Source organism: Barbus barbus (genome assembly GCF_936440315.1).
Source record: "Barbus barbus genome assembly, chromosome: 13".
Classification (NCBI taxonomy): Eukaryota; Metazoa; Chordata; class Actinopteri; order Cypriniformes; family Cyprinidae; genus Barbus; species Barbus barbus.
This window is the reverse complement of record NC_136741.1, coordinates 17,784,050-18,044,512: the sequence shown is the minus strand read 5'-3', so window position 1 is coordinate 18,044,512 and position 260,463 is coordinate 17,784,050. Positions and strand designations below refer to the sequence as shown.

General features: G+C 38.8%; 2 protein-coding genes across 5 annotated transcripts; both read left to right on the top strand.

Annotated features, from left to right (window-relative positions):
• Window positions 1–11,827: 11,827 nt before the first annotated feature.
• Window positions 11,828–47,196, top strand: LOC306879137 (leptin receptor-like; the record flags this gene model as incomplete). Of its 2 annotated transcripts, XM_079431873.1 has the most annotated exons (20): window positions 11,828–12,035; window positions 18,170–18,240; window positions 19,637–19,689; window positions 21,167–21,340; window positions 22,439–22,556; window positions 22,959–23,140; window positions 30,714–30,859; window positions 34,036–34,174; window positions 37,340–37,612; window positions 37,728–37,833; window positions 37,919–38,130; window positions 38,751–38,902; window positions 39,233–39,386; window positions 42,453–42,535; window positions 42,626–42,842; window positions 43,241–43,444; window positions 43,572–43,649; window positions 43,887–43,980; window positions 45,297–45,372; window positions 45,597–47,196. In XM_079431873.1, 19 exons carry the CDS (start codon window positions 18,236–18,238, stop codon window positions 46,350–46,352), a joined length of 3,222 nt encoding a protein of 1,073 aa, XP_079287999.1. In that variant the 3' UTR covers window positions 46,353–47,196. The 2 variants fall into 2 exon arrangements, with proteins under 2 accessions (XP_079287999.1, XP_079287998.1); XM_079431872.1 differs by lacking the exons at window positions 11,828–12,035; window positions 18,170–18,240 and having other exon boundaries at window positions 19,617–19,689.
• Window positions 47,197–85,556: 38,360 nt separating this feature from the next.
• LOC306879017 (3',5'-cyclic-AMP phosphodiesterase 4B-like) lies at window positions 85,557–256,235 on the top strand. 3 transcript variants are annotated; one of them, XM_079431679.1, is made up of 17 exons: window positions 85,557–85,937; window positions 121,920–122,015; window positions 131,799–132,037; window positions 212,605–212,799; window positions 213,858–213,894; window positions 213,984–214,054; window positions 217,139–217,188; window positions 243,779–243,891; window positions 250,738–250,831; window positions 253,106–253,233; window positions 253,327–253,425; window positions 253,531–253,695; window positions 253,787–253,886; window positions 253,973–254,127; window positions 254,228–254,350; window positions 254,479–254,661; window positions 254,740–256,235. In XM_079431679.1, the coding sequence occupies exons 2-17, from the start codon at window positions 121,974–121,976 to the stop codon at window positions 255,001–255,003; spliced, it is 2,058 nt and encodes a 685-aa protein (XP_079287805.1). In that variant the 5' UTR covers window positions 85,557–85,937; window positions 121,920–121,973; the 3' UTR covers window positions 255,004–256,235. The 3 variants fall into 3 exon arrangements, with proteins under 3 accessions (XP_079287805.1, XP_079287807.1, XP_079287806.1); XM_079431681.1 differs by lacking the exons at window positions 85,557–85,937; window positions 121,920–122,015; window positions 131,799–132,037 and adding an exon at window positions 191,492–191,730; XM_079431680.1 differs by lacking the exons at window positions 85,557–85,937; window positions 121,920–122,015; window positions 131,799–132,037 and adding an exon at window positions 206,522–206,749.
• The last annotated feature ends 4,228 nt before the right edge of the window (window positions 256,236–260,463 follow it).

Below are 260,463 nucleotides of genomic sequence, written 5' to 3'. Positions count from 1 at the left end.
ATATTATGTAAAGAAAAACATTTATTTTGGATGCGATTCATCGTTTGACAGCACTAATTATATTATATTAGTAATATATGTAGACTAGTTACCAATTTTTTGCCAAGATCTTTAGGATCTTTAATATTCGACATACACTTTGACCTGGATATTATAGCAAACGCACACTCATTTTCCTTCTTTGAAGATTATATTAATCACATTTAACCTCAAGTAGCCTACTTTTGCATTTTTTTTTTCTTTTTTTTTTCTTACGCATTCTGTAAACTCATTCTGTGATTTATTGCCCACATGACATCAGTTTTTTAGTTCATTCAGAAAAACAGAGCTGTGCTCTGCATGAATGAGTCTAATAGTCCCCACATTCATATATGAGACTGAGTAAATGGCATTGTACAGTGCGCACATGCATTCCCTCATCATGCATAATGTAGGATTATGTGGGTGAATCCAGTGTAATGTAGCTTTTGGTCTATGCATGTATTCATAAATTGCAATATGTTTTGTTCTTCATGTGCTGTGTAAGGACATTAGATTATTCAAATTATTTATACATTAGAACTAAGGCTATTAAGTCTATAAGGTTAGAAGATGTACAATAACGTTTCCTTACCGGAAGCAATGCGACAAGTTTCCTGCTTTTCTGTCCACATGTAAAAAAAAATGGGGTGTGATGTAGTGGAAAAAAGACCAATCGGAGCAGTTTTCTCTGTTTGTGTGTTTACAAAGCAGTTGAAGCATAAACAAAAAAAAATCATATACTTTAATGACTTCCATGATACTTAAGCGGATGTCCTTTTTATTGTGCAAACTGAGGGATTTGTCATATAATATTGACTACATGTCCACTTCCACAGTCGGTCTCTTCTTGTCCATGCTTGATGTTTAATATTTACAGTTACATTTACATTTATGCATTTAGCAGACGCTTTTATCCAAAGCGACTTACATTGCATTCACAGTTTTTACATTTTATCAGCTCTTATATACATGAGGAGTGATACTAAGGACCAGTGAGATTTTAGTGTGGGTGTAGCTACATGATGCTATGATGAAAAATGTTCACATTTCCAGGGTTCTCATAAGAAACTACAAATATATATATATAATTGTCATATTCCCATTTGCCCAAGTAGCAAAATAAATGAAAAAATCACGTTAGCATTTCGTTTTTTCAGCTGGTTTGGATACAGTTAAACTGATATTTTGCCAGTGGAACAATTTTTGCTTATTCTTTGAGCTCTGAATGTTAAATTCATTTTATTTATGCTTGAAGAAGAGAAAAGAGCTGTTTTGACAGTTATAAGCTGTAACCTGAAAGTAAATTATGAAGACAGATTGCTTTAACCTAGTTTTTAATTTATTCTCAAGCCAAATTAGGTGTTAGTATTAATAAGATTGGGCTTCTGTTTTATGTTTAGAGAAAAGGCTCTGGTTAAACACATCTGGGAAAGTTTGAATGCAGGACATTATGTAATACATTACTGCTCAGTTGTCTGCCAGTAAGATGTCAGTTACGAAAACCACTGGTTTGTTGTATAATCAGACCACCCTGATGACACCAGACACCTTAGTGTTGCAATAGATAATTCAGAAGACAGGAAACTATTAGTGCTTTGCAACATGGAACCCTGTGAGAAGGTCATTGTTTATCTTTGCTTCTTAAAATATGAACTGAAATATTTGTTTTGCCACAAGATTAAACAAAAACCAAGGAAAAATGTTGAACTTTGTTATTATTGTAAAAGTGTGAAATATTGATGAAATCTCTTATGAAACTCAAGGAAACTGAGAAAAATTGAGGAAAAATATCCAGAATTTCCTATGACTTTTTTCTTTATTTTGGTAAAACTAAAAATGGAATGTAAGTATACTTCATATGATTACATTTACAGATTCTTATTATGTACATTTATTAGACCTCTGGCTTCTGAATTTACAGAATTGTCATTTGAATATATTTTGTATAGCGTAAACGTGTTAAATTTGCAACTTGCCAATGAACACCTGATGTTGTAAAAATGGCATATTTTGGCCATACTCTATAGAACCCCTGTTTGTGTGCTGCAATTCACACACTGATGAAGGTTACTTTCTCACACTATTTTTTTATTTATTTTGAGTACTTACTCATTATTGTGTGGTGACGTTCTTTGTCTTGGGCGAAAGATGCTTTGGTGAATCAAACCTGTTCGTTTGTGCCCAGTCTTTATTACTTTAGTGTGTCTCAGAGACAACACAATAAAGCAGACTGACGCAGTATGTGTTGAATTATGAGTATAGATGTTAGCTGGGGGAACAAAGTTGGGGAGATAAATTTGGAAGGCCAGTGGGTTCATGCCAAATGGGGCCAAATGGGGACATCGCTCTTTCTGGAGAACCAGCTAATTTGAGCTAGTTCACAAACAAATAAAAAGATCCCACAGTGCAAACGTTCTGGATTAAATATTGTAATTTATTATTGACTACAATACTTTTGTACATTGAATGTACACAGAAAAAATGACAACTTGTATACTGGGACAATATGCATCAATATTGCAACCAGCCGCAGGCTTGTACTGTTATATAACCATGAACATACTTTATGCTAAACATGCTAACAAACTATTAAAACTAGTAAATAAACTCATACCTGAGGGATCTGTGAAATGGTTTTATTTGTTTTTGTAAGACGGGAAAGGCAGTGCATGGAAATGTCATTTGCTGTGGCAAAATGTCACTTTTTAAAATAAAAAAATTCAGAAAAAACCCCCAGATTCACCTCAGTAGTTTTAAGCGTTAACTTTCACTTTATATGAATTGTTTTCTTTTTCCTTATTTTTTGGCATAAAATAGACATAAATGTTAAATTTGCTCACTTCTGGGAAATGAACATCTTTGAGTGAAGTTAGCCAGCTGGCATACACCGGTCAATCATATGACATGACTTTATGAGCCGAACTGTATAATTTCATGCAGTCTACAGCTAATCCTGATGGTACTGCACAGTTTTCCTGCTCACAACACATGAACGTTTAAGTCACTGAACTCGTATATCAGCACAAAATCATAACACAAACTTTAGAGAAGAAATCCAGAGCTCAAATGTTTTCATCAAACCCATTTGCACCAAGAATGGAACTCTAGACTGACAACTGCACCATTTAACCCAGAAAACAGCCCTATACCTATTATGACGTAAACCGTGTGATTAACCTTTAGGCTAGAGGTAATTTCCTTTCTTTGAGAAGACAGCATTATTTATTCTGTCTCCCGTGGTGCTTAAAACCAAATCCAATTATTGATCTGTTGACAAGCATTCCATTCTCCTATCTGCTGGAAGACAAAGTCATTAATATTCCAGTTTGCATCATTTTTCAGAACAGCCATGATGGAGGCTTAAACCAACAGCATTATTTTTTAGCACCCACTGTCTGTTTTGTTCTATCATACAATTCAGTAAAGTGATTATGCAAATCACGCAATGGCATCTGGGTAAATACACCCAAAATTGTCCTTGACTTTACAGAATAAGGTGAAATCTTTATAGAAAAGAGGTGTGTTTGCTCTCAAAGTCATCACATCAGAGTGCTAGTCCAGTACATTTAGCTCATGGTTAAACTGGATTGCTTATATTCTACGCGTGGAGTTTTTTCATTGGAATACTATGCGCTAAAGTGGCATAAACTGGCATAACTCCCCCAGAGTAATTTATCATCTCAATGCGTCTAGTCAAAGTCCACACACAGGTATTCATTCATATTTGACCCATCAAGCAACATGGCGCAGACCCAACAATAATAAGCTGGGAACATACTGTATAGACCTTCCACCATCAGAAAAAAGACCTCTCTTGTATGATTTCAGAGGAAAGAAATTATTGCCTTTGATTAGCACCTTTGCAGACATGAAGGGAAGAAATGATCACTTATTATGTTATGCGTCATTTGGCAGAAGTTGTTTTTCCAATGTGGCCTAAGGTACACCAATTGCAGTGGTAGACCCCTTAGAGCAACCCAGTGTTAAGTGCCTTTCTCAAGGACACAATAACACGGTAAGAGCAACTAACAGGCTTTGCATTAGCAGTCTGGATCCTAAAATTTATGCGCTTCTCTAATTTACATAATTAGAATGTAACCTTATCTTGAGCCTATGCTGTTTTTTGTTTTGTTTTGTTTTTCTGTCACGATTTTGCCTTCAGTATAGGCTTATCAGTACATGCCAAATATCCGGTTCACCAGTCATTGCCCATTTTTCTTAGTTTCAGGTGAAATAACATCAGATATACAGTTGCCCAAAGGCATATTTGGACAATTAAGCCACACTTCAAATGTACGAATTTCATTGTATAATGTAACAAAACATTAGACCAATTTATTTGATAGAAAGATAGAAAAAGTAAAAAGGCATTTTAAAACAACAAATATACAGTTCAAAATAAAGATAAAATGTATTTAAATGTATTTAGTCAAAGGTTAGTAGCAATCCGGATGTACTATCTGCCATGTTGGCATTGTCATGTGACCTACATTATCAGTTGTGTTGTTCCTTTTCCATGGCCTTATGGGATATGCACTTCAGAATCTCGCCAGAAACTAATCTAATGAAAAGAACATTTACATTTGTTAAAAAATAATAGCAAAAATAGGTCAGAAAAGTGGTTCTGAGAATTGTTTCTTTTGTGTTTTTACAGTTTGGTACTTTGTTATCAAATCCAGCAATTATTTATAACCAACTTAAATCCAATGTCTTCATCTGCACATTTTATTACAATATATTATGTGAAAAGTAGTGTGTCAGATGAGTAGTATTTGATTTATAATCGAAAAGTATGGATCATATACTATTTCTGCCAAAATTCTGAAGTGCGAATTCTATGGACGTTGGAAACTGAAGCGACGAAACTGACAATGTAGGTCACTTAACAATGCTAACATGGTGGCTAGTAAGTCCAGACTGCTAGTAACTATTGATAACCAAAATGTTGTCAAGTTTATTATTATTGTTTTATCATTTAAAATACATTTTTACTTGCTCTTTCTTTCTTTAAATATGGCTTAAGTGTCCAAATTTTGAAATCTCTTAAAACTCATTACTCTACACAATTATCAAATTAGTAGCACAAACAGTATAGCAAATATCCTCCTTTGATTCTAAGTGTAACTTAAAACACTCCAGAACCCTTCTCCTACTGTGCATGTGCACTGATTTGTGGTGATTAAGCAAATGCTGCTATGAGTCAGCTCATTAGAGGGGGTTAATTGAAATCTTGACTTAAGAATCAAATATGTGTCAGTTTGTCTGGGACCAACAGCTTCATACTCAGAATTAAACAACTAAATCTGTTACTGACCTTTTCAAGGCTTGCTGACCACACTGACAAGAAAGGGAGGTGAAGTTCAAAGGGTTTAAATGGGCTTCACAGATAATGTATCCTGTTATTGAGAAGATTGATATCTAGTAACAGCTAACACTGAAATTAGAACATTTATTCCATTTATAAAAAACAAGATGTTCAGTATAATTTCTCAGATTGGCCAATTGGTCATTATTATCTTCCTGCTATCAATTTGTCTTCCTTGCTGTTCAGTTGTGATCTTATGATCTAGAATAAAACCCAATAACATCAGAAATTAGGGTTACCGTTTCTATCAGAAGGCTGAGCCAATGTAATATTGCTGACATTTTGTTCCTGAGTCCTTGCACTGATCGCCACGGAACGCAGTGGATGCTTTGCAACCTCATTATGGTAACTATTCTTCTCATTAGTTAGCCCATAAATCTCACAGTCCTCCTTGTAATATATATCTCAACCCTGTGGAAAAAAGAGCACTTGTGAATGGTGCCTGGGCATTGGGTGCCAAAGGAAATTCTTTCTCAGTCATTGACTGTAAATCTCTTTTTGTGTTTAGCATGCCGTAAAATTCTCCCTCACCAATTGCTTCATTTCTTCCCCAGAAGGAACAAATCTCTGACAGAGTTTGTGTTTACAACACTTTCACTTTAACATCTACCTCTGTATTGATGTTGTTTTCGAATAAGGGAGAATTTGAGCTCCTTTATTTCCAAAACTAGAGTATGAGCAAACTTCTGAATATTTTATTAATGCCGCACATGCAAGTTCTCTGGAGAACATGACATAGTGAGAGCATGAGGTCATATCTTTAACCCTCCTGGATCATGATGGTGAGAGATGACATCATTCACATGCTAAGTAAAGGAATTTGAGCACTCAAACCTCAGTCTTTTATCTAAATAATTGCTTCTGCCACACAAATTTGGACATACTACTCATTTAACAGTCAGTCAGTCATTTATTTATTCATTTATTATTATTCATCTAACTAAGACTTGCCACAGCACTTGTAGACTGTTGCTCTGATTGCTTCAATTGTTCTCCTCATTTGTAAGTCATTTTGGATAAAAGCATCTGCTAAATGACTAAATGTAAATGTATTTGCAGTAATGCCACAGAAGAACCATCTTGGGTTCCCCAAAGAACGTTTTAGTGAACAGTTCTTAAAGAACCATTTTTTTTATTTACTGTGAAGAATATTTTTACTAGTCTAAAGAACTCTTTTCTACTAAAAAAACATACAGTAGGTAAGTGTGCTTATTTTGACACAGGCCTTGAGTAGGTTAAAAATAAATGCAAAAATGGCTCAGAAAACTGATTATGAGAAAAGGTTTAGCAGAACATCTAATACATTTCAATGTATTTATTTTTGCGGTTACCACTTGGTTTGACAATTGCTGCCACACCTGTAGTATTTTGAAATGACAGATGCAATACATGCGTTACAAAATACAACAGATAAACACGATGCTCTCCCAGAGTGATGCTACTTCATAACAATCATTGCATATCGTTTGCTGTGCAGCCATAATGCAGTATTAGAGGCCATGTCGTGACTCATTTGAAATGTCTCCCTTGGTGATGCTCTTGTGCCCTCGCCATTCAGGCTCTGCAGGGCTTCCCAGGCGCTAGTGATTTAACCACAGCTCATGCTATGCATGACTAGTCTCATTCTTCAGGGTCAGACCTGGGCAGAAGGAGAGCGTCAACCCCACTGCTGTCAAAGAACACCTACACTACACTGAGACTCATACCTAACAATGGCAGCCCACATGCAAACATACCCACACAAATTCATCTTTTATGCTGTCACTTTTTACTGCGGCAATACCTAACCTTGCAAAGCCTGGGGGGAGAACAACATAAATGCTATGACTGCTTTAAACAAACAAGCATCTATTTGCAATGCATTTTAGTCAGTTTTATTAATGGATGACACAAATATAAATAAAAAATGGCATGACCCTTAATACTAAATGGATTAATCATCTAATATAATGATAAAAAAATTAATTATTAGTATTATGACACCTTGGCTGCATTTCCCAAAAGCATTGTAAGCTTAAGTTGGTCGTAGCTCCATTGGTTGGCTTGCAATGCTTTTGGGAAATGCAGCCCTGTCCATTACACCAAAAGGGACTTTAATGACATTGCATTTAAATACATAAACATTAATATGGAGTTGGTCAACCCTTTGCACCTATTAAAGCTTCTACTCTTCAGGAAAGGCTTTCCCATGGTGGCCCAGAACTGCACAACACAGCGACACAGAACACAACAGAAACAAATTGTAACACAATGAAATTAACACAACACAATGAAAACAAGCTGCAATCCCTGCAAACATGCACCTGCGGGGCCCATGCTCTCTGTGAACAGCCCACACTATGGGACTGCCCACATTAATCCAATGATGGCCCAGTGTGGGCCAGCCCATTCAGGCCCAGAGCAACTTTTGTGCCTTTGGGCCTATGCAGGTTTTTGTGTAAGCAGCCCTGTGCTTAAGCCATTATAGCCTATTTTTATTTGTTTTGTTTTTATTTGTTTTTAAGTATTCTACTAATTTCTCCTACAAATTCATTGAGCCGAAGCATAAACTTTAGCTTGTTTTGTCAGAGAAACTCGTCTCCCACTCCGCTACCGCTCGCTTCGTCCGCCATTACGCTCTGCCGAAAAGATTTATGGGATAGGTAGGACGGGAAAGGATCCACCACACCCATCCTTCCAATTCGGGGAAAAGGAGGACGTATTTGTGGGCCGCATTTGAAGGATCCTACGAATTTTGACAGCCTTCGTCGCGGTGCTGTGACGTAACATCCTTCAAATGAGTACTCCGAAGGATGCAGACGCTGAATTTGGACACAGCCTAAGACTGTGTATTTGTATGGATTTTGACTCTTTATTGGTGAGGTCACCACATCATGGTCCAGTTTGAATATGGATTTAAAGTTCTTTTCGATGTGGGACCATAATCTGGACTATTTTTGACTGTTCCTGGTTAGGAAGAGTCTGGTGTTTGAGAGCTGTGGCATGTTTTTATTACAAGAGGCTGGATTATTCATTTGCTATCCGTAAGTTCAGCTACGGACAGTGTTTGGACGTTTATGCACTACATATAAGACTTTCGCACACATCAACTTTCACATGACGAAATCCTACAATCTTACATTTGCTTTGTATGCTTTGTTTTTTTGTGTATTTACATTTTTGGCAATATGTAGCTGTATTAACCTGAATTTAATGTTTTCTATTTTGTATTTAATAAATTGATTTGAAATCCCTTTGACTACTGTACATTTATGACAATACCGACATTAGTTATGTGGTGACTGCATCCATTTCAAATGTATAATAACTGTTTTTCCCAAAGACTTAAGTTATAGTAGCTGGAAAGTATTGATAGTGAAACGGATGTATTGTTGTTGATTAATAGTGCGGGCCTAGTGAGGGCTTCCTGGGGGCTAAGTGAGGGCTGCCCGTGCAGGGTCAGCACTAAGGGGCCAACGTTTTTCCAAAATTCTCAGGGGCCCTGCTTTGGCAGCCCGCTGGGGGCCCTTAGGCTAGCCCTAAGTGGGCCCGTAAAGGTCCACCACAGGCTTGTTTGCAGGGATACAACGGAATTAGCACAACACAACAGAAACAAGTCACAACATAATGGAAACAATTCACAACAAAACAAAATTAGCACAACACAAAGGATACAAGCTGCAATACAAAGAAATTAGCACAACACAATGCAAACAAGCCGCAACACAATGGAAACAAGCCGCAAAACAACAAAATCAGCACAACATGATGGAAACAAGCCGCAAAACAACAAAATCAGCACAACATGATGGAAACAAGCCGCAAAATAACAAAATTAGCACAACATGATGGAAACAAGCTGCAAAACAACAAAATCAGCACAACATGATGGAAACAAGCCGCAAAACAACAAAATTAGCACAACATGATGGAAACAAGCCGCAAAACAACTAAATTAGCACAACACAACAGAAACAAGTCACAACACAATGGAAACAAGCCACAACACAATGAAATTAGCGCAACACAATGGAAACAAGCCGCAACACAATGAAATTAGCGCAACACAATGGAAACAAGCCGCAACACAATGAAATTAGCACAACACAACAGAAACAATGAACAACACAGTGAAATTAGTACAACACAACGGAAACAACCAACAACACAATGAAATTAGTCCTATGCGTTTTCTTGTGGTGATTTCATTGCAGAGATTTCGTTGTGTTGTGCACTACTGGGCCACCATACTCTAAGTTTTTGGAGTGTTTCTATGGGAAGCTTTGCAAATTCATCCTGCAGAGCATTTGTGAGGTCAGGCACAAGAAGGCCTGCCTCAAAATCTCCATTCCAGTTCATCCCAAAGTTATTCGAAAGAGTTGAGGTCAGGGCTCTGTGCCACTCCACAGAACACGTTTTTATTGCTCCATAGTTCAGTGGCACCATGCTTTACACCACTCCATTCAACGCTTGGCACTGTACTTGGTGATTTGAGGCATGCATGCAGCTGCTCCACCATGGAAACCCATTCCATTGACCTAATATTAAGGCCAGTGAAAGTTTGTAACTCCCCAGTTATGGAATCAGCAGAGCGTTGGTGACTTCCATGCACTATGTGCCTCAGCACTCTATGACCCCGCTCTGTGACGTTACGTGGTCTTGCGCTTCATGGCTGAGTTGCTGCTCTTCCAATTTCCAATAATACTACTTACAGTTGAGCGTGGAATATCTAGCAGGGATGGAATTTCTCAAACTGACTATAGCAAAGGTGGCATCCTATCACGGTACCATGCTTGAATTCACTAAGCTCTTTAGAACGACAATGTTTGTAAATGCAGACTGCATGGCTTGATTTTTATACACCTGTGGTATTGGGTCTGACTGAAACAACTCAATTCCATAATTAAGAGGTGTGTCCCAATATTTTTGTCCATATAGTTAATATTTTGAAAACGGTTCTTCAGTTGTACACCCTATCTTCATTTTTCACAGCTGTAAGTCTAATCCTAATATGCTTCTATGGTAATGGATTTTAAAGTTTTGATTTTGATAAGGTTTTGATAAGCTAGCTGCAGCCTAAATTGCATCCCACTGACTGTCTCCAACCTGCTGTGAACTGCTTGGTCTAGATCACAGCATGAGAGGGGCCACATAGTGCATGTTATGCATTTAAATGGTTATTGTGAGCACAGGCTGTAGCAGCATTATGTGTATAAGGGCCTGTAAAAAGGCTGATAAAGGTTGATAAACATTTGAGCCTCTGAGCATCATTGTTAACTTCTCTACCGCTTTGGTGTTTGTTTCTCCATTTGTATGTGACTCAAATATTTGTGAGTATTTTATGTAACCGAAAATCGCCCATGGCTTCAACATCATCCAAGGTCTAATAGATGTCAAGGCAGAGACAAATAAATGCTTCAATATTGCTATAATATTTAAGTGTAATAATATACCTAAATATTGATGAAACCAAATATATTTGCTTATGTTATGAAAAGCTATAATAAGTGATAAGGGTATAATAAGGGTCTAAGTATTAATAAATGTGACCCTGGAGCACAAAACCAGTCATAAGTAGCACAGGTATAGTTGTAGCAATAGCCAACAATACATTGTATGATGCAAAATTATTGATTTTTCTTTCATGCCAAAATTCATTAGGATGTTCCATGAAGATATTTTGTAAATTTCCTACCGTAAATATATCAAAACGTAATTTTTGATTAGTAGACTAATATGCATTGCTAAGGACTTCGTTTGGACAACTTTAAAGGCAATTTTCTCAATATTTTGAGTTTTTTGCACCCTCAGATTCCAGACTTTCAAATAGTTGTATTTCAGCCAAATATTGTCTGATCCTAACTAACCGTACATCAATGGAAAGCTTATTTATTCAGAACCCATATGACTGTTTTTTGGTCCAGTGTTACAAATTTGTTTTCATAATTGAGATATGGATTATGTATTAGTTATACAGTGAAAAAAGTTGTGGAGTAAATTTCATTTGACCTCAGTGTGTGGTTACAACATTGATCCCATGTAAGATCATGCATATAAAGCACAATCACGTGGGAGCCTCCTCGCGCTCACTTTAGGTGATGACAGCATGTTGAGATCATGCGGATGATGTAATGTCGCTAAACTGCAACAGTGCAAAGTGATGCATTTTATTCAATTACCGATGACTCATTATTCATTATATTTTATTCTTACCCTTTACAGATCTGTTGAAACAATAACTATCATTGTTAAAAATACCACATTATCAATATTTGTGAAAACTTTCAGCTGAAAGATGACGTATTCAGACATTGCCTCTAGGAAAGTGTGTACGTTTTTAAATACAACAAATGCTGCAGACTTTCTCTCCCTTGCCAAAAATTAAACAATGAAGATGATTATGGTGTGACGCAATACGCTCCGTAGCTGGTGCCCCTCCTCTCAGCTGCAGCGGCAGCGCTCGAGCTCAGGATGCCGAGATCTGGAAACATTAGGAAAGTCTCACGCCTCTCTGTGTAACCGACTACAGACACCCTTCATTACAGGAAGAAGAGCTAAACTCTGAATCTGAAGCTTTTTCCTCGTTTTTAAGCGAAGTAGGACACGTACAGTAAGACTTTGCCAGTATAGTTGGATCAAATCCACGGACAGCCGGAGTGCGATCACTCAGGTGAGACATTCTGCACATATTTCACTCGGATGAGCTCAGGCGGCTGTAATTGCGGTAAAACTGGCCTTCACTTTCAGCAAGCCACTTAATAGCACTTGAGATCTTTTAATCACAAAACCACGAAGACCTTTTTATTGGTTTCCTATTTCTTTACTCACCTTTTGTAATTTAGTGACCTGTTTTGTGCAGTCTTAAGTGTTCACTGAATAATGTTCTTCCAGATTCATGTTGTGCTTTTACTTTGTAGCTGAATATTAGTGGCAGTATTATTCATTATCTTGGGGTTTCCTCCTTTGTGTCCGGGGTAATGTCAGTGTTTCCGTGCATGGCCATACTGTATGTCCAGTTCGTGAACGAATCGTTCTGTTGGAACTTTTAGTGAATCTGTTCGAGTAGTTCGTAGAGTCAACTACTCACTGAACCGACTCATTGAACTGAGAATCATCTCTTTTTTTGGATGTGTCCGATCACAATGAACAGAAGGGCTGAATGAGCTGATAGTCATGTGGAGTGAACTGAGGATGTGATGGAGAAAAGAGTTACAAGCATAACAGTAGACGTTACAAATAATTTATTTTTATTTGAAATAAATGTAAATGAAATATGATTACAGCTTCATTGTTTGGCTGTTTTATCAACCCATACGAAGCAAATAAGAGAAAAATTAAATTTTAATACTGTTTAATGCAAATACATTATTTTCTGCAAATTAAGCAGCTTATAAAATGAATTATAATCAGGTTTTAAATGTATTCAGTATCATGCAACTGAAGAAAACTGAAATGGTACAAGAAATTACAATAAACATCCTTATTAATAAGGATAGTCCAAAGCAAAAAGTGACATACATTTGAATTTTTGGAGTGTTTATTGCCACTCTGGGATGTCAGCAACTGCATGATGATCCAATTTTGACAATCTCTAAATAGAGTGCAACAGTTGGTTCCAGAATAAAAATGCCATTAATCCAGTAGATTTTTTTACATAACTTACATAAACCGTTAAAGACAGACCTACAGTGAAATATGCTTTTGTCGAAACCATCAGCATAATGTGATCGACTATGCATGATCACCTCATTTTGCCATGAGAAAATTGTGAGAAAATCAAGCACAAAATTAAATCTTGAGGAAGTGTTATATGACAGTACAAAGGAATATTGTACGAATCACCTTTACACTAAAGCTATTTAGAGCTTCTTAAAATGTATGGTTTAACATAAACCATAAAATGTTATGTTTACTAGTTAATAATAGGGGTGTAACGGTACTCGTATTCGTACCGAACTGTTTCGGTACGCATGTGTACCGAACGAATACAGTATTTTTTCTTTTTTCTCAGGAAATTCAAATAATAAATGGCGTTTTGACAATCTTTGATGTGGCATGACAGATCGCTGTATAAACGCCTTGGAGAGCCGCTTCTGGGACGGTTCAGAAACGTGCTGGTATAAACCCAACACAAGCATTGACTCGAGCGGCCACGATCAGCTCCAGTTCCACGCCGCAGACTTGTGCAGAGCGGAACGCGAGCGAATTCCATCATTACTTCCTCTAGTTTTAACGCGAATAAACATGACTGAACATCTCATGCCTCATGTAATTGCTCAATCAGAGTTTCAACCGTATAAAGACATCAACAAAACAGCGCGGAAATAAAATGTCACGTAGCATTTCACTTACCTCAGCAAGTCATCAGTGTCCACAGCTCGTTAGTTCACTAGAGAAATGAAGTCTAGAGAGGAGCATTTCGCGAAATATTACACCCATATACTTTATATTTTATATTTTACTAAACCTGTTAGTCTTAATTATTTAATGTATGTTTAAATTCATCTGTTATGAAACATGCTATGACAGCCAGCGTGTAACTGAATATATTTGAACAAATAACCTAGAAATTTGATTATTTATAAGTTATTTTAAAAACTGTTTAAAAAAAATTATCTATTTAAAAATAAATAGTAAAATTTAATAAATAGTCAATTTAAGTTTAAGTTGTTAGGCCTCATTGTAACCTTATAATGTAAAAGGGCTCCCTATTGTCAGGATTGTGGACTGTTTTGTGTGTGTTTTGCTCCCCGTGTGACCCAGTTTCCCCATGTTAATTGTGTTAATTTGATCCCAGGTGTGTCTCCTTAGTTCCCTGATCATCCTATGTTTAAAAGCCCCAGTCCTTCTATGAATGTTTGTCGGTCGTTGAATTGTCATCCCTGTCCGTGATGTGTTTCCTGTGCCTCCCATGCTCCTAGTTGGATTAAAGATTCTCGTGTTTGTGAATTCCTCGTCTCCTGGTCTCCGTGTCTCCGTGCTCCCGGGCAGAGTTGTAACAGAACGACCGACCTCATACCGAAGACGAGTTCACCGCTCAGGATGCTTGAGCTTGTGCCCGTCGTTTGCGGGGGTTCACGCCGCCGTTCGCGGCTCGCCCCTGCCCGTTCTGCGTGGGCTGTTGGGCTGCCTGTCGCGGCTTACCCAGGCCACCCGTTTTGGGGAGAACGGGTCGCCATTCGCCGCTCGCCCTTACCCACCGCCCAAAAGAAATTCGTCCCGCCTGAGACGGCGATGAATGTTCTGCCCGCGGCGAGGAGGATTCCGCCGCAAGGGGCGATGAACGTTGCGCCGTCCGCGCTGAAGAGGATCCCGCCGCCTATAACGGTTCACCCCGAACCACCGAGGAAGGAAAGACAGGTGCCGGTAGGGATTTTGATTGAGTTTGAGGGCATGTCAGTCCCTCCAGTGCCAGCTCCTCGCCAGTGCCATCCAGTGCCAGCTCCTCGCCAGTGCCATCCAGTGCCTGCTCCTCGTCTGTGCCCTCCTATCCCTGCACCTCGCAAGAGGGTCCCGTCCAGCCCTCCTGAGTTCCCGCTGGTTCCGCCCAGCCGTCCTGAAGTCCCGCTGGTTCCGCCCAGCCGTCCTGAAGTCCCGCTGGTTCCGCCCAGCCGTCCTGAAGTCCCGCTGGCTCCGCCCAGCCGTCCTGAAGTCCCGCTGGTTCCGCCCAGCCCTCCTGAGTTCCCGCTGGTTCCGTCCAGGCCTCCTGAGTTCCCGCTGGTCCCGCCCAGCTCTCCTGAGTTCCCGCTGGTCCCGCCCAGCTCTCCTGCGTCTCCACTGGTCCCGTCCAGCTCAGCTCTTCCCGAGCGCCCCCAAGTGTCCGCGCTTCCAGAGCGCCCTCCAGTGCCGGCTCCACGCACGTGCCCTCCAGTGCCGGCTCCACGCACGTGCCCTCCAGTGCCGGCTCCACGCACGTGCCCTCCAGTGCCTGCTCCTCGAAGATCCCCACCCTCCCACCCACTCCTGCCTCCTCCACCGCTGTCGTCTGGCAGCCCCCCCGCTCGCCCTCAGCCCTCTATCGGTACGGTGCGAGCCCCGTGGGTCTGCCATCCTCCAGCGTTGCCGGGGCTGGAGTATCCCTTACCTCCGCCTCCAGCCTCCGAGGCCCGGACTCTGCCTCGGTCCGTAGACCCAGTGGCTCCACCTCGGCTCCTAGCTCCCTCGCCTCCACCGTCACTCCTCGATCCACCAGCTCCACCGGGCTCCCTCGTCCCTCCGGCTCCGCCTTGGTCGGGCGTCGACCCGCCATCGCCTCTGGACTCCTCTCCTCTGGCTGCGCCTCGTCGCTCCGTCCCACCGGCTCCGTTGGGCTCCTTCCTCCCTCCAGCTCCACCTTGGTCCTCAGTCGCTCCGGCTCCGCCGCGGATCTCCGGGTCTCCGCCTCCACCTCGGTCACCAGAGCCCTCGGCTCCACCCTGTCCCCCCGGATCCTCGGCATCACCCTGGCTCGTTGGCTCTCCGTCTCCGCCTCGGGCTCCTCCACCACCTGCTCCGCCGCCTTTGGTCGGCCCCCTGGAGTCGGCGGCCATCCCTCCTCCATGGCTCCTCCCTCCGTCGGCTCCACCGTGGGCCATCGTCACGGCTGTGGCCTGGGTCCAGCTGAGCGCCTCCTGCTCCGGGTCTCTCCTGTCTCTTCCCTGGCTCCTCCCTCCTTCGTCACCGCCTTGGTCTCTGTCTGCCGGCCCCCTCCCGGGTATCCGCCCTCCTCCTGAGCCGCCTCCCAAGTTCCCACCCGCCCCTCCCCTTTGGATGTTTCTATGGTGCGAGGACGCACCTTCCGGGAGGGGGGCGATATGTCAGGATTGTGGACTGTTTTGTGTGTGTTTTGCTCCCCGTGTGACCCAGTTTCCCCATGTTAATTGTGTTAATTTGATCCCAGGTGTGTCTCCTTAGTTCCCTGATCATCCTATGTTTAAAAGCCCCAGTCCTTCTATGAATGTTTGTCGGTCGTTGAATTGTCATCCCTGTCCGTGATGTGTTTCCTGTGCCTCCCATGCTCCTAGTTGGATTAAAGATTCTCGTGTTTGTGAATTCCTCGTCTCCTGGTCTCCGTGTCTCCGTGCTCCCGGGCAGAGTTGTAACACCTATAGTTTTAAGCATAAGCTGAGGTAGATTTTTATCACTAATTTAAACTATAACTGAATGTATTTAAAGAAAGAGCAACTTGTTCAGTAAACCACTATTTAAAAAAAATAAAAAGTTTAGTTTTTCCCCCTGCTGAAATTGTACCGAACCATGGCGTTAAAACCGATGTACGTTTAATTTGATTATATTATTCATAATGCTTCAGTTTTGTGTCAACACCATCAAAATGAATATTAACTCAGGCAGAATGCTAACATCTCAAAGCTGATGCACTCAATGTGTTGCTTGCTTTGACTATTGCAGTGAGGAGGGAAACAGTGATACACTGAAGCCACTCAATGGAAAACAAAGTCCAGATGTGCTAAGATAGGTCTTCTGTCTAACTTGAATGAGATGTGATTTTTTTTTAACCAGTTTTTGAAAGGAACCCATCAAGTAGAGAATATCTGTTGGATGTGGCATTGCATTTGACTATGTAGTAAATGAGAAGAGGAATTATTCCAATTGATTATTAACTGATACAATTATCAATTCTTAATCCTCTAATTAAAAATCATAGTAACTAAAATAGTTAAAGATCTGGGCTTGTAACTGAAAGATTTTTGGGTTCAAATCCCTTAAGAGCATTAATTATCACCGTTGTGTCACTTTAAATTGTTCATTTAGGGGTTAACATTCATTGTTTTGTTTTTTTTACTTGTCCCAGTTCTGCACCATTTAATTCACACGTAGGTTAAACATAAGACCTATACCAGAACATCTGGACTCTGTTTTCCATTGAGTGGCTTCACAATATTACAGTTTTCCCTCCTCATGGCAATAGTCAAAGCAAGCAACACTGAATGTATCAGCTTTGAGATGTTCTAGTATTCTGCCCGATTTAATATTCATTTTGGTGAGCATTTGGTTTTATGTTGTTGACACAAAATTGAACATCATGAAAGTTGTTTTGATATCTGATAGGAGAATTTACATGAATATATGAGATGTTCACAAGAGCCTTCCTGGAAAAAAGGCTTTACTGAAGTGAATGGCCACTTGCCTTGTCTCCCTGCATATTCACGTCGGACCTGTTTTTATGTCAGATTATCTTATATTATGTTTGGTTCAGCAGCAACTCCAGGTGGCTCTAACAGATGCTGTAGAAAGCATTGCATTATGGGGCCTGTAGTGTTTTATTTGCAGGTTATGAAGCATTTATTTTTTGTATGCATTTACTTAGTTTATTAGGTCACTTGTGTTCTGACTCATAATCGCAGCATTGTGGCAAAACAGGTTTTAGATTTCACAATATTGCTCAGAATAAAATGCCAGGAAATGCTAAACATGGGCGTTGCTGTCGTTAACATGTTTGTGCAGGCACACAATCAAAACATTGTTTCACTTTGTTAATTTAACCTAGAATTTCAGTACATCCAGGAACTGAGGATATGGATAGCAAGAGGGAAGCAGTCATGCATGCAATTGCCTTGTACAAGAAAGGTGACTTGTCTCATCAGAGAGAGTAAGCCAGGGAATCAAAAGCAAATATAGTCAGAGCAGAGTAATTCACTTGAAGCCAGTGTCATATTACTGCCTGATACGTTTAATGCGTACAAGAAAACTTTTGCCTGCTTTATTTTCCATTAAGTGAGAGTACAACTTAAGAGAGTAAAACTAATCCTGCGCTCTTCTTTTTCAGTGTTTGTTTAAATCAAATTTGTCTATCTTCCCATACAGAGGCCATTCCGCTCTTATACTCCATCACTCCATCAAGAAGAGAAATGATTCTCACAATCATATGAAATGATGTAAGTATCTCTAAATAGATTGTATTAGGGCTTGGATTTTAGCATGGCTTCTTTTGACTGTTGCTTTATATCATTGATTACTCATTTCAAAGTGATTAATAAATTGTTAATGAGAGGGAATTTGTAATTCTGTGAGTAATTTGGTCATTTTGCTGTGGTATATGTACAACTGGCCAAGTAATATTGCACACACATTGCAAAGTATTGCACAATATTACCCATTTCTTGAAATCTTGATGTTATGAAAGACAAATGTTCTTTAAGAGATGGAGTTTGATGACACATTCTTCTAACTTACTTTTCTTAACGTTGTAGCTTGATGGGTATAGAGGCATGCTGTGTGGTTTTAAGCAATCTTACTTAAATTTTTCTACTGAAAATAGACTTTGGGATGCACCATATATTGTTATCATATTGTTTATTGACTAATATTACATATTTTTACATTTATAAGTATCAGATGATATTGGATATTTATCGTCTGGTATTGGATGTTTAATTGTGTGTGTTAATTTACCTTTGTCCTCAAATGAAGTTCCAAACATAGGTTCGGGAGGAGCCTAATCATTCAGTCCAGTCAACCATCACTAAGACTCTATATAAGCAGCAGTCATTGTGCTGTCCCAGCGATAATTCTTCCGGCATCCTTCCACTTCCCCATCTCCCTCTATGTAGTACTGCAATGGGGTTTTAAACTTGGAACTTAAGCGGAGCATTGGGTTCGAGCCTCCACTGAGGACAGCAAACCAAGTTTGCTTACCATTAACCATCAGGACTGGATGCACAGGCAAACTCGTGAACCACATTTAGAGGGGTAGTTCACCCAAAAATAAAAACTGTCATCATTTACTCACCCTCAAGTTGTTCTAAACCTGCATGACTTTCTATCTTTCTATCTGTTAAAAAAGATGTTTTAAAAAAATGTGGGTAACAGTTGTTGGTCCCCAGTGACTTTTAAAGTTTTGAAAAAATACTATGGAAGTCAATAGGGACCAGAAACTTTTTGGTAGAGTACATAAACACATAAAGTACATAAAATGACTATAAGGCAAACTAAAAATGAAAATGAAAACAAAAATTAAATATTAATAAAAAGTAATCGTATGTAAATAAATAGCAACAAGCTAGCATCGTGATGCTGACGTTATGTGCTCCATTCAGAATTGAATAAGAAAATGTAAAAATCTAGTTAATTTAGCTCAAAGCATTTAAAAAAACAACAACAACAAAAGTGCTTTTGACTCAGGCAGCACTGGAATGGGACTCTGTAATATAATGAGTTGACTAAACACTGTCACGCTGTTTGAGCTTGAAGATATGACTATTCCATTGTGGAAGAAGATAGTGAGTCATATCTATACTGAACCATTTTACAGATGTCCTCTCTTTTCCGCAGGTCTCTGTTTATCATGCTTGCTCTTCTTGTGAATTTCATTACCATTTCACAAGGTGAGTCGTTGATGCATTAAGCTAAAATTACACTTCCTGTTTTCATTCAAATTCTGTATCTAGCTTCTTTTCATTGTTTTCCATTTCCTATTTGCTGTCGAAGCAAAGACCCACATAGTATGCTGGATACCCACCAGCTGTCAGCAGTCCCTCTGCCCACCTCAGAAATGCATTAGTGTGGTTTATGGTTGAGCGCACAGGAGTGCAGGAGGCTGATGAATGCACAGAGAGATAGAAGAAGACAGAAAGGTAGTGAGAGAGAGCGGTACATTGAAGTAAGGGGTGTAGGAGGGAGGTGATTACACCCACATCATGAATCAGACTATAAACTTTTAACGGTCACCTAGGGGCCTCACATATAGATAGATGTACAGATGAGAAAGGGCCATAGGCCTGCAGGGTAATGGTGCACTTGGTAACAGAAGGTGATATGTGTTGTCGCTTTGAATAATGTTAAATTAAAATGGATATTATTGTAATTATTTAAATGAATAGGGATGGACAATATATCAGCGTCACATTGATTATCGGATGATATCAGTGATTTTTAAAAATGTATCAGTATTGATCAGTATTTATATAACATAAACTGTGAATATGCATTTTACCTATTTACATTTAGATTACTTTTTCCATCATCTAACACGTTAACACAATAACTTAAAGTTTCTCTTTAAAAAAATTATTTGATAGCTTTGCTAAAATCTTTAATTTTTCTATTATTATTTTTTCCTATTTTTCATATTGAAAACATAAGGTATATTGTTGTGATGCCTAAATTGAAATAGAAATTATTGATTTATTTTAGTTTCTATTTTTTGTTAATTTATTTAGGAAAATAGTAATAAAATAATTCTGCCAGAAATGTATACATTTTGATGCCAAAATATTTATCCTAGCATAATATGCAGGGACAACTGTGGGCATGCCATTTGATATAAAATGTTAATGCTGTGTCACTATTGCTCTGTTTGATCATCCTGACCAGCCCAACACAGTAACACAACTATTGGCATTTATTGGGGGCGGGGTCTTCTAACCAATGGAAGTTGGGGGAGTGTTTATGAAACTTTTTTCAAAATAGTCATTATTTTTGCAATTCCATGTGATAAATCTAGTGGTGCAGAAAGTTAACACTACATTTAATAAATTAATTGTGCTCTTTATTTAAAACGAAATTGAAATGTTAAGATATTGATAACTACACACTTTTTTAAAACTCAGTACTAAATCTTTGTTTGGAAATATACTGTATGATGGCTTGCTTATGTTACAGTCCTACACAATTGTGTCGTCCTTGAGTAGCTTTCAGATGAACGTTCAGTTCTGAGCACTTCTGGGAATTGAATCTGTCAATAGATTTTTCTTTTATACGTAAGGTCTGTGTGTCCCCTGAGATTTTTTTCCCACTGTTTGTTAAATTTGAATAGTATTGCAAATCAGTGTCACTCACATTGAGATCCTTACTGTGTTCCAGGTCTTGCTGCTTTGAGTCCTTCTGATGGCAGTGGAAGTGTTTATGAAGACCTGAAATGGAAGGCTGTGCTATGTTGTGAGCTGCCCTTTGCTCAGACACTTGACGATGGTCTTTCAGAACACCCACCTGTTGGACAGTGTCAGCTACTAAATGCTACAAACCCAGAATTCTCAAGTAAATCACCCACCCTTTCTGGTAAAATCAATCTGTGTGATATTACAATCATTGTTTTCGGAATGATATTTTCAGAATGAAGAAAGATCATGTAAAGTACAGTTTTTCCATGTTTGTAAAATGTTGAAATAGGAATATTTGTCAAAAATGTTGTTAGTCACAGTGTTTTTTATTTTCTAATTAACTTGATAATATGTAAACCTAATCAGCATATTAGAACGATTTCTGAAGGCCCACGTGACTGAAGACTGGAGTAATGCTGTTTTATTCAAAAGGAAAACAGTTACTTTAAATTGTAATAATAGTTCACATTATTACTGTTGTTTATGATCAAATAAATACAGCCTTGGTGAGCATTAGAGACTCCTTTCAAAAACATTAAAAATCTCCAAAACTCCACATTCTTGAACAGTAGTGTCCAAAATAAATGAAAGGCAATTTATGACTTAGTCTTGCCATTTCAAGGTCTCAAAAAAGCAGTTATGTTTGTATTTGTGTCAGATGACCTTATCTATTAGGTGAAGAGGTCTTAGCTACAGCTGTGAACCAGAGAAACTGAGAGGATTGACCTCTCCGGACAAGTAGATGGGTGCCATTACACATGCTAATCAATTCTCATTACTTTCTCTTCTCTGCGATAGGCCTCAGGACAATAATTAAAGTCTACAAATAAATTTACAGCATTTAAATGCAAAATAAGTTAAGGTTTGCAATCCTGTTAAAGTGTGAAGTTGCTCTGCAAAAACAGAAAAGGAATCAATACAAATTCTCAGAGGTGGATGCTTATTTTTTTCCCTAACATTATAAAGCATTCATAAAACTTAAAGAAAAAACATTCCACATCTACTTTTATTGGACTCCTGCAATAGTGCAAGTCTAAAACTTAAAAACAATCCTGACAGAATTTCAACTAGACTATGAATAATTGATATTTTATGTTGATTCATAGCATCGTGTTTGTATCTTTCATGTTATTTGCACACCATGTAATGAGGCTGTGTTCTGATAGGAATGATTTGCAGATGTGATTTCTAGAGGTTTCTAATTGTGATAGGCTGTGATGAAAGAAGCTAACAAGGGAATGCAATCTCTTTTCAGGAAACTGTTTGGACATCCTGTGCTGGCTTGAAGGTGAACGGACAAATCTGATTTGTAATGCAAAGAGCCACAGAGCAGCAGCCGCTGCAAGTCTGCTCACCGTTAGACCTCAATTAGTGTGAGTCCTCTGTTTTCATTCTGCTCTCCACAGACTACTGATTGGCTGCTGTGTCTGTTTGTGCTTAAATCGGATTCAGGATAAATTAAGTATGTATGTGGAGGTGGGAGGGATTAAGTAGATGATATAATGCATCTAGACCCTATACTATATTATTAACGGTCAATTTTTAAATGATATTTATTATTAAATTAATATTATTTATGTTTTTTCCGCTGTATATGAGGATTGTAACTTTGTGATTATTTCCCCAGTGATAATAATTAGCCTGTGTTGATCCCAAACTTAGAACACCAAATTATAAATATTTTTGTTTGCATGAGTTCCTTAGAGGCTTAATCTAATGTTATGGATATTAAGTTTTTAAAATTAATTTATATGAACTTTTTTTTTTCATTTTAGTGTACAGATGAATGTACTTTCAGATGAAGCAAACCATGCTGCTCAGTGTGCCGGGGAAGATACTGCCATGTGCTCTATTTCTCTTCATGGCAATGATGCAACTGTCTCACTGAACATCAGTATATCTTTAAATGGCAGTACTGCACTGTCATCCAAGATGCAAGTCAGCACACATCATCTGCGTAAGAACTGCATTATGATTTACAGCTTAATTTAAAACTTTATCTCTGATCTATCTAATGTAGATCTATCGATCTATCATTCTTTCTATTGTTCTGTATGTTGTTCTATGTCATTTTATTTTTATATCTATCATTCTGTCAGTCTGTCAGTCTGTTCTATCATTCTATTGCTCTTTCATTGTGAAATCTTTAAGTAAAAACTCTAATCTGATTGCTTAGCTTCGGCTGACGGAACGGTAAGCGAGTTCAAGAACAGTTTTGCGAATACTGCTGATTTTGTTGTTCTTATATTATCAAAGTGCAATCAGCTATTTCATTTCCTTCATTCCTGCCCATGTTTACTTTGAGGGCTGTAAAGATCCTAGAAGTGCTGAGTTTCCTTTTGGCAAAAATGTACTGCAGATTTAGTTATTTCCTTTTTTTTTTTTTTTTTTTTTTTGTTATACGTATAGGTCTTAAACATGGTTTCATAACACAATGAAGTTTCCTTCATTTACTGACCAATGTAAAATATCACAGTAATACATTTGCATAAATGACAAATGGCTGATCATACAGCTTGTAGCAGGTTATTTTTTGTGAAGAAAAAGTTGTGAAAATATATTATGAACTAAAATACATCTTCACAGTCACCTGTAAATATATGACTGTAGCCCGTGAGTTCATGGAGACTGATGCCAGGGCAACAGGTGTTTTATTAGGGTGTGTTTGTTCTTTGAAACTGGAGGCTAAAGAATACACACCTGTCTCTCAAGTGTTTTTCCAGGCAGTGGATTGAAATGGAATTTCAAAATAGCATGCTTAAACGACTCACCAGGTACAAACCTTAAGTCAAACTCTGTTTTAGTCATTGTAGAGGCACAACAAAATTGTTTAACAAAGTAAGATTGTGTAACATTTTAGTAAGATTAGTGAGATTAAAGGGATACTCAGCAAATAAATTAAGACTGTGTCATAATTTACTTGCCTTTATGTCATTCCAAGCTTTAGTGAAATATCCAAACCAGCAGCTGTCCAGAAACTCCAGAAAGGACGAAAAAAACCTCATAAAAACTTTATAAAAACATAAAAAAAAACCATCATAAAAGTACTTAATGTGACACTTTCACTATATTACAAGTCTTCTGAGGACTTTCAAACCTTTTTTTGTTATTCACTAAAAATCAGAAAATCAGACATGGTCACCATTTACTTTAATTGCATAGATAAGAGCAGTCAGGACATTCTGCAAAGTAACCCCTTTTGTGTTCCATGGAGCAATGAAAGTCAGGTGTTTGGAATTACATAACAATGAGTAAATTATATTAGATTTATCTTTTTGTAAGTGAATGATTCCTTCAGGTTTAATTTTAATTAAACAAATTGTTCTGAAATTTTCACTTCCTCCTTTTCTTTAAAGTACATTGAACACTTGTTGGAAAAAGACGAAACTAAACGACAGTAAATGAATAACAAGTCCAATCAGTCTAAGCCTATTTGTATTAATTGCAACAGCAGGGAGCCATTTATTTTATAATGTGTTAGTGTTATTGAGGTAGGGGTTTTAAAAGATAGTGCCTAGTCTGTTAATATAGACTGCCTTACCTGATTAGTAATAATGGTATTGCTATTATAAAATTTTTTTTTTTTTTACAAAGCAGTGGCTGCTGAGGCCATCTTGTTCTAGACAGACATAAATACTTTGTGCAGAACAAAATAATACTTGAAAATGGGTAACAGATATATACGTGTTTTTGTTGTTGTTTTTTTTACTTCAAAATACCATCAAAAGGCACAAGGCAACCATGAATGGACAACCTGGAAATGGAGTTCTCAATTTTGCTCACATACTCTCTTAATCTATCCCAATCACTCTTAATCTATCTAAATGGTTCACCATCGGACCTAGAATTAATTCATTTTAATTGGAGGCATCTGGTTTGGTTTTCTATTTGCTAAAGATGTTTTGCCAATCTTCAAGAATGGGGATTCCCCTGTGAAAATATTTTGTGTGAAGATGTTAAACTGGTGATTTTTGCCATATTCACACCCTCCACCACTTGTTTACATCATGCAGTAGATTCCCCACCCTCTTATAACAGCCGTTGAAGACACTCTCATGAATGGCGAAATGTCAAAAACAACATCTCATAAAGATCATAAAAAAATTATGAGACTGTATCCTACCTTTGGGATGTCTAGACATAGTTGTTGTAGGCCTTACAGGCTTTATTTGATGGTAATTATGGTTCCCTTCCAGGAACTTCGAGCTGCGTCGAAAACGCATATGGGAACACCTTCAGCGTGACCAGGCTCTGAATATGATGTGTAATCAGTCAAACAAGGGCGAGGCGTCACGGGCGGGGTGACGTCACGACCAGGAAGCATATAAGCACGTGCGGCGGAGCCGGCTTCAGCTTTTTGTCATTCAGCGAAGCGCTCTGTGTGTGTCAGTCTTATTTACTGTTGTTTGTCCTAGTTTTAAGTGGAAAGCATTCAGTATCATGCCAAAGCCAAGGGCAAGCTCAGGGGTGAAGCTTTCAGACCATGTTTTGAGTCGTGTGTGCATCCTTGCCCTCGCTATATCATGAGCGAGGACACACACGATTTGCGCGTGGTCTGCCTGGGTGCGGAGCACGCAAAATCGGTCTCCGCACCCGGAGGGCTCTCTTCGAGAAGGGAGCCTTCGCGAGCTCCCCACGCGGTGCCGGTCCCGCTGCTGCCGAGGCAGAGCGGCGGCTGCACTCGTGGGGCTCGCAGGCTGATCTGGCTGGCGAGTGTGAGACGGGCATGTCCCTATCTCCTCCCGTATCAGCCAGATCTGGCGCCCCGTCTCTCGGTGTGGAAGCTGTCTCTTCCCCGAGACGAGGGCTCAATGCTTCGTCTCTCTTCCTCTGAGGAGGTTGATGTGACAAGCGTTCACGAGGTTTCGCCGCCTCTGTCACCCCAATATGATATAACTATGAAAGCTTTGTAAGCTGCAGTGTTTGCACAAGCATAAAATGAATAAAGCCGGTCCCGCTTCTGCCTTTAAATCAGAAAAAAAAGGCAGAGCGGCGGCTGCGCTCGCGGGGCTTGCGGAGAGAAAAAAAAAAAAAAAAAGAGAAAAAGGCTGATCTGGCTGGCGAGAGTCAGACGGGCATGTCCCTATCTCCTCCCGCGCCTGATCTGGCGCCCCGTCTCTCGGTTCGGAAGCGGTCTCTTCCCCCGAGACGAGGGCTTGACGCTGCGTCCTCCGAGGAGGTTGATGTGACGAGCGTTGACGAGGTTTCGCCGCCTCTCTCGCCCCAGAGAGCTACTTCTACACAGGAGCCTTCCGTTTTCCCCGATCTCCTCACCGAGGTGTCGAGATCGCGGGTGAAATTTTTTCGTCCCGGCCAGTCGTTCCCGCGGGAACTGAATGAGCGCGGGTATGCGGCGATGATGCCGCGGGTTGAACAGACGATTGCGAGCTATCTGTCTCCCTCCACGGCATCGCCTTTGAAGGCTCCTGCTCTGCTTACAACATCTTTGGTGGGCAGAGGGTATGCACGCTCTCTAAACTCAGGTGGCTGCTGGGCGGGCGCAGCCTCCTCCGCATACCAGCTCCTCGCGCAAAAGGTCCTGACGGGCGAGCCCCAGGACCGCGGAGGGCGACCCCTACTGGGGTGGAGTGGCTTGCACCGCCGCACTCGGTGACCACTTCACCTCGGTGCCCTCCAGGGACTTGTCTGCTGACCCTGCCGCTGTTCCAGGGCACGGCCGGTCCCAGCGAGTATATTTCTCAGGTTTGTCCGCCCGGCAGCGCGGAGCCGAGAAACTCGCCTCAGCCGCCAGATTACGCGTCTCATTCCGGTGCGCCGCATCGAGACAGCGGTCTGGCCGCTTCTCTGAACCCAGAGGTCAGTCTCGAGAGACTGATTCCCTTAGAAGATCATTGGGCAGCGAGCTGCCGAATGTGTCTCTTTGGGTCCTGCCTTGCAGGGTCTGGTTCGTTCAGAGGTCCTGACGGGTGAGCCCCAGGACTACGGAGGACGACCCCTACCGGGGTGGAGCGGCTTACACCGCGGCACACGGTGACCGTCTCCCCTCGGTGCCCTCCAGGGACTTGTCTGCTGACCCTGCCGCTGTTCCAGGGCACAGCCGGTCCCAGCGAGTATATTTCTCAGGTTTGTCCGCCCGGCAGCGCGGAGCCGAGAAACTCGCCTCAGCCGCCAGATTACGTGTCTCCTGCCGGTGCGCCGCTTCAAGACAGCGGTCTGGCTGCACCAGAGGTAAGTCTCGAGAGACTGATTCCCTTAGTAGAGCATTTGACAGCCTGGCAGCGGCTGCCGAATGTGTCTCCTTGGGTCCTGCAGACCGTAGCGAAAGGCTATCGTATTCAGTTCGGCGGGCCACCCCCGCCGTTCTGCGGGGTTGTTATGACTGCGGTCCGCCCCGGGCAGGCTCTGGTTGTGGAACAGGAAGTTGGTACTCTGCTGAGGAAGGAAGCCATCGAGTTGGTTCCTCCTCACGAGACCCAGTCCGGTTTCTACAGCCGGTACTTCATTGTTCCGAAGAAGGATGGAGGGCTGAGGCCCATACTGGATCTGCGTCTACTGAACCGCTCAGTCAGAAAGCTGAAGTTCAGGATGCTTACTATCAAGCAGGTCGTGACTCAAATCAGGTCCGAGGACTGGTTTGTCACGATAGATCTCAAAGACGCATATTTCCATGTTTCCATCCTTCCTTCTCACAGGAAGTTCCTGAGGTTCGCCTTTGGGGGGAAAGCGTACCAATATCGGGTTCTTCCCTTCGGCCTAGCACTTTCACCCCGCACTTTCACCAAGTGTGTGGATGCGGCACTGGCCCCGTTGCGGCTTCAGGGCATCCGCATACTCAATTATATCGACGATTGGTTGATCCTCGCTCAATCAGAGCGGTTGGCGGTTCGGCATCGAGATGTCGTTCTCGCCCACATGAAAGAACTGGGGTTGAGACTGAACGCCAAGAAAAGTGTGCTTTCTCCGGTTCTGAGAATCACTTATCTAGGCGTGGTGTGGGATTCGACCACGATGCAGGCACGGTTGTCCCCTGCTCGGATCGAGTCGATCCTTACTACAGTCAGGAGAGTGCGAGAAGGCCAGTCACTCACTGTCAAGCAGTTTCAGAGACTGCTGGGGCTCATGGCAGCTGCGTCCAGCGTGATACCTTCTGGCCTGCTGTACATGAGACCCCTACAGTGGTGGCTCAAGACCAAGGGGGTCTCCCTGAGGGGAAACTCACTCCGCGCTGTCAAAGTGTCACGCCGTTGTGTCCGTGCCTTCGACATGTGGAGGAATCCTTGGTTCTTGTCCCAGGGCCCGGTGTTGGGAGCTCCTTGTCGCCGCGTCTCGCTAGCGACGGACGCTTCCCTCACCGGTTGGGGTGCGGTCATGAGTGGCCACCCTGCCCGCGGTCTGTGGAGAGGTTGCCACCTGACGTGGCATATCAATCGGCTAGAGATGTTAGCGGTGTTCCGTGCACTCAAGCACTTCCTCCCAGACCTGAGAGATCACCACGTGCTGGTGCGCACCGACAGCACGGCAGTGGTCTCTTACATCAACCACCAAGGAGGTCTGCGGTCGCGCCCCTTGTACAAGCTGGCACACCAGATCCTTGTGTGGTCCCAGGGCAAGCTCTTATCTCTGAGAGCTATGCACATACCTGGGCATCTCAATGTGGGAGCAGACATCCTGTCGAGGCAGGGGCTGAGGCCCGGGGAATGGAGGCTTCACCCCGAGGTGGTGAAGCAGATTTGGGGTATTTTCGGCCAGGCCCAGGTGGACCTCTTTGCGACTCAAGAGTCAGCACAATGTCCTCTCTGGTTCTCGCTGACCCCTCCAGCTCCTCTGGGACTGGACGCTATGGTACAGACGTGGCCGAGGCTCCGTCTGTACGCCTTCCCCCCGATCGCTCTGCTCCCTGGAGTTCTGGCGAGAGTGCGCCGGGACGAGGTCAGTCTACTGTTAGTAGCACCGTTCTGGCCGGGCCGAGTATGGTTCTCGGACCTGATATCTCTCCTCGACGGCACTCCGTGGGAAGTGCCCGTCAGGAGGGACCTCCTCTCACAGGCCGGGGGCACCGAGGTGCACCCTCGCCCGGAGTGATGGAAGCTGTTGGTGTGACGCCCTGAGGGGGCACAGCTCATAGCTTCCGGTCTGTCAACCGAGGTTGTCGAGACCATCCTCCAATCCAGAGCTCCCTCTACGAGGAAACTGTACGCCTTGAAGTGGAGGCTCTTCACTTCTTGGTGCGGGGACCGCCAGCTCGACCCAGTCAACTGCCCCGTTGGTGCAGTACTGGAGTTCCTGCAGGCCCGTTTCTCCGCAGGGGTAACCCATTACACTGTTAAGGTGTACGTGGCAGCTATTTCGTCATACCACGCCCTTACCAGTGGCCAGTCAGTGGGTAGACACCCCCTGATTACACGTTTCCTCCGCGGTGCGCTGAGGCTGAGGCCTCCGGTACGATCTCGTTCCTACGTGGGATCTGGCTGTGGTTCTGGAGGCTCTGTGCAATGCACCTTTCGAGCCCATTCAGGAGATAACTGAGAGACTCCTCACTATCAAGACCGTTTTCTTATTGGCTATCACCTCTCTGAGGAGGGTGAGTGACCTTCAGGCCCTGACTACGGCCTCTATTCACTTTGCGCCCGGTTCGGCGAAAGTATTCCTCTACCCCCGCGTGGGGTATGTTCCGAAGGTCCCATCGGTCGTTCCACAGCCGGTCGTACTGCAGGCCTTCTGTCCTCCTCCCTTCGGGGAGCCAGACCAGGAGAAGCACAACCGTATGTGTCCAGTGCGAGCACTAGACGCATACATCCACAGGTCCTCCCTGTGGAGAAAGTCGGACCAGCTGCCTGTGTGCTATGGTCCGCCTAGGAGGGGTCTTCCTGCTACGAAGCCCTCCGCTTAATAGGTGGATTGTGGGTGCCATGGCTTTGGCATACGAGGCCTCTGAGCTCCCCCCGCCGGTGGGAGTCAGAGCGCACTCAACCCGAGGTGTGGCGGCCTCCGAGGCCTTCTGGGCAGGTGTTCCATGCAGGACATCTGCAACGCAGCTGGGTGGTCCACGCCCCTGACTTTCGTTAGGTTCTATGACCTCGACATCCGAGCCACTCCCGGCTCCTCTGTCCTTTCGTCCTGACACCAGGCAGGGACTTGTCAGTCTGGCGGCGTTGGTATCTCGTTCCCATATGCGTTTTCGACGCAGCTCGAAGTTCCTGGAAGGGAACGTCTCAGGTTACGTATGTAACCATGGTTCCCTGAAGGGAACGAGACGCTGCGTCGCGTTGCCACACTTCCGGCATCCCTGCCAGAGCTTGCTTCATGACTTGAAGCTGAAGCCGGCTCCGCCGCACGTGCTTATATGCTTCCTGGTCGTGACGTCACCCCGCCCGTGACGCCTCGCCCTTGTTTGACTGATTACACATCATATTCAGAGCCTGGTCACGCTGAAGGCGTTCCCATATGCGTTTTCGACGCAGCGTCTCGTTCCCTTCAGGGAACCATGGTTACATACGTAACCTGAGACGTTAATCACGATTACTCTTACAGGTATATATAAATATTTTGTACATATCCTCCTTTCGCAGGAAGACCAGAGACACCTGTCAATCTGCATTATGATGTGACGACTGAAGGCAAAGTAATATTCAGATGGAGTGACACACAACCTGACAGTGATGCCATAAACTATGAGATCCGATACTCATCCAATTCCTCACTTCAGCAGTGGGAGGTAATTGAACTCATTTGTTGGTGTGATGAATGTTTTGTAATAACATTACAAAGTAATATTTGTGAGAACTGTTAAGGCTAATTCACACCGCACAGACAAACTAGTCTGTTGGCGTTTGTTGGATCAGTGTGTTACCCTGGAATTTGTTTTCACCCGAACATGCTTATAGATATAGAGTTGGTTGGTGTCTGTTGGTGCAGTGTGAACATGGCAGTTATTTTTCATAAGATTCTAAATCCAACGGCCAACTTGAGCCAGCTTGTTTGTTGGAGTTTGTTGGCGTTTGTCTTGCGGTGTGAATTGGCCTTTACAGGCTCCCAGAGAATTCCACAGAAAGCTTTGCAGGTTTCCACAGAATCAGAATTCCTGTAATACACATAATTCTATACATGCATAAGTTCTTGCATGATTGATGATTAAAGGCATTTAAATGTACCTTTCACCTGCCAAAAACAGCTATCTTTATCCAAAGATTTCATTGCAGATTGTATTTGCAGGTTAATCTTCTAAGCCCGTATTAAGAACTGTTAAAAGATGGACTAATGAAGCAGAGCAAGATTTAAAAGCTTGTTTTGACCTCACTGATTGGACTGTTTTTGAAGCCGCTGCCACCGATCTTGATGAACTCACAGAGACTGTAACATCATATATCAGTTTCTGTGAGGATATATGCATCCCCACCAGGACATTCTTATCATTCAATAATGATAAACCGTGGTTTACTGGGAAACTCAAACAGCTTCGTCAGGCCAAAGAGGATGCTTACAGAAGTGGGGATAAAATCTTGTATAACCAGGCCAGGAACAGACTAACAAAGGAGATCAGAGTGGCTAAAAAGAACTACTCTGAGAAGTTGAAAAAAGAACTTTCAGCCAACGATCCGGCGTCGGTATGGACTGGTCTGAGGAACATCACCATGTACAAGTCACCGCCCCCACAGTCTGCAGAGAATCAACAACTGGCTGACGATCTCAATATGTTTTACTGCAGATTTGAAAAGGCCAGATTGACACCCAGCACCCGCTCTGATCTGCACTTCACACATTCACCTTCCCCCCCTGCAACCCCCCTTACTCCCTCCCCCACCATTCTACCTGCGTTTAAAGTCTGTGTAGAGGATGTGAACCGGGTCTTCAGAAAACAGAAATCTAGGAAAGCTTCAGGACCAGACGGTATTTCACCTGCCTGTCTAAAAGTCTGTGCTGACCAATTGGCCCCCATCTTTACACAAATCTTCAACAGATCTCTGGAGCTGTGTGAAGTTCCCCGCTGCTTCAAACGCTCCACCATCATTCCCGTCCCCAAAAAGCCCAAAATCACTGGACTTAATGACTATAGACCTGTCGCACTCACGTCTGTGGTCATGAAGTCACTTGAGAGACTGGTCCTGGCCTACCTGAAGGACATCACTAGACCCTTGCTGGATCCTCTTCAGTTTGCCTATAGAGCAAACAGGTCTGTGGATGACGCTGTCAATATGGGACTGCATTACATCCTGCAACACCTCGACAAACCTGGGAATTATGCAAGGATCTTATTTGTGGAGTTCAGCTCGGCCTTCAATACCATCATACCTGACCTTCTCTCAGACAAACTGAGACAGCTCTCTGTGCCCTCCTCCATCTGTCAGTGGATCACCAGCTTCCTGACAGACAGGCAGCAGCTAGTGAGGCTGGGCAAACTCATATCCAGGACTCTCACCATCAGCACTGGCGCCCCTCAGGGTTGCATTCTCTCCCCACTGCTCTTCTCCCTCTACACGAATGACTGCACATCAAAGGACCCCTCTGTCAAGCTCCTGAAGTTTGCGGACGACACTACAGTCATAGGCCTCATCAAGGACGGTGACGAGTCTGCTTACAGACAGGAAGTTGAGCAGCTGGCTGTCTGGTGCAGTCTTAACAACCTGGAGCTGAACACGCTCAAAACTGTGGAGATGATAGTGGACTTCAGGAGAAACCCCCCTGCTCTCCCCCCACTCACCATCATGAACAGCACTGTGACTTCAGTAGAGTCATTCAGATTCCTGGGCACCACCATCTCTCAGGACCTGAAGTGGGACAATCACATTGACTCTATTGCGAAAAAGGCCCAGCAGAGGCTGTATTTCCTCCGCCAGCTAAGGAAGTTCAACCTGCCTCAGGAGCTGCTGAAACAGTTCTACTCTGCCATCATCGAGTCTGTCCTATGTTCTTCTATAACAGTTTGGTTTGGTTCAGCTACCAAAACAGACATCAGAAGACTACAACGGACAGTTAGGACTGCTGAGAGAATTATCGGTGCCCCTCTGCCCAGCCTCCAAGAACTTTACACCTCCAGAGTGAGGAAAAGGGCTAAGAAAGTCACTCTGGACCCCTCACACCCAGCTCACTCTCTCTTTGTACTGTTGCCCTCTGGCCGGCGCTACAGATCACTGAGCGCCAGAACAGCCAGACACAAGAACAGTTTTTTTTCCCCAGGCCGTATCCCACCTTAACAACACATAACACACCCCGGTACTGTACATCTGTAAATAACCCATCAAACCTTCATCTGTACATAGGACACATGCACATTCACAGTTCTGTCTATGGTCAAGTCTCTTTTCTGTATATTTTTATTTTTATTACTATTGTTATTCTTATTTATTGTATATTCTCTTCATTAGTGTTCTTTATCACCTTAATTATATGTTGTCTGCACTATGTTTGTACTTTCTGTACTGGTAGCTCATAACACCAAGACAAATTCCTTGTGTGTGCAAACACACTTGGCAATAAAGCTCTTTCTGATTCTGATTCTGATTCTGATTTGTATCAAAAGTGTGATTTTTAGCTTGCATACATTTTAGTATATTTGAATAGACTCTAAAATATAAAATTTCAACATATTGATAGCATCTAAAATGTAAACCCTTTATTTTTTTAAAGTTCCAACCAGTCTCCAGGGGATTTTTATTGATTTGTACATCTCAAACTTTATTTATAGGGTTTACAGAAACGTATAATATCAACAGAATCATCGTAAATCCAAAAGTACAAAAAATGGCAACTATGAATATGAATACTGTTTTAATGACTTTTAAATCTCATTTGAATTAATCTGACCTTTATGAAACTATTACTCACATCTTCTGCTATCTAGAGATATTTGTTTAACCTACACAGTGTGAACAAATCTGTTTGAACTATGGCTAGGTGATGAAGGTCAAAGGTCGTTCCTGGGTGCCTCTGAATGAGCTCAGTTCTGGGATCAGATACATGGTCCAAGTACGGTGCCAAAGCCACATCAACTACTGGAGTGAATGGAGCCAACCTTTCTATTTCACATTGGATGGTAAGCATCTGCAATATTTTTCATACTAATACTGTTTATGCTGTATGCTTGTACATTTAGGTAATGAATTAATATAGTTCCAGAATCAAAGACCTCCTCCCATTTAACGACTCGTAATGTATAGTGAATAAATAAATATATGCAAATACTGACGTTTATGAAAGGGTAATCAAAATGTTGCTGCCTGGTATGCTTATGTTCCCATGAATTTCAGCCTTCTGTTCTCAACAAGAGAGCGCACAGGTGGACACATTTAACCTAACATCATTCAGTCTAAAAGCGGCTTTAAATGTACGTCAAACTTAAGGCAAATCAGTGCTTTTGCTGTTCCAGTTATATTTATCTTTCAGGGAGAACCATTGTCTTCCCTAAGCCTCCACTTTAAGAGTTTGACGTTTGATAATTACTTTCATACTGTTTATAATCTCTGCTACTTTGCATCTGTATAGTGCTTTGGCTTGTTGCACTCGCAGTATCTCTTTAATTTGTCCTCTAAAAGATGCACCCAATTCACTTTTAATTTTTAGAATTAATTACAATGCTAAACATTCAGTTTTCTAATGTTTTGTGAAAGCATTAATATGCCATTTGCTTGCAAACTGAGGTCAGACATTGCATTTGCAAGGAATATGGTGTTTGCATACTTACTTAAACTAGACATACACTGTACATTTACATAAAATAACCAATTATTCATGACCATAATTACCAATTTAAAAATACAATAGAATATTTCGATTCATTCCTAGAAGGTAAGATATTGTAAATATTTACCAGGCCAGAGTATGTACTGTCCTTGAGTTCTTTTACATTGTCGTTGTTAGGTTTATTAGTAAGGTTTAGATTCCTCCTTGTAAACAGTTTTTGTTAAATGCCTTCATAATTCAAAATCCAGTTTGCATATTAAAAGTCTATTGCTTGGCGTCATGTTCAATCTCAGGCCAATAAAATTCATTAAATTCATTGAAATTGAATGTGAGCACTGTACCTATAGGGCTCAAATACCTCAAATGATTCATACTGATTCATACTCAAGTTTCAGGGAACAAAAAAAATATGTTTAGATTCATATGAAATGCTTGTAAATTTGTCAGATGGCTTTCACACACTTGTAGCACACACAAAGCATATGTACACACATGCACCTTAGAGTGATTTAGGATTATGAAATTATTTTGAAGCATGAAGCAACTTCTAAGAAAATTCTTACTTGAGATTAACTGTAACATATAAACACTGTCCCGTGGTAGAATAGAGCTTGATTTATTATCTTAGCTGAATACTAACACTAATCAGGTAGGTTTTTGTTTATTTATTTATTTTTTATGACTCTTTTTTTCACTAGCTTTTAAATACCTACATCACAGCAGTGCCCATGAGTAATATACAGATAAGTAAAAAAAAAAAAAAAATCAGTTGAATAGCCAGTCTGAAATACTGCTGCCAACTAATGCTGCACTAAGCTGCACTTTGGGCTGTCTGCATATTAGTTAATGTTTCAACTGTTTCAGCTTGATTTAACATCACGAGAGACTTTATTCTGTCTCTGTTTTCCTACTTTGATGCATTACTCATGTAGCACCTGTCATTTTGTATGTGTTTGTAAGCTTTTTCAAGGAGGATCATACATTGTTTTTCTGATATGCCAGTTGGGTTGTATATTTTCAGAATCCATGCTGCGCAAGTCACCATAGCAACTAAATTTCAGGTTGTTTACTAGCATTAAAATTAACCCACTTTCTTTTTGCTGCAAGGGACCAAGATAGGAACGAGGGAAAATAAAAATCAATACAAGGGTGAATCTCAACACCTTTCAGAAGCATGTCTAGGTCATATTTCATCCTAAAATCAGACAAATTATAATTTTTTGCATTGCAACATTATTATTTTAAGCATAAGTGTTGTTACGGCAATCCAGTATTTATATTTGTAAATTATTATTATTATTATTATTACTAAATTTCAGATTTCAAGTTGTATATTAGTAGTATATGGTGTGCCTGTAATGTTTGTTGTAAACATTTTACTGCAGTAATTTCAGTACAATACAGTAAAAATGACTGTATTACAGTGTTGAAAGTCTAATGAAAATCATAATTAAGAATAATGAGAATGAAAGATGTAAATAAAAGATTAAGAATGAAAAATGCAAATTAAGTAAACATTTCAGCTGTATTATGATATTTTTAATTTTGGAGGAAATATGCTTAGTTTTTATAAATCTTAATGGTAAAAAATAGGCACAATTTTCTTGATGCAATATAATTTCTTACATTTTGGTCTTATTGTTTTGGGATGAAAATTGAACCAGACATGTTGTCAAGAGATTTGCCCACCTGCTATTCTTAAAGAGATAGTTCACCCAAAAATGAAAATTCTGTCATTAATTACTCACCCTTATGTCGGTCCAAGCCCGTAAGACCTTCGTTCATCTTTGGAACACAAATTTAGATTGTTTTGATGAAATTTGAGAGCTTTTTGACCCTGCATAGACAGCAACATAACTACTAATGTAACTCGAACCACTGATGTCACATGGGCTATTTTAGGGCTGGGCGGTATGTCGAGTTTGTACGATATATCGATATATTCTTTATAAGCGATACGGTAGCCGCTGCGGAGAAAGTACATAATCCAATTTGTTCTAAACATGTGACAAGCTTTATATTAAGGGTTTTAAAAAGAAACTCGTAAGATATAGTATAGTTTATAGTTTAAAGCGGCTCACCCCGTCAGATGCTCTGACAGACTCTACTAGAGCTGTTTAATGTGTTTGAGATGCGCTGTTTTCCTTAATGCATAACTTACATTTTACAGGTATATTCTCCGTCTTTAAATGTGAGAAAGTCATGGAAATATTTCCATTTTGCTATCAGAAGTGCACGAGCCTTCATCTTCGCTAATCTCCGCTAAACTTCACAGATACAAAAACAAAAATACCGAGATATATACCATATATCGCAAATCGGCCAAAACATAGAGATATGAATTTTTCCCTATATCGGCCAGCCCTAGGCTATTTTAACAATGTCCTTACTACCTTTCTGGGGCTTGAATTTTCATTTTGGGGTCAAATATCCCTTCAAGTCTGCTTTATTTATTTGCATGTTTACTGCGCAAAATGCCTGCTTTACATTTTTCTCTATCTTTCTCTGCTCCTTAAAGTCAGTTACATCCCTGCTGAAATCTTCACGACACCAGGGTCAGAGGTAACGGTTTATGCCGTCTTCCACAACCGCAGCTGGAGCGCGAGCAAAGCTGTGTGGATGCTTAATGGGCAGGTGAAGATTCCAGAAAGCCAGTACAGGGTAATCAATGAGCAGGTTAGCGCAGTGACTGTGACAGTAGATGAACCAGGGTTTGATACTCTGATGTGCTGCCACCAGTGGGGAGAGAGGTTCAAGTGCATCATCGCCTATGCCAAAATATACACCGAAGGTAAGCTTTGAATTATGGAGACATTGAAATTATTGAAACATCTCTAAACAGAAATGTAATAAAATGTTGCTTTTTTTAAAAAGCTAGAAAGTGTAAAATTGGCTCTTTTTTTCAGGGATGTTTAATGCAGATATTACCTGCCAGAGCAAGAATTCAGAGGTGGACACCATGAGCTGTGAGTGGAATAAGAGCGCTTGGGCACAAGTCAGACTACTTTACAGGTATGAACACAATCATAGTTCATCCATTTCTATTCCAGCCAGATTGTTATTGCAAAGATGGTAAAGATATTACTTTTTGTTGTAGACAATATACATCAATGTGTGAGACCATATCCGAGATGGAGGGCAGCGAAGAAGCCGAAGAAAACATGGAGTGTCCATCTGGAGCAGGAGACCACAGAGCGTGCACTTTAAGAAACCTTAGTCTGTTCTCCTGCTACAAAATCTGGTTGGAAGTGGAAGGAGGGCGTGGCAAAGTGAGGTCATTTCCTGTCTCAATTGCACCCATTGACTATGGTGAGTTCCAAAGGTTTTTCAGCAACATTCCATTTGGAAGTGACAGTATTCTGTTGACTTTTGATTATAAGTAAATATAATTAAATATATCTATATACATACACTACTGTTTAAAAGTTTGGAATTTGTAAGATTTTTTGGAATGTTTTGGAATGCTCATTCAGGCTGGATTTATTTAATCAAAAATATAGCACAACAGTAATATTGTGAAGTATTATTACAATATAATTTTAAATTTTTGTTTTATTCAGTCTTCAGTGTCATATGATCCTTCAGAAATCATTCTAATATGTTGAGTTGGTGCTCTGTATTGTATTTTCTATATTGTATTAAACTGTATTTTCACAGTTAAAGACAGCTGGTATGCTTATTGTTTTGAAGGAATCTGTTATATACATATTATTTCAGGATTCTTTGAATAGAAAGCTCTTAAGAACACCATTTATTTGCATTCAATTTAGATCAGTTTAATGTGTCCTTGCTGAATGAAAGTATTAATTTCTTTAAAAAAATCTTTTGAATGTTAATGTTTGTTATTGTTCATTGTGAAATGTTTTGAAAGTAAAAAAAAAAAACAATGTTCTCTTGAATAAGAGTTTCCCCTGTGGTTTTTTTTTCAGTGAAACCATCTCCTCCCTCAGACCTGGAAGCAACCACTTTGCCGAATAAAACCTTGAGTGTAAGCTGGAGACGCCCCCATTTACCAGTATACGACATGCAGTATGAGCTGCGCATTGTGGCTTTGCATGGGATGGCAAATACACAGTGGAAGGTAGGAAGAAGTTTCTGGAAGCTGGGGTCTCAGGTGGACAATGAAACCAGAAAGCTGAATAAAATATATTTAAGTAAATGCTTCATGCATAGTGTTTAATCGCAGAGGGCAGGCAATGAATTACTGTGGTCTGATCTGTTTGTCTGTATAATTGAGATGTTTGGAATTGAAATGACAAGCTAAATTGATCCTAAATTAAAATCTTTTCCTCTTACTGCGCCCACTATACTTCATAGCACTTCATTTTGAATTTATACCTTTTAGATTGCAGAAGGAAGATGGTCTGCAATTTTCTGTGGCATTTACAGATGAGTGTTCTGTCCCTTACAGGTCATCGGTCCTCTTCTGGAACCACAGGCAGAGATTCAGCTTGAAGAGTCCTGTGTTCAGTTCAAAGTAGAAGTTCGCTGTAGAAGACTGAATGGCTCTGGATACTGGAGTGACTGGAGCATGAGTTACACTTCAGTTGTTTACAACAGGAAAGGTAACAATATCAATATAGTTGTTCTACTGTTACTTAGCCTATATATTCCACAAGCTATAAGAGATATGCATTATTTTGCATCTTTTTTGGTTATATATATGAAATTGAAAACATGTTTAGAGCCACTAGTGTTACGATATGGTTGTAGACTCTCAATTTTTTTAGCTCGAGTCCTTGGTTAAAAAGTAGCTTTTGTTACCTCCAGGTCAATAAAAACATGAAAACAAACCCTACTTTTAAGTTAAGGCATATTAAAATAACTGAATTGAAATAACTTTTTTTATCCACCTTTTTCCTGAATGCCGTCTCAACTGACTCATACTGGAACGATGCTTTACATTTCATAGTCAAATGAATGTTTTTTCCGAGCAGATAATATAACGTTAAACCTATGAAAATGGTTTTAAAAAACACATGGTGCCATCATTTTACCTTGTTTTAACATGGATTTCTGTGGAGACCGGAATGCGACAGCATCCAAACAGAAGTTGGAATCCATCATGATGGCGCTCGTCAGTTACTCAGAAAAAAGGTGGATAAATAATATATTAAATAAACCGCTACTGTTGTGTGGGGATCACAAACAAGAAAATGATGTAAGCAATGCTTATGATGAAATCCACAGTACTTTGTCTATATAAAGTATATATGACAGCAGCTTTAAACAAAATCTAAATCAATGAAGCCAGACCAAACTGTAACTGGTGAAAAAATATGCAGGTGAAAAAAAATCTTTGCCAGCTGATTTGAAAAGATAAAAACAAGTAATAAGGTTATACAAAAGAAACCATTCTTTCATCTTAGCCTTGAAAGCCCATGTGAGTCTTCATACTTATTCTGAACACACACCTGCTTCATAATATCCATCTGTATGTCTGTGAGTCATGGTGAGTAACTTTATAATTTGCGGGAACTTGATAGGAATGAAGTAGACATAATGTTTACAAGAGGGCTGATGGCAATTTCACATAATAATAAAAACATTAATTAAACATTCATTTTAAAACTTGCCCTAAAAAGTCTTTATTTCTTACATTTAATTATATTAAACATACAGACATCCTAAATTACTCAGAGTTACTCAGTGACTAAACTAGTTCATGTGTAGCTTCCGGAGCTGCAAAGTTTAATTTACAGTGTGATTGTAGTCATAAAAATGCCTCTGCGTAATTTCATTGACTTTTATCTCTGTAGTAGGAATGTTTTGAATTGAACAAAGTGATGGTAGAAAGTCTATTAGGATTAATGGAAATTGCACCACATATCACCCGCCCTGACTTACGTATCGCTGTAGGAATGTGAACTGGAACATAACTGCTGGGGTGATGATCAGTATGTGCTTGTAATACCATTTTACAGCACATAATACAACTCTTTACAGCACCTTTCTAATATCTTTAAATTAGTGCAGAGCTGCCTGCTTGTGCCAGTAACCGTTGTTAGCAGATTGCTAATTGCTAATTATAATTATTATAAATATATTATATAACCAGTCATTCTTGTCTGTTACTGTATGTACAGAGTTGGAGGAATTTGCAAAACCTTTTTTCTAAGCTGAGAGAAGAATTACATTCAAGTTTGTAGTCAGAAGTTCCAAATAACAGATAAGGAAGATCTGTTCGATTATATGGTGGCCTTATGAGAAAAACAAAAATGTTAGTCATAGCCTTGTAGACAGCACTCCATATGGCACAATAGCGATTTGTCTGATCCAAGTTCAAGTTAAAGCTTTTCCAGATACCATTCCTCTCTCTCCAATCTAATCGTTTCCTTACTTTCTATGATTATACTATCTCAATGAAGGAAAAAGGGGGAAAAAAGAAACTTGCTTACTAAATGAAAAATGCTTATGTTCTAATTGACATTTATTAAATTTGTTTGTTTATATTAATATCTATTTAATAATATATATCTATTTTAACATATACTGTATAAAAGTTGATATTTATAGTATTTGCTTTCTAAAACAATTAATTTATATTAGTAATTTGCACCTATGATTAGATTTACTTTGTGGTGGACTAAAATATTTATTAGTGCATGAAGTCCAGCACGTCCAGGTTAGGTTTTGACCATTTTCCTTTTTCATTTCTGTCTTTCCCTTTTTTTCTTTTTTTTTGCCAATTTGCACAGTTATTATGTTATGAAATATTAAGTATTATTTCTGTCAGGACCACTATCGTCAAAGATGATTGACAGTTATCATATAGTTTGGATTGGCGGTATGGTTCTGTTCTGGGCAAGAACTCCCTGCGCACCCATGCAGCCTAGCATGGATGAGAGCAGGGAGAGCAGTGATAACCCCCCAGGGTAAACAGAACACAACCAACATAAATGTATTGCAGATATCGTTAAAGTTCAGTAATTTTATGTACACATTTTAGAATTACTCGTATTCAAAGGAGAATCAAAAGGCTGAATCCTGAGGAGGAGCTGGGGATGGAGGAGGGTAATTAGCTATTGAGCAATGTGAAAACTGCTGATAATACTGAAGGACCTTATATATGGATGCTTAGGTGTCGTAATCCTATGGGTAGATAAGGATCAGCTGAGAGTCAGCTGATGCAAGCTTGACTAACGTGACCTGCCAGAACTAACGCTACGCTTAATATTACTATGTTAGTAAATATTAAGTAGCACAACTATTTATAACATTAAGAATTTTTGTCTAGTGTGGATCTGAAATGTATTTTAGAACTTTTTGTTAATTGTATACCTTGTGTAATTTATTCAGATTGCCATAAAAATCTTGGCATGGCGTTAAAAAGTGAATAAATAAATACATTTATGGCATTACTAATAAATAATGTTTCTTGAGCACCAAATCAGCATATTAGAATGATTTCTGAAGGATCGTGTTATTTTAAATTGGAATGTTTTACAGTGTTCCTCTTTTTACTGTATGTTTGATCAAATAAATGCAGCCTTGATGAGTATAAGAGAATTATTTTTATCAAAAACATTTAAAAAATGTATCCCTATATCCCAGCGTATATCTCTAAACCTTTTTTAATATACCTTTTTGAACATAAGAGATAATCATGACTGTATGGTGTGTCATTTCAGCACCAGAGATGGGACCAGACTTCTGGCGCGTTATACAAGAAGATCCTGTTAGGAGTGTGACAAACGTCACACTTATTATTAAGGTTGGTAAAGATTGACTTGATTGATTTACTCTAGCAACAAAATAAATGTGATATATAAAGTTTGAGCTTGAATGTTTTTGTCACTTTTAGCCGCCTGTCCTAGCGGGAGATCCATATAGTTGCGTGGAGGGTCTGATGATTGAACACCAGGCCTCAGGCATAGCTATGTGGTCAAATGAAACAACATTGGCTCAGTTTCACTCGTTCCAGTGGAGGAAGGAAGCGCACACAGTCACCGTAATGTCTCGCAATGCTTTGGGCATCTCTACAAGGAATCGAAACATAACGTTGTTGCATCAACCCAAACGTGAGCTGACTTGCTTCATACCCTTCCTTTAACATCACACAAAACTCTTTCACTTCAGTCTAATGCAGTCTAATGTTATCAATGTTTTTGTTTGACGCACAAGAAGTTTAGTTTATTTATGTGCCTATTGATGGTGCTTTAATTCATCCAGCCCTAATTTTTCCGGGTAATTGTTTTGATAGAAGCTTGGTGTTGTTTGTTTGGTGAAAGGGTTGTTTGGGATGGAGATTTGATTTAGGTATTACACATATTCAATGAAACATCATAACAGTACGGTACTCTGATATTTTGTTCCTGATTATTATTATCTGTTCCTGCACCGTAAGTGTTTTTCACATAGAAATTATATAGATTACCCTATTTGTATGAATTAATCGTGTCCTTCTTTTCTTTTCTAGGACGATGTGTACGTTCATTCAGCGCAGTTGCAAATTCTAGCTGTGTGTATCTTTCCTGGAACCTGTTATCTGATCATCCAGTGCCTCAGTCATTTGTCATCGAATGGCTAGACCTGGAAAAAGACCCTGAACAGGATGTGTCTTTGACTGAGAGGCTGCAGTGGGTCAGAGTTCAGTCCGCATCGAGAGATCTCTCCCTTTGCCGTATGTTATTTTGCTTGATATTCTTCACACATTCCTCACATTTGCATATCAGTACATGACAAAAATAAAAAAGGTTTATCCGTAGCAGTGTAAATGATCTTTGACGGTGTAATTTGTTTTTGTACAGGTCGTTTTTATGGCTCAGAGGAGTTCACCTTGTATCCAGTGTTTGTGGATGGTGAAGGGGAGCCAGTGCGATACACTGGTGGGTTTTACAGCAGTGACATCAAGTAATGCATTGACGTCATCATGTGATCAATTTAAGCCCTGAAGACATTTTTATGTGCGTTTGGTGCTCAGCGAGTAGACTCAGGTTTACAAACATTGCAGATTCACATTCATTTTGTGAAGTACGCATTTTGCAAATGGCTGTCTAAAAATATTATATGAAAATCATGTTGATTTGATAGAAAAATGTGCTTTTCTTTGGTTTGTCATCCAGTTACTCGGGGCAATCCTGCAGCATATATCCTCCTGCTGATCATTGCGTTCCTGTCAGTGGTGCTGTTTGTCACTCTACTGATGTCACAAAACCAGTAAGACTTACAACTCTCTTCTTCCAGTCAAAACAAATATAGTTACAGTATCATTATATTTGTCTGTCAAAATAGTTTATATGCATATGGATGTTGTTTAAAGCTAAATGATTTGTTCTTATTAAAACTGGAGGTCCCTGCTCTACCACTGTATTTACTGTACCAATGGATAATGGGTTAATCTAGAGCAGTGGTTCCCAAACCTGTCCTGGAGGAACCCCTGCCCTGCACATTTTGTATGTCTCCCTAATCAGACACCCAATTTACCTGTAGTTCTTGCAGTCTCTACTAACGAGCTGATGAGTGGAATCAGGTGTGTTAGATAAGGGAAACATACAAAAGGTGCAGGGCAGGGGGGCCTCCAGGACAGGTTTGGGAGCCACTGATCTAGAGAGTAAAACAAGGCTAAAAATGGCCTTAAAGAAAAATTCTTGGAAAACAGTCAAATCATATTACAAAATCACAGACCTTCTGTTTATCTTCCTGGATTAACTTTTTAAGATGTTTTTGGAAGCTACAATATATTGATTTTGAAAGGCCAGTTGTTTGAATTAATGTAAAGTACATAAATTGGTTTACTGTATGCAATGTATGCTCATTCCTAGCAATAGAATAGGTTGCTTGAGAGCAAATATTTCACAAGTTCTGCCAGAGATAATTACTAAGGTAACATACAAAATCATTTTATCATCTGCTTAGACTTGATTCTCAGGTAATATCGTGACTTTGTGTACCACAAAAAGGCATGCCTATTTTTGCTCTTTTAAGGAGTGGCAAAAGTGCAAATTCAAACAAAAACATTTAAGTTTGGATTTTATAATGTGGGTGATGAAATCTGAATCTACTCTAGACTTTGATAAAGCAATAGTTCACAACAAAATTAATATTTGCTTAAAATTTACTCACCCTCAGGCCATCCAAAATGTAGATGAGTTTGTTTCATCATCAGAACAGGTTTGGAGAAATTAAGCATTACATCATTTACTCACCAGTGGATCCTATGCAGTGAATGGGTGCCGTCAGAATGAGAGTCCAAACAACTGATAAAAAACTTAATGATAATCTATAACTAATCCACATGACTCCAGTCCTTCAGTTAACTTCAAGTAAAATAAACATCTACGTGTCATGTTTGTAAGAAACAGAACTGTTGCTACTGTCCAAAACACGTCTATATTTCACAAGAATGCTTTTTCTAGTAAAAAAAAGTCCATCCCCTGTTGTCCTCTCACATAAAAAAAAAAAATCCACCAGCATATTTGTTTAGAACAGTTTTGGCTTGCAAACAGTGCTTGACCTGTGCATATTCCATACAGGATGAGAAAACTCATGTGGAAGAATGTTCCAAACCCCAACAACTGCTCTTGGGCCAAAGGAATGGACTTCAGGCAGGTCAGTGTGAACAACTATTAAAACCTTTTTTTTTCTACCTAAAAATGGAGTAGATCCATTCCTGATTCAAATAGAGGACCATTGTTTAATTGATAAATGAAAAAATAAGGCATTTAATCATGTAAATGTGCTGCATGTTATGCCGGGAGGAGAAAGAGTTTTAACACATTCAGTACATACTGGTTCATACATTTCCACAATATCTCTGTTTTTTCTCCTCGCAGATTGAGACCATAGAAAACCTGTTCCCTCACTCAGAGGGTCTCACTGCCTGTCCACTGCTGCTGATCTCTGAGAGCATCTGTGAGGTGGAAATCATCGAGAAACCTCTTCCTGTTACGCTTGAACATGAAAAAGACAATGAAGTACCCATTTATAAATCTGGAGACAAAACAACTACAGATTCTGCCCTTCTAGCAGACTCCTCTGAACCTCTGTCTCCGGAGGCTTCCACTGCTGCTGCTACTCCAGAAACATCAGGCCAGTCCTCAGTGACGTACTCGACCGTTCTCCTCTCCGATCAGCCCAGTCTCCTTCGAAAGCAGCAGGAGAGTCTGAGCAGCTCCAGTGACGAAGGCAACTTTTCTGCCAACAACTCTGACATTTCTGGCTCTTTCCCTGGAGGACTCTGGGACCTGGAGAACCATGTGTGCTCTGACAGCACCAATCCCCGCCATTCCAGCTCCTATAACTCCGTGGAAGAGTTCTCGGAAACATCAGATCAAGATTATGAAGCATCAGAAAGCACAGGTGTAGCCAAAGACCTTTACTACCTCGAGGTGAACGAAGAGGAGGAGGAAGATGAAGAGGAGATTGAGGAAACACAGGGTGAACAGGAAAATAATGAAATAGTTATGAAGGTGGGCGACAGGCCTCTTCTAGAAGGAAAAAATTCCACAGCCGTCGATTCCAATAATGTATCTCACAGCATTCCTCTATATCTGCCTCAGTTTCAGACTGAATGCAGGAATCCACCCTGAAATAATAACAACAGCACCACTTGGTGGTAACATGGGATAATGTTTTTCTTCATTGGATGGAGGTCCACAAAATGCCTCAGCGGTTTGACACTAGAGCTGCACAATTTGAGAGAAAAAAAAAGTTTTTTAATAAAAATTGCGAGTTCAATTTAAATTTTTTATTTTAATATTATTTTTTTAAAGGGCAAGGCTGCATGATCTTGGAAAAAAAAAATCTAATTGCAATTTTTTTTCCTGATAAAAATTGTGATTTAAAATATCAGTTAAATGATTTTTTTAGCTCCAGGTTTTCTGTTTTTTTCTAGGGCTGCAGAATTTGGCCAAAAAGTTGATTATGTATCTATATGACTATAAAGTCATGATTGATATTATTAACATTTTTATTATTATTATTGCTAAATGGAAAATATTAGAGTAACTGTAAAATACAGAATGGTCTATTTAAATAAATACTATAATCATTTTGTTTTAGATCACAACTGTAAAATTACAGTACTAATATTTATGTCTTAATTTCTTAATTTAAACTAGCAGCTGCAGAGAATACTGCAGGGAGCCTTTAAAGCTTCTCTTTTGTTGACAACATCCAGCTTCTCATTACCAGTTTGTGAAGATGGTTGACACATGCTCATTATAAGATGGCAGAGATGAGTTTATGTGAAGCAGCATTTATCTGAGACCAATTCACATGTAAAAGAAAACAGTGCTGCACTTCACTCTGAAATGCACAGCGCATATATTTGATTTAAATCACAGCCTTCGTGACTTGATAATTGCACTAAGCCATTTTGCTATTTTGATTTTATTTTGATGAATTGTGCAGCCCTATTTTCCACCTTCAACTAAAAAAAAAAAAAAAATATATATATATATATATATATATATTTTTTTTTACAATTCTCCTCCTACCAACCCAGTGTTTCAAATGACTCTTTTAAGATCCATTTGACTTGTCCCTAATACATTATAGCTGTTAGGGTTTACAGCCAGATTTCCCAGGCTCATTTGATAAGGGCATCGAAGCACAGTTTAAACTCTGAACGTCTCAGTGATGATCGGCCTGTCATTGCTGGAACTCGCTGCTTTCCATCTTCATCACATGGAATCTTTCGAAGACTGAAGTCAAATCTTGTAAAGACCACTAACTGGAATGAAGCAAAAAAAAGTCTGAAGTGTGGTGGACACGGTCACGGTTTAGTGGCTGTTTGTGTATTTCAGATGCTTCATGAAGTCCAGGTTATCATAAGTAAAGGGGCTTTTGAAGAGACGTCCATCAAAATATCAGCTTTGTGAAGAAATAGCCTCTCATGTCTGCATTTACATTGGGCTTATTCATTCAATATGAATGTATATTTTGTCAGTGAGGTCTGTGTTCTTTGGAAACTCAGATATTTTGAGTCAACAAAATGTCATCTATTTTCAGTGTATGGTATTTTTTGATTAAACAAGGGTTGAATGTAACTCAGTGAATAAAACTGGTTATATATGTCAGAGTATCAGTAAGAATGTGTGTAAAGTATACATGTATTTCTTGTCTAATTTTCTGGTCAGATTAAACTATTTATTGCAGTTATGGCTCAGTGTTTGTTTTTAAATGATTTGTTTCAAGACATAAGACATATCATTTGAAATTTACGAATAAATCCAACAATCCTGCTACAGAATGAAGAAAATTATATTTCTGTTGTGTTCTTTTATAATTAATTGTCCAGAAGAGGGCTCTATGGGTTAATATGTTGTCAATTTTGGCTACCAAATCTATGCAATCACCTCACCTCAGTAAGCAGGTCTTTGTTTCTTTAGCATTATCCGTTATTCAACTGCCTTGAATATTTGCCGGCTATGACTGTGAAATAATATATATACATAGTATATGTGACCCTGGGCCATAAAATCAGTCATAAGTATGGGTGTATCTGTAGCAATAGCCAACAAAACATACATTTGTATGGGTCAAATGATCGATTTTTCTTTTATGCCAAAAATCATTAGGATATTATATCAGGTTCCATGAAGATATTTTGTAAATTTCCTAGTATAAATATATCAAAACCTAATTTTTGATTAGTAAGCAGACTCGTTCCCGTCCTGAATGAGGCCGATGACTGTGGTGTCATCTGCAAACTTCAGGAGCTTGACAGAGGGGTCTTTAGATGTGCAGTCATTGGTGTACAGGGAGAAGAGCAGTGGGGAGAGAACGCAGCCCTGAGGAGCTCCAGTGCTGATCGTACGGGTGCTGGATGTGTATTTTCCCAGCCTCATTAGTGGCTGACTGTCTGTCAGGAAGCTGGTGATCCACTGACAGATGGAGGTCAGGTCAGGTCAGGTCAGGCGAGTTTGCTGGCCAATCAAGCACAGTAACACCATGGTCATTGAACCAGCTTTTGGTACCTTTGGCAGTGTGGGCAGGTGCTAAGTCCTGCTGGAAAATGAAATCAGCATCTCCATAAAGCTTGTCAGCAGAAGGAAGCATGAAGTGCTCTAAAATTTCCTGGTAGATGGCTGCGTTGACTGTGGACTTCAGAAAACACAGTGTACCAACACCAGCAGATGACATGGCAGCCCAAATCATCACTGACTGTGGAAACTTCACACTGGACTTCAAGCAACATGGATTCTGTGCCTCTCCACTCTTCCTCCAGACTCTGGGACCTTGATTTCCAAATGAAATGCAAAATTTACTTTCATCTGAAAAGAGGACTTTGGACCACTGAGCAACAGTCCAGTTCTTTTACTCCACAGCCCAGGTAAGACGCTTCTGACGTTGTCTCTGGTTCAGAATAGGGGTGGGAATCGCAGGGTACCTCACGATACGATATAATCACGATGCATGGCTCACGATGACGATAATATCATGATACAGCGATTCTGCAACAATCGATATACGTATTGCTAGACAATCATATAATGATACATCATGATATCTGTCTAACGATGAAAACAAAATGCCTGTGAAAAGGTTAAGTGCAATAATAGTAATCCACCTGCGATTCAAGCGGAGAGGCTACTCATGGACTGAATATGCGCTCTGCAATAATAACATGATCGGTGTCTATGGTCCACGCTGATAGCTGTTCTGGCACTTCTGGCAGTTATCTCCATAAACATATATAATATAGCAGTAGAGCTAATACAGTGGCTGGAAATCTGTTTATCATTCGGTTCCTCGTGCTTCATCATCATAGAGAACGTGGTTCATGGTTGCTCAGAGTGCTTTGGAAAGAAGCTGGAAATGGCGCACATTTTTAGACGCTGGAAGCAGGGAAATCTATTTAGAGCGCCTTATTGTATTAAGTGAAGTGAAGTGACCCATACTCGGAATTCGTGCTCTGCATTTAATGTGCACACACACAGCAGTGAAAACACACACACCGTGGCGCCTGGGGAGCAGTTGGGGGTTCGGTGCCTTGCTCAAGGGCACCTCAGTCGTGGTATTGAGGGTGGAGAGAGCGCTGTACATTCAATCCCTGCCGGCCCGAGACTCGAACCCGCAACCTTTGGATTACGAGTCCAACTCTCTAACCATTAGCCCACGACTTCCCTACATTTAATTAATGAAAATATCGATATTTGGTGCCAGATATCGATTCTCGTATCGCATGGAGAAGGATCGTGATATATTGCCATATCGATTTATTGTCCCACTCCTAGTTCAGAAGTGGCTTGGTAGCCCTTTTCCTGAAGACGTCTGAGCGTGGTGACTCTTGATGCACTGACTCCAGCTTCAGTCCACTCCTTGTGAAGCTCTCCCAAGTGTTTGAATCGGCTTTGCTTGACAGTATTCTCAAGCTTGCGGTCATCCCTGTTGCTTGTGCACCTTTTCCTACCCAAATTCTTCCTTCCAGTCAACTTTGCATTTAATATGCTTTGATACAGCACTCTGTGAACAGCCACACCTTTCAGTAATGACCCTCTGTGACTTACCCTCTTTGTGGAGGACGTCAATGTTCGTCTTCTGGATCATTGACAAGTCAGCAGTCTTCTCCATTATTGTGGTTTCAAAGAACAAGAGATAACCGGAATTTATACTGTAGGGATGGCCATTTATTGAAACTCAAATGTAAATATTCTTTGAGATACTGATTTTTGACTTTCATGAGCTGTAAGCTCTAATCATCAAAATTAAAACAAAAAAACTTTTGAAATGTTTTACTTTACATGTAATGAATCTAAAATATATGAAAGTTTCACTTTTTGAAATGTTATAAGAAAATGTTTTTTTCACGATATTCAAATTTTTTGAGATGTAACTGTAGGTTGTTACAGTCTCTGTGAACTCGACCAGATCGTTTGTAGCAGCTTCAAATCCAATCAGTGAGGTCGAAACAGGTGCTGTTGTTCTGTCTCAGTGATTTGATCAGCAAGTGTCTGTAAAGCTAAGCTCACGTGCGCTTGCGGAGGCATGTAAACGCTCCCGAGAATGAACGAGCAAAACTCCCGCTGCGAGTAGAAAGGCGTACAGTTAATGAAAAGCGCTTCAAGATCGGGGCAACACATCTCCTGTAACACAGTTACATCTGTACACCACCTTTCATTGATGTAAAAGCACGTCCCGCCGCCACGCTATTTCCCCGTTTATTCTGCATCGCGGTCAGCTCCAAACAGCTGAAAGCTCGGCAGATGGAGCGCGCTGTCCAGAATGGCGTCATTCATCCAGGTTTGCATGAAACACAGAGCAGCAAAAGCAGTTTGAAAATTGTTGTTTAACCGGGAAAGCAGAAGGAGTTCGTCTGTTTTGTTGGATAGAGAGCGGAGATTCGCCAGATGGATATTTGGTGCGCGCCGGCTCTCTTCCCCCGTCTGCGCGTCCTGAAGCGTCTGAACAGCGCCGCTGCTCCACCAACTACTACCCAGCAGGCACCGGACGTCAATATGACGTCAGATTGACGTTGGACCCCAACGTCGGAGAGACGTTGTATTTTGGTTGAAAGTGAAAATCGGGTTGACGTCAGAACCCAACGTCAGATTGACGTCAGAAACCAACGTCAGATTGACGTCAGAAACCAACGTCAGATTGACGGCAGAACCCAACGTCAGATTGACGGCAGAACCCAACGTCAGATTGACGTCAATCTCCGACGTTGGACAGACGTTGCATTTTGGTTGAAAATGAAAATCGGGTTGACGTCAGAACCCAACGTCATATTGACGTCAGAACCCAACGTCAGATTGACGTCAATCTCCAACGTTGGACAGACGTTGTATTTTGGTTGAAAATGAAAATCGGGTTGACGTCAGAACCCAACGTCATATTGACGTCAGAACCCAACGTCAGATTGACGTCAATCTCCAACGTTGGACAGACGTTGTATTTTGGTTGAAAATGAAAATCGGGTTGACGTCAGAACCCAACGTCAGATTGACGTCAATCTCCGACGTTGGACAGACGTTGTATTTTGGTTGAAAATGAAAATCGGGTTGACGTCAGAACCCAACGTCAGATTGACGTCAATCTCCGACGTTGGACAGACGTTGTATTTTGGTTGAAAATGAAAATCGGGTTGACGTCAGAACCCAACGTCAGATTGACGTCAATCTCCGACGTTGGACAGACGTTGTATTTTGGTTGAAAATGAAAATCGGGTTGACGTCAGAACCCAACGTCAGATTGACGTCAGAACCCAACGTTGGACAGACGTTGTATTTTGGTTGAAAATGAAAATCGGGTTGACGTCAGAACCCAACGTCAGATTGACGTCAGAATCCAACATTGGACAGACGTTGTATTTTGGTTGAAAATGAAAATCGGGTTGACGTCAGAACCCAACGTCAGGCTGATGTCAGAACCCAACGTCAGATTGACGTCAATTTCCGACGTTGGACAGACGTTGTATTTTGGTTGAAAATGAAAATCGGGTTGACGTCAGAACCCAACGTCAGGCTGATGTCAGAACCCAACGTCAGATTGACGTCAATCTCCGACGTTGGACAGACGTTGTATTTTGGTTGAAAATGAAAATCAGGTTGACGTCAGAACCCAACGTCAGATTGACGTCAATCTCCGACGTTGGACAGACGTTGTATTTTGGTTGAAAATGAAAATCGGGTTGACGTCAGAACCCAACGTCAGATTGACGTCAATCTCCGACGTTGGACAGACGTTGTATTTTGGTTGAAAATGAAAATCGGGTTGACGTCAGAACCCAACGCCAGATTGACGTCAGAACCCAACGTTGGACAGACGTTGTATTTTGGTTGAAAATGAAAATCGGGTTGACGTCAGAACCCAACGTCAGATTGACGTCAGAATCCAACATTGGACAGATGTTGTATTTTGGTTGAAAATGAAAATCGGGTTGACGTCAGAACCCAACGTCAGATTGACGTCAGAACCCAACGTTGGACAGACGTTGTATTTTGGTTGAAAATGAAAATCGGGTTGACGTCAGAACCCAACGTCAGATTGACGTCAGAACCCAACGTTGGACAGATGTTGTATTTTGGTTGAAAATGAAAAATGCAACATCTATCCAACATTAGAGGTTGACGTCAATCTTACATTAAGTTCTGATGTCAACCTGATTTTTGTCAGCCTCCAACGGTGGACAAACATTGCATTACATCCCTATCGAAACTGGCCATTACTACATTTGTTATCAACCTGTGAATACAAAAGGAAGAGGAGTTAAATGTCCAAATAATTAATTATACATAACACATTATGAACCGCTTGTTATAGTTTGTGTTAGGTTTGTCATATCTAATGTAGATGTCACATTGGTTCTACTGTGGTGCTAGATGGAAGATCATGGGCCCACCCAAATTGCTATGCTTTTATCTTCTGAAGACAAAACTGATATTGCACAATTTTGTGTTAATTCTAAAAGGCAGTGAGGAAAAATCTCTAAACATTTACTTGGGTCTGTTGTATGTACACAAAAGTGAGAGAACAAACAACGGACTGAGCAAATTATGACTCTTATATGGTACCAAAAGCAATGTTTTGGGATATTTCACACTACGAGTTCAGTAATATCAGCAGTCTGTCATTATTTTGTAAGTTGGCAATATTAGCACATATTTGCAAACAAGGCTTGACATTAACATAGAATCATCCCGTATTTAAGGCATATGAATGGTATTCCACATTACATCAATATGAGCGTGGTTTGTCCCATTTTTTATTTACTTCAGTTTTATGGTTTTTGTTTGGCAGCCGTTACTGCCAGTCATTTGACCGTTTCTTAATTTTTTTAACAGTGTAAAACTGTTATTTTATGGATTTTTTACTGACCAATTAAAAAAAGTGATATCACTGAACAGTGTACAGAGGAACACTGTCCTTTCACAGATTTTTCCTAGATTATGATGAAACGCATTCAATAAAGTGCTAAAAGTAAAATACTATCCTAAAAGTTCTACAGAGAAACACTTATTTTACAGGTTATTAAAAAACAAAAAATTATAGTGTTAAAGGATGCTGACAATTGTAAATTAAAAGTTTTATTTTGAAAGACAAAATACAAAGTCTCTACATATACTGTACAAAACTGAAAATGCAATCATTCAGTTTTTGAAGTAAAACAGTGCAAATTTGAAAGGAAATACATTTCAAATACATTTCAACATTTAAAATACTGTACCAATTAACAGAACAGTTTGATGAGAAGATAATGAGTTGAATTAAATATTCTCAGCACAAGAAATACAAAACATCTACAAATTTCAAACGACTATTAATTCTAAAGGCTGGATTACACTACATGACTTTTCAAATCTGAACAGATTTTTAAAACACTAGGCATCATACATACAGTCAGGTCCATAAATATTGGGACATCGATACAATTCTAAAATTTTTGGCTCTATACACCACCACAATGGATTTCAAATGAAACGAACAAGATGTGCTTTAACTGCAGACTGTCAGCTTTAATTTGAGGTGATCAAATCAGGTGAACGGTGTAGGAATTACAACAGTTTGCATATGTGCCTCCCACTTGTTAAGGGACCAAAAGTAATGGGTCAATTGGCTTCTCAGCTGTTCCATGGTGTGTGTTACTCCCTCACTATCCCAATTACAATGAGCAGATAAAAGGTCCAGAGTTCATTTCAAGTGTGCTATTTGCATTTGGAATCTGTTGCTGTCAACTGTCAAGATGAGATCCAAAGAGCTGTCACTATCAGTGAAGCAAGCCATCATTAGGCTGAAAAAATAAAACAACCCCATCAAAGAGATAGCAAAAACATTAGGCGCGGCCAAAACAACTGTTTGGAACATTCTTAAAAAGAAGGACCGCACCGGTGAGCTCAGCAACACCAAAAGACCCGGAAGACCACGGAAAACAACTGTGGTGGATGACCGAAGAATTCTGTCCCTGGTGAAGAAAACACCCTTCACAACAGTTGGCCAGATCAAGAACACTCTCCAGGAGGTAGGTGTATGTGTGTCAAAGTCAACAATCAAGAGAAGACTTCACCAGAGTGACTACAGAGGGTTCACCACAAGATGTAAACCATTGGTGAGCCTCAAAAACAGGAAGGCCAGATTAGAGTTTGCCAAACGACATCTAAAAAAGCCTTCACAGTTCTGGAACAAAATCCTATGGACAGATGAGACCAAGATCAACTTGTACCAGAGTGATGGGAAGAGAAGAGTATGGAGAAGGAAAGGAACTGCTCATGATCCTAAGCATACCACCTCATCAGTGAAGCATGGTGGTGGTAGTGTCATGGCGTGGGCATGTATGGCTGCCAGTGGAACTGGTTCTCTTGTATTTATTGATGATGTGACTGCTGACAAAAGCAGCAGGATGAATTCTGAAGTGTTTCGGGCAATATTATCTGCTCATATTCAGCCAAATGCTTCAGAACTCACTGGACGGCGCTTCACAGTGCAGATGGACAATGACCCAAAGCATACTGCAAAAGCAACCAAAGAGTTTTTGAAGGGAAAGAAGTGGACTGTTATGCAATGGCCAAGTCAATCACCTGACCTGAATCCGATTGAGCATTCATTTCACTTGCTGAAGACAAAACTGAACAAGCAGGAACTGAAGACGGTTGCAGTAGAGGCCTGGCAGAGCATCACCAAAAGTTTGATTTATGATTATTATTCTGTCCCATTACTTTTGGTCCCTTAACAAGTGGGAGGCACATATGCAAACTGTTGTAATTCCTACACCGTTCACCTGATTTGGATGTAAATACCCTCAAATTAAAGCTGACAGTCTGCAGTTAAAGCACATCTTGTTCATTTCATTTGAAATCCATTGTGGTGCTGTATAGAGCCAAAAATGTTAGAATTGTGTCGATGTCCCAATATTTATGGACCTGGCTGTATACTGACTTTGTAAATCGTGACAAAGGAAAACTGGGCATCATACACTACATGACCGAGGATCATACACTACCAGACTTTAAAGTTGTTCCGAGCACAACAAACTCACTCAGAAACATGAGCCTTGGAGACGCGTGACAAATGGAAACAATATGCGTTCTAAAATCGGCTGAAAATATCAAACATTTTTGATATCCTCCAACTGGATAGAATCTGAGTCTGAAGCTAAAAAAACGGAGTCTGTGACTATCATACACTATGCGATTTTCTGTTGAATCGGTCAACTATCAAATCTGCAGACTGGCTCTGACTTTCGACAACTAGTGTCAACTTCTCCAGACTGTAAATTGGCGGAAAATCAGGACAAAAAACGTGTAGTGTACTCCAGGCCTAATTATATATGATGCCCAGCTTTCCTTTGTCATTATTTACAAAATCGGTAAGTGTATGATGCCTGGTGTTTTAAAAATCTGTTCAGATTTTTAAAAGTCGTGTAGTGTATTCCAGGCTTAAAGGGATACTCCACCCCAAAATGAAAATTGTCATTAATCACTTACCCCATGTCGTTCCAAGCCTGTAAAAGCTTAATTCATCTTCGGAACACAATTTAAGATATTTTGGATGAAACCCGGGAGGCTTGTGTCTGTCCCATTGACTGCCAAGTAAATTACACTGTCAAGGTCCAGAAAAGTATGAAACACATTGTCAGAATATGTTATGTAATGTTATGAAGCGATGAGAATACTTTTTTATATAGAAATACAACAAAAATAATGACTTTATTCAACAATTAGGCACCGTAACATCTCCTCTGCATCAGCACAGCGCCATTTTGGAGATTATGCCCTGGACGCAAAACACATACACTCTTCTGTATCAGCCTTGACACAGGGATGCGCTGTTTGCGTTCAAATCAAAGCATAAATCAATGCAGAAGACGCATCCCTGTGTCGAGGCTGATACAGAAGAGTGTACACATTTTGTGTCCAGGGTATAATCTCCAAAATGGCGCTACGTTGACACAAACAGTATTCTCGTCACTTTATAACATAATGATTGAACCACTGATGGCAGACGGAGTATTCTGGCGATGTGTTTCATACTTTTCTGGACCTTGACTGTGTAATGTACTTGGCAGTCAATGGGACATTGACAAGCCTCCCGGTTTTCATCCAAAATATCTTAAATTGTGTTCAGAAGACGAACAAAGCTTTTATGGGTTTGGAACGACATGGTGGTAATTGATTAATGACAACATTTTCATTTTGGGGTGGAGTATCTCTTTAAAACGGTTTCATTATTCAGATGTAAATTTGTGTAAACAAATTTCCTGAAGAGGAATTCTTGAGAAGCAATTGAAAAATTTAGGGTTAGTATCAATTTTTTTCTTTGTGCAGGGAACTGTACTTTAGCTTGTATTATCCCAATCAGGTTTATAGTGTTTTTATCAATATTTGATTGACCCTTTTGGGCTCCAATATAGCTCTGATAATATATGTGGAAAAAAATTACATTGTATTTTAATCCTGAATACTAGCTACACAAGTGTAATAAAAAGTAAAATCAAAACATACAAATAAAGGTCCATGATTCTGCACCAGAAGTGACAGACACAGTAGATAAAGAGCAGTCCTCCAAATCTGAAGTAATCAGCTGGATCCTTGCTGCATCTGGGGGTAAAAAAAAAAAAAAAAAAAAAAAAAAAAAAGACAGATTTATTGAAAAGTCCTTAAAAAGGAAGATTCCATTTGTGTACCTTTTCTTTAAACAACATTTGACATTATGAGATATTCTGACTAATTTAATTATTTAGCTGTGACCTAATGGTTAGAGAGGCAGACTTGTAGCCTGAAGGTCATGGGTTCGAGTCTCAGTCCTGGCAGGAAACCCACTAGTGTAAACAGGGCTTGAGGTACCCTTGAGCAAGTTACAAGTTAACCCTACTTGTAATTATAAATACATTTACATTTAGCAGACACTTATCCAAAGCGGCTTACATTGCTTTCAAGTTACAGTTTCTACATTTTATCAGCTCTTGCTTTCCCTGGGAATCGAACCCATGATCTTGGCGTTGCTAGCGCCATGCTCTATTTGAGCTACAGGAAATGCAAATAAAGAAATGAGTATTCACAACAAATAACAACTTTTCCCAGATGTAAAAAATGGCAATTAGTACACTAAAAAAAAAAAATATAATATTTTTATCAATTGCTAAAATGCTAATATCTGTATATTTATAACTAATAAAATTATTAATCTGTTTACACTGCTTTTCTATCACACGTCGGTGATGTCTAACAAATGTACTTGAGGAGATCATTAAATTACTCCAGTATCTTCATACTTCATCCACCTTATTCCTAACCGCAGAAGTAAGCCAATGGGCGAGACTTCAAGTTCATTAGCCTTAAATAACAATAACAACATGCAGTAAATAGTAAAACTGTTTGTATTACAAACCAGTGTGTTCATAATTAAGATAATACACTAAAATAATATGGTATGACAAACCAATTTGCAATATCAAGCAGCAAAATGAGCAGTTCTGTACAGCTAAAAAAGTAAAAATATCTGGAAGCAAGACCCATAAAATCTATAAATGGGCCATTTTTATGTGAAGAATAAGGTGGATATGATTAAAATGATGTCATCATTTACTCACTTATGTCTTTTCCAACCTGCATAACTGACTTTTTTTTTCTGTGGAACACAAAAGAAGATTAAAAAAGACATGAGGGTTAGAAAATGATGAGGGAGTTTTGATTTTGAGTGAGCTAAACTCAAGAATTAAGTTTGAATCAGAGTGGTGCCTTGGTGCAGAGTTTGCCTGCTTTGCCCATGTTCACATATAACAGCACATGATCATTAAAGTATTATGAATACTCACTTTTACAGAAGATCATATGGCAGAAGATTTTCAATCCCAAAACCTCTGGACCATGAGAGGGGAAACACACACACACACACACACGAATATTTAACAGGTTTAATAAAACAATAGTAATTGACAGGCTAACAAAAAGTTTGGCTACTCACCAGCTTTATACAAACACTTAGCAGTAAATTGGATCCGAAAGCATGGTAGTATTCTTCAGGTGGTTTCATGATCTCTCTGTTGAACACATGTCAGTTGTTCATGTTCCAGAGTGAGACATTTTATTTTACAATAAAATAACAATATCGTTATTTTTACTATTTCATTCTGTTATTAAAAATAAGATCAGCAAAAGACGGCCTTCAGTACTTAACTCATATTAAGGTCCAGCTCCCGCTATTTATTCTGTCATTCATGTGTATGTATCTATTACATAAACCTCCAGAACTTGTAGTACTAACGCTACGCGGATATATTTACATTTCGTGATATAAAAACAACAACAACGAGGCACTTTTAATCATGCCCAAGACATCGTCACACAGCCTTATCTGGACAGTATTAAAACATAATCACAAAACACAGTAACAGATTATGTCATCGCGATTATCATATCACTTTAACAGTAACAAAAAACAATTATAAAAGGTACTTACCTTCTGCCGTTTCCATTATGTGTCCATAGCCATTGTGTCTGTGTTCTCAATCGACACCGCATAACTCAAAATCGGTCAAAATAATAACTCATCTGTCAGATATGAGACAATCATGTAAAATCCATTCCTAGAGCACTGAACCAGCAGGACTGCAGAATCAGATAAACAGAGCTGCAGTAACGACTGAGCTCAATATTCAAATCTGAGCGGGAGCAGGCGTGCCCTGCTGTCATTGGTCAGATTCCTGGATGACATTCAGATTAACCAATCACGAACAAAGCAACATAGAGAGATGTCAAACAACATTGTAACTGTAGAATTTTTTTTTTTAAACAAAAGATAGCAAATATGTATTGATTTTTATTTTTTAGGCTGTTACATGTAAGTAATTGGTAAAATTGTGTTTTCACTTATGCTCATAACCAGGGTCAGGCACATCTGTGCCATTCACTATTCACCTATAATTTCCATACGAATTTATAGTTAAAATAAGGTTAGGTTTAGGAGTACAGAGAAGGTGTGTACATGTCTGGCTATACTTGTAAATTACAGTTTCATTCACATGACCAATAATGACCCTTTTGAACTTTAACAAATACCTTGCCTCAACTGTATAACCACTCTTATGCCTAAATGCAGCTGTGCCTAACTGTGGCATTTTCTATATCTGACCCTTTGCTGTAAGTGTTACACCACCTGTTGGTTTAGGTTTATTCCTTTGTCCACAGTAACACTTACTACAAACACTGTCATAATTGCAACATTTGTCTACAGATTACACTGTTGACTGCAGTGGCAATGCTGTTACAGCATTCGTGGTATGGGAAAATGTAAACTGTAAATGTTGATGTGCGACTAATTCAACAATAATTGAGGCCTTTGATAATGAATGTACTCTTATTCATTTCATCACTGTATTGCTTGCAACAGTACTCCGTGGTTATGCAGTCACCTCACAGCAAGGTGTTTCCATAACGCAGACATGCACATTTGACAAATTGAGGATTCTAAATTTTCTATATTTGAATGTATGTTTTCTACACATTGAATGGAATGTATGCATTCCAGTCCTCTCAGACCCTTTTCTCTATGCTCTTGTTTTTTTCTCATTTCAAATTTCTCAGTAGGTATGGGTTTCTCTCACACAAATAACAAATGCATACTCTGATCAGATAACATACCAATATTTTACGATGGCTGTATGACGTGTTTGTGAAGTCAATGTTTTTTTGTTTGTTTTTGTTTGAGCTTTTAAAGATTATGCATACTTTTCTCAATTTGTTCACAATTTCCATTGCAAAGCAATTTGGATCAGCTGGTGTGTGGACAGAGGCTTGAAAGTTTCAACCTGGAGAGTAGTGCAGCTTTAAAAAACAGACTATGCATATTTTGATGTAATGAAATAAGTCAGCTATATTTGTGTTCAGAATTGCAGAGTTTAAATGTAAAAACACCTAAATATAAAACTGATATGATGTGCTTTAAAATTACAAAGAAAAATGCTAAACAGCTATGGACATAAACCTTTAATGAGCTACATATTACAGATTATTTGTGTGAATTTACATTAATTTATATGCAATTTAAGACAACAGAAAAAAATTGAGTATAAATAATACAACCATTTTCCTGTCTTAAAAAATGAGAACTACTATAATTTGTGATTAATAACATTATAGCTACTTAAAATAACATTTGTTAATTTATAGAAGTTGTTCTAAAGAATTTTGCTAATAATTTCAAATAACTGTAACAACAGCATTAAATGTACAGTTCTCTTGTGAAAATTGTTGTTGTTTTTTTTACCTCATGACTATATCAGTATTTGACATCAATATGACATCGGCTTAAGACGTTGGCTCGACGTTGGACAAAAGATCAACGTCTAATGATGTAAGAATTTGACGTTGTGTGTACATTACCATTATAACATCTACGTGACGTTGGGTTTTGGTCGCCATACCTAACAACTGAATGTCAGTAACTGACATGAATATGACGTTGGCTTGAGAGGTTGACTCGACTTTGGATTTTAGTTAGTTAATACCGCAAACTAAAAATAACAAAAGACCAACATCTAATGATGTTAGAGTTTGACACTGAGTGGGCATTACCAACATGACGTCTAGGAGACGTTGGGTTTTGGTTGCCATACCTGACGACTGTATATCATTATTTGACGTCAATATGACGTTGGCTTAAGACGTTGGCTCGACGTTGGATTTTGGTTAGTTAATGCCACAACCTAAAAACAACGTCAAATGATGTTAGAATCTGACGTTGTGTGGACGTTACCATTATGACGTCTAGGCGACGTTGGGTTTTGGTTGCCGTACCTGACGACTGTATATCAGTATTTGACGTCAATATGACGTTGGCTTAAGACGTTGGCTCGACGTTGGATTTTGGTTGCCATACCTGACGACTGTATATCAGTATTTGACGTCAATATGACGTCGGCTTAAGACGTTGGCTCGACGTTGGATTTTGGTTAGTTAATGCCACAACCTAAAAACAACGTCAAATGATGTTAGAATCTGACGTTGTGTGGACGTTACCATTATGACGTCTAGGCGACGTTGGGTTTTGGTTGCCATACCTGACGACTGTATATCAGTATTTGACGTCAATATGACGTCGGCTTAAGACGTTGGCTCGACGTTGGATTTTGGTTAGTTAATGCCACAACCTAAAAACAACGTCAAATGATGTTAGAATCTGACGTTGTGTGGACATTACCATTATGACGTCTAGGCGACGTTGGGTTTTGGTTGCCATACCTGACAACGGTATATCAGTATTTGACGTCAATATGACGTTGGCTTAAGACGTTGGCTCGATGTTGGATTTTGGTTAGTTAATGCCACAACCTAAAAACAACGTCAAATGATGTTAGATTCTGACGTTGTGTGGACGTTACCATTATGACGTCTAGTCGACGTTGGGTTTTGGTTGCCATACCCGACGACTGTATATCAGTATTTGACGTCAATATGACGTTGGCTTTAGACGTTGGCTCGACGTTGGATTTTGGTTAGTTAATGCCACAACCTAAAAACAACGTCAAATGATGTTAGAATCTGACGTTGTGTGGACGTTACCATTATGACGTCTAGGCGACGTTGGGTTTTGGTTGCCATACCTGACCACTGTATATCAGTATTTGACGTCAATATGACGTTGGCTTTAGACGTTGGCTCGACGTTGGATTTTGGTTAGTTAATGCCACAACCTAAAAACAACGTCAAATGATGTTAGAATCTGACGTTGTGTGGACGTTACCATTATGACGTCTAGGCGACGTTGGGTTTTGGTTGCCGTACCTGACGACTGTATATCAGTATTTGACGTCAATATGACGTTGGCTTAAGACGTTGGCTCGACGTTGGATTTTGGTTGCCATACCTGACGACTGTATATCAGTATTTGACGTCAATATGACGTCGGCTTAAGACGTTGGCTCGACGTTGGATTTTGGTTAGTTAATGCCACAACCTAAAAACAACGTCAAATGATGTTAGAATCTGACGTTGTGTGGACGTTACCATTATGACGTCTAGGCGACGTTGGGTTTTGGTTGCCATACCTGACGACTGTATATCAGTATTTGACGTCAATATGACGTCGGCTTAAGACGTTGGCTCGACGTTGGATTTTGGTTAGTTAATGCCACAACCTAAAAACAACGTCAAATGATGTTAGAATCTGACGTTGTGTGGACATTACCATTATGACGTCTAGGCGACGTTGGGTTTTGGTTGCCATACCTGACAACGGTATATCAGTATTTGACGTCAATATGACGTTGGCTTAAGACGTTGGCTCGATGTTGGATTTTGGTTAGTTAATGCCACAACCTAAAAACAACGTCAAATGATGTTAGATTCTGACGTTGTGTGGACGTTACCATTATGACGTCTAGTCGACGTTGGGTTTTGGTTGCCATACCCGACGACTGTATATCAGTATTTGACGTCAATATGACGTTGGCTTTAGACGTTGGCTCGACGTTGGATTTTGGTTAGTTAATGCCACAACCTAAAAACAACGTCAAATGATGTTAGAATCTGACGTTGTGTGGACGTTACCATTATGACGTCTAGGCGACGTTGGGTTTTGGTTGCCATACCTGACCACTGTATATCAGTATTTGACGTCAATATGACGTTGGCTTTAGACGTTGGCTCGACGTTGGATTTTGGTTAGTTAATGCCACAACCTAAAAACAACGTCAAATGATGTTAGAATCTGACGTTGTGTGGACGTTACCATTATGACGTCTAGGCGACGTTGGGTTTTGGTTGCCATACCTGACGACTGTATATCAGTATTTGACGTCAATATGACGTCGGCTTAAGACGTTGGCTCGACGTTGGATTTTGGTTAGTTAATGCCACAACCTAAAAACAACGTCAAATGATGTTAGAATCTGACGTTGTGTGGACATTACCATTATGACGTCTAGGCGACGTTGGGTTTTGGTTGCCATACCTGACAACGGTATATCAGTATTTGACGTCAATATGACGTTGGCTTAAGACGTTGGCTCGACGTTGGATTTTGGTTAGTTAATGCCACAACCTAAAAACAACGTCAAATGATGTTAGATTCTGACGTTGTGTGGACGTTACCATTATGACGTCTAGTCGACGTTGGGTTTTGGTTGCCATACCCGACGACTGTATATCAGTATTTGACGTCAATATGACGTTGGCTTTAGACGTTGGCTCGACGTTGGATTTTGGTTAGTTAATGCCACAACCTAAAAACAACGTCAAATGATGTTAGAATCTGACGTTGTGTGGACGTTACCATTATGACGTCTAGGCGACGTTGGGTTTTGGTTGCCATACCTGACCACTGTATATCAGTATTTGACGTCAATATGACGTTGGCTTTAGACGTTGGCTCGACGTTGGATTTTGGTTAGTTAATGCCACAACCTAAAAACAACGTCAAATGATGTTAGAATCTGACGTTGTGTGGACGTTACCATTATGACGTCTAGGCGACGTTGGGTTTTGGTTGCCATACCCGACGACTGTATATCAGTATTTGACGTCAATATGACGTTGGCTTAAGACGTTGGCTCGACGTTGGATTTTGGTTAGTTAATGCCACAACCTAAAAACAACGTCAAATGATGTTAGAATCTGACGTTGTGTGGACGTTACCATTATGACGTCTAGGCGACGTTGGGTTTTGGTTGCCATACCTGACCACTGTATATCAGTATTTGACGTCAATATGACGTTGGCTTTAGACGTTGGCTCGACGTTGGATTTTGGTTAGTTAATGCCACAACCTAAAAACAACGTCAAATGATGTTAGAATCTGACGTTGTGTGGACGTTACCATTATGACGTCTAGGCGACGTTGGGTTTTGGTTGCCATACCCGACGACTGTATATCAGTATTTGACGTCAATATGACGTTGGCTTAAGACGTTGGCTCGACGTTGGATTTTGGCTAGTTAATGCCACAACCTAAAAACAACGTCAAATGATGTTAGAATCTGACGTTGTGTGGACGTTACCATTATGACGTCTAGGCGACGTTGGGTTTTGGTTGCCATACCTGACCACTGTATATCAGTATTTGACGTCAATATGACGTTGGCTTTAGACGTTGGCTCGACGTTGGATTTTGGTTAGTTAATGCCACAACCTAAAAACAACGTCAAATGATGTTAGAATCTGACGTTGTGTGGACGTTACCATTATGACGTCTAGCCGACGTTGGGTTTTGGTTGCCATACCTGACCACTGTATATCAGTATTTGACGTCAATATGACGTTGGCTTTAGACGTTGGCTCGACGTTGGATTTTGGTTAGTTAGTGCCACAACCTAAAAACAACGTCAAATGATGTTAGAATCTGACGTTGTGTGGACGTTACCATTATGACGTCTAGGCAACGTTGGGTTTTGGTTGCCATACCCGACGACTGTATATCAGTATTTGACGTCAATATGACGTTGGCTTTAGACGTTGGCTCGACGTTGGATTTTGGTTACTTCCCAACACAACCTGAAAACAACTAAATATCAACGTCAATTGACGTCGGTCTTGGACGTCAAATCAACGTTGTCATTAGACGTTGGCTTGACATTGAATTTTGGTCACCTGACGTCGCGACCTAAATCCAACCTAATATTAACGTCATATGACGTTGTGTGCCTGCTGGGTATGTTCAGCAAACCATCAGAATACTCGAAAACCGGTTGGAGATTTTGTGGTGTGTTCTGAGGAATGTTCAGCGGTTCATCCCTGGTGAAACTGATCGTGTTTGACAAACAAAAAACTAAAACAACCGGAGAGCCGAGCACCGTGGCTGCCATGTGCGGCGCCATCTTATTGTGATCTAAAATGCGATTTTGCAATTTTATTTATTTATTGTTTTTTGCACCCTCAGATTCCAGATTTTCAAATAGTTGTATCTTGTCCAAGTATTGTTTTCAGCTTCCCAAAAATAAAAAGGGCCAAAATCCAATAATGGTTTAATCAACAGGTTTGAATGCACTACTCATGTCTGATACTTTATGAAAACGCTCTGTACTCTACTTAAGACAGCTTTAACAATCTCATTAGAGACAGGTTAATTGGTCATACGCTCACTCATTCTTATATCCTGCTTATCCAGCTCAACTAATAGACACATCTGTGCTTAAAGAATCCTTCAAATCCAATGCCTTGAAAGAAGTCTCTTATGTTCACCAAGGCATTTATTTGATCAAATATACAATAAAAACAGTAGTACTGTGCAATATAGTACAATTTTAGATAACTGTTTTCATTCCAGTATTGGCAAAGTGTCTGTATCACATGAGCACCAAACTGATTTCTGAAGGAACAAGAAGCATTCCTTCTATTATTCATGTTTCATGTGCAATTTTTTTAAGGATTCTCTGATGATTTTGTAGTTCAAAAGAATTACATTTATTTTAAATAGACTTTTATAGAACAATCTAAAAGTCTCTTGTGTTGCTTTTGATTAATTTATTGAATTCTTACTGAATAAAAGTATTTATTTCTTTAAATAAATATCTAACTGAGCACAGACATTTAACAGTAGAGTTACAGTGCAATTTCGTGGCTTTGTGACTGCTTTAAATATACTGTCAAATCTGTGGTCCATGAAAAAATTGATCTGAATAATACAAATTAATAATTACAATTTACAAAAATCAGTAATATAGATTATTTGACTGATTGAAGAACTTAACTGAGTAACAATTAATATTGTTTCTGTTGTCCAACTTCAATTTCTGACAGGTGTATATCAGTGTATGCAAGTGTTTCCAGGATTTTACGATATTTTGACCAGTGTCGGTCACTTATCATCTAGTAAGTGACATGGCATCCTCACGTCACATATGTTGAAGCCTTACATGTGAATAACTTAGCATATTAAAAAGCTTGTAAGAATTTTTGACATGGTGTGCATGGTGCAAAGATGATCTTAGTCAAATTGGGAAACACAGAAAAAAAATCTGAAATGTCATAATGGCAGACAATCCAGATGGATGGAGTCAAAAACAAAACAAAAAACACTTTTGAACTTGATATATGTCAAGGAATTACATTATTATATTTTGTTTAGGCTTTTTGTTAGATAAAATGTACATTACATTTTTGAACTGTTGGTGGCGCTAGAGGGTTCGCAAGATATTCAGGGATATCCATCCAGCCTAACCTGTCTGCCAAAAAAATTTCACAGCTGCCATGGACTCCAAGCCAGAACACAAAGAAATCAAAAGAAAACCAACTGATATATAGCTTGGCCCCTAAAAATAACCTTATGTCTCAAGATTTGGAAGCAAAACATGCTTGTTACAGCCCAGTAAAACTATTGGGAAGGAGATTTTTATTACATAAGATGATTGTGTTCCTTGAGGCAAGGTTCAACCAGAAAATTTTGCAATAATCTTGGAGATTTGTGTCATATCTATTTTGGTTCACCCTAATGGTTGGAAGTCTGAATGTACAGAGACTTGCACAGCAGACACAAAAACTAGTGTTTAGACAAAAACTTTCCTCCACAGATAACCCTGTGTTCACCTTATCTTATTACTGGTAGGCCTAAATGTGTCTCAGTGATTTGGGAATAATCCTCTGCTGAACCTTTATGGCCAGTAACTCTGAAGCTTTCAAAAAGCCAGATCAAATATGAGACACTAAACAGCTCAGTGGAAAATCTGTGCAGGGTAGAGAGGACTAAATGAGTTGAAATGGAATCAGATTGTGCTGTGCTTGTACAGGTACCAGTAAGTGCCGCTAAGTGGCTCTTTCATCCAGCGAACAGTCCAAAAATTGGACACGACTCCTGCAGGAATCGGCATTTCGTATGAGATATTCCATTAGGTTACATCTGATGGACCTCACTTAGACTGCACAGGAACTCTAATGCTTTCATATTGAGAGCCTCTGATGCAAAGTGGTGATTCTAAAGTCATCATCAGTATTGTGGGTAGTAGTAGAAATCATTATCTTCTGAAGCATAAGCACTGGAATAGTATCCAAATAGATATTGGAAAGTTTATAGTAAATGGGAACGTGGATAGGGACGAGAAAGAAAAGCATAACGTTGATTTTTCTTTCTTTCTTTTTTATTTATTTGTGTGTATGATAGCTGCTTTCTGCGTTTGAGTAACAGATGGGATTGGTGGTTTAAAACAGAACAGAAATAGAAGGAAGAAATCATGGAACAAATCAGAAGGTTGACTGATCGGTCAAGGTTATTTTCTTCAGGGCTGGGAAACACGTTATGTAACTTGACATATAGGAACATATTTGTGCTCAGCTTACAGTAATTGAAGGACAAGAAGACATTTACTCATAGCGCATTCAAGTTTACATGAAAAATAAATAGAATATAAAAGCAAAAACTCACTAACATTTCCCATAATACCAAAAATCATTCTCATTCCCAATACATCAAAAATATATACCTATATTAACAAAATAGGAGTTCCATTGCTTACACATATGTGAAGGGCATGGGAATTGTATCATGATGAATGTAAATATTAGAGTATAATTTTGTCATTATGGCTTATATGTTGGGGTAAGATTTCCAATTTAAAAAGGTCTTTTTGGAACACATTTTTGTTATCTGGGACTGCATTTTGTCTGCTTGTTGCTTACAAATATTTATAAAAGTATAAATAAATCAATCTGATACATAAGGCGAGCATTTGAAATCAACTGAGCTACTAATTCCTCAATATAGTGACGTCTAGAGTCTTAAAAGTGACATGCACATTGCTTGACCATGCTTTAGTTTGTGACGAATGAGAATGGGTTTCTTACCATTGTGTTCCCATAAGCCCTTTAGTTATCCTGGGCTCTATGGTGCATATACACCCATATATGTGTGTGATAGCTTGATATGGATGGTTTTGTATTAATCTTGACACGTTCATATTTTAAAAGAGCATGAAAACAGTGAATCATGTTCTCTGAATAATACATGAAGCTGGTTTGTCCCCTTCAGCTAGGTAAGGATGAATTCTTCCTCTGAGATACTTCAAAGGTGTTGCACAGTCTAATTCACATGATCTATTATCATGTGGCAATGTCCTCCAAGAGTGAAGGAGATGCTGTTTCTTCTGCAAAGGCTACTTACCTGTATTTTTATATCATGCTTAACTAATCTAACCATAATTTGGCTTTATATTTATAGGCTTTAAAGTTGGATTTTGCCAGGCCACACACTTTCTTTGATAATAATTATTCTTATTACTGATAATAATTGAAAAAAAGAATGTATTTAAAATATTAAGGAATAAATAGCAATACTTAAATGAATAATGTTTACTTTTTCAAATAACCTTTTATTAAAATTAGATTTTGACATTATTACGGTTTCATTTTGTTGTTTGAAAATTGTGACATTGTATGATATAATTATTTTATTACATTAAAATCCATACAGTTTTATTTTTCTTTTCAAGTTTGTACATTTTACAGACAGTACTGTGATAGTTGGCTAGAGTAAAATAAATAAATAAAACAATAGCAGCTTAATTAAGTAAATATTTCCCAGGTAATATTGTAATCACTTAATTTGGGTTTACAATACAAAAACTAATTAGTTATTTTTTTAAACATATTGTTCATGTAATTTCTTGCTTTTTTCTAACACAGTACATTCTAAGAAAAGTAAAAATACCGCCCCATGTACCATGTTAATATGAAAGAATTTTCTGTATTAATTTTCAAGGTGCTGTATTTTCCATTATGCATTGTGTTGTTAATGAAATGTCTGTAAACATAATGTAAATGTAATGGTAATTTCTCTCCAAGACATCATCTGTTTTTCTACAATTTTTCTTTCTTACAGTATATAAATTGGTCTTATAATATATAGCAACCTTCATATTTTAGGAATGGAGGTCCCTTTGAAGGGGATCATTAAATTTCGGGGTCTTTGGCATCAAATAGCCTGAAACCTCTTGTTCGAACTACCTGAGACTTCTATTAAACTGAGTCTACTTTCGTTTTTTTTTTTTCCACTGACCACTGAAGCTTGAATCCTTTGAAGAAAGGATTCTAACACTAGGACTCCCATTCATATTCATTAGATTTAGCCGCTGAGGTGAATAATATCAGATTGAATGACCGTGTTTGGGCAGCCAAATGACTCATTAACGATGACCGCACCGCACAGTGGTTAGCTCAAGTGCAAGAATAAATGATAGACAGAACAAAAGGAGGGTAACTTATGAAGGGGGAAAGGAAATGGAGAGGATGACAAGAACAGCAAAATGGCTTATTAACAAAATAAGATGAATAAATGATTCCAGGGTGTATGTGGATGAAAAAAAGGCTTATAGTTGGAAGAGAACAGGATCATGAGAGGATAGAAGGATAAGAGGAGAAGTTCCAACGAGGAGAAGGAGAGGGAGTGAGGAAAGGGAGATCAATTGTATAAAGAAAAAGCAGGAGATACAGTTGAGAGGTTTAAGTATGTGCATGTGAGGAGGAGAGTGATGTTGGACAGACGAGTGGTAATTGACAGATAGAGGAAGTAATGGAACGTGTTTCATAAAGTAACGTGGTGGCCTAAATCTAAAAGAATCTGTTTGAAAGGAATATGAGAGAGGTGGGTATTGAGGAGGAATTGTTTTAGGGGTGGGCGAAATTATCAAAATCTTAAATCATGATACGGGTAATTTTATAACTATACATCACAATATAGTTTTTTTTTCAGTATCACAAAAAACTAACACTAGAGGAAAAAAAAAAACCTCAAGCTCACTGAAGACATGTAAACTGTCAGTGATCAAATAAAATTGTCTCTCTTTTGTTGTTTGATTAACATGAATGACAGACACTGCTGTCACTTTAAGAGCTGCCCTGTGCGATATACTCTTACACGTGTGTTTTCTTTATTTGATTTCACTAAAAGGGTTGGTTCACCCAAAAATGAAAATTAGCCCATATCTTACTCACCCTGAAGGCATCCTAGGTGTATATGACTTTCTTGTTTCAGATGAATCCAATTGGAGTTATATTAAAAATGATCCTTGCTCTTCCAAGCTTTAGAATGGAGTATAGGCGGGTGTTTTGAATGAATGCCTTTTATTGTCATTATACATTGCGTACAATCAAATTAGGATAGCTTCCCATCAGCATGATTTACATATATCACGTAGTGCACTTTAACAAACACATGAATCACAGATAACGAGTTACACTAAACTAACTTTCAAGAAAAGCAAGAGAACTATATTGCACATAAGTGTATATTGCACTAAGCCTCCCCAAAGAAATTGTATTGCACAATAAAGGGTATAATGCACTAAAATGTGCATTCCCAGTGGGCAATGAAAATGCATTACAGTAAGACTGACATTCAAGTGAAGAATGTATGAGGTCAGTGCATATTGGAGTTCACAATGTTTATGGCTGTTTTGTTCAACAGTCCAAAAGTAATCAAATAACGCGCACGCATCCATAATAAAATGTGCCTCACACAGCTCCGGGGGATGAATAAAGGCCTCCTGTAGTGAATCGATGTGTTTTTGTAAGAAAAATATCCATATTTATAATGTTATAAACACTTTTCTCTCGCTTCCACTAACGTCATTACATGCTAGGCGTACCGGTCGGATGATGTAGGAAGTATACGTCATGCACGCGCCAGTGATTAGTGACGAACGTGGACGCGTGGCGGAGAGACAGCATAACAAAATGCTGGTCATGAATTAGAAGCACAAAACGAGGATTTGTAAAGAAAAATGTAGGAGGATTTTGATATAAGCCAAGAAGAGACTTGGGCTGTATCCGAAATCGCCCCCTATACCCTCATATTCCCTACATTAGTCCACTCATACAGTTCACTTGAAGGAGTGAATGAAAACGTGTGAGTGAATTCGGACACTCAGTGCATCGGAAGGACTGCTGCTATTGCTTAGTTTGCTTGCTGTTTAATAATCATTTGAAACGGGCAGATCCAGTAGTAAAATTGAAGGATTTATCTTGAACTCTGTCACAGAAATTATGTATAAATCCTAATAGTCAATTTACAATTAATTTTGTACCTTTGTTGTATTACGCTGTATTACGACGTGGACGAGCGCTTCTAAAATCAATGGATGGATGATTCGGCTTGCATGTACAGTATGACAGTCCGCAGAAGTGAGAAAAAAGTATATAGTTTTAAATATGGATATTTTTTAATATCCATTTTTTTATAAAAAAATTAATTCCGTTAAATACTCCTATGAGCATCGTCTTCACATGCCGCATATAGTGTAATTAGTTCTCTTTCGCTGCTGATGGTGGTTCAAAATCCAAATCGCTTAAAATCACTTGTTTTTAAACCGCAATGCTTAATAACGTGCAAGTTTTCATGACCATTTCCCAGATAGCAAGGTGACATTAGCCCCTTTCACACAGTAATACCAGTAAATTCCCGTAAAATTACCGGAACGTTTTTTTTCTTTACGGTAAATTAAAAAATGCGCTGTTCACACAGGCAACAACATTCCGTCTTTTTTCCAGAAAAGCACCATTCACACATCCATTCAAAAATACTGGTAAATTCTGTGACATCATTAACCTCCAATGGCTGCGCTTGTATTTGTAAACATGGAGGGGTATATGCTGTCAGTCTTTTTGTTGATGGTTTCATTTTTGTTTTCTTTTGCATTTTGAAACTTTTGCATTCATGCAGCTGCTTTTGTCCCAGAGACATCGTAATAGACGTTTTTTTTTCTTCACAAATCTCTGTAATAGAGTTATAATTAATCATGTCCAGAATTTCGTGGGGATTGTGTGTATATTACATAGTTTTACTCATCCCCGCAGCTTTCAAGTTTATAATGAGGGAAATTCCTGCAGATGTGTGATGGTAATTTACATTTTAAGATTTATTTTATTTATTTATTGATAAAAGCAAGTTTTTCAGTCAACACGCATCTACCAGGCGAATGCTGTTTTTATTGTTCTCTAGCTGGAAAACTACATTCCCATGACATTTATTTGTAACCCATCCATATTTTGTGCAAATGTGTTCCTGACACACTTTTAGTTTGGCTGTTTTGCTGTTAAAGGAGCATCAGTTGAGGCACGTATTAGGATGCTGGGCTGTACTCTAACCAATGATCCGGCTTCTCAAATGAACTGGGCAGTAGGAGACCAAAAGATCAGCATGAACAAAAAAAGACTCCATTTAGAGACACCAAGCTCTTGTCACGGGAACAAAGAGACGGATTCAGTTGCGGATGCTAAACAAACAGTTTATTTTGATGAGTCACACACAGAAAGGAGTCCACGGCAGCGAAACTCCCAGACGGCAGATCTCCGTAGCGCAGGGCTGCAGCGGACGGCACCAAGGAGTAGAACACAGGAAAATCCAGAGAGTCGGCGAAGAATCCCGAAACCGGAGCCAGCGGAGCATACAGGAACGTGAGGACAAACACCAAGGATCTGACAACACAAGGCGAGGTTAGCACAGCTGATATAGAGCCGCAAACGAGCCACACCTGGATGATTAGCTCGTTACGGTAATCAGGCACGCTCATACACACACACGCACACAACCGTACAAAGCCCGGATGAGACCGTGATCCCATGAACCGTGACAGTACCCCTCCTCCTAAGAGCGCCTCCTGGCGTTCTCTGCCGATCTTACCTGTTGATTGTAATCATCAATCAGTGAGTGATCCAATATGTCCCTGGCAAGGAACCCAACTTCTCTCCTCCGGACCGTAACCCTCCCAGTCCACCAAGTACTGGAATCCGTGTCCCCTTCGTCTCGAGTCCAGAATACGATTAACCGAATAGGTGGGTTCCCCATCTACGAGACGCGGCGGTGGGGGAACCGGAGTGGGCGGATTAAGTAGTGAATGAAACACAGGTTTGATTTTGGAAACATGAAACACAGGATGAATTCTCCGGTACGCCGGAGGAAGTTTAAGGCGGACTGCCACTGGGTTAAGGATCTTAGTGACAGCAAAGGGGCCAATAAATTTGGGAGCAAGCTTATTACACACGGGGCGGAGAGGAATGTTCTTAGTAGAAAGCCACACTTTTTGACCAACGACGTAGACGGGAGGCCTCGACCGGTGGCGATCGACCTTGGCCTTGGTGCGAGCTCCCACCCGGAGAAGAGCCTCACGGGCTCTTTTCCAGGTGCGATGACACCTCTGGATGAAGGCGTGAGCCGAAGGGACAGCGACTTCAGATTCCAGACTGGGAAAAATAGGTGGCTGGTAACCTAAGCTACACTCGAACGGTGAAAGGCCAGTAGACGACACTGGTAACGAGTTATGAGCGTACTCAACCCACGAGAGTTGCTGGCTCCAGGAAGTGGGATTCTGTGTGACTAAACACCGCAATACTCTCTCGAGATCCTGGTTAGCCCGCTCCGAAGACAGACTAACACTCGCCCCCAGCAGACGACAAAACTCTCTCCAAAATTTGGATACAAACTGGGGCCCTCTGTCAGAGACCACGTCTACCGGGAGGCCATGAACACGAAAGACGTGATCTATGACGGTCACCGCTGTCTCCTTGGCAGAGGGTAATTTGGGCAAGGGGATGAAATGAGCCGCCTTCGAGAACCGGTCAACTACGGTCAAAACAACCGTATTGCCCTGGGAGGGCGGGAGGGCAGTAACGAAATCGAGTGCGATGTGTGACCAGGGTCTCGAAGGGACGAACAGCGGTTGGAGTAGCCCCTCTGGTGGGCGATTGGAAGTCTTACCCCGAGCACAGACCGAGCAGGCCAAAACAAAATCTCGGATGTCGCGGGCCATGGCAGGCCACCAGAACCGCTGCCTAACAAGAAAATTGGTGCGACCAATTCCTGGATGGCAAGCCACATTAGAGCAATGACCCCACCTGATAACGTCGGACCGAACTCTCTCCGGCACAAACAACCGGCTCGTTGGGCAACCGGGAGGAGGCGTTACCCCTTCTAAGGCTTTCCGAACCTTCGACTCGATCTCCCAAGTGAGTGTGGAGATAATAAGTCTCTCAGGTATAACACACTCGGGAGAGGACGGGCGTTCCGAATGATCAAAAATGCGTGACAGCGCGTCGGGTTTGGTGTTCTTAGACCCCGGTCGATACGAAAGGTTGAACTCGAAACGACCGAAAAATAATGCCCAACGAGCCTGCCTGGAGTTGAGGCGTTTGGCGGTTCTGATATACTCAAGGTTCTTATGATCGGTCCAGACGATAAAAGGGACCCCCGACCCTTCTAACCAGTGACGCCACTCCTCCAAAGCCAGCTTAACCGCCAACAACTCTCTGTTACCAATGTCGTAATTACATTCGGCGGAGGATAATCGATGAGAGAAAAACGCGCAGGGATGAACCTTGTCGTCCGAGGCAGCACGCTGAGATAACACCGCACCTACCCCCACCTCCGACGCGTCGACCTCCACCACGAATTGACGTGCGGGATCAGGGGCAACGAGGATGGGAGCCGAAACGAAGCGGCTCTTGAGGTTGGAGAATGCGGCCTCCGCCGCACTCGACCACCTGAACGTCACCCTGGTGGAGGTCAAGGCAGTCAGAGGAGCGGCTAGTTGGCTGAAATTGCGAATAAAGCGCCGGTAGAAATTGGCGAACCCCAGAAACCTCTGCAGGGCCTTACGGGAATCAGGGGTTGGCCAATCCACCACAGCCTTAACCTTATCGGGATCCATGCGTATCCCCTCGGACGAGATGATGTAACCCAAAAACGGAACTGACTGTGCATGAAACGCGCACTTCTCCGCCTTGACAAAAAGCCCATTCTCGAGCAGCCTTTGGAGCACCCGCCTGACGTGCTGAACATGTTCCTGGAGAGAAGAAGAAAAAATCAATATGTCATCCAGGTAGACATATATGAACTGATCGACCATGTCTCTCAGCACGTCATTGACGAGTGCCTGGAAGACCGCGGGGGAGTTGGATAGCCCAAAAGGCATAACCAGATATTCAAAATGCCCCCTGGGGGTATTAAAAGCGGTCTTCCATTCATCTCCTTCTCTTATACGGACCAAATGATAAGCATTACGCAGATCCAATTTGGTAAAGTAGGAGGCTCCCTGCAACCGCTCGAAAGCTGAAGACATCAACGGCAAAGGATAGGTATTCTTTACCGTGATGTTGTTCAAGCCTCGGTAGTCAATGCACGGTCGCAAGGAGCCATCCTTCTTCGCGACGAAAAAAAATCCTGCCCCAGCTGGAGAAGAAGAAGGACGAATGAACTTGGCTGCCAGAGAATCAGAAATGTATTTCTCCATGGCCCCCCTTTCAGGAACCGAAAGTGAGTATAATCTGCCCTTAGGCGGAGACGTACCTGGAACTAGGTCTATCGCACAGTCATAGGGACGGTGAGGAGGAAGAGAAGCAGCCCTGGACTTACTGAACACCTCCTTCAGGGCGTGGTACTCTGCGGGCACGTTTGACAGGTTCACCGCCTCATCCTGCAACAGAGAACAAGACACAGAGGAACAGGCAGACACTAGACAAGACGCATAACATGACTCGCTCCAAGCAGACACTAAATTCTGGCCCCAATCGATCCGGGGGTTGTGTTTAGCGAGCCAAGGATGGCCCAACACGACGGGTGCTAAAGGAGAGTCAGTGAGAAAAAATATAATCCTTTCGGTATGGTTGCCAGAGGTGATGAGAGTAATGAGATTAGTGGAGTGAGTAACAGGAGGCAGTGATTGTCCGTTGAGTGCCCTAACAAAAATCCTGTGGTCGAGAGTGACGATGGGAATGTGCAGCTGTTTGGCAAAAGAAAAATCCAATCCTCAATCCCCTGAGTCCAATAAAGCCGTGCACTCCTGACTACTGGCCGCCCACTGCAATCTAACCGGGAGGAGAGTATTAGCCGAGGTCTTGTTCAGAGAGATACCACCCGACAGCAACCTCAGATCTGCGGTCGGGCTTGCCCTTTTACGGGACACTCGGCTAGGAAGTGTCCAGCAGTTCCGCAATATAAACATAGACCCCGCCTTCTCCGACGCTCTCTCTCCTCCCGGGAAAGCCGAGCTCTCCCCACCTGCATGGGTTCGTCTCCTGACGGATGACTGATCGCATCATCGGTGTGGGTAAGAGAATACTCAGAAGATGTGAAATCCCGAGAATGACGACTTCGCTGACCCCTCTGCTGGAGGCGTGAATCTACACGCAGTGCCAGGTCTATGAGTCCGTCCAAATCCGGAGGTAAATCTAACATGAATATTTCTCTTTGGATGCGATCAGCCAACCCATGCAGAAACATGTCCCACTGCGCTCTCTCGTTCCATCTGCTCTCTGCTGCTAGAGTCCGAAACTCGATGGAATAGCAGGAGACGGTCCCCTCTCCTTGCTGGAGGTCAGCTAATTTCCTAGCTGCCTCACGGCCTGTCGCGGCGCGATCGAAGACCCGTCTCATCTCCTCCTTGAGGTCGTTGAAGGAAGAGCAGCAGAGATGTTGATTTTCCCACACCGCCGTTCCCCACAACGCTGCTTTACCAGTCAGCAACGTTAACACCAGAGCCACCCTGGCCTCCTCAGTGGCAAATCTCAAAGGCTGGAGGGAAAAAAACATAGAGCATTTGGTCAAAAAGGCTCTGCAGAGACCTGGTTCTCCTCCGTACATCTCTGGTGTGGGCAGTCTGGGCTCGTGCTGATACACGTTGCCTGTTGGAATCGGGGGAACGATCGGTGGGGGTGGCGCAGCGGGTGCTCTTAGATGTTGTACTTGGGAGGTGAGCTCGGACACCTGCGCTACGAGAGCTTGCACGGCACGTCCGGTTGCCAGCATCTGTTCGTCCTGTCGGTTCATCCGAGCGTTGCTGGAGTCGAGGAACCCCTGCAGGGTTGAGGCATCTGCTGAATCCATGAAGGTAGGGTCAGATCCTTCTGTCACGGGAACAAAGAGACGGATTCAGCTGCGGATGCTAAACAAACAGTTTATTTAGATGAGTCACACACAGAAAGGAGTCCACGGCAGCGAAACTCCCAGACGGCAGATCTCCGTAGCGCAGGGCTGCAGCGGACGGCACCAAGGAGTAGAACACAGGAAAATCCAGAGAGTCGGCGAAGAATCCCGAAACCGGAGCCAGCGGAGCACACAGGAACATGAGGACAAACACCAAGGATCTGACAACACAAGGCGAGGTTAGCACAGCTGATATAGAGCCGCAAACGAGCCACACCTGGATGATTAGCTCGTTACGGTAATCAGGCACGCTCATACACACACACACACACAACCGTACAAAGCCCGGATGAGACCGTGATCCCATGAACCGTGACAGCTCTAAGATGTGCATGGTAAGTCTCCACATGGGTCCTTTGGTCTTAAATTCAGTTTGATCAAATTTTAATCCATTAAAAGTCCTTAATATCTTAAATGGAATTAGAAAAGCCTTGCTTTAAGGGTTAAGGCCTGTTCTGACCAAGAGCGATAACTTTAAAGATAAATATGTTCGTCTGTTTATTCTAAGTGCACTTGTCTGCCACTTTAAATTCTCAAGGTCGTTATATATATATATATATATATATATATATATATATATATATATATTATACTGATTCTGATTGGGTGTCAATGTTTTTATCATTCATCAGCTGGAAAAAAAATAATTCTGAAAATGATTCCAGTGATATTGTTTCTGTGTTTATCATTGTAGCTGTGGTGTGGACTCTTCTATTCTTTAATATTGAGAAAGATTTTTAGAACTTTATCATTATCTTTAGAGTTACTGTCCTTGGTGTGAACAGGCCTTTAGTTCACTCAAAAGAAGATTGTCATTTATTCCCTCACATGTTGTTCCAAACCTGTGTCGGTTTCTTATGATGTTTTATTAACAAGGTTCGGGAGGAGCACAATCTGATAATCAACTAATTTGGCACAGGTGCAACTCGTTTAGCTAACCATCCTAACTAGCACAATACGTGTATATGTATGTGTATGTATATACAGTATATATATATGCAGCCTACCTACCTCTGTCCTGTCAATGGTCAATGGCTACTGTCTGGTTAACGAAATTTCTTTTATGTTCAACAGAAGAAAGAAAGTTTGGAACATTGTATATTGAATATACTCTTTGAGTTTGTATGAAATATAATATAGAATGAGGCATTACTATTAATATCAATATATAGTAGTTTTATTACAAGCATATCTTAAGAATAGGGGGCACAGAGTGAGCTGTTGTGTGGAAGGTGCATAATCCAATTTGTTCCAAACATGAAAAATGCTTTATATTAAGGGTTTCAAAGTAATACGCAAGTATGTCTGCAGGTGCTAAAATTTCTATATTAAAATAGTCTTAAAATCGAATCCACTCTGTTTTAACTTGAATGTAAACATTTTATTTAAATTTGCACTTAATTTTGTAGTACATCAAGTTACATTTATAAATATTTAGGACCCACCTTCTTTCAGTTATACACTACTACAAATCAAATGTTTTACATCGTGCAGTTTTAACATCCTGTTTGTTTTTATACTTTAGATGCTTTACAACAACAAGTGAAAGCTGAGAAAAAGGAGGCCCCAGAGATTATCTTTGCTGAGACAGTGCAAAAATGGCAAAGTGGCTCCGTTGTGGTCCTGAACGGCTTGGGGGCATTGCCTTGTGGTGGAGAGCCCTGAGTTCATCAGACTATCCGTTTAATGAGGAGTAAAGACTTTTTTTTTTAATCAGAAAAGTAGCTTCAATCCATGAAAAGCTTCAAGTCCGAACAGCAAACTGGTAATGTTTCAGTCTGTAGTACTTCCAGTTTGCAGATGCAGGTTGCATTTGTTTTAAGTTGTAAGTTTTACAGACTCTTCTCCTGGCATTTGCTTTATAAATTCAGAAGTAACTGTTCCATGTGATTCAGTCATTTTGTCATTCATTTTATCATTCTGTATGTAAACTGTATTTTGAGCTCTGTCTCCCAGTTTCACAAGGCTAGTCCCAGACTAAAATGCATGTTTGAGCCGTCTTAACTGAAAATAAGTTGCTCCGACAGATCTTAATGTCATTGCCATTGCTTTGTCTTAAGATGCACACAGTAATTATTTTTTGGGGGGGCATTTTTATAAAAGCTGTTTAAACATCCTAATTTAACTAAGGCCTAATCCTTGTTTAAGATAAGACAAGTCTGTGAATCTGGGCATATGTTTTGAAGTCACCACAAAGTTTTTTTTTGTTTTTTTTCTAAGAATTACTTGTTTTACCTGAATATAATGTTATTTTCCTGTGTGTGGGGCAAAAATAAATATATTTGCATGTAAACTGAAGGATGTCTTTCCTCGTGTGTGCTCCTAGGATGATTATTCATTATTAATCACAGTGGCATGCCAGGGTTTATTATATTAGTGCTTTCTTCTGACGGCAGGAAACACTTGCTACTTTGAAGGCTTTTTTAATAGTTTGGCAGGCTGAGTGAGGTTGGAGATTTTCTAGCCTTAAGTGTCCTTATAAATGATGGTATGTCATGAAATTTGTGTAACGGAAGGGAATCTGTAATTTTAATTTTAAAGCAGTTAAGGAATTATTTTAAACTTAATCTGACCCTCACATATTATTTGTTGGTTGATTCATATTAACCCCTAAATGTTTTTTTTTTTCCTTTTAATTTGGAATATTTTATCAGATATTTAGGGAGGGACAATGCAGGGGTCCTTATTTTTAAGAAATGTATTAAAAAGTGACTTAGTATTAAACCCTGGCATCAGCAGTAATATGGCAGCAAAGATACAAATTAAAACAAAATATTAATTTACAACATCACAAAAACATTACTTTTTTTCTAAATATTTTTCTTTCATTTTTCTTTTTCTGTTAAAAGGGAAATTCATATTAAGGAACAAGTCATATATTTTTGACTAGAATAAAACCAGTTATTTAGATATATATACATTTTTAACACCCTTACATTGAAAATCAGTCACAATACATTAAAGTTGGGAAAGACCACATTTGGATTCTCCGGAATTTGGTCCCCACAATATAAGCAAAAAATGACATACACACATACACACTTGCCTAATGCTGGTGAGATGCCCTTCAGTGATGCCCTTCAATCTCCATTTTGGATTTTAACTCAGTACTGTATTACGATGAGTCGATGACTCTAGGTTTACTTCACTAGAGCTTCTTGGCATCCGCTGAAGCAACCACTTGAGCATCAGTACTATTCACCCAGTGGGGTGGTGTAACTCATCTAATGGAAGAGGCGTGAGCAGCCACAGTACAGCCTCCCACCCAAATCAGAGGCCATCACCGCAACAACTGCTCGCTCGACCCTGAGGCATGACTCATCACTCTTACATCACCATGCATCAGTCTCCGTTTAGTGCTACTATCATTTACATATTCAAACGCGTACCAGGCAATGCCTAAGGAGCATTCATTTTGAGCTGCTAAACAGGGCATAATAGTAAATGACTTGCTTACTTGCTTATGCACCTGAATGCGTGATTGCACTTTTTATTCTAAATATGTGGTTTGGAAGAAAAATGCTTGCATGCAAACATATGGAAAGCTAACCAAAAACAACAAATAATCTCTTATGCACAGCTGCTACAGTGGGAGAATCCAGATGTGGTCTTTCCAAACTTTGACTTAATGGGATTGTTTCACCGTAATGGTGTAAAAAATTTGCATAAAAACTACATTGCTTACATTTTATTTAAGTCAAACATATTATTTAACACTTAAACAGGAGAATAATTATAATAATTAAAATTAAATTACACAATAAAATTTCATGTTTTTCTTCCAAATAAATATTGTTTTTATTTTCATTTTTACAACTGCATCTTTGCTGCCTTGTTACTTTGCAACAGTCCCCACAAGGCAAATGACTGATAGTTCACCAAAAAGCAAAATTCTGTCATAATTTCCTCACCTAAATGTGGTTCCTATCTATGACTGTCTTCTGTGGAACACAATAAGGATGTTTTGTTTTGTCTATACAATTAGGTCCAAAGTCAATCGGGTCCAAAACAACTGTGTCTGTCTTTGTTTCAGGAAAAACATTATCTACATTTTTGTACCTAGGTACCTACCTTAAAACACTTTTACCATACTTTTACCATTACCATAATACATTTGCCATTTGCTTTGCATAGTCAGCTTTATATGTATGGCTTTTCTGATGTAGTAAACTTGCTCAGTAGCTCACCTCGTACAGCATTGCACTTGAGTCACAATAAGAGCTCAAAGAGGCATGGCTCTTTTACAAGCATTTTATCTCACATTTGTATTTTGTTAACACTATTGGTTACATTTAAGAAAGGTTTTAGTTTAGGCGATGATATTTTTAATGTGATCGAGCATTTAGTGCCACTTACTGGACATTTAATTTCTGATCTGCTGCAATATATCAACCAACGTAATAAAAATGTTGCCGCATTCATGGTAATCTGTTTTGGATAAAACTGCTTTTACTGCCACTCATTGGACATTTCACTTCGGAAGTGACAAGAAAAGTGCATGAAACAACATATTATTTTGTAGAAAGGTCACCATTGACATTTTTTTTTTCCCAGTGAGCCTGGGTTGGACAGAACCTTCTTTTGAATATATCCTCATTTGTAAAAATGATATAAAAATAAAGTATTTATTAGTTAGTTTTTTATTGTAAAAGTGGAGAAGGATTTCTGTTTAGGTTTAGGGTGTGGGTTAGTGTTAGATTACAGTATTTATAACTAGATGTATAAAAACAATAGAAGTCTATAGAATGCCCCATTTAACCAAGCATTAGTGTGTATTTCAGTAAAGTTTTCATCACTTCAAGACAGAAATAATGTTTTCTGAAAAAAGCATTTTCCCTCTTTAGTTTTCAGAAATATTTAAGAAATGCATCGGTATTTTGCTATGACAGTATGTCATAGCTATGACAGTATGTTCTACTGCTATTCCAGTGAACTCTGTAAACACATGTAAAACAAATCTTGATTTCTTATCTAAACAAGGCCTCTGTGGGGGTGATTAATCGCTAGGCTAACTGCTGGTTGGTTACTAATGAGAAGACAGTGCTGGTGTTACAGTGTGTGTAATTGTGTCCTCGGGGACCCTGATATCCTCCTGCTTTGTCTAGAGTTAATGTGATGTGTCTGAGAAATCGAATGCTGTCTTATTTGTCAAGCTCCATCTGTCTACAATGTCAGTGTGCCATAGGGTGAGAAGATTTCTGAATAGATGTTCTTGTCCAAAAAACATTTATAAGTGGACTAGAAGTTTAGATGGACAATACACAAACATATAATTTAAAGTACCTATAAAGCATTTTCTCATTGCCACTAAAATAGATGCTTTAGTAAAATGTGGGCCATACATGTTAATGCATGAATGTGAAGTGAGTGAAGTGACATACTGCCAAGTATGGTGACCCATACTCGGAATTCGTGCTCTGCATTTAACCCATCCAACGTGCACACACACAGCAGTGAACACACACACACCGTGAACATACACCCGGAGCAGTGGGCAGCCATTTATGCTGCGGCGCCCGGGGAGCAGTTGGGGGTTCGGTGCCTTGCTCAAGGGCACCTCAGTCGTGGTATTGAGGGTGGAGAGAGCGCTGGACATTCACTCCCCCCACCTACAATCCCTGCCGACCCGAGACTCGAACCCGCAACCTTTGGATTACGAGTCTGACTCGCTAACCATTAGGCCACGACTTCCCCGTCAAGGGGAAAATTGACCAAAATTGACCAAAGTTTGATCATATTAAACATCCGTGTGCCATTTTGTCATCTGAGTTTTAAATGAATGTGTTTGCATGAGAGAAAGAGAGTGTGTATGTGAAAAACCCTGTCAGTCAGACACAGGACAGCAGATGGTCTTGTTTCTTAATCATGGTCATGGTGCTTAAGCTCTAAATCCTCAGTGGAACAATGCAACTAGGCTTTAGCTTTAGGCTTTGCCTGACCACCTCAAACACCAGCCTTTAGTTACTGACACACTCCCTGGCCTTGTCCCAATTCCCTGAGCTGTCACCCCGACCTCGTCTTCTTCAGCCGTTATTGGGGATTTTCAGCCATCAGTAGTCTGAGCATCTAATCAATGCTTTATTGCTAAGTAGAGTGATTCCAAAGCCGATTATGGAAATGATCAGTGAAAAACATTCATAAAGGTTTAACTACCTTGCAATTACTGTGTGCTTTTAACGTCTGGAAGATTCCTTAGTGTCTTGTCTGCCAAATTAAACGCTCATGATGAAACTTCAAATGCATGACTTTGCATAATTGAATAATAGGCTCATAATCATGTGGATCATTCAGATGTTCATTCACATCATCAGCATTGAAAACTGTCCAGACTGTTTCATCTGTATTCAGCTTTATTTTAGACCCTCATATCCCTCTAATAATCTGACATTGCATGGTGTGTTGTATAAGATGAATATTCAAAATAATAAATGCTGTTAGATATTTTATGTACTTGTTCATTAGCCTAACTGGACATTCACAAGTTACAGAATTCAAACTTTAAGCTACTTTTGTTCATTAGTGTGACTACTGAAGTTAAGTCAGGAAAATTCAATTCAATTTTATTTTTGTAATTACTGTAGTAATTACAGTGAATAGCTGCTCACATGCATTTCTTGTTGCCGTAAAGCAATTTCGTACCCACTCACTAAACTCCAAGAACATAGAACAGACATTTACGGGCAAGCGTGGGAAAGAAACGGAAGCCATTCGCCTTATTCGTCAGAACATGATTTTGAAACTGACATGTCAAGGTAAAAAACTTACATACAGTTTCTGTAATAGTAAGTAATGTACTGGCCAGCAACAACCATACAAATAAGAGATTTCCCATGGTAATTTGTGAAAACAACAATAAAGTTGTCATAAAAATGAACTTGAGAAAAGATGAGGTAAACTAAACAGCAGTAGTTGGGGTAAAATAATTTAAACAATTATGAGAATCAGTGCAATTAAACTATGTCAGCTTGACAGCTAGAATCAACAGAGTATGGAAACTCACATCCTCTTCATATCACGTGGTGCATTGTTGTCTTTTTGACAGTATATTCGACAAAGTGTCCGCTTTTGCCAAGATGATTTATAAAAGCTCTTGGAAAAACTGTGACAAGACCAGCACTGCTCATCACATGACTCTACATTGTGAATCAGGGCTAGATGTCACATGGGGAAGTGTGTCACAAGGACAGTCTCAGCAAAGGTTTTGAGTTGAAAGTCAAAACATTTTTCTAGTGTTGGTTTTAAACTTCTGTTTCAAATCAATATATTTTTTACTATTGATTTTTATATTGATTCTTTCTTTCTTTTCTTAATTATCTTTTTTTTCTAGTTCTGATTAGTTTTCTAGGTAACAAGTGAACACAATAACACACACTGACATAAGGTAAAGTCAATCGTATCACAAAGATAGATTTTTAGCCAAAAAATACTTGTCATCTCAAGACAAGTATTTTCAGGATTGGGAGTTGTCACATAATATAATATAATATAATATAATATAATATAATATAATATAATATAATATAATATAATATAATATAATATAATATAATAAATTGTAATATAAATTTTTTTGTTGACAAATTTTAGGTTTTATACATTTTGTTTTTTATAATTGTTATAATTTTTTATATCAAATGAGTGTTAAATGAACTGCTTCTCTTTTCCTGAGCAATAATCGTGGAAAGGTTCAAGGCCTTTTTTTGTTTGTTTTTTTTGCAGCCAATGCTTAAATGTGTCCACCTATAATATAATTGACTTTCAGAAACCACCCACCCTAAAAAAGCTGACAACTTGCCCCAATTTCCAGTCTAAATGACTCATGCAGGAAAGGACAAATGTTCTGTTTGAACCAATGCCTGGAGACGAATATAAAACAAATGCAGTAAATTGAGCATTCATCCTCCCATCCAGTGACTTAATCACACGCATCCCACGTCTCAGTGTTATAAGCGCTCTTGTATTGGAGATCCTCCTCTGCTTTGACAGGCACCGTGAACGCGCAGCATCTACAAACGAAAGCGCGAGCCTGGTGCGTGTGAAAACCGCCTGCATCTTTTTTTTAAATGTAGTTGGAGTGCTCGTTTCTGCACGGACTGTGTGTACCAGTTCAGACTGTCTGAGAGCAGCGGTGTTGAAGGACAGAAGCGGAGAGGGTTTCTATAGCGGGACAGAAGATGCTGCTGCTGCTGCTTCATTGACGGCTCTGGTCCACCTCATGGGTTATACACACAAAAACACAACGGCACAACACTCGTGTTCTTGATCACGAGTTTACAACGGGATCCTTTTGTGCCTCTTTTGTCTCCCACGTGCAAGAAAGTGGATCCGTATTTGAGGTGAGAATGTGATTCTCAGATGCTTGTTCCTGCTTTTTTTTGTTCTATTGTTTACACTGTTGCCTTTATTTTTGATATGGAGTGTGTTTGCATCTCCGGATTCTCAGTTGGGATGCTGAGGGGCTTTTCATCAGGATTATTCAGTGATGTCTGATTAAGTTGCTCTACTAGATTTGATACCAATTAACGCGCATAATAGCGGGTTTTATTTATAACAAACATATTAAGAAAAAGTACCATGAACGAGATGGGTACTTTTTGAGTGCTGTTTTTCTGTGATTCTGTCTCCGTTTATACAGCAGCGTTACAATGTAGTCTTTGTAAGCAAGTATTTGCTCGGAATCAAAAGAGTTAATTCATAATGGGAAATCAGGGATGAGACGGGGATCTCAAGTAAAGAAGATAAGTTGACACCCGTTGTAAATGGAACGACCTCAAATTAATTCATCTGTAAATTCGGTGTTTTTCGTTCTACGATCACTTGGAGCGGGATTCCCTCGGTCGTGAGTGGTACATTGAAAACCCGGGGTGGAGCTGGACCCGGATGGAAAATCTCTGTAGATTGAAATAGAGACTTGCTTTGAATGCTCATGAGACTTATAAGTTTGTGTGCGGTTTGTTGACACAAAAGGGCCAATTTCTTAAAGTGCATTCTTATGCAATCTTGTGTTTTCACACTACGTCATCCATAGAAGTTCAATTCCAATATTCAAGAACACAACAAGTACAGAGGATGCATGAAAGTAGACTACCCTAATGTGTTCTTGATATTAAGGATGCAATGAATGGAGACTTGAGAGAATCAAACCATTTGAAATCCCAGAAGTCATTGCTGGCAGACGACATATAGAAGCCTGTAAGCATTAAACTTCTAGGTTTAAACTTCTCACTGCAAGTTTGTAAATATGTGGTGGCTTATAAAAGTAAACATTTGTCGTTTGTTTGGTGTAATTTTAATAAAGTGACAAAGACCTGGAGAAATCCTGCAGTTTTTATTGGCATTTAAAAAAGAATCTTAGCATTTACAAAGCATGAGTATCATTAGGCTACATGTACACAGGCCTTCTCATTTACATGTACATTGGGGCAAATAAGTATTTGATACACTGCCGATTTTTCAAGTTTTCCCACGTACAAAGAATGGAGAGATCTGTAATTTTCATCCTAGGTACAGCTCAACTGTGAGAGACAGAATATAAAAAAAAAAATCCAGAAATCACATTGTATGATTTTTAAATAATTAACTTCCATTTTATTGTATGAAATAAGTATTTGATCACCTACCAACCAGCAAGAATTCTGGCTCTCACAGACCTGTTAGTTTGTCTTTAAGAAGCCCTCCTATCCTCCACTCATTACCTGTATTAATTGCACCTGTTTGAACTCGTTACCTGTATAAAAGACACCTGTTCACACACTCAATCAATCAGACTCCAAACTATCCCCTATGGGCAAGACCAAAGAGCTGTCTAAGGACACTAGGGACAAAATTGTAAACCTGCACAAGGCTGGGATGGGCTACAGGACAATAGGCAAACAGCTTGGTGAGAAGGCAACAACTGTTGGCGCAATTATTAGAAAATGGAAGAAATTCAAGTTGACTGTCAATCTCCTTCGGACTGGGACTCCATGCAAGATCTCGCCTCGTGGAGTATCAATGATCCTGAGAAAGGTGAGGGATCAGCCTAGAACTACACGGGAGGACCTGAAGAGAGCTGAGACCACAGTCTCAACGGTTACCATTAGTAACACACTACACCGTCATGGATTAAAATCCTGCAGTGCACACAAGGTCCTCCTGCTCAAACCAGCACATGTCCAGGCCCGTCTGAAGTTTGCCAAAGACCATCTGGATGATCCAGAGGAGGCATGGGAGAAGGTCATGTGGTCAAATGAGACCAAAATAGAACTTTGTGGTATAAACTCCACTCGCCGTGTTTGGAGGAAGAAGGATGAGTACAATCCCAAGAACACCATCCCAACCGTGAAGCATGGGGGTGCTTTTCAAAGGGGACAGGACGACTGCACCGAATTGAGGGGAGGATGGATGGGGCCATGTATCGCAAGATTTTGGGCAACAACCTCCTTCCCTCAGTAAGAGCATTGAAGATGGGTCTTGGCTGGGTCTTCCAGCATGACAATGACCCCAAACACACAGCAAGGGCAACTACAGAGTGGCTCCGTAAGAAGCATTTCAAGGTCCTGGAGTGGCCTAGTCAGTCTCCAGACCTGAACCCAATAGAAAATCTATGGAGGGAGCTGAAACTCCTTGTGACCTGTATGGAGGAGTGGGCCAAAATCCCTGCTGCAGTATGTGCAAACCTGGTCAAGAACTACAGGAAACGTCTGACCTCTGTAATTGTAAACAAAGGTTTCTGTACCAAATATTAAGTTCTATTTTTCTATTGTATCAAATACTTATTTCATGCAATAAAATGGAAATTATTTATTAAAATCCTACAATGTGATTTTTCTGTTTTTTATTTTTTATATTCTGTCTCTCACAGTTGAGGTGTACTTGCGATGAAAATTACAGATCTCTCCATTCTTTGTAAGTGGGGAAAAATCGGCAGTGTATCAAATACTTATTTGCCCCACTGTAGATGTATAACATATGTCTGAAATGTATTTTAATCAGTATTGATATATTATTAACCAATTACTTAATATAAATGTTTAATTATTGAACTGTTGTATAAAAGCAATGCCACTTGCATGTTTTTTTACTGAATTTCAGCATGACTGATTATCTTGTTCATGACAAACCATTATAAAAACAAAACAAGCCATTTCAAAACATTTCAACTTCTTCAGTTTGATTATGCTTTATCATGATGGCTTTATTACCAAGTAAAGTGAAAAGACACACTGTAGCTGAATGGAAGTTTACTTCAGTAAATGGATTTAAACCGAAAACAACCGTTAAAACATTACATGATTGAAAAGGTAAATGACTGTTATGGGCAGAATTACACCTTTCATACAAAATTGTCTAATTCTAGCATATTTATTCCTTTAGTAATTAATCTGATGCACCAGAAATATTTATCTGTCAGATTTAGCTTTTAATCTGTTGCATGCGCTGAGTGTCCAGTTGTACTGGCTTTCAGTTTGACTTATCCATGCAAAATGTTTATTTAAAGTCTGTACAGTTATGCTTGCGATAAAATGATGATGATAGTAGACAGAAGTACAAATTTGTTGAATCCTGTTTTGCTTGTTTGAAGTCTTCAATGCTCTGCCAACAACAGCAGACCGAAGTGCTGTAAGCTGGCAAGGCAGTGAGCCCTGGGGAATACCACCATCTATCGCCACATAACCACATTATATTTCCATCTTTGTTTTCTCTGTAGTAAATTGGTGTATTGTTTTCTAATATGATGACATTAAACTGTTTTTGTCGAAAAAAATTTACTTTCCCCTTTCCATCCTGTCACATTTATCTCACACATTATCTGCACCATGTATTGTTGTCAATATACATTATATTTTGACAGAACTAATAAGTAGATCTGTATTGCTGACATATAAAATATTTACATATCTTCTGCCCAAACATAATAAAAAAGCTGTTTGGTTTGTTCAGCAGTATTAAGGTCATTTCTCATATAGAATTGTAGCAGAAATGGCAAACAAGTCTAATACATTCTTATCATGGCATCTCTATGGTGTTCCACAAGGAGCTGTAATGGGTTCAATTTTGTTCTCATTGTAGTTTCTTTTACCAGCTAAAATACTTTATAAAAATTAAGTTCCTTCAGTAGTTAATCCAGATGAAATAATCACATTTCCTTGTAATTATTATCTCTGTTCACATAAGATTCCTTATTAATATTACGCATAGGCTATAGGCCCTAATGAGCAACTTTAGCAACTTTATTTATTTTTTGTTTGTTTTTAGATGTAATTGAAAGATCCCTAATTTGATTAGGTGATGTGAATACATACAAAAGGTCAATCAAATTACATGACATTTCTTTAACCTTTTTTATGTCACTTAATGAGCACATTGCTCTAATCATTTTGAAAAACAACTATTGTGGTATATTATGACAGAATAAACCACATACTAGAAACCATTAAAGATTTCACAAAAGAAAAAATAAAGATTTCACAAAAGTCCGAAAGAACGAGTGTATATGAGATAGATCATATGCGATTTAGTTTTTCCTCCTAATGGTACTTGGCTTTTCTCCTATTCTGAGGCTTTCCTCATAGTTTCTTGCCCTGTTGAGACAAACATGTTTGCTTCCATCATCTCATGGACAATCAATCAGACCTTGGTTGAACAGATGGACCCTCAGTGACACAGGATAAAGGGTTTGCCTGATGAATTTCATACTCGAATAACACATTCACTGCTTGGCTTGCAGGAATGTGTGTATTTTTATGTGTGAGTGTGGGGGATTGCCATCCCACTCAACTGAATGTGTTGTGAGCATGTGTGTCTATGTTACAAGGTCTGTGTATTTGTAACAGGCTTGGTGAATTTGAATGTGTTGCTTTCCTAAGCAGATACCCAAGGGCTTTTCTTGGAGTTTGTACTGTGTGCTATGATTTCTCAAGTATAATTGTTGGTGCAGAACCTACACATTACCTCATCTGGCAGTTGTCATCAATCTCCCTGACTGTTCGTTTACTTTGGCTAATGAAAACCATACATTTCATTACTTCGGTCCATTGTTGGATAAATTATCTAGAATTCTGAATAAACCTCTTTATTCTTCAAATATGGATTAGTTTCTTGTTTATTTCATGGTAGGCATTGAAGAAGGACACAAAGAAACTGGCACTTTCATGCCTCAGAGAGTCTTTTATTTGGCAAAAAATACAAATATAAAGGCAGAACATTTCTTGAGAGTGGCTGTAAAGGCTCAAACAGAAGTCGGGTGTGATGACCTCCATATGCAAGACAGAATGGTTGTGCTGTTGGTCCAGAGGAGCAGGGCCAGGTGGTCATTGGCTAAGAGGCTTCCCAGTTATGTTGTGCTGTTTTGGACCTCAAGGACAAGCTCTTCGTGCAAAGAATTGGCATGATATACACACTACCTTGCGCCAAACAGGCTGATCAGCCATATAGGCTCAATATGGTTAGTTAAGGGTAGGTTTGGGGTCTTGTCAAGTCAGGGCATCTTTCACCACTGGGCTAGAACTGGTGCAGAGATTGAGATGGAGGGGTTTTGGCAGTGGTGACAAGGTGCAATAAGCAGCAGGTGCGTCTCATTACTCTCTGCCAGCAGCACTCATGCACCTCCTCATTGCCACGGACTCCTATTGTGAGCTTGGCCATGGGCTGATGAGAGGAGGGTCAGGGTGACATTAATTATTGGGTTTGGTTCTCTGTCTGTTTGCATATGCATGAAGATGGAGATAAAGGGCATCCTCGAATTTCCCAGAGATGAGACTTGGAGTCACCTAGTTTTTTCCTAGCTTTGTATTCACACTTAACATAGGAAAGTGATATTAGTGCTGCATTTAACATAAATTGCAGTTTAAAATATTGAAAGTATGATCAAATTAAATGACGTAATTCATTGAATTTATTTGTCTCCTTCCCCTTGTAGTATCTCTGCTGTAGCTTCATTTTTTAATTGTGTAATTAATGACTGACATTTAGAGGACCTGTAAAATGAATGGTTTGTGATTAAGGAACCTAAAAGGCCATATGAATTAACTATGTCACATGTATTTGCAAGATTTTATGAATGAGAAAAAAGCTAATTGTTAGACTCGTCTTGAAGGTATGCAGATATTTGTAATATTTAAACTCAAAATCAAATATAACCCATAATTACTTTCTACTACATTAAATTTCTGATGTGCTCCACACACTTGAGCTACTCCTGACAACAGGACAAATGTAAGGGTAAAGGAACATTTGCTTTGACACGTCTGGTTTAAATGGCATATTTAAAATGCCTCTGTGCACAAATGATTTAATAAAATTTGAAGTCATATCAGAGGATTATATGTTTATTTGTGGCATTTGAATGCAGATTGTTGGAGGGATTGCAAAGAAACTTTTTTTGAAAGCTGACACAGTGGCCACTGCATTACATCTGATAGCTACATTGCAAATCATAAGTAAAGGATTTCATAGTGTTGATTCTTTTTCCTATGCATTTATGTTAGCCATTCATAACAGTGACTGTTAACTGACAGGTCTTAAAATGGATATTTTTAGAATTTATGAATATTACTCTTTTGTGCAAAAAAACCTTCATTAACATTTAAAGTGAACCTCAAGGGACATATTAAAATAATCAAATAAATATATATCATGATCCTTTTAATGAGGCAATTATGTTCTGCTGTTTCTGAAAACACTCACAGATGCAGCCTTAATATCAACATAGGCTAATCAGAAATGCTATTTTTTGTTGTTAATATTCTTCTTTTTCTTTTATTTTTTCCCTTCAACTTTATGACCATGAGGTTAAAAGTTATGAAACTGCTGTAGTACAGATTTTAAATTTGACCCCAGTTGCACTGAATATAGCATTTATAATTTGTTTTATTGGGGATTGCCATAATATGTCCATGTTCATCGTCTTGAACCGCTAAACTGATTCACAGAAGTAATTGAAAGGGTAAACAATGACAAAGATATTACAAAATGAATGTTTCTATAAATGAGTACTCATGCAGACATGTTTAGATTGCAAATAAAATAGACAGCATAAAGTAAAACAGCCTCACAGGCCAATGGGAAGGAAAAACACATGAACTGCTGATGTTGTGCAAAGTTGCATGGTTGTGGTTGCAAGCATGTTGGTTTTAGAGCAAACTGAAATGTGGATGACACAACACTTTTTTTTGTTCTGCTTTAAGTTATTTGCCTTAAAGATAACAATGACAAACTAACCATTTCCTCTCACAAGACATTACCACACATGCTGTTCTCATTTAGATTGGATCTTTGTGCATCTATACAACTTAAATCCAGTTGCCATTTTGTGCTCTTTAGGTGTTTGTTTGAGGGAAGACCCTGAGAGCATTGTCCCATGATGCCAACTCATTGTTTTATTTAGCTTATTTATGTGCCAAACCAAGTGTTGTGTCTTTTGCACAATACCTTGGGAACACAGCGCGTATTAGCCAGGAGATTTTTGTCAGCACTTCAATAAATCTATAAAGGTAACAAAGGCTGAGTTTTATTCTCTTTTGATGAGATAAGTAGATGCATTTTGTCAACTGTGAATTTGCCTCTGTTTGAGTGGCATTTTCATTAGTCTACTCTAGACAGAATGATTGGATCATTCTTCATGTCAAGATTAATCTATTTTATTTGCCTACTGGAGGTCTTATGCAATTCTATCTTTTGGACAATATGCAGCTCATTTAGCATTTAGTTTTGGCAGGTAATATTATAAATTCAGAACCTTTATAGCTCAGTAGTGATTGGAGATGACTGCATATGGAATTGTAGGATCTAGTGTATGCATGAGGCTTGATCTGTGCTTGTGTGCCTCTGGCTGTCACCATTCACATGAAAAATAAAAAAAATCCCTGACGAGTATGTTGTCAAAATATGTTTCAATATGCATGTTAGCTTGTACTGAAGAGTATGTTTTGTATCATTGATTGATTTATGTGTTATTTAAATTTCTATGGTACTGTTTGAAATGACAAATTTTAATGAGTTAAAAAATACATACAAAAATATAGGGCTGGGCGATATGGCTTAAGAAAAAAATCCCGATTTACGATTTAAATAGATTTTTTCCCCCTACATAAAATCTATCTGCCGATGACAAAGAAATTGTTCAAAACAAGTTTTAACTTAATTTGATCTGGATTTCCCCCTTGGGGTTAAAGTGCAGTCAGAAACAACAAGCCAAAAAGACAAGATGGCAGGCTCTGCCATTGTAAAAAGTGAAAATGTAACTTAACATAACGTTATATAACATAGAACATAAAATTATGTGACCCTTTTTGATAAGTTTTCTTTAAACACAAGTTTAACACCTTGCTATTCAGTAGATAGGAGGTAGTTCTGATAAAGTGCAAACAAAACATTCAACAGCATTAAATATCAGTGACTGTTGGTTGTTTTTTGGCGGGGCGACGACGAATGGTTTGCAGATCCTCAGCACCACTGACAAACATCTGATCTTGTAAAATGTGTGGTAAGTACTGCCGCTCCATAGTATAAACAGTACATGCAATCCGAATCTCGAAAGCGAAAGTGAAACTAAAAAGCTATTGTGCATTCAAAAGCAGTTTCAATGCCAGTCATTATCCCTGATGCCCGCAATTTTATATATAATTACCCAATGAAACTGTGAGAGAAAGTATTGAAATATATTTTCCTCCCATCTCGTATTTATTCCCTTTATGGAGTTCCGTAGTACAAGCTAATTTTCTTTCAGTACACGGTATTGGGATGCGGATTGCTGGGGACGATCACCACTGAAGTTATTTAGCAGTAATCTGTTTTTCCACATGGTGGCGTTGTTTCACAGTTGAAAATGCAACTAAAGAGACGGACAACAAAATACCTGAGACTGCAAAAACAGACACTCACATTGACAAGCGCTTGTGAGCGAGAGGGTATGAGACAGCTCAGCTTTGGTTTAAAAGAGATAAAAAATATTTGTTATCAGTCATGACTTAACGGGAAAAATGAAGACACTGAACATGGTTGAAGCTTTCTAGAGCGCGTGCGCTGACCGCCCGTGTTCACGTACAACTTCAAATGGAGTATATTTTGAAAGGCTATTTTATTTTATTTTTTTACATGTTAATTAACCATTATAAATCACCCAAAGGCCCCAAACTGCAGCCAAGGTTTACATCAAGGTTTCACTCGATAAAAACAATGTTCTCCATTGTCATTGATTAAAGTGGCTTTTAATTGAGAGCCACTGAGCACAGTGTTTGTGTTGAATGTACATGACATTGTATCCAATCAATTGACTGTTTTTTGTAGCAGCACAGTGCACAGTGCTGGCTTGACCTGATTCCCCATGGCATTAACAGTGACAGTGATTTGAAAAGCTGCTGTTGAGATGATTTGTCGTGATCTCAGCTTCAGACGCATGGCTGAAGTCAGATTATCTCTTTAGATTTTAATGCATGGAAGTATTTTAACAAGCGAAAAATCTGAATTTACTGTGGTTTGGCATCCCCTGAATTAGGACACCAATTATTCAGATTAAAAATTAAAATAAAATCTTTGGCTTTAATCATCTTTGTTAGAAAATGATAAATGCAGAGGGAAGCAGAGACTGGATATGCAGAATTAAGATAAAGCCTAAGAAAACCTAAGAATTTTATGAAACCAAAAGGAACAAGGTGGATGTTAAAAAAAAATCACAGTCAAATGGCAGCAGTGATTGGATTCTAAAAGGATGACACGCTTTGTTTTCATTGAAGGTCTATAGTTAAATCAATGAGGTCTTTAGGAGACCGCATGATGTAAATAGTAAACAGTGTATTCCATTAAAGCTTCAGATACTGCATATGGATAATTAACTGAATCCAAAATCCATCCACTTAGCTTTTTAATCATAGAGAAAATGGAGGAGGGCACATAATGTGGTGTGTAGAGGCTATGTCATGTTTTACTCTGTGTTGAGTTATAGGCGTGTGTGTGTGTGTGTGTAGAGAGAGGAAACCTGTTTTTTCCACAGGGTGTCTGGAAGGAGCTAATACATCATGATGAGGCTGGCCAAGCTGCTCCGTTTGATGCCTGCATGTGTGGCCTTTGAGAATTTATCTGGTTTCAGCTCTGAAAAATTATAACCTTTAATAGATTATTGAATAAGAAAGCTGCTCTGAGATGGTTTATTGGGGAATTGTGATTATTGTGGGGAATTGTGTACAGATGTTATAAAAGTGCCATTTCTCTCATTAATACATAGGCTGTGGATGGCCACGAGGATAAATCATAGTATACTGTACACTAAATGAATATGTTAAAAGAAACAAACACAAAACACCTTACCATTCAAAAGTTTAATGTTGATAAATCCGTTATGCTCTCCAAGGATGCATTTATTTGATCAAAAATAGAGTAAAAATAGTATATATTATTGTTATATTCTATTATTACAATTAAATTATGTTGATACATTTATAGTAATGTTTTTACATGTTACAATAAATAAAAAAGGATAAAAATGAAATAAAAGTCATTTGGTGCTCAGTATGCTGATTTGGTGCTCAGAAAACATTTCCTATTATTATCAGTGCTGAAAACAGTTGTGCTGCCTAATATTTTTGTGGAAACCATAAAACATTGTTTTTTGTTTGATGAATAGAAAGTTCAAAACAACATTATAAATGTCCTGTCACATTTGATCAGTTTCATGTGCCCTTGCTGAATAAAAGTATAAGTTAAATAAAATGTTTAAGTCTAAAGTTTAAATCTAAAATGAGTTTTTATATAACATTTATGTGTGTGTGTGTGTGTATATATATATACACACATTACACAGTATAAATAATATTAATCATATTTCTAGTTTTTGTTTTAGATACAAACCTTTAAAGTCCCTTAGTGACCTAAGAAAGCTGGTCACTGGGTAAGATTGCAATCACTGTGTATGTCACTATGCAGTTTTGTCTAGGATAGTAAAAATTGTGGCAACTATGCAATGCAACTAACAAACTAAATACTGCATTTAAAGCCATCCACTGAAAATTTGTAGGAAACACAGTTAGGACCTTTGTGACAGCATATTTGATCTGAACGCTGGCGGAACAAGGATTTGTTACACAGCGTTTCTGTTTAATGAATATCCATAGTGCTGTTGGCTGTTGTGAGAATGGTTTTTCATTTCGATTTTTCTAGTTGGAATGTTTGAATATGTGTCTGAACCTAAAGCATATGTTCCTGTGAGAATCTACCCATAATCCAGCCAATGCTGCTCAGGTTCTGCTGGGCCAGATGTTGAATGCTTCTCTGCCAGCCATTGCACTGTATCACAATGTCAATTGCTGGCAAGAGCTTGGCATGCTGTTCCCAGGTGTACCTAGTGTGTCATTCTGAGATGTCTATGGAAATCGTGCCCTAGTTGTGATGAATATTTCATGATGATGTCAGGCGGTGGCTTTGGGTTTTCATATAGTGGAGTTAATTATTTTTTTTATTTTTTTTGGGATAGAGACAGATCAGGAATAGGGTATCTCTTATCACATATTGTGCAAAAGCTATAATAGTACATATATAGCTATTATATTGTAATATAATAGAAAAAATGTTACATATGAATTATTCTAAGTGCAGAATCCTATATACTTGTACATAACATTTCAGTTTTACAATAAAAAAGTTAGATTTTAGCTTTATTATCTTGTGGTTGAAGTTAACTTAATGCTATATTTTTTTTGCAAAAAATAATTGGCAGACCCCTTGCAGTACTGCCACAGACCCCCTGTAAACTATAATTTCTAAGTGTTGTATTATATTTGTTTGTTTTCATACTGTCAGATATGCCAACTTGCACCATCTGGTGTTCACCAGTACATGAGATGAAACGTCAGTAAGTTAAATAGAAAACAGGATTAGAAAAGCACATGTGATGAAAGGGACAGAAATACTTGGGTGGATTTGAAAGAGTAGGTAGGAGGCAGTAAAATGCATGGATGACAGACAATTCCACTTGGGAGGATTTTCAGAAAACACCTTGTAATTAGTTGAAAAGCGCAGTTTCAAAGCACCTCGTCCTTTTCCCGGTCACCGGTGACTTCAAATTGGTGGAGCAGCTGGCTCAAAGGTAATGATCTCAGAATATTTGTTGCAGAACAAGCACTGCTCCAGGAACCTTCTGTTTGCCGTGTCTTTGCTTTTACATTTCTCCATACACTTTCAGAGCAAATAACAAGAGAAGGTGACAGATGGAAAAGGAGAGTGAGAGGATAAGAGAGGGAAATTGGACTGGAAACAATGGAAGCAAGTGGGAGAGATTGCATGAAATGGCCAGAAAAAAAGAAAACTGCATGTGTTTTTCACAGAAATGTAAGAAGACAGTGCATGATGGAAGCTGGGAGAGAATGAAAAAGAGAATGAAATCACCGACAGAAAGGTTTCCACGGTGGTGTAGAAACCCCAGAAATGGTCTCCTCTGGGATATTGTCTGGCTGTTTTCTTTCCATTACACACAGTAGCAGCAGAATGCCTGTCTGTGGTCTCTAACTACATTCAACAGTTTTTTGCTATCTATGGTACATAGGGCTGGTCAAGATAGTGTATATTGACAGTATGTACTTTTATTTTACTAGCAATATGTGGATTTAAATCATTTTTTATTTATTCATTTTTTACTCATTCTTATGGCCTTGTAAACCTGGATGACATTATTTATATCTAGAATTCAATATGACAGAAGATATTTAGAATTTTTTTTTTTTCATGCAATGAATATCAGTGTGCTTCAACATTCTTCAGAATATTGTGTGCGGTTACAAAATTATACTTATTATCTATCTATTAAAATATAGGCCCCTATAATAATAATAATAATAAAAAAAATTACAGTTGAAAAAAAAATCTTAAGCTACACATTCATAAATATATATATATATGCCATCAATAGACTATTGAGATATAATATCCCTAATATAGATATAATAACTCCCAGCCCTGCTACCTAGAAATATGCATATTTACTTATTAGGCTCGAATACAGAAAATATGAAAAGGTTTTGTTTTTTAGTCTCTCATCTGTAAGGGATAATTGTGAATTAATGCCTGCCTTATTCTTTAATCTATTTTAATAATCCTCAGTGATTTTTTTCTCTTGTGAGAAACCCATTTTAACACAATTGAATCCTTTAACACTCATTCACGAATCAATTTGTGTTGATTTATTGCTGCTGACCAGCTAAGTCTCGTAAATGGATGGGAAGATTTTAGACAACACTAGTGAGTCAACATTATTTTCTTCGCTAATTGACAGAAGACCACAGATGGCGTCAATAGAGCTTGACTTGTGTTTAACTCTGTATCTTCCTTATAAGATATTTTCAGCCTAAATTGGGATTTGTTTTCATTGTATTCATTTCAGTGTAAATCTGAGAGAAGCCATTCTGTCACACCATATGCTCATAATGATGTTCATTTAAAAACTCTGGACATTTAAATAACTGTGCCCTGTCAACCACCCACAAACACATGCCCACACGAACATGCACATAAATATATGCACACACAAAGAAAAGTATTTATAATATATGTGTTTCTCAACATGTAATCTTAGTTGTGGATGAGGTGGCAATGAGCTTATGACAGCAGCCATAATTCTTCCATTCAGCTTGGCAGCTTGGTTCCGTTTCAACTCGTGAAAGCTAACTAAAGCGTTGTCCTTAATCAGCCTTCCCTTCAGCTGCATCCGCTGTACATTTACATGAAAATGCAACTATAGAATGGAAGCAAAATATGGAGTTTTTTCCTTTTTCTTAATGTCCAGAGTAGTCTATATTTTGTTTACGAGCACTTGTATTTCCAAGTTACAATTTTTTAGTTTTTAGTTAAATTGATGACTAAAATAAACCTTGTACAACACGATGAACTTGATGACTGAAAGACTATTGTAATGATACCTCATATAAAGTCTATGTGTTTTTCTTTATTTTTTGAAAATGTTTTGCTGACAGCAAGCATTTTGTAGTGTTCCGGATGTTATGAGCAATTTTTATACAATTATTTCAATGCTCGTTTGACCTTTGATCTGCCTCAGCTACTATATATGCACAAACAGCTTCAAATGACAGATATAATACGCAGAGAAACTATGATTCAGAAATGCAATTAAATACAGCCCTAAAGGCATTACTTGCATGACTAGATGTCAATAAACAGGTTGGTGTCATTTTGGGGCAGAGGCTACATCAGCTGTGCACGTACTGTTGAAGTTTAGCCTCTGGATGTTTAATTTGAGAGTGATCTATAGATTGACATGGTATAGGTATAGATTTATGCCTGGTTTTGTTTTATTAAAATGTATATTGAAATTAAATAATATGATTAATTAAGATATGATTAATATGATTAATTAAGTTCAGTCACAGATATTGTCCAAAGACTATACAGAGACGGTGCTCTGGAAAGGCTCTTTATAAAGGTCAGAATAACTGCAACTCTAAATATGCTTTTTTAGGTTTATTACCATAGGTCAGTGAGGTGTGGAAATGTCCAAAGATCAGGAAATCCTAGAGAGCGTCAGAGGCCTGGTGTGAGGTGAACTCTCTGAACTTTCAGCATTTTAGCTAACTGAGAGGGCCATTATAAATGTCAAAGCATCTGCTGTGAGCCTCTGTCTAAACATGCATTTTCAGTGTACTTTACAGTGGGGTCAGAAATCTGGAGGAATATTTCACTGTTATAAAAATATACAAATTTAAGCCTCTTAGCTTGCTGGGAAATAGTTTTAAGAATAAGAAAGCATTTGTACTTGTATAATTTGGAGAAGAAAAAAAAGTCAGAACAGATTTAAGATTTAAGAATGAAATGTATTTACTCAATATCAATAATTTTATTTTATCAATAATATTATTATTATGAATAATAATATTTGGGTCTCTAAGGGTTAAATATCATAAAATACTTGTCATTGTGCTTACCATTTGCTCACAATGTCTACCTGTGCCTCGCTCGGAAATAACTAGAAGATGTTTAGATAAAAACTCATTCAGTCATCACTTCTGCTAAACTATATTTCTGGATGGCTTTTCATGTCAGTGTTTTCTGTCTATAACTGACTAGACATTGTAATGGTCTTTAAGGAACATCGCAGAACCTGACCTGATTCATGTGTGACTGCATTCAACAGAACATGCTGCATTCGTGCTTAAATAATTCATGCTATCAACAGTTGAATGCTGTAAATTGAATAGATTGAAAAGAAGCACATTCAAAGTGTTTTTCTTTTTAGTATTCATTATGAATGCCATGCTTCACAGCTTCCAATTAATAGATACAATAATAAGTCTTGCGTCATTTTAAAGCAAAAAAAGGAGTAAAGCAGACACACAAATACAGGAACAGTAAAGATTTCTTAGAAAAAGATTAAGAATATCACTTCTTTTTCTTTTTCTCATACCACCTCACTGTCAGTATTGCCAGTAAGGTCAGTTTGTATGATTTCTAAGGTAAATATAGCCATTTATAGTTTTTTTTAAAATAATAAAATGCTAATAACACTTAGGGTCGATATTTTTATGTCAAGATCATATCATTAATTTGGTCTGCCCGTCCATTTGATTAGGCTACATTGACAAGAAATTCAATTTAGTCCCATTGCACAGTTACAGGCTCAGTTCTGTTGACCCTCCTCCTTATGCAGGGTTATGTTACGGTGAAACTAATTAAGTAAAGTGTCAAATATTCAGTCCTTCAACAGTATGTAATGTGTAATTAGGTTAATTACCAGTCTTCACTCTATTATGAGCCAATAATTTGAGGTTAGTATGTAGAATAATAACAAAGAGGTGAGTAACTGCCTAGCCAACCTGCATACTCACTGTAGTCAGCTGGGAATGGAGAAAAGGCAGTTTGCACAAAGAAATAACAAACTGTGCTAATATACACTCATAATACTACCAAAATATCATGATCCTAACCTTTATCTCCATACCAAAAACTCCACTGGCCAGACAGTGATTCATCTTTTCTGAATCGCCTTGAGGCCTGAGACTGCAGTGTACACTAAGTTTTTTTTTTGCTATAAATAGTCCTTATATACGCTGATGTTTTTTTGCTGGAGAAATCCAGTCATTTCAATAGGAATCTACATAATAGTGAATTATGCGTGAGGTCGGAAATTTGCTGTATTGACCAACAGAAAGCAGCTTGGTTTGAAAGTGACTTCTTGAGCAGTATATTTGAAGAATTCATTTGCAAAAACCGATAAATGCCACTTTAAAAAAAAAAAAAAAAAAGCTGATTGCCGTGCATTATTCTCCACATATAGCACGATCTGAACCCTAAACACGTTTTGTCAAAAATTTGGTATTGTTCACTTTCAAGGCATCGCAAATTCACGTTTACTGCAGAAGTCGACAAGCGCCCTTGTTGTGTTTGAACAGAAGCCGATAAGTCCATTTTAGCGAATCAGCGCGCTGTATTCAGGTCAGGTGACAAGGCTAATTTCACTTTGAAAAGACGTGCTAGCTGAGAGGAGTTTCGTCAAAGCTGACTAGAAGTGATCGAGGATGGATAATAAAAGCTGAAACGTTTTGACGGAGCCTTGCAAAAGCAGCACGTTACAATGGTGAGGGAAAAGCTCTGTGTATTGCGTGTAATCACAACCATACAGTTTATGATCACAACAACAACAACATTTTTCAGGCATCTACATTGTCATCTGAGGAGATTACAATGATTAAACAAGGGATTTTTTTGTTTTTTTTAAACTCTAAAACATGAAAGGAAAAATGGCGCCGATGATGGCAGCTATTGTGTGTTGCTCTCCAGTGTTTGTACTGTTTTTGTTTGTTTTTCCTGTTTTTTGTTTTTCAAATACGATCAGTTTTACCAGGGATGACCTGCTGAACATTCGGCAGAACACACCACAAAATCTTTTACCGGATTTGGATTTTTTGGACGTTTTGCTGGACATTGTAGTTGGCGGAGCCGTAGCTCTGGTCAAACGCTACAGGAGGCGCAGACGGGGGAAGCGAGCTGGAGCGCTCGTGAAGCTTCGTCAGCGCAGATTTGGAACAGCGTTGCCTAGCATCCATCTGGCGAATCTCCGCTCTCTACCCAACAAAACGGACGAACTCCTTCTGCTCTCCCGGACAAACAAGGACTTTTCTAACTCTGCTGCTCTGTGTTTCACGGAAACCTGGCTGAATGCCGACATACCAGACAGCGTGCTACATCTGCCTAATTACCAGCTGATCAGAGCAGATCGGGATGTGGAATCAACGGGGAAATCGCGCGGCGGCAGGACTTGCTTTTACATCAATGAGAGGTGGTTGTACAGATGTAACTGTGTTAAAGAAGATGTGCTGTTCAGATCTAAAAACGCTCTTCATTAACTGCAAGCCATTCTATTCGCCGCGGGAGTTCTGCTCGTTTACTCTCGTGAGTGTCTACATTCCACCGCAAGCGCACGTGAGCACAGCTTTACAGAAACTCGCTGATCTGATCACAGAGAGTGAGCAACAACACCCGGACTCTGTTTTAATCATTCTCGGGGACTTTAATAAAGCAAATCTCTCCCGCGAACTGCCAAAATACAGACAGCACATCACATGTCCCACCAGAGACAGTAATATATTGGATCACTGTTACACAACGATAAAGGACGCATATCACTCGGTTCCACAAGCAGCTTTAGGACACTGTTTGGTTCATCTTATTCCGTCCTACAGGCAGAAACTTAAGTCTGCAAAGCCTGTATTAAGATCTGTTAAAAGATGGACTAATGAAACAGAGCGGGATCTACAAGCCTGTTTCGACCTCACTGATTGGTCTGATTTTGAAGCCGCTGCCATCGATCTGGACGAGCTCACAGAGACTGTAACATCTTGTATCAGTTTCTGTGAGGATAAGTGCATTCCTAACAGGACTCATCTAATCTACAACAATGACAAACCATGGTTCACTGCAAAACTCAGACAGCTCAGTCAGGCCAAAGAAGATGCTTACAGAAAAGGGGATAAAGTCTTGTACAAACAGGCCAAATACACACTGGAAAAGGAGATCAGAGTGGCAAAGAGGAATAATTCTGACAAGCTCAGGAAAAATTTTTCTTCCAGTGATCCTGCTTCAGTATGGACAGGAATAGGAGTCTCAAAGAACTGTACTTATCCAGAGTGAGCAAAAGGGCTGGTAAAATCACTCTGGACCCCTCACATCCAGCACACTCCCTCTTTGAACTGTTATCGTCTGGTCGATGCTACAGAGCTCTGAGAACCAGAACGACCAGACACAGAAACAGTTTCCTCCCTCAGGCTATCCATCTCATGAACACTCAACAATAAATGTGGAACACACAACTATAATACACTATCCATTCACCACACTCACTACTTTTATCTTTATTTTCTCATTTCTAATTTGCACATACTTGACCTGTACATACAGTACATAGTTGTCTATATTATATATTGTGTTTTTGCTGCTTTGTACATTGCCTTTTGATTAATTGTTGTTATTCTTTTATTATCTGTGTCCTGTCCTGTTGCTGTCTTTCTGTTGCACTGTGGAGCTTCTGTCACTACAACAAATTCCTTGTATGTGTAAACATACTTGGCCAATAAAGCTCATTCTGATTCTGATTCTGAAATGTGGAGTTATCTGCTTTTGCCAAAAAACGACTGTTGGGGCCATCTGCTTTTGCTATAAAACAAACTTTTAATATGCAAAAAAAAACCCCATACTTTCACTTGAACTTAAATTTTGTAAATTACCTGTATTTGTTTAAGTTATTATTACTTAGTCAAAACAACCCAACTGCAGTTTGATTGATATTACTTGGAATGCGCAAAAGAAAAATGTGAATTCTGAAAAAAATAAATAAAAATGGAGTTATTGGTTTTTGCAAATGAACTCTTCATATATTACTACACTGTTGACAATAGACATTGGACATTTTTGTCTCCTAAATGTTCTGAAAATGTGACGACACATGCATTCGTTCAAACTCACAGTTTGCTTTATGTATCACAAACATTTTGTTTAGATGGTAGGTATAAATATGTTAAATTAATTAATAATTTTCATCTTTTTTAAATGACAATTCTGTGGTTAATTACTCACTGTCATGTTATTCCAAACCCGTAAGACCTTCGTTCATCTTTGGAACACAAATTAAGATATTTTGATGAAATCCGAGAGCTTTTTCACCCTCCATAAACAAAAATGGAACTACCATGTTCAAGACCCAGAAAGGTAGCAAGGACGTCATTAAAATAGTCCATGTGACATCAGTGGTTCAAACTTAATTTTATAAAGCTACGGGAATACTTTTTGTGCGCAAAGAAAACAAAAATAATGACTTTATTCAACAACAATGCATTGTGGTACCCTTGTAAATGTGCGATTGACATGAGAAGAATTGTTGAATAAAGTCGTTATTTTAGTTTTCTTTGCACACAGAAAGTATTCTCATAGATTCATAACATTAGAGTTGAACCACTGATGTCACATGGACTATTTTAATGATGTCCTTCCTTACTACCTTTCTGGGTCTTGAACGTGATAGTTCCATTTCTGCTTATGGAGGGTGAAAAAGCTCTCGGATTTCATCAAATTATCTTAATTTGTTTTCAGAAGATGAACAAATGTCTTACGGGTTTGGAACGACATGAGGGTTAGTAATTAATGCCAGAATTTAAATTTTTGGGTCAACTATCTCTTTCATTTTAAGTTTTCAAAGTTATTTGGCTGTATTAAAACCCCAAATTATATTGGGTTACAATATAACTATTTTGATTACTTCTGCATTATTATGTCTTAACAATTAATGTCTGATTCAGAGATATGAGATTCACTTAAAGGCAGCATTCTGTATTTTACTTGCAAAAAAAAAAAAAAGCTTTTTGGCTCCAAATGGTATAGTTTTTGGCATCTGTTAGAGGCAAACAATATCAGGGTTACCAGCCAAAACTGGAAAAAAGCTCAGGATTAATAAAATGTAGTTTTGATTAGCAAGATAGCATGACTAACTAATCAAAAACTACATAGCTTGATGCGGTTAAGTAATTCTTGGTACTGGTTCCCCAGAGAGCATGTGCTCAGAACTCCAGTTTGGAGAAGCAGCAGAAGGTAAGAGGTGTTTTATTCACCCATGTCCCATCTGAGAGCAGAATGCCAGTGTAACTGGTGTCTAGAGGCGAGATTATGTCAGCTGGGAATCCATTGTATGCAAAACATTAGATTCTACAAACAGGAAATTTTCCATGGTACCTTCATATTCATTGATTCCTGCTTTGTTCTGACGTCCAGGAACTTGTTTCTGCTCTATAGGGAAGACTTTAAAAGACACAGATCTACCATTACCAGACCCGCTGGGTGCAATAAGTCTCTCATGAACTTTTTAACAGATCAGATGATGACACCTTAAAAATTTGATAAGCTTTCGATACACTCTGGAACTGCTTTCACAAACTTAAAGTCCTGGCCCTTGTTTGTGTGTTTAACAAGCTCCTGTGCTGTTTCACTGTTGTTGCTTGTGCTCTGTAATTGATGTCTGCACCTCCTCCTGTATTCAGGTATTGAGTTTGCAGACTATTGAGTGACAAAAAAGTTCTGCCTTTCCAATCCTTGTCACTTATTTTTAAAAAAGTCTTTACTTTTCTAATGATACGTTTTGCTCATACAACAGTGCACCATCTGTTCCTTGCTGCTGCTTTTTTCTTGTTCTTTGATTTGATGTTGGCACACCGCTCATGCTGTGTGATGTAAAAGCATTCGCCACAAGCATAATTTGCAGACTGGAGTTTCTGATGTCAGGCTTCCTTTGAGGGATGTTATCTGGGCTCGGTTAAATAAAACTGTGGTACATGGCTGACCATCAACCACACTTTAAATCTAAGCAAGCTGCAAAACCAAGTAGCACCGTTGACTGAAAGAGCTTCTCTAATTGGGAAGTTAAGGGACTTCAGTTACCTGGATAAATTGCTTGGAGGAATGTAATGGCATTGTAAACAACTTGATAAAATAGTAAGTTATTTTCACTTTCAGCAGATAATGTCAGGTTTGAGCTGTGTGATGTCGTTTTTCAAAGAAACATTCTCATTTTGTATTCTCATTTAGAAGTCAGCCATAAGTAGAAAAGAAGCACAGTACAGTGCAGTTGTTGTTTTTTTTGTTGCTGCAAATTAATTTTAAAAAATTATTTATGTACTATAATAGTTTTGTATTCAAAGAGTTTTTTATTTTTAAATTTTGATTGATATTCAGTTTATATTTTCAGTTTTCATTTGTAATACATTTTTATGTGCTTTTTGTTATTTTATTTAAAATGTTTTTTTTTTAATATATATATATTATTATTTAAGTTTCAGGGCCAGATTTACTAACAGCTTGAGCCAACGCAAACCGTCTTTTGGTGTTAAAATAGTACTGTCAGGATTTACTAAAGACGCGCAGTGAAGAATTGGCGCTGAAAAGGCATGGATATTTTTGCACCTGACCTTATTGAATATGCATTTGTAGGAGTTTCCCTTTCAGACACAAAATTTATGGGAGGAGTTTATTAAAATGAATCACGCAATGCAATTTACTAACGTTTGTGCTCGTCGAATTACTGGTATTTGCTGCCATTATTTAACCCCTAAAAATCATGTCTTACAGTTTTTCTCGATTGCTCAAACACATTTCTTGAAACTATGCCTCATGTTCTCAAAACAGTAAACACGAATCTATAACTTCTAACTCAATTCCCCAAACTTCCTATATTCAGGTCAAAGTGAAGCTATCCACTCAAAACAACTCAATCTTGCTGAAAAACCAAACTTTGCTCTCAGACATGACACACAAACAGTCAAAAACACACACACTACAACACACATTTACACACTGATGAGATAAATTCAAAACAATACTACAAAAACCGGTAATAAGTGTTGCTTGTGGTACTCCCCAAATGTTTTATTCCTCAATTCAATGTACTGTAGAGTACAGTACAATACAGCAAACAACAAAAATAATTATTCTGCCCCAGTATCCCATCTTTGGTCTGGGACAGGCCAAAGAACCTCTTGTGTATTTACTTACTTCAATTAAATTCTTAGTCATGTTGTCAATATAACAGTGCACTCTGTTAGTATTACCTGATGTAAACTATGGGAACAGTTTGGATGACAGTCACTGTATTGAGATGCAGAAGGCTGCACTTCTTATGTATGTCACATATCCATTTTAAATATACAAATGTACACATTTCTGTATGTTGGATATTGATTGAAAAAGACTGGAAATGATTCACAGTTACTTTTTTACACTAGTGGTCTGACCAAAAAAAAAAAGCACAAAGGCGAAAATAAAAATGAGAAAGTCCACTATCAGAATTTGTAAGTCTTGTGTTGTCATCTTTCTATATATGCTTTCCAATTGAAGGTTCATGAGATGTACCTTTGAGCTATTTCAGAGAACTGGTGATGGCACAGTGGATAAGACACATGCCTTTGGTGTGAGAGACCTGGGTTCGAATCCACTGTGAGACACCAATGTGTCCCTGAGCAAGACACTTAACCCCTAGTTGCTCCAGAGGCGTGCGACCTCTGACATATATAGCAATTGTAAGTCGCTTTGGATAAAAGTGTCAGCTAAATGTAAATGTAAACTGGTTTGTCATTGGTTAATCTATATTCTATTCATTAGTGAAAGTCAAGATTCACTTGAACAATTCATGGCAAATTTATAAAAAGTCTAACAGAAATGTGTAGAAAATATGCTTGACAGTTTAGATCACAACTAGATAAATAATTTTGCATTTACCGTAACGATTTATATGATATGGTTTTGAGAGGTAAGTCTATAGCACAGAGAAATGTACATAATCAGTTGCATGAATGTATCAAAGCAATCCCAACTTATTCAAAATAATTTTTCTGATGTGCACAAGTGACTAGATGATGTGGAGTTTGAATAAGTAGTTTTGAGAATTTAATTTCTGATTCGAGAAATGCACCAAAGCCACTGAGAAAAACTGTAAGCTGACTTTGGCCCTTTATCCATCGAAGGTTCTGATTGGTGTGCGATAAATTTTGACTCCTAGTGTTTCCACTTTGGTAATTGTGTGCTATTTGAGCTCAAACTGTGCAGACTTGAGTGAACCATGGTGACCACATGGTGTAAGCACTGAGAAATATAGGGATTTGTGTGTAGAGTTTTGTAGTAACGGTTCAACAAATCTGACTCAGGTGTCAAAGCAGGGGAATAGTGTTTATTGTTCAGCAAAATGGGTGTGCTTTTTGAAAAATGGCGTTATGGTTTTGAAATTTTAGTTCAAAAGCCTGGTTATAGTGTTTTAGCAATCGAGAAAAACTGTAAAGCAGGCGCTGGTCATTACGGAAATGATCTGGCTGCGTCTGTGGTCTTTAATGTGCATCTGCAGAAATTTCCCCTCCCATAAGCGCTTTTATGGAATTGCACTCTAAAGCTAATTTGCCCTGTTTAGTAAACCTGGCCCTTAGTTTTTGTTTACTGTATTTCAATTTAATAATTTAGCTGTTTTTGTTTTTCTTATAATATTTATATCTTATTCTATTTATCCTTATTTCAGTTAAGAAAAATGTTTTTAATAGTTTTTGTTTTAGCTGTGGATAACAGCCTTGGTGCCTTCAAAACAGTACACTTTCACATAGTTTTAAAGGTAATTTGCAGGTTGGTTGTTCTAAGCATCCTGTAAATGTTGCTATAGTTCATCTATGGTTTGTGGCTGGCATTTTTCCCATGCACTTGCTTTAGTTTCTTCATGTAATTCCAAGATGACTTGATGAGGTTGAGATCAGGGCTCTGTGTGGGTCATACCATCTGTTGCAGGACTTGCTCATGCAAAAATCTCACCAGATTATGAGAGTATTTGGAAAAGGAAGTTATGAAAATGTATATTTTCTACTGAAATTCTGTTTTTTTTTTGTGAAGCAAATATCTAATATTCTCAAGGTGGGGTTTATTGCCACTTACTGTATCTTCTTAGCACTCGTGTCTAATCACCATAATATTACTTTACCAAACCTTTATGATGCCCCTTGGCCCCGTTAAAGTTTTCTTTGTGTGTCTTGTACCAGTTTAGATGAGCTTTGCATACTGTTAATGGAGGAACATTATGGCTTGTAGGGAAAAGATGTCCTTTCACCACCTGTTTGCTTCTCTCTGGAGGTGTTCTGCTCTCTTTACCTCCTGTCATGATAATAATTGAACAGAGGTGTTTCAAATTAACTAGTGTTGCTGTGTCCACTTGTTATAAGCAAATTTGGGCTCATTTACCGCAAAAAGTCACTTTTAAAATGGGAACATTGGGAACCTCTCTGGGTTCCCTCTTTTAAAGCTCAATAGAAATATTTTATATATTATATATATATATATTTTAAAGATTATATGTTTCCCTGATACACACACGCCTTTCCCCTCTTACACTCTGGATTATTGCTATACTGGAGAAGGAGAGAAGAAATCCCCTTCTATAGACACAGGTTATTAAGGACACAGGTACTTAAATTGCCTCACTGGAGGGGAGAGCAGCCCAGTGACTATGAAGTAATTTTCATTGAGTCTTGATCAGTAGGGCAGATTAAACACTAAAGACCCATTATCCAAACGTAATCATTATCTGTTTGGTTTGATGTCCAAATGGGTGCGCGTGACTCTGACTAAGCATTACCATGGGAATGTTCCCTATGTTAAAAATACACAAAGCAACAAGGAAGTATAGCATAGCAACAAAATATTTATCTGAGTTTGTGAATATACCATGACATGTGGATTTCTAATAAGGTATTTTTCATTATTTTTTTAAATTGTTGTGGTACATCAGCAATTTACTTTACTTAAGTCTAAATGCTTTAACCCTCATCTGGTCTGGGAAGTATATTTAGGTTTCCTCAATGAACTTTCACACAATGATTGGCCAACTGTTGGTGACTCACAAAACTGCAGTTTAGAAACAGCTACAGCTTGGCAGTTTCCTTAAAACAAAATTTTCATGCAGAGAACATCCTGCTGGCATTTTATGGTTTTAATTTTATTGTTGTAAGTAACGCTACAAAACTACAAATTGAACATAGTATAAATGTCAAACTCACTTCCAAGATCAAGATTATTGGAGCAATGAAGGAAAGTCTAGATTACTGAAAAGATTTTGGTAATACATATTTAAAATAATACCTGTGTCACGAATCTGGTCCATGCTCTCCCGGTCAAACACCACTAGAGGTCACCCGTTCACCACATTGACTTCACTCACAACACACTGGACTCCATTTCCCACAATCCATTGCACTGACGACACGCACACCTGTTCACTATCTCGCCCACACCTGATCACAATTTCACAATCACCATCACTCATTATTTAAGTCTGGGACTTGCTCTTGCTCACGGCCGAGTAGTGTTAGCCTGTCTGCACTACAAAGCGTTCTCCGTTCCTAGTTTTCCTCGTGGTTTTCCTGTGTTCTGATTCTTGCCCGTGTTCCTGGATTATTCTTTCTGCCTTGCCCTGTTTGGATATTGTACGCCGATCGTTGACTACGCCTGTTTCCTTGACCACGCTTCTGTCTTGCCCTCTACATACCTGTCTGCTGTTGTTTGACCCTGCCTGTCTTGACCATGTCCTATAATAAAGCTTCGCAAATGGATCCGCACGTCTCACGTCTCGTCAACCCTGTAACAATCTGCTTATAACTGCCATGAATGAATATTTAAAAAGTGGTGTGTGTGTGGATTACTGTACTCTATGTTTCAAAAGAGAGAGAGAGCAGAAAAGTTTTTTTTTATCTAAAACATTTTTAGATAACATTTCAATTATTTTCATAATTGAAAATAATAAAACCTGTATATTTAATATAAATGATAGAATAGAAAATAAATTCCGTAAAACTTTACTTAAAGCCTTTATATATAATGCACTATAAAGGGCTATTAAAAGGTCAAATGCATTGATTATTTATAATGTGCGTTGTAATACATTATATCTTGTCGTAAATAAATATAACCGAATTTAAAATGCATAGTATAACATTCATAGTATAACAATGAATTGATAAGTGTTAAAATGTATTAACTGTGGTTACAATTATTCTTGAGATTGTACAATGCATTATGCATTACAAGGCATAATTAAAGCATTAAAACTACTTATATAATGCATTACACATTAAGGCTTTATGTAAAGTGTTACCACAAATTATTTTAGCGCAATGCAAAAACATTATTTTTCTTCAACATTTTTTAGATTGTTTATATATGGATAATAATGGTGAACATCAATACTTTGTCTCATAGACACAGTTTTGTTCAGAGTTGTTGCTGGTTCTGCTTTATTCAAACGGACTGTAACTAATTGTGCTTAACCACTGAAACATTCTGTCTCAGAGTATGTACATTTGCTTGAAGGGGCATTATACATGCTCCCTGTCGTATGTCAAAACATCTGGCAAAAGAAGAGCTATAGTCACAGTAATTATTTTCAGGATGTCAGAGCCTTTCACAGAAGAATGGCAAAACGACAGCAGTGGGACCAGATTGTGCTGTTGCTCAAAGGACGCATCAAATATTATAACCCTTTCATGTGATTGTCTAATGAGAATAGACTCGTCAGTGCCTGTAAGGCTGTTTTAAAGCTCAATATTGTTGTTGGAAAGTGAGCAAAGCAAGCGAAGAGTGAAACAACAAACTTGACATTTATGGCGAAGAAAAAACTAATCTTATTTCGTGAATTTATTTGTGAAGTGCTTTTTACAATACGTGTTATTCTAAAGCAGCTTTACAAAAAACAAAACAAAAAACTCCCTCAGATTTTTTAGAAGATGAAGAAATATATACAGCCTATAATAAACCAGATAACAAACAAGTGTGAAATTGAGCTCAAGGTTTAGGTGAGAACATGAAGAAAAACAGGATTTGAGATCCACAAATGCTGACATATTTGTTTTGCATCTGTACAAGACTTTGTAATTAGTAGGGGGCATATATTGATTTAATGGGAATGGTAATTTAGCTGGTAGTGACTCACCTCCATTTCTTTTGTGTGCTGGTGATTGTGCATATTGCAGCAGCTACAGTATTATATTAGAACACATTTATCATTAATTTACTCTTTGAATGGGGAGAGGTGAATAGGTAATTGGTAGGTATAAGGAAACAGGTAATCAGACTGAAGTATCTGTGAAGCTGATGTTTTTCCTGATGCTACAGTGCATGCGCATCCATTCTTTAAATGGATATGAGAGGTTTGACAGACTCCCGGGCCTTTAACTTCGAGTTTCTGATAACAGTCTAGTTGAAAGTGCAGACCACTTCGAACCTCTAAAGCTCAAAGTGTGATAATTATTTTTTTTTTTTTTACAACTTTACCTTTAAGCTTTAACTTCTTGGCTCTCATTCAGCCGGACAAATCTAAGCAAGTAATAATATCCTGTATACAACTTTTTATCATGCAACATTATATCTCACAATGTAATTTTACAATATTTCCCTTAAATGTGATTTTATATCCCATAATTGCGACTTCATTTCTTATAACTGCAATTTTAAAACTTCCGTTGTGATTTTATATCTCACAGGCCCGGTTTCACAGACGGGGCTTAGACTAAGCAAGGATTAGGCCATAGTTCAATTAGGACATTTAAGTAATTTTTTATCAACATGCCTTCGAAAAAACATTACTGGCGTGCATCTTGAGACAAAACGTCTCGGTTACTTATGTAACCCTCGTTCCCTGAAGGAGGGAACGGAGACGTCACGTCGGGTGACCAACGAATTGGGATCTCGCTTAGAGAGACCAATCCACTTCGAGTGTAACTAAACAAGCCAATGCACATTGGCATGTGATTATTGCGTCCAGCTGCCGCTGATCACAGCGTGAGTATAAGTAGGCAGCATGTGCAGCGCATATTCAGCTTTTCGCTGAGGAGCCGAGCCGGTGACCCAGCCGCTCAGCGGTGGTACAGCAGCCGTGGCGACGGGACGTGACGTCTCCGTTCCCTCCTTCAGAGAACGAGGGTTACAAACGTAACCGAGACGTTCCCTTTCAGTCAGTCACTCTAAGTCACGTTGGGTGACCGACAAATTGGGATCCCTACCAAAGGGCCACGGATACTGCCCCTTCCAGTGTCCTGTGGAAGCCTCTTGCGCCCCTACTTTTTGGCGCAGGTCAGGGCTTACCACAAGAAGACCAGCTACTGTGTTATGGCACTACCCACTCAATAAGATTGGATAACTCTGGGAAAACGTACCCGTTCCACTTGGAACAGGAACGCTGCGGAAGCCCAACCTTCCCGAAGGAGGTTCAGAAGCACTTATGCATATGAACAACCGCTTAGGTGCATATGGAAGTTTAGAGGTGATTGTGGCCTCTTGGATAATGGCAGAACGTCTGCTGGGGAAACACGGGCTCGGAGGCTGTACCGTGGACTTACACATATGGAATCCAATTAGGTCTCTACATATGGAACCCAGCCCTCTACCGGTTCTCACGGATTCATCGAGTGAGGGCCTGGCGCTGGACGCCCCGCCGCGTCTGCCTGCCGAGGGAATGGAGGAGCTCGACAGGGTCTACAGTACGGACTCTCTGGAGCAGTTTTAGCAAGCCAACCCGAAACCGGAGCCTCTCAGTGCATCTACCCATTTGAGGTGAGAACACAGGAGGAGACCGGTTCCACACGAAGGCTATAGAATCTAGCGAACGTGTTAGGGGTCGCCCAGCCCGCAGCTCTACAAATATCTGCCAGCGAGGTGCCACGAGCCAACGCCCAGGAGGATGCAACACTTCTAGTTGAGTGGGCTCTCAAACTGAACGGACAGGGCACACCCTGTGCCTGATAAGCCAGGGGGATGGCGTCCACTATTCAATTCTGATGGTCATCCTCTGCTTGGAGACGGCATTTCCCTTCTGCCGGCCTCCATGACAGACAAAGAGCTGGTCTGAGGTCCTGAAGCTTCGCGTCCTGTCAATGTAGCATCTCAATGCTCGGACGGGACAAAGCAAAGCTAGGGCTGGGTCTGTCTCCTCCGGGGGCAGCTCTTGCAGGCTCACCACCTGGTTCCTGAAGGGAATAGTGAGAACCTTGGGCACATAGTCACTATATTAGTGACAAGATGGCGGCGCGAACACATCGCGAGGCTCAGCGTCTTACCAGATTTTGGAAAATAGTGTTAATTTACCTGGTTATTTCACTCGTGTTCGCGCGATCCAGTTATGCGAACTACAGCTATAGTAAACAATCACTTTTGGACATCAACAAACAGTGTTCCAACATAGTTTTAGATCATCCTTTCGACTTCAGCGAACTCCCGCCGGAGCTACTGAGATCACCGCGGACAAGCGGATCACTCGTACCGACCGGAAGTGCTCGGCGTCGGCGTCGAGACCGTAAACAAAGACGGGGAAAGCGTGGAGGGCTGCGTGCTAAGCTAAGGCTAAACCCACATCGACCAGCTCTGCCCAGCATCTTCCTTGCCAATGTACGGTCTCTGATGAACAAGATGGACGAACTAAAGATCTGGACCCTCACACAGAAATGGCTTATGGACTGTAATGTTATGTTCTTCACTGAAACATGGCTCTGCAACGATGTCCCAAACAGCGTGGTGCATATGGATGGACGTGCTCTCTTCAGGGCTGACAGAGTAGCAGCAACCTCTGGTAAAAACAAGGGTGGTGGAGTATGCATTTATGTAAATAAATCATGGTGCAAAGACTCTGTCATTGTTGATACCTACTGCTCTGCTGAGCTGGAGTTCCTGATTATCAAGTGCAGGCCATTCTATCTACCACGTGAGTTTACTTGCATTGTTGCTGCTGCAGTTTATGTACCTCCGGACGCTAATGCTAACGTGGCTATGAAAGAACTCTGTGCTGCTATTAGCAAACTACAAACCCTGCACCCGGATGGAGCCTTTATTGTTGCTGGGGACTTCAATCACTGCACTCTTAGATCTGTTCTCCCTAAATTTAATCAAAATGTCTCCTGCACTACAAGAGGACATAAAACATTGGACCACGTTTATACTAATGTGAGTGATGCCTACAAAGTCACACCCCTCCCCCACCTGGGTCAGTCTGATCACCTCTCTTTGTTCCTGCTCCCCAAGTATACCCCGGTCATCAAACGTGTGAAACCTACAACAAGGACTGTTAAAATCTGGCTGGAAGGTGCTGACTCCACTCTTCAACATCAATTCCAGCTCACAGAATGGAGTGAGTTTGCTGCCCAGGCCACCACAAACTCTCAGATTAACATTGACACTTACACCAACTCTGTCATGGAGCACATCAACAGCTGTGTGAGCAGAGTGACTACACACAAAAAAATAAAAATCTTCCCCAATCAGAAGCCCTGGATGAACAGAGAGGTTCGCCTCCTGCTCAAAGCAAGAGATGCAGCCTTCAGGTCTGGAGACCAGGAGGCTTACAGCTCAGCCAGAGCCAACCTGAGGAAGGGTATCTGCCAGGCCAAACTCACACACAAACAGAAGATTGAAGAACACTTCAATTCTTCAGACCCCCGGCGTATGTGGCAAGGCATACAATCTATCACGGATTACAAACCACCTAACTCTGTGCCCCCCTCCAGCTCTGCCTCCCTCCCAAACGAGCTCAACCACTTTTATGCTCGTTTTGATCAAAATAATAAGGAGATCTCACTCAAAGCTGAGCATCAACCCAGTGAACTGCCTCTCACTCTCTCCACATCAGACGTTTACTCCACTTTGCGTAAGCTGAATGCACGGAAGGCAGCTGGCCCTGACGGAATACCTGGTCGTGTGCTTAAAGCCTGTGCGGAGCAGCTAGCTGAGGTCTTCACGGACATTTTCAATCTGTCCCTGGCCCAAACAACTGTCCCCACTATCTTCAAAACCTCCACCATCGTACCAGTACCGAAACATTCCACTGCCTCGGTCCCTAACGACTTCCGTCCTGTTGCACTCACCCCCATCATTGCCAAGTGTTTTGAGAAACTGGTTGCATCCCACCTAAAATCCTGTCTCCCTGCTACACTGGACCCATTCCAATTTGCCTATCGCCACAATAGGTCAACAGAGGACGCCATCTCAACAGCGCTTCACTCTGCCCTCACCCACCTGGACAGTCAAAACACACATGTGAGAATGCTGTTCATGGACTTCAGTTCTGCATTTAATACAGTAATCCCCTCCAAGCTGATCTCCAAGCTCAGCCAGCTTGGAATCAGCACACCCATCTGTAATTGGATTCTAGATTTTCTGACTAACAGACCTCAGTCCGTCAAGTTAGATAACCTCTCCTCCTCCATCATCACCCTGAACACCGGCGTGCCACAGGGCTGCGTACTGAGCCCTCTCCTGTACTCCCTCTTCACCCATGACTGTGTTCCTGTTTATGGCTCCAACACCATAATCAAATTTGCAGATGACACCACGGTGGTAGGTCTGATCAAGGATGACGATGAATCAGCCTACAGGGATGAGGTGCAGCACCTGGCTGTATGGTGTGCCACCAATAATCTACAGCTAAACACCCAGAAGACAAAGGAGATCATTGTGGACTTCAGGCGGACTAGGAGTCATGCACACACACCCATCTACATCAACGGAGCTGAAGTGGAGCGTGTGTCGAGTTTCAAGTTCCTTGGCATCCACATCTCTGATGACCTCACCTGGTCCCATAACACCTCTACTCTGGTCAAAAAGGCACAGCAGCGCCTTTACTTCTTAAGGAGCCTTAAGAAAGTTCACCTGAATCCCAGGATCCTTGTGGAATTCTACCGCTGTACCATTGAGAGCATACTCACGAACTGCATCTCAGTATGGTACAGCAATTGCTCCGCATCTGACCGCAAAGCACTCCAGCGGGTGGTGAAAACTGCTCAACGGATCACCGGCACCCAGTTAACTTCCATTGAGAACATTTATTATAAGCGCTGTCTGGGCAGGGCAAGAAACATCATCAAGGATGCCTCTCACCCTAACCATGGACTTTTCACCCTCCTTCCATCCGGCAGGCGTTACAGGTGCCTACGCTCTCGCACCAGTAGGCTCAGGAAGAGCTTCTTCCCCGAGGCTGTGACACTTCTGAACGCCACACCACCAATCTAACCTGCACCTGCTTATTACTGCACTGGTCACAGTACTTTAAACACATGCATTTGCACTACTCATATTTTGCACAGACTGCACATCGTTCAAGTCATTACACTATAAACTGTTTAAAGTTGTTACTGTACAAGCACAGTAAACTATTTCTATAAAATATTGCACTACTGCTATTTTGCATAGAATACATTGTTCTATCAATACTTTGCACACTCATCCAGCTGTATTTATTTATTACCACTGTTCTCACGTTTCTGCTGTTCATAATGTGTATATATAATCTGTAATCTATATAATCTACATTGCTCTGTTCATAATGTACATACAATCCCTACATTGCATTCCTATTTTATATTCTGTATATACTCTGCTCAATACTGTATATAGCAATTCCACTGTATATTCTGTAAATCATATCTTCACTTACTCTGCACTTATATGTATATAAAACACTATATTCTTGCACTTCTGGTTAGATGCTAACTGCATTTCATTAGCTCTGTACTTGTACTCTGCATAAATGACAATAAAGTTGAATCTAATCTAATCTAATCTAAAATAGCCAGGCCGGGGCCCCAGGATTACCTGGGAGTCAGCCGGCCCAAACTCTAGGCATGAATCGTCGATCGAAAATGCATGCAGGTCCCCTACCCTCTTGATGGAGGCTAGTGCCAACAGGAGCAGAGTCTTCATTGAAAGAAACTTCAGCTCGACTATCTGCAAAGGCGCAAATGGGCTCTGAGCACTAGAGACAGGTCCCAAGAGGGTATAGAGTGGGGCAGTGAAGGATTTAACCTTCTCGCCCCCCTAAGGAACCTGATGACCAAGTCATGCTTCCCCACCGACTTCCCTTCCACGGGGTCGTGGTTGGCAGCAATTCCAGCCACATAGACTTTAAGGATGGAGGGAGACAGCCTTCGCTCCAACCCCTGCTGCAAGAAGGACAGCACGAACCTGATCGGGCACTTCCGGGGGTCTTCTCAATGAGAAGAACACCATTCGATGAACAGGTTCCACTTCAAGGCATAAGCATGTCTCGTAGACGACGCTCTCGTCGAAGTGATGGTGTCAACTACCTCTTGGGGTAGGTCACATAGAACCTCCGAAGGGACCAGACATGAAGGTTCCAGAGGTTTTCCAGAGTGCAGCCTGATGTGTGCAATCCACTCGACACGGAAGAACCACCGCTGAAGCTCCGGACCACCAGCACGAGAGCTTCCTTGAGAGCGTTGACTCGCAGGCACTCGTAGCAGAGGTCAGGAGCAGAATGATAAGACCGCTCGGCTCCGAAGCGAAAAGCTGAATATGCGCTGCACCTACTGCCTACTTATACTCACGCTGTGATCAGCGGCAGCTGGATGCAATAATCGCATGCCAATGTGCATTGGCTCGTTTAGTTACACTCGAAGTGGATTGGTCTCTCTAAGCGAGATCCCAATTCATCGGTCAACCGACTGAAAAGGAACAAAGGCACTGATATGTTTTAAGATCAGTCAGTGCAAGAAACAGCTCAGAATTACATTTTAGTCTGGGACTAGTCTTAAACCTTGTCTGTGAAACCGTGGGACAATGTAATTTCTGTCACAACAACTCTTGAGAGTTTGGCGTGGTGATGTACATGACAATATTGATGTGTTTGGTCTTGGCGGAATAGATCTGCTACACTCCTGCTGCAGCAGAGCAAGTACCCAGATTTGCTACTGCCAATACATCCACAGCATGCTGCTGTGAGCATGTGAGAAATAGCCTATTGCTGCTGCGCATTTAACATATATGAAATAACCCCAATATATAACATACATGAAATTACCTTGTAGCTGATCTACAGGTGGAGCTGGGGAGGGTGGAGGGTTTCTGAAGAGCGCTGCAACTACTACAGGGAGCACTAGCCAAATATTTGAATGTTAAGTAGCAAGCTCATTGGCTGCCGATATGAAAAGAAACCAATCAGCTGCAGCATGTGCATAATGATGTCATTGTCAGACTGAGTTAGAACCAATCAGACTTCACCATCTAGAGTTTCATGAAAGAACTTTGGCTTTTATTTGTCATAAAAATGTGACTTCCTGTGTCACAATTGTAATTTTATATCTATACATTTTTTTATATTATTTAAATCTCTCACTTACTTATATCTTCTCACTTTTATTCTGTACTTAAACATGTGTTTCCGTAGTTGTGTGAAGTAGTTTTTTGCTACTGATATTGAACAAATCAAATTGGAAGACATTCACAGATTTCAGAAACACAATGAAATGTTGATACCAAGTGATTATTGAAAATGAACATTTCCACATTGAAAGCCACCTGAAATAATTTAATTCTCAAATAATCCTTTTTGGGGCTCACTGGGCAAAAAAAATGGAATTGCCTTTTGTAAGTGTCTAAGGATGAGTAACTCATATATAAGACACACATGCCGCTAGACACCTTTACATGCTGCATGAATTCAGTGACAGTGGCAATATTTAAAGCAAGCTCTTACTTACCATTAGACTCGAGAGACCATCTAACTCCTCCTTTGGTTAATGTCAGTATGGCCAGGATGCTGAGAGCACACTGAACGGACAGCATAAGAAAGCAGAGGTCAAATCAATAGAAAGTGGTTATGGAGTCATGTTTTTCAGGCTTTCAGCTGTTGAGAGACAGCTGCCTAATTTCCAATTCCCGACGGCCTGGACTGTCCGTCGCATTCAGTGGCTTTGGATTGAGCTAGGCACAGAAGTCGCTGACGGATTGACAAGAGAACACAATCTTAAAGAGATACTGAAGCAGTGGCTGCAGACAGACGTGGCTGATGACTAAATAAAAAACAAGATGTTCAGCCAAGTTCATTAATGTTTACTTAGGGGGAACTAAAACACTTCTTACCACACTACTTTGAATTATTATCATTGTTATTGTTGTTGGTCTTGTTTTTTATTTTGCCAATAAAATATAATAATTAATAAATATATAAATATAAATATAATATAATAAATAATTCTGACCTGTAGATATGTTTCATTCAGACAGTGTTCGTGCTTGTTTTTTTCTTCTTCCATAGAATGTTCCTTAAATTGAATTTTCAAAAGCATTTGGTGTCTTTACAGTTGAGCATCCCCAGTTTACAGCAACAGCACATTGCCAATGTATTATTTTCCTGCCGGTTAATGTTTGTTTTTGAAAATCACATTCAAACTGGTTTGCAATATTTCATTCATTCAGAGTCACATATTTGCTCAGCTATAAAAGCCTGCCCATCTGTATAATAATTCTCATACAGTACATGACCATAGAAGAGCAGGATCCTCTAAATGACCCTTCTCTTGGACTGTTTACAGAATGACCCACCCAAGAACATCTCAACTATAGCCTGATGTAACTAGCATAGTTCAGTAAAATATACTTATAAAGCAGTAAAATGTGATTGAAAATTATTAATATGTGGTATGGAACAAGTAAAGATATTGCAAAGTATTTATATCTATAATTTTTTGTTTGTTTGAAAGAAACACAACATAACATGCATCTAACTTAAGACAAACAAACATAGGGTAACATCTTTTCACTACAATTACATAACAATAACATTAGTGTAAAAAAAATATTTTTTCTTATTATTTGCATTTTAGCAGTAATAAATGACCCAGCAGCAATAATTTACAATATTTCTGGTTCATTTCTGTAGAACTGTGTTTAAAATGTTCAAGCCTTCACATCATTCAAAGACTTGCATTAGACAAGAGCGAAATGGTGCATGACAGCAGTTGCTAAGGTAGGATTGGTCACTAACAATTTTAAGGTGTGGCTTAACAAAGGGTATTTTAGCAGTTTCGTTTGGCTCCATAAATGGCCCAAAAATGTCACACTTCACCCTTATGTACTGCTTTTTAAATAAATAATACTGACCCATGTGGTTTTAGTGTGCAAATCCCTGCTGTTTGAATTCATATTTTACAGAAGTTAATCATACACAACGGATATAAAAATGCTCTGCACAGGGATATCTTCTTAACATCATTTTTGCAAGTCAGTTTAGACAGGCTGGAAAAAAATATTGAGCGCAAAAGCTGATAAAGAGGTGGCTGTGAGGGTTTAAGAGATGCTTGTTACTGTCAGACTGCAGACAAACTCTGCTGCTCTCTTTATCTCTCTCACTGAAGAATAGCGAAAGACTCTCCATCTTAACATTACCATGAGGCATCTCTCTCACAAGAAAGCAAGGCCAGATGTCTTTTCTTTCTTCTGTTCTTTTTGTCTTTGCTGCGAGAGTTGATTGTGTGGGTCTGTGTTGATGTTTTGTGCAGGAGGGTCAGCGGAGCAGGCCTGTGCAAGACAGGGAGAGGAAAACTTAACAGAAGATGAGGAAAAGCCGAAGCGTTCTGACTGTGTCACCTAATGAGGTGAGTACTAGTGATACAGAATCATGTATTTCCAAAAATATAAATGTGTTGTCTGCATACATTTGGGTGTTAGTGTTGGGACAAACAGATAGAAAATCATTGATATACAATGTAAATAGCAATGGACCCAGAATAGATCTTTGGGGGACACCTGTGGATATACTATTTGGGGGGGTTGATTTATAATTCTGTATTCTGACATATTGTGTGATTGGCTGTACACCTGCACCAAGAAGGTTGATATTTAGTCCACTTGTGTGACTTGTATCACTCTTACTTTTTCAGTGACCCTTTATTAAGGTTACATCTTTACACCCCTAGGTGGCAACATGAAAATTCGCTCATGAAATTTCACTAATGTGACCACATCATTATGCTTTGCACTACTCTTCTGTGTAGTGTATGAATTTTGTAAAATTATTTTGTCAACCAGGTTTGAAATCTGATGGCTCCTCTTCAGCTTAAGGAAAGCTGCGACTCTCGAGTGCAAGAAGATTTCAACACCCCACACTTATTTTTTCGGTTAAATAAATGCATCATCTGGATATTTAAAATGTCCATAATACAAAAAGGCACAGAACTGCATAGCTATGCAAATTGGAAAGAACCTAATGAGTCAAACATTGAACTGGTTCATTCCAAACACTCATTCAGGAGTGAAGCATGTGAAAGTCATTATGAGTCACTGAATCAACTAGTAGTCAATTCAGGAACTCCATCTCTTAAAATATGATGGTTATTGCCTAAAATGGCTTTATAATGGTTGTTGCAAGCATATGTGAAGATGTGAAAGAAGTGGATATATATCCCTGAGGTTGGGAAGAAAATGACGTGAAAAGGAATGGGGAAAGTTAAGAGAAACATAGAGGAGATGGAGAGGTGCAGGGAAATTGTCCCTAGATAAGAGCTGAGTCAGTGATCCTTGACAACCAGACTGTAGGAAGATGTGTGTCTGTAAAGTTAAACAGTGAAGATATACTGCATTTCCTTTGTCTCTCTCACTCATCCCCTCACTTGTTCAACACCCTTTTTTGACTGTGCAGATCTCTTTATCATCTCTGGCTTCCTCTTGGTTTGCATGCTGCCTGATTTTCTGTATTGTGTCTTTTAGTGCTTTCAACATTTTTTTCTCTTTGTGGTCTTTTGTGTTGTGTCAGTTGACCTTGCAAAAAAACTATCCTTATTACAGAGGATGTAACAAAATATTCAAGATTAACCAAATGTAAATGTTTAATAACCATCATTTTACATCACATAGAAACCAGTATTTACTATATTAGAATATTAGAACTATGAGACCCTCATTATTACTAACCTTGAGCTAACAAACATATACATCTTACAAAGGAGTACACGGTAGCTGGTGAATATCAATGCCTGATGACATTTGGAAGCAGTGTTTGAGGATTATCTAAGGAGGTAAATCAAAGGTCTCTTTTTGACACATGAGGTTTAAAGATTTTAGTAGGACGTTTGTGTTTTGCTGGAGACTTTTCAAGGAAATTATGACATTCATCTTCTTACTCTCGCATGCACACAAAAACAAATGTGTACTGTCATCACACATTAAAGACATTGTGCACTTTATTGACACTTTTTTGTTTGTTAATTTAATTAATTCAAATTTAATTTAATTTGAAATTTTTAAAACAATTAAAATATTATTTTAAATGAATGAGATTAACTCTGTTCTAAATATTTTTTTCTGAGAACTATTTTATGAACAATATTTTATGGATATTTTTATATATTTATTGTGAAACATAATGATACTGGATGATTTTTAGCAATAAAAATGAACGTGTTTGGCACAAATGGCATTTATAGTCCTTATCTCATATTTCCTTAATGTGTTGTACCTTTGATGGTGTTAAACATGGTGTCACGTGGATGGTAACGCATGGAAATGATATGCAGATGAGGTTATGCATAAAACTACGTTGTAAGCTCCATATATGGTGATTTCGGGGAGGAGTCGGGGTGGAGATGCACGTACGCACAATCTTCCCCTGACTGGGATCTATAAAGGGATTTTTACGCAGGTTCTGGCGTAGGCATGGCTTTATAAATCTGAAAACTTTTGTGCATACGCAAAATCTAGCTTTTGTGCCTAAGTCGGATGAAATCTACAGAGAGTTTTATAAATGAGACCCCGGGTCAGTTTGGTGCACACTTTGGTTCAACCGTAATCTCATGAATCTATGAGAATACTTTTTGTGTGCAAAGAAAACAAAAATAATGTCTTTATTCAGCAATGTGTGGGAAGAGAAGAAATGTTGAGTAAAGTTGGCATTTTTGTTTTCTTTGCGCACAAAAAGTATTCTCGTAGCATCATAAAATTATCTTTGGACCACTGATGTCATATGGACTATTTTATCCAAGTCCTTACTACGTTTCTGGGCTTTGAACGTGGTAGTTGCGTTGTTGTCTAACGGGTTTGGAACAACATGAGGTTAAGTAATTAATGACAGAATTTATATTTTAATGCAATAGCCACTAACTGATCACTAAATATCACCTAGTTTAACTGTGTATTTTATGCTTATTAGACTTTCACTCCCATGTGGCATGCTACTTGTGTTGTTCAAGGATTGCTGCCTATGTAGAGCGTTCCAAATTAGCCACTTATTAGTTTCAGTTTGGATGCTGCCAGATAGAACTGCCTATTGTGTATTGTGTTTGGTGTTATGTTCCTCTATGCTCTCTGCTTTCCTTGCTTCTTGCTTCTGTGTTTGCTCCCTGCTTGTCATATATTGATGCTTGACAAACCCTCTTGTTAGCAGCAGGATATGTGATAAAATGCATGTCTTCTCTTTGTGCAATCATGTGTTGGGCTCATCTGATAAAGCCACAGAAACAGTGACATAAACAGTGAAGTAACTGTTATAAATAAAAATTAACGAGTAATAGATGGGAACCCTTCTGCTGCAAAACAGAATTCTGTGGAAAACACTGCCATACATGATGTTAGCAATACTTTGCCAATATAAGCTTCTTTTTACCATTCCAATATAAATCTTATTCTGATAGTAAGAGAGAAAAAGAATCCTGCTGCTGCTTGACATTTATAAGTTAAGTTAAGTTAACTTAAACTTAACTTAACTTAACTTAACTTAACTTAACTTAACTTAACTTAACTTATAAATGTCAAGCAGCAGCAGGATTCTTTTTCTCTCTTACTATCAGAATAAGATTTATATTGGAATGGTAAAAAGAAGCTTATATTGGCAAAGTATTGCTAACATCATGTATGGCAGTGTTTTCCACAGAATTCTGTTTTGCAGCAGAAGGGTTCCCATCTATTACTCGTTAATTTTTATTTATAACAGTTACTTCTAACCCTTGAATTTGATTGACAGAGTGGTGTTCCAAACTTGTTTTCGCAAATGATTTGGCTGTATAGAGCGGTGCATGCTTGACTTTTAAACAAACAATACATTTTATACCTGATGTCATTTTATGGTTGGTATTTCCTGCTGGTTCCTGCCCTTTTGTGATGTCAGGGTTTCTCATAGTTTGCAGATGGCATTTAGCTTGCTAGAGTTTCACCTTGAGGCCTGAGAGTTTGTCCTTGTGTGCTTTCAGATGGACGTCTTTGGGGTGGGCTGTGAAATGAAGTGTCCCTGGTCTCTGTGTAGTTCAATCATGAGGTCAAAAAGTGCACTTCTGTTTCCACTTCATTTGTGTGCAGTGGGGACACAGTCTGTCATCTTTCATGTCTGTTCCTGTCCCTATCTGCATGTATCTTTGGATATTTTCCTAGTCACTCTGCTCAAATATTCCACCAGTTTGCACTCTTTGTTGAGGGATAAATAGCTTTCCAATGCACTGTCTTGTGATGTTGCTTCTGTCCAATATTTGAGGTATTTCTCTGTTTGTGTTTCAATGATTTGGCTTGGTCAACTTAGTTTGGATTGCTAAGCCATGTCTTTGACTAAGCCCTTGAAAGCTTTGTGATGGAAGGTTTGTTTGTCACTATTTTAAGTGCATATGGAATGTAATGGCTATTTTGACTGTCAGTTATTAGTGGATACAATTCTTATTCTGTTACAGGCATTATTTAGAATTCTGCCTGCAGAGTCTCCATTGGGTCTGTCCAATTTATTGAACTTTTGGTTTACTAGGTGAACCCCTGAACTCACATCCATAGTGTGATGTGTCTCTTCTGTATCTCCAGTCACCTTTAATGATTCTCTTTATCTGCTTTGGGATAATGGGACTAATAGTCATTCAGAAAGGTACTAAACATAGTTAAGCTACTTACCTCATTATACAGGATTTGTTATAGGATTACGTGTAATTAGTTGTGAAAGTATGTCTTCTGTACACTTGGGTTTTGTATATAGAATAATTTTACTGTAGATTTATGCTAGGAATTTCAAAAGTTGATTAAAAAAAAGTAACGATTGCAGTCTTCATACCCAAGGAGTGGTAGTAATGGGTAGCAATGTATATATTAACAATATTAATAATAATTGTCATTATTCAATATTAACTTAAGTATTACTATTTAACTAATGGCATATACTTGAAAACGGCATTTTATAATAATAATAATAATAATAATAATAATTACAACAACAATAATAACAATAAATAAATAATAATAATAACAACTTAATGGAAAATGCAACAACATTTAATCATTTTATATTTATTATTATTATTATAGTTTTAAAACATTTTAGTACTAAACAACCATATAAATAATAGTTGTCATTATTTAATATTAGTATTAAACAAAAATAAAAATCAATAAAACTGATAATAAAAATAATTATAATAAAACTGCATTTAATAATAATAATAATTTATATTTTTATTTGAGATTAATAATAATGTTGTTTTTATTTATTACATAACATTTTTAATAAAGGAGTCCATTCAATAACATTAGTTTTTTATTCTGGTGTTGAATGTTGTGAAACTACACTTTTATTGTTAATGACTAGCAGTGATTAATTTTGTAGAATTTTATTGAACTCCATGACCTGAACTAAATGTGTCAGATAAAAGAGACCTACAAAATGTGCAGAGTGACGGGTCGCCAGGACTAGAAATGAGAACTGCTGGACTACTGAATATGATGAAACACTTTTCTCTCAAGTTTTTTTTTCTTTCAAACAAAGTCAAAGAGAGTCAAGCACCATATGGTTGAAGGTATGATTGAAGGTTTGAGTGCCTGTGCTTTGGGTAATTTTAGTTTGAAGGACAAAAAGTTGTCCGTAGAGCACAGGGCTGTTTTATAGCTCGGAGAGCCACTGCATTAGTCTAATGAATTAAAAAAGAACGTGGTCTCGGGTGACTGCAGGCGTTGGCTGTGAGCTGACCGCAGAGTGTTCCAGACACAGGGAATCTCAGGAGGTCACCTTGGCCATCCCTGGTTTGGCTGATTGCTCCGTCGTGCTCCTGTGCTCTCCCTGAGTTCATTTGGGGACAAAATGCTGTAATTCTGATGCACAGACAGGGCTGAGCCAATGGTCTGGATAACATCAACTTAGGAGGACGCTGTCCAATCACAACATGATACGTTTACCATGAGCTAATGTTTGGATCTGTCAAATACAGATTATGTCCTTTGCCAGATGACATGAGCATAGATGCATCTAAATCTGCAAAATATCTCCATATTTGCCCTTGACTGAAGGGGAATCTGAACACTATGTTTAAAGGACACAGTAATATTTCACCCCAAAATGAAAACTTGTTGCTTTTTGGACACAGCTACTAGTAAATAATGGAAGCCTAAGATTTTAAGTCTAAAGGCATCATAAAGTATCATCAAAAAGTACTATATTCCAAGTCTTCTGAAGCCATACAATATCTTTGTGTGAGAAGAAACAAGCCAAAATAGAATCATTATTAACTGAAAATCTTCCCTTCCAGTAAGCTGTTAATCTGATTATCGCTACCACAACTGAAATACTTCTAATCATTTTGATTTATGAATGAATCAGACTGATTGATGTTGTTTTCTGACTCATTCACAAATGACTCATTCACTGTTTAAACCCTTTCAGAGGAGAGATATCAAGATTAAATAACAGGTTAAAATCAGCATGAAACTGTCACGTAGCACTCGGGGCAAGGAGCGAGGAGACACTGAGATTTCCCATCGTCAGGTTTATTTAAGTCCCAAAACACAGAACATGGAGATCGGGGTAAGACGAACCATACCGGACACAGGGGCAGGGAAACAATGGGATTATAAACACTAAGAAATCAACAGGGAAGAACAGAAACAGGTGCGGGGCAATTAAGCAGGGCTGGAGACAAAGGAACTAATGATGACAAACAAGGACAGGAACAGGAAGGCCAAATATGGGCACGAGAGGAAGGGGAAACAAGACACAGGACTGACAGAAACAGTAGTTGCAATAATCTTTTCTTACCTATTGTGATGTATATCTGAATGAAATGGCTTCTTGAATGTGAAAAAAAATGTATGGTGGGAATTGATTTTGTCTGTTTTTAATTGTTTCTGCTTGCTATTCCGTTTAATTACTACAATGTGAGTGACAGGCAGGGAATCGCTCTCCTTGAATTGGTTCTAGTAAAGAGGGGTGTAGGAGTGTTTTCTTGTCTTAGCATCCAGAGCTTTGCAGCTTTGTCTGTTTAGATGAGCTTTTTAGCACCTCCTGTCAACAGTGTTCCTCTTCATAACATCGAGCTCTATTCACTTCTGAGAGTTTTTTCTTGTGGTTCCTGACAGATGATGCAGAAACACTCTTCTCCTTTCCTCAGATGTACTGATGATATCAGTTGCTGGCGAGTTTCTTTTTGCTTTCCAGCCAGTGTTGGTCTGCTAACAAACATCTTCAGCTGCCCACATATCTTCCCATCATACTACCACTGTGTTGGAACAGCACAGCACACAGCATAGTGTGAATGGTTTTACATGCACAGAGCTATAACTGATATATTGGATGTTGCATATAAATAAATTGGAAATTAGGAAAACACTACCCGAATTCCGGAAATGTTTTAAATTTGAATAAAATGAAAACTAAAAGACTTTCAAATCACATGAGCCAATATTTTATTAATACAGTAGAACATAGATAACATAACAAATGTTTAAACGGAGAAATGTATCCACTAAATGAGCTCATTTCAAATTTGATGCCTGCTACAGGTCTCAGAAAAGTTGGCACGGGGGCAACAAAGGGCTGGAAAAGCAAGAAATTTAGAAAAGATTCAGCTGGGAGAACATCTAGCAACTAATTAAGTTAATTGACATCAGGTCTGTAACATAAAAAGGATGTCTTAGAGAGGCAGGTTCGCTCAGAAGTAAAGATAGGCAGAGGCTCTCCAATCTGTGAAAGAGTGTGTAAAAAGATTGTGGAATACTTTAAAAACAATGTTCCTCAATGCCATATTGCAAAGGCTTTGCAAATCTCATCATCTACAGTACATAACATCATCAAAAGTTTCAGAGAAACTGGAGAAATCTCTGTGCGTAAAGGACAAGGCCGAAGACCTTTGTTGGATGCCCGCGGTCTTCGGGCCCTCAGACGACACTGCATCACTTGTTGCATGATTCTAAATGGGCCAGGAATACTTCCAGAAACCACTGTCGGTAAACACAATCCGCCGTGCCATCTGCAAATGCCAACCTAAAGCTCTATCATGCAAAAAGGAAGCCATATGTGAACATGGTCCAGAAGAGCCATCGTGTCCTGTGGGCCAAGGCTCATTTAAAATTGACTGTTTTAAAGTGGAAAAGTGTTCTATGGTCAGACGAGTCCAATTGACATTCTTGTTGGAAATCACGGACAGCATGCAGCTTGCATGTTTTGGAAGGCACTATGAATGCTGAAAGGTAAGTGAAAGTGACAAAAGTGAAAGTGATGTGACACGTGGCCAAGTATGGTTACCCATACTCTGAATTTGTGCTCTGCATTTAACCCATCCTACGTGCACACACAGCAGTGAACACACACCCGGAGCTCATTTTGTGCATAAAATTGTAAAATTTCTCAGTTTAAACATTTGTTATGTTCTCTATGTTCTATTGTGAATAAAATATTGGCTCATGTGATTTGAAAGTCTTTTAGTTTTCATTTTATTTACATTTAAAAAATGTCCAAACATTTCCGGAATTTGGGTTGTAAATAAATAAATGCATGCACACTGTGTAAATAAAGACATAAAGGATTTTTTTTTTTTTTTTTAGTACTGCAATTTTAAAGGATTGAGCAAACCATCTGGGCAACACAGTCCTCTTGGTTAGCACTTTCTCTGTCAGCAGTGTCACTTTTTTGACAACAAGGCCCTTCATTGTCAAATACAATATTTGAAGGCACCACAAGATGTTTCTGGTCGCTCTGTTGTAATGACAAAGCTGCTTTTCCAACACTTTTATTTACAGAAAGTAAAATAAATAAAAATTAAAAATAAATTGCAATATGACAAAAAGCTATTTCTTAGCAATTTATTTTCAATATTTTTAGAGATTAAAATAACTAGACAAAATTATATGAATTAAAATTATTATATGAAAAATATTATAATATGCTTTTAATATTTGAATGAATTATTATATGCTTTATTTATAAGATACAATAAAGTATGAAATAAAATAGCGTAAATAAAAAAATTATCAGAAAATTCTTAAAACATACAGAGCTGTCACTGGGGTGGAACCCTAAGGTACAGAAACTAAAAGGTACAACTTTTTACCTTATTTAACCCTAAATGATACATATTAGTACCTTAAAGTTACATAATAGTACTTTAAAAGTGCATAATAGTACCTAACGTATACCTTTTGAAAGGTATCCCTTTATTTTTGAGAGTGTGTTGTATCTTAGAAGTTTGCTGTGTACATGTATGTGTATGTGTGATAAAGGAAGAGAAAATATTCTATTCGCATAACCTCTGAGAAAAACTCGTCATATTGATTCAAATTGAACTAGAACCAATGCATATGAATAATTTGTTAGTGACTACTGGTTGTGTGTTTTGTTTTTGTGTGCACCTCGAGAGGATGACTAAATTGAAAGAAGTCTTTGCTTGTCATGGTTTTGCAGTACACACAAATGAACTGCGTGTATGCTGGAACACAGCGGTAATGGAAAATTTATTAGAGCGACTACAGCATATATCAATCAATCCAGTGTTTCTCATATCTCAGTTCTGTGGGGGAGTTTTTTGTCTTTCCCTTTCCTTACAAAATGTACAATGGAAGTATCTTGGTAATATGTTGGTTTTTAGGTGGTAGTACTTTGCTAACCAGTACTTTAATAGTCATCTTAAAATATATATCACATACAAAAACACAACTGTACCATATCACGTTTTTGTGCTTGTTTTAATTTTGTAACACTGAATATATTTGACTGTGAAGATTTATCTGACACGTCTAATCCAAATATTTAAAATATTAATTACAGCTATTTTCTGTTTTGTTTAGACTTTCCCACATCTAGAGCTTTTGTCTGTACAACAGACTTCTATTAAATGTCATTTTATGTATTTTCAAGCAACATAGAAGTTGAGCTGTGAAGTTGATGTTGAGTGAAAGGTTCTGGCGTCCTCTAGTGGTATGAAATACGTTACAATGCCTACATTTGTCTCATTCACTCAAATCTTAAGCCCACTTAAAGCAATTTTCCTTTTTGCTCTCTCATTTCTCTCTTACTTGCTTTTATTTTATTGTATATATACAACTCCTATGTAACTGGTAGAACATGTACAATACAGCTCTTGACATCAAAATAGCCTCATCTGCTGACATGGCATTACATTTTTTACTACCTACCTCTCTTTTTTTCACTCCAGGACAGCAAAGAGCCTCCGGACTGCAGACTAAGTGAATCTTTCACCTCTTCGGGTTGCACACTGGGGGTGGACCTGCGGCGGAGGCGGCGTCGTTTCTCTGGTAACCTACAGTTGCCTCCTTTATCATGGCGGCAGATGGAGAGGTCCCGCAGTCCAGATGACGAGATGATGGCAAGACCAACTACACTGCCCTTCATTACACCCCCTCGCATTGACATCACACCTGTGGACTCTGAGTGGTGAGTCCGTGTCAGTCAGCTCCTTTCACTGCTCCTCAACTTTCATTTCAGAAATCTGATATATTGTAAAATATGTGTGTAAAATGTTTGATGTTAAGGAACTATAGAAGCTTTTATATTATATAAATGTAGGCTACATAATACGCTTCAATTCAAAAGTATGGGGTTGGTAAGCTTTTTAAAGTTTTAGAAGTCTTTTATGCTCATCAAAGCAGCATTTAGTGATATTACATTTGAACATTTTTGTATTATAATATATTTTAATATAACATGTATTCTTGTGATGGTTGTTCAGAAATCATTCTAATTTGCTGCTTTGGCGCTCAAGAAACATTTATTATTATGAATTTTTTTTATATTTTAATAATGCTTAATATTTTAATGAAACGGTGATAATTTTTTCATCTTTCTCTTTGAGAAAGAGTCCCTCATGTCAACAAAGAAAGTTCAAAAGTTCAAAAGAGATTTATTTTAAATACAAATCTATTGTAACATTTTAAATCTCAATAACCCCAACCTGTTGAACGGTAGTGAGTGTTACTTATACTATATAAGAATTTAGTTTTATCTGGTCATGTCAGGCGCCCTTGAAACAAACAAAAAAGTCTTATTTTAGCTGTAAAAGTCAGGTTGTTGTTTCATTAACTAACAGTCTGTATAGGTCTTATATTAAAACACTTATTTTGTTCTGGTTGCTTTGGCAGTGTTACTTAAATTATTTAGAACTGGCTAATATTAATTGAGAGGAATTGTGCTCATTCTTGTGGCATCTCTCTATCAAAAATGTAGAGTATGATGACTTATTCTTTGTATTATAAATATGTTGCCATCCACTGCATTGCTGATTATGGTTTTGAGTATGGATTGTGGGATGTGCACATTTCTTAGACAAGTCAACATAAGAATACGGCCAGTTTGGTGTCTCTTTTAGTGCAGAATTCTCCAACACTGGCATTTAATTCAAAGATTTTTATCTCTCTTATTAGTCAGTAAAACACAAATTAAGTGTTTATTTATTATTATGTAGATTGTGGCTGTTCTGATTAATGTGACTGCATGTTGCTTTTGTAGAAAGATGTTTCAGGATTAAAAATGAACCACAAATTTCTGAAGCTGATTCTCATCACTCATGATTTGCATAATTTGCTTTAGATATGTAGAAGTGTCTGCAAAGCTTGTAAATTAGCACACATATTATACATTATTAAGTTATTTGAAATCTACCAAAAGAGTTGGTTTACCAAAAAATGAAAATTCTGTCATTTACTAACCCTCAGTTTGTTCCAAATCTTATTTTTTTCTTTAGTTGAGGACAAAAGAAAATATTTTGAAGAATGTGGGTAACCAAACAGTTGACGGTAACCATTGACTTCCATATTATGGAGATAAAAGAATACTATGGAAGTCAATGGCTGCCGTCAACCCTTTGGTTACCAATATTCTTCAAAATATCTTCTTATATTTGGAAGGTGAGCAAATGATGACAAAATGTTCATTTTTGGTTGAACTATTCCTTTAAAAGGGTCATATGACGTTGCTAAAAAGAACATTATTTTGTGTATTTGGTGTAATGCAATGTGTTTATGTGGTTTAAGGTTCAAAAAACATTATTTTCCACATACTTTACATTAATGTTGCTCTTCTATGCTCCTCCTTTCTGAAACGCGTCAATTTTTATAAAGCTTATCGTTCTGAGAAGAGAGGTGTGCTCTGTTTGGCCAGCTATCCAGTGCGTTGTGATTGGCCGAATACCTCAAACCCATTATAAACGAGGCATTTGTTGCATCCAGTGGGAACATAATTACCGATTGTAATGACTTATTCTGTCTTTTAACACATCGCGTTGCATCGCGCCGTGTAAACATTACCATGTCTTCATTTGTGATCAGAGAAACGACGAACGCTTCTCTAAAGCGCTACTCTACACTGTTCAAAACTCGCATTTGAATAGTCAGTGGCAAAGTCTTTAAATATGAAAACATACTTACAGGCTGTGAGTCAGAAGCACCAGACTGTCCTTACAAAGTTGGAATTGCCCCACTTTATAGAAACAGCCTTTGTGCACAGCTGGCAGGCTACTCCCAGGTTCAGGAAATAGTCCTCCATAAAATGCACTGCACACACTCTAATATTTGGGTTGAACTGTTCTGGAACAGTGTTGTAAATACAACTTAACCACTGATTTCTAGTTGTGTCCACTTTTGGAAGCCGGTGGCATCAACAATACTACAGCGAGAATAATAGTTCAGCCTTCTTTCATTGCGTATACATTTGGGCTGTGTTTTGCAAATCTTCCCACATCATGACGTAGACATGTGGGGGCGTGTTTGAATGAGCCATTTTAGGAGGGCGTGGTCGAGTCTTAACTTTTATGAAGAATATCTCTTTGGTTTTGAGACTTCAGTCTTTGCAACTTCAGGGATCTTATCTATGCACAAACAGCTTGTAACACTCCAAAGAGAAAGAAAAACTTGAAATCGGATCATATGACCCCTTTAAATGTTTTGTTCTGTGTTTCTAATGTACTTGTTTGTCTTAGCATCTGCAATATGCTTTACATGTAACATATGTAGATATGGAAATCCTAAATTGCTGCATGATGAGAGATGAAATGTATTAGTTTTGCTTCCAGCAGTGGTGATTTAAGCTGCATCTGCTCTTTTTGCCATGAGGAGAGGGAAAGCTGTCTGGTTGTGCTTGGCAACACAGCAACAGCTGGTTTGTAATCATCAATCAATCATTCTTCCTTTAATTTGTTTGCTAAAAAGATGTGATTTGACAGCAGAGTTGCAATTAATGAGTTGCAATGGATGATGGGCCCATAGCAAATGCACCAATAAGTCCAAAATAAATTTGTGATTGGATACTTATAATACTTTATATTATAAGTTTAGCCACAAATGAGATTTTTGTTTTATCTGTCTGAAAATAAACAGGTCTGATTTTCAATATTTTTTACTTTAGAGCACACAAGTTTGATGTGTTTGCTAAATGTTTTCCATCGGATTACAGTATATGCATTAAATTGGTTGTTGTTGTCATTGTTTGCCAGTGGAGAGCAGCATTGAGACTAAAATACATCATGGTTTTTCTTCTGAGTTGTTTTTGTGTGTGACACCTCTGGTTTGGTAAACCTCATGAGCATTCATCATCAGTCTGCCCCCCAAAAACACTCCAGACCCACATTTGTCATAAAATGTATTAAAGTAGGCCATTTAATTGCATGCCTCTTTCAAATGGATGAAAAATTGAGATAAGATCTGGATGTTGTCTCATAATGTTTATTTAAAGGAATAGTACACCCAGAAATAAAAGAGATCTGGTTGAATATCATGGCCACTCTTTTACATAAAATGAAAGTGTATGAGGAGGACTGTCAAGGACAAAATGATAAAAAAAAGAAAAATAAGAAAAGTGAATCATACCACCCTATTACAGGTCTTTTGAGAGACACAGACCAAGATTATATCAGTTTTCACTGAAAATCTTGTCATCTGCCATAACTATCTTTGGTGCATTTATGAGAGAAAGAAAATGATTTCCAATTTGTGAATCCATCATTTTCTGAGGATATTTTCAGTGAATCGGTTGATTAGGGTAACAAAACACCTCACTGGAAAAGGTACATAATCAGTGAAACTTTACTTAAATTTCATAAGCTATGGTATTCATTCCAGTTAGAATACTGGACATATATACACACACACACACACACACGCACACACACAAACGAATAAAGTCACCCTGGCAAGCATTCATTATTTGCCCTGCTATCTCACACTCTTGCATTTCTGCTCTTGTTAGAGCTGTCTGTTTGATTTGTGTGTCAGGAGAATCAGGAGACAAGGTTTAGGGAAAGTGCTATATTTGGAGCACAATTATTTTCCTGCTGACGTGACTCCGTTGCAGATTGATTTGGGTGTTCCCAGGTGGCTTGTGGGAAAGCTTTATGGGCCAGGCATAAGCAATGATGCTGGAGGACAGACACTACAGGGCACTGAGCTGTCTGCCAAGTGAATTCATCAGTGACTTTACCCACTTTCTCGGAACTGAGCGCTCTATTGTGAGAGAGAAAGAAAAATTTCTGACATCAAGTCATGCAGACAGTGTGAGGCAGATTCATTCAGAAGTGCCACTGCACAAGGCTCCAGGGCAAGAGACCTCCTCACGATCTTGTGTCCGGGTCAGATCGAGGTCTGTTTAGTCCTAATCTGTCACTTCCTGCAGGATGAATGGCTGTATGATGTAAGAACACTTCTATCTCTGTGACTTTTAGTCGTCATCATCTCTTAGAAATATGAATATACTGATCCTAAATTTAGCTTGGCTTTATTTTCTGAGGAACACAAAAAGAGCAGTCAAGGCTTGAAGGGACCAGTTAGTGTGTATACACAGTATGAAAAACTTTACACCAATGTGTGAGTTTATGTAAATACCCTAACAACATTTACATTGGCCAATATGTTGATTATAGGCTTTAAAATACTTTATCAGTTAAATATTAAATAAATAATATTTTTTTCTGTATCTGAGGATCCCTAAACCTATTGATAATTATTTTTCAATGTGCTCCATAGAAGAAAGTAAAATGTATGGGTTTCAAATGACATGATTAATGATGTCCAATGTTGGGTAAGTTACAAATAAAAAAGTAATTGACTACAAATTACTGATTACTTCTTTAAAATTGTAATTTGATTACATTACTGATTACTGCATTCGGAATTCGTGCTCTGCATTTAACCCATCCAACGTGCACACACACAGCAGTGAACACACACACACCGTGAACACACACCCGGAGCAGTGGGCAGCCATTTATGCTGCAGCGCCCGGGGAGCAGTTGGGGGTTCGGTGCCTTGCTCAAGGGCACCTCAGTCATGGTATTGAGGGTGGAGAGAGCGCTGGACATTCACTCCCCCCACCTACAATTCCTGCCGGCCGGGGACTCGAACCCGCAACCTTTGGATTACAAGTCTGACTGTCTAACTATTAGGCCACGACTTCCCAATGTTCCTAATGTTTTCAAGTTACTTTCAAGTTTACTTTAAACCTATGCGACGTGTGGCTTATTTCAGCGGAGGATCCCATTCTGATGAGTCATTTATTTTTACTTATATTAGTGTTATTGTGACATAAACTTGTACACATTTACTAGTTGAACTTTTCCCAAGCTATAATGCCACACTAAAATATGGGAAATCGAGTGCAACATTTTGAAATACGATAGGAAACCTTTCATTGCAGCTAAATGCTGTAGGACTTGTCTGAATTTTAGCTCGCATTCTCCGGTGATTTATTAAAGGCGTACTGATGAGCAAAACATGATTTTTGTTTTTTAAAATATTTTTCAACATTGCATTAGTAACTTAAAGCTGCAGTCCGTAAGTTATACCTCTTTGTCGCCATCTATTATCTTCATTGCGTGGGTTGTGAGTTGGCACGGCTCCAGCGCGGATGAATCTAATGTTTTGAGGAGTATGTGTTTCAGTCTGTCAGTCACCGCACTGGTTTGGATACTGTACTCAGGAATCAAAGATTCTAGCCTACGTCTTGGAATATATGACCCAAATTAGAATCTTCACCGTATATTGTCATCTGAACAAGTAAGTAACAAGCCTGCCACGTTTGTTCTGACCAACTGAGGAAAAAAGAATTACAATAAATCGCGTTACCAATGGTGATTAAATCTAAAGATCGGTTAGCTCATATCACATCAAACCGTGCAAATTATTATTATTGTTATACTTTATTCTCAAATTATTAATGTTAACAACATTAGTATTGCGTGACAATGAGTACAGTGTGTATTAGCCTGTAGATTTCAATTTCTGTACAGTCTAATCTAATTGTCATACCATTCGAATTTCATATGAATAAATTCTTTTAACCCAAAAAGCAAACTATGCTCCCTTCTAACTGGTTGTCTTTAAAATACAAATCGTGTGTAATCCCAGGCTATCTGTAATCAGAAGCATATTTAAAAGGGGAATATAATTGAATTTCATTCACACATGTTTCATAAACAAATAATCCTTTCTGGATTGCAATCGGCCATCAAATACAGGATCCTCACATGCGATAGCCAAGTAACCGGGACAACTTCTTTATGTTTACAGACGTGACGTAGTGACGCAGCAGCATGCTCGAATTTCCCGCGAAAACCTTCCTGTACCACTCAAATTAGAAAACATTATTATAAGCTAACCATTGTGAATCGGGCGAAAGTAAGGTGATAGCGTTGAATACTGGCTGGTTATGTACTTTCTCAAATATTGAATTTCGATCATTTTTAACCAAAAAAAGTTACGAACTGCAGCTTTAAAGTGTAACACATTACATTACTGCGTTATCAGGAAAAGTAATTAGAAGAATACATAATGCATTACCCAACTCTGATGTATCAGAAATTGTATTTATTTTTTATTTTTTCCAACAAACTATCACTAATAATAACATTACTAATGTAGAAACTATCCCTCGGTTTCATAGACAAGGCTTGAGCCTAGTCCCAGACTAAAATGTATGTCTGGGCTATTTCAACTGAAAGAAACTTGCACTGAGTGTTCTTAAAATATGTTCGATTCATTGTTTTTCAAGATGCACACCAGTAATGTTTTTATTTAAGGCATATTTATAAAAGCTACTTAAATGTCTTAATTGAACTATGGTCAAATTCTGACTTAACCTAAGCCCTGTCTGTCAGACCGGGCCTATATATTATTATAATTTTTTTGTGTGTGTGTGTGTTTGTGTACCATATTTTGGGGTCAGATTTGAACTCAGAAGCGAGCCACTTTACTCATTAAATCTGATAAATACTTCTTTAGGGGATATACTCATTTGTTAAAATGAAAAAAAATAAAAATATATTTTTTTTTTCTGTTTTTGTAAAAATTAAGAAGGGTAAAGTTATAGTATTCATAACTATAGCTGTAAATAAAAACAATAGAAGTCTATGGAATGTTTCCATTTATACTGCTAAGTTAAATCGCTGTCTGTGTGTTCGTGTATGGTCTTTCCCAGTCTGTGTTATTACTCATTGTTTCCCAGTCTGTGTTATTACTCATTCCCAGTCTGTCTCATTACTCTTGGCCTTTCTTGTGGAAAATTAGAATCATCTTTCTCAAAGGCTTTTGATTCTATCAATTTTTGGTGTCCTTCAAAGCTTTTAATGGAGGATTTTAAGACATCTCCTTTCATATGACCCTTCACCTGAAAATGCCAGAGGAGCCATCAGACAAGGGTGAAGATGAAGGATGGCTGGGTCACACAGACACACACACACACAGACTCGCGCACACACACACACACACACACACACACACACACACACATACACACAAACACACCGACTGTACCATTAGAGCGTGTTCACACTGTGGTCACAGTGAGACATTGTGTGTGCACAAACAATTTTGTTGGATTAGAGGCATCAAGCTTTTGAGTTTCTAGGCTTGATTTGTGCTTAGAGACCAAGTAATGGAGGCTGGCTGCGGCCTGCAGTAATCAACTATCCTCCAAATCAAACTGACCTGCATTTCCCACATTGTCAACTACAGTGTCTCCTGCTGTGGAGTGGAGTGCTAATTCTAATCATTTGACTCAATTTACTAACAGCTGTGTCTGTGCCACATATACATAAACTACAAGAACTGCATTTCAGTGCAACTCCAGGAGTAGTACCGGCTCTAGTACAGTATAACAACAGCAATAATTAAAGGTGGGGAATGCATTTTTTCAAAAACGCTTTAGAAAACGAGTCGGGGCCGAGTACCAAAACAAACTTGTAGCCAATCAGCAGTAAGGGGCATGTCTACTCATGATGCAGAGGAGAGAGCGCTCATCAGTGCACATGACGGACATTAGCCGAGCCGAGCGGCGACAGAAAGATAGAGATGGCGGATCAGCTTTCCAGCACCGGAGAGGACTCAAGGAGAGGGAAGGCCTGCAATTGGGGAGCCGAGGTCACATTGGTTTTGCTTTGTTTCACAGAACTAATCATTGCCATAGGGAAATATGTGGGGCAGAGCTATCAAAATATTGGGGTAGGAGCGTGTTTGGTGATTTCAAATGTCAACATTGGCTACCAGAAATCGCTTACCCCACCTTTAAACTAGATTTGCATTTCATTTTTTTGCTTTGGTTCTGTGTAAATTAAATACAGCATCACAGCTGCTTTGCCATTGTTAGGTAAATTATCATGACATGACATAATTCATAGCACAACTTCTGTGTTATCTTTGCTGTGAAAAAGTAGCAATATATGGTTACATATATAAAAATAAAATAATAGAAACTGGTTAAACATAAAAAAAATTACTTGCGAATGAGTGTAAGAAAAAAGCTCAATTGCAGTTCACTTGTAAATATTGCAATGGCACCATCAAGGTACAGTCAGGTCCATAAATATTGGGACATCGACACAATTCTAACATTTTTGGCTCTATACACCACCACAATGGATTTCAAATGAAACGAACAAGATGTGCTTTAACTGCAGACTGTCAGCTTTAATTTGGTATTTACATCCAAATCAGGTGAACGGTGTAGGAATTACAACAGTTTGCATATGTGCCTCCCACTTGTTAAGGGACCAAAAGTAATGGACAATTGGCTTCTCAGCTGTTCCATGGCCAGGTGTGTGTTATTCCCTCATTATACCAATTACAATGAGCAGATAAAAGGTCCAGAGTTCATTTCAAGTGTGCTATTTGCATTTGGAATCTGTTGCTGTCAACTGTCAAGATGAGATCCAAAGAGCTGTCACTATCAGTGAAGCAAGCCATCATTAGGCTGAAAAAACAAAACAAACGCATCAGAGAGATAGTAAAAACATTAGGCGTGGCCAAAACAACTGTTTGGAACATTCTTAAAAAGAAGGAACGCACCGGTGAGCTCAGCAACACCAAAAGACCCGGAAGACCACGGAAAACAACTGTGGTGGATGACCGAAGAATTCTTTCCCTGGTGAAGAAAACACCCTTCACAACAGTCGGCCAGAACAAGAACACTCTCCAGGAGGTAGGTGTATGTGTGTCAAAGTCAACAATCAAGAGAAGACTTCACCAGAGTGAATACAGAGGGTTCACCACAAGATGTAAACCATTGGTGAGCCTCAAAAACAGGAAGGCCAGATTAGAGTTTGCCAAACGACATCTAAAAAAGCCTTCACAGTTCTGGAACAACATCCTATGGACAGATGAGACCAAGATCAACTTGTACCAGAGCGATGGGAAGAGAAGAGTATGGAGAAGGAAAGGAACTGCTCATGATCCTAAGCATACCACCTCATCAGTGAAGCATGGTGGTGGTTGTGTCATGGCGTGGGCATGTATGGCTGCCAGTGGAACTGGTTCTCTTGTATTTATTGATGATGTGACTGCTGACAAAAGCAGCAGGATGAATTCTGAAGTGTTTCGGGCAATATTATCTGCTCATATTCAGCCAAATGCTTCAGAACTCACTGGACGGCGCTTCACAGTGCAGAAGGACAATGACCCAAAGCATACTGCAAAAGCAACCAAAGAGTTTTTGAAGGGAAAGAAGTGGACTGTTAAGCAATGGCCAAGTCAATCACCTGACCTGAATCAGATTGAGCATGCATTTCACTTGCTGAAGACAAAACTGAAGGGAAAATGCCCCAAGAACAAGCAGGAACTGAAGACGGTTGCAGTAGAGGCCTGGCAGAGCATCACCAGGGATGAAACCCAGCGTCTGGTGATGTCTATGCGTTCCAGACTTCAGGCTGTAATTGACTGCAAAGGATTTGCAACCAAGTATTAAAAAGTGAAAGTTTGATTTATGATTATTATTCTGTCCCATTATTTTTGGTCCCTTAACAAGTGGGAGGCACATATGCAAACTGTTGTAAATCCTACACCGTTCACCTGATTTGGATGTAAATACACTCAAATTAAATCTGACAGTCTGCAGTTAAAGCACATCTTGTTTGTTTCATTGAAATCCATTGTGGTGGTGTATAGAGCCAAAATTTTTAGAATTTTGTCGATGTCCCAATATTTATGGACCTGACTGTAATTAGATTATTGTAAACATCTCTAAACTGCAAAACAATTGGAGATTTTCAGACTTTAATCTTAAAGTTCTTAACAGGGTATTAGTTTACAAAAACTAGAAAGTGATGCAACTGTATGTAAAATATTTTGGGCTGAATTAATGACTTCCTTTGTGTATCTATATCTAGCTTTCTAAAAGAGGGATTTTTGGTGGCTGTAAAAATAGATAAATTTAATCTCCTTGTAGCTTAATACGTTATTTAATATTATAGGCAGAAACCAGGACTGATACATTCAATGTTTAGGGTAGAGGGAATCTTCTTGGTCTTACAGATTCACAAAATACACAGAACTGTGCAGGGTGAGAAATGTAGTTGGTAAGCATTTACGAGGCAGCTTATAACAAATTCTAATCCTGTGAAATGATTTTAAATTTCACTCTGCAGGGGTTGTGTTTGCCCTCATTCTCATTCCTCTCGTCTTTCTATTTTTCCTCATAATGTCTGTGTTGGTGCCCAGCATCTCTCATCCTTTTTACTATACGAGCTAGCATTGGGGCCATATGACTTCCCTCATCGCAGCAGTCAGCAGTAAGGAAATGTCTTTATGTAAGACCTTCAGTTATGTAAGACCTCTCCACTAAGACTCCATCAGTGAATAGGCTCACGACTCAGAAAGGTCAGTCAGAGTGACTTGATCACATTCCTCGTCATTGAACTCGGTGCTAGACTCACATTACTACACAAGGCTTGGATTTCACAATAATGCAAACCCCTACTAAGGATAGTAGTAGTATAGTAGTAGTAGTTGTAGTAGTAGTAGTAGTAGATTAGTAATAAATATGCGATGGTAACTCAAAGGTTATAGGTTCAAATCCTAGCAGCAGTGACTCATGAACTGTTACCATTTAGTAAGCCACTTTACTGAAGGTTGATCCCAGAGGACTGTCTGCTGGTTAAGGAAGTGTCTGCTAAATGGAAGTCATACCACCTGCAGAGTCCTCAAAATGGTGTTTACAGATTTGCACTGTAGTTTTCCACTATGGCTTTATCTCCCTAGGATAGTTGATATGACAGTAAATAGAATAAGAGCCCCAGTTTCCCCTCTGTAGGAGCCAGTTTACCACAATGGGGCAAGATCTTTAGGGGAATACAGAGCAGATTAGGGTACAACGGGGCTAAAGGCGCCCTGGGGTAAAAGGCGCCTTTGATATTATTTTCATCTAAACCACTAGATGGCACAAAAGTGTGGCGTAGCACTTTCCAAAACATCCGCTTTTCAAGATGCAAGTGCTGATTTGTCTGATCTTTGACGGGATTGCGCGCAGCTGCGCAAAGTTGATTCTGTACTTTCTTGATCTAATATTTTATGTTTTTTAAAATGTTGCAGATTTAAGTAGCAAATGAGAATCGCTAAAATTAATGCATACATTTTGAGACAAAGGTCTTCTTTATGATTTTCAGTTTTGTTTAAGATAATTAAAGCAACAGTTTTTTTTAAATAACGAAAGAATATGTAAAAGGGGAATTTTTGGGGTAAAAAGCGCCCCTGGCGTTGGGGCTAAAGGCTCACAGTAATTAACATGATAATTAATAGATGGCTGACTTTTCCATTCCTTGACATGACATGGTTAGATTCAGATGGTAAATATCATATATTATGTTGGGTGTCCATATTAAAGATAATCACCATATTTAGAATGAAACCATCATATATAATCATATCATATAATAAAATATAATTTGTTGTTACTACTGTAAATATATATTCAATTACTATTGGATCTTCAATACTTTCAGAAGCTTTACTTATTAAAATGATTTTGTTTCTGTATTTTAAAATATATTTTTTATATTAACATATTTTAATGACAGTATATTTATTGAACAAAAATTGATTATTGTATTTTTCAAAATAAGCAGAAAATAGTACAAACTTTGCTAAAGTGATTGTTTTGAACAAGTATTAGACATTTAAAAAAAACATTATTTTAGCTGAAGTATTTGTATAAATACCATGTGCCTTTTACCCCATGCTGGTGAGCAATTTTACCCCGTGTGTGGGGTAAAAGGCCCCTCTTGCCACCTTATACATTTATAAGATTTGTAAACAAAATAAACAACTTGAATGATTTAATTTAACACTAAATCTGTTGCGGCATTAATGTTCAGTACAACGTATATATTTTTTCTGAAATTATACATTTTAGGCGCAGTGAATAGCACATTTTTCTTAAGGTGCCTTTAGCCCCTTTGTACCCTATACACCAACAGTTGTCTTTAAACTGCAAAAACTGCACTGAAGCCTTGTTATTGTCGTGTTTACAGAATCAGACATATCCTGCTGAAAACATGCTTCCTTTGTTCATGTTACATTCGTATAACAATTTTCGTTACAGTGCGTTGATGTCTGCACAGTGCACACACTTTGCACGGTTTTGTGCACATACAACAGCGAATGTGCGAGTGATTTGAGTGCTTCAAAAAACAAAGGTCCACTGGGTAGTGCATGAGTGCCGAACATGTCCATCAGCACTCATGGTCCATATAGTATATGGCTTCAATGCTGAACTGTGCACTAGATGGAGTAGAACACAGAAAATGAAGTGTACCCCGGCCTTAAAGTTTCCTGGAGAGGAGGATGTTTGACACTCATCAGCTAGTCACTGAGGTGCCTCAAGGTTCAGTTCTTGATCCCTTTACACTTTTCAATATACACAACCTCATTCGATATACAAAACTTCAATCATAGTGAATTTTTATGGTGTCCTTGTTCAAAGTGAATGCAGCAGAATACAGTAGACCCTGTTAAGATGAATGCAATAGACCAACTAAAGGTTCAGTAGCCCTTAAACAACTTGATACTCATTCCATCCATACTGATACTTATAGTAAAACTGATCTCAGTGGCTTTCTAGTATCTGTCTCTCTCCTCTTTCATAGCAATCTTAGAATCTAAACCCAGTTTAAAGCCAGAGCTTTGCTTGCTAAAATAAGGGAATTTAAGTTATATATCATAGGTCTTCTGTGTTGAAAGATCTGTCAAAATGGCTCATGAAATATAAGATTTTACCATCTGTTCCAACTTTTTTGTTTATCCTCTCATTCATCATTTTTTCCTGTTCTCATTACTTCTTCGTCTCCATGGTGAAGTCCTGGCTGCCGGCGGGTGTTGACTGGCAGGTTGATAGCTGGCTAACGTACTTCCGTTCTTCAGCATGTCTCTATGAGAGCCGGAGATAATCCTGCTGTGTTGCTGTCACACAGGGCGAGCAGTATGCTGTTTCATGTTCAACACGCATCACGGTTTTGCGAGTTGTTTCATTAGGTATTTATTGGTGTATAGGTATCTAGGTGCTATCTGACTGAACATCTGAACACATATAACATGAAATGTTATTCAAAGGAGCTTGTCTATTGATCTCTTTGTTTTAAATTGCTTTTGTTTTCTGTCCATGTTCCATTTAAATCATTTTCTCTTTCCAATTCACTCCCATTATTTTCTCTTCAAACCAGCCACTTTAGTATCTAAACCTTCATTTACCTCATAGCAATATTTATTTCCCCAGACACTGCTAATCCTGGGCTTAAATTGCTTTTTGGATTTTTTGTTTTATCGGTGTCTTGAACGCCACTGAGCAGTGAAAGGGCTGAAGCCCTCATCAGAATTCAGCCAGAGACGCCCATCAAACTAACCACAGCTCAGCCAATCAGTTGCAGGGAGGGGCGGAGCTTTTACCATCACTAAGCACTTTTTCTCATGGCTTTTTTAAAATCCAAGGCTCTCAAAGCTATTTCATTTATTTACAAAGCAGACAGCACCTGTGGTAGAAGAATTAGGTGCGCTCAGTCGATTCCTTCCTCCGGGTTTCCTCCCTGCATCACAAGAAGCTCTACCTGGTAGTTCCTAAAGAGAGGAGCCGCTGATGGGAGAGAAGACCTGCTCTTGCCCACTGTTGAATAATTTAAGATGGAGTTTCCTGGAGCTGAGTGAAGTAAGTGCGAGTCTGAGGAGCTGCAAGAATGGAGACTGAGTGGGAGACAGACATCTAAATAAAAGAACGAACACTGGACATCCGAGATCCTATGAAGTCAGTTGTGTCTGTGTAGGAGAGACAGACAGTCTTTCTTCTCTCATTTTGCCTAAAAAGAGAAAGACAGAGAGAGGTGTGGTTATAGCTAAAGAGAGAGAGTGTGTTTTTCTTTTTTTCTTGTTCTCACAGGAAGGAGGTGTGACTGCACTGACGGGGACTGCTCTCAGTGTGTCAGTGGAACTGAATGAGAGAGGATTATACTACTGCATTGCCGAAAGCCTAAGCTGACGGAGGAAGCGAGAGAATAGAGCAGCTCAACGCACACATTTATTCCTGTCTGACACACAAAACATCAGCCTCCATGGCATAACCTCTAGTTGACTAAGAGAAACGGAGGGAATAGTTGGTAGTGTGACTCAGAAAGGGCAAAATAGGGCTGTTTCAACTCGCAGCATCACCATGTCATCCAATGAGCTGAGTGCTCCGGAATTGGACTCCTGCATTCGTACCTTTAAGGAGCACATGCATTTGGAGCTGGAGCCTCCGAGACTGGGTGCCGGCAACAAGCGCATCACCTCCCCCAAAATATCTCCCCGCAGCTCCCCGTGCCTCTTCCGCAAGCTCATGGTTAACAAGGGCAGCCGCCACAGGCGCCGATTCACCGTCGCACACACCTGGTAAGCCTGTCTGGGGTATGAAGGGTAAAGAGTGGAGGATCGCAAGAGGAAGTGTAAATGGGGAGGGTTTCAGTACTACGTTGTTTGAGATTTTTTTATTTTTATGAATGACACTGAATTAGTTTGGGTAAATGTTATTATGGTTCGGTGAGGTGTGCTGTCACTGTAGGTGTGATTATCGTAGTGCTAATAATGAGAAAGGAAACTAGTGAATAATGCGTGATGTGTCGACTGCCAGAGAAGCTGAAACAACAGGGTAATTCTGTCAATGTGTCATGACATATTGTGATGCTCTCTTTGCTCTCTCTATGTGGAACCATCTCAATCTCCTTTCAGGAACAAGTAAAGACTGTTAACCCTTTCTCTGCAAACTGCTAAAGATTTTTGAGGCATTTTATGCTAAAATGGTAGACATGAATTTTGAAAGTATTTCAAAAAATGATGTGTAGATACATAATATTTGTCATGTGTTTTAGATCATCTAGTCCAATGAAAAAAAAAAGTATAATATATAAATATGAATACATATAATGCATAATGTTAACTTTTTTTCTGATTTTGTGTTAAACCACGTTTCAAAATGGATATGTTTATATGTATCTATATTTTTTATATCTGTATCGTAACATCGTTCAAGACAAAATTGTTATATTTATATTATATTTATGAAAATATATTATCATTTCATAATCGTAATGTAAACTGCAGTGGATGCTAGGCAGTTGATGTTGATGCCATATAAACTCTCCTCCATATTAATTATTTGAAACATTCATTTAGAAAATGAGTTGCTATTCTTGTCATTGTAAAAGTGTGACCACTCAAAGCGTCAGCTTTAAAAGAAGGTTTTGCGTCACTCAAAATAATAACATAGTGAGAGTCATATCCACTCTTATCGCTTACTGTAACAAAATGAAAGCTTTGTGTTATGAGATGCTCCCTGTCTATTGGAGAGATTGGATCAGTGCTAGAAGGATGTGGGCAGGATATGATGTGACACGGAAGGTTTTTATCCTTTAGTAAATAGAGCATTTGTCATCCTGTCTAGACTCTTGCCTCGGATATGTTTTTACAAGAATGGAACAGTGAGACGCTTTTTATGAGAGATCCTATTGGATTCTCTGGAAAAATAATGACCGTGTGCAAGAATATTTGAGATTTTTCTTCTAAAATGCAAGGTTTTGTTTGCAAGTCATGATGTATGTGAACTGGACCAGGCTTTGTGCTTGTTTTATCGCCTGGAATTTAAACCAGTAAGATATGTTATTCTTGGAATTGAGCCTTGGATGTTCCTCACACAAGTACCTCTAAGGGAGCAATGTTTCAAATCCATTCCGTGTGTAAAAGGTGTCCCTTCATCTGCTTAGTTAGCTAAGCAGAGTGTGTTTAAGGTTTAATGTGTCAGGTACAATATACACTGTGACTGGATTACACCATGAAACATACAGCCACCAGCACCGATGCATTACTCATTCAGACAACCATTAGACACAGACAGAAGAGCGTTTAATGAAGGGAGTTTAATGGTGCAGACTGCAATAACTGCAGTGATTTGTATGATTATAGTGGCAGAGGATTTTAGCACCAATCTGCTACGCACAAAGTCAGTGGAAGTGCACGCTTTCAATCTCAACCATTCATAAATTTAACCACAAATGGAATCAGAGTGATTTGAAATGTCATAGCAGGTCTCCAAAGGAATACTATAGCCTTGAGTTATGGATGTCATCTTGTCTTAAACTGACAGATTCAAACCTGTGTAAAGAGAAGTGGTTTTCTTGACTTATATGCTACGTCTAAATGCAGCCTGAATGTCCGACAGATGATTGGATGGAACTTTTGCAACTCATCGAACATCTTATCGCAGATGTGCATTGTGTAACCGGTGGTTTCACATCTTGTGCAACAGAACATCTGAATTATCGTGAGCGGAGGCTTGTGTCATAGTTCTGTTCGTGGTTTGGTCCTTGCTGTGTTAGGTAACACACCCCGGGAATGGAAGGAGGGGGCAGGGTTGTCTTGAGGGAGTGAGGTGGTGCATGAGCATGGAGGTGGAGAAAAGACAAGTGCGGTGGTGTGGAAAATGGCTGAAGAGTGTCTCATCCCTTCGTAAATGACGAAAATGGAAGGGCTATCTCTGATTAACCTTATGTGTGGGTTTAAATGGGTTTTTGTTCATATTAAATATATTAAGATATATTTGAGAGTGGCAGGAAATTTTGGGGGGAGAGAGGGGAAATGAGGTTGAGACATGTTGCAGGTCAGACTCAAACCTGCAGTTTTCACACGAGCTTACAGTGAGTATGTGCCATAATTGCTGTGCCATGTCTCTGACACATTTATCTTATGCTTTTTTAAATGTTAAAATTTAAAAGGATATTTTTGGAAATTAAAAAAAAAGATTTTTGATTGTTATTATAATACCATATCCTAATTAGGCAATGAACACAAGCTTTTCCATGTTAACCTGAGTTTCTGTCCTTATAAGCTGTGACAAGTGACATGACATTTTGTTGATAATTCTTTTGGGCATCTAGGTATATATATCTATGGAGCATACTAAACTTCAGCTGCGAAACTGGCTAACTAGCACATTATTAGGAAAGGCGATTTGCAAAGATTCATAAAAAACCTTATACTCACTTTTTCTGTAGATAAAGCTGGATCATGAAAGATTTGGGCGAACATAAACATTTATGTAGATCGGGGATTGGCGCATTCCATTCAAAACGAAAGCAACGTTAATCCTCATCGTCTTCATCGGCTCAGATGTTGGGAGTAAATGACGACTGCTATATTCATTATTACATCCAACAACTAAACACTTCAGTTGCTCAATCGGAGACATCTTGTCTTCCCCTGCACTGGAGTTGGACAGCTTTCAGCTCACTCAGTCGTGTCAATCAACTATCGTGGGAGGGGCCTGTACAGAACTACGTCACTCTGACAGGAATCTCAGAACAGCCTAATTTGAGAAATGATTTTAAATAGGGATTTAAAAAAAACACTGGGTGGATTTTTATCATTATAGGATGGATGTGTACACACACTTCCAACACACATTTATGTTCAAACAACTTGCAAGTTAATTTTGCATCCGGTGACCCCTTTAAATTCCCAGAATGCCTTGAAAAGTAATTTTTTCAAAATGCAATTCATTGCAAATTCCACTTTCTGTCTTTTTAATTCAAATTCCAATTCAAAGTCTTGTGGCACATGGCCAATTTATTTAAAATTCCAACTCATGAATTTAAAGGGAGCCAATTCTTTCTTTCAGCTCTGCTGATTGTCTCACTTGATTCACACTATAAGTGTGAACAGTCATATTAGCCTACTTGTTGCTTGGTCATGATGACACAGTGAAAAACATTTTGAATTTAGAGATGGTTAGACAGTTTTCTTCAGGTGTTGAATTTAAATCTGAAAGTTATCAAACGCATATTTCAAAATGGAGGACCGTGCAAGGCAGATGTTGCTAAATATATAACGCTAACATTCCTTCAGCTGTATCTAAAACTAGAAAAATCAACATCCTCCCCTTTTTTCATACTAATCATTTCACATACATTTCTTCTTCATCTAATGAGATATTCTTTCATTCTGCCTCCCCAGGGCCTAATATTTGGATCTGTTCCCTCTCTCTGTGGGAGACATTATACTGCATTAGCATACATAAACATCCGAAGCATCCTAAAAAAGTTTGGTACGCTCTATTAAAAGTTAAGCAAACAACTCCTTTCCGTTACTCAGTTCCGTTACTGTGGCTTTGGTGCAAAACTGAGTATGAAAGGGTTTTATTCACATGGCATTTTTGGCAAATGCAAATGTCTCTGCATCACTTTAAACTTGGCTCGGTATTTGCTTGAGGAAATCTGATTTTAAACCTAGCTTTACGCTTATAAGATACTTTATTTGGACACATCAGTGACTTGCACTTAAAATGGGCCAGTTGTGCAAATTATGTTGGCGTGTTTTGTATTTTGTGTTGTAAAGTAGCCTTCCTGTCCCCTAGTCTGTCTGAAAGTGCTTGTTTACTCTGTTGTGCAGCATGTCAGTGTTTATGCTCCTTTGCCTGCTGGATTCATCAGGTCACTGGACTGGAATGGTTGATATTCAAAACAGTGGGAGAAGAAGAAAGATTTGTGCATTCACAAAAGTGCACGCACACACGCACACTCACACACACACACACACGCACACGCGTTCGGAGCCTCATACATATTTGCTTTCTTTAATATGACACGCCTGAATCAAATTCTGGGTCACATCTCAGTTCTTGGAACATATCAAGAATTTAAGCCTTTTAATGTGAAATTATATTTTGTGTTAATCCAAGCACAATGTGGGCAATATTCAGATTTTATCTATTTTTAGTTGGGCATGTACACTTTATCATTTTGTATTATATTGGTGCTAAAGGTGCTATGCAGTTCCACTTGAATTTCGTAACTTGTACAAAATTAATGTGCTTGTGTTGTACTTGCATGTTTATATCCAAGCACATTTTAGATAGATTAACATAAATTCAAGGAATTCCTCACTAATACTAATAGTTCTGGTAATACTACTTGTCCTCTGATGTCACTTCCTGGAAGAGATGTCATTAAAGGACTGGTATTATTTTAGTGGTATTTGTTAGGGAGTATTACAAATGTCTAACTAGATTGCATGCAAATCACATTTAGCACATATTTATTACTTGTCATTCATGATTTATTAGTTATTTAAAAAATAAGGTATAGACTGTAACACCATATCCTGTTTTCCATATTATAGTGTTTTTAAAGAAGTGCATAGCACCAGACAAGGTGAAGAGGGCAAAACTGATGAAATAATTTTTTTTAAATTTACCCATATTGTGATATTCTTATTAAGAAATCAGGGTGTCTATTTACACTAAGTGCAAATAGCCCACCTTGTTGGCAAAGGCTATTTACACTAACTCTGCCCACCAATGTGTGATTGAGTTCGTCAACACTAAAAAAAGACACTAGCTCAGCATCAGTTTCAGTGGTGTATATGGTAAGGAGCATGCTTTTTGACGCGATTGACCCGAGTTCGAGCCCACCTTTTGCCAAACTTTTTTTCTCCATTTTCAAATCTCATATCGCATCGGAAAGGCATTTATTTTCAATAAAAATGAAGGAAATAATCAAAAAGTTGAAACTAAAAGTATCGGGTTGGGTTAGGGTAGGTGTAAGGAGGGCTTTATTGTCCCAGTAAGGTGGCATCCATTTAATAATTTGAATTGAAACTATAATTTACACTTAATACGTTATTACTGCGTACTGTTTTATAATGTACTACAATACTGAAATGCAGATAATTGCCACTATTTGCAAGAAGTAGTATAAATAGCAGAAAATCTTTCTATTTTAACTCAGTGTAAATAGAATCTATAGCTATTTGCACTTAATGTAAATAGTATCTATTGCTAAGAAAATATGCTATTTGCACTTAGTGTAAAAAGCATCTATCGCTATTTACACTTAGTGGAAATAGCCACTGCCTTAAGAAATACTATCTAATATGATTTCATCTTAAAAAATTGTGAGTTTAATACTTTATACAACATATAATGTGGACATGAACGTGTAGAGAAATAATTAGGAAAGCAGCATGGTCAATAGGCATATTGATGACATGCTTTTAGCACTAAAGGGGGGAGGGGGGTGTGGTCTTTAAACAAAGTGCTGAGTAACAGGATAAACAGAACTAACACAGCAACACTCTCATTAGACACATATAAGGTCAAATGCCAACTGCTTTTTGAACCAACGCAAGGTGAAGCACGATTAAGAGAACAAGTAATGTGGTTTCAGCATCTCTTCCTCTCATTCAATTGACATTGCAAGTTTTGGGTTAAGAGCTAAAAAGATCATTTGTTGATAAACAAGTTTACCCACTGCTTTATCACAGAGCAGATCCAGTGTTGCATGCACTTTAGATTGAACTAGTGATTTCTGTCCTCACACTCAATAATGCTGATGCTAACACACACTCACAGTTCCTTTGTTAGGCTGTCAGTACATTTAATTAAAGATGTGAAAAAAGTGTGTGTGTGTGTTATACTTTGTTTGCTGTGATCACTTCAGCATCATGACTCATAGTAACAAGATAAAGATAAAGTTGACAAATTTTCTCATGTATTGACAGAGCTGTAACAACCAATAGAGCATTTTATATAACTGTGGTTCAAAATGTTGATACCACTAGTGAAAATGCTTCTATTTTGCATTATTTTTCATTACAAATATCATTGTATCAATATAATAATTTGTTTTAGCTATTTTTTACCATATAATTACTACTTTTGAACCCAACTGTAGAGAAGAAAATGTTGTGCCAACATTGTAAGAATAGCTAGGTGACCTTTTCACTCGCCGGTTGTTGTTAATGCACCTCTTTCTCTGGCTCTCAGACATTTTCAGGCTGGTAGACTCACTTTTTGCCAGCGAGTTAATCAGTCTCTAGGGCTGAAGTATCTGGAACACAGTGGGTCTGCTCTCAGCTGGATTTATGGCTGCATTCTCATCTACTCCATAATTGTTACGTTATCTTTCACAAGACCGCCGGTCAAGGCCCACATACTTAAAAAAAAAACACACACACAAGGGACTACAGTTGTAGTTTAGGGTTTGAGAAGCTAAGCTTCACAATTGATGTCACCAAACAGGCCACATCTATAAAAGAAAATGTGAATTGACCTGCAAAAAATAGTCTTTCTCGCTTCCGTCTTTATGAAGTATCAGTATCCTGTAGTAGACACAGTTGGTTCTGTTTTTTTAAAAGACATTTTTTTAATAAATGTGCAACTGAAAATGTTTCTGTATAATTATGCCGTTGTTACTGTTCCCTATGCACACAGGCCTTAAAACTGCATTAGAAATTCATGATTAAAAGACTGTTTGAATTATCTGCTCAAATGATCTCCTCAAATGAGTGATTACTGTTTACTGACACCCATAGCCAGCCTCCATCCCTCCACCCATTTATTTTGCTGTCTGCTAGATCTTTAATCAATCAATGTGTCTCAGACAGAAAGTAAACACTTGTGACATTCGTTTTTTTGTCCTAAAGCCGTAATTAGGATATCAAAGTGGGCTCAGCGAGCTGGACAAGAAGAGGCAGTGAAATATAGAACTGCACAGGAAGAGCTAATTTAAACTCTGACGTTAATGATGCTGATTGAAAGATAATCTTTCAATGCCCACATGTATTTTGTGAGATTAGAGCATATTTGAGCTTATATGATGTCCATTATGTTGCAAACATATATTATATATTTATTACACACTTTATTTTAAGGTCTGATTCTTGCTATTAACAAACCATTAACTGTGACTTTTGCCTCAATAAACTACTAATTTGCTGCTTATTAATAGTTAGTAAAGTGGTTATTAAATTTAGGTATTTTGTAGGATCAGGGATGTAGAATATGGTCATGGAGAATATGTGCTTTATAAGTACTAATAAACAACCAATATATTAATAATAGGCATGCTAATAAACAACTAGTTAATAGTGAGAATTGGTCCCTAGTGTTACCTGTATTTGTTGTATTTTTAGTTGATTAATAATTTTGTTGTTAAACGTGGCAAGCATACACAAGGAAGACTGAACTCAAGACTAGTCTGTGGTCTGAATGTAGCTGTGCTACTGACTCACCTGACTTCTTTTACCATGACAGCAACCCCGTTGAGAGATGCTCTCGCACTGTGTTGTGGGACCATTGCAACGTTTGCCACTGCAGTGGTTTTGTCATGAATAAACCAAAAGCCAAATGCACTCTCTGCTCGTAGTGTTCCCCGTTTGTTTGAAAGTGATTTCAGTTGAAAAGCTTTAACAGACGTGTGTTTGTGTACCAGCGGGACACATTAACTAATGGTCTGCTCTTATTTAAAGTATACTTGAGACATCACGGTGCTGTTTACTATTTTACTACTACTTTCTATTTTAAAGTTCAAGCAAACACTTTTCTGTTTCTCTGTCTTTCCCTACATCAAGATCTCCCAAGCTAATCAGTATTGTGGGACATTTATTGTTATTGCACATTTTTACACACTTGTATTTTTATCATCTTTATGTGCGGGGAACAAATCATTCATGAATAAGAATGCATAGCTTTCCTAGCTTTCTTCAGGTACACTACTGTTCAAATATTTAGGATCAGTAGAACAGTAGAATTCAGTAGAATTACATAAATATATATATATTTAATTATTAATTAACACTTGTTCAGCAAGGATGATTTTCATTGATCAAAGGTGACTGTAAATTTTACATTGTTACAAAAAACATTGTTACATTGTTTTCATTCATTTCAAATAGTTTTTGTTTTCAATTTTTGTTAAGTGTTAAGCATATTAAATGATTTCTGAGTAATCATGTAACACTGAAGACTGGAGAAATGGCTACTGAAAATTCAGCTTTGCCATCACAAGAATAAATTATATTTTAAAATATGTTCAAACAGAAAACGTCTCGGTTACGTACGTAACCCTCGTTCCCTGATGGAGGGAACGGAGACGTTATGTCGTGACGACATTAGGGGATTTACTTGGAAGCCCCGACTGCCTCTGATAAGAGAAAACGCCAATGAAATTTGGCTAGTGGATTTTGCATACCTGAGCCACTCCCCGTGCATACGGGTATAAAAGGGCGACAGGTGCATCCACTCATCAGGTTTTCCGCTGAGGAGCCGAGAACGTGTCCCTGGCAACCAGCGATGGTTCGAGATTGTGGCATGGGGACATAACGTCTCCGTTCCCTCCATCAGGGAACGAGGGTTACGTACGTAACCGAGACGTTCCCTATCTGTCGGTCACTACGAGTTATGTCGTGACGACATTAGGGGTCTATGGAAAGCGCCACAACCTGAACCCCGTCACGACCTTGTGGCATGCAGATGTTGACAAGCTAGCGCGTGACAGACAAATGCGATGCGAAGGTCGCAACCTTCCCGTCGCCCCAGCGCAAATTCGCTAACCTTGGTGCCCGCAGGGACCACTGAGTACATTGCTGCTGGAGATAGCCAAGCCGCTGTTCCTTTCCCCAGAAATCGGAAGGGATTTCGACCTTCTATGAAAGATTGCTTCAAGTCTTTCCTGTTTGTTGTTACAGCCCGGCAGTAACGACGGGGAAGCGAGCCTTCCGGAGAAGGGCGCTACGGAGGCCACACCCTGCCCGAAGGGAGGTAACGTGTGGAGACACTGGTATGGACTGGCCCAAGCCTGGGGCAGTGCTACATACGCCTGGACCCTGGGGCAGATCCTACCTAGGAGAAGGGAGGAAGGCTGCCAGCAGGGCCTGACAGAGCTCTGTCAAAGGGAAGACACGGGTTTACCATGAGGGAAACCGTACCGTGGATGAATACACGTGTGGGATCACCCGAAGGGAATCAGGCCGCACGGGCACCTAGCCGAGTACAGGGGCTGACCGGAGACCCGGGCAAGCTAACACCGGTACTGGGCCTGGCGTCAGACTGCTCCGCCCAGCCTGACTGCCGGGGGTGCTGGAGGAACTCCGCCAGGGTTCGCCGTTCGGGGAACTAACTGGAGGAGAGAATAGGCGCTCGTATCCCCGAGTAAGGGGGAATGGCGCAGCAAGCGTGACACCGGCCAACTCTTCCCGCCACTTACCTGTTACCCAACACACGGGAAGAGACTGGCTCAACGCGGAGACTGTAAAATCTCGCGAAGGTGTTCGGTGTCGCCCAGCCCGCAGCTCTACAGATGTCTGCCAAAGAGGCGCCGTGCGCCAGCGCATAGGAGGAGGCAACACTCCGTGTGGAGTGAGCCCTCACCCCGAGGGGGCACGGCTCGCCTTGGGATTGGTACGCCAAGGCGATGGCATCCACTATCCAGTGGGCCAACCTCTGCTTGGAGACAGCCTTCCCTTTCTGCTGACCTCCGTGGCAGACAAAGAGCTGCTCGGAGCTTCTGAAGCTCCGGGTGCGGTCCACGTATATGCGCAGCGCTCTTACGGGACACAGCAACGCCAAGGCTGGGTCTGCCTCCTCCGAGGGCAGTGCTTGCAGGTTCACCACCTGATCGCGGAAGGGCGTGGTGGGAACCTTGGGCACGTATCCAGGCCGGGGTCTCAGGACAACGTGAGAGTAGGCCGGCCCAAACACAAGGCACTCTTCGCTTACCGAAAATGCTTGGAGGTCCCCGACCCTCTTGATGGAAGTGAGCGCGGTCAGGAGCGCTGTCTTGGCCGACAGGAATTTCAGCTCGACTGAGTCCAGCGGCTCAAAGGGACCCCTCTGAAGTCCAGCCAGGACAATAGAGAGATCCCAGGAGGGCATCAGGGGTGGCCTAGGAGGATTTAACCTTCTGGCACCCCTCAGGAACCTCACGATGAGATCGTGCTTCCCCAGGGACCGGCCGTCCACTGCATCGTGATGGGCCGCAATAGCAGCCACGTACACTTTCAAGGTGGAGGGCGACAGCCTGCGCTCCAACCTCTCTTGCAGGAAAGAAAGCACCACTCCAATCGTGCATCTTCGGGGGTCCTCTCGACGAGAAGAACACCAGTCCGCGAACAGACTCCACTTCAGTGCATAGGCTTGCCTAGTTGAAGGGGCCCTAGCCTGAGTGATGGTGTCCACCACAGCCTGTGGCAGGCCACTCAAGTCTGCCGCGTCCCATCCAGGAGCCACACATGGAGGTTCCACAGATCTGGACGCGGGTGCCATATGGTGCCGAGCCCCTGAGAAAGAAGGTCCTTCCTCAGAGGGATGCGCCAGGGAGGGGCTGTCGCGAGGAGGGTGAGTTCCGGAAACCAGGTCCGGGTGGGCCAATATGGCGCAACCAACAAGACCTGCTCCTCGTCCTCCCTGACCTTGCACAGCGTCTGTGCGATCAGGCTCACTGGGGGAAACGCATACTTGCGCAGAGCCCGAGGCCAGCTGTGTGCCAGTGCGTCCGTGCCGAGGGGGGCCTCGGTCAGGGAGAAATACAGCTGGCAGTGGGAGGACTCGCGGGAAGCAAACAGGTCTACCTGAGCTTCCCCGAATCGACTCCAAATCAGCCGGATCGTCTCGGGATGGAGTCGCCATTCTCCGGGGAACGTGAGCTGTCGTGAGAGCGCGTCGGCTGCACGATTGAGCTCCCCCGGAATGTGGACGGCGCGCAGCGATTTGAGCTGTGACTGACTCCAGAGGAGGAGATGGCGGGCGAGCTGTGACATGCGGCGTGATCGTAGACCCCCCTGCCGGTTGATGTACGAAACAGCCGCAGTGTTGTCCGTGCGGACCAACACGTGCTGGCCTAGAAGCAGTGGCCGGAACTGCTTTAAGGCCAGATGCACTGCCAACAGCTCTAGGCAGTTGATGTGCCAAAGCAGTCGAGGCCCCGTCCAGAGCCCCGAGGCTGCCTGCCCGTTGCATGTAGCGCCCCAGCCCCTGCTGGAGGCATCTGTTGTGACAACAACATGCCGGGACACTTGTCCTAAGGGCACCCCGGCCCGTAGGAAAGCAAGGTCTGACCAGGGGCTGAAAGAGCGGCGACACGACTGTGTGATGGTCACACGACGTGTCCCGCGGCGCCATGCCCATCTCGGGACCCGTGAGTGTAACCAGTGCTGAAGTGGTCTCATATGAAGCAACCCGAGCGGCGTGACTGCGGCTACGGATGCCATATGCCCCAGGAGCTGCTGAAACTGTTTCAGCGGAACCACTGTCCTGCCTCTGAAGGAACTCAGGCAGTTCAGCACTGATTGGGCACGCTCGTCCGTGAGACGTGCCGTCATACTCACGGAGTCTAACTCCACACCGAGAAAAGAGATTCTCTGCACAGGGGAGAGCTTGCTCTTTTCCCAGTTGACCCGAAGCCCCAACTGGCTGAGGTGCCGGAGCACCAGGTCCCTGTGACCACACAACTGTTCTCGCGACCGGGCCAGAATGAGCCAATCGTCGAGATAGTTGAGGATCCTGACGCCCACTTCCCGTAACGGGGCAAGGGCGCCCTCCGCCACCTTCGTGAAGGCACGGGGAGACAGGGAGAGCCCGAAGGGGAGGACCCTGTACTGCCATGCCCGCCCCTCGAACGCAAACCGTAGGAACGGCCTGTGTCGAGGGAGAATCGAGACATGAAAGTAAGCGTCCTTCAGGTCGATCGCTGCAAACCAATCCGCGGACTGCACGCATTTGACGATGCGCTTCTGTGTCAACATCTTGAACGGGAGCTTGTGTAGGGCCCGATTCAAGACTCGCAGGTCCAGGATTGGCCGGAGGCCACCGCCTTTCTTGGGCACGATGAAGTAGGGGCTGTAAAACCCCTGCCTCATCTCGGCTGGAGGGACCGGCTCGATTGCACCCTTTGCCAGAAGGACAGCAATCTCCTCGCGCAGGACAGGTGCATCTCGGACTGCCACCGAAGTCTCGAGGATGCCACTGAACCTGGGAGGCCGCCTGGCGAACTGAATCGCATAGCCGAGTCGAACTGTGCGAATGAGCCAGCGAGACGGGCTGGGTAGCGTAAGCCACGCCCCCAGATACCGTGCAAGTGGCACCAAAGGCACAATCGACGTGCCCGCAGTGGTGCAGCGAGGGGGAGTAAGGTTGGATGGAACAGAAGGCGGTGCGTTCTGACTCATCCCCACAAAACTCCCTGAGTCCCCGGGGGGACTGGCTAGAGGTGCGCGGGGAGGCATCGCGTCCCCAGACCGCACTCTCTTGGCCACTGGCAATATGGGTCTCGGGTGAGAGTGAGGAGGCAGTGCGTCGCACACTGTCAGCCCGCAGACCTGGGAACCCGGAGGAGAGGGAAATTGCTCTTTCTTTGACAATGTGGGTACCACTGGCCCTTGAGCCAGTGGCGGAACAGAAAGAAAAGAAAACACAGGATTCTCCACCCGGCCCTCCTCCGGGGGAAGGAGCGACGCTAGCCTCGTCGTCTCCTGGGAAAGAGCAAATTCCTCCATCTCCGGGTTGTGCGCGTCAGGGCCGCTTTGTCGTCTTCCTGGAGGACTTGGCGGCCGGCTGAGGCGCAGGGGGCGCCGCACTCCTGCGAGAGGCTCGACGCACCGGCCTAGGTGACGACTCAGCACGGGGCGGAGCAGCTCTGGAGGACGCAGGAGGGCGCCCACGGCGACCAGCAGACTGGGGCCTGGCCCTTGGGCCAGCGGTGGCAGCTGGAGCATCCCGCCGTTTAGGGAGGATGTGCTGAATTGCCTCCGTCTGCTTCTGTACTGCCGAGAATTGCTGGGCAAAACCCTCGACAGTGTCGCCAAATAGCCCCGTCTGGGAGATGGAGGCGTCGAGAAAGCGTACTTTGTCGACGTCCTTCATCTCGGCCAGATTGAGCCAGAGATGGCGCTCTTGGACCACTAACGTGGACATCGCCTTCCCGAGGGACCGCGCCGTGACTTTCGTCGCCCGGAGAGCGAAGTCAGTCGCCGTGCGCAGCTCCTGCATCAACCCCGGGTCGGGACTACCCTCGTGCATTTGTTTTAGTGCCTTGGCCTGGTGAACTTGCAGGATGGCCATGGCATGCAGGGCAGAGGCGGCCTGGCCCGCAGCGCTGTAAGCCTTGGCGGCGAGTGCGGCCGTCAGCTTACAGGCTTTGGACGGGAGACGCGGACGATTCCTCCAGGTGGCGGCGTTTTGCGGGCACAGGTGCACCGCAACCGCTCTCTCCACCTGGGGAATATCCACGTACCCCCTGGCCGCCCCGCCATCGAGGGTAGTGAGGACGGAGGAGGGAGACGAGCGGCTTCTGGCCGTGAAAGGGGCCGTCCACGACTTCGTCAGCTCCTCATGCACCTCCGGGAAGAAAGGCACCGGGGCAAAGTGCGGCCGCTGGTCGCGTTTTGCGCCGATGAACCAATCATCCAGCCGCGAGGGCTCGGGACTGGGCGGTCTGTTGACCTCCAGCCCGATACTCACGGCTGCCCGGGCAAGCATGGCCGTCAGCTCTGGGTCCGGATCGGCAGTGGCGACAACACCCGAGGGGGGCAGCCCCGCCGATCGTTCATCCTCAGAGGACGAAAGCCCATCCCCCGATGCCGCGATCGACATCTGATCCTCGGGCGGCGCACCGAATGAAATGCTGGCGGCCCCGTGAGGCGAACCAGCGAAATCACTCGGGAACCGGACGGAACAAGCGCTGCGGGAGGAGTAAGAGGTCCGTGGGGACGTGCCCGGCGGAGAAGCTCTTACCGTCACCCTCAGATCTCCCAGAGCGCCAGCCGGCGGTCCTCTGCTCGAGCCAGAGAGACCGGGACGGGTGGCGGCAGAGGGTGCCAATCCTTTCAGAAAGGAAAGGCGAGAACGCAGCGTTGCCATGTTCATACGCCCACAACAGGCGCATGACTCATCCACAAACGCATCTTCAGCGTGCTGGATGCCCAGACACTGAAGACAACGCTCGTGACCGTCATCCGAGGACAGGAAGCGACCGCAACCAAGAGAACACGGACGGAACGGCATCTTTAAAAAGACGCGAACCGCCCAGTGTTTTAGAAATTTGCTCTTTCAGGTGAAGTGCCCAGGGGAATCGCTGCTGCAGGGACACCGCTGTCTGCACCGTGACGCCACCCAGGAACAAACTCTTTTTTTTTTGAGGCAGAAGGCTTTGTGGAGATCGCAAACTTCTCATCCACTCGGCTCCGAAGCAAAAATCTGATGAGTGGATGCACCTGTCGCCCTTTTATACCCGTATGCACGGGGAGTGGCTCAGGTATGCAAAATCCACTAGCCAAATTTCATTGGCGTTTTCTCTTATCAGAGGCAGTCGGGGCTTCCAAGTAAATCCCCTAATGTCGTCACGACATAACTCGTAGTGACCGACAGATAGGGAACAGTTATTTTAAATTGTAATAATACTTGACAATATTGCTGTATTTTTCATTCAATGAATACAGCTTTGGTGAGCATATAAGTCTTTAAAAACAAAACATCTTACATTAACTTTTAAACAGTAGTTTGTCATACACCTACTTGTATTTCTAATAAAAATAGGATTTATAAAGAGACTGTATGTTGCATTTTATGTGTCCTTGCATTTCCAAAATGGCAGGTGGAATTTGAGTCATTGGATGTCAGCTGTAACGCCAGATCAATTTGTCATCCTCTCCAGATTGCCAATGTGAATGCCAAGAGATTTATTAGGGGCTGTATCTGGTTTTTGATTCAAAGGCTGTCTCTAAATATGAGCATGTATCCTTTTACTGAATATATGTTCTCTTTTAATCACTATAGACTGATGGTACACGGTCCTGTGCAGTTTTCCAGTGCCTCATTAGTGCCTGCAAGTTCCAATTTTGCTTCTTAAGAAAGTCCACCCACTCCCTCAAAATAACTGTTAGTGCTCATTAACAGCCTATTCACTATGGAGTACCTACTACGCACACCACAGGTGACTCCTACACACTGTACTCCCAAATCACAACTATAATTAGAGCAGGGAGCTGAATTTGGTTTTGTTTTTTAACTTGCTTTCATTCCCTGTGCCCACCACAGCATAGACACTGAGCTGTCTGTGGCAATCTTGTAGGAATGTGTTTCTGCGTTTGTGAAATCGAAAGTCTAGATTTGTGCAATAAACCCCATCAGATACTTGTTTAGAGAAAAGCGAACACTGGAAGAGTGTCACTGTAATCATTTCATAAATGTGCACAAAACAAAAAGAATAGTACTTTTGGAAAATATGATTTAAATGATGTACAATCACATAAGATGAACTGCCTAGTCATATCTGTGGCCTAGAAAAGTTGTTTGGTTCTACACTAGGGATGCACCGGTTGATAAATCGGAACCAGATGTTTTTTTGTCTTTTTTTGGCCGATTTTTCCAGAAGTGCGCCCGTGTGCACACTACATTGTAATCATTTGCGAACATTTCATTTGTGTGGAAGACATTTGGCACAAGAACAACAAACTCAGAAAAACAGATATCAAGAAGCGAACAGTCGTTGGTGTACTTGGCGCACAAATAGGAGCCGCTTTCCTGTGCTCACTGAAGTTGCACGAGTTATGTCATGACGACATTAGGGGATTCACTTGGGAGCCCCAATCATCTCTGACTTTAAGAGAAAATGCCATTGAATATTGGCTAGTGGATATTGCATACCTGAGCCACTCCCCGTGCATACGGGTATAAATAGGCGACAGGTGCATCCACTCATCAGATTTTCCTTCGGAGCCGAGTGGATGAACGTGTTGATCTCCACAAAGCCATTCATCATCTGTCTGGAAGCTGTTCTGGTTGGCGTCACGGTGCGAACAGCGGTGTCCCTGTCTGCAGCGATTCCCCTGGGCACTTCAACTAAAAGAGCAGATTTCCTGAAAGAGCAAATCACCGTCGGTTCAACTCTTTTAAAAGAGTTCTTTTAAAACTGTGTCCTCTTGGTTGCGGTCATTTCCTATCCTCCGTCGACAGCCACGATCGTTGTCTTCAGTGTCTGGGCATCCAGCACGCTGAAGCTGTGTTAGTGGATGGTTTATGCGTTTGTTCATGGCAGCGCTGCGACCGCGCCTCTTTCTCCTCATGGGGATAGGAGGAGCTCCCTCTGTCACTACCCGTGCTGGCTTCTCTGCCATGAGCAGAGAACCATCGGCTAGTGCCTTGGGCGATCTGAGGGTTACAGTGAGAGCTTTCCGCCGGGCCAGTCCCCACGGACCTTTCCCCCATTCCCGCAGCAGCTGTTCTGTGCGGCTCCCCCTGGTGATTCTGCTGTGCCATCTTATGGCGTGCCCAGCGTTTCATTTGGCGCGCCGATAGAGGATTAGATGTCGATCGCAGCATTGGGGGATGGGCAATCGTCCTCTGAGGATGAAGATTCAGCAGGACTGCCCCCCTTGGGTGTCGCGGCCTTCACCGAATCGGACCCAGAGATGACGGCCGTGGTTTCCCGGGAGGAGGCAGGCCCAGTCTTGGCGTTGCTGTGTCCCGTAAGAGCGCTGCGCATATATGTGGACCGCACCCGGAGCGTTAGAAGCTCTGAGCAGCTCCTTGTCTGCTACGGAGGTCAGCAGAAAGGGAAGCCTGTCTCCAAGCAGAGGTTGGCCCACTGGATCGTGGATGCCATCGCCTTGGCGTACCTATCTCAAGACGAGTCGTGCCCCCTGGGGGTGAGGGCTCACTCCACACGGAGTGTTGCCTCCTCCTATGCTTGGCGCACAGCGACTCTCTGGCAGACATCGGTAGAGCTGCAGGCTAGGTGACACCGAACACCTTCGCGAGATTTCAGTCTCCGCGTTGAGGCAGTTTCTTCCTGTGTGTTGGGTAACAGGTAAGTGGCGGGAAGAGCAGGCCAGTGTCACGCTTGCTGCGCTATTCCCCCTCACCCGGGGATGTGAGCACCTTTTTCCTCCTCCAGTACAGTGATAATTTCGTCGACGAAGACGACGACGAAAAATATTCGTCAACGAACCTTTTTTCTGTGACTAAGACGAGACATTGACGAGCTAAAACTAATATCTGATGATAAAAACTATGACGAAATTTATGCGCGTCTTCATTAACAAGACGAGACGGGACTAAAATGTTATTTGAGGACTACCGGACATTCAAAATACATCCTATAGGCTAAATTAACTGTCTTGTCTTTCAAAATGTACACACACAGCAGTCCAAATGTCTATCATGTAGAGTATCTCACGGAAATACAGTCCGTTATGGTTTAAGTGAGCTTAAACAGGTGGGTGAAAACTGAATGTATGTCAGTAGGCTATTACATACATACCTTCCGTCTTAAATGGACAGCATTCCTAATTATCTGTCATAAATGTTAACCAACAAAAGATGTTAAATAAATGTATACTTGTTAAGTAAACCTACTGTATCTGAAAAATGAGTTTAATTTATATCTCTACCAAAAAATGAAAATTTATTCCAGTTTTTCCAAATTCAATCCTTGATTCAAATTTCTCATAACTAAGCTTAATTGATTTGGTCTAAAGAGAGAAGTATTGATGACTATTTTTGTTTGAATACTACATGTAAAATAGCTACCAAAATAAATGTTGGTAACTGCAGTTTGACAAAGTAATGGCTAAAAGTTGACAAAAATGCAATGACTTTTCGTCGACTAAAACTAGACTAAAACTATGAAAGACTCAAATGACTAAAATGTGACTAAGACTATTAAGCATTTTCGTCTCAAGATAAAGACTAAGACTAAATCAAAAATACCTGCCAAAATTAACACTGCTCCAGTAGAGTCCCTCGGACGGTGAACCCTGGTGGAGTTCCTCCAGCAGCCTGACGCCAAGCCCAGTACTGGTGTTAGCTCGCCCGGGTCTCTGGTCAGCCCCTGTACTGGGCTAGGTGTCCATATGGCTTGATTCCCAACGGGCAATCCCATATGTGTATTCTTCCACGGTAAGGTTTCCCCCTCTGTAAACCCGTGTCTTCCCTTTGACAGAGCACTCTGTCTGGCTCTGTTGGCAGCTCTCCTCCCTACTCCTAGGTAGGATCTGCCTCAGAGTCCCATTTCGTATGTAGTACTGCCCCAGGCCTGGGTCAGTCCATATCAGTGTCTCCACATGTTACCTCCCTTCGGGCAGGATGTGGCCTCCGTAGCGCCCTTCTCCGGAAGACTCGCTTCCCCGTCGTTACTGCCAAGCTGTAACAACAAATAGGAAATACTTGAAGCAATCTTTCGTTGAAGGTCGAAATCCCTTCTAAATTCTGTGGTGAAAGGAACAGCGGCTTGGCTATCTCCATCAGCGATGTACTCACCTGTGGTCCCTGCAGGAACCAAGGTCAGCGAATTTGCGCTGGGGTGATGGGAAGGTTACGATTTTTGCATTGCATTTGTCTGTCACGCGCTTGCTTGCCAACATTTGCAATGCCATAAGGTTGTAACGGGGTTCAGGTTGTAGCGCTTTCCATGGACCCCTAATGTCGTCACGATATAACTCGTAGTGACCGACAGATAGGGAACGTCTCGGTTACGGAGATATATAGGGAACAAGGGATATATATCCCTTGTTCCCTGATGGAGGGAACGGAGACGTTATGTACCCATGCCACAATCTTGAACCATCGCTGGGTGTCAGGGACACGATCTCGACTCCTCAGTGTAAAAACCTGATGAGTGGATGCACCTGTCGCGTATTTATACCCGTATGCATGGGGAGTGGCTCAGGTATGCAAAATCCACCGTTTTCTCTTAAAGTCAAAGATGATTGGGGCTCACAAGTGAATCCCCTAATGTCGTCACGACATAACGTCTCCGTTCCCTCCATTAGGGAACGAGGGTTACATACGTAACCGAGACGTTCTGTACAGGATGATTATTTTTTTTATTTTACCTTAAAATTACATTGACTTAATTTGATTTAAAAAGCACCTGCTGTAGCATCTTTGTTTTACTCGTTACACTAAACATTATTTAACATTTTGGAATAATTTATTCATATAGCCTGCGGGCTGGTCTACCTTTGTGCATCGTACGGATGGGTTGTTTCTTCATGGTATATAAGACCTCATTCCTATAGGAACTGAGAAGAAACCAATGTAAGTCCCACATTTAGTTGCTGAAGCATTGGAATGCATAGTGTATAGTATGGTTACCTTTTCCTGTCTGGCAACACTCGTTATTTGAAGGTCATCGTTTCACATTTCTCTGGTGGAATGCTGTGACACCAAAAAAGTTTTCAGTCCTCCGGACTGGTGTACAATACCAGTTTGAGTAATGGTATTTTCATTTCTGTGAAAAATGTTTAGTAGAATGAGATTTGAATTCGTTGATGGACATGCAAGTCCTTGCAAGAGAGCAAATGAGTATTTAAAAAAATATATATTTTTAAATACTTGAAATGCTTTGTGACACTCATGATATTCAGCAGACACCTTAACATATAAAAATGTAAAGGTAGCTAGAAGAAGTCTTTTATGCTCAATATTCAGTATTCAATATTTATTTGATGGAAAATACAATAAATTATTACAATTTAATTTAATATTATTACACATTATTATTATTATTATTATTACTATTACTACACATTTATTACTTAAGTATTTAAAATTTTATGTTGGTAACACTTTACAATAAGGTTCCATTCATTAACTTTAGTTAACTACATGAGTTAACATAAACTAACAATGAAAATACTTCTAAAGCATGTATTAATCTTAGTTAAAGTTGATTTCAACATTTATTAATACATTATTAAAATAAAAAAGTTGTATCTATTAATGTTAGTAAATGGACCTGAGCTAACATGGACTAACAATGAGCAGTTGTATTTTTAATAAACTAACATTAACAAAGATTTAAATAACGTACAAATGTTGCTCATTGTTAGTTAATGCATTAATAAAGTTTACAAATGGAACCTTATTGTAAAGTGTTACTATAATTTTTAAACTTACTATTACTTATTACTTACTACTTTTATTATTAATATTATTACAATTTAAAATAACTTTTTTATTGGAATAATTTTTTTTAAAGAAATCATTCTAATATACTGATTTGTATATACACAAAAAATAGTTTGATATTGTGTTATGTAACTCCACTACTGATTTTGTCTGGCTAGAGGAGAATGACACTATTTCGACAAACTATTTCACCGTCTAAATACTGTTAAACTGATATAAAGCCACCCAGCTTTATATCAAGCCGATGTAAAGCTGCTTTGACACAATTTGCATTGTTAAAAGCGCTATACAAATAATATTGACTTGACTTGACTTGACTTGACTTAAGAACTAAATTACAGTGTGCATTTGTATAAAAAATAAAAAATAACTAGGGGAAAGTTGGGAAGGTTAACACGTTATTATCACATTAACACATTAATTGATTAACGCAGACAATTATTTTATTGTGCATTAACACAATTTTTTATTATTATGAAAGTCCGTTGCTCACTGGCTCTCAATACACATAGGCCACAGACAAACCATGGGTCACAGGAGGGGTGGGATGTTGATCAGAAATAGCTTGGGATGGGTGTCATCACGCGCCTCAACCAATGAGAGCATTTGGGGTGGGCCTAAGACTGCTGCAGTGCTCACATGAATGCTCCCGATAAAATTATTTAGGCTAAGCATCAACATTCACAAACCACTGTTCACTGTTATTTTTAACAGAAAAGAATGCAACGTGCTCATAATCAGGACTTCATAAGTGGGAAATAAGAAGTTTCCGATAGCACGTGAAGACAGCAGAGAAGTGCTCTCGCTCAGCACAGTGGAGTGCATTGTTTTGTTAACTTTGTGCTTTATTATTTTGAGTCGTTTGGGATGCAGTAACACACTCACAATATATTGCTTTACAGATCTGTCACCCTTGCCGCTCAGAAATGTTCACGCAATCATGCTGCACGTGTCAGAAGTTCCGCGCTCCGGCACGGTTAGCGGTTACTCGGAAGGTGCCTGTTATAATGTTATGATCGAGGCTCTGGACTGAGTATAACTTGTTTTTCTATAACAAACTATAAAATATTTTCTATAAAAATGTTAATGCCCTGGCAGTGGCAAATAGCTTTGGTTTTATATTTAATTTGATTACATTAATGTTATAAGTTACTATGTAAAGGGAATACTGCTGTAAAATTTGTTATATCACCTTATTTGTTTAAATTGTTTGCAAACCAAATGTTATTGCATTTTTGTTCATATAGCAGTACTTTTAAATGAAAAAAGTGCACAATACACTACTTTTGAATGCATTTTTGAATTTTGTGCATAATGCGATTAATCGCAGAAAATAATGCGATTAATCGCGATTAACAATTTTAATCGTTGCCCAGCACTAAAAATAACACTTTAGAATATTTAGACAATCGTAATTAACCATTATAAGGTGTATACTTTTCTTTTTAAACAAAACAAAAAATACTTTAAATAGAGTCTTTCCAAATATTTTGTTGTTTAATAGGCTTCATTAGAAGAAACAAGCAACAGTAAGGTATAAGTTTGGAAGAGTCATGTTTAGAACATATATAGCATATACTGTATAGCCTACTCGCAACTACACTGAAGAAATTTATTTTATTCCACTTTTGTCCTCCATTTCATGTCATATTAATAACATATTGTTTACGATATTAATAGTAACGTTATCTACAGTATTAAGTATTATTAGAAAGAAGAGAACATCATGTTTTCATCTCTAATTAGATTACACAGTGGACTAGCTTTTCATGTTGAATATATGCCATAAATCAGAATAAACAAACACACACACACATATTAGAGTATGAGTCATAGAGTTGAGAAAGAGAAGCACATTTCAGGAATGTGTTTACATGCTTCCTCAAGCGGCTGATCGGCTGTGTCCAGCATCTGAATTAATGAGCATATATGAGAATCCCTCATAGAGGTTAATGTAAGGACAAGAGCAGCGTGAAACTCTCTCATTCTTTCTCTGATTAGCATTTATTACAGCTCTACTATAAGCTTTGCTCCACAGCGAGAGAGATAATAATATGGTGATTTTAACTACATTATTACTATAATATGGTTATTATGGTTTGTTTCGAATATATATATTGATATAGAAATCAAATGTTATGTCTCAGTGTGTCTGTGTTCATGGTGCGAGCTGTGTGACATTGCATTAGTGTTAGAGAGACTGTTTAGGGAATTGTTTGAAAATGTAGTATCAGATCATTTCTGTAGATTTATTTAGATTTTTAAATGTTAAAAGTAATACATTTGTTTAAGATTTCTTCATTTATAACCTGAATTAAATATTTGTTTAATATTTCTTATTCAACCTGAATATACAGGTAACACCAGTGAAAATAATTTGAATGAATATGTGAGAGTATATTTATCTAATTTTTGACAAATGGCAGGTGAATATAGATTAATTAATTTATGGCATGAAACTATGTTACACCTGATATCTCTAATGAACTTCATTTATGAACGTTTAGGGTTAGGGTTAGGGTTAGCTCTGGTAGATGGAGTGCAATAATTCTGACTAAAATGTACATTTTGCAAAATATTTTGAATCCAAAAGTGGAAGCACTTAAAATGTCTTTCCCCATTTACAACAGTAACATAAACTGCAATATGAAGAGTGTTGCATCTAGTTGCAGCAGTATTTTTATTTAAAGACAGAGATATAGATGGTTCATCACTGTTAAACAAAGAGAAAAAGAAGCAATTTAAAGTAAATGTTTTCCCTTCTGTACCAATATACACACCTGAACAAAATCTTAAGACCGGTGGAAACATTACAAGTATTCGCATTTCACACTGGTGGATTGTAACTAGGTTGTAAGTACTGCTTCAAAATACCAAAAGAAGAAACAGGAGCAAGAGACAAAAAACAGAGAATAGGCAATTTATTGAAAACTGCATTTAAACTCAAACAGGCTGTTCATCAGCTGATCAAAAGTTTTAGCCTTAAAAAGTTAAAATCTGCACAAAAAATATAGCTTTCATGTCAGGCAGTCACACTGTCATGACCTCCTGATGGCAAAGGCAAAAAGTCTTTCTGTCTTTGAACATGACAGGATTGTTGAGCCGCACATGCAAGTGTGCACACAACACGCCATCGCTGTTGAGGTTGGACGCAGTAAGACAGTCATTTTACATTTCTTAAAAGATCCTGAGAGTTATGGGACAAAAAAGTCAAAGACCCAAAAAAGATCAGTGAAACATGCAGGATGGTCCAAAAGAGCGACTTTATTCTCCTGGAAGAAGTCCTTCGTCAATTGGGCGTTGTGAACTGCAGCGTTGTTCTGTAGAAAGACCCAGTCATTACCACACAGACGAGGGCCCTCAGTCAAGAGGGATACCTGCTGCAACATGTCCACATAGCCAGCCGTCGTATGACGCCCCTGCACAACCTGAAACTCCATTTTCCCATTGATATAAAAAGCACCCCAGATCATGATGGAGCCTCCTCCACTGTGCCGCGTGGAAAACCTCTCCAGTGGGATCTCCTTGTCATGTCAGTAACGTTGGAAGTCATCAGGACCATCCAGGTTAAATTTTTCTCATCATAGAATCAAACTTTCTTCCAAACGGGCTAGTTTGTGGCGTGGGAGGAGACGTGACCTTTGAAGACGTTTTTTATACTTCAGTCCCTTCTCTCGCAGATGCCGTCTTATGGTTTTTGGGCAGCAGTCAGCATCACTAAGGGCCTTAATTTGAGGATCGGCCTGTCTTCACGGACAACTTGTCAGATCCTCCGGCGCAGTTCAGGTGAATTTTTTTTTTGGGGTCTACCACTTGACTTTTTTGCCCCATAACTCTCAGGATCTTTTAAGAAATGTAAAATGTCTTACTGAGTCCAACCTCAGCAGCAATGGCGTGTTGCGTGCACCCTTGCTTGTGCAGCTCAACAATCCTGCCACATTCAAAGAACCTTTTTGCCTTTGCCATCAGGAGATCATTTTTATTAGAATGGCTTCATCTGTGGCTATTTTTAAGTCTAAATTAAAAACATATCTGTTCAATAAGGCTTTTTATTCTGGTTGAAGCACTCTTTATCCTGGTCCTATGTATTTGTTGCATGTTATGAGGGAAGTGGTGTATGGCAACCCATACTCGGAATTTGTTCTCTGCATTTACATTTACATTTAGCTGACGCTTTTATCCAAAGCGACTTACAATTGCTATATATGTCAGAGGTCGCACGCCTCTGGAGCAACTAGGGGTTAAGTGTCTTGCTCAGGGACACATTGTGCCATGACAGTGTGACTGCCTGAAGGACAATGACATGAAAGCCATATTTTTGCGCAGATTTGAACTTTTTAAGGCCTATGGTCTTAAACTTTTGATCAGCTGATGAACAGCCTGTTTGAGTTTTAATGCAGTTTTCAATAAATTGTCTATTCTCTATTTTGTTTGTCTCTTGCTCCTGTTTCTTCTTTTGGCATTTCGAAGCAGTACTTACAACCTGGTTATGATCCACCAGCGTGAAATGTGAATACTTTCCCCCAGTCTTAAGATTTTGTTCAGGTGTGTATTTATACACACTATATAACATATGTAGAAACATTGAGAAATATGTAAAAATGTAGAGAAACACTCTCACTCGCGATACTTTATAATGTTGTTGAGTTCTGGTGAAAAAATGCTTTCTAGATAAAAGTCTTCATACCTAACAGTTGAGGTAAAATCGTATCTCTGAGCTGTAAAGTATGTTTTTAACTGGCCTGTTTTTTTCCCAGGGCTGTCCAACACTCACAGCTAAATATTGACCACCCTCAGTACAGGTCATCATGACACTAGAGGAGGTTGATGGCTTCATGCACCACACATTGAAGAGCCTGCCATCCTGCTACAGTTTGTAGAGACACAATACACACTTGTTTCATTATGCTGTGTGTGTGTGTGTGTAGGTGGATCATCGGGATAAATGAGGTGCTCCACTTACTTTTCAACAACAATATGCAGTTACAGGTGTTCAGCCGAAACACAGACACACTAATTTTGAGGTGCAATGTGTGTGCGTGTGTTGCAGTGTTAGCAAGGACAGCTATTGGGGGGCTGCTTTTAGCTGGATGATTTATTGGGCCTGTTACATTTCAAATGAATGCAATTGAGAGTCAGTCGATACCAGCGGCTGCTGTGTCATGTAGTCTCACTTTAACCTGTTACCCAGCGTTCAGCTTAAGTGTGATTCAGCTCCTCTGGGAGTGCAGAAAGTGAGAACAATGAGGAGAGAAACGCAGAAACTGAAGAATAGTGGAGAAAGAGAGCGGATAAAATAAATTTCAGGTACACACTGAAATGGCCCTTGTTGTTTCCTATTCATTGCATCACATGGAATACAATAAATACAAAGGAACCAATAGCAGTAGATTTGCTTTGTCCTCTTTTCTGTCTCCCACAACCCTGACTAAATCAAACATTCAGTTCGAGCACAGCTGGATGCATGTTTTGTTGATGAGAAGCCTTTGCTCGTGATTGCTGTTTGTTCCAATTGCCAGCACATGTCTGGTGGATTAGGTCACATTATTAGGATCATTATTGATTTGGGTGCCAGGGTTAAAGATTTAGTAAAAATGCCTAAAACATGGACTCTGTTACAGGGCTGACGAGACGTGAGACGTACGGATCCATTTGCAAAGCTTTATTGTAAAACGTGGTCATACAGGCAGGGTCGGGAGACAGCAAACAGGTATGGCAGAGGCAAGACAGAGCAATCCGTGGAACAAGCGAGGGTCGACGATCGGCATACAAAATCCAGACAGGGCAAGGCAGAGAGAATAATCCAAGAACTCGGGCAGGGTCAGACACGGAAAGGAAAACAAGGCAAGGCAAGACTATGAAAACTAAGAACGCTTTGTAAGGTAGCAGGCTAACAATACTCGGCAGTGAGCAATAGCAAGTCCCAGACTTAAATAGTGAGTGAGTGATTGTGAAATGATAATCAGGTGTGGGCGAGATAATGGTGAACAGCTGTGCGTGTCATTAGTGCAATGAATTGTGGGAAATGGAGTCCAGTGTGTTGTGAAAAAGTCAATGTGGTGAACGGGTGACCTCTAGTGGTGGTTGACCGGGAGAGCATGGACCAGATTCGTGACATAGCCCCCCCCCCCAAAGAGCGGCTTCCAGACGCTCCCAAACAATCCAGGAGGGCGGTGGAGCAGAGGCGGAACAGGGGGAGGGACGGAGGGCCAGGCCCGCGAGGAAGTGGGAAGACCGGGGACTGAGGCAGAACCGGCAGAGCAGGAAACCAGGGCGGAGCCAGAGGCCAGGGCGGAGCAGACGGGACCGGAGCCCACCAGGGCGGAGCAGGCGAGACCGGAGCCCACCAGGGCGGAGCAGGCGAGACCGGAGCCCACCAGACCGGAGCATAAGACCACCATGGCAGGGCAGAGGACCACCACAGGGAGGCAGACAGGGCAGGAACCCATGACAGAGACTGGGATCTGGGGAGAACAAGGACAGACAACACAGAGAGAGCAGGGACAGACAACACAGAGAGAGTCCTTGTTGCAGGGCAGGACGAGACCAGAGTGCACCTGGGCGAAGCAGGAGACCCCCAGAACCAGACAGCTGACCACCACCGCTGAACAGACAAAGCCGGAGCCCACCAGTGTGGCGTAGACAGGGCAGAGGATCTCCACGGTAGAGCAGATGACCACCAGACCCGAGCAGGCGGAACAGGCGAGACCAGGGCCCAGAGCGGAACAGGGGGAGGGATGGAGGGCCAGATCCCTGCGGAAGTGCAGAGGCCGGGGATCGAGGCAGAGCCGGCAGGGCAGGAAACCAGGGCGGATAATTAAAAATTGTTTACTATTAAAGATAAATTTGAATAAATGGGTTACACCTATTAAAATCAGGGTCAGATAAGTTACAAATAGGTTGTCAAAGGGATTTTTAACACATAAAAAATTAACATTCTGTACTCATTTACGCACAATTATGTTGAAATCATTTAGGAAAATCAGTGAGGTTCATTGTTTGTTTAACCTAGTGAAAATAACCCAACTGCAGTTTGATTGAGATTAAAAAAACATGATTTCTGAAAATTGTTAAAAAAGTTATCTGTTTTCGCAAATTAACTCTTCATATATATTTTTTCACTAAAGAAAGAACAGGTTTGAAATGACAGAATATTTATTTTTGGATTAACTATTCTTTTAAAGTAACAAATGCACATTTATTTTTATACAGTGTATAACAGATTACATATGCCTGCAACATTAAGAATAGGTGTAATACAAAGTCTAATAAAAATATTTATAGCATATTTAATCCCGTTGCTCGCCTGCCAGAGAATGTTTCACGATGAAGTCATAAAAGCTGAGTTTTATCATGAAAAAACATGAGAGGTCATGTGGCGTCATACATTATAATGTGATTAATGTGAGGCGTTAATGAACACGGTCTATTATAAAGAAGAAAACAAGCCCAATTGCTATGTAGGATATTTATTAGAGGAACTGAACACTCATGGATGAAAAATGGATAAAAGAGTTTGGTTTTTCTTTAGCAGAAGCTGCTGGATAGTGGCAATTTTTAGACTCATGAAAAATGAGCTCTTTTGGTTGGATAGTCTGTCATATTGTCAATTCAGACTTGGTGACATTTCAGCAAGAAAAGTTCTTCGCCCCCAAGGTTTTTTTCAACCCCTATTTGACGTCAAAGAAATCAATATTGAAACAAAAACTTTGATTACAGGAGATATTGATGTATTAATGTGTTTTAGACATTAATACATCCTGTCATTCTTTCTTTCAAGACTTTCATTCTTTTTACTATATTTAGGAAACCATGAAATTAAATAACAAGTGCAGTTTTCCTGCATGTTTTTTCCTTTTGAAACAGAATTTTTGGTTCATTTTCCCAGAAGAGAATAAATCTGCTTAAAATGCATAAATCTGCTAAAGGTTTCAAGGAGTAAATTAGCATATAGATGGTCTAAAAATTATAGATCAAAAGCTAAATCAGAGCTGACTTCACTTGACCTTCAAATGACCTTCAGAGATTTTATCGTTCTTACTGGTTAAACAAAAACTGGTTCACCATAAAGCATCCAAATCTTGCAAAATACTGTGACTAATGTTTGAGCACTGACTGAAATTCCCCTCTATTAATACACCATTTGATTAACAAAGCAATAAGCAAATATTTAAAATCCCTTCACTAGCTAGTAGCTACTCTATCCATGTTTGAGACCCATAAAAAGCATGCCACGTCAAATATTCATTTTGAAAGACAAATCACTTTAAGATGAGTCTGTGTTTACACTCACTCGCATACACACTCACACACACAAGTTTATTCCCCTCACATACGCAGCATGTTGCTATGGGGACAGGCCCACCAGCTTGCCAAGGGTAGAAATTATAGCAGGTTGTGTATCTGGCTGACCGCTGGCACAGTAACTGCACCCCATAAACCTGTTGTCATCACAGCCCATCTCTAACAAAGGTTTTCCTGACTCAGGAATGTGAGCCAATCGGTTGATCTCTCATTAGTGTGGGTCATTCAGACTGAGCTCCTTTTGTCATCGATTTTCTTGCTGAAGCTTTTGCACATCCTGTAACAAGTGCTCTTCTGTTGGTTAGGAAAGCTGGCATAATCCAAGCCTGATTTAAGATGCTTAAACACAGAAAAAATGTATGCGTGTGCATGTCTGGACTACTATGTTGTGGTTAAATTCAAGTTTGATTGCATAGTTTTGCATCGAACATAGCACACCCAACAGACTCTCATTGCATTACACCTGCAAACATTTCCTGCCAATTTTATATTTTGTGACCTTCTCATATTGTCTTATTTGCTGTTTTTTATTTTGTATGGTACACGTACAAAAAACATTGTCATTCTTCTTCATATCATTATATAAATGTAATGTAGTCCTACATTATCATTTAAAAGTCTGGGGTTGGTAAGTCCCTTATGCTCACCAGAGCTGCATTTATATGGTTAAAAATACAGTAAAACCAGCAAATATTGCAAAATCCAATTTAAATCTGAATTTTCAGCAGCCTTTACTCCAATCTTCAGTGTCACATGATCCTTTAAAAATCATTCTAATATGCTGATTTGTTGCTCAAAAAACAATTATCTTTGAAACTGTGAAAACAGTGGTGCTGCTTATTTGTGGAAACAGTGATACATTTGAATAGAAATTCGATGAATAGAAAGTCCAAAAGACAAAAAAATTCCAAATGCTTTGTAAGGCATAACAATATAACAGTTTTGACCATGTATAATGAGCAATTTACCTACTTAACATACCTAATTATTTTATATTTTAAAGTAGATATATAATATTTCTTTCAAACAATTGTTTCTTAGATTTCTCAGAATATTTTCATTACATCTGTGCCTATGACCTTCCAGCTTAGTCCTTGCTAATATCATAAATATATGGTGCGTGATGACAGTGTTCATTATATTAAGCATTGTTATTATTATTATTATTATATAAACGGCCATTGGTTTTAATACAAATTAATGTTATCCGAGCATATCTGAGCCATTGCCCACAGGGGAATCAATTAGTATGAGCCAAACTATATTTTTAAATTGGTGCGCAAGCTGAAATTCAGAAATTTTGCTGATCGCAGCATCAGTTTCTCAAGACAATAGCATTTTAGTTTAGTATATAGTCGTGACTGACTGTGTCCATAAATAATTCAACATACATGTCACACTGTATTTTGACTCGGGCAAAGAGGAGCAAAGGCCCCAGAGAAACAGGTGGAACAGGTTGAACCGCAATGTATTTATGCCTCTAATAATATCTTTGGCAGGCCATTCCATGCCCCTCTCGGCCCTAATATTCTTTGCTGCCGGGTTAAAGTTGCTGAACCCCGTTCACAGACGGCACCAGCTCGGCCAACTGCTGCCATCTGTGCCACCACATTTGCAGTGTTCCTGAACAGAGAGGGAGAGAGAGGCAGGCGGGAACGGGGGCGTTTGGCAGCGAGAAGAACAGTCGCATAACAGACCAATTGACGGCTTATGTGGTGATGGATGTAGTGATGTAAATTACTGCAGGGAATCAGTTGGATGATGATGATGATGATGATATTCATGATGATGATTGTATACTTTTAAGATTTTTCATTGACAGTTACAGTTACTATTACATTATTCTACTGGGATCTGTCTGTCTGTCTCTTATTTTAGCATTGTTTATATCAGTGGTCGGCAACAGATAGCCCGCGGGCCAAAACCGCAATAACGCAATAACCTTTATTTATTTTTTATTCAGTGGCGGAAACGGGCTTCCATAGAACTGTGATATTTCAAACATAGTGAAATACTTTAGATGCGGAGCAGTGTTTCTGATATCAGTGAGCGCGGAGTGGAGCGGGAGCGGAGTGATTATTAAATGCTCGGAGCGCGGAGGAGAAATGGTTGTTTATTGCTCCACTCCGCTCACATACTCTGATCAGACACCGCCACGCAAATGTGGCTTTTTGTTAATGACTGTCGCAGGATTTTACACAGAGTAACAGCTCACTACCAGCAACAAAATACACTGTAACAGTCAGTCACAGGCAATTCTGCTTGCATTTTTTATCAATTAATAGCCTATCTTAAATGATCCTTTAACTATGTTCTGGCCCACCATCTAGTGGTGAATGTTTTTTTGGCCCGATGCCGATCCCTGGTTTATATGTTGTTGTAGTATTTATTTAGTATTTTGAATAATTTTACTAATTAACTTTTATTGTTATTTTTTTTATTTATTTTAGTGTTTGTCATTTTATGTGCTTTTGTCATTTTTATTTTTAAATAAATATTTTTATTTAGCTTTATTTTTCATTTCTCCATTTAAGTAATTTTAGGTTATAAACCTATATACTTATTCTATTTAATACAGTTGCCAAGGCAATTTTTAAAATGTTTTATTTGTAATATGTAATGATTTTGTCATCATGTTGGGGGTTTCGGTAAGTGCCCACATCTTCTAACTCTCTACAACTTGCCGTCTTGTTCTCTGTGTCTTTCTCTCTTTCCCCATATCTCTCTGAGCTATTAGTGAGTGAGATCCAGAGGAGGTGAAGTTAATGAGATGGTAGTTATACACTCTTACATTCGGTATCGTATATTACTCTACAATAACACTACTGAGGAATTGGCGGTGGTGTGGCTGCCATTACTTATGCAGAATCTATTTCCCTGCTTCCGTCAAAGTGAGGCAATGAGCTTTTTAATTACAGGCCGCTTATACCACCTTCTAGAAATTACCATCTCCTTTTGTTGCACAAACAGCTTCTTGGGGCCACTTAGCTTTGTTTTTCTTGTCCCTGTTCAGTAACATAACATTTACGTTTTTAATGTGTCTCATAAAAAAACCTTTCAGAGAAGGCTTTCTTTCTGCTGCTGTTGACTCTGCAAAAAATAGTATAGAAGTATATTATTATCGCAATTCCATCAGTGGCTGGTACTCTGCGTCATGATCCACAGAGCCAATTTCCTGTTCACTTTTTTCCATTGCAAATATATGTCTCAGTGAAGTGTTATTTTTAGCTTTAGGGTTTTGTTGAGTTCCATTTAATTGCATTCTTCTCTGTGTGTTCCAATTCCGTGGCCTTTATTTAATGTCTTCCATTTCATTTGCCACAACTAATCAAATTGAACAACTCTGTTTTCCACTAACAGTGTCAGGGACTTTTGTAGCGAAATAGCCATTGGGGAGGAGAGAGAGGAAACATTGTGGTTGCAGAGGTGCAAACAAATCAAATCACACTTTGCAGGTTCAAGATCACTAAGCCCATTTCTAGCCGCTGATCAATATTATATGGCGGGTGTAGGTAGCGGAAAGTGGTACTAGGGACGGCCGTAAGGGTTACCCTGGAAACAAGCTCCGTGGCATTTGCGTCCCTTAACCAGCCAGATTGTTCACCCGGAGGTTAATTGTCTCGTGTCGATACTGGAAATGGCAATATTGGTATTTGATTTCACTGGCATTTGCAATGTGTAAACACTCTAATATTTAATTTGATTCTACATTCTATTATTAAAATGAATGTTAACATGCCTAATGTATTGAAAACTGATATACAGTTTTGTGCCAACCAGTGAAGACTTATTACATCACATTCATTTTAGAATTCATACGTATAACAATACAAAACGGCTAAATAGCAGTGCAATAATTAGATAATATAAAAAAAAACTCCCTGTATTTTATATTACAGTACAGTTCAAAGTTTTTATTTAATTATTATTATTTTTCAAACTGTCTCCATAGTTTACTTTTCATAATTGATTCTGTTCAAAAAATAGATTTTTCTGTTTATTTATGTGAAGCTGTTTTCATACAATCTGTATTATAAGCTCTGTAGAAACAAAGGTGACAACTTTTTTTGAGACAGATATAGAAAAATGAATACCTTTATTCAACAAGGAAATATTAAATTGATCAAAAAGTGACAGTAGAGACATTTTCTAATATTACAAAAACTTTCAAATAAATGCTGTTCTTTTGAACTTTCTATCCATCAAAGAATCCTTAAAAATACGTATATCATAGTTCCCACAAAAAAATTAAGGTGCACAACATTGTTTTCAGTATTGATAATAATAAAAATGTTACTTAAGCATCAAATCAACATTAGAATGATTTCTGAAGGATCATGTGACACTGAAGACTGGAGAAATGTCTGCTGAAAACTCATGACAGGAATAAAAAAAAATATATTTTTAAATATGTTCAAAAAGAAAACTAAATAAATTGGGATAATATTTCACAATATTACTGTTTTCTTTTATTTATCAAATAAATGCACACTTGGTGAGCACAAAAGTCTTTTAAAAGCATTAAAAATCTTACCAACCCAACATTTTGAATGGTAATGTAGGTAACTAGGATGCCACTGTTGTCTGATGGCCATCTCATTAGCCCTATCTTCTTCATTGTTTGTGCAAAAATATTACAATTCAGATTATTCAATGAATCATGAGAAATAGCAGCATATTGTCATGTGTTTCAGGTACTGGAATTTGCTGCCTTATACTAGGTGTGATTGACAGCCGCATGCTTTGATTGTTTTCCCTTCCCTGTGTTCTTCACCTTTGATCCGGTCTGTCTCCATTTGGCAGGCATTTCCTGAGATTTATGTGGTTGTTTTTAATATCCATTCACCAACTTACTCCACTCAGTCATCTTTCAAGTTTTAATATGTGTTCTTTTAAGAAAATTGCTCCTGAAATTAATCTTATAAATCCCTTTAAGGCAGCACACATCAAAGGCTACCATTTATAGTCAGGTTTACACACAGACTTTAAATGTTCTTTCACTTCTGTTTGCACAAACAGCTACATTTGGCACGATAGCCTACTTTTTAATAAGAACCTCTGGTTTGCATTAGTTTGCTTTCTTCAAGTACCACTCTCAATGATGGCTCTCGTTGTTGTTTTTTTTAATGAATAGTTCACCTAAAAAATGAATGTTCTATCATTCACTTTCATTGTTAAGGAAAAGAGCACCATCAACATTCTTGTAAACTTCTATTTTTGTGTTCTATAGAAAAAAAGGAAGTAATACAAGTTTTGTAAATAAACAATCAAATAATTTATTTTTGTTTCCTTTAAAAAGGGAATGATGTGCAAGCTTTTAGAACTCAGTTGCTTTTGAATCTTTTGAACATGGCCATTCTTTACATTTTCATAATTTGCTGAAATTCTCAATGCATTTTGAAGCACAGTGATTCTTTGAGAATGAAGAAAAGCCTTACGTTTGTTAAAGCTTTTTTCAGTTCTCTACTCATTCAAAGGTCTGCACTCCAGCTTGTACAATGAAAAGATTTTTCAGGTGCGGTATTAATCATTGGTTCTTGCGCATGACATATCAGTGAAGTTGGCTTTACTTTGGCATTGTGTAATAGATTATAGTTTCTATGGTGCTGTGATTTGATCCATGGGTTCCAATTTCGAGCCAAACTCCAGGAGATGTGATGTGACATCTCCTGTATGTGGAGGGGGTGTAACACTGGTCCACCTGGGGATATCAGACGGTGCTGTGTGACAATGACATGGGGGAAAAGGAGCCTTTACACATACACTCTCTTCACAAAAGAACCAGTGTCACTGATGATGTCATTCCATCACTGAAAGCTTTCCCGGGTAGTGCTGGCACAGATTAGGATGGGATATTTTGTCACAGCACTTCCAGCCAACATACTTTATAGTTAACTGGTACTGTTCCATTTCAACTAACAATGGTTTTCTATTCTTGAAGGTATTTTGAGATGAAATCACATGCATGCTTGCTGAGAATACATCATTTTTTGATGGTGAATTAGAAATGCACTGGCCACGTGCCACAGGAAATTGAGCTGGAATGATAGGAAGAGGAATTTAATGAATTTCAGTTTAAAGTACCCGGGTCAGTAATTTTTTGATGTATATTTTAAATATTTCTATTCAGCAAGCATGCCTTAAACTGATAACAAAGTGATAGATTTTTATGTTACAAAACATTCTGTTTCAGTGGTCATTTGAATTTAATATTTGGTAACACTTTATTTTAAGGTGTCCTTGTTACATGTTACATGTACTTTCTATTATAATACCAATAAATTGTACATAATTACATGCAAGTAACCCTAAGCCAAACCCTAATCCTAACCCTAACCATATAGTAGTTAATTAATATTACTCAATACTGAAATGTATAATTACAGTGTAACAAGGACACCTCAAAATAAAGTGTAACCTAACATTTATATAGAATAAATATTTATAATAGTAAGAAATGTTTCTTGAGCACCAAATCACCATATGACAATGATGACAAGAATCCTGTGACACCGAAGACTGTAGAAATGTCTGCTGAAAATTCAGCTTTGCATCACAGGAGTAAATTGCATTTTAAAATATATTCAAACAGAAAAGTAATTTGAAATTGCAATAGTATTTTTGATCAAATAAATGCAGCCTTGGTGAGCATAAGATACTTTTTTTAAAAACATTTAAAATAAAATCTCGCTCTGCAAAGTTTTAATAATGCGTTTTAGGAAATAAAGCATTTTTCCACCTTGTTAATGAAATATACAAACTAAAAAAGTAAGTGTCTGTCTGTATCCTGTTTATTACCAGCAAATTCAGGAATCAAATGTAAATTTAAAAGGCATTTTTAATTCAATTCTCAATGATCACCAGCCCTGCTTTAAAAATCATCACACGTCTTGCTTTATAACCATAGAATTTATGTAACCAGACAGAATGTCATTATTAACCATCATCATCTTTAAAATTGGTCATTTAGAGATCTCGAAAGGGAATTAGTTTGCACTTATCGTAATATTTGGAGTGGTTTAATTCTAACATGAGACGCGTTTGGAGCAGTGGCGGTTCTCATGTGCTCTGAAGTGATTGTTACTCTGAAGATACATCACGCTGAGATGAGTGTTCCTGAGTGCACGCTTCGCTCTTCTTGGAACGACCCACATTTTCCGCTTATACACACAGCACTCCGTGAGCACTCATAAGAGCATATGAAAATGAATCTTCTGCGTTTCTAATGCCTTGTGAAATATATTTCATATTGATTAGGAGAATATCAAGAGTGATTTAGCATCGCAGAGGATGTAAAGTGGGGAGGATTTTGCAAACGCTTTTGCAAATGCATCACAAAGTGGGATTCCCATCCGTTTGATGCTGGTCATGTGATCTGTCTTTCCCAGAAGCCTTTTTTGTGCTGGTTTATAGAGTCTGCTAAATGCTTGTAAATGGAATAGAATCTAAAAAATATGTAATTGCATTTAATTATGAAGTTTTATTGGTAATTTACTTTAATGAAGGATTTTAGAACAATCTATTAAATGCTGTTCTTATGTATGTGATTGTGACGCAGTTTTCTCAAGTGAAAGAGGAAGTACAGGGGAATTTTTTGGAGGGGCTTCTGTCCAGATGAGAACTAGAAAGGAGAAAGAGCAAAATATCAGTCATCTGATGCCTTAGAGTCATGGCAACGGAAAGATCTTTTGTTTAGCTTGCGTCATGCCCAGTGCCTCGCAGTGGGCCCAATTCAGCACAGACTTGCAAATTAGCAAGCGCATATGCACGTCTGTTTCTGTTTGCTGGGCTTGAAGTAAAATCTACAGTCTTTTATCTGCAAATGGGTCAAATCCCATTTTGTTGAACACATTTTATACACATAGAAAGCCTATACCAGGCGCACATCAAACATCTGACGCAGGTCGTCCTGTGCATTTAGCCAGTAAGAATCGTCTCAGATTGTCACGGTAAGACAGTCAGAGTAGATTGTTGAGTGACTGATCACTTCTGTTCCACATATTCTGTTATTTTTAGTGTAGGACAACATGAATTGGTTTGTAAGTGTGAGTCATATGCTTATTAAATAAGTACTCCACAGTACTCCATAAAATAAAAAGCAGACTTGATTATTATTTTTTCAAATGAAGCATAGTGCATTTGTCTTCATGAAATCATTTCCATTTCTTGATAGATTTATATAGGTAAGGGTTTAAAATACTTGATTTACTAAGGTCCCACTAATGCTCATCAAGCATTTATTTGATCATAAATACAGTTAAAACAGTGTTGTTATAAAATATTATTACAATATAAAATAATTGTTTTCTATATTAATACATTTAAAAAATATTTTTTTTTTTCCTGTGATGGCAAGGCTGAATTGTCAGCAGTCTTCAGTGTCATATGATCCTTCAGAAATCATTTTAATATACATATTTTGAGCCCAAGAAACCTTTCTTGTTATTTTTCAATGTAAAAAAACAGTTTTGCTGCTTTATACAGAAACTGTGATACTTTTTTCATGATACTCAGGTGAATAGAAAGTTTAAAAGAGCAGCTAGTTGGAAATTTGTAACATTATAAATGTCTTCATTGTCACTTTAGAACAATCTGATGCATCCTTTCTGAATAAAAGTATTCATATAAAAATAAAATAAAATAAAGATGACCCCATTTTTTTAATCAGTAGTGTACCTTCATATAATAACAAAGATGATTCAATAATGCAACTTTGAATAAATGAAATGCATATAACAATATCACAAGGACTTTTAAGGATGTGCTTATTACCTTTCTGGGCCTTGAACGTGTCAGTTGCATTGCTGTCTATGCAGGGTCAGAAAGCTCTCGTATTTCATCAAAAATATTTTGATTTGTGTTCCGAAGATTAACAAAGGTCTTACAGGTTTGGAACGACATGAGGGTGAGTAATTAATGACAGAATTTTCATTTTTGGGTAAACTATCCCTTTAATAATATAGGTCTACAGTATCCATTCTCAAAGTTTGGCCACAACGAAAGCAGCTATTGTGCATGATAAATCTGCCTTTCAATTATTATAATTTTTTATTATTATTTAGTCATTTAGCAGACGCTTTTATCCAAAGCGACAACAGAAGCAATCAATTGTAGTATTAAAACAACTAAAACAGATCCAAAATTAAAAGCTAAAATGTTGTAAATACTATAAATACACATTTAAAAAAAATAAAGAAATTAAATAAAAATGACAAATGCATACAACAAAATATCAAAACTTAACATTTAAATTAAAACAAAAAATAAAGCTAAAAACAATTCAAAATATTAAAGCACAAAAGGTATAAGTGTATAATAATAATAATAATGATTCTAACATAACACTAAGCCAAACACCAAAAAAACATATGTGAAAGTGAAGTGACATACTACCAAGTATGGTGACCCATACTCGGAATTCGTGCTCTGCATTTAAACCATCCAACGTGCACACACACAGCAGTGAACACACACACAGCAGTGAACACACACACACTGTGAACACACACCCGGAGCAGTGGGCAGCCATTTATGCTGCGGCGCCCAGGGAGTAGTTGGGGGTTCGGTGCCTTGCTCAAGGGCACCTCAGTCGTGGTATTGAGGGTGGAGAGGGCGCTGGACATTCACTCCCCCCACCTACAATCCCTGCCGGCCCGAGACTCGAACCCGCAACCTTTGGATTACGAGTCCGACTCTCTAACCATTAGGCCACGACTTCCCCACATGTGTAGGTACAACTTGAACTAAAATTAAAATAGATAACAAATAAAAATCAAACTACATTAGTTTAACAATAATCCTGAAAAAAGAACACTGAGCCAAACACACATGCTATAAAAACAACAACTTGCTTAGTAAGAAATGGTTATAAAAATAAAATAAAAAAATTGCATTAATTTGCAACTTATATGCATGCCCATAAATACATGCATCTAAAAAAGACAGTACTTTAAATATACTTTGTTATTATAGTAGATTAAGCTCGCACATGTTATTATCCACACAAAGCCTGGAAAGAAAATTTGGTCCTTGGTCATTTAGCCAAACGTGTAATACATTTCATGACGATGAGCTAATGTTTCATCTTCTGGGAAAAACATTTCCTCTATTTGGTTGGATCACTATTTACCTTTAGTTCTGGGTCCAGAGGTTATTTCTGAATCACCATCAAATGTTTCCCGTGGGTGAGACGCAGCCTTTGGGTGAGTGTGCACATGCACCTGTTTTATATAGGCTAGTTTATTGAACGGCTGTGCTATCTTGGCCTTGTTTCACAGTAATCTGTTAACCTAGCCAATTAGTGTGGCAACAGCACACAGTCCACATTTGTCTCTGTCAAGCTGGCGACTGCAACACACTCACACACACACACACACACACACATACACGCACGAACACACACAGAGACCCTATACCTTGTCAGATTCTTGTAACATTGCCAATATCTGTACCGGTAAAAAGCAGGATCCATTTATCACCTCTAACCACAGAGGAGTACATGCTAAATATACAATAATGAAATTACATGTTTGATATATTGCAAACAATTATTTGCGATCTGTATAGTGATTTGACCTGCGTTGTAAATGTGTGTCAGCCACAGGTTATTGATATTAACAGCAACCCACACATGCAAGACACACTAGGTGTAGATTTGCTTTGGGAGGGGCAAAGTTACAAACCTGGTTACCATGGAAACAAAGGAAGGACATTAATGTGATTAAACGACGAGGTTGTCTTGAGGATTTGCGTGAGCGTGACTAGCATGAGATTGAATTTCACGTCATTGAAGTGTGGCGACGTTGTTTGTGCATCATCATGAATGCTGTGGATCTGTTGCATCCAGAGGAGCCAAGTTTTGCTAGTGATTTGTAGTGCGGCATGTGGATCATCTGTTATTTGCTGAACAAAGCCACAGATGACGCTTGAAATGACAGGGTGACTGGCTGGCTGGATGGTTGTGTGTGTGTGTGCGAGTTTGACAGGAATGTGAGAAAAACTTTGCTTGTGTTTCATGTTAAGGTTTTTTAGCTGCAGCGCTAATATGCTTACTTTGACTCTGAGTAAAACATGATTTAGGATGACCAGGTTTAGGAGAATATGAGAGCGAGCATGGCATCCTCAGCTGCATTTGAAGTGCGGCAGAATGTCGGAAACTCTTGTGATCTCTGTACTCTTTAAAAACAGGATAGTGTTGTACAGATCAGGGTTAATCCTGTCAACAGAATTACTGATAAAAATGTTTAAAACATTTACTGATAAATGTTAATGAAGAAGAGATGGAAAAGACACACCGTGACAATTATTTTAGTGTTTACTCACAAAACACATGAAACCATTACCATTCAAGTTTGTGGTCCAAGTAAAAAGATTTTTGAATTATGTATTTTATGCTTTCCAATGCTGCATTTATATAGTATTTAATATAGTAAAAACTGTAATATTGTGAAGTAGTATTACAATTTAAAATAAATGCTTTCTATTTAAATGTATTTTAAAATGCAGTTTATTCGTGCAATGGCAAAGCTGAATTTCAGTGTTCAGTGTCACATGATCCTTCAGAAATCATTTTATGCTGGTTTGGTGCTCAAGAGACATTTATTTTTCTTCTTTTTCTTCGTCTTATTATTATTATTATTATTATGTTGAAAGCAATTGTGCTTAATTTGTGGAAATCGTGAGACTTTGTGAGACAATACCTGCCCAATTGCTACTCAAAACTAGCCCAATCGCGTTTTGAGGGGGATCCCCCAATAAAAATCATGTTCCAGGGGGAAAAATACAAGTTTTTTGGTGGGGTTTCCCTGGTAAAATTTGCATTCCAGGGGCTAAATATCACGTTATTGGGGTTGCTTCAACCCGCGAACATGAAAAAACTTGCCAAAGCCCAATTCTGCGGGAAACCCATGGACTTGGTAACACTGGTCTGCATAGCGTACGTAAACGCGCTGATGACGTATCCTGTCTGCGTGAACAGGGTGCTCCGAGATATGCAAATACATATGTTGACAGGCAGGTAGGAAAGTCAATAAAAATGCTCGGAACGAACGTTTTGATTGGATGAACATTTCTTGGTCCTACGTCTTCCACAGAATATATAAATACAGATAAATACATTTAGACCACTTAACTTAATGATTGCTATCGGGATGTGAAGACACTTTCAACCAGCATAACAAAAAAATGTTTTTGAAGACAATCACCTTTTGCAACTTTAAACCTTATGTGACAAATTCTTTTTTTTAAATAATATATTTACCTTTTTCTTTTAGTCCGATTGCTAATAGTCTATTAACTCTTTGTTTAATGTGATGAATTCCTGCTGACATGCAGGTTTGGGCCTTGGATGGAGAGTGATCTTGAAATGAGAGAAAACTCAGACACTCCAACAAAAATCTCTTCTTGTTCCAGCCGTAATCATGCAGCTTCGCTCCCCACTCCAATTTCACTCCACACTGCTCACAAACTCTGGATGTACGAACACATAGCAGAAAAGCTCAAAATGAGCTCCTGTGCCAAAATGGGGTGTCTGGACATTTTGTTGATTCAGGAGCACTATCATTTTATAAAGCCATTGTTCAATTCCTCCTCCAAAATTGGTTCTATGACCTAATCAAATGTCATTACCTTGGAAGCAGCACATCATTCTCAAACAAATTGGTTGTCTGATGGGCAAATTTCTATGGTAGTATGGTTTTAGTTTTTTCAAAAATTTATCTAATGATGCTTCGGTGACAAATTTGTGCGCATGAAGCACAATCACCTTGACAACTTGCACCAAATTCATTTTTTGAGTGAGTTCAAAAGCACAGTTATACAAATCTGATTGGAGACTGAGGGACCATTGTTTCTTATGTTCAAATGCTTTTGTCCTTGCATTAAAGCTGAAGAAACTAGGGACTAGTCCAAGCAGCATATGGCATAGACGTTGCCAACAGGATGCACTCAGCTTCCATCCCTAGAGTACATATTTGCAACAGCTGTGTTTCATGTTCCAGCCTTTTGAGAGCCAAGTCCATCTCTAAAATGAATTTCCAGCATTGGTGTCTGTGTCCGAAACAGGTATCGTCTCAAGCGGACAAAAACATAAACTGCTCCTTGTTTAAATTCAAAACATGAGAAAGTAAACAGATTTGTATACATTATTAATTATTCATGCTTTTGTCAGAATATAGAAAGCTATTTTCAATACTTTAGTCATTCAGGGGGAAAAATTATTCATTCAGTTTCGTATGATTAATAATCAGGCACTGCCAATATGAACCAGTTAAAAAAATCATTAATGCATAATCAACATACAAAACCTCTTAGCCTAGAGATCTTTGTATTATAGTATATCAGATTTTCACTACATGAGTATTGTGGTCAAATTAATTCACGATAATGATATTATTGCAATATCTACAGAAGTTTTTAACTTATATTAAGTGGCCAGCCGTGTTTTACTGAGTCATTCTGAGCTGGTAACCATGACAGATTTAGATATGATTGCCAGGTGCAGCTTTACTCCATTTTCATTTACTGACCTCTGTTTCTTCAAAATAATCATTGACCTCTCTTATTCTTCTCTTAAGTCTAATTTTGGTCACATAGATACTTTAACCAACAATTGTTTGCACATCCAAACATATGTTATTGTTTCAAATACTTTTCTTATTTTACATATTTGTTTTATGTCTAATATCATTGGAATGCAGTTTAAGTTTCACGGCTGTCCTTCAGACTGACTACTTGCATTTTAAATTGTGGTAGTTATTTTAATAATTCACAGATCAGTTCACAGGCAATTATATCTTTGTAATGGGCAAAATAGGGCAAAATATTTAAACGGCTCTTAAGAATATTTTACTGTTGCAGTAGGTATCATATTTAGAAGAAAAACAATTTGTTGTTCATATCAGTGTTTTAAAAAAAATATTTAGTGAATGAATTAATCGGATTTACTTTCATGCATTTCATTCGTAAACTAACTGAATGAACTAGGACATCCCATTCATGAATGAACAGGGACATCTTGATTTTGAACAAACTGAATGAATTGGGATCTTGTTTGTGAATGATGATTTGTTGATGACGTCGTTCGATATGTTAGTCTCATTCAAAATGTGTAAAAATTACTGATGCTGTACACAAAATGATATTATAATCTTATTGAAACTTGGTATTGAAATTTTTTATGGCTATTATTCTTGTTTTTATACTTTGATAAAAGTAATGCTGAACAATTTTAGTAGATTTGTAGACAGGGACATTTTAATAATGAATAATAAAACTTGTGAACGACTTCAGATTCACTCAGCACACAAAAGGGCCCTGACTGATACAAAAAGTCAGCAACTGGTGTTTATGTAGTATGTTACTTGCAGAAAGAGCCACAGAACAAATCAATAAACAAACGTGAATTGATCTTTTTAGCAAACAGACTGACTGAGATGAGAATGGAAAACCATACCATTGCTTTGTAACAGAACCTAAGGAGATTTTACCGCAAGCTATTTTTAGATGAGGATTGTTTCAGAATAAGAAGGCAGCTTGCGACACATATAAAAATGAATAAACATTTACTTTAAAGGAAGAAATGCATTTAATTATAAACACATGCTGAAAACTAAAAACAAACACATCAGTGCAAATAATGCAAACATCAGTAAACAATGAGGTGTCAATTAGCATGATTTATACATACTGTGATAGTGCAAGCTGGGGAAAATAGTTGGAGAGAAATGGATGTGAGGTGTCCATAGTAATTAACAAGAACAATAAAAAAAATGGTACATCATGTTAAAAAGGGTAAATGAGTTCAATAATTTTCAAGTTTGGGGTTGGTAAGGTTTCTTTGAAAGTAGTCTCTTGTGCTAACCAAGGCTGCATTAATTTGATAAACAATACAGTAGAAACAGTAATAGTGTTAAATATTAAAATTGTAATGCCAAGGTCTGTCATGAAACTCTAGATGACACACGCTGATGTGTCCTGACCATAAACTGATGATATTCACAGCGTTAAACGACTTGGCATAAGCTGATTGGTTCATGTTGCATACGCAGCCGATGAGCTTGCTGCTTTACATTTAAATGGCTGTTAGCATTCGCTTGAGCATTTTGCAGTGCACTTTCAGAGCTCCTCTGAAACCCTGCAACTTCCCCAGCTCCACCTGTATAGATCTGCTATGGGTTGTTATATATGCTATTTGTGCAGCAGCAGTATGTCTTAAATACTCACAGGACCGCATCGCTGTATGTATTGGCAGTAGCAAGTTCCTGTACTTCCTTGCTTGCAGCAGCAGCAGCAAAAATCTACAACAACAGCAATAACCTACAGCAGCAGCAGCGTAGCTGATCTGTTCCACCAAGACCAAATTCATTAACAAAATGCAATACTATGCTAAAATCTCCCGAGATTTATAACATTCCCAATTTGGAATATTATAAATGTCAGTTTTGATAAACTTAATGCATCCCTGGTGAATAAAAGTATTATTCAGTATTATTATTATTGTCATTATTTACATTTTACTGATCTCAAACTTTTACTTAAACCATTGCTTTGTATTAGTATGCACCCAAAAACTAGATTTCCAGAATCTAAATAAAGCTACAAAAACAACTCAAAAAACTGTCCTAAATATAGAACCGAAATAGGCAGTCAGGGCCAGAGAGATACCAAATAAAAGGGATCATCTCTCTCCTTTAGGACAGAAAGATACAACTATAATGGATTTTGGATAAAGCATAAATCCTCTGAGACTGTCATCACCACAGAGATCAGCAGGGTGTCTGGTTTCCATTTTCTAGACTGTTACCATGTGTACAGTCTATTTGTTGATAAAAGTAACATTTAAACTGTGCAAGAAAAATAGGCACGTGTCTTCTGTCTCTAAGTGCGACTGGAAACAGACTTACTGACTGTGTGATTTCCCCCGCACTCCAGATCTTCTTGTTTACTGCTGAGCAGAGGCCACCGTCTTCCTGTTTTTGAAAGTAAAGAGCTGCCGTACTCTCAAGAGACACTGTTTCTGCCAGGTGTGAGCGGACCTGTGATACTCGACCCCCTGAGGAGGTAGAAGTGTGACTGACTGACAATGCAACCAGAGACACCCACTAGCAGATACAGTAACCCTCTCTCTGCTGCCCTGAGTCCCTCCAGCGTTTTTGACTGGTGGACGGATGAGTTTAGAGTTCAAAGAGCTTCCATTGGACGACAGCTGAATCTGTTGGGAATTTAAATATGACGGATTTTAACCTGTCGGACAACAAGAGCTTTCTAAAGTCGTGTCTGAGTCTGGGTACATACTCATACCGCTGGCACTCTTGGGTCTGGTAAGCACGAATGTGGGTGTAAGGTAGTAACCGCTGCAGCCACCTGTTCGATTGTTTGGATTAGTTGACTTTGTTTGCGTAACTTGTAATGGCAAATTAAACTAATTTATGTTCTAGGTGCACAGTTGCACAATGTTTTGGGAGCAGAATGTTCAAAACTGGCTCTTAAACTTCGTGCCCTCAGTTTTAAGGTTATCCGTTCCTTGTATCAGAGGCTTTTAAGGATTTTGAAAGCCTACATGGCACCCTATACCTGCAGCACTCTGAGATCCAGGTGGATGGGGTTTCATTTTATTCATGCAGAGGAGACTTGGCAAGAGAGCGTGGCTGTGAAAGAACTTTCCTCCAGTAATTTCTTAGAAAAGAGAGTGAATTTCTTTTTAAAAATTAGCTGTTTTTTTCTTGAAAATGTATGACTTCTACCACACTATCCCATTCACTCTTGCTCAGCTTGACATATTCTCATCACTCTCTCTCATTGATAGCCAGGCTTAATGGAAGAGCTAAATGGGTTGATTTTGTGGTTGATTTAGTGCTTACTTAGTATTTTTGAATATATTTAATTTAATATAGTAGTATATTCTATATACTGTGATATTCAGTGTATTTGTCTCCTCTCTGGACTACACTGAACTAAACAGGTGTTTTAAAATAATTTCTGAAGCTCTTCCTTGAAAGAGATGCTTAAAGATGCACTCTTTTCTGTTTGTTTCAACATTATGAAGCTGCAGGCCCAGAGGCCTGGAGGCCCAACTGCCCGCTCAGACCAGCACTCCCAGAACTATAGTTTTTTCAGACAGTGCCTCCTGCTGTTTGGAAGATTATCTAACCTGATTAGATAAGATTACCTAACCTGAAGAACTTTTTTTCTACTATAAAATATTACACTATGACTGAATGCATTATTATATAAAATATTACACATACTAGGTTATGATTTAATGCATTAAGTTTATCTAACCTGGTTAGATTATCTAACCAGGTTAGATTATCTAACCTGATTAGATAAGATTACCTAACCTGAAGAACTTTTTTTCTACTATAAAATATTACACTATGACTGAATGCATTATTATATAAAATATTACACATACTAGGTTATGATTTAATGCATTAAGTCTGGTTTATTTTTATTAATTGTATTTGTAAATAGAAATTGTTCAGTTACTGAAATATTTTCAGTCATTTATTAATTAAGGATTTATCACATTCTTTAGTATTGAGTTATGAACATTAATTATATATTTACATACAATAAATTATAGTGCTCATAGTCATTTCCTCACACCAAACTTTATTTTTGTATTCTTTTTCATGAGGTCCTACAAGTCATTGACTTGTAAACAATGCAGAGAAAAATGGTGAAAAAAATAATTGGGTTAATAATGTATATATTGCATATTAAATAACATCTGAATCAGAATGAGCTTTATTGGCCAAGTATGTTTACAAGTATGAGGAATTTGTTGTAGTAACAGAAGCTCTACAGTGCAACAGAAAGACAGCAACAGGACAGGACACAGATAATAAAAGAATAATACAAATATCCAAATAGGCAATGTACAAAACAGTAAAAACACAATATATAATATAGACAATAATGTGTGTACAGGTCTGATATGTGCAAATTTGAAATTAAAAAATTAGATAAAAAAGTAATAATTTAGTTGTGTGTTCCGCATTTTATTGTCAAATGTTCATGAGATAGATTGCCTGAGGGAAGAAACTGTTTCTGTGTCTGGTCGTCCTGGTTCTCAGAGCTCTGTAGCATCGACCAGACGATAACAGTTCAAAGAGGGAGTGTGCTGGATGTGAGGGGTCCAGAGTGATTTTACCAGCCCTTTTGCTCACTTTGCTCACTGGATAAGTACAGTTCTTGGAGAGTGGGGAGGGTTGTACCAATGATTCGCTCAGCAGACCGGACTACCCTCCGTAGTCTTCTGAGGTCAGACTTGGTAGCTGAGCTGAACCAGACAGTTATTGAAGTGCAGAGGATGGATTCGATGATGGCAGAGTAGAACTGTTTGAGCAAGTCCTGTGGCAGGTTGAACTTCCTCAGCTGGCGAAGAAAGTACAACCTCTGCTGGGCTTTTTTCACAATAGAGTCTATGTGATTGTCCCACTTCAGGTCCTGAGAGATCGTGCTGCCCAGGAATCTGAATGACTCCACTACAGTCACAGTGCTGTTCATGATAGTGAGTGGGAGGAGAGCAGGGGGGTTTCTCCTGAAGTCCACTATCATCTCCACAGTTTTGAGTGTGTTGAGCTCCAGGTTGTTAAGACTGCACCATACAGCCAGCTCCTTAACCTCCTGTCTGTAAGCAGACTCGTCACCATTCTGAACGAGGCCAATAACTGTGGTGTCATCTGCAAACTTTAGGAGCTTGACACAGGGATCTTTAGATGTGCAGTCGTTGGTGTAGAGGGAGAAGAGCAGTGGGGAGAGAACGTAGCCCTGAGGAGCTCCAGTGCTGATCGTATGGGTTTACTAACTGCTGCCTGTTTTACCAAGCTTTACTAACTGCTGCCTGTCTGTCAGGAAGCTGGTGATCCACTGACAGACGGAGGTGGGGACGAAGAGCTGAGTTAGTTTATTCTGAAGGGTGTCCCTGATGATGGTGTTAAAAGCGGAGCTGAAGTCCACAAACAGGATCCTCTCATAAGACCCTGGTCTGTCCAGATGCTGCAGGATGAAGTGCAGTCCCATGTTGACTGCATCATCCACAGACCTGTTTGCTCTGTAGGCAAACTGCAGGGGGTCCAGTATGGGTCCCGTGATGTCCTTCAGATAAGCCAAAACCAGTCATTCAAATGATTTCATGGCCACAGACGTTAGAGCCACAGGTCTGTAGTCATTAAGTCCAGTAATTTTGGGTTTCTTTGGGACGGGGATGATGGTGGAGCGTTTGAAGCATGAGGGGACTTCACACAGCTCTAGTGATCTGTTGAAGATCTGTGTGAAGATGGGGGCCAGCTGATCAGCACAGGTTAAAATAAAAATAAACAGAACATCAAATAAAATAAATGCTTTACATTCTTGTTGGGGAGATTTTTCATTTCTCGAGCAATTCTTCTGTCAAATTCCTCAACTTCACTAAAAGAAAAGATAAATGCTGTTGTCAGAAATGTTGTGTAACAGTTTTTGTACAAACAAAAATTGAAAACATACCTTGAGTAATAAATGGGGCCCTGGAGGAACACCTCTTCAGCCTCCTGCCAAGACAAGCCCTGCAGCTCGCAAAGGCCATGAATGATGGCCTGTACAAATAAACCATCTGGGAAACACTACACAAGTCACACGCAAATTATTTAGACAACCCAACAGAGCTCATATTGTCAATTCTACGCAGATTACTTGATATTTTGATGAAAATAAACTCAAGGCCACATTTTATTCCAAAGATCTTATTTGTAATTATTACAGAACTTATTTCTAATTGTTACACTGTTATTGTGTTACTATTATTGTCTGTGGTAGCACTTGAGATTTGTAAAGTACAATAAAAAGAATGTGCAATATTATTTTTCTTACACATATTACTACTACTAATAGTATGAAATAATAGTAGTTAATACAGTGATATGTACAGTAGACCTACATAGTACTAAAATATGTTACAACTAATCTTTTTATTATATATTATAAATTTTATTTTAACATTTTTCCTTTAACGTTTTTTATTTTGTTAGAAAACATATTAAGTATCCCAGAATGGTACAATAACACAGAAAATAAGAGCAAGCTGTAAATATTATAAAATAATGCTATCTTTCGACACTAATTTTTATCAAATCAAACACTGACTAAGCTAGCAATAATAGGTTACGCACCACGTGTTTGAAAATAACTGGGGAGAACAAAAAAAAATACTAAATTTAATACTAAAATAGGCTATTTGTTTGTTGGTGTAATAAGATGTCACATTGATTTATGCCATAAAACCTGGTAATTTTCAGGAATCGCTTTAATAAAATTAATAACCTTACTGACGTGTCTGATGTTGCTACTTGCTAGCAGTTTTATAATGTTGGAAATTATTACGGTACACACCGCTACAAAACAAATGTTCATCCAAACAGCAGGAGGCACTGTCTAAAAAAAACGATAGTTCTGGGAGAGCTGGCCTGCAGCTTCACCCTACTCGTTTGTTTTGTTGGTTGTTATGAGAGTTGCCTTGGATGTTATACTGACACCTAGTGGCTGGATGATGCACATTGCAAAAACAGAAGTGTCTGATGCCATTGCAATAGAAATGTACTATTTACAGTCGGTTCAGTGTCCTAAAATATAGGGGTTAGTTTAGGTAACAGGTGTCATTTTTGGCTGGTCATGTGATCTCAAAATGGCTGCCCCCATGAGGGTGACCCTCTCCATCTAAAAGAGTAAATATCTTTAATTAATGGCATGGCCTTACCCAGGGTTTGAAAATTAGTCTGGGGTGGGATTAACAAATACAACTCATTAAGAGACAAAGATGTTTGTGAAAGATGTTTTGTCTGTTTTGGAGGGAACACTGTTAAATTATATCATATTTATTTCATTAAAATTTGTTAATATTTTACTGTAGGTTAGGAGTGGATAATTTTATCAGTTGTTTATTAATCATGCAACAATACATATACTACTATACTGTAATTAACTATTGCTGAATGAAATTGCAGACTTCTTCATGGCTAGTGTTTGCATAATTAATTTCATTCTGTAACTTACTTGTTCTACAGATCTGTGTTCTAGTGTTAAATGTTACTGTTTTTGACAGCGTTGATAGCGTTTCTAATATCATGATATTTTTTGCATTTGCCTTACCGAATGTGCTATCCTTTCCGCGGGCTCTTTTGATTACTGTCAGTTTAAGTGCCGGTGATGCAGTGTTGCCAGATATTGTTATAAAACAAAACAAAAACAACAACAAAAAAATTATAATAAACCAAATTTATTTCAAATCGTTTGCAAATAATATAAAGATATCGCTTAACCGTAAACTGGAACTTCCCACTTTATTAACTTGCTAAAGTGTAAAAGACAAGTCCAAAAATGCTTATGCTAGCTTGATCTGGCAACAGGGCTGCGCCCGCGCATTCACTCACGACTCTCTCAAGCCTTGTTCAATCTAAATAAATATAAATAAAATATGTAACAAATACTGTAATACAAAGCACGTTGGCGTGTCTTGTAAATACCATGGTATATTGAATATGTTAGTCAATTGGTAATGTGGCATATACTGTATATTAAAATTCCATCTAAAAGGACCAATAGATACTACCATGGTTTTGTGGACATATATTGTGGCAATACTAAGTACCTTAGTGTACTTTGTAAATATGATGGTCTCCGAATATGGCACATTCAGTACTATGCCATATACAGTATTTCCATTTAAAAATACCCTTATTTAATTATTCATAGGCAGGTTAGGGCCATAAAATCCAAGTAGTTGGATAGGAAAAACATAATTAGCTAAATTTAATTCTGCTTTATCGTGTCAAGATTGTTTATTATATGGCTTTTTAATTTGTATTTAAATAAAATATTTATTTATTTAATAAAATATAACTAAACTATATTTTAAAATAATAAAAATAAAATAACCTAATATACTGTATGACATTTTTACTTTACTTTACTGTACTGACAGGGTAGTATACAGTCAGTAACTTTGACAAACACAACAAAACTTCAGGGTGGTACAGCCTTTACTGGTCTGATCAGGGATTATACATTATCCCATATAATACATATTTAACTCATAGTTAGCATTTTTATGAACTCTTTGACTCATTTATATTTGAAGCATTCCTATTACCAGTTCAGCCACTTTTTGAAATCGACCTAAAATGTAATTCACAGCTCCGCATCCCTATACCTCCACTTCCCCACCTCACCTCCAACCTAAGTGAGATTTGAAATCACCTGCATTACAGATGGAACTGATCCCAGTGGTTTAATACAGTCTATTTGCTCAATTATGTAATACATTACGCATTAAGCAGCAGAAACCTGATAGGGCCGCATTACTCATGAAAATGAGAAGCGATTATGTGTCATTTTCATGATCAGCAGGCAGTTATCCTAGCAGTTGAAACTTAAGTGCTGCCCTGTGTTTTTTGCCAGTCAGATAAGCTTGTATAGAGTTAGCGGTGAAAGGTGAAAGCATGTAGATTGGATCCGCTGGGCTCTCAGATAGCCAGCTTCACAGTGGGAGTCAGGTCCTTTTGACTTCTACCATTCACCTCTCCGTCTTCCCTCCCTGTGCCCATCTGGAGAAGATCAGCCCTTAATGTCATTGCACACCGAGTCCGAAATGTTCGCACGTTAAAAAATAAATATGACCTCACATTGTGTCAATCACATTTACACACTGCCTCTGAAACATTCGTCCATCATAAAAAAATTCAGATCAGGTTTGATTTTCTGCGTTTTTGCATCCGTAGTAAGCATTTTGATAGGTAAGGATAACGAATACGAAAAAACTGAAAAAACGCATAAGAAAATTTCAGACTTTCCCCCTTGCCCTCTAACACTCATTTCCACAAGTTATTTTCCTTTTTTCACCTTTTAATAGCCTTCCTGACTTCTTTTTCTTCTTCCTGTATTTTTCTTCACTTGCTAGCAATAGTTCACCCAAAAATGAAAATTGCCAACATTTACTGACCGTCATTTTGTTGTGCTCCATTTTCTAAACTTTCTGAAGCCATAGAATTGTTTTATGTAGGGCTGCATGATAATGGCTAAACTGACAATCACAGTTAATAATCATAATAATTGCCATTTTAGAAATGTCTTTTTACATTTCATCAGAATTATTCAGTTATTCAGAATTAATCAAGAGAATGTCAACTGGTTTATTTGACCTCATCTTGTTTCCTAATTAATTCGTAATATAAATTAACACATTCATTATGAAGTCAAAACAAGTACAAGAAGAAGCTTCTTTCAAAAGCTAAATCAGTAAAATTCCTGATATTAACTATTTTTCATTAAAGGGGTCATATGATGCTATTTTAAAGATCATTATTTTGTGCATTTGGTATAACAGAATATGTTGACATGCTTTAATGTTCATAAAACACATTATTTTTCAAATACTGTACATTATTGTAGTTCCTCTATGCTCCGCCTCTCTCAAACGCCTGGTTTTCTACAAAGCCCCTCCTTCCGACAAGCACAGTCTGCTCTGATTGGCCAGCTGACACAGTGCATTGTGATTGGCCGAACACCACAAGCACGCTTCAACTTTCAAAGTAAATATAAAGACAGTTAATAATGTCCTTAGTTTTACCATCAGTTCAAGCCCGAAAGGGGAACAGAGTCGCGTGACCGACACAGTGATGATGCTCGTATGTGTTTGCGCACAAGCCGCGATTAAGATAAGCTGATGAGCTGTGATGTGACCCCCTCTCTCTCTCTCTCTCTCTCTCTCTCTCTCACACATACACACACACACACACACACACAACACATTACTCTACACTGCACAAAACTCCGCATTTGAACAGTCAAAAGCAAATACTTAAACTAATAACAAAACATACTTACAGACGCTGATTCAGAAGCACCAAATTATCATGGCAAATTTGGAATTTACCCTTTTTTTTTTAGAAATAAGCCTTCGTGCACAGACAGCCTTGTACTCTCCTTGGTTCACGAAACTGTCGTCCACAAAATGCATTGCACAAATTCGAACATCTGGGTTGTGCTGTTCTGTAGTAAACAAATCTTAACAATGATTCCTAATTGCATCTACTTTTGGAAGGCCAAATAAAGTGCTTTTGCTTTCGCATAAAAACACACAGCGTCTCCCTGACATGGCTGCTTCAACACTATTGCAGTTACTGAAACCACGCCTTCTTTCTTTGCGTTCACATTTGGGCGGCATTACGCAAGTATTTCCACATTGTGACATAGACATGTGGGGGTGTGTTTTAATGAGGCGTTTTATCCCAGTCTTCTCTTTTAGATAGAATAAATCCTTTTGTGAGAGACTTTGAGCTTTGTAACTCTGCAGATCGTATACATGAACAAACAGCAACATAACACACTAAAGAAAAGGAAAACAAGAAATCGTATCATATGACCCCTTTAAAACAACAGCAAAATTGAATTTGTATTGTGGCACAGAGGTTGCGTATTTATTCAATTGCAAGCAATATTGTCAAGATTCAGGTTCAGATTTATTACAGTTCAGGTTTGCTTGCAGATTTAGTCGAAGCAAAAAGTACAAATGATCACATGAAAGAAAACAGACTGGCAAACACCAGGTATCCTGAAAACTCTGATTGGGGGATTTAAGCTCTTGACATCTGGCAACCACAAGCATAAGGCTTCTTCCAATGCAAGATAATGTAAAATGATGAATAAAACATTAAACATTTTTAGCCCTCTGTTCGATATCGTCATTTATAAATGACGATCAGAAAATTGCATTTAAAATACAATATTAATATTCAACCAACAAAATTTTATTTTAGGGATGTCAAATGACATCCCCTTCAAGCAGTAAAATTTTAATTTATTAGCCATGTGCTTCACATTTTTGTTAACTAGTAAAGGATACATTAGAACATGTTAGGTCACATGCTCTCAAGGCTCCACATTGAGCTCATGTTAGAAAAATACATATAAATTCAAGTTATAAAAAATTTAATTGTACATCCAAATGTTTTCTAAAGTTTTTTTTGTCATTTTTAATGCACTTTTATAAAAACAACAACTCAGAGACCAACAAATCTGAGTGTCATGCATAAGTGACAGAGTCCTATTATGGGATGCATATTTGCTGTAGCTGGCACTATTGACTAGGGGTGGGCGATATAGCCTCAAAATTATATCACGATATTTCAAGAATATTTGCGATAATGATATTTATGACGATATACAAACAAATATGGAACAACGTTTTATTGGTGATTGCAGCTGGCAGGCAGCAGCATTTATTAGTGCAAACACAATGAAGACCATGTTTCATCCTTTTCCAATGAGCTACTGTCATTGATGACAGACTACCTTATACGAAGTGTTGTCATAAGGTGGCAGAAGCAGCATTATAGTGCAATAGTGACCAGTGTGGGGCAAGTTACTTTAAAAAAGTAATTAGTTATAGTTACTAGTTACTTCTCACAAATAGTAACTCAGTTACATCATTATAAAATAAACCAATTACTAGGGAAAGTAACTATTGCGTTACTTTAAAAAAAAAAAATATTGTCAAATAACTTTAAACGTTAATATTAAATGTTAAATGAATGAAATGGACACTACATGGAATAAATGATTATTTTTAAACATTGTACACTAATATGAAACAACTATTTAAAAAATACTTAACACTGATGATTTTTTTTACATTCTAGCAGACATTATACCAACAAAGCACAATTTAACATTAATAAGTTAGTAAAATAATATTTGTGGCCATTTTTGAGACCCCCTTCTTGAATCAGGTTTGCAAATAAATGCTAATTATTTTAAAACATTAGAAAATATTACAATTCCCAATTTGAACACTATATGTGAACGTTATAATAAATATATTAATAGAGCTGTTGTACTTATTATCATTATTATTGTCATACTTTTTAATTTTATTTAACAGAACAACAGTAAGATGACAATACTAACATTTCTGAATGTTGATGGAGCTTTTACTTTGACGGAAACCCGCAGGAAGTCCTCAGTGCTTCTTTTTGTTGACAGCAGCAGATTTATAAATTATTCTCATTACTAATTTGGGAGGATGCACGTATCACATTGTCACATGCCTTGTAAAAATTCATAAGTGTTACTGAGCAACTGACGAGTAACACAGTTTCAGCACAGATTTCCCTCTAGGTTTGGACTTTGAACCCTGGCTAACAAGACGCGCGCCTCTATTTGATCGCGGCACGTCATTGTTCGGTACAATTTAATTGGTCTTTTTGCTTATTCGGCCGAACACCGAAAGAGCTTTTTTTTGTTGTTGCTATTTTCGGCCGAATAATTTTGGCTGCCGAACAATGAGCCAATGAGCCAATGAGCCATCATAAGTTTGATACGTCATCAAGTCACTATATCATTGAAGTCACGATATGACACTTTTTTTATCATGTAAAAATTTATACCGGTATTATCATGGACGGTATGATATGGCACACCCCTACTATTGACCATGGCAGGCAGGCCTTTATGTGTTTTAGGTTCATTTTTGGAACATTTTTGGAAGATGGTGAGAAATCTGTACTTATTTCAGAAAGTATTAATGATGATGATATGAGTCCATCAGAAAATCAGGTTGTAGTAATAAAAGAAGTTGTTGAGGACCAAAGAAGATAGAAGCATTGAGGTTGAGGGCAGTGATGAAGAATAGGTTGTTGTGGAAGTCAGGCATTTGGGTACATTATTGTATGCCAGTTTGAAAGATGTGATCCATACAACAACCAGAGGTCAGGAAAGAGTCCAATGTCTGTTGGCATTACTATACTGACAGGCAGCAATGCTCCAGTGATGACTGCACAAGTCAGCGTCTACTTAGATGTGGGATGTGTAGGGTACACTGAAAAATAAGAGTCTTGTTGACTTTCACTTGCGCTATGATAATTAATTTGAAATTAGCTCCAAATTAGCTCCAAATCAAATATAGCAGCACAAGAAAAAAATTGAATGTTCATAAAGATTTTTAATGTTTATTGAAACAGTAAAACCTTTTCGCTTCTTTTCAGATGAAAAAGCATTTGATTGTGTGTGAAGTTTCAGACAATTTGCCAAAAAATTATTTACCCTAATGGTACAACGTCAGTTATAAATTACTAAGGTCAGATGAATAAAACTAATTTTGGAAAATGATTTTACTCCTAAATATATAGTTTATAAAATATACTATATAAAATATAAAGTCAATTATTTTTTAAGCTGTAAATTCACAATTAGTCCTATAGAGGGTTAGGATAAATAACCATCAGGTAAATATTGCAGAAATTGTGATTCCGATTAAAATGATTTATCATGCAGCCCTAGTTTTATGTGAGGAACACACCGAAATCGTCATTTCAGTGTGTTCTTCATATAGAATTCTCAAAAGGTTTCAGATAAAGCAGGGTTTTCAATTCTGAAAACTGTCCCGTTAACTGTTCCTTTTTTTCTCTCTCTCCTTGGCTGTCCTCTGTCTCACACCTGTCAAAGAACATCACATCTGTGAATAAATCAAAGAGATGCATGACGTTCCTGTTGGACTTGTTAGATTGAATTAGACAGAGCAGGTAAACAAAGGTCAGTGCACTTTGATTAGAAGTGAGAGACCGAGTGTGTCACATGAATCAGTGAAATATCCCCTAGAGTGACAGGTATGTGTATGTTATGCAATGATTCATTGATTTTGAACACATTAAGACAGAATAAGACAATCTGTGCTTGCTCTTAATGCAAGAGTGATATTCAGAGAGAACAATTTAATGACATTTAGGATAAATATTTAGTTAATGTTTCTCTTACATCTTATGTATTTTGTCAAGGTGATTTTACCAATAAGTGCTCTCACAGATTTTGTTTACAGTTTACAGTTTATTAGAGAATTTATAGGCCTTTTATATAGAGTTATGTAGGAATCTATGGGCTAAACCATGGAATTGCAGATGTTTTGCTTATTTTACTCCCACCAGATGGCTTCAAAAATTGGATTTGAAAAGCTTTGACTCATTATTTTCATTAACATGAAATACTGCCATAATTGAAAAAAATATATATATATTTGAATTTTTTTATTATTATTATTTTCAAAGGGAAAATTTGATCATAATTATTGCATAAATATTAATTATTACCATGAAATTTCTCAAAATACAAAAGAAAAAATATTATTAAACAACAATATGTTACATTGATTTTACTGGGGAGGGGGGGTTAAATTTTAGGTGTCCAGTTTTGACCGTGAAGATAACAAGTGTGACTCCCAAATAAGGAGCACCAGAGGGTTAATCTCTCTCAAGTTATTCTAAACCTGTACAAGTTTCTTTCTTCTGTTGAACACAAAAGAAGATACTTTGAAGAGTGTTGGAAACCAAGGAGTTGACTGAGTGGTATGGAGAAAAAATGGTTTTCATTTTTCAAAATATCTTCTTTCGTGTTCAACAGAAGAAAGAAACTCGCACAGGATTAGAACAAGTGGAGGGTGAGTAAATGATGACAGAATTTTCATTTTGGGGTGAATTAAATACAGGATGTTATTTTAAGTAATAATCAATCAATTGTCAATTTAATTGATGATCAATTACATAATAACCTAATTCTCAGTACATCAAAGTAAGTGCACAAGCTTATAATACACTTTATACTGTTATGGTTACTGTGCGTGAGCGATGTGTAAAGTAGGATTTTCCTATCTATTTGAACATTTGAAGATGTAAAAAAACTATAAATGTTAATCTTTCTATTATGGTCTTAATTTTGGTTAAAGATTTGAAAGACTTAAAGTAGACAGTTTTGGTATTTTCTTGTGTGCCAAGTGATTGCAAAAAATAAAAATATATACTGTTATTTACAATGTTTAGGAAGCATGGGAGTTATTGGGTCATGAAGTATTTTAGGAGTATTGCAAATATTACTCATATTGTGAGTCGTCCTGTTTATTGTTGAAGTTTGATCTATTAGTTCATTCATATTAATTAGTTGCTCATGATCTCTTCTCAATTAAGTTTTACTGACTCAAATTAGCAGGCAAGGTTTTTATTAAACGTCAACAAAGTCTTACTTGACGCTTGATTTTCTTTATTTGTAAACTCTGCCATCTAGTGGGCAATACTGTAGTAAGTATTATCAGCATCCTTAGTATCACAACATTCTAGGTTTCTGTGCACCTCAACCCCATGAGCCCTTAACAGCCATGACATTAAATAAGTAAGCATATTAAATAAATGATTCCATCGTATGTGTAATCACGGCTCCTGAGGCTAGTGTAGAATGTGAAGTCTTTAATTTTTAACCTATTACGTTCTCACATGTTTAGATATATCAGCTGTACGGCAGACAGATCTTCCTCTGCTCTTCTGCTCCTCTGCTCAGCTCAAACTTCACACTTAGAAATTGTTTTATCTTGTGTCAACGTTTACTCTGTTTAGCTTCACGTGTCTCCTCACAGCTTCATTTCCTCTCAGCAGAGCTCATGAACGAGTAAGAATCTTAGCATTGCACACAATGACGACAGATCAGTCATATTTAAATGAGTTTTTTATGATGACTAAAGATCACAAGAGTCTTCACACATCAAACAACAGTGAAATGTCGTGTAGGAAAGACTCGTAAGGATGAATGATTGGAATGTTTTGTAATCCTATAACACAAAACACTTCTCATTGATGGTAATAATGTTTCCTGGAGTGGATTTCAGTTTTGGACTATTTTTTATTGTGTGATACAGAACTTAATGTGCTACATGTTCCACATGCTCAAATTTTTAAAATAAATAAATAAATAATATCTTTATTTTCAGTTATAAATAAAGCAAGCAAGCAGCATTCTCTTGATGCTCTATTCACTTATATGCATGTGACGGAAACACAAGCTCATGCAGTTTTGTCTTCCACTGCATACCAAAATTCAGATTGATAACCTCTGACCCGTGAATTCACATTGCACAAAGACATTTGACCAACAGAGGATCTAAGCATCACAGATAGATCTCTTGGCAAAAGTCAAACAACACACACACTGAACAATGGCAAGTTTTGCTGTCCTACAGTTCTGATGTCAGTTTGTTTCAGGTAAAGTGATTACAGCTTTAAAATAAAATAAAATTAAATTAAAACAATTTAAATAACTTTCCACTATCAACTTTTACATGTCTGAAGTTCATTCAATCTGTTAGCTGTCTGTCAAACTATTATGCAGGTGTATACAGACAAAACATACTATATAATAAATAATATCTGACGCAATTAGCTTATAACTATTTTCATGTTTTTGACTGATAAATTGTACAGACAGAATTATATAGACAGATATATTGAGGTTTAATAACTAAAATTCTGTCCAAAATGATAATTATTTTTATATTTTGACTGATAAGAAGCTGATAAGTAGCACTACTTGTGTGTGTGTGTGTGTGTGTGTGTGTGTGTGTGTGTGTATGTATATATATATATATATAGAGAGAGAGAGAGAGAGAGAGAGCGAGAGAGAGAGCGAGAGAGAGAGAGAGCAAAACACTGCTAACTAAAATCAGTTGTTTTAGTGAATTTAAGGATCTCAACATATTATTATTATATACAGTAGAAAAATATATATTCCATTAACATTTTCAAAATAATTACATTTAACAGTATTATTAGTATTACTAAATATATTAAGATTTTTACAGATTAATTTTAGGTGGGCAAAGGAAATTAAAATGTTAAAATTAAAATGTTAAACTGTGTAGTTTATGCATTAGCAATACTTATTAGTATTTTAATGCAGGTCAATATATACAAGTTGCAGTGTAGTAGCACTCATAGTTTTGGATGTGTTTGTCATTATAGCTCATGAGTCTTGCCGCAAGTTTGTCACTGAAATAGACAGTGTTTCATTTCAGAAGTCGCAAAAAGCCCAAACCCCTTTTTACACTTCTTCTGAAGTATTCCAACCACAATGTGAGGCATTCAGAAAGCGATAAAACATATTAATAACCCTTCTGGAATGTCGAATGCCCTTCATTAAATCAAGCTGCATGTATTTTGTTTGTGTCTGCAGCAGACATTTAGGAATGAGACATTCCGACTCCACGTTGAGAGCTCCGCCCCAGGTTCATGTGCGGCTGTCTTCTCTCTCAGAGCTGAGTTGAGTGCTAGTGCAGCTGGACTTCAAAAGGAAGTGGCTGTGCGGTGAAGTTGAGCTCTGTGGGAGGGCACTAAGTGTTAGGGGAGTCATGCAAGGGAGACGCTACTAGAGCATGCTGAACAGCACAGCGGTGTGTTCCAGGGCCATGCTCCGCAGGTCGCCCTGCCACAGAAGCAGGGTTCATTTTGACTTCAGTGAGGAGGTGGTGAAAAGGCTGCACACCTCCACCTTAAGGTTAGAACTAACCTCCTCTTCTTCTGACTCTGTTACGTCTCAGACTCTATCTGGTTCATATGCTTTCACACACTCTCTCTTCCTCCCTCTGTTTTTTTCTGCTTGCTTATGTATGCAATTACTGCAGCTACGTATCCAAAGTGCTACTTTAAATATGAGCCACTACTTGTACATCTCTCTGTCTGTCTACGTCATGAATTTCTGTCCCTTTCTTCAGAACCCTTGTCCACATAGCGATCAGATGTCATCTTCATCTATAGTATCACTTTCTGTACTTTTTCTTATTCTACCCCCTTTTTCTGGGCTTATTTTTGAGTTCATTGTGATGAATTTTTGTTACTCAAGCAGTTTGTGAATTTGTGTTTGTAAGTAAACGGAGCTCTGTGCTTATATAAGAGTCAAATTGTTCACAGCTGTAGTACATTTTCCATCGGGCTATTGTGTGCATGCACTGGATTGCATGTTATACACACTCTGTGTGCTTGTGGTATCAGTTGATACATTCACCTCTACTGTAATTTCACACCTGAGCCCTGTTCTTGCTTTACTTTGTTTGGGTAAACATTACCACACAGCTTTAGCTCAATTCCAAACTAAAATAAGTTTCCGGAATGCTAACATTTTGCCCTAATTCGATGGAAGATTGGTTTTAAGTACCCTCTCATGAGATATTTGGAAATGGGTTTTTGCATAGAAATCAAAGTTTTAATTTAATATTAAATATTTATGATAATATTTAATATTTTATTTCATATTTTAATTTTAATTTTTTGTATAATTTAGATACTATTATGCTATTATACTATTATTATAATATACTATTACAGTTTTTTAATTTAATTTTTTTTTAGTTACTGATTTTATTTCAAGTAGTGCATTTTTTTTATGGTTTTATTATTTTTTTCTTAGTTTGTTAATTATAATAACCTTGATTCAGTCATTCCCTGGCCCATTCATTCATTCAATTATGTATGTATGTATGCAAACATTTAGCGTTCAAACGTTTTATCAGTTCTGCTATTTGTTGCAAGTTTCAGTTTTACCATGTGTATTAGTGAACTGTTTCTTCAGTTATGAATATATCTTTGTGTCCATGTTTATATACACTCTAATTGTCAAACACATGAATGAATGAGTTTGTGATCATCTGTGTTTACACACAGCGCTCTGACGTCCAGGCAGGGTGTGTAAAGGTCTCCTATGACTCCAAATGCCAACAAAGATAATCTCCACATTGTTTGGATTTGTGCTAATAGGCAGAAATGTGTGGCTTGAAACTGAGCTCTGTGAGGTACTTTTACCTACACAACATGTTCCCTTGGCAGCATATATGGATTGTGTTGAATTGGTGAAATTTAAATACAACCTTTGAAGTCAGAGATATTTTGTTGGATTTTATTTATGCAATCAAATCACTTTTGACACTCCACTATATGCATAAGTGTAATGAATGAGAATAATGTTCTCCTGACTCTATGCAACTGTACACAGTTAGGAATTTTATATACAGTGCACAAATACGCATACAGTTTACAATACAAAATATACATAATATAAACTATATTTTTAAAAGAATAAATAGTGTTTAAATGGTGTTTAGTTTTTTAAATAGTGTTAAATATTAAATAGTGTTTAGTTTAATAATAAAAAAAAAAAACTGACAAACGTCGATGACTGTGTATTTACTGTGTCGTATATATGTCTGTGGTAGTGATCTGAACATACTGTACAGGTTAGAAAAAAGCAAATATAAAGTTGACATTAGGACCAGGGAGTTAAACAAGGCACCAGCCATTTCTCCAGGGGGGTTTTCTCCTGCGATTAGTCTACTAAAGTTGGCACAAACAAACATTCTCTTGCATACCAGCTGATTTCTTCAAAACAACCACGTCATCTTAAATGATCCCCAGAGTTGGGCATCTGTTTATTCTGAAATATGTCATGAAAAATCAGCAAGCATTCTGCATTTTTTAGTCTTGTAGAATGCCATTTAAAGCAGGGTCCACAGCCTTGAATATTCTCACGGACCGACTCGTGTGAACTTCCCTCTTCTGTCTCTGAGTTTCTGATGCCAGAGTAGAATCCAGTGTAACTTGAAGTCCGTAGAATTCCCCTTCTTCCCCACAAGCATGTGATCAAATAAATCATTACAAAAGATCTATGATACCTGATAATGTAGTAATTGAATTGCTCATATGTTACAGTGAAGTACATTTTGTAATTTTGTCAAGCAGTTCCACTAGCAGGCAGGGGAACTGAAAATATATGTGAGACACAGAGACCTTTATGATTTGAAACCCATTATAACGTCTCTTTGTGTGAAGATGGACCATTGTTAGAGTGGTGGAGATTTAAGCGAAGCAGACAAGTAGAGGATGTCTTTTGGAGCTGCCCTACATAAACTATTGTTGTGTTGTGTATGTGTTACCAGACAGTGACTCAACAGCAGTCACAGGATAATTAGATAACATTCTCTCCTTTTTGTTTCATGGTGAGAATATAAACACCAAACAATTCTATTTAATCGCTGAAAAACATTTTCATTAGCTTAAAACCATGTGATATTCTATTTCTGCGCATTTACTACAAATCAAAACAAGTGAGGCAATCATGGAAAAATGTCCGATCTTAACTTTAAAACAACAATGGTATCTTTGATGAAAATGGTCAACTCTGAGGTCAAGTATTATTGAGCTTGAAATTGTTGATGATAACCATTCATGTCACAAATATTTTGTCTGTTCGTTGAGCAGTGTTGTTATAGTTAACTAAAACTATTACAAATATATATATTTTTTCAGTAATTAAATTAAAGCTGAAATCAAATAAAACATAAATATTTATATTTAATGAAAACAAACTCTCTAAATTATACTAAAATTAAAAATGTTTTCCTGGCAACTAATTGAAATAAATAAAAGTTGAAGTACTAAATGTACTAATACTAAAACTGAAATAAAAATAAATTAAAGGGAAAAAACCTTAAACTAACAAAATAACTCAAACTGAAATTGAAATTAAATGAAAAATTGCAACTATAAAAATAAGTATATAAATATAGTATATACATAATACCAAAATAACTGTTATTGAGCGATAGTGAAGAAGCTTTATTTTGTGATATTTTTTATTGTTCTTTGAGGTGGCCTATATGCTTGTGTACTCCTAAACATTGACATAATTAACATTTAGTAGATATCTAGTTCTGACCCTAAAGTTACTGTCTAGTCTTTCGCTTTTTGGAAACAAATCAAATATATTTATGACTCATCCTGCACTATAGATTCTTGTCCGATCTTTAGAATGAGCAAATCATGGTTGATAGTTGTGATGTACAGTAAGTAAGTTTGTTGGGCTATTGAAAAATAAAAATTTAGAAAATTCCCAAACCTCCTGTTTCAAAATATACATCATTACAACATGGGGCCTTTATGTTGTCAGATGTCAACTTGGCCACTTCACGTCTTGTACTTAACTTATCATGATTAATTTCCTCCCAATGTAAAACCACTATCACCCTTTACACGAACTCTGTAATTATAATGTCATGGGAATCAGAGATACTGGTTACAGCTGAGGTCAGAGGTATCGTTTCCTGGTCGCTCTTGACCTCTCCAGGGAGCTCAAATGACCCAGAGTATATTCTGCTTTAGACACATTGAAAGTTTGTTACAAAGAATTTCCATTTACTAAAGAAGTGCCACCTAAGAATCATGTTCCCAGTGAAAAAAAACACAACTGCCAGTCAGTCAGTTTCCGTCAAGTGTCTTATCTGGCTTTGCGTCATCTGATTAGATTCTTTTGTTTAGCATTTGATGTTGAGTCAACAGCGGATTTAAAGCCCTTCTATATTGTGGAATATATGACCAAGCAGGCTGAATGTATATTGTTGGGAGAGAAATCACAAAAATGTAGGCCTGTTGTGGCATTTATAAGCAGTGTTGTTTACTGGTTTGTCACACCCTTCCTGGATGTTCACACTTAGCAGTGTAGCATAAGCAGTATAGAATTAAGTTTTGTTATAACTATTTTATAATTATGGGTGTTATTGTAGAAAATGATGAATGTAGTAACCCAAAAAATCACTTATATTTTCTGTATTGAGCCGCAACGGCAGAAATGTTGCTGTTTTACTTATGTGCTGCTTGTGCATGTAGTCAAAAGACCATTGTGGCCACATCAGAATTTTCTCACTGCTCATATCTGACTGATCTCATTTATCAAATATTTAGTTTTGTTGCTTTCAGTTGTATTGTACTTTTGTGTAACATTAACAGGATTATTAAAAATAGGCCTAATAATTTTAATAGCATGCTTCATAATGCATGGCACGAAACAACTGCAGCTGAAATCAGAAGAACAAATATCGAAGTGGGACAAGCTGCACTGCAAACAGAAATACAGAGACAAAAGATACACAAGACAGGAACATTTGCAACAAAATGAGGGATGAATTGATTGTAGTCACAAGACAGAGGCACAATGCATAAACACTTCAGTTGTTGACCAAGTTAACAGATGCATTTATAATTGAGTTTTGAAGATGAAATTTCACAGAGATGCCGGGGGCAGGGAATTCCAGCATCTCTAGAGGCTTTGTCGATTTATTGTTCAAGGAGGACAATCTGAACTTCTGAACTTATTTTTGATGGAATTATGTACCTAGAGTATAAAACAGCTGTACAGGCTGTTACTTATTTATGTTATTTCCCAACAATTATCCATAAATTCAGAGCTCTTTTGTATCAAATCTTGGGTTAATATTCTTATTTACATATTTGAGGTGTCAGTATCATAGACTGATTAAACACAGAACACCACCTGTTTATATAATGACTTGTTTCGCTCTTGCACATCACTTGTACTGTACAATGTAGCTTGTCCTGAATACATTTTCCCAGACCATGGCTGCAAGAAATGTGCTTACCCATTAAGGGGTTAAGTGCAGTGTGAAAACACACAAATGCTATTGATGGTTGTTGTGAATGGCAGGCTAACAGGAAAAAGGGGCACAATAGGAGGATGTTGATTCAGTGTTAGCTGTTGGTTGTCAGACGCCTGACCTCCGCGTGGATCAGGCCACTCAGAGACGTCTCAATAACTCTCATTATCATTGGAGAAATATTCATATTCATGCATGTATGTGTGGTTTGTATATTGTAGTAAATTTCCATTGGTCAACTGGAGCAAAACAACAAACTGGTTTTGAATGGTTCTCCTATTCCCTAGTTTTTGAAACTTGTTTTGTTTTTTACTTTGAGACTCCAGTGTTTGGAGCAACAGTGAAAAGTCACCAAACCTCTGGCGTTCTGAGTGTAAAGACCGTCGCTACTTCCTCCCTGTTAGCTCTGAAATCACAAGCATCTTTTGAAACTGTTTATTTGACTTGAACGTAATGTGTTTCCCCTTGCTTCTCTTCTTTTTGATGTGGGCTGAGACCATCTCCGCTATGTTTCCTTATGGTTTGGAAAGATGAGACATGCTTCCGCCCCAAGTGCTGGGAATCTTTGAGACTTTCCAGAGCTCTCCGGTCCCAGGGGACAGCTTGTGTATTTCTCTTGAAATTTTCATTAAGCTATATATAACATTGAATCTTGAGGATGACTAAGGTGGATCAGTATTGACTTGTTTTTGGTTTGACGGTCTTAGTCTTCAGTAAGAGAAAAGTGAATATAATATTGAAAAATTAAATTTTTGAAAATTCCCAAACCTCCTGTTTCAAAATATACATCATTACAACAATATAAGTAATATAAATAATATTGTGTATGTTAAAATGACAGCATTACAAGACCATTAAATAGGTGTATGTGTTCTTACCTTAATTTTAATGTATTGTTTTTGTGCCATTGCAGTTTCGATGTGGAAAATGGCCCGTCTGCAAGCTGTAGTCCTTTGGACCCCCAGGCCTCACCAGGTTCTGGCCTGGTTGTGCACACAAACTTTCCCGGCCACAACCAGCGGCGAGAGTCCTTCCTCTACCGCTCAGACAGCGACTATGACCTCTCACCAAAGTCGATGTCCCGAAATTCTTCTATCGTCTCGGAACTGTGAGTAAAGTTGTTTTTAATGTGTTAAGAGCTACTTTTATGTATTAGACCTGTTGAATCAACATTTTAAACCAGCCTGAACTGGTTTGCTGGTCTAATATCAGCTAAGACCAGCTGTATTCCTAGGTTGGTTTAAGCCTTTTTAAGGGAAAAATGTGGCATTTTGTTGGTTTTTCCTGCACATTGCATCTGTTAAGGATGGATATAGTAAGTTCAGTTACTTTACTTTTATTTTGTACTTTTACAAACAGTAATTACTGAATCATCTTCGCTAATGAGCCAAGTTACTAGGAAAGCACTTTAATTTATTTGTGTCCACAACTAAACCATCCAGCATCTGGTAATCTGAGGACTTTGAAGTTGTTTAATATGCCTCTTTTTTCATCAACGCTAGTATTTCTGTTTCCAAACATTTCTGCAGGGTAAAGGTGGAGGCGGGGTTGGTTAGTGGAGTTGATTTATGCGCTGCTGCTCACGGCAGTGAAATTTGCATGCCAGAACGTATCTCAATCAAGGCCTTATTTCCCAAACCTTCTGGCAGTAACTGCCTGGAATTATATAAGAACGCATTTTCCAGAGTCTTAGATGCCAAATATCTGTTGAACCCTGAGGAATGTGCTGGATTGTTCTTGGTAACCCATTTTTTGGTGGCATTTAGGGTCCTGAAACTGAAAGGAGCCTCACCTGACAATGAGTCTAATGAGTGAGGTAGTATTACTGACTAAAAACTAGATGTTTACCATGAAAAAATGCAGGACGGGAATGTAGCCAGACCAAATAGGAGTTTGCTAAAACAATTAATAGCTATTTGGCTATTGGTTACATTTCCAGTAGTCTGCATGGCGCAAGAGATGTCAGGCAGAAAAGGAAAATCATTTCAGAAAAAGAGCCAGTCTTAGCCAGTATTCGCCATGGAATCATTCACAATAAGACCAACAACATCTATTAAAAAAGTAAATAGGATCAACTTTGTTTTCATTTTGACTTTTAAATTATAGTGCATGCTTTGTTTGAGTGTCAATCGCTTAAGATGTTAATGTATTCTCACTTGATTACAGGCATGGGGATGACTTGATAGTCACACCTTTTGCTCAGGTAAACACATTAGTGTCATGTTTCTTTAAGGATTACGTTTCAGATGGACGTGTGCTTGGTTTTACCTCACAGTTTTTGTCTTTTTCTAGGTTCTAGCAAGCCTTCGAAGTGTCAGAAACAACTTTACTGTCTTGACCAACGTTCAGTGCACATCTAACAAGTGAGTATTATTGTAAACAGAAGCTGTACTTTCATCTAAACTTAAATAGACAACAACACTAAATTCTAACTTTTTGTCTCTAAAAATAGCAGATTTTTAAAGGATTGTTTCTATGTTAAAAAAATAATAATTCTGTTGATTCTTGATTAAAGAAATGTTTGCAATATTTTTGACTTGCCCGACAGTAAAAAAATTAATAAATGTGTATGCAGTAATGGACTTGTCTGTGGGACAAGGTGTTGTATTGGAATACAAATTAAAAATTGAAAAATTTATTAGAAATTACACCACAAAATTTTATACATGTTTACATGAGACCAGCATGAAGAATAAAATCGCTTAACCTGTGGAAAGTTAAATCCGATCTTGTATCTCCTCTGACAATTCAAAGCTGCTAAACCTTGTCACTTTCACACAATATCTGTAATGAAACCAGAGAGGAATATGATATAACTATCCACAAAATACTGTTTACATAGACCAAACTCCACCAACAGGGATGATGTCACTAGCGCAGACCAAGTAAAAGCTTGAAACAGTATTCTTAATGTTGCTAAAATGCCATTTTATTCTTAAAAGCTCAAATAACAAATTTTTATTGTATGAAATGATTAATATGTTATGTGCTTCACATCTCTTATATATAAGCTTTACAAAATGTAAATTATTAAAACATTTCATAAAATGTAGTCTAATTTTAGTGTTCTTAATTTATTAAAAATAGTTATAGTTATTATTATTAATTTAAAAAATATATATATATACAGTGCCCTCCATAAGTATTTGAGCAGTAAAGACAAAATTGCTCTGTTGGCTGTGGAGTCAATACATTTGCAAATATGATTAAAAGATGAATATGTGACAAAACTACAGAATGTCACAATTTATTATTAGCCGTTTCAACACATATATTTTACCAAATAAAAAGAACAGCACTTTTAGAGTTTCATCCCTATATCTGATGTGAGCATAAGTATTGGGACAGTTGAACATAAGGCAGATATAAAAGATTAAAAGCTATTATTTAGTTGCAGATCCCTTGCGCACAATCACAGCAGTGAGTCTGTGGCCCATAGACATCACCAGACTCTTGTCTCATTCTTTGAAATGCTTTTCCCAGCCTTTAATGCAGCCAATTTCAATTGTTGCTTGTTTTGGAGAGTTTCTGCCTTTACTCTCCTCTTCAGCTGGTGAAATTCATGTTCAATCGGATTTAAATCTGGAGATTGACTTGGGCGATCTAAGACTTTCCATTTCTTTGCCCTTATAAATTCCTTGACTGAACTGGCAGGGTGTTTTGGGTCATTGTCCTGGTGCAATATGAAGCACTTCCCAATTAATCTGGTGGCATTTTCTTGAATATTTTTAGGCAAGATGGTTTTGTACCCTTCGGGTCATCATACATTAAGTCATCAGTAAAGTTGAGAGGGCCTGTTCCAGAGGCAGCCATGCATGCCCATGCCACGACACCACCTCCACCAGGCTTTACAGATGAGGCTGTATGCTTGGGATCATTGCAGTTCCCTTTTTTTCTCCACATTTTTGCTTTCCCATCACTTAGATAAAGGTTCATCTTTGTCTCATCGGTCCATAAACACAGTTCCAAAACTCTTCTGGCTCACCTTTGTGCTTTTTTGCAAACTCTAATCTTGCCTTTCTATTTTTGGTGCTGGTCAGAGGTTTGCATCTTGCTGTGTAGCATCTGTAATTCTGTGTCAAAGTCTCCTGAGGACAGTAGATTGTGAGAGCATCACCCCAGCTTTCTGGAAGTTGTTGGTGATTTTACAGACACGTCTTTTAGGGTTAATTTTCACAGCTTTTATGATTTGTCTGTCATCAACTACTGTTGTTTTCTCAGCCGATCAGGTCGTTGTTGGTTGCTGGTGTCGCTGGTGGTTTCCAAACTCTTGATTTCTCCATGCCCTTTGTTTTTGCTAGAGCTCTAACTGACTTCCTCTTTTCTTTTAGCATCCAAATTGCTTGCTTTTCTCTCAAAGTCAGCTCCCTCGTCTTCATCCTGGTTTGTGTGTGTCATCATCGAATGCAAGATTCAGAATGCAGAAGTAATGGATATAACTGATACGACACATTCCCTGCTTTTAATATCTGAAGAATCAATGCAACAGGACACAGCTGATCACTTAGAAAGACCTGTGGGGCAACTGTTCCAATACTTATGCTCACATCAGAAAGAGGGATGAAACTCTAAAAGTGCTGAACTTCTTAGCTGGTAAAACATCTATGTGATGAATCACCCAATAATAAAATGTGACATTCTGTAGTTTTGTCTCATATTCATCTTTTAATCATATTTGTAAAGGTATTGACTCCACAGCCAACAGAGCAATTTTGTCTTTACTGTTCCAATACTTTTGGAGGGTACTGTATATAGACATTTTTATTATTTTCATTTTACAGTCCACTCTGTTGTTTGTAAGACCAACCACAAGAGGGCAGTCTTTCCAATCATTTGTTTTATGGACTCGGCCACCCATGCACACTGACATTTCACTAGAGCCATTTTCCACTTAACATGTCACCAGTTTTCAAGATTTCAAATCCCCGCCAAAAATCACTTGCCTACGGAGAAGATTTCCACATGCCCCTAAATTCCATTTTTCCACCTGAGCAATGAGGGTAAACGGGGAAAAAGGTGTTTACTTGGTGTTATTCATGGAAGAACTATTTCGCCCTTTCAAATAACCATGGATCTACGTCAGGGCAATTATACCGCACTGTTTGAGGCTTTTGTTGGGTTCTTCGCTGGACTGTCCAAGGGCAACCCAGTTCAGATGAGCTTGCAGGGAAATTCTATGGAAGTATTTACGGAAAAGAGGACACACCCTGTGATATCATAATTATACAGCTGTATTAAAGAGGAGTGTCACATAAAATCCATGATGCACTTAAGAAAATTCTTCTTTATTCTTCTTTAATGTGGAAATATGCTCTTTACTTTGACATAATGCATCCTGTTACAGTTAGAGATGACGCAAAGGAATGACATACAGAAGTGTTTGAATTTTAGGGAGTTCTATTTATTCAACCACATTTTCAGTAATTCTTCAACATTTTCTCTTGCAGGAGGTCCCCGGTGTCCAACCAGCCCCCCATCACCAGAGTGTGCCTACCTGGTAAGACCTATAACTGCAAAAATGTATTAAAAATTAGGTCCAAAAGTTGTAGAGCTCTAGTGAAAATCCTTGTATTTTTCAGAATTTTTAAATTACATATCATATTAACAGCAAAATGATTTATAGTATTAAATTTAAATTTGCTGAAAATTTTAATTTTGCAGAATTTTAATGTGAGAGGACAAGAGGGGATGGGCTTTTTACTGACGGAAGTGTTATGGATTATGGACTGGCAAAAAGTTTAAAGTTAAAACACCTTAATGGATTTGTTTCTTGTGAACATGCAGCTTTTCACTTCACAGGATGTTAATTAATTATTGTGATGTTTTTATTCGCTATACAGATGTTTTTATACATGCTTATACACAGTGATTGAATGCTAAATGTAAATTTTTGGCAAACTACTCCTTTAACTATGAAGCGAGTGCAGAATTTCAAATAGTGACTGTTGATTGGAATTAGAATTTCTTATTAAATGTTTTATCCTAAAAGTGTGGGTTAAATATGTCAAATCCTAGATATTTATTAATTTCTCTTTGGGTTAAAGACGTTTTCCATACTTTTAAAATAACTCCATCTTAAAGATAATGTTTTTGTGTGTGACTGTAAACACGTGTTTTTTTGTTGTGCTGTTTAAGTATATTTTTAATGACCTCTTGTCATGCTACGTGACTGCCCACACCGTTACCCTCTTGTATCCCTCATCACTCATCTCCACCGCAGCTTCTGCTGATTGGCCCGGCAGTGTTGAAATGTTTAATAGACTCAACTACACACACATTCAAGCACGGTGCCCATATTAGTGGCTGTTTTGTCTAGTCGCACAGAATGTGTTAGACTATAGGAAAAGGCCCTGGCTGCTACGTGTTTGTCTCTCACATGCATGCACACCTGCCAAATACAATAAAACAACGGACAAACAGGCCTGCCTCAGCAGAAAGCTTAGTATAAAGGGTGGGAAAATTCCTCATAGTTCACTCTCTGTCCTTGAGGATGGCTCCCAGTGTGATATCAGAGAACACGCCAGACAGAGATTTCAGAAGAACTGTAATCTATGCTAACTAAACAGAACAAGGCCATTCACTGGAGCCTCTATTATACAGCCCAGACTGTTTTCTTAGAAATGTCAAGAAAACCTTGGCAGAGTGAGGTCATTTCTGAAGGATAATATGAAAGAGGCTGCATAAAAACGCAGTCTTCAGCAAGTTTTGTTTAATGAGATGCAAGAAGATTATGTAGTTGACTGTATTCTTGTAACACAACCTTATGTATCAGATCATAACTCAAAAGCTAAGACAGAAAAAATAGCTTGGACAAAACAATCTTATATCAAGAAGCATTTACTTGATAAGCAAAATGACATTAGACATAAAGACTTGTTTTCTGAAATATTAAGTGACCTTATGCCAAATATCTGCTTGTAGGGTAAGAAACAAAACTTATGTTGCCTTTGAAATACATTTTTGAATTAAGTCATTTTTCTTATACCACTGACGTTTTTTCTTGTATAAATTATAACATTGTACTGTGAAAAAATATAAGGTAGAGAAAAAATGGGCTAATTTGTAACGGGCACATTGAGCCTTGGCACTCACTTGGAGGAGACATGTTCGAATCTGGCTCGCATCCTGATCACATTTTCTCCCCTCAAACAATTCCTTTCCTTCTCTCTACTATCTGTATAAATAAAAATAGCAAAGGCCCCCAAATAAAACATGCTTAGGAACTTCAGAAAGCACTCTGGGGGGAAATTTGTGTTTGACCTGTACAGTCTGTTTTGGTGGTTGTAATCAGTCAATATGTTTCTAGGAAAGATGGAAAAATCAAATAAGAGTGGAAGAGAAAGGATATAATATGTTGTCTGTGTGTCTATCATTTATGTTCTTGTTTCAGGAGGAAAAAGTATAAAGGGCACAGGAGTTCAGCTCCATGTAACACAGAGTAGTTTTAGTAAATCGCACTTGTAACGTCAGTAATCAGGCCAAACAGCATTAATTCTGGCATACGGCAAATGGTACCGGGTCTTCAATGTGTAATGTGGAAGAAAAGTGGTACGTGGCATTATACTGAAGCAAAGAGCTTGAGAAATGCAGTCAGTAGGAATTCCTGTCAGGTGCGGTGGGTTGTGATTGACGTCAGTCAGCTTGCATGCGGCTTTGTTGACTTCCTCTTGGACCAGGTGGACTGAGATTCACTTCCTGTTGCTCTTCAGGCTTGATCGGTTTCTGATAAGTGCCTGCTATTATGCAGCCAGTAAAACATCATACTTACTCACCTCTTAGTAAGCTGTTAGTTTCGTTATGTTGAAAAAATGTGATTGTCATGCAGAATTCATGCATTTGTTTACAACATAAATGGCACTTTTTTTGGAGAGGTTTTGCATAGCTTCTTAAAGCTTTTATGTATCAGATAAATGATACAGTGTAGTATGCTACTGTGTGTAAGATATATTACAAGAGTATTCAATAGAATTATAAGTGCCTGTGTGTTAATGTACTGTAAATTATTCTAGGTCTAATCTACTTTGTCATATTTTTGTGATGCATGATAAGAAAAAAAAGACTGCTGTCATTGTTTTCTTTTCAGATTAGTCCCTTTATCTCTATTTAGAAAAAAAAAAAACTGACACTGCAAAAGCATTGATACTTTCTCTTTTTCAAAATCTAGTATGCTGCCTACAGAGGCAATATTTTAAGGGATCAAAAGGGCTTACGGTGTGAAGGTTGTTCTATATTATGCTTCCTTTAGAAACACCTTTTTTTTAGCCAAATTCAAAGGCAACATAACATGTCATTTTAACAGTTAAGGCAATCTTAAAATGCATTGCAATAAGCAACATAAAAAAAAAACTTGTACCAAAAAGTAGTGAACAAAAATAGCAATCACTTTTTTTCTATTGCTCTGAAAGTGATTCCAACAATAACGTTCTTTGACCTTGGTGTGGACTTCCCTATTCTCATAGAACTAAATTGATTAGCAGTAGTTTATGGTTATGGTTATTGTCGTATTTATCGTCCTTGGTGTGAACGGGCCTTTAGCGTAGCAACATGCTAATGTCGAACTCCATTGAAGTGAATAGCGAAGTTGAAAGCAAAGTTGCTTCCTGTGTAGAAAGTTCCAAATCGCTATTACTGTTCACACTTTGTGAGTTTCTCTGCCCGGCTTCTATGTAAACATGTGGTAGATAGATGTGTTAGCTCTCACACCTCACATCTTATCTCTCAACTCGTACATGACACCGCTGTAAAAACGTGGCATTTATTGAAAAGGAAATTAAACTTAAAAAAAAAAAAAAACTTACAGGAACTCCACTGCCCCATTAAAGGGGTCCTATTATGCTCTTTTACAAAGTCTTGATTTTGTTTTGGGGGTGTACTAGAACATGCCCTCATGCTTGACTGGTTCGAAAATCGCATTATTTTTCACATAATTTACATTATTACAATACCTTTCTCCCCAGCCTGGCACAAACACCTCGATTAGTTCCGGGTTTGATGAAGGCCCACCCTCAGAAAAATTAAATGAGTTGTGATTGGTTAGCTGTCCCAGTGCGTTGTGACTGGCGAACAGCTTAGACGGTGATTCAGTATTGCCCCGCCCCTTGCCGGAACAGCAAGTTCATCAATATTGCCATATCAATTCAGACCTCGAGAATATTGAACAAGAGGATCATGCAGAACCTTTGCATGCACGTATATTGCAAGACATATTAAAGTGGTAATGTTATATTGCAAGACATATTAAAGTGGTAATGTTATAGTTGTTGTTGTTTTTTTTTGCTAAATCATGTTTTAGATAGGATGCCAACAACAGCTTAAAAATAACTGCATTTACTATGTACAGATAAGTGCAACGGTAATAAGTATTATGTTTATTGTTCTTTAATTCTAACATGAATTGCAGTGAAAGCGTTATACAGTTGAATTTATTTATACCATAGTCCCACAGATTTACACTATTTGTGGCGGCACATATATGCAAATTAATTATCTGCCAGCTGGAGGCGCTGTTGGAGCAGGAGAGATCGAGGTTTCCCCGGTAACGCTGTACACAAAACAGAGCTCCGCTCACAAACTCTGCTTTATCAGACATTATATGCAGGATTAAATAAAAATGACATCCAAAATTTTCTGAAAATAGTTGGTGTCCATCAGAAATACAATGATATAAAAACACCCGCACCGGGTTTCGACTTTGAAACGTGCAGTGCTCCTCAGCCCCCAACCATTCAAATTTCAGTAGGCGGGATTTAAAATTTGTAATGTCACAAATACAGGAAAACAACTTTGTAGTCCAAACGAGCCGTTTGTTGTAGTTCTTGAAAAGGGATTTTTAAAAAACGAAATATCTCCCTTTGGAGTGGACTTTGAGATTTGTAACTTTGTAGATTGTTTTATGCCCAAACATACACACTACACACTGACTAAAATTTAAAAAGTGAAAAAGCATAATAGGACCCCTTCAAAACACAAAAATATTTTTTTGAATCAGTTGAATCACCAGTTAGAATGGAGCGAGGCAGTTCACTACATATTGGAACAGAGAAATTATCTATATTTTTGCAATGACAAGGTTGTTTTAATTTTTTTAATGTTTTTCAAATGCAGATAGATGGACTAATCTGAAAGAAAACAATGACAGTAATCTCCATTCACAATGTAACCCCCCCCCCCCCATGCATGCAGAACTGTGGTGATGCAATCATAACCGAGACAATGAGACGGAGCCACTGACTTAGTGCCTGCACCTAAACTGCCTCCTGTGTGTCATACAAACAGGGTCATTGGGCAGGAAGGAGAGCGCAGATTTTTCCTGTTTTTCCCATACCGCTGGAATCCTCCGGAACCCAGGAGGTGTTTTTCAGTGTGCGAGTGTTAATTCCTCGTGCACACAGGTCGTGAGATGAACTTGTCTGTGGCTTAATGACCAAATGGGGAAAATAGGATGTAGACTGACAAATACCATTGTCTTCTTTCAACACGCACTGATGCGGACACACGCGCACTCTTAATGTCTGCTGGATCAGGTGCCTTGTAGTTTGTTACACTGTATACAATGAGCTGAGAGTTGAAAATTAATAATGTGCATTCCTTTTTGCATCCACAGTATAAGTTTTTCCACATTGGTTTGTATGTGTTTGTAGGGTTCATTTATCCATGATTTGTGGTGTATGAGGAATTTGTTGTGATGGCCAGAATTTCCGGTACTCTCTGTCTCTGGCAATGTTTTCAGTGTTTTTGTGAGCTCAGGAAAGTCACAGGTAAGACCGTGCCGTTCTTCATGCTGAGGAGAGCAGACATGTTAACGACTGCAGTGGCTAATCTGGGGTCAGGACAAGATAAGGAGGAGATTTGGATCTGAAAAGGTGATCATAGAACAAAATCTACAGTATTTACAGAGAAGGCAGATTAGCCCTGGAGTTTATTTTATGGCTTGTGAGAGAGAAACGGTGTATTAGCATTAAAAATAATCAGATAATCTGACATATCATGACACAACACCTAATCATCTACTCATGACATCACTCAAAACATTTACTTTAAAATATTTATGCATATTCAGTACTTCGGAAGATTCAGGAATACATGAATTTATGAAACAACGCATACGTGAAACACAAAGTTTTTTGATGATGGTGAACGTTTCATGACTCTTGTAAGATGCCGGAGTTGTGCCAGCCTAATGAAACGATAAACGGGGTAATGCGCATATGAACTTCATGGCTGTTTCCTTATCACATCCTAGCTGGCCTGCACATTCACACGCATGCAGTTATAAGGTCAGCTTACTGTTACCGCTGTAAAACATAAATATGTCTGTAAGATTAGGGAGATCAGGACCCGCAGAAAAGTGCTGTCTGCAGCACGTAGAAGAAGCCACATGACTGACAGCTGTAATGTGTTCACAGAGTACCTAGAGAAGGACAGTGCAAGGTTCTTATCAGCTGGCAGGCCTAGTGTGGGATCGAGCTGGCTGACTTTCCCCACTTGAGTCAAAACTAAGCCCTTTAAAACATCTGAGTGCAATGAAATGGCATGTTTTAAACGTGTGTTTTATTTCCGAAAGGACAAACAGTCCACCCAAGCTTGTCAATAAGAAAATTATTTAATTAGTCTTTACTTCACTTCAAAGTTTTCTTATCTGTCATAACCTGACAAAAGTGATTCTGTTTGTTTGCTTAGCCGTTTTGGAATCCACAGCTTTCCCAGCAGCTAGATCCACCCAAACATGGTGCCAGGAAGCTCTGGTCAAGGGCACCGTGACCAGCATGCAATTAATTTTAATCTGAAATGATACCAGTGTGCGATTCACCCTGAAAGAGCTACCAAACAATGTTGCCATGGTGATCATTTCCTGCCATTGCTCTATTACAGTATCTACTACATGAGCTAGATATAGTGACACTTCCAGACACAGGACTAGTCAGGGTGCACAGTTTTAGGCTGTCCGTGTTTGTTTGTGCTATACTTGCTGAGCAGTCACTCTAATGTCCAGTAACTATCCATTTCCTTTTCCCCAGGGGAAATTCTTTCTTTTCCATTATGCTCTTTTCTGTCACTTTCAGTAATGGTTGTCTAGGTCTATATTTAGGGTGAATTCTTCATTGAACTGTCACCATTTCAGAACCAGTTACTCATAGTTGCCCCACATTTTCGGACTGCATTGTTACTTTGAGTAATAATATTGTCTATGTAAAAAAGTGATCTTGATTTAGATCATTTTGTAGTACATTGTAGTAGTGCATAATGCACCATATCATGAACATTTTATTTGATTTTTTTGTCATTGTTATTTTAAGGAAATCTCACTATTTGCAAACCATTAGCTATGACTTTTGCTTCAAGAAACTCATAATTTGCTGCTTATTAATAGTTAGTAAGGTAGTTGTTAAGTTTAGGTATTGGGTAGGGTTAGGGATGTAGAATATGGTCATGCAAACTATGTACTTTATAAGCACTAATAAACAGCCAATATATTAATAATAGGCATGCTAATAAGCAACTAGTTAATAGTGAGAATTGGTCCCTAAGTGTTTTTTTTTTTTTTAATTTATTTTATTTATTGTTTTGCTTTTGTTTTTGTTTGCAATGTTAGGAAAAATTCAAATTTTTACAATATTGTTTGCTATCTTCTGCATACTATGTCCTCTTGTCACTCAAAACATGTTTATTTGCTTTTTTACTTATGCAAAAGGTTGCTCATTTTTACGTTTCTTTGCATAAAAACATCATCTAAATGAATAACAAGATGAATGATTGTGTAAAAAATGAATCTCATTCACAACGCAGAATACACTATAGAACGTGTATTTCTCACAGTAACAATCTTTTCTCCATCTTGCTGATGCTTGATGACATGCTCATTTACATAGTTATTTTTTCATGTTTTTCCAAAAATCAACAACTTTCATTATAAAAGGGATGGCTCTGGTCATTTTTCTCACTCCAGGTCACTGTCAGTGTGAACCGACTTCAGATGTATTGAGAGGGAGAAGTGGCCTGGGAATGCTTTCCAGGAAAACCCTTGAAGTTCTCGCCTCAGCGCTCTTGTGCGCTCAAAGTATTGAATATGTGTGCAGGTTGTTCACGTGCCACTCGCCCAAGCTTAACCCACTACTCAAGCTTTGATCCATGATGCTTGCGTCAATAGCAAGCTCTTCAAACTGAACCTGAATCAGCTTAATTTTCTGCATTTTTATAATAAAGTCGAAAAGATCAGAGTGATCTTCTAAATCTGATTTTGCGTCAGAGCTTGAGGAATGGCTTGCTTGTTTAGGCTTAATGGTTTAGATTAGGATTGACAGGGTGAAATGTGATCTCAGATCAAAATGTTGTGGGTAAAATTCCCTCTGAAGTTATTTCCTCAGCAGGGGTTTTGTTGGCTAATGATTTTAGCGTTAACTGCTTTAGCTTCAACAAAACACTCAAAAACACTATTATCTGGCAGGGCTGTTTTTGGAGGTTGTTTTCACTGGATATCACAATGGTGGTCTTTATAGTGGTCCACCCAAGGGAGCGACAACCTGCGTCAGTGTCATCGTCATGGCTATTGGGGTCATGCTTCAGAATGGCATGAGAGGTAATGCCTCACGTGTAAAACCACAGGTTCAGCCTGTGCATGAGTGGAAATATTGTGAATTCAAATGCGACTTTGGAAACCGAGCGACCACAAATGTTTTGGCTAATTCCTCTGTTATCTGGAGGTATGAACTCAGATTTCCCTTCCATATTAGCAGAAATGTTATGAGAGTATATTATTAATTCTTTTTTCTCCATTGATTTGCCAACACTACATGAATAAAGTACAGCTCACAGCTTGATGGAAGACAAGAGCACCCAGGGTGTAGGAAGGTCTTTATGAGAGGTAAAGATTATGAAAAGCTCCAAACAATGAGCTTTGTATTTCCTCTTGCTTCCTCATTTTACCACAGGAAAGACCATAAGAAGACATTTTATGAAAGAAAGACAGATTCTTCCTGTTTTTTATGCACGGATATGCAAAAACACGCATACCTGGTTAGCTCTTTTGTTTTGCATCCCTATTTCTAAAAAAAAGATGCAGGATCCATCCATTAGAATATGCGTCATTACTTATGTGTTTGTGCATGATATTTGTTTAGTTGGAGCATGCAATATTGCTTGGCATGCAATGGGGTCCAAACATCTGAGCTCAAATTGAAGATTTTTATTTATTTATTTTTTAGCATTGCAGTGCACATTAATAAACATCTGTAGTCCCTGGAAAGAATCTGGAATGTAATTTAAATCGTAAAATAACATTTTAAGATTTTGAGCATTAAAAATATTAATAAAAAAGAGAGAAATTTCTTGGCAGATTTTGTACTATTTATAGGTCATTAAACAACTTTATTTGTGCAAAAATAAAATAATATAAATAAATCAAATCAATACAATACAATACAATGAAACTTAACTTTTGAACCAAACCATATAAATCATTGAATCTACCAAAACTCCTCGGCCCTATTCATTACAGGAGAGGAACTACAAACTTAGTAGTAGAAATCTCTTTTTTGAAAACAACGTGGTACCTCTGGTCAAATCATTTCCATTCATCATCTACCTCAGACTCTGGTGCCATAGCAACTGCTCTAGCAACAGCCCACCCAAACAGGCAGGGTCTGGCAATAAAGTGGGAAAACGTCAACAGAATGGAAGCCTTTGAGGCTGGAAGACCATGATGGGTCAGTGATATTTAAGTACACCACATCCTTACCCAGTAAGGGCCTTGTAATGTAGCTGTAGAGTCTAGAGACGTTTCTCCTTGGCCTTTGTGTGCGTGGCCTATGTGTCTACGTGACCGTATCTGCATTTGTCTTCAGTATTTGACCACTAGCTGATTTAACTGATGTGTGTGTTTGTGTGAAATGTGTACATGTCATCACAGCCTCACTGCCTGACTGATGTCTAGAGTTTGTGTTGATTCTGTGTGCAAAAGTGTGGAATGCCACACTCTCTTCCCAAAGCCCCTGGTCCACTGTTGGGTGCCAAGCTGGCTTCAGATCCCTGCCCTGCTCTGTGTTTATACACACAAGACCCCTAGAGACGGCGTGACATCATCAATAATATTTTCAAACACCTCTGGTCTCCAGCAAGGGGAGTGTCTTTTTGCACAAAGGGGATTGTTGGAGTTATCGGAGTCTGGATTGTAACACGCAAAGTGCGTCATACACGTCTAGATTATGTATTGATGCACCATTTTGCCCATCTGATATCCAGACAGATGGCATTTATAATGTTTTTTTTATTTTATTTGGTTGTTAAAAGCAGCTGGATTCACTCTGAACCCCACATTGTTCCACTATGAAATAATTATGGTATGAACGATAAGACAAAACCTTGCCATAGTCTAAAGCAGTGGTGCTCAACCTTTTTTTCCACCAGGCCACACTATGGTCCAAGTGCAAGTCTCACGGGCCGCACGCATGTCAATTACATATTACGTCCTCAATACAAACCAGCCAGATTTATAATATTATTTATAGCCTAAATATTATGATATCTAAATGATGACATTTATTGAAATAAATAAATAAATAACTCTACTCACCATTAATAAAACACCTGATGCTGTCGGGAGCTGACCAATTTTGTGAAATTCTGCTCAAAAGGAGTAACAGCACAATGAAGTTGCGATTGTAAGTTGCAGTCTGTAAGAAGCGCACGGAAGCGTGACTTGACACGTGACATTGCAGAAAGTGTGCGTTTACAAATGTAGCTTATGTTGATCCAAATATGGAAAGCATTTTCAAATGTAATAATCTGAGGTTCTCTCCAGAGATGTTTTGCCACATTTCTGTAATTAAGGATGATTGCTGCGTAGCAGTGTTAATTTCGTTGACGAAGACGACGACGAAAAATATTCGTAGACGAACCTTTTTTCTGTGACTAAGACAAGACGTTGACGAGCTAAAACTAATATCTGATGATAAAAACTATGACGAAATTTATGCGTGTCTTCATTAACAAGACGAGACAGGACTAAAATGTTATTTGAGGACTACTGGACATTCAAAATGCATCCTATAGGCTAAATTAACTGTCTTGTCTTTCAAAATGTGCTTCTCTGTCATTGGATAAGGTGTGTTTGCATATCTAGTCTCAGTGTGGCAGCCGCAGTGGACGGATAGGCTACCAAAACGCGAACTAGCGATCTGAAACAATGGCCTCAGCAACCGAAGGGTTAGGGAGTGGGTGACCAGACGTCCCGTTTTTCCCGGGAGTCACAATTCATTGTCGATTAACTTAAAGTCAGTGAAGGTGCGATAGGCGGAAACGCGCTGATAGAAGTGCTCTCTCTCGCGCACGCTCCACTTCTTCAGTTCTCATACAGCGCGCGATCAGTTCTCAGCGCTCAAATACACACGCAGCAGTCCAAATGTCTCTCATGTAGAGTATCTCACGGAAATACAGTCCGTTAAAACTGAATGTATGTCAGTATTACATACATACCTTCCGTCTTAAATGAACAGCATTCCTAATTATCTGTCATAAATGTTAACCAACAAAAGATGTTAAATAAATGTATACGTGTTAAGTAAACCTACTGTATCTGAAAAATGAGTTTAATTTATATTTCTACCAAAAAATGAAAATGTATTCCAGTTTTTCCAAATTCAATCCTTGATTCAAATTTCTCATAACTAAGCTTAATTGTTTTGGTCTAAAGAGAGAAGTATTGATGACTATTTTTGTTTGAATACTACATATAAAATAGCTACCAAAATAAATGTTGGTAACTGCAGTTTGACTAAAAGTAATGACTAAAAGTTGACAAAAATGCAATGACTTTTCGTCGACTAAAACTAGACTAAAACTATGATAGACTCAAATGACTAAAATGTGACTAAGACTATTAAGCATTTTCGTCTCAAGATAAAAACTAAGATTAAATCAAAAATGCCTGCCAAAATTAACACTGCTGCGTAGTAGCCTATTGGTGTTTCTTTTTGTCTGAAAATCTTCAAGTGAGTGGCGGGGCAAACCGAAAGTTGATGCCGAAAGTCCAGCACTCTCTTCACTGCTGATGCTGCGACTATTCTTGTTTGAATACGTTCCTTCACTGGCATCTGATGCTCAGTTTTACAGAACTAATGGCTGCTGATGACTATTTGAATTGAATTCTGCCAAAGTGTACGCTTGTAACTGTTCGTTAAATGCGTAACATTAATTATGTGAGTACATAGGTCTGCTCATGTCTGAAAATAATATAAGAAAAACTAAATTATTTTACAAAACAAAAACATTATAGCTTATATTTGTTTAGTATATTTTTTAATTTATGTAAAAACTAAAATGAATTGTAAAACTGAAAGTTATTTTTTTTAATTGTGTTCAGCACAAGCTCAACACAGACTGTAACATTCAGCATGGTGGACCGCATTTGGAATCGTGACGGGCCGCTGGTTGAGAACCACTGGTCTAAAGACAGGTGTTTTCAAATGCCAATATAAATGTTATATACGTTACACCATTGACGTCACCTTGGATTGTTCAGATGCTCGTACTGAAGGACTAACATAGGTCTGTTGAGACACAGGGCTCCTAAACTGTTTTGCTGATATATTGCAATGGCAGCACAAACCCTTTTTCTTGCCAAGGAATATTACATAACTCACCGTCCATCTCTATCAATTTTTGTCTAATCAAATCTATTATAGTTTTATAGAAGCTTCAGGAATGTTCTTCACTGAGTGCAAGACATTTACATGATTTCTTAGTATATATATGTTTAATATATGTGTACAATTTAAATAGTCAAATATATTTTAAATGTGCAATGTCTTGTGAACTGATATTATAATGTTCTAGTATGCAAATATGATTTTGCATGAAATGTTCTTGTGGTTTGTGTCTGTGTTAGTAGCTAGATATAATCGTTGGTTCCATTTGGACGCCTTTCCCAGCACTTTTCTTTTAGGGAATGACAAACACATTCTCATGGCTAACTATTTTTTGTTTTGGTGAATATGTGGTTAATTTGTATGAATTCATACAATTTCATTTGTACATTGTACAATCTTCCTCACTGCTTTGTATGTTTTCTGTACAATCACATTTTACAAATGCGTACAAAATCACCACCTTGTGTTTTTTCCGTCATAACCTGACAAAAGCGATTCTGCTTGCTTAGCCATTTCAGAATCCACAGCTTTCCCAGCAGCCAGATCCACCCAAAGTTACTATTTCTCATGAGATTGGGTTGGCAATGACCATTAAACAGGGATTTTCTATATTTTGGCGGCCTTTGTAGGACAATGGTTTACAGAACATTGCAGGTCTTAAAGTGATAGTTCACCCAAAAATGAAAATTCTGTCATTAATTACTCACCCTCATGTCGTTCCAAACACATAAGACCTTCGTTAAGCTTCAAAACACAAATTAAGACATTTTTGATGAAATCCGAGAGCTTTCTGACCCTCCATAGACAACAATGCAACTGACACGTTCACGTCCCCAGAAATGTAGTAAGGACATTGACATTGTTATTATAGGATAATGCATTATAATTATTCATAATGTGCATTGTATTACATTATATCTTGTCATAAATAATTATAACCGATTTTAAAATGCATAGTGTAACAATGAATTGATAAGTGTTATAATGTATTAATTGTGGTTACAATTATTCATGAGATTGTATAATGCATTACAAGGCATAATTAATGCATTAAAACTACTTTTTTATAATGCATTATACATAAAGGCTTTAAGTAAAGTGTTGCCAATATTTTTTGTGCAAAAAGAAAACAAAAACATAAACTTTATTCTGATATCGGACGTAGAACACACATGCGCTGCGCCTTGTTTACAAGCAGAGGAATGCACATGCATGCATCGTGGTGCTCTTGTGAAAGGCAGTGGAGACTGACCCGGAAGAGAAGAAATCTTTGAATAAAGTTATTTTTGTTTTCTTTGCGTTCAAAAAGTATTCTCGTAGCTTCATAAAATTAAGGTTGAACCACTGAGCTCACATGGATTATTTTAACAATGTCCTTACTACCTTTCTGGGCCTTGAACGTGATAGTTCCTTTGCTGTCTATGCAGAGTTAGAAATCTCTCGGATTTCATCAAAAATATCTTAATTTCTTCTTCATTCTAAAGATTAAAGAAGGTCTTGGAACGACACGAGGGTGAGTAATTAATGACAGAATTCTCATTTTTGGGTGAACTATCACTTTAAGATGAATGATTTGGCATCTGGAGTTATGCTGAACCTTGGCATCTGTTACCAACACTGACCTTATTCCCGTGTTAGCAAGAGTCAGTTTGTGAGTACAACAGTGTTTTAAAACTGACTTTACACTTCCTAACATATGTTAAAATCAGTGACGCAGGAATTCAAGTCTGCCAGAAAATTTGAATTCTTATTTTTGTCGCATTTTGTTGCTGTAATTGTACAATATTCTGTGCTCTTTGTTGACTCTTTTTCTCAATGACTTTAGTGTCTCCACAAGCTCAAGCAGAGTTAATCATGCCAATAGGAGCAAGAGGTCTATGGCTCGAAAACACTCTGCTATCTTTACTCACACGGATTAAGGGACATAGCTGGAAAAGCAGAGATATTATGGATCAGTCAATCTGTCAAGTGTTGGAGTCAGCTAGAAAGAGTCATGTCTTTGACTGTCAGTCTGTAGACCTTAATGCTTTCAAATCTCAAAACAAAAAGTGTAAAGTCTCAATCAGGAATGAGCATCTTAAATACTCAAAGCACTACCTCTTTGACATATATATATGTCAAGCTTTGTCCAGACAACAGTGTTGATGAATCTATTAGCAAATGTATACATTTTAAGATGTAGTATTCAATGAGAAGAGCAGATGTCAGCTGAGACTGTTGTCTGAGAGAAGTCTGTCTTGGGTTTTAGCAATGGCTCAGCTGTGGTGCAGCTTTTGAAAGCTGGGAGCATGCACCCTGCTAACTATTTGAGTTATGCCATTGACGTCAGCACAGCCATAAAGCAGACAAACTGCCCTTCCCCAACGAACAACCCTGCCAAATGGCCTGCATGTCTTCAAATAAGCTCAAAGAGAAAGAAAGAGAGAGAGAGTTAGGAGTAGATGCTTTTGTTTGGGTGTTTTAATCAGATTTAAATCTTCGATGGACAGCTGAAAAAAACAGTCGCCAGTTATTTAAGAGAACTGAGACAAAAATGACATTAGTGGCTCAAAGTTGTATTTCCTTCTCAGAATATGAGAAAGAGGAAATAAATCACAAATAAAAACATGTGTGAGTCAACTTCATTAGAGGTTGTTTATGCCAAAGCAGGTGAACTAACAGGTTTGTTAGTTAGAATTTCATAAGATAATTTTTTTACATTCATTCAAAAGTTCACGTTATGCTTCACATTAGACAACACACTATTATACTAGACTGACTGCTCACAACTTTTAATTAAAGGATTAGTTCAACCAAAATGAATTTTGCTCACCCCCATATTTAAACAATGTTATGTTGTTATGTGTTATGTGTGATGAGAATCACAAAGGATATATTCCATATAACAAAATCAATGGTGATTTCTCCAAAATTAAGTGTAATAAATTTATGATTTATTCAACACACAATTTTCCAGCTGTTTTAGTCACATGATTTTTCCACTCATCTGCCATGCTTATAATTTATATTAAAGTGTAAAACACAGTAAAGGAGATGGATGCAAAAATACGTGAACAGAGATAAATTTTTTAACAAATCTCAGGTTAGCAAAAACCCTACAAATCTAACGTTCACTGACATTTATATTTAACCCACAGTCCATCTTTATGTTCCTCTGCATATGTGCTCCATAATGAGAGTCTGCTGGTATGTGGAAATGGATTGTGGATTAATAGGGACCAATTTGCGCTATTAACTAGTTGCTTATTAGCATGCCTATTATTAGCAGATCATACATATTGTGCATGACCATATACTTCAGAATACATTTTGTGCATGACCATAATCTTCATCCCTAATCCTACCCAATACCTAAAGTTAACAACCTTACTAACTATTAATAAGCAACAAATTAGGAGTTTTATTGAGGCAAAAGTCACAGGTAATGGTTTGTTAATGGCAAGAATTTTACCTTAAAATAAAGTGAGACCAAAAAAAGTCCATGAATGTTAGATTTGGTAGGGCATATGCATTTAAAAATGTTTTCTGAGGCCTGGCACGGATCCAGGGATCACTGTTTTATTCTTGCTATCTCTGTTCTTGTGTTTTTGTATTCACTGCCATTACCCCACTAATGGTCATAAATATGGCAGATGAGCAGAAAAGTTGCATGACTGAAACTTATGAATAGGTCTTCCGGAGTTACTTACAGAAAATAATCTTTTGTATCTTTCTAAACTTATTTACAGGTGCCTTTTTCAAATTTAGTGTATGAAGATTGGTCCCATGATATACCTGAACCAATGCCATTTGGCTCTGAAGGCATCATTTTTTTAATTACCCATACACTTTTGTTGTATGCAAACAAGCAGATTTGGCATTCTGCCCAACATCTCATTTTGTGTATGGCGAAAAAGGGTTGGAAGAACCTGATGGTGTGTCAAAAAAATTATAATTTTTGGATTAACTATTCCTTTAATAATCTTTATTAAGTTGTCTGCTGCCAGCTTAATGGTATAATATACCTTGTTGTTGTTGTAGGTGTTGTTGGGAAACTTTAACTTTCGCAAAGAGATAATTGTCAAGTATGAAGAAATTCAACTAATCTTAAAAGACGCTTTTGGCATAACTCTACTACAAATCTGTCTTTATATGTGTATATGTAAAAAAAAAAAAACGTAGGTTTAAGTAGCAGCGGTATGATTGGCTGGCATTGTTGTATTATGGGAAATCACAGGTGAATGAGCTGGGATGCTCTAGACATGTTGATCATAAATCTTTCCTTTCGTGTGCCCCTAACATATCCTGTCTATCCTGTTTCCTTAAAAGGGAAAGAAAAAACAGAGTGATGGAACAGTGGTGAGCATAATGGCTGCAGGTTTGTTTTATTACAGTGTATGCTGTAAAATAGTTTTTAGCTTTTAGTTGGTAATGAGTCGTCTCTACCCAACTCCCCTCTGCCACCTTGTATTCCACCCTAGTTCTTTCATTCATATGGATTTGTTTATTGAACACAGATGACGTTACACGTGAATTGAAATGTTGGACGAACTGCAAATGGCACTTTTGCACGCTTGAAGGGCACTGCTACCCTCAGGGTTGTTTCAAACTAGAGTGGCCAAGAGGCAACATTTGAGGGGTTTGTTTATCGTACAAGAAGCTTACATACATTTGCTACATATCTAAACATAATTTTTTGCTTGTAAACGCTAAAAAACTAAAGTGTCAGTGACGTACAGTCACAAATACACATACAGTATGAGAGAGTAACGCTCTGCCCTTGTGGGTAGGACATCATAATGTTTACTTCCAAATTGATTTCACCCATTATTTGGCTGTGATCCCAAAATCATTCAAACTCCAGCTGGTATCCATCTATCGTGAATTTGTTCTAGCATTGCACATCATATGCCCCTGACCCCAGATTCCCTCAGAAATCTCTGTTGGCTGTTCCAGTAATGGTGAGAGCGAAAGAAAAACCAAACCTGACAAAAGTTAAAACTAATTGGGTTATGTTGGCTTCCTAGTCTATGGTAATGGGGTTGGAATGGGTCAGTGAGTTACTGACAACAGCCCTATTGAGGTCTGTCAAAATTCTAGACTTTGGTGGCAGGGTTCAAGCCAGGTGAAAGGACAAAGCCTTCCCTGTGTGTCTATGTTCGCTTTAACCACCCAGGACCTCGTGAATACAAGTTTGGATGTTGTGTGGTCGCTTACCCCACGTCCCCTCACTGAACTGACTATTGACTCATGAAATGCTGATCATCAATTCTGAATTTAATGGAACAAATCTGGAAACTTCCAGATGCCACTGTCAACAGAGTGATCTCATGCGGATTCTATGTGTTTGTACATAAAGTGAACATACAGTTTGCTGCATTTGGATAGACACTGAAATGTGAAGTATTAACATTGACAATATCTAAAAAAGGATTTTAAACCATTTTACACAAACTTTAGAGACATACACGTCTTTAATTGGTGTCAAACCAAACGTTAACATGTTTTATTAATTTTTGCTTAGTTATTATATATACAATAAAATCAACCAATCAGTTTCTGTGAATTCAGTAATCTGTGATAAATTGTGGGCATAAAAGTAATTTCTGAAAAAAAGATCTGTTATCTTTTGTTAATAATGTAGCAATGTATAAAGCACAGCTCACACAAAAGTCAGTTTCAAAACAAGGTGGTTTCTGTCGGTGAATCTGCATGACCAACTAGAACCTGTTGCACAACCTTTGTAATCTTTCTTTCTTGATTGTGTGGATTCTAATTAAAATGACTGGATTTCACAGACAGAAATTTTTTGAACAATGCCAAAAGTGACTGCACCTTTATAATGAAACTTTACATATATCTAGCAATACAGATGTAATAATATTGATTGGAAACATGAAAACCATTGTTATAACGTCAAATATGGACCTACTGTTGACATCTGTTGTTGTTTTCTAGCTCTACCTATGTTTACAACTGATTTCCTAAGTACTGCTAGGCTTTTCATTGCCTTATTTGGCAAATGTGAGTTTTTTAAGCTTGCAGATGTGTGTTACGATGAAGGGGCGATTTTGACTAAAACTGAACAAATGGGTGAAGAATGAGGAGAAGGGTTTGGATCAAGACTGGGTGGGAGTTTTAGATCACTGTTGCTTGGTTCTTTGTGTGCCATGCCGTATCCAATAATTTCACTCTGGGCAGTTTATTTACCCAGTTTTGGTTCTTGATTCTGAAGCGTACCCTTGTAAATGAGTGTGAAATATGTCTGGAATAGTTTTAGAGACGCTGACGGACAGCTCTGTGATGGAGAGAGAAGAACTGAGGGGGCTGTTTTTCAACAGACGGCCTTTTAATTTGGGTGGATTTGGTCTGGTCTCTGTCTCTCTCACACCCACACATGGAAATGGGGCTATAACGTTATAAAAGAAGAGAATGTTTTAACAATTAAACATTGAAATTCTGAAACTGAATTATTTGAAACATATTCTAACCTTTAAATGAAAAATGCTCAGCCCTCAATAATTTATTGCACATTGGCTGTCCTTTGCCATTTTCTCTTTTAAAACTGTGGCTTCAAAGTCTCATGTTTTGTGTGGTCTAACATGCCCAATTCAACAAGCATCCGTTTCAACTTCTGCGGAGGACATCCATTCATGTGGTCGGGTCGTCTCACTGTGGTCTTTTCCAGCACTCTTCGTTTATTCAATGTGTCTGTTGTTGATGTCCGCAGAGCCAAAACAGTGGCTTCTGCCTCCTAATGGAAAACATTTTATTTGAACCAGTTTGATGCTTCTCAGAAAATTGCCATTTTGAGGCGAAACCACCATAAACTGAACTCAGGGAATGTCCCACATAGTTCTATGATGCTCTGCTGTTGCATCTAAAAGTGCTTAACATCTGTTGAGAGGGGTTATTGCGTCATAAATGAGCACAGTATCATCTTTGTGTACGGTTTCAATTACAGAATCGTCTTTCACATTCATTTTGAAAACAAAATCAAGGTCCTCCAATTCTTCTTAGCCATGCTTAAGGCTCAGAAAAGAAGCTACTGTATTTGCTGTATATTGAGTTGTCTGTATGATTCTTTGAAGGTTAAAAAACTTATGTCAGAAATTACTGGCACTATCAGCCTTCACAATCCTTAAAATTGCTGCATGGTCTGTTGAGTAATATTTCACTGTGAGGTCCACGCCAGTGTGGGTGCACAGTGGACACATAGGGGGCGCGCTTGAGCATCTCTCTAAAACCTACAGTACAATGGCAAATAAGACTCTTTATGGCAGGGGTCGGCAAGTTTGGCATTGGGCCAAAAAAAAATTCACCACTAGATGGCGGGCCAGAACATAGTCAAAGGATAATTTAAGATATGAATTGATGAAAAATGCAAGCAGAATTGCCTGTGACTGACTGTTACAGTGTATTTTGTTGCTGGTAGTGAGCTGTTACTCTGTGTAAAATCCTGCGACAGTCATTAACAAAAAGCCACATTTGTGTGGCGGTGTCCGATCAGAGTATGTGAGCGGAGTGGAGCGCCATCAATTTCCCCTCCGCGCTCCGAGCATTTAATAATCACTCCGCTCCCGCTCCACTCCGCGCTCACTGATATCAGAAACACTGCTCCGCATCTAAAGTATTTCACTATGTTTGAAATATCACAGTTCTATGGAAGCCCGTTTCCGGCACTGAATAAAAAACAAAAGTTTTTTTTTTTCTTCTCAGAATTGTGAGATATAAACTCGCATTTGCGAGTTAAAGTTCAGATTTGAGGGGGGAAAGGGAAAGGGGGAAAGGGAAGGCACCGAACCCCCAACTGCTCCCCGGGCACCGTAGCATTGGCTGCCCACTGCTCCTGGTGTATGTTCACGGTGTGTGTGTGTGTTCACTGCTGTGTGTGTGCACGTTGGATGGGTTAAATGCAGAGCACGAATTCCGAGTATGGGTCATCATACTTGGCTGAATGTCACTTCACTTCACTTACAAGTCCAGCTCTCTATCCATTAGGCCACGACTGCCCCAGATATGACTTTTTTTTAACTCGCGAGTTTATATCACTCAATTCTGAGAAAACAAAAGTCAGCTGTCAGCTGAAAATATTCAGAAGGAACAACTAAATTCCTTGAGAAATATAACTTCCTGCTCATGTCCACTGCCGTCATCGTAGCCTTTACATTCTTTCTGATTTAAGTGATCCTTTTCTATCTAGCTAGCTAAATATGTTTAACATGTGAATTCTTGCTAAATATGCAGTTATATTACGGGTCTTTGGCATGAATTGTACTCGTGATGGAGCGCTCTTGGAGCGAGTGAAAACCACGACGCTCCGACTTTTAAAAAATCTGCTCCTCGCTCCATTCAAAATCACACCGCTCCGCTCACATAGCCTACTCTGATTGTGAGTAACTGTTGTTGTCATGACAGATCTATTTCAGAACCAGCCGCTATCAAAATAATCTGGCTACGGGTGCGGGCCAGATATTATTGCTGGCGGGCCACTTTTGGCCCGAGGGCTGCCTGTTGCCGACCACTGCTTTATGGTCTCATGGACTTTTTTTAAAGTAAAATATGCACAAACCCAAAGAGAAGTCATTTCGATTGAATTCCTATTTATTTTTATAGCACTTATGACAATAAATATTCTTACAAAATAGCTTTACAGAAACTTTTACCAGTGAGCAAGATGACAGTGAGGAAAATCTCCACAGAAAAATACTAGACAATCTATACCTAAAAAGTATGCAAGATAGGAATGCTTATTTTATTATTTTAATTTATTTAATTTAGAAGTAGGTTTTTTTTCTTTTTACTGTTAAAAATATGGTTGGCAGTAAAATAATCATAATTACTCATTATTACATAATTAGCATAATAACATAATTACTGATCATTTCTGACTAGTCTTTAGAAAGCTAAATGAAATACTAATGAATCTCTCTCTCTCACTCGCTCTCTCTCTCTCTCTTTCTCAGGAATTTCTCTATTTTAAATGACCAGAACATATTTATAAAGGTTTATAATTTATTCGAAAAAAAAACGATTAATGTACTGACTTTTGGTAAAGAGACAGTCTTCTGGTAATGAGTCTCCAATCCCAATTGGCTACATAATTGTTCATATATATGTATGTATGTATGTATGTGTATATATATCTATATGTATATATGCATATATATGAACAATTATGTATGCGTATGTGTATGTGTGTGTATATATATATATATATATATAAATATATATATATTATATTATATATTTTTTATTTTTATTTTTATTTATTTATTTTTTATCTGAATTATATATAATTGATGTAATTTAAATGAGATTGTTTATTTCCCTTAAATTCAACAAGCAATCAGTTTTTCTCTTCTCACAGAGAGAAACCCATCTGTTACGCTGTTTCACAATGTCCTTTGGCTACAAACAAGCTTTTCCAGAATTTCCCCTACTCTTTCTTTCTTTTCTTTCCCCCTCTCTTCTTCAGAACTAGAGGAAGTGTTTTCTTAGTAGGTCCATTGAGATTTGAGCTGACGTCAGTCGTCATGCTTCCTCTTTATTGGAAATGCTATAGTTTATCCTTCCACTGCTTGACTAAGCATTGAGACACTACACATGAATTCAGGAGGGGCATAGATGAAGGAATGAGAGGAAAAATGACACATGTAAGCACATGCTCTCAACTAATTGTCAATGCGCATCAGGAAGTCAGACACACAGCTGTTACCACACACACCACATCCAACAGCTCACACACATACGCACAGCGCGCAGCCATGACATTAACACCCTCAAACGACCAGAAGACATGATTTGATATTTGTGATCTGAAGTAACCTCAAATGACACATATGCAAACACAGTTTGTGGCCGCAAAACCCAAACTCTCGGTATGCTGATACTTTTTCTTATAACACCACACCTACACTTGTACTTAAGTGATGCAAGTCAAGTTCACACATAAATAGTTGTGCCGAGAAATGATAAAAAAAATCATTAATGAAATCATTAAAAGTTGTATAACTGAAGAAAAAAAAACTTACACATAGGAAATTAATTTACAAATATTTTCAAATGATGCTCATTTACATAATATAATATAATATAATATAATATAATATTTGACTGCAGTCAAATCTAGGCCTAGAAATGCAATTTAATTCTACATAAGATGTGTCCCCCATTCATGGTGACTGCCATGTTTAGATCACTTGACTGGCTTAATACATATTCATATTTTTGGTAAATATAACTGCATGGTTAATGCACATTTCTTTCATTTATTCATTATTTTAGTTTGTTTATGCATGCGTAATAGCAGCTTACTAGCTGAAATCTGTCCTCTTTTGTAATTGGATGACCTCATGGTATGTGGGCAACTGCAGCATGGCCATATGTCTGCATCTTTCCTGGACCGTTGCCTCCTTTTTCCGAATCTGCTAGGGCCGTCGGAACTTGTGCGTCTGTCTGTGTTGTGCACGTCTCGAAGGAAGAGAAAGGGAAAACCCCTTCTTACGCACATGTGGTCAGACACCTCACTGGTCCTGTCAAACATGCTTTGACTCATAATGACAGATTTCTGACCCAAGACGTGTATGCATATCACCTTTACAGAGCGGTGTATGGATAGAATTGAAAGGAGGAAGAAATGTGAATAAAATTTAAAGAACACTTAAAAGATACTAAAAGATTATTCTTTGCAATAATAAATGAAGTTATCTAAACCTTAATTGTTACTATCCATCCATCCATCTGTAGCAAATTAGCTCAAAAGGGAATTGTAAATAAATAATTACAATTAATTATGATTAATTACAGTTATTTATATCGACTGACAGTAATAACTGTAGCAGAATTAAATTGCCATCAACTGATCTGTTCATCCAGCAAACATTCAGTGTAAGTTCATATCAACTCTAAGAAAGGATATTTCCGTGGCCACAGACAATACTTTCCTAGTAATGCATTAGAGCATGTAGCGAGGGTCAAAATCGTAAAGAGACATTAATTTGCAAGGCAGAACCAGAAACTCATGTAATTTGTGCACAACTTTTTTTAAATAAATGCCAACATGCATAGCTAATCTAAACAAACAAACTAATAAACATACATTCACGCATACATACAAAGGGGAGCTAAAGTGGATGAATGAAGCCATGAGAGAAAACAGAGAATGCAGTTATGGAAAGAGTCAGTTAACCACCTGAGTAAAACCATCAGTGCCGCTTATAACAGGGTCTTTAACTTATACTAAACCTCTGTTTCGTTTAGTTAAATGTACGATACTTGCATTGCTTTGGTTGTTGACGAGTGTCCGGAATGCAGTCTCGGATGAAAGTCTTGATGGCTTCAAGGTTTTTGGATCGTGTTCTTCCATGTTTTGAAGAGTGATGAATTCCAAAGATGTCCTGACTCGATGGTGATTGGGAGTTTCTTCCCAGGTAGAAAGTGAAAAAGAGCTAAGAAAGAGATCTGCTGAGATCCGAGGATATTTGGTTGAATAGAAAGACAAGGCCGCAAGGCCTGGCGCAAAACTTAAGGGTCCAGAAGAGGTTCTAGCTCATCCTCTTAGGATCTAACAGAACTGCAGACTGGAGGAGCGTCACTGATGTGAGAGCTTTATCTGCTACAGAGGTCACACCTCTGGGGTGTCAAAGAGCCTATGGTTTCTTGAACTTTTGGAGGGAAAGTTTTACGACTCTATGTCTCTGAACATGGTAATCTGCATATGTAATTCGCCTGGGGTTAATGCACAAACTACTAAAGATTCTTAGGACACTAATATGTTGCGTAGGTGTCAACATGTAATATTCACTCTCAATTAGTTCATCCAAAGTCGAATTGATAGAGACTAAACATGGTATAAGTGAGGTGATATTAACTAGTGATCTATCCTAAGCATGCATAAAACAGTATACAATATACAGGAACATATACAAGAACAGTAATAATATACACAATGACCTGAAGATATGCGTCTTCATTCAAAGAAAGGTTTTTCTATTATCAGATAGTGTTATCAGATCGGTTGCCATGGAACCGGGGGCCTGGAGTCATTCACAGACATACCGGGACCCAGTATGTGTATTGGGTGAGGGGTCTGTGATTATTTGTTAATCTAATAACTAATTGATTTGTTAAATCAAATGAAAAATTCTGTGTCCGATTGGTCCAAATGCTACACATCCATCCATCCACCATGCATCCATCCATCCATCCATCCATCCATCCATCCATCCATCCACCATCTATCCATCCATCGATATATTATAGTATTATTTACATCTGCTTTTGTATTATTTCTTTGCTATTTTATTGAACATAATTCAATAATAGTTTAGATAGATTTAGATTGTTTAAACTAATTCAAGTATTTCATGTAAATATTCTCAAAAGCTAAAACTGGATTTAATGTTGGGACTTGAGGGTGGTCTCTTGGCTTGCGTCAGTAAGCAACCACCTAGCGACCACCCAGAACACCCTAGCAACCGCATACCATTGCTCTGGCACTCACACGTGCACCCTAGCATTATAGCAGTTTTTCATGGGCAGGCGCTATTCACATTTTCTTCAGAAATATAAAAATGTGGTTATGCTTAGCTGCTCTCGTTTAGGTTTAAAACTGGTTTGGTCCAGTTTTGTGAGAATGTAAATCTTGTTCAGAAAATCAACTTTCCATTGCCTTGGTGTTGTAGTCTACAGGTACGTCTCCATACGCTTACAAAAGAGAAAAAAAGAATTACCCACACCAAAGAGCTTTTTTCTCCCGGTGTTCGGAGAGCAAATATGCTTGTGTGGCTTTGAACGTGTGGAGATTAGAGAGAAGTGCCGTCATTCGACAGGGCCCTGCTAAAGTTCTGCTGCTGTGTTGTTCTGCAACTAGGAGACCCACCACAGCAAAGTCAGACGCGCACAAGGGCTCGTCTGTGTCCCAAAGCCACAGGGCACTGATTCACCAAACTCCCCTCTACTGTAAACACATCTATGCTTCAACAAGACCCACACACACAGCTCACGCCTATGCTTCATACATTTCTGTTGTGTGCAAAGAATGATGCAGACCCGTTTACGTACATCTTGACATTAATTCAAGCGCATGATAAAACGTGATGTTGTGTCATTTGTGTGTGTATGTAAATGCGCTTTTTGTTGCCTTTTGTTTCTTTTGTTGTTTGTTTGGTTGAACAGTATAGCCTTTTCAGCTTTTTTAATATATCTCATTATATTTAAAAGGTATTTTTTCCAAGTAGATTTAAAATGATTAATATAAAAAGATGAATATTGCAAAAAAAATTAAAAATTAAATCAGATGAATACAAAGATACAAAAATACTTAATTTTTTTTATATGCACCAGTATAACAACAAATAAAACAGCTATAGAAAAATAAAAGCAGCTATGCAGATTTTTTTTATTTATACATACTTTTTTAGGATTCTTTGATGAATAGCTATAGTTTAGTAATAGTTTTGTAAAAGTCTTTGTTAGTTTTGATCAGTAGAATGCTTGCTCAATAAAAATATTAACTGCTTCAAAATTAAATTCTACTCACCCCAAACGTATAAACAGTACCGTAAGTTTTATGAAAACTTTTAAATACAGGCAAAATACAAAAATGCCATGCAGGACAAAAGTACAATGAGCATTTTTGAGTTATGCAAATGAATCTGATTCACAGAAATCAAATTTACTAAAGCTTGAAATAAATATGCTAGTAAAATGTCTTCCAGAAAATCGCATTTAAGAAACCTAATGATCTCCTAAATAAAATATACAAATAAATTAAATCATCAAGCTGTAGCTTAATTTTATATTGCCAGTGGAATCACTGTGAATATACAGTGAATATTTGTCTTAAAATGTGCATGCAGTTTTAATCTAATGCATTTTTGCAAGATAAAGTGTTTTTCACAAGAAGAAAGTGTGTGTGTGTGTGTGTGTGTGTTTATGTACAAGTTTATACAGCAAGCTTTGCAAAGTACCCCCCTTTGTCTCCTCTCTATTGACATCAGAGCCTACAAGTGCCAGAAATTATTTAAAAAAAAAAAGGGGAAGGGACAAGAGAGAGAGATAGAGATAGATGCCAAACGGGGCAATGAAATTAGGAAGCACACAGCCAACAGGCTGTATCACCCCACCGCAGCCAACCCTCAGACATGAGTGAGAGTGGCACGCAAAGAGAGGGCGACACCAAGAGAGGCAGGGGGAGGTGAGAGGAAGGGGCACGAAGCCAAAGAGGCAGTATCACCTAGCCACAAGGACCAGGCCAATGAGAGGGAGTGAGCGGGGGGGAGATCTCTCACAGCTAGCGCTCAGAAGAACCCACTCTCACTCTCTCATACAGTCTGGGAGTGTGTGTACGTATGCGTGTGTGTGTGTGCGAGCCCAGGATGAAGGAACATCTGGTGGGCTGTGCTCGAGTGGCCGTGCAGCAGGATTTTCACGGTGCCCCCGTTTCTGTGTGTCTCTGTCCAGACGAGTCCTACCAGAAGCTGGCCGTGGAGACCATGGAGGAGCTGGACTGGTGTCTGGACCAGCTGGAAACCATCCAGACGTACCGCTCCGTCAGCGACATGGCCTCCAACAAGGTGAGAAGATGCAGCACTTCACTTTTAAGAGCTCCTCTGGAAGTTGTAAAAACTCTGCACAGTACAGCGTACTCTCAAACGTTTTGTGATAGTTTAGAGTCTGTTTTTGTTCGTAATGCTTCTCTCAACGGCTGTTTTGTGAATAGGGCTATTGAGAGTCGGTCCTTGTGCCAGTTAGCTTGCATTAAAAATTCAGGCTGCTGTTTTCTAGCAGTCAATGTAATTTCAGAAAGAATCTGTTTGAATATGCAAAATAGATTTGAAATTCTAAACTTTATTATGATTTAGTTATGGTGCGTTTTCCAAGGTATTTGAAGTATAAGGCTTCCTTAGAGATGCCACATCACTTTACTATCATAACAGTCTCACAAATTGTCTGCATAAATGTGTTAGCAAGTCTTCCCAGCGTATTGAACAGGTTTTAGCATGTCTCTTTTCCAGCACGTTTTTTCCACACCCCTTTGTTGCTTTGGAAATGCGGTGTACTTGTGGTATGCTCTGAAATTGATTTGATTGACAGTGTGTTGACCAATTTATATTAAAAATTAGGTTTATGAAGTTAAATGTTAACTTTTTATTAGATCTATTTTTTTTTTCTTTTTTTCTAGACTTGAATACACACACAGTACTTTATTGTATAATCAAAGCAAGATGATATACAATATAATTGAATTTGATTGAAACGTCTGCTGACAAGCAATCTCTGTCAGTGTTACGGACTCATATATACTTGTTTCAATCTGTATTGTTTATCATCCTTTTTGTACTTTTTAAATACTATGTGTTGTTTTCACATCCCTGTCAGTGTCATCTCCTGTGATTCACTGCATAGCTCCACAGTGTGTGTGTGTGTATGTCCTGCAGCTGTGGCTCAGGTTTCCGGTCTCCTTCCTAAGCTCTAGCCAGGTCCAGACTACAATGGGAGTGAGTTCTGTATGGCAGGGCAAGGCCGCACGCCCTGTTTGTTTCTTCTTCTGCTGACGTCAAACAGGCATACACTTTAGCTGTGTTTGCATGTAAAATCTATACAGTATCAGCTTCAGGATTTCTCTGCCAACATGTATTATGTTGATTCTGTTTCAGTCAAGTGGATATTCCAGTCAAGATAACAGAACTGCAGACTCGCTCTTTTTGTTACAGTAAATTTACAAAGTTTACAAAGTCCATGGCCATGAATCCTCAAATGTAGTCACTGAATTGAAAAGTTATGAGAGAAAACTTTTTGAAAAAAGTTTATCAAATGGCAAAGATTTTTTTATTGTATAGTATACCATTATGTATGTTTTACAAATTTGCATACATTTTATAGCTTCATTGTTGCTCTTTGGCTGTTTTTTTTTCTCAAATGTTTGTTATGAAATTTATATAGAGACAAAAATAACATGAATGTAATATTAATATTTGAATTATTATTTATTTTTTATTTTTTTGCGATTATTAAATTTTTTAAGATCTCTTAAAAACTCTGGGGACATGTGAAATTAATAAAGTCCTCAGGAGAAAGGTCTAAAAAGCAGGATACTTAAAAGTTTCCATTTCCTTTGGATGCAGCTTATAAACTTTCTAAATTTTAAAACTTTCAAATTTTTGTAAGTGAGGACTTCCTATAGATCTGCATGTGTGTGGCAGTATATGTTTGCTCTGATGACGTTTAAGAGATCACATCAGTATGTTTGATCTGATTCCAGAGCACACTATTTACCCTATAAACTATGTTGCAGTGGGGTTAGAGTTCCAGCGTGTGGGGGTGTGTGTGTGTGTGTGTGTGTGTTTCGGAAGGAGGCGGTCCCACGGTGAGAAGGGGAGTGTGTATACAGTGACACACTCAAACACTGAAGGATAGTCAGCACTCACAGCTCAAAATTGGTCAGTAAGGCTATTGCACCTGTCAAACGTCGAAACTTAGGACTCAAGACATTCAAGCAGGACTTAGAAAACTTAACTGACTTAAAATGGGAGCTTGCTGCTTTGAGAGGAAAGATCAGAAAAAGATTGAAAAAGTTAACTGCTGGGGAAAGGTGAGCTTCTGTTTTAAACTTTTGTAAGTTGTTAGTGGGCTGTTCATTTTTGTTGGATGTCACTTGGTGGACTTTTCAAGGACATAACTGCTGTCTAAAGTATATTTTTGAACTTTTTATTTCTGAATTCTCATGATAAGTGTGCTTTATAGATGAAAAGTTAATTCTTGGAAAGGTTTATTTTTTGTCGCAGTGCTTTCTTTGTGTTGAAAAGTTACAATTAAGACTATGTGGATAAAACAGTGTGGTTATAAGTTATAACTTTAAAAGAATGAGTTGTATAGTCCCACATTTATAATATAAGCCAGTCAGAGCCATGTAATATTGAGCTGATGGTCTCCAGTCAAACTAGTGTTAGTTTCTAAAGTTCCTGCATATTTAGTTGGTTGTAGACTGAGAGCACCAGTATAAGCTTGCATGCAAATTGTTGTTAAAATAGTTGTGTAAACATTCGGTTTGAGTGTTTTCATTTTTGTTTTTTGATAATCACAGAAACAATCTTTGTCCATTTTAAACAGTTGAAGTTCCTTTCCAATCTTAATGGATTTGGATTGCTTCCTCATTGTGGATATAATTGAGACTAAGCTTATAATGTTTTAGTCTGTAATTTAGTGACTACTTATTATTTTACTTTGTTATTTGACTTTACACACACACACACACACACACACACACATTCGTGCACATATTGAGAAGTTCAGAGGAAGTGAAACGTTGGGTTAGTATCCTCAGGCATTGCTGGTTTGGCACACAAAGAGCTGATTTCTTCAGGAGCTGTTGTGTCATTATTGATGTTACTGTTCTAATATACCAGAGAACTCGTTTGTCATCTCAATGTGCGTCACAGTCTTTCAATGTCTTCTTCCAGCGATCATCATATATCAATGACTGTTAAGAATTTGACGATTTTGCAATCATGTGCTTCTTAAGTGACATCATTCTGTGCAACAAAACTCCCACAAATTCTGACCAAGAAACAAATTTGGATTTTCCCCACTAGATGATGTACACAAGACATTTAGTGTAGTTAGATGTAATAAAAAAAAAAACATGAGTGTAGTGTGACATTTACATACAAGTTTAAATACAGAGAGTGAGAGGTGGAAATAAGAACACAGATCTCGATTGACAATGGACAGCTGAAAAGTTAAATGTATTTTGATGAATGATTGATTGACTTGTCTGTCCTACATTGATACATTAGACAAGGTCATGATGACAGTACCAATTGATTGAACATGCCATCGGCGAACAGTGTGAGGTGACTGCACAAATCTATCTCACTTAATATCTGTGGGTTTTTACCGCCTACTAGTGGAGAAAATAAAATAGCATCCAATTGCTGATTATCCTATTTTAATGCAAAAATGAAAACTTGCTACTAGGTATATAAAAATTATGATATGCATATTTGCTGCCAATGCATAGTTAACATGAAATATATTTGGGAAGTTGACACGTTCGTTGGTGTCACAAGCTATGCTCCATATAAAACTACTTTAAAAAGCAATTTGCTTATTTTTTAATTACAAGGTAGCTTTTATGAGGTAATGTTAAATGATATAGATTATATAAGGAAATGTGGGAAGAATATTTGCATTAAATTATGACCTTGTAGGATCATTTAAATAAACTAGTTATGTCAAAAAGGAAAAAAAAAAAGGAAAATGGTTACTGGAGAGATGAATATACATTTATATAAATTTTTACTTTAAATCTTGATGTTCATTGTGTGTCAACTACCCAGATATAATTTCCTAAATAAATATTTTTTTTTGCCTCTACATGCATTACACTCTTAGCTAATAGAATCGGTTATCTTTAATCAAGTATTTGAAGGGTCTTTCTCTATAGAATTAAATTCCCTTCATTCACCCTTTACTCTTCTCAGAGCAGAAGTCGGTGCACATCCACTCCCCTACAGCCATGTTTCTCACAGAGCTTAGAGAGAGACACTCACATGGATTTACTGATATGGACGATAAAAAGAAATGTGAGCCGTGGAAGGCAGCGCATCTTTGATATGTCAGAGTTGTTTACAGCTCTGACTAGATGTCTCACGCATCACTGAGGAACCCCCACTGCAGCATAATGCAGAGATTCTCGCTATTTTCCGTCTTTCTCTTTCTCCCTCCCATTCTCTTTTTCTCATGAAGGCGCACAAACACACACACACACACACACTTCACAGTTCGAAGAATCCAAAATCATTGCATGAAACCTTTTAGCTCCTCAAATCTGAGACCAACTTTTCTGCGTTAAGGAGTGAAAGCAGGCTCTGTTTACAAGAAAATGCTATTTCAGTTTTTCTACTCCCAAGATTTCATGTTTAATTGAAAATTACTCGCTGTTCCTTTGTAATTAATTATGAAATGTACAAGCAGCTACTGAGTTTAAATTGTTTCAATGTAAAGCCTTCGTTTAATTACGCATCTAGTGTTTTTTTGTTTAAGAAATGCACCATTTTCTCCATCATAGGTGAGGATGATGAGGACAGCCTGGTCTGGTCTGCTGGTTTTAGTGGTTTTGGGTACTTTTAAGATTGTCCATTTAGGAAACCAATGGGTTAACTAGCTAAATCATCCAAACACCATCCTAATCCAACAATTGGCTTATTTTTTCCTCATATTCACTAAGGGTTTCCCTGTTATTGGACTCTGTCTGAGGTGGCTTTATCAAGGACAGCTCATCGATTTTGGCCCTTTGCCTCCTCCCCGTTCTGATGAATTGGGGGTTGATTTGGCAGATATTATTGAGACGCAGTGGTGTCCTCGTGATTCCTGGGCAGCCATCTTTGGAGGATAGGGAGGGAGGGAAGGAGGGAGAGAGGGAAGCCTCAGCGGCAGCCCATGTCACATGACGCTGTTGCCATAGCGTTGGGATGTTGGTGTAATTGGTGATTGGATGTAGATGGAGAGGCAGAGAGAGAGAGAGAGAGAGAGAGAGAGAAAGAGTCGTGGGGGGTTTTGATGTCACCGAAAAAAGACAAAGAGATGTAATTATCCAAGCCTTCATATAAAGCCTCATGCATTATGGGAATGCAATAAAGGCTGACCGAGACTGAAAGAACCCAGACTCATCTAAAGCTCCCGTCTTCGCTCTTACAAATTGTACTCGATTAGGAATCCCTTAAAGTCGATGAATTGTTCCCAAAAAGCAGAGGGCGTCCTTAGACTCTGTCCTTCTTTACGTGTCTTTTTCTTCTCGCGCTTTCCCCGCATAACAAAGCAGGGGCTCCCCCCCTCCTCTGCCATCTCTATGTCAAATCATATATACCCGTGGTGCGTGTTGCTGGGGCTGACAGACTTGAGACCGGGGGAGAGTCGCGAGAGGGAGGGGGCGAGGCAGAAGGAGAGAGAGAAAGACCGAGTGAAATGATGAGAGCGCGAGCGTACTGCAGCAGCAGAGCGGCACTAATCCAGCAGAGGAAGACCCCCCTCCAGCCAGATGAGCATCCCAATGTTTTTATTCCTCATCCCTCCCTCCCTCTGCTCCACTGTTCCTTCATCTCCTCCGTAATTCATTGGTACTTTCAGACCCTCCGCTTTGCTTCCAGCTCCGGCCGTCGCTCTCTGGATCATCCTCCAGCCCACGACGGGTGTTCCCATCCGCTGCCGGCCCCCGCTCGTATCTGCAGCCATGGACAGTCAACGGCAGAGCGATTCGGCCGAGAGCTGCCATGAAGACGGCTTGTGTCTGCTTTTCAGCTACTAATCCATACCAAGCAGAGTAGGAGAGGAGAGAAGAGGGGATTTTTCGTTTTTCCCAAACAGAAGAATCCCTTTCGTCTGCCTCTCTCTGGCTCTTTTCCTTTGTGGTATAGGAGTGTGCTGTTGTGGATTTCGGGTGCTTAAATACGATCCAAAATGCCTGAGGCCAATTACCTTCTCTCTGTATCCTGGGGTTACATTAAGGTGTGTATGGCGGCTACTAAGCTGTTTTTGGTCTGCTAATGGAGTTTGGTTTTGGTTCGGTGTTTGTTGGTGGTCTAGAGAGACACTGAGGAGGAAAAACTACAGCAAGTCTCGCGGTGTGGCATCCTGTGCTGGAATGTCTAGCTCTGAGCTCTATTTTGAGCTTTTCTTTTCAAATGAATCTCTTGTATTTTTGCTAAGATGTTGATTTGGATGTCAAAAGCACAGTTAAATGGGTTGTTTTTGTGATTTATCCCTTTGTACTAATGAAGCTTAAAATTCAGAGATGTGGCGCAGTATATGGCTGCCGTTTTTTTACTTATTTAATTATATATGAATTTGTTTATTTATTACTTGCCAACATTGTGTCTTTTTGGAACCACATCATTGCTTTGGGAACATATTCATACATTATATGTGAAAAAAAAATGCTAAAGAAAAAATTACTTTAAACTTGGCAACAGTTTGAAAATTGCAGTTTACAAATGAAATCTCAACCAGTGTCTACCTTGTCTCTTGTACTGCACTTCTCTCTCATTCTTTATGCATTTGCATTTTTTTGTGCTTGGTATGAGGTATTAAAGATTTATTTAAAAACAAGAGAAATTAATGCATTAAAATAAATGCATGAATATTTTTAAAAGGAGATTTAAATATATTAGATATTAAGATATTTAGAGAGAAGTTATTAGATGTTAAGGTATTAACTACGTTTTTTATATTATTTATATTATATCATTTATTTGGTCATATTTAACATTTTGTACCCCATAACACATTGCGGTATTTATGCAAATGCATGCCCATATAAAGGAATTTTAAAAATCTTGAAAAATGGCAGCCCTACTGAAGACTCAATGTTGAACCTTTTTTGGGGATTTTGACTAATGATTCTCCCTCTTTATCTTTTCCAGTTCAAGAGAATGTTGAACAGGGAGCTGACGCACCTCTCTGAGATGAGCAGATCTGGCAATCAGGTGTCGGAGTTCATCTCCAACACCTTCCTAGGTAATCACACACAAATTCACTCTTACGTTAAAACACCCACAGTCATCGCTAAACATTGGCTATACACTGTATGCGGCATTGTGGATTGAATTTGGGCTGCGTCATTTCCAGAGCTGAACTGCGGTTTAGGCTCACTGATGCTATATATCGAAAAGCTATGAAAACAAAAAAAATAAATCCATTAGTTGTGAAAGTATTGAACATTAAAAGATAAGACATGCAGTACAAAGGTTAATTTTGTTTGTGGAATGCCGTGAGATGGCATCAGACTTTCGTTTCTGCATGAGGAGAGAGATCCCCAATGCAGCAGTTGGAAAAGAGGAAGGGGAAGGTGGAAAGGAGAGCAGAGTTAAGGGAGGGAGGGAGAGACGGAGGGGGATGGGATCCTGCTGTAAAGCAATGCTGACAGTGGAACCCCCCAGCACGGAACATCCAGGCAAGAGAACCTGTGACTCATCCAGCTCCTGTGTTCTCATTGAGAAGCCATCGCATGCCCCATCTAAACACACAAGTATCTTGCCGCAGTGTGAGGTCCCGTTTCACTGCAAAAAAAAATAAAAAATTTAAATCAGTATTTACTAATAAAATGTAAACAATTACATTTACTTTCAGCAAATTTGTGTTAAATATGATAAAACATAATACATTAGAAGTTATTATAATTTAATTACATTATTTTTTTGCAGTGTAAATTTGAAAATGATGCCAAAATCTGCTTAAAAATATTGGTGTCCATTCTGATGGTGTACAACTTTGTGTTCGGATTATTTGGGACTAAACGTGGTTCGATTTTCATGGGATTAAATGTTAGCTGTGAAACATCGGTGTGCTGTCACGTGTGACTGCTGTCTTTATGCCTCTGCGATTTCGCTGTCTGCATCAAAATGCTTGTTTAGCAGAGATGAGATTAAATTTGACCCGGACATAATGTCTCTTTCCTTTTTTCTTTCTTTTTCTGAAATCTTGGATCTGTGCACACAGTCTGTACATGTGGCTTGCCTTTGGTTGTTTGCTTTATATGAGAAGGAGACATGGAGTGACATGTGACAGAGAATCCTGCAAGGAACGAGGCGAAAAAAAAAAAAAAGCTCTGATGGATGGTTGTGAGAAAACAAGCAAATTGGCTATAATGAGCACTGCGAATGCTCTGTGGGATCAAATAGGAGGCATTTTCTCTTGATCAGGCATCTTTGCCGCAAGAGAATGAGCGAAAAACAGAGAGGCTTTTGAGATGAAAGAGAAACGGGTATTCCCTCATCCCTGTCCCTTTCCGTTCCGTCATCGTAATAGGGCGCCTTGCATTTCTTCACTCAGGATATAAACCCATCTGAATGACTGTGGTGCTGATTACAGCACGAGTTCATGCGAGACATATGAGTGAAGAGGATAATGACTGTAATGAATTAACTAACCCTCATATTTCACCTCCTCTCACTCCCCATCAAGCCAGCGGCTTTTACCAGGTGTTATCACAGTCTTTCAGCGACATGCCAGAGCTTTATGGCTAGAGAGAACATAGTTATCTGCTGTAATTGAGAAACTGAAAATAAGAATTCAGTCCACTCATGGCCTGTGGCTCCTTGGGAGAATTTGGATTAGCATTTCCACATGAGGAAATCCTTAACATGAAGGTTTATGGCCTTTTTGCCCCAGAGATACGCCCTTGCTGTGCTGCCATTTTTTGTCAGTTGATATCTCCTGAGGCTTGACCTTTGGAGATGCCATATGAAGCAGACACAGGCTCCCCTGCAGTTTGTTGACATGTCTGTCACAGTGAAAATGGAGAGTGGAACTGGAGGAGAAGGAAAGGAGGGGCAAAGCCCCGCTTGAATAGCTCAGTGGCAAAGTTACTGTGAATTGGGTGTCTGTTCTGCCGTTCGAGGGCAATGAATCCTGAGAAGCACACGCACTGAGTGTAGATGTGAGCTATTCAGCTGTGGCGCTGCACCTGGGCCAAAGGCGTCTGCTTACGTCACTAAGCGAAACACGATACATGGCCAACAGTTTCCCAACAATGAGTTTTTGTGCGAGCATGTATGCGTCTCGTCTGTGTGAAAACTACAATGAAGAGATTGAGTAATCTGGAATGTGATCTGCCAACAACTGACACAGTTGTGCATGATCTGTATAGAAAGACTTGAAGACCATCTCGGTTTCATGGTTAGCAAACTTTCGTTGTCCACATCGTCTATGGAAATTTGAGTGTAAGGTTAGTAACCACCAGGAAAGAAAGCAAAATCATTCTAATCATTTGGTTCTTGCTGTTCCTCACAGACAAGCAGAATGACGTGGAGATTCCCTCGCCTACGCCTAAAGCCCACGAGAAGAAAAAGCCGCACGGGCCCAGCCTCAACATCGCTCGCTTCGGCGTCAAAACCGACAAAGAGGATTTACTGTCAAAGGTAGGTAGAAGATTGACTAATACTTTAGTGCTCTTAGATGTGTTCAAATGAAAATTTCTGTTGATCTCATTCCCTTGAGTCTTCTCTTTCTAGGAATTAGAAGACCTGAACAAATGGGGCCTGAACATCTTTACAGTTTCTGAGTATTCTAACAACCGGCCTCTCACTTGCATTATGTACGCCATCTTCCAGGTCAGTTCTTCCTCCAGCATTTCTTTTGATTTTGACCTCCAACATTTTGCAACAATAACGTCATATCGTTCAAGGTTGTAATAATATTGCTTCTCTCTGTAACAGGAACGAGACTTGCTTAAGACATTTAAGATCCCGGCAGATACTTTTGTGACGTATATGTTGACCCTTGAGGATCATTACCATCAAGATGTGGCCTATCATAACAGCCTTCACGCTGCTGATGTGGCCCAGTCAACTCACATTCTACTGTCCACACCTGCTCTAGATGTAAGAACGCTTTTCTTCAGGTGCAACTTTCAGAGTTTTCCCTCAAAGGATTTCATATATCTCACCATTTTTTTCAATTTGTCCGAAACAGGCTGTCTTCACGGATCTTGAGATCTTGGCAGCGATTTTTGCAGCAGCTATTCATGATGTGGACCATCCTGGAGTTTCAAACCAGTTCCTCATCAATACAAGTGAGTGTTCTCAATTCCCACCCTATTATCAGTATAACGTTTATGGAGACACTTAAATTAATTGCGTATTTGCTCATTTCTTACAGACTCTGAGTTAGCGCTCATGTATAACGATGAGTCCGTTTTGGAGAACCACCACTTAGCCGTGGGCTTTAAACTTCTCCAGGAGGACAATTGTGACATCTTCCAGAACCTCACTAAGAAACAGAGGCAGTCACTCCGAAGGATGGTCATCGACATGGTGAGGTTCTTCACTTCACTCCTTCCTTCCACCACTCCTTCCTTACACATTGCAATGATTTATATGCTAACACATAATGTTCAATGTTTCCTGTTAATAGGTACTTGCCACAGACATGTCTAAGCACATGACCTTACTGGCCGATCTGAAGACCATGGTAGAGACGAAGAAAGTGACGAGCTCAGGAGTTTTGCTTCTGGACAACTACACAGACAGGATACAGGTACAAGTCTTTCTGTTCTCCTTCCCATTGGAAAATCCAATGATTTCATGATCTCCAGCTGAGGTGATTCAGATAAATTAGAGGAACATGATGAATTGCAATTGTCTAAAATTGTGATGTTACTTCAGGTCTTGAGGAACATGGTTCACTGCGCTGATCTGAGCAATCCCACTAAGTCTTTAGAGTTGTACCAGCAGTGGACCGACCGCATCATGGACGAGTTTTTTCACCAGGGTGACAGAGAAAGGGAACGTGGCATGGAGATCAGCCCCATGTGTAACAAACACACTGCCTCGGTAGAGAAATCACAGGTTAGTTACTGTACGAGATGTAATGTCTCATGAAGTACCATATTTGAAGTACAACATCTAACACATTTTTCTCTTCAGGTGGGTTTCATTGACTACATCGTCCACCCGTTGTGGGAAACCTGGGCCGACTTGGTACATCCGGATGCCCAGGGTATCCTAGACATGCTGGAGGATAATCGGAACTGGTACCAGAGCACGGTCCCCCAGAGCCCTTCCCCACCCTTCTACCAGCCCGGCGGGGGTTCAGGGCCTGACAAGTTCCAGTTTGAGCTCACGCTAGAGGAAGAGAATTCAGAAGGCACAGAAAAAGTTACCGAAGACGCATCACCTGTCGACACATAGGACTCGGCGTCTCTTAATAGGCGGTAGCTCTTTTTTTCCCTTGCAAGAGGAGCAAACTTGCAGTTGATGCTTTTTAAAAAGCCTACATGGGGTGCTTTTTTAGGCCCTCGTGGGAGGAGGATGTCTTGCCCTCCTTGCACTTACATTTGGAGACAGTTTGGTAGGAGCTCTCAGGAAATAAATGCTGCAGACATTTTGGACCTGAACAATTGACAGGCGACTTTGATAAACATGAAGGATTGGGGCCAACATGGACAGTTTGCTTGTTTGTTTACCTGGTGGTGAGGAGGAGACACTACTGAGAGGATTTCTCTTTTTTTTTTTGTACCAACACAAACTTTTTGTAAAGCCATGGGTGTGTGATGTGATCAAACACAAACTACTGAAGAACAAGTACTTGTAAAGAGAGAAACTGTTTACTTTTCTGTACTATTTGTCTAAAGACTGTGTGCCTTTTTACTATTGTCTTTTTAATAGCCTTTTATTTATTTAACACGTTTTAGTATAACTGTACGTTGAAATGTTTTCGTTTTCTAAAGCAAACCATACCGAACATGCAGAATTGTTTTATATCTACGCTGGAGAGAGAACTTAGTGTCTTCCTTTGTTTGGCAATATAACTTAATCCAAACATCTGACAAATGATCAGAAAACTAAGAAATGATGACAGAGGCACTTTCTGTTAATTCTAGCTACACTTGTGTCGGACTTTTTAAATACGAGCACAAACTTTATTTGGATCCGTACATCATCCCATCCACATTAGTGTATAAAAATCGGTGTTAGGTAAATGCATTGTTGCACAAAAAAAAAAAAAAAAAACTTTAAATGCCCTTAAATAAGACCCCATTTACTTAAATCGTAAAACAAAATACAAGCACCCCCCCCCCCCAAAAAAAACCCCCAAAAACAAATATCCAATCACTAGGGGTTTCGTAATGTACAAAAATCACAGGGGAAGCCAAAGCTATATTTACTTAAACGTTAATTTGCTTTCGACTCATAATTGTCTTCCTTACAGCAGTCGTTTTTTAATCTTCCCATCATACCTCAGACACACAGAGTAAAAGCAGTCAAAACTAGCTTTTGTAGCTTTTTTAAACACTTTCATACAGAACATTTCCTCACTCGTCTTCTAAATAAAATGTTATCTTTTCTCATGACTGGCTCACTTTTAAGACAGATAAAAACATTGACGTAAATTGATTTCCTTCCCCATCCCGTAAAACACCAAGATATGATAATAAAAAAAAAAACTTAAGGTTTGAAACCTCTCACTTACATTTCCTCTAGTACTTCAATAATTTCACTTGTCAGTTTTCAACATGCCAGTTTTATAATGAATCTATTGACATTAGCATTGTCGTCTCACACATTTAGTCACCGTTAACATTTAAGTTTGCGTGTAGTTCATAATTTGAGGTACTTTACCTACCTTACACTCAAAGTCTCAACAGTGGAAACCATTAATGGCCAAAGTAGCATGCAAATGTACGTTTGTGCGCACATATATATATATATATATGTATGTGTTTACACATTATTGTGTTTGGGTGTGCAAGCGTCTGTCAAGTCGCTTGATCACCAGCCCACGCTTTTCACGACTCCTTCCATTCACTTTGTTTATATGCGCTCAGATTGGTCCTCTACTGTTTATAACAGTGTATTTATTGCCGTTAGCTGTACATAAGAAAAAATGTTTCTTTGTAAATGGATTAATTTATATGCACTTGCATTACCTAAAACTGGTGGTGTTTCTTGTGTGGTGGGCTCTTGGACTGAGTCTGTTTTATTTAGTAATATTGTTTATGTTTTAATATAAATAAATATATATTATATATACTATGTATGAATATATTGCACAATTTTCAACTGCCCAGAACAGTAGCCTATGAGACACGCGACCCATTGGTAACGGGGAGAGTCTGTAGATAAGACATAAATGCATACTGTAGACATCGGTCAGATATTAGAAGCTTTGTGTATCACTGTTTGGTGTAACATCGATAAATCAGTATCTCACGAGATTCTCCACAGAATGTGGCCCTCAAATATATACAACATTTTGAATGGGGATTGCTAAAAACGGCTCAGAAGTGGCCTGTAAATGGACATTTACAGGAGAGGAATTGGTCACCAACGTCACAATCTCTGAACAACAATGTGAAATCTATATAATTACGAAAATGTGATCTTCTGTAATTATTTATGCTAATGTGAACTCTTTTTCTGACCTTGTTAGCAGTTTTAAAATTCAAATTGTCAGTATAACTTTGTTAATCTATGTTTGAGATCTTTTGGTCCGATTTGCGTCCAAAAGGATTCAACAGAATTAGTGCTATCTGCATGAGGGATGAGTTTTTATCGTCTGGTTATCCCACATTGTTGCAGGTGAATATTCAATGTTTCACACAATGTATGGTAATAATATTGTATATTGTGTTCAATCAAATCTGAAGCTACTTTTCTATGAAGTGATTAAAGACAAAGCATGAATATACTCCGTGTTAATCTCATTCTTCATCGCTTTTATGTTACCTGAACTATATTTAAATCAATATCTTGTCAGTTTGCACTGATTCTAATATAACACAAAACAATATAACAGTAAGAAATTAATAGAGATAAATATTATAACATTACATACAATAAATACAATACCTTTTATTATAATCACATCATATGAGCATCTTTCAGAAATTGCCATGATTTCATTCAACGCTAAAAAAAAAAAAAAGTCTGCTTTTTTTTTTTAAGAAATTAATTCTTTCATTAGGATGGAAGCATTATATTGCTCAAAAAAGACAGTTAATATTGACAATTTTACAAAAAATAATATTTCGAATAAATGTTGTTCTTTTGAACTTTCTATTAATAAAAGAATCCTGAAAAAAAGTATCATGGTTTCCACAAAAATTATTAACTACTTCACTGATAGTAATAAGGAATTTTAAATTATATTATAAATATTATTTCACAATATTGCCTTTCATCAAATAAGTTCAGCCTTAGTGAGCATGAGTGGCTTCTTTCAAAAACATTAAAAATATAAATATCAGCTTCATATTAATACATTATATTGTATTTAGGAGCAGTCGTGGCCTAATGGTTAGAGAGTCGGACTTGTAACCCAAAGTTTGCGGGTTTGAGTCTCGGTACCGGCAGGGATTGTAGGTGGGGGGAGTGAATGTACAGCGCTCTCTCCACCCTCAATACAACGACTGAGGTGCCCTTGAGCAAGGCACCAACTGCTCCCAGGGCACCGCTACTCACTGCTGTGTGTGTGTGCTCTCGGATGGGTTAAATGCAGAGCACAAATTCTGAGTATGGGTCACCATACTTGGCCACGACACGTCCTTTCCTTTAAAGACAAATAAAAATATATACAATATCATGAGAAAACTGGAACCTTGATGGTAAATGAGGCCATCAGATTTGCACTTGAACCCTTTGTGTGATCGTCTTGTTTGAAGCTGAATCCAGTGTGACAGGTCACATTGCATCCAGTGAATATCAGTCCTGTTCTATTCCTCCAGCTAAGTCAGCCCTCAAATGACACAGTTCCGAGTGAAATCTCTTTGTATGAATAATTTTGAGGCCTTTTGCCCAGAATCTCAAGAATTTAAGTGAGGCCAGAAGAAAGGTAAAATGAGAGAGTCAGAGGAACATGGGCCATTTAAGGCCAGGATCCTTCACATTTCATATTCATCATCTCACACACACACACATTGGTTTTTGTGGTTTATGGGGACTCTCCATAGGCGTAATGGTTTTTATGCTGAACAAACTGTGTGTGCTATTGCCCTACACCTAAACTTAGCCCTCACAGGAGACTTTGTGCATTTTTAGATTTTCAAAATAAACACCATTTAGTATGTTTTTTTAAGCCTTTTGAATTACGGGGACATAGGCAGTGTCCTCATAAACCACCTTCATATTGTAATACCTCTGTCATACCCATGACATTATACAAATTTGTGACACACACACAGTAAATATGATCAAAGGCGGCTGTGAAAATTAATCTGCATTGTTAATCCTTTTGATCTTTTATTTAAAAATTCGCAAAAATCTAACCTTTCATTGGATAATAAGAATTTAAAATGGGGGGAAATATCATTATGAATTAAATGTTTTTCTCAAATACACTTTGGACACAATTATTGGCACCCCTAGAAATTCTTATGAGTAAAATATCTCTGAAGTATATTCCCATTCATATTTACAATTTTGAGCACTGCAGGGTGATTATAAACATGAAATTATCCAGCCATGGCTTCCTGTTTCAGAGAAATATAAATAGGAGGGGGGAAAAAAGCCCAAATTCCCTTAATCATCCATCACAATGAGAAAAACCAAAGAATATATTTCTCATGTGCATCAAAAGATAATTGAGCTTCACAAATTAGTGAAGTGGCTTTAAGAAAAGAGCTAGAGCAGTGAAAATTCCCATTTCCACCATCAGGGCAATAATTAAGAATTTCCAATGAGCATAAAATTTTACGAAACTGCCTGGAAGAGGATGCATGTCTATGTTGTCCTAATGCACGGGGTCAGAAAACCATTAAAAAATATATAATAATAATAATAATTGTCAAACAGCCCCTACAAAACACCACATGTGGTTTGGGAGGGTTTCAAGAAAACTTCTAGCTCATCCAAAAACAAATTCCAGCATATTCATTTATCAGACATGACTGGAACTTCAAATGGGATTGGCTTCTATGGTCAGATGAAATTTATATAAAAAAAAAAATATAAAAAAAAAAAAGCTTTTTAGCAGAAAACACTCAAGATGGGTTTGGTGAACACAGGGATAAAAAGTACCCCATGTGTACAATGAAATATACTGCTGTATTTTTGATGTTGTGGGCCTATATTTCTGTTGGAGGTCCTGGACATCTTGTTTAGACACATGGCATCATGGATTCTATCAAATACCAATCAATAAGTGACTGACTCTATTAGAAATCTTATAATGGGCCATGTTTGGATCTTCCAACCGGACAATAATCCAAATACAAACCTCAAAAACACAAAAATGGGTCACTGAGCATAAAACCAAGCTTCTGCTATGGCCATTCCAGTCCTGTGACCTGAACCCTATAGAAAATGAGTGAGGTGAACTGAAGAAGCACAAAAATGCAGCTGGGAATCTGAAGGATCTGGAGAGATTCTGGATGAAGGAATGGTCTCTGATCTCTTGTCAGGTGTTCTCTAACCTCATCAGGCATTATAGGAGAAAATTTAGAGCGGTTAAACTGTCAAATGGAGGTTTCAAAAAGTATTGAATAAAAGGGTGCCGTTAATTGTGGCCAATGTGTATTAGAGAAAAATATTTATTTCATAAAGATGTTCCCCCCCATTTAAAATTCTTATTGTCCAATGAAAGGTTAGATTTTTGTGATTTTTTTTTTTTAAATAAAAGATCCAAAGGATTAACAATGCAGATTCATTTTC

Bases quoted from the DNA above. Each gene is read 5' to 3' on its own strand.
- LOC306879017 (XM_079431679.1), top strand. From the start codon at position 121,974: ATGAGGAAAAGCCGAAGCGTTCTGACTGTGTCACCTAATGAG. The intron at 253,696-253,786 runs GTAAGAACGCTT...TGTCCGAAACAG, and splicing joins TGTCCACACCTGCTCTAGAT to GCTGTCTTCACGGATCTTGA. The intron at 254,351-254,478 runs GTACAAGTCTTT...ATGTTACTTCAG, and splicing joins ACTACACAGACAGGATACAG to GTCTTGAGGAACATGGTTCA.